Source organism: Bos indicus x Bos taurus, chromosome 18, assembly GCF_003369695.1.
Source record: "Bos indicus x Bos taurus breed Angus x Brahman F1 hybrid chromosome 18, Bos_hybrid_MaternalHap_v2.0, whole genome shotgun sequence".
NCBI classification, from domain to species: Eukaryota; Metazoa; Chordata; class Mammalia; order Artiodactyla; family Bovidae; genus Bos; species Bos indicus x Bos taurus.
In genome coordinates, this window is record NC_040093.1 from 57,512,406 (window position 1) to 57,756,198 (window position 243,793).

The following is a 243,793-nucleotide window of genomic DNA, read 5'->3' on the forward strand; positions in this document are numbered from 1 at the left end:
GAGTTGTGGTCTCAAACGGTACTGGGGTTGAAGAGGTTGGAAAGAGTCCTGGTGGTAAGCCCACGTGGCACAAAGACTTGGGGTGGGAATAGATACTGTCTTTATAAACCGGAGGCACCAAGCAGGCCTAAAATCACTTTCCATTTCCCTTTATTCAGCAGACTGGCTCTGTGACCACACCACCCTGGGAATCTATCGGTTGCGACTACCTCTGACGGACTTCAGGGTCAGCAGAGGTTCGTTTAGGAGGATCATGGTATTCATTTCACTGCTGAGTCTTCTAAAGGCCCTGAGGTTCGGTCCTTTGGTTCCTATGGCATATTTCCTCAGAAGCACACCCTGTTTCTTCCTCCCTGAGACACCCGCACCTTCTAAGCAGTGAAGAAAAAAAGAAGAAAAGCACCTTTTAAAAGTTATCTGGTTCCTTCAGATAGTCAAATAGTTGTATTACAGGCAGGAAGTTCAAGAATAAAGTCTGGCGACCGAAGTCTGCTTCTGAATCAATAGCTGAAAGCAGAGTTCTCAACCTCCTCTTTGTTAAAACCCACATGCCCATGCCAACGGAGATCCGCTGAATCAGTCTGGACTAAGCTGAATCCGTTTGGAGAAAGCTCCTCACATGAGCTGCAGCCAAGGTCAAAGCCTCAGGTTTACAGGGGAAATACTAGATGCTTATATTCTAGATTTACCTGCATTTTCTTAAAGAAGCTACCAGACTGCCTGATTCGAGAGCAATAAATGTACGTGATTTATCACTGCATCCCCAGGACCCAGCCCATGCTGTCCTTGGGGTAGATATATAGTTGGCATTTACCAGATGGCCAGTTGTCTGTGGAGAAGGCACTGGCGACCCACTCCAGTACTCTTGCCTGGAAACTCCCATGGACGGAGGAGCCTGGTGGGCTGCAGTCCATGGGTTCGAGAAGAGTTGGATGCGACTGAGCGACTTCACTTTCACTTTTCACTTTCATGCATTGGAGAAGGAAATGGCAACCCACTCCAGTGTTCTTGCCTGGAGAATCCCAGGGACGGGGGAGCCTGGTGGGCTGCCATCTATGCGGTCGCAGAGAGTCAGACACGACTGACGTGACTTAGCAGCAGCAGCAGTTGTCTGTGGCCAGTGGCCATTCATACTTCAGTGCTCAAGTCTTCCTGGACGTTGAATATTTTGCATACAGTTCCTAAAATTATATTCATTGTTTTGAAAGGGTGTGTGTGTGTGTGTGTGTGTGTGCACAAGCACACTTCAGGGGGTGTAGGTGGAATTCAAGAAAATTCAAGCTGGAGAGTCAGAGAATAGTCAGAGGCAGAAATATTTGATGGCAACACTCAGAGAATACTGGAACTCAGAGAAAACAAAGATCTATGCGGCCACAGGTCATCATGGAAGGCTTCTGGAAACCCTACCTACTTCTTGTAGGTCAGGACCAAGGAGGTGATCAGCTCATGTAATTAAGAGCACATGTCCAATCAGTGGGAAGAGGATGAGGAATGTCATTTTGGCTTAGACCAGCCAAAATTCAATCTCTGCAGCTGGACACCCTGGCATGAGGTCGCAACAGAAGCAAGGGAACCTCTGACACCAAGTGTAACTGAATACAGCCCCTTCTCTGGGATTCATTTACAACAAGCATTTAACGATTCCTATATTCTTCACCGAATGTTTATGGAAGGATGGAAAGTTCCACTGCACAATTCTTTTTAAAATCCACAACAGTGTTGGGGTTAAGATTAGACCTTTTTGTTCTAGAAAAAACAGCACTTTTTTGTATCTCCCCTTCCTTCCCTTTCCAGCTCTCCACATTTCTCTCAAAATTTAAAATTCCTTTTCCCGTCACCATTCAGAGCAATTAAAGTCTTTCGCAGCTCCTTTTCCACACCTGCCTCATCACCCCCACCATTACTACAAGTGACCCTTTAACAATGAGAGGCTTCTGGTGCCAACCCCCTTTAAGTCAAAAATCCGCCTATAACCTCACAGTCAGTTGCACCCCACCCCACAATCCCAGGTTCTGCATCCAGGCTTCCAACCAACTGTTGAGTTGCGCGGTAAGTACATATTGACCAAAGTCAAACCCATGTTGTTCGAGGGTCAACTGCAGCACTTACGGAGACTACTGCTGTGCAACTGGAATCTTCTGCTTGCAAGTGAGAGAAAATTCAACTAAACTGGCTTGAACAAGAAGGGAGGTGATCAGCTCATGTAACTAAGAGCCCAGGCCTGTGGTCACAGCTGGACCCAGGAGGTCAGATGACGTCATAATACGCAGCCTCTCTCCATCTCACCCTGTCATTTCCCTTGATGGGGACTTTGCCCTCAGGCAGGTTGTCTCCCACAGTAGCCTCGGGAGCTCCAAGTTCCCTTCTCCCAGCTTTTCATCCACAAGGAGAGCTCCTGACCCACCAGATCAAGTGAAAGCCCTAAGCCCAAGTTCTCATCAGCTCCCAACGTGGACGAAGTGCCCCTGCCTGAGCCCGCTTCTGAATGGAGATAGAACAAAGGGACTAGCTTAGGTGGGATCAGATGATCACACCTGTGATCATCAGGTCAGGGACAGTCCGCACCATCAACCCACAGACCTGCAGTGTGTGCGAACTTGTTCCCTCAAGGCAGGTGGGAGACGGACCGCAGACAGGAAGGTGGATGTTGGGTTAGACCGTGCCTGTCTGCTAGCATGCACACTGGGTGACACTTCACACAGATGAGCCAGTTAATCACCCAAGAACACGACCTCCACGGTGGTCCAGTGGCTAAAAGTTTGTGCTCCCAATGCAGGGGGCCGGGGTTCAATCCCCAATCAGGGGATTAGATTCCACATACCACATCTAAAAGACACCATATGCTGCAATGATGATTGAAGATTCCATGTACCTCAACACACAGCTGGCACAACCAACCAACCAAACAAAAATACTCACCAGAGGGATTATTACCCCATTGAATTGATGAGTAAACTGAGGCTAGTAGGGAGACAATGAGGTTTACACCCAGGCAGCCCTAGCTCCAGAGCCAGGTGCATTTGGGTGCTCAACGAAGGGAAGGGTCTTCCAGTTAACAGGACACCATCCCCCAACAGGCAGTTTAGTGGTCGCTGCCACTTGAACATAACTTCAGGGGTCCACCTTCCACCCTAAGCAGCTCAAGAAAGTATTTCTAATAAACATACAGGCCCTTTCCACTAGAACAGTTTATTTTGAAGATTGTGGTTAAAGGGGTCCATGAATTTGGATGCTATTTCTGATGAAAGTCTGTGTGCCCCTGATATCCTCCACATGATAATACTTAAGCGGGGGGGGGGGCGGGGGGGAGGTGCTTTGGGAGATGATTATAGTTAAAGGTCAAGAGGGTAGGACCCTCTATCATGGGATTAGTGCCATGTTGGGACACAGTGATAAAGCAACCGTTTGACAGCCAGGAAGTGGGTTCTTACCAGGAACTACATTGACCAGCATCTTGATCTCAGGCTTCCAGCCTCCAGCACTATGAGAAATAAATATCTGGCATTGAAGCCATTCAGTTCAATTAGATCAGTCACTCATCCTGTCTGACTCTTTGCCACCCCATGAAGTGCAGCATGCCAGGCTTCTCTGTCCATCACTAACTCCCAGAGCTTGCTCAAACTCATATCCATCAAGTCAGTCATGCCATCCCATCTCGTCCTCTGTGGTCCCCTTCTCCTCCTGCCTTCAATCTTTCTCAGCATCAGGGTCTTTTCTGATGAGTCAGTTCTTAGCATCAGGTGGCCAAAGTACTGGAGCTTCAGCTTCAGCATCAGTCCTTCCAATGAATATTCAGGATTGATTTCCTTTAGGATTGACTGGTTTGATCTCCTTGCAGTCCAAAGGACTCTTAAGAATCTTCTCCAAAACCGCAGTTCAAAAGCATCAATTCTTCGGCGCTCAGCTTTCTTTATGGTCCAACTCTCACATCCATACATGACTACCAGAAAAACCATAGCCTTGACTAGACGGATCTTTGTTGGCAAAGTAATGTCTCTGCTTTTTAATACGCTGTCTAGCTTGTTGATCATAGCTTTTCTTCCAAGGAGCAAGTGTCTTTTAATTTCATAGCTGCAGTCACTATTTGCAGTGATTTTGGAGCCCAAGAAAATAAAGTCTGTCACTGTTTCCATTGTTTCCCCATGTATTTGCCTTGAAGTGATGGGACCGGATGCCATGATCTTTGTTTTTTGAATGCTGAGTTTTAAGCCAGTTTTTCACTCTCCTCTTTCGCTTTCATCAAGGGGCTCTTTAGTTCCTCTTTGCTTGCTGACACAGGGTGGTGTCATCTGCGAATCTGAGGTTATTGATATTGACTGAAGCCACTCAGTCTATGGTATTTTATTATGGTAGCCAGGGCTGACTAATACAGATGTGGGGAAAAATGACACCTTCATTACGCTGACCTTTAACTGAATTTACCATTTCCTTCCATGACGACTGTAGGCAAAGGACACAGGAGCATCAGCAAGGCCTGTGACTTCCTCACTCTCAGAGACTGCAGATGTCTTCACACCACACATAGTTGTTGCTGACATCTGAAGATATCATCGATGCTCATCGCTTCTTGGAAAGTCTAACATTATTAGACTGCTTGCTAGAGCTGGTTATTAAATATGTTACTAACAAGCATAGAATTATTATATCACAAATTTGGATGCTTTTTATCTTAACTGTATTCAATATAACCAGCGTCCTCAAGACTCCTTGAACTCTATTTTATACACTTAAAAATACTATTTGAAGAGCTTCCCTGATGGTACAGTCATTAAGACTCTGCCTGCCAATGCAGGGGACATGGGTTCAATCCCTGGTCCATGAAGATCCAACATGCTGCAGGGCAACTAAGCCCATGCGCCGTAACTACTGAGCCCTCATGCCTAAAGCCTGTGCTAACAGAGAAGTCACTACAATGAAGAGAAGCCCATGCAACTGGAGAGTAGCCCCCACTTGCCACAACCAACAGCAATGAAGACCCAGTGCAGCCAAAAATAAATACACAAGTAAGTTAAAAAAAAAGTTTTTAATTATTTGAAGGACATTATTATTCTAGGTGTGGGCCTAGAAGAAGCCTGGGGAGTAACTGTTCTCTTCCTTGTTACGACATCTCATGGAAAGAACCACTGATGGACTCACAAGGTTCTGCCCAAAGCAGATAAGCCCTGGGGACATCCGGGCCACCAACAAATCCCCAGGGATAGTTGCAGTTAGGAGCGAGGGCCCAAGGTGGGGGTTACAGGAAACAAGCCTGGGGTTCCCACAGGCAGACTGCTCCTCACCATCGGAGAGACCCCACCCTGGAATGGACCTACTCCCACTCCTGCCCCCTCCAGTGAGGTAGGCTCCTGTAATAAGGGAGGCTCACTGTTCCAAGGCAATCTTTTGGAAAATAAATCCGATCATGTCAGTCAGTCACTTGACACTTCCATGGCTCTGCAGTGCCCTCGGGATCTCATTGAGGCTCTGTTCCACAGCCCACAAGGGCCAACCCGTGCAGCCTCACCTTGCTCTGTCACCCTGTCACTCCTCCAGTGCCCTTGGCTTTGGGACGTGCCTTGCTCCCTCCAGCCTCATGGCTCCTGGCCCCGCAGGTGCCTCTGCCTGCACCATCTTCAGCTCCTTACCAGCTGACGCGCTTTCCTCTGGCGTCACCGAGACTCCCTCCAGGACACCAAAAGCACCTTGCTTCTTTGCTCAGAGACACTGTGATGGGACTGCCAGCCAGGGATTGCGAACCCAAAACACAACACAGGGACGATGAGGTACTGTGGGCTAACATGACCCAGGGCGGCCACCACCCCCGGGGCAGGAGGAACACGGGAAGCAGGTGATGATGACAACATGGAAGCTTAGAGGGGGTCTCGGAGCTGGGCCCAGGGCTCTGAGGGGCCGGCCAGCTTGGGAGCCGCAGTTGGAACATCAGCACCCTGGAGAGGGGCCCTGACGGTGGCGGCATCCCTGCCCTTGAGGATGCTGTCACAGGTGGTAACCTGGAGTGCCCGCGAGCAGGGGTGCACCTGCCCTGTCTCCCCTCCAGACCCCCAGTGATTCGGCCGTGCTGTGCCAAGTGGCCCCCACCCTGGAAACCTTGCCAACAATCATTCCTCAGGGACGGTGTGTCGGAAGCTCCTTTCCTGGCTGGACTGGGTGTCTGCCAGGTTATCTAAACTCTCCTTGATCTTTTTTGGGGGTGGGGTGGGGTGCTTGTGGGACTTTAGTTCCCTGACCAGGTATCGAATACCCATGGCCCCTGCAGCAGAAGTGCAAAGTCTGATATCGAACCTGGGCTGGGACTAGAGTGTCCAAGCTAGGCTGCTGGCGCAGGATTTGGGATGGGGTCACCTCGGGGCGGGGGGGCTGTGCAGATGCAGGGTCAACCCTGAGAAGGAGCGTCACCTTAAACTCTTCACCTGAGTCCTCTCACAGCCTCATCTTGAACGCTGAGCCCTGCCTTGGACCCCGCCAGACACCTAGTAGGGGCCCCGTAATGTGTGTTGCATGAATGAATGAGCCCAGGCCTCCGTTCTCCAGGGGCACCAGCCCACCAGGAGTAGTGAATTCTCTACCTCATCTTTTGGTATATCTGCCTTTCAAAATCCCCTCTCTTAGATGGTGAATTTTATATTATACATTTTTTAATGGGAAAAAAAATGCCCCCACCAATAGTAAACCGCTGGGTGCTGTGAGAAGTACCCCTGCTTTGGAGCCAGACTGCCTGGGTTCAAATGGAAGGGATTCTACTTCCTTACTGTATGGCCATGGGCAAGTTACTGCACCTCTCTGAGTCACAGCCGCCTCAGCTGTAAATACAACAAAAGCCCCAGCACAATACCTGGGGCACGGTAGGTACTCTACACAAGTCTGTTTCCTTCTGTTGTGAGCCCTGATTGCAGCTCAGGCACAGAAGACCTGCCTCTTTGAGTAAGCAAGAGTGACCCAGTGTGGGGCTGGATCAAAACCAAGACTGGGGACCCTAGCCCATGGGAGAAGGGGACTGTCCTGCAGAAACCCTTCATGTCCTATGGAGCAAAGAAGGGATATGGATCAGAACTCTATTCAAACTTGTTTAAACAAAACAAGAGCATTAGTCTTACATGTTGGGAATCCCAGGAAGTACACGGGCTTCATGTTAGGCTGGACCCAGGGACTGAACTAGACCTTCATCAGGCTGGTCTTACTCACTAACCCAGCGACTTCCTGGGGCAATAGGGTACAGTGATTGGCCTTGCCTGAGTCAACATACCCCTTAGAGGAGGGTTGTGACTGACAGCCCCACTGAATCAGCTCCCTGAGGGATGGAGGCTTGACATCACAAGAAGGGGTGAAAGTTAGATAAATAGTAAACCTTCCTACCTGCCACATACTGTCTTAAGCACTCATAATCGTTAAGCCATTGAATCCTTAAAACAGCCCTACAAAGCGGGCACCATTCTCATCACTCCCATATTACAGAGGAAGAAACTGAGGCCCTGGGTGCCTCAGGTCACAGTCAGGGAGAGACAGAGTCAGTCTCCAGCCCCAGACCATCTGGCTCCGGACCCATGTGCGTCTCCACTTCCCCAAGTCACTTCTCCCCATCAGACAGAAACAAGAGCTGGTCATCACAGGGACAGCCCCAGAAGGAGGCCCAGGGCTCCCCTGGAGTAGAATGAGGGGGCAGCTGAAGACCGCAGGGGGCCCAGCCTCGGCATGAAGCCTGTGTTGAGTGCCTCTCGATGTGTCTGAAAATGCCTGGAGCTCCTAGAGAACTTACCAGAAACCGAGGACACTCCCAGGCTCCACCCAGGGGCAGAAGGCCTAGACCCTAGCTTTGCACCACCACGAGCTGGCTGTGTGACTTGGGGCCAGTCACACAGCCTCTCTTTGGCCCGGTTCCTTCCTCTTGCAAGTGAGTAAGCTGGGCCTGAACCTCCGTCTCTGAGGGCCTGGCTCCCCCTGGGGAAGAGCTGGGGGGTGCACTGCTCTGATCTGTGGTCGGCCACAAGCTGCCCTGCCCCCAACAGCCCCCAGTGTGGGAAGCAGGGTGGCCCCGCCCAGCCCGGCCCTTAGTGTGTCACTGAGAAGGCCCAACCATGAACCCAGCTTCCGCCTCGACGGGGGCCCCTAGTCCTGGGCTGACCGTTGCTGGCCGCAGCCCCAGACGCACCCATGGTGGTCTCAACCCAGTTCCACCGAGATGCAACCTCCCCATCTGGCATCTGAGCCTCCGAAACAGTTATCAACAGCTCACCAGGATGGGGGCTCTCGAATGGGTGATTCTGTCCCCAGGTAGGGTTTCCTGACTTAACAAATAAAAACGCAATCTTTGCAAAATGATTCCACTAAAAATTTATAAGCTTTTTATCTGCGATGCAAATGTAACTGGGAAACTTGTATTTTATCTGGCAACCTTGTACTCGGGGGACATCTGTCCACATTTGGAGACATTTTTGAGGATCACAATGGAGAGCTTCTATTGGCAGCTAGTGGGCGGAAGCCCAGCAGCTGCTCAACTACCCACCACACCCAGGACGGCTCCGGTACAGGGAACAACCCAGCCCCAAACGCCCGAGGTGGACGCACCGGCCCTGGGTCCTTCCAGAGGCTGATAGACATGCCCACCAGCGATCTCAGGGACTCGTCAGAGGAGTGGTGGTGGTTTTCCTCACGTGAAAGCCTGGGAAACTGAGGCACAGTTTAAATGGCTTGTTCAAGTTCACCCAAAGTGGAGTCTTCTGCCTGTGTGTGTCCTCTCCTCTCTAACAACCTCCTCTGTCCCTCTAGACATGGAGCCACGCAAGGCCAGCGAGGAAGCACAGTAGGGGCGGGGGGACAAGTCGAGTTCTGCAGGGTCCCCAGGCCCCCGGGCAGGGCTGGCACTGTGGGCTCCCAGTGGGTGGGCAAGCCTGTCCTGGAGAGCGAGGCGCCCAGGAATGCTGTCAGTTGTGCCACCAGGGGGCAGCAGAGACTTGGAAATGAGTCGACGCGCCTGCGCCTTCTATCACTGGAAGGAAGCGGGTGTTCTTCTGGACTCCTGGGGTTCACTTTCAGAGGCGCTGCCGCTGAGGCAGGTCTGTCTGAACGGGCACCAGCATCAGGTTTGTGGGAGTTTTTCTGTCTGTGTTTTACAGCTCCCAGGTAATTCTAATGGGCAGCTGGGATTGAGAACGAAGGCCTTCGTTTTCGTGCCTACTTTCACATCGGAATCAATTTGGAGCTTTTAAAAAATATCAATACCGATATGGAAACGACCCAGATGTACATCGACAGAGGAAGGGATAAACGAAATGTGGCATATACAGTGGATATTACTCTTTCATGAGAGGAGTGAAAGCTGACACCTGCTACCTGCATGGAGCTGGAACACACTGTGCTTCCTGTATTAATAGCCGGACACAAAAGGACAGATACTGTATGGCTCCATTTATATAAGTTTCCCAGAGCAGCCAAATTCACAGAGACAGAAAGTAGAACAGAGATTTTCAGGGACTGGTTAAAATGCACCCCGCAATGTTCACTGCGGCACTGCTTACAACAGGCAAGACATGGAAGCAACCTAAATGTCCATCAGCGGAGGAATGGATAAAGAAGATGTGGGGTGTGTGTCAGAGCGAGTGGTGGTGGCTACCCTCCACCTGTGTGTGTGTGTGTGTGTGTGTGTGTGTGTATGAGCCGAGTCATTGGAAAAGACTGATACTGGAAAAGACTGAAGGCAAAAGAAGGGGATGACAAAGGATGGGATGAGTAGGTAGCATCACTGACTCAGTGGACATGAAACCGAGCAAACTCTGGGAGACAGTGAAGGACAGGAAAGCCTGGCGTGCTCCAGTCCATGGGCTCGCAGAAGTTGGACACGACTGAGCAACTGAACAGTAACAACAACATAACATATGTAATATGTAAGATACATAATACGTAGTATATATAATGGAATATTACTCAGCTACAAAAAAGAAGTAATGCATTTGCAGCTATGTGGATCAACCTGAAGATTATCACACTAAGTGAAGTCAGTTAAGTTCAGTTCAATTGTGTCCAACTCTTTGCAACCCCATGACTGCAGCACGCCAGGCCTCCCTGTTCATCACCAGCTCTCAGAGTTTACTCAGACTTAGGCCCATTGAGTTGGTGATGCCATCCAACCATCTCATCCTCTGTTGTCCCCTTCTCCTCCCACCTTCAATCTTTCCCAACATCAGGGTCTTTTCAAATGAGTCAGCTCTTAGCATCAGTAGTCAAAATATTGGAGTTTCAGCTTCAACATCAGTCCTTCCAATGAATAGTCAGGACTGATTTCCTTTAGGATTGACTGGTTGGATCTCCTTGCTGTCCAAGGGACTCTGAAGAATCTTCTCCAATATTGTAGTTCAAAAGCATCAATTCTCCAGCACTCATCTTTCTTTATAGTCCAACTTTCACATCCATACATGACTACTGGAAAAACCCATAGTTTTGACTAGATGGGCTTCTGCTGGCAAAGTAATGTCTCTGCTTTTTAGTATGCTGTCTAGGTTGGGCGTAGCTTTTCTTCCAAGGAGCAAATGTCTTTTAATTTCATGGTGAAGTCACCATCTACAGTGATTTTGGAGCCCCCAAAAATAAAGTATCTCACTGTTTCCATTGTTTCCCCATCTATTTGCCATGAAGTGATGGGACCGGATGCCATGATCTGAGTTTTCTGAATGTTGAGTTTTAAGCCAAGATTTTCACTCTCTTCTTTCACTTTCATCAGGAGGCTCTTGGTGGTTCTTCACTTTCTGCCATAAAGGTGGTACCATCTGCATATCTGAGGTTATTGATATTTCTCTCAGCAATCTTGATTCCAGCTTGTGCTTCCTCCAGCCCAGCGTTTCTCACGATGTACTCTGCATATAAGTTAAATAAGCAGGGTGACAATATACAGCCTTGATGTACTCCTTTCCCAATTTGGAACCAGTCTGCTGTTCCATGTTGTTCTAACTGTTGCTTCCTGACCTGCATACAGATTCCTCAGGAGGCAGGTCAGGTGGTCTGGTGTTCCCATCTCTTGAGGAATTTTCCATAGTTTATTCTGATCCACACAGTCAAAGGCTTTGGCATAGTCAATAAAGCAGAAGTAGATGTTTTTCTGGAACTCTCTTGCTTTTTCGATGATCCAGTGGATATTGGCAATTTGATCTCTGGTTCCTCTGCCTTTTCTAAAACCAGCTTGAACATCTGGAAGTTCACAGTTCACGTACTGTTGAAGCCTGGCTTGGAGAATTTTGAGCCTTTCTTTGCTAGCACGTGAGATGAGTGCAATTGTGCGGTTTTTTAAGCATTCTTTGGCATTGCCTTTCTTTGGGATTAGAATGAAAATTGACCTTTTCCAGTCCTGTGGCCACTGCTGAGTTTTCCAAATTTGCTGGCGTATTGAGTGCAGCACTTTCACAGCATCATCTTTTAAAATTTGAAATAGCTCAACTGGAATTCCATCACCTCCACTAGCTTTGTTCGTAGTGATGCTTCCTAAGGCCCACTTGACTTTACATTCCACGACCCCATGGACTGTAGCCACCAAGCTCCTCTGTCCATAGGATTCTCCAGGCAAGAATACTGGAATGCGTTGCCATACCCTTCTCCAGGGGGTCTTCCTGACCCAGGGATCGAACCTGTGTCTCCTGCATTGCAGGCTGATTCTTTATACCTCTGAGCCACAGGGGAAGCCTTGAAGTCAGACTGAGAAAGACAAAATACTATATGATATCACTTAGGTGTGAAACCTAAAAAAAGTGATACAAACGAACTCATTTACAAGACAGAAACAGACTCACAGACTTTGAAAACAAATTTCTGGCTACCAAAGGGGAAAGGTCAGGGGAGGGAAAAATTAGGAGTCGGGGTTTAACATACACACACTACTACATACAAAATAGATAATCAACAAGGACCTACTGCACAGCACAAGGAACCCTACTCAGTCCTCGGTAATAACATGTATGGAAAGAACCTGAAAGAGAGCTAGTATATGTGATTGTGTAAGTGAATCACTTTGCTGTACACTGGAAACTAACACAGCATTGTAAATCAACTACAATATAAAATAAAAATTAAATTTAAAATGGTTTAAATGGCAACTTTTGCGTTGTGTATATTTTACCACAATAAAAAAACCCGACCACATACACACAAAAAAACCCATGTAGTGGGAACATAAATGCTGGGTTTCATGATTAAAGTTTGTTGTTTTTGCTCAGTCGCTCAGTCGTGTCCAACTCCTTGCGACCCCGTGGACTGCAGCGCACCATGCTTTCCTGTCTCTCACTACCTCTGTGAGTCTGCTCAAACTCATGTCTATTGAGTCCGCGATGCCATCCAACCATCTCATGCTCTGTCACCCCATTTTCCTCCTGCACTCAATCTTTCCCAGCATCAGGTCACAAAACAAAACACAAACGTCCACAGGTTTCATCAGACTGATAAGATGGTCTGGGGGTTGAGCCCTGAACACTGATATGTTCTAAGTGTCCCAGATGAATTTAACATACCGTCATGATGCGGGGGTGGGCAGGGGGGTCCCTGGTCTAAGATTATTCGAAGACTCCAGCTTCCAGGAGGACGAGTGGGCATGCCAATCCCTCTATGTGTTGTGATGGTTTTACAATCTGTCCCCAAATTCTCTGATGCCCTTCCTTCAAAAGATGGAGCCTAATTCCCCTCCCCCTGAGTGACTTGCTTCTAACAAAGAGGAAAAATAAATAAGAGGAGGAGTGATGGTGATGGAGAAATAGGCTGTCCACCAACAGCCCCAAGAGGGAGTCATCATGGAAGCGGAAACTGGGACTTCCCTGGCGGTCCAATGGTTAAGAATCCACCTACCAACGCAGGGCAAGCGGGTCTGATCCCCGGTCAGGGAACTAAGATCTCACATGCTGTGGGGGAACTCAGCCCTGTGCTGCAGCCAGAGAGTCTACGTGCCACAAGTCCTGAGCCTGGGTGCTCCAGAGCTGTTCACCACAACGAGAGAGACCCACGCTCCGCAACGAAGACCCAGCATGGCCTAGAAAGACAAAAGAAAATAAATAAGCGGAGGCTGCAGTCCCAGTCAAATCCCATCTGACACTCTGGTTGCAACCACAGGAGCGATCCTGAGTCAGAACTACCCAGTTAAGTTATTTCCGAATTCCAATCCCACAAAAGTGGTAAGACAGTGTCTGTTTGAAGCCAATAAACTTTGGGATAATTTGTTGCACAACAGATAGTAAACACATGCATTTAGGAGTCACTAAACCAACCCCTTATGGACAGCTTCCATTTACCGACCCGTCCACTCCCCCACCTGTCCATTCATTTTTCCATCTGTCTATCCGTTGATCTACCTAGCTATTCATTCATTTATTCACACACACACCTACCCATCCATCCACCATCCTAGAACACAGGGCCTAGCACCTAGAAGACTCATGTCAAGTGAATGAATAAACGATTTCTAAATGCGTCCTGTGTGTTAAGGCCTGAGATGGGCCAGAGGACTTACCGAGAAACATGACTCTCATATCATACATGACTAGTACCTGGTCCTGCTAGACAAGCCTGCACCACCCGGGAACATACGCTGGCAACCACAGATGGCTGCCCCCCTCGTGAGGAGGGTCCTGCCCAGCTGAGCCCGCCAGCGTCATTTCCTCCTCTGAGAGCCACCCCCTCCCTCCCCACAGGAGAAGAGAGCTGGCGAGAGGTGCCAGGATGTAGGAGGTCACCACAACAGGTCAGGGACGTGTGAGGTTCTGGGAGTCCCTCGGGCACCGGGAAGCCAACAGGGCCCGAGACACCTTCCCAGCATCATTCCACAAGGAGACCTCTGTCCCCAGCCCCAGGAGGGAGACAGACCGCAGGGAGAGGGGGCCGTAGGGGGCCCTGTGGGCTCCCTCACCTCTGCCCACACCCACAGGTGTCCCCCAAAAGCACACATTTGGGCTGCCCCGGTGACAAAAACAGGGACCTGCCATTTCAGTAAACAGAGAATGTGCCTGCCATTCTGAGACAGGGAATGTTGCCAGTCATCAAGCCATGAGCCATTGCAGCTGACCAATGGTACACCCTGAGGGGATTCAAGATGGGAAAACACAGGACACTGGCCCTAGCTAGCTAAGCGCGTGCGAAGTCAAGGTGTTTGACGCTGCGACACTATGGACTGTAGCCCGCCAGGCTCCTCTGTCCATGGGGAGTCTCTAGGCAAGAACACTGGAGTGGGTTGCCACACCCTCCTTCAGCGGATCTTCCCGAGCCAGGGATCGAACCCATGTCTCTCACATCTCCTGCATTGGCAGGTGGGCTCTTTACTACTAATGCCATCTGGGAGGCCCCAAGACAGCTAAGATGCCTATCAAAGGAATTATTCCAATGAGCCTAGACACTCGCACTTCCCCATACATAGACAGACGCTAAAATCATTAACTTGAGATGTCTGCTTTTGTGGTTAGCAATAACCCTCTGTAGTCTTTCTACTTTTCCCAGCTAAAATGCCTGTAAGTCCTGGCTCCTCCCTCTTTTCTCTGGAACAGTCCCTCAGAGCAATCTGAAAGGCTGCCTGTGTGGGCTCTAGTTCTCATTAATGTCCTCAAATCAAACTAATTCTCAGCTTTTAGGTGGTGTTTTGTTGTTTTTTTTCACTCGACAGCCCTGTGGCCACCCAGAGAAACAGCAATGACCAGACAAGGACAATGGTCCCTCACCACCTTCACCCCACCCTGGGGAGGAGGCAGGGACTCAGAAACCAGAAGAGGTGTGAAGTGAACACGGAGCTGAATGAGAGGCTGAAGTTCTCAGCTAGCCTGGGCATTTTGCCACTGAAGGTGTCTTTTAGAAACTGCAAAGAAAGATTTCAGAGAACAAGGTTTAAAGACGAAACACCATTTTCATAGGTGCGCTTGCCCGTGAGCAGGCCAGTGTCCCTCGCTGGGATCAGAGGAGCTCACAGAGCATCTGACACGTGGAGGGCTCAGGAAATGGTTGAATGAGAAGGCATCTGAAACACAACAAGGGAGCTGGGAGTGTGGCGTTGGGAGGGGTCAGTAGAGGGAGCACACTCCACTCCCCCTCTTCTTTGGCTGCTAGGGGGAAAGGGCACAGCCTGAGCCGTTTCATACCAAGGCATGTCTCAGACTGCAGCAAAGGAGCATGTCGGGGGACCTGGCCGCAGGCCGGATGGAGAGCTGGAGGGTCCCCTCCAAGACTGGCACCCCTGCCCTCTCGGGGACCCCGCTCAGGGGCAGGGCCGCAGGCCGGCGTGGTCCTGCTCTTTTCTGCTTCCCTCCACCCCGCGGAGCCTTCCCTGCCCGGGGGTCTCCTGCAGCTGCAACACGTGCTGATGGAAGCAGGGGTCTCCATGGCAACACTGACGTCACGGGCCTGGAGTCCTGGAACGCTGCCTCCCGCCCCCAGCGCCTGGTTCTGGTTCTGCAGCAGCCCGGGGCCCAGGGGCGTCGGAGCGGCCACCCTGCCCTCGCTCGTCCTGGCCACTAGAGGCACGCGGGTGTGAACTGGGCCGGCCAGGCCTCACCTGCGGCTGCCTGCCCGATCCTCGCTTCCTCAGGCCCCTCTATCCTCAGTCTGCTCCCAGCCGGCTGCTAGCTAAACAGACCTTACTTCCTGTTTCACGAACAGGAAGCCCCCCTCCCTGGGAGAAAGCACATCTTAATACAATGTGGGAGGTGAGGTGCTGGCCCCTCCCGCCTCCACTGCATCTGGTGCCCTCGGTCCATTGCACAATAAAACCCAGGGATTCTGTCCTCCAAAAGGATCACGTACCCCCCTTCCCCCCACTGCCCAGCGCTTCCCACGCAGGAGGACAAAGACCTAAGGGACCTGGCCTGTCTCTCCTGGCCCCATACTTCCTCCTCCTCGGCCATTCCTTCCAAGTGCCAGGCCTCCGGGGCCTCCGCCCTCGCCCTTCCCTCTGTCTGGAAGGCTGTTCCCACCTCCCTGTCTCCCCATAGGGCTGGTCATTTCCAGCTTCTCCGGCTCAGCTCTGTGCTGCCCGGTCCTGGAAGGTGCTCCCTCCCGCCTGCACGTCCGTTTAGCTCTATACACTGCCCTTGTGAAAAAGATGTGTGGGATGATTTGTGTAGTGGCTGGCTTCTCCGTCAGACTGTATGTAGTGGAGGACTGTGTTCACTTTTATCCACTCCTGAGCCCCTAGTTTACCTGGCACACAGTAGGTACTCAATAAATATGTATATATATACACACACACATATTTAAGTAGGCTATTGAGATAGAATTCACATACAATACAATCCAAGTAATTTGTATAATTTCATGGTTTTTAGCATATTTACACAGCTGTGCAGACTTTACCAGAGTCAATTTTAGAACATGTTCCTCACCAAAAAAAAAACCCTCTCAGGACTTCCCTGGTGGCCCAGTGGCTCAGACTCCACGCTTCCAATGCAGGGGGCCCGAGTCCACACAATCCCTGGTCAGAGAATACAATCCCACACGCACAGACCTGGTACAGCCAAATAAATAATTTTTTTTTTAAAGAAACCTCTTCCCTTCAGCTCTCACCTTCCTGTCCCCCATCCCGTCCTCCCTACCCCCATCCCTCAGCCCTAAGCAGCCATCAGTCAACTTTCTGCCTCCCTAGATTCCCCTGCACTGGACGCTCAGACGGCTGGACTTTGGCTTATTTCACTGGGCAGTCTTCCAGGGTTCAGTGTATATAAATTTTTGCTCAAGGAATGAGTGAATGAACGGGTGACTGAGTGAATGAAAGGCCATGGATAGCAAAGGTGAGGCGCTCCTCTGGGTGGACTGATGGGCAGTGGGAGGAAGAACCTGGGACTGTCAAGGGATCCACAGCTAAGAAGGGACAGACTCTGAATGCGTCTGCAGCCTGGTTGCCCACACACACACTTCCTCGTCTCAGCGTGGAGATTCCAGTCTCGCTGCCCAGCTCCTGACGTAAGATGTAGGTCTGATGCCCACTGCCCCTCATCGGCACAGGCGCTTTCTGGTCTTCATATTGAAGTTTTTCACTCATTCATTCATTCATGCCACAAAAATGCATAGCTATGTTAAGGGAACTGCTGACCAAAACTGCCCACCCTGGCCAGACAGGATAGTCACCACCTGTATGAGTTATCTTACAACAGGAGGTCCTGGTAAGGAATGCGGAACTAACAAGCTACTAGCATCTGGAGGAATTCAGGAAAGGTCAAAAGGGTCTCACCGACCTCCCAGAATCCTCGTTGGGATCCATCTTGTCTGCGCACACCACCAGGAAGGACCCTGAGTCAGAATGACCGGCCAGAGGCAACCCGGAACTGACCCCATTACCATAAACCCCGAGAATACGAGCCACAAGGCCGGGCAGTTCTCCTGGGCCCTCTTACCCTGCTACTCTCTCCATGGGCACCTCTTCCCAGCAAAGGCTCTTGCTTTGTCACAATCCATTTCTGTGAGTTAGACAAGAGCCCACTCTCGGGCCCTGGAATGGGGTCCCCCTTCCTGTAGGTTATCATATATAAGTTTTTTTCTTGTAAATGAATATGTTTCTTTCTTAAAAAATCAATTGAAATAGATGCTTGTTTTCCAGGGGGACTTAAGATCAGACCCACGAACCTAGCAGCTCTGGACATCAGTTCTGTAGGAGGATTCCCACAGGGGGTCCAACCCAGCACCTTTCCTGAGGGGCCTTGGAACTGAGTGGGACCCTGTGGGGTCCTCCCCCCTCCTTCCTTGGGTGTAGGAAATAGGCTTCATTCAGCCTCCTTGACCTTCCCTGAGTTCGAGGGCAGATCCAAACAGTGTCGGGGAAGGGAGGGGATACAGAAACAAGGGAGGAGCCATCAAGAAACAATAGTCCAGCCTTGGGGCAGGGTCCTGGTTCTTCCTCAAGAAAGGTATATAACAATCCCTCTCAGTTCTTCTGCGGAAACTAAGGCCCCCACCCAGGTGGAGGAAGGTAACTTCAGCTGGGGGCAAGATTCCTGGAGCAAGCCAATCAAATGAAAGTCACATACCCTACAGCTCTCCTGTCACATTTTGCCTATAAACATTTCTCCCCCCACCCGAGCCCAAAACCATTGGGGAATATGGGGTTTCTGAGTGCAAGCCGCCCATTCTCCTTGCTGGGCCCGCAACAAACATTTCTCTGCTAGTCTCTCCTCACTGTGCATTGGGCACACAGACCTGTGTTCCGTAACAGCTTCTCAATTCACACCACCTCAGTAAAAGCCACGTATGGGTGTGTAAGTGCTGGCTCAAGTCCTGTCTTCCCGCTGCTCTCCCCACTTCCCACCAAGGTGCCACTGCCCCACTCCTGGTTTATGGAAACTCTGGAAACATGCTGCCCACACAGGAGCCACTGGCTGCTTATGGCTGCTGCAGAGCACTTGAACATGACTGGTCCTGACTGAGATGCCCTAGAAGGGCGAATTACACACCAGGTTTTGAAGACTTTGCATATTGGGGAAAAAAAAAAAAGAATGTAAAATATCTCATTAATAATTTTTATATTGATTGCATGTTGAAATGATAATGTTGGAGATCCCCCGGAGAAGGAAATGGCAACTCACTGCAGTATTCTTGCCTGGAAAATTCCATGGACAGAGGAGCCTGGTGGTACTGTCCATGGGGGTCGCAAAGAGTTGGACATGATTGTGACTGAGCATTGATTGATTTCATTGAGTATATTAGGGTAAAAAAATATATGCTATTAAAATGAATGTGGCCTGTTTTCCTTTAACTTTTTAAAATGTGGCTATGAGACCACTCCACATGTGTGGTTTGCAGTCTATTTCTCTAGGACAGCCGTAGTCTTGAAGAGACACCCACCAGGGAAGACAGCCCCTCATCTCATAGTTGTGGTGGACACCAAGAGAACTTTGGGGCAGTGAAGGGCTTAAGATGCATTGCTGCTGTCCACAAAAAACTCACCTTCCACCCCAGCAAATCCCCTGCAGCCAGTGGGGGTGTCATGGGAGAGCCCCAGACAAGAGCTGTTAGGACCCAGCGGGACGGATGGATCTTGTGGGACTCCTGGGCAAAGAAGTCTTTCTGTGGGGTGGGTGTGTGTGTGTGTGCGTGTGTATGCGTGTGTGTGTGTGCTCAATCACTCAGTCGTGTCCAACTCTTTGTGACCCCATGAACTGTAGCCCACCAGGCTCTTCTGTCCATGGGATTCTCCAGGCAACAATACCGGAGTGGGTTGCCACGCCCTTCTCTAGGGGATCTTTCCCACCCAGTGGTCAGACCTGCATCTCTTGCATTGGCAGGTGGGTTCTTTACCACTGATCCACTTAGGAAGCCCCAGGTTGAGGGATATAAGTAACATTGCTGAGCTAAATCTTTACAGAACTGAAACCCCCAACAAACGGAAGATGTAAGCATTCTTTATTCTGGAGAAGCTCATCAAGAAGTCACCTGAGGCCAGATCAAGGGAACCAGAAAAGCCCATCAGGAGATTGGTCACCTGAGACCCTGATCCTTATCAGCAACCCAGCCCTTGAACCACTGCAAAAACAACTCTGCACCAAATCCTCCCAAGTTGGACACAGTTTTTTAGGGCACAGACCTGCTGTGGCCCCCTTTGCCTGGCAAAGCAATAAAGCTATTCTTTTCTACTTCACCCAAAACTCTGTCTCTGAAATCGGATTTGGCACCAGCTTCATAGAGGCTGAATTTCTGGTATCAATGTGAGGGGTAAGGTGTGCCCAGCACAGAGCCCTCTTGGCTGAATCTCCTTCCCACTGGATCCCACAGCCCCTTCCCCTCCCTGGCAAATCCTGGCAAGTCAGAGATGAGACACAGCCCAGTGTTTAGGCATGTTTTAGGCTCGTTGTCCCTACAACAGAGAAAAAACAGCCAAGATGCCTGTGGCTAGGAGCTTGGCGGAGCCTGAGAAATGGAATGTTTCCTGTCAGTGACTGCAGCCCCAACAGAGGCAGGTAAGCCTGAGGGAACCTGGGAAGGAAAAGAATACCTGAGATCCAGCAGACTGCAGCCACTCCCTCCAGTGAGCCCGGAGGACACTAAAGGCAGGATGCTGGCCCCAGAGAGGCGAGGGGCCTAGCAAAGGCAGTAAAGAATCTGCCTGCAGTGCAGGAGCTACAGGAGACACAGGTTTGGTCCCTGGGTCGGGAAGATCCCCTGGAGAAAGGCGTGGCAACCCACTCCAGTATTCTTGCCAGGAGAATCCATGGACAAAGGAGCTTGGCGGGCTACAGTCCATGGGGTTACAAAGAGTCAGACATGACTGAGCGACTAGAAAAGCAGAAATAGGAGACTGAAGCCACTTAGCATGCACATATCAAAGGAATGACTTCAGTGAGCCCTGAGTTTTCCCGTACACAGAAAAGCACTTACCTTGGAATATGGTTTTTTCTTTGATGTTCTGACTCCCTTTGTTACAAAAATCTATATAACCTGCCTCCTCCCCTCACCTCCTTGGATCAGTTCTCTCAGGGTTACTGGAGATGCTGTCTCCTTGGCTTGAAGTCCTAAAAATTCCCACCGAATAAAACGGAACTCCCAGCTTTGAGACTGTGAATACTTTTAAGTCCACAAGACCTTCTAGCCCATTCTCAACCCCCTGCTTCTGTGATGACCATAAGTGCCCTGGGGAACGTTTCGTTTCTGGAGGTGGCTCTGAAAGGCAGGTTTCAATGTACTGATGAGTAAACTAGGGACCATGTGGATTTCATCTCCCTGACAAACATGGAAGAGGCTAGTGTGGACCAGAGGGGAGGTCAGCCTTGAGGTGCTCAAGGGCCCATTCAAATCTGGAGAGAGTGCACTGAGAAACAGAGCCAAGTCACCTGTCCCGCCATGTACAGCGCAGAAGAGCAACACATCGAGACGTACGTATGTCTATTATACAAACTTGTGTGTTTACTATGATAATTTCCAGCAGATGGCAGTAGAAAGTCTTTTGAGGCGGGGACACAACCATTCACCAAGAGGCTTCATAAGGATGGACAAGTATGGTTCTAACAGGCAATGTCATGGTGGCATTGGCACACTGCAGCAAAAACAGAAAAGAAGTTTTCCCTCTCTTGAGAGCAAGGAAAGTAAAAGGAAGAGTGAACAGGCTAGAGAAGGGACAGGACTTAATCAGAGTTAATCGCTCCTAGCTTAACTGTTGCTAATCTACAGTGTCTGTAACTAGAATTGTCCTTCACAAAGGAAACTTATCACCCCTGATACTATGTACATTACACCCTACATTCTCTTGTAGAAAATCAGCCCTTAGAATTGTTTGCATTTCAGAAAGAAGGTCTCAGGCCAATAACGCAGAGACAAACGGACGAAGCTGCCTAATGCCAGCTGTTACTGCTTTTAAGTAACGTGGGAAGAAGAAAAATGCAAGATGCTCATTACTTGGCGCCTTATCATTTATTTACTCTAAGCCTGAGATCCAGGCTACATAAAGCCTCTCGGTTCTCCTAGCGAGGGGGTACAGTCCTAGAGCCGCTGGTCTGCTGTGTCCTCCCCTCGCCCAGAAGAGGACTAAAGCCATCTTTCTATTTCCTCCAAACTCTGTCTCTGTATTTTTATTTGGCGTCGGTGGACAGGGAGCCAAGTTTTTGGCAACGGCATCCCTCACCCTCCCCAGACCAGACAGAGCAGAAATGAGCAGCAACCACCTCTTCATTTAAAAAGTTCTGTTTTGATGCTGCTTTTAAAAAACTGGCACAAAATTCAAATTCAAGATATCACTTTAACATGGCATTTCGAACATTCACCATGTTCTGCCATCACCACCTCTTATCTAGTTCCCCAAATTTTTCCTCAACGGTGGGCTGCACCCCTCAGGCCTAAAAGGTTCTACAAGGCCCTACACCCCGCAGGCCCATAAGACCTGTAAGAACTGAACTTAAACAAAAAAACCCTGCACTTGCCCAGCTTTAAAACAAGACGAAAGAGCCGGGAGTCAGCAACAGAGACGTGAAAAGTACCTGTCTGAAGTAACGGTCCTGGAGCAACACCCACAGTGTGCAGAGGTTGGAGGCGGGCAAAGCATGGCGGCAGGCTTTGCTTCCGGGGTCAGGGCAAGGTCACCAGTTCCGGGGGGAATTGGGGTCAGGTGGGCGCCTTAGCTACCAGGGAAAGCAGTAGTAGAACTCCTCACGGCCCCTTTGAGAAGCATAATCACCAGCTGGGGCCTGGGGCAAGTGTGTAGGAAGGCAAGTTGTGTGTGCGAGCTAACGGTGAAGCAGGCCCAGGTCGGGCAGGGCAGGTGGAGAGAGCGAGGGAACCGCCATCGTGGCTGGCCTGACCATACGACAGCCCCCACATAAAACCCCACACCCATTCAGTGGTCACGCCCCAGGTGCTGGTAAATCCTAATCTGCTTTCTGTCTGTATAGACGTTCCTGTTCTGGATATTTCAGATAAACGGAACCATACAGTGGGTGGTCTTTTGTGTCTGGCTTATTTAACACACTGGTCTCAAGGTTCATCCATGTTGGAGCACGCAGGGGTGCTTTATTCCTTCTTACGCGTGGCTGAGTCCACTGTGAATATGCATCCCGGTTATTTATCTGTTCATCTATGAATGGGTATTTGGATTGTTTCTACCTGCTGCTGCTGCTGCTGCTAAGTCGCTTCAGTCGTGTCTGACTCTGTGCGACACCATAGACGGCAGCCCACTAGGCCCCCCCGTCCCTGGGATTCTCCAGGCAAGAACACTGGAGTGGGTTGCCATTTCCTTCTCCAATGCAGGAAAGTGAGAAGTGAAAGTGAAGTCGCTCAGTCGTGTCCGACTCTTAGTGACCCCATGGACTGTAGCCCACCAGGCTCCTCTGTCCATGGGATTTTCCAGGCGAGAGTACTGGAGTAGGGTGCCATTGCCTTCTTCTTCTTCTACCTGCTGCTACTTTTTAAAAGCTGATGTTGAGGAACTTCCCTTGTAGTCTGGTGGTTAAGACTTCACTTTCCAATGCACCTGATGCAGGTTCTACCTGACCCCTGATAGGGGAGCCAGGATCCCACATGCCTCGAGGCCAAAACACCAAACATAAAACAGAAATAATGTTATAAAACAAATTCAATAAAGACTTCAAAAATGGTCCACATCAAAAAAAAAAAATCTTGAAAAAAAGAAAAAGTTGATGTTGGGATTTGCTAGTGGGCCAGTGGTTAAGATACCATGCTTTCACTGCAGGGGGCACAAGTTGGATCCCTGGTTGAGCAACTCAAATCCCACTAGTTACAGGGCATAGCCAAAAAAAAAAAAGCTGATGTGTACATACGCAGTAAACTACACAAGTCTTAAGTGTAGAACTCCATGTGTATAAATATTTGTGTATCGAGATGCAGCATATTTTCATCACCCCCAGAAGATTCCCTCCTGTCTTCCTGATCAACAATGCTCCCCACCCTTGCAGAGATACCACTTCTGTGACCTCTATAATTACTGATGATCTGTGGCTGTTTGTGAACTTTATATAAATGGAATCACATGGCAAACCCTCATTTGTGTCTGCCTCCTTTCGCACAACATAACGCCTGTCCAGTGCATTTACCCGATTGTGTGTATCTGTCGGGTCATTTTTGCTGCAGAACCCCATCATACGGATGTGTCATGGTGTATTTACTCTTCCTCCCCGTCGATGGAGGCATTTGCGTCGTCCATTGTGTATCTGTTCCACAGCTAGTTTATTCATTCTCCTGTGAGTGGACATTAGGGTGTTTCCACTCTGGGCTATTATGAATACTCTGCTATAAACATTCTTGTTTGTGTCTCTGGTGGACATGTGAGCTCAGCCCTCTTGGCCGTCTCCCCAGGAGCAGAGCTCCGGGGTCAGGATGTTGACAGATGTTTAGCTTTAGTATTGATTAGATACACTTCCCAAAGCAGTCAAACCGATTTCTAGTTCCACCAGCAATGTCCGGGAGCTCCCGTCAGCTGCCACCCCCACCTCTCAAAATGGGTGCAAGGTGGTTCTGGGGACCCTAGCTGCAGAGCCCTTCTGGCAAAGCTCAGCAGTGCCTGTGTCACCAAGGACGGGGCAGGAATACTGGGTGACCTGGTCCCCTTGGGAGGGATTTCTCAGTCTGTCATGGAGGCGCTCCCCTCCATCCCGGCCCTCTGTCCCCCGGCACGGTCAGGCACTCTTAATTTGGGGCTTCCCCAGAAGTTGGCTCTAAAACAATGATTTCCTCCGGCTCAGGTAAGCTTACGTGCGAAGTGACCCCAGAACCAGAAATGGAACCATGGGAAAGTGAGAGGAGAAGGGTAGAAGTCTTAACAAGCAAGAGAACCCTGGGGGCAGCTGGAGATGAACCCCAGGGAAGGACTCCAGGGAAGGACAGGAGCCTTGGAGCTCTCTGCCCCCACCAGGACCCAGAGGTAGTGTTCACACACCAGCCCTGCCTGCCACGAGGGCTGCTGCCCGGCAGAGGTACAATTCTGGAGCTCACAGAGCTTCAGGAAACAAGGCAAGAAATTGAACTTCTTCCTTCACTCCTTGCTGGCCCTCCTTCCATACCAATCCCCACGTTCTGCAGTTTTACTCCTAAGCTTCTCTTGAATTTGTTTCTCCATGTGGTCTAAGCTCCAGCCTCAGCCCCATCCATTCACCAGCCAGCGGTGGATAGATCTTCCCATAATGCCTGGGTCATAAGCTTGCCTTGGTCCCCTGCTCCCTGCATGACCTTGACTGAAGGATGCAGCATCTCCTGACCTCCACTTCCCCAGTGGTCAAGAGGGATCATGTTAGCACCTGCCTCAAAGGTTTGGCAGGAGGAATGAATGGATTCAGAGTTACAAAACTGTTGCTGTGCCTGGCACATAGGAGGAGCTATATACATGCTTTGTCAGAAAATGAGTAAGATAATTGCAATGTCCTAACAGTCTCTCAGAGCCCTCGGGGTAAATCCCAGGCTTCTAAATATGACTAAGGAGACGATGGCTAGTCTCGCCCCCATTATGCAGCGTGTGGAATAATGGCCCCAGAAGGTGCCTTCACCTGGAACCAGTGACTGGGACCTTATATGGTAAAAGAAAAACTTCTTTGCAGATCAGGTGATGTGTTAAGGCTCTGGCTGTGAGATCACCCTGGATTATCCAGGATGTGACCCCATAGACTGCAGCCAGCCAGGCTCCTCTGTCCATAGGATTTCTCAGACAAGAATACTGGAGTGGGTTGCCATTTCCTACTCCAGGGGATTTTCCCAATCCAGGAATTGAACTCTGGTTTCCTGCATTGCAGGCTGATCCTTTCCCGTCTGAGCTGTGAGGGAAGCCCTGGATTATCCAGGTGGGCGCTGAACCAACATCAAATGTCCTTGAAGGAGAAAGGCAGAGGGAAGGGTGCGGTAGAGAAGAGGCAGGGCCACATGGGACAGAGGCAGAGACTGATGCGACGCAGCAGCTAGCCAGGGACTGGAGGAGAAGGAAAGCAAGGCCCCCTTCCGACATCTGGAATTTGGACTTCTGGTCTCCAGAAACAAGAGAATACATCTCTGGGTTTGGGATACTCTGTGTGGTGGCCCAGGAAAACGGATGTACTCTGTCTCAGGGCTGCTGTGAGAAAGCAGCATGGACTAGGGGTGGGGGGGCACTTAAAATAAGAGAGGAGTATTCTCTCACGGTTCTCACAGAACACCGAATTCAAGGTGTCGGTAGGGTCTGTGAGGCCGGATCTGCTGCAGGCCTCTCTTCCCAGCTTGACTCCCGTCTCTGCCCTCATCCTCACGTGGCCCTCTCCCTGTGCCAGTCTCATCTGGTAGATTTCCCGCTGTGCATGTCTGCTTCTGGATCCAAATTTCCCCTTTCTACAGGGACACCAGTCATATTGGATTAGGGCCCACCTTAATGACGTCAGTTTAATTTGAATACTCTGTAAATACCTTGTTTCCAATTACAGTCCTACTCTTAGGTACTGGGGGAGGGGGTTGGTTAGGACTTCAACATCTCTCTCTTTTTTTTTGTCCTCTTCCCCCTCAACATCTCTTTTTTAAGGGACACAATTCAGCCCCAACAATAACAATCCCTCCCATGTCCCCCCTCACCCCACCATGCTCTCCATCTGCAGTTCCCAGTACAGATCCCGCTCATCTGTTGCCACGTCTTTGCACACTCCCCTTTCCTCTCTGATGACTTGACATATATCCTCATTCTTCACTGTCAACAATACCACCTCCTCCAGGAAGCCCTCCTGATTTCCAAAGCTTGGGTTAGCTGTCACCTCCTGCGCCTGCCATAGCTTCCTGTCATTGCTATTGCCACACAATATCAACGCTGACTCCTCGCCAGCATGCTTCAGGTCACTGGGGCCCCAAAGGGCAAAGGCCATGTTTCTTGCTTCTTCTAGCATGTTGTCTAGAACCTGCAAGCACCTCCTAGAAGCAGGTGTTCAACAAAGAATAGTTGAATGCATGAATCAATGAATGAATGAAGCCAGGCCCTTTTCCAAGGCTCTCTGATCCCCTTCCCTGTGGGCCTTCAGAGAAACTTCTAGCACAGCTTAACTTTAGAGCAGTCTGGGAGGCACAAATAACAATGAGGTTCCCCCTTGGCACGACTCCAGGGTGTACCATTTACACTGTAGCCTAAGTGACTGGAAGACAGTGCCGTCTGGAGCAGTCACCGTGAGCGGGGCATCAAGCTGACCTGTGGACTACAGAGTTCAGCTCCCACTAATCCAACAGCCACTCTCTTGGGAGTGTTTCTCCCTGTCCCTAATTCAGGATTTGCCCTGAAATTTCCTGATGAACGTCCCTCCCCATCTCAAGGGCCCATTGCTCCACTGGGCTCTTAGTGGGTGCTCACATCAGCTGCGGGGGTTGCCTGCGTGTTGGTGGAGGAAAGCAGGGTCTCTGCATGAAACATAAGGCCCACTCTGGTGGGCTGTGCAGTATGTAAGGAAGGGCTAACTCCTGGGGGTGGGGGGTGGGGGTGCGGGGCAGGGCTACCTGACAAGGGATGCTGAGGCCTGGGAACTTGCAGCAGGGGCTGCTTCCAACGTGCAGGTCAGCGGGGCAAAGGAAAACACCGTCTAACTCAGTTTCCGCAAGCGGAGAGCCTTCCAGTTCAGGGGGTGTGAGGCATGTGGGGTGGGTGGGGTTAAGAGCTATGAGTCACGTGGGAGGGCAGGGTCGAGAACTGTGAGTCACGCGGGTGGGTGGGGTTAAGAGCTGAGTCACGTGGGTGGGCAGGGTCGAGAGCTGTGGCTCACGTGGGTGGGCGGAGTTGAAGCAAGTGAGGCTCTTGGGACTACCGCAGATCCTGCCAGGCCAAGGTAGAAGGTGAGGGTTGTGCTGGTAGCTGGAATCAAAGCTCAGGGAAGAGGCGGCTCCTGACGGAACAGCACGGGGGAGGAAACGCCCTCTCCCCCGACCCTGCCTCCGCCAGGTAGTCTGCATTCTCCCCGCTCAGCCAGAGGAGCCGAGGTGACAGCAGAGGGCAGAGGGCTGAGGTCGGTCGCTGGCAGGGTCCTCCCTTTCGTCTGGCAGGTGATGAGCGCCTCCTGAGCCAGGGCCTCTGCTGGTGGGAAGGTGGCGGGTTGCGGTGCCTCGCGGCCCTGCGTCCCGCCCTGCAGCTGGCCTTCGTGACGCCCGGCTCATCTGGCCTGAGCACCGGAGCTCCCGAAGCCCGTCCGCCGGCCCTGCCGGTCTGGGCCGTCCTGAGCCTCCCACAGGGCACCCGCTTTCCCTGATCGGCCGGAGGGCGTCCTGCGGGTCAGCCGAGTGGGGTCAGCTGCAGTGGCCTCGGGAAGTGAGAGCAGGTGTGCGGCGAGGTAGAGTGTCCTCGGGGCTTGGAAGATGGTGTAGGGGGTTAGGGGACAGAGGAGGGTGGGTGGAAGCATCCGTCGCCCAGAGCTCCTCAGAAATGCAGAGTCTGGGGCCCCACCCCGGACCCTGCATTTTCCCAGGCACCTCGCTGGACTAGAGCTTCCGCGGGGGTCCTGCGGCACAGGTGGACAGCCAGGCTGTCTCCTGGGGTGACTGTCCCCTAGGGGCGCTAGGCACCCTGTGGAGACATTTTTGGTTGTTCTATCTGCTGGGGTAGGGGTGGGTGCTCCTGGAATCCAGTGGGTGGGGGTTGGGGCTTTGATGCCCAGGATGGCCCCACAACAAAGATCTGGCTTGCAAGTGTGCCGGGGTGAGGAGCCCTGGACACAGGGTGTAGAGGCTCTGCTGTGAGCCCCCCAACTCGTGGCCTAGGTCTTGGCCCTTCCTGTCCCCACACCAGGCCCCCTCAAAGCCACACAGAAAGGCCAGATGTCAATGAGTCACTTACAGTTTATTTTTGCCTGAAAGTTTTTCACATCTCTGAACACAGCTACGTGACAGTAGTATTAACCATCAGGAAAAGCAACAGTGCGAAGGGTAAAGGTGGCATGTCTCGGCTCTTCTTCTTTTTTTTTTCTTTTTAGATTTTTTTATTTTTTTTGCTTCTGCTTCTTCCTGCACCAGAGTGCTGTAAAGTATGGGACCAGAGGGGAGCAAATAAAACCAAACAACAGAAAAGAACAACAAAAACAAAACACGAAACAGAACACATTCACACGCACGCACGAAATCAAACCTGGCACAGAAAATGAATTAAGACTGAAACCCAATTTCTTTTTTTTTTCCTTTTTTAAAAAAATGAGGGCATAGTTGGGGGGGGGTAATAAAGTCTACCTAGCAAAGTATAAAACGACAAAAGCATGGTTTCCATTGAATAAGATTAAATATATATAAAACAATTACATTGACTGGGGGTTAGGTCTGGAGGTGCTGAAAGAGGGGGGTATTTGTGCTAAACCAACAGAAGATGGGGCTTGGGGGAGAGGGGACCCCAAGTAAACCATGAGGGCTGTTCTGTACAGTGAGGGCTTGTTTATAAAAGAAATGGAGATGGGTGTGTCTTTGGGGCAGGTCGGGGGACGGAGAAGGGCAGCAGGGAGTCTGCGTTGCAGTGGTCACATTCGTGGGGTGGGGCGGGCAGTCAGGCCGGTGGAGGAGACGTCTCTCTTCTCCCAAGAGACCATGCAGAGAGGCGGGCATGCATGAGGGACCACGGGAGGCACAGGACGGCGGGGAAGCCACGGGTGGCAGAGTCTCAGTCAGGAGGGGGACAGCAGAGGCCACCAGAGATGGCGTACTCCGCGGGAAGGGTGGGGGCAGCTCTTTTATGGGACGACGCGAGGACAGGTTAGCACCCCACCCCTCCAGATGTGTAAAAGGGGGCCGAGAGGAAGCTGGGGCCTTAGAGGAGCGAGACGACAATGTGGGGACCCCACTTCTCCTCCCCCAGTCTGACCCCCACCCCGTGAGGAAACTGGAGACATCTGGAATCGAAATGCACGGTGGCGTGGCGGGCAGAGGGACGGACGGACAAGAGAGCATTAGCGGACAGAATCCATTACAAAAAAAGCAATTAATTTTCCAAGGAGGTTCTTTTTTTTTTTCTTTTCCGTCTGTTTCCTTTAAAAAAATAACAAGAATACTACCACTACCAGCTGACTGGTTTGTACAGTACTACACGCCAGGGGTGGCTGGCGGGCAGGTGGGCGGGCGGGTGGGTAGGTCAAAGACTTCATAAATAACAGGCAGGTCCCAGACCTGCAATTTGTCAACGTTTCTTAAATAGGCGCGTTATTTAAATCTTATGTACAACAAGAATCACTTTGCATAGCAATGGCGAGGACACAGGACGGTGGGATGATGGGACTGGGTCTTGTCCGATGGCGATGGTGGGGCGAGTTCTCGGCGGGCCTTGGAGGAGGACAGGTCCTTCCTCGGCCTCTGGGCCCAGCGGGGTCACGTGAAAGTGGGGTCGGACTTGACTGTTCCCACGCGGCATTGAACACAAAGGCAAAGAAAATCCACAAAGGGTCCCCCTTCCCCAAGCCCCCCACCCCCACCCTCTCCCCGACCCACTGCCACTCCTCTGGTTGCTACGAAGTCCGTTTTAGATCAGGTCAAGGTTTCCGATTATGAAGCTAAAAGAATCAGGCGGGGGCTGGGCGTGCTTACGGACCCCCCCTCCCCACCCTCCCCCCTCCGCCCTCTGCCCCCAGAAAGACTCCCCCATCTATCTCACAGCCAGGACGGGGGTGGGACCCCGAGACCCGCTGCTCTACGGCTATTAGTCAGGAGTTGTGAGTTGCGGTTGCAAACTGCTTCCTGCCGACGGGAGCTTCACCAGGCTTCCGTGTAGCGGACGTCCACCTCCTTCAGGTTGGGCAGCTTGGCCTGGGGGAGCAAGAAGGATCCGGTCCCTTCCAGAACCTGGTGGCGCGGAGCTCTCCCCGTACCAGTGACTACTGTTCCCACTTTGCCTGTCGGGGGCTCCGAAGCCCAGAGCTGGGAGACCTTGGGGAGAACCCAGCAGGTGGGATGTGGCCAGCCCCAGAGAAAGCAGGTGACGGCTGCTGGGGAGTCCACGTGCACACCCCAGAGGGGCTTCAAATCACTAGCTCTGGGGGTAGGAAGCCTGGGGTGTGTGCCCTCCGCTGGCACTTGCAGGCTACGTGCCCATGGGCAGAGTCTGGGCCTCCAGAGCGGAATTCCTCCTCTGTGGAGGGACTCCAGGTCCAGTTGTGTCCAGATGGGGAGAGGGACCAAACGCAGAGCGCCCTGTGTGAGGCCACGCTGCGTGCTCAGCACACAGACTGTTCTCACTCGTCTGTGGAACTACGCGTCCTCAAGGCTGTCAGGACTTGGGCGGGGAGAATGGAGGAGGACCCCCAAGTTACTTCGCACTCAGGCTCCCCTACAGGACGTGTCACTGGACTCTACAGTCCCACCTGAAGCTCCTCAGAGCGGCTTCCTGCTCCCCACCCCTGCCACCCAGACGCGGTCCTGCTCTGCCTTCTTTTATAAACAGCTGACTTTTTTTTTTTTGGCAAGCCTTCGCTGTACAGAGAGGCTGCTGGTCTCCTGCCTTTACATCCTGTCTCCCCAGCTTCCTGCACACTGGCCTGCCAGGCAGGCTCACTTCTAAGCCCGCCTTTCTGAGTAGGCTCCTTCAGCCCGATGAACAGAGCAGGTGGTCCCCTCCCTGCTGGCCCCTGAGCCCTGACCTCCCTTAGTTTGCTGTGCGTATCTGTCCACTGGGTCTGAGCTCTTTCCTGGGTAGAGGTAAACCGGCCGCACCTCCTTGCCCCCATCCTCAGCAGGGGCCTGGCCCACAGTGGGTGCTCCAAAGGCCATCTGGAGGCTTCACCAGCGAGTGAGCCCTGGGCTGCGGGTCTGACTGAGCTGGGGGGCAGGGGGCCACACCTGAAGTGGGCTTCCGGGATGCCCAGAGGCCGGTGCACTCATGGCACTGTGTCTCCTGGCCCAGCCCTTCCTCCCAGGGCGCTAGGCCTGGGAGCCTCCAGTCCTGATGAGACATGCTTTTTTAAACAAACGTGTCTGCCTTCTACCACTCAGATTCTGTCTTTCCCCAGTTCTAAGTTGCCAGCCTAGCCTGGCGGGCTGGTCCCAACTCTCGCCCATGTGACGACCCCAGTCCTGCAGACCTTCTCTATGGGGCTACCCTTGCTCGTACTCTCCCTCAGAATCCCCGTTTTCCACCTAACAGCCAGAAACAAGCTTTTAGCATAACGTATTGCCCTTCTCAGAGCCTCTGCAAGCTTTCTACTGAACTCAGATGAAATCTAGGGGCCTGCCGCAACCTCTAAGGGCTGATACAGTCTCACCCCAAGCTGTTCTCTCGCTCTCTAGTCACGTCTGCTGCAGAGCCAGTTCATGCCAACCTTCTCCACCTCAGGACCTTTGCACGTGCAAAGGCAGGAAGGAAGGGGAAGAAGGGATTACCTTCAGGTCTTCGTAGGTGTCCGCCGAGAGCTTGGTGCTGTTCATGTTTAAGCTGCAGAGACTCTTCATGGCTGTATGGGAACGGACAGACAGACAGTCATCAGGTCAGTGAGACCCTGCCGAGGGTAGCTGCAGATATGGGATAGAAAAGCTGGGGGCTGGGTTGAGTTACCGAGGCCTCTGTTCAGGAGACAGGGCTGGGGAGTGGGGATTCAGGGGAGCAGCTGGGGTATGCGAGGTACAGAGGTCGTTTCAGGCAGGAGCTGATCTGAATCGGGCCCACATTCCCTCCCTGCCCTTGGGGCCTCCCTGGCTGCTGTCACTGCCTGTACCCCAGTGTCCCCAGAGCTCGCTGCCCACTGCCGACCAGCCCAAAGGGACCCCGCGGTGACCACGGCCCTCAGGGCTGGGACCACGTGAGGGGACAGGCTAGGCCTCGCTCAGGTTTCCTGTTCTCAATGACACCAGCTCCACGAGGGCAGGGAGAGTCCCCTGCTGTGCTCCTGGCCCGAGGAGGTGCTCAGCGAGTACGTGGTGCCCCGTGTGCCATGGGGACAGAGAAAGGCCTGAGGGGATGGGCGTGTGGACTCACAGCTGAGGGCCAGCAGCCCGGCGTCGGTGACGGGCGTCTCGCACAGGTTCAGCACCTGGAGCATCGTGAGGTGTTCCGACAGGAGCCGCAGGCCGGCATCTCCGAACTGCGGGAGAGACGCCCTCAGTCTGGGGCCCGCCTCAGGCCTCCCCCGGAAACCTGGGGCTGGGGCAGTGGCCGAGGAAGCGGCTGGGACCCGGCCCAGGCCTGAGGCTGCTCTCATTCGTTTCGGAGACTCCACCTCCCTGACCTGGGTTCACACCAGGCCGGGTCTGCTGGTGCCGTGGCCCCAACAGGGGCCCCGCTCGCCCACCAGTCAGTGTTGCCATCTGTCAAGGGGGGCTGTGAACCCAGCGACTTGTGGCTACCACTGGGACGGGGGGCAGCTGGGGGCCCCGGCTGAGAGATGAGGTGTCAGTGTCTGCACCTCACGGGGGCGTGCAGAGCACACGTGCCGGGGAGTAAGTGCCTAAGAGCCGGACTGGTGCGGGCAGGACAGAGCACGCTATGCCGCACGCTCATCACCACCTGGAGGAGACCCCCAGGCTGCCTGCAGTGCCCCCAGGCGGGGGCCTGAGACCCGCGTCAGCTCCCCCAGGCTCCGCCCGGCACGTCCCTGCTCTGGGCCTCGGCAGCTCCAACTGTGAGACGGGCCGCTGGGCTTCACAGGGCCTAGCCCTCCTCTGGCCTGGGACCCTGCCGGGGTGTGGGTGCTGGGCTGCAGAGGGGCATGGGGATCGAGCGGCTGGACCCACGGGTCCTGGGCAGAAGCCGGCCGTGGAGGATGGTGCAGGGCAGGCACGGAGGAGGGCGCAGTGGATAGGCCATGCATACCTGAGTGGACCACAGGTTTAGCTGCTTGAGAGAAGGCAGTTTGATGAGGTGCTCAGCGCAGGCACTGGTTACGTTGGTGAAGGCCAAACTGAGGTTCTCCAGGTTTCCGAAGGAGCCAGAGCTCAGCAAACGAGCCAAGTCGGCATCCTGCAGGTGGGTGAACGGGTAGGCGGGGTCTTGGGGGAGGCCTGGGGCCTCCCCACGAAGAGCTCTAACTGGGGGGGCAGTATGGGCCAGTGGGTTGGGACGAAGTGGTGTGTCCGTGAGGGCGGGGCTGCCTCCACGTCTCTGCGGGTGGCAGCTGCCTGGCTGGAGAAAGCCTTGGGAGCGCTGGGTCACACCCTGAGTCAGCACTGGGGGTTCCGAGGCCATGTCCCTCCCGCAGTGTGAGTGTGTGTGTCTGACCCTCTCTCTTTCCCAGGCTTGTGCCCATTCCCTGCCTGAAAACACTGAGGTCCCCTCAACACTAAGGCCTGTGGGGATCAGCGAGTATGAGCACTAGATGCTGAGGTCGCTGAGGGTCCCTTCCATCTTTGTGGTAGAATCCTTGAGTGCTAGCTGCCAATTGGTTGCCCTGAATTAAGGCTTATGTCCTAGCTAGGTGGGGCCATGTGCTAAACCCGGACAATGGTATATAAGCAGATGTGTCCGTTGGAACGTCCAGGAAGGTCCATGAAGGGAAGGGCTGGTGTTCTTTTTTGCCTCTTCCTCATGGCTTGAATGGAGATTAGATGGCTGGAGCTTGAGCAGCTCTTTTGGACTGTGAAGTGGAAGCTATGTGCCAAGGACGGGGGAGTGGGAGGACAGAAAGAACTAAGATCCCTGAAGACCTTGTAAAATGGGGAAGGAAAGAGGCATTGACCTGATAAGGCTTAGTGTCAAGATAAAATGAACTATTAGCACAGAATCTGACACATGAGCGCACAAGTATGTGAGCTATTAGTGTTGCTATTGTGAATAACTTGTAACATATTAACAGTAATCTTTATCACGTTTGGTTTCCTGCAACACAGTTCTAGCCTAGAAAAGCTGGCTTGTGAAGCACCACTGAGTCCCTGTTCACCTCTCCGCATCACCTGCAAGAGAGGCTGCCTGCTGTTGCCCCCAACCCCAGGGAGGACTAGCCCACCTTCCTCCCTCCACCCAGCCCCCAGGAGGAGACCAACTCACTGTGGACTTGGAGGGCAGTGTTAGCCTGGTGGGCCCGCCTTTCCTTTGCTGCAAACAGAAGCCAGCTGGTTACGACCCACTTTTCCCTGAGCGTTCACCCTGGACCGCCCCTCTCCAGCTAACACCTCTCAGGACGGCAGTGGCAGACAGCATGATGGTCTTGGTCTCAGGGCAGACCCCGAGGCCAGGCCTGAGTGCAGGTGGTTTATCAGAGAGGTGATTCCAAGAAACACAGGGAACTGAGACCATGAAGGTCCCTAAAGGAAGAGGCAGTGGCCAGCCCAGCCAGATTCTGGGACATTAGAGGAGTCAGGGAGGCAGAGGCCCATGGGGTGGGAAGGGGGTCCCGGGGCGGGATTCCCTGTGCGGAGCCGCGCGCTTACCAGCTCCTTCAGCTCCCGCTGCCGGTCGCACAGCTGCTCGTACATGCGCTTCCCCACGCCCGTGCTCTCCAGGGTCGAGATGATCTGCAGCTGTGTGTCGTTGTTGTCGATGATGTTGTACTCCAGCATCAAGCACAGGATCTGCCGAGACCAGGAGGCACGTCACCACCAGCCAGGACTCTGGGCAGGGCTGCTCTGCAAAGGCTGGGGAGCCCAACCCTCGCCTGTCCCGAGTGCCCCGAGAGCCCTGTGCGCCTGCGGAGGGGCTGGGGTTGGGGTGCCCTGCGATCAGAGGTCCTTCTCCTCCCACCCTCTGCGCGATGCTGGGGAATTGCCTGCCCCGGCACCCCCTGGCCAACACTCCACGCACGATGCGGCTGGGCTCGGGGGCTGGGGAGCCCGAGAGACAGACCACGCTCTCTCCCCTTGGTCTGACTGCTTGGTGCCCTCCCCGCCGACAGGTGAAGTCTAACTCCTGTCCTTGCCCCTGGGTCCGGCCTTGCTGACTCCCTTCTGGTGGCTAGAAAGTGATGCTGCCTGACTCTGAGGCGGAGGCCAGAGGAGAGACGTGACGTCTGTCTGGACAATGGCTCTGGGAGCCCCAGGCTGCTGGGGGCTCTGGGGGACAGAGAGGTGACTGAATGCCTGAGGCTGGCGAGTGGGCAGGTTAAGGCCAGGGCTGCGCTGCTGACAGTGGCCTGGGAGCCCCAGCTGCTCCGTCTCCGTGGCCTGAGTCCCCTCAGGTCAGCGCTGGACATGCAGAGGGGGCAGCCTTGGGAAGACCCAGCCCACCCGCCCCCATCCACCACCACCCCATTAAGAGACCACAGTGAGAAGCAGTTGGCGGAGCCCAACCATCTGAAGACCCAGGAGAAAAACAGATGAGCATCACTGTTTGGAGCCCCCGCTTGGAGGTAGTCTGTTCTGCAGCAAAAGGCAGGACAGAACAGAAACCTGCTCAATCCCTGAGACCAACAGACGATCACGAGTTAAATGAAGGTGGAATGAGCAGACAGTGTGATCAAGGTCTCCTGCTCCGCCAAACTCGGGAGAGCTGCCTCGTCTGCTGCCGTGGCCCAGCTCCTGCAGTAGCTCTGTGCGCCTGGAAGCTCCTGGAAGGTGCTCCATCGGCAAGGATGAGGGCCCAGGAGAGTCGGCCGCCTGGCCAGGGCTTGGGGCCGGCTCCTCACCTCCACCATGGTCTGGTTCCCTCTCAGTGCCAGGAGCATGCACGGTCCCAGCTTGTTCTCCGCCAGGGAGAGCAGGAATTTTTTGGTCTTGTAACAGGAGCCCATGAGGATGTGCACCTGTGAGGAGACACGGGCCAGGTGAGGGGCCGTGACCGCCACGGGCTGTGCCCCGCAGTGCCTGCCTGTGGCCCAAAGACTGTGAGGCCGGAAGATACTGACCAGACGCACCCCACACCCTGTCTGGATACCAGATCTGAAACCATCACCAGACCCTCCCCGGGGGTTCAGAGGACCCCTCTCTGACACTGGCTCCCACAGGGATGAACCTTGCGGTCACCGCACTGCCTGAGGTCAGCCAGTCCCAGAAGGACACATCCTGCAGGGCCCACTCCTGGGAGGGATGCAGAGTCAGACCACAGACACAGAAGGGGGCGGGGTGGGGGCCAGGGCTGGGGGCCAGTGGGGAGTGAGTGATTACAGAGTGGGGCCAGTTTCCGTTCGGGAATATGAGGTCTGTGATGACTGCAGACTGGCATCAGTGCACTTGATGCTACAGACCAGACACACAGAAAGGGCTCAGGCGGGCGGAAATGAACACAGCCCTGTGAACCAGCTGTACTTCAGGAAAACATAAAAACGCGGTGGAGGTAGTAGGATTCACGGTGTGTACATTTTACCCATGCCCTGTACACGTACACACACACACACACGCACAGGAGCCCCTCTCCCGCCGTCCTTGTGGCTGTGCTGACATCTGGCCCCCTGGGTTCTAGGTACGGTCAAGCCTGGCAGGAACTCCTGGAGGTGCATGCTCAGGGTGCACAGGGCCCAGCTGCACACGCAGGGCAGGGGACGTTGTGGAGCCCTGTCTCCCCGTCCCCAGTGCTCTCTGAGGCCCCGAAGGCACCTGCCCCAGAAATCCAGGAACGGGTAAATTCTGCTCCATCTGGGTTATGTGCGGGACAGCTTTTAAGAAAACTGTGTTTCTTGGATGGACCTAGAGATTGTCATATCGCGTATATGTGGAATCTAATAAGAAGAAGGTACAAATGAACTTACATACAAAACAGGAATCACCGATGTAGAAAACAAACAGTTACTGGCAGCGAAGGATCGGGGCGGGGGATAAACTGGGATATTGGGATTGACACTGCTGTATATAAGACAGCTAACGAGTGAGGACCTGCTGTATAGCACAGGGAACGCTATGCTCAGTACTCTGTAATGACCTAGTTGGGAAAAGAATCTAAAAAAGAGTGGATTTGTGTGTACGTGTAACTGACTCACTTCACTGTACACCTGCAAGTAACCTGACACTGTAAACCAGCTGCACTCCAGTACAGAGACCTGTTTCTTTCTAGCGCACCTGTGGGTGGGCCACAGGGTCGAGGGTCCCCAGCCACCTGGTTTGCCCTTCCCGACTTCACAGTGGAGCAGATGCCCTTCCACGGCTGGAAGCGGCAGCCGCATCCAGGGGACAGCGTCCGTGCCACGTGTCTCCATGGCAACGCTGCACCGCCATCCAGGGGCCGCCTGCTTCCTTCTCCACATAGACCCTTTTCCGCTCCATCATTAACAATTCTGGCTCACAAATGCAATCTCTCAGGCTGGGGAGCTGCCAGCTGCCAGCTTCTCTTGTTCACAGTCACTGCACTGGGGTGGGCGGGGCACACCACGAAATGTTGCCATGGTGACACTGTGACATCAGAGGAGCCCAGGAGAAGTGAGAGAGAGGTGGTGCAGGCAGGCAAGGCCAGCATTTCCAGGATGCACAGGGCACTCTGAAGGGGGCCTTCAGGCAGCAGGTGATGAGGAGTGGTGAGTAAGCGCGTAAGAAAAGGAACCTAAAAATAAGCCCCTTTCCAAGCAAGGATCCAGAGGCAGCGCTGGGGTCTGCTGTCACAGCACAACCACCACCCTAAGTTCACTGCAGAGGGCATGACAAGCTGCTGACTCCACTGAACCGGCTGCCCAGCAGAGACGAGAGAAACCACAGCCGTCACTTGTGGGTGCTGACGGAGCGCCAGGCGCCTGGCACCTAGTATCGCCATAACCATAGTAACCCCAAGACGCCGGGACTACGACCCCCATTTCACAGATGAGGACACTGAAGGCTGGAGAGGGAAGATACTGGTCCAAGGTCATCAGGCTAGCGTGGGGCAGGGCGGCAACCTTAGCCACGGCCGGCCTAGGCTTGTGCCTTCCCACGCTCTGGGACACGTGTGATTGTGGAACAGAGCTAGCTGTGTCAGGAAGCAGGCTCGGTGAGAGCACCGGCTGCCTGGAGGGGCGTCTGCCCTGGGGAAGGGGCGTCTGTGCTCCCTCTGCCACTGGAAGGAGGGTGGCTCCAGATAGTATGGGCCAGCGCAGGGAGGGTCGTGGAGGCCAGAGGCCTGTGTGACCTCGGGCACGCCCCTGCACCTCTCTGCGCTTGTCAACATAGAAGTAGTTAAGGGAATGGGTTGCCCTGAAGACGAAGAAAGACGGTGCGTGGTCAGCTGAGGTGATGGCCGCAGCGTGCAGGGAAAGGGGAAGCCACCTAAGGGTGTGCTTACTGGTTTGGTGACCTCTAGAGCCGTCATCTCCAAGGTGGGCCGCTCATCCTGACCTTGACTTCTCAGTGCAAGGATAAGACGAGCGGGTGGACCTGCAACGACTTCTGGGGCCCCTGTACCAGCAAGTGCTCAGTCCCCTCAACCTACACGGCGCTGGAGTGCAGAGTGAACCCACTAGCTTGAGCAGTTAACTCCTCGACTGTAAAATGGGGCGACAGGACGTGTCCCTCCTCACGTTTCTGGGGGGCCCTCTGGCTCAGTGCCCACTCGGGTGAGACATGGGAAGGTGACACTCAGGGCTGGCGTCACCATCACTGTCTTCATCACCAGCATCCTTTCAGCCTGGAAATTTCGGGGCAGGCCCCAGTGGGCACGGGGTAGCTCTCTCACTGCTCAGAAGGGGTGAACCCAGCGCCCTCACAGAGCTCTGGTGCTCCCCGCACCCCACGTACCATGCTGGCGAACAGCTCCCCGTCGTCATCGCAGGCCACCCCTCCGGGGCTGTAGAGCTGAAACCAGCCGTCCTTGCCGGCTCGCACGCTCAGCAGGCACGAGTGGACCTGCGGCAGAGGAGACGCGCTAGGTCAGTCCTGTGCACCCACGATGACGGGGGCCCATGGTCCACGCACGCAACACCCAAGGCCCAGACGAGCCCCGTGCTCATGCTTAAGGGAACTGTTCAACCTGGTTTAGCCCAGACACGCCCCGCCTTCCCCTAAATTCCAGGAAAGGCCTTTAAGGAAGAACTGATGACCACACACAGGGGGAACTCCAGCCATCTGCCACCAGCTCCTGGAGATGGACGGCCAGGCCCTGGCTTGTCTAGTCACCCAGAATGAAGCCAGTCTTCACTGAATGAAGCCAGACTCGCCCAGTCTGAAGCCCCAGTGAAGCTGGGGCAGAGGGGTGAAGGACCTCCACAGCGCTCTCCTGTGCGTCTGATGGGGAAGCTGCTTTTCCCTCCTGTCTGGGCCTCTCCCTGCTCGTGTCTCCAAGTCCCCCCTCTTGCACTCTGCTCTCCTTTCTGGAACCTCCGCCCCGCCCCCTCACTACTGCGGTGTCTGCTCTCCGCATCCCTCACTCTCACTTTTGGGGCATCTGTCCCTCCAACCCTGGGGGTCAGCCTCTCCCCTGCTCTACCTTCATGGGCGCCATCCTCTGGGGTCGGCTCTGCCCCATTGACCCCCCCACCCGTCTCTGGGACCCTGACACCCTCTTTTAGGAAAACCAGTCTGTGCAGAGCACGGGCAATCTCAATGCCCCCAGCTCTCTCCGCAGCTGTCAGCTCCCCTCCCAGAGTGCCGTGTGTCCGCCTGTGGGTGCGTGCGTGTGTGCAAACACGTGTGCGTATGTGGGAGGAACCCCACATCCACCCTGGCCCCACTGTAACTGCAGAAGGAGAGAGAAACAAAGGCCTGTGCTGCTCCTCCTCCCCGTCCTCAGCAGAGAGCGAAGCGAGAGCCCCATCACTTCCTTCAGGAGTGAAGGCCAACCTGCTGCCAAGAGCCACTTGCTCACAGACAGTCCACTGATCACAACCCCCACACAAGTAAACAGCACGCAGGGGCGGCCAGGCTTTGATTCCCCTCCGAATGTCAACTGAGCTACTTCAAAGAAACGAGAGATCCAGAGTAAGGAACTCTGTGCAGCAGATCCAGCAAATGATTTATAAGAAAACAGCCACTGGCTCCATCTGAGATGGAGAAGGTGGGAGGAGAGGGGAGAGAGGGCGAGCACAAGGAAGGTGGAGGGGCGTTGGGGAGAAAGGCGGGTGAGGAGGGGAGAGGGGAGGCGGGGCGGGGGCCTGCTGCGGGCCGTGTCCTCGCGGGGCAACCCCGCCTGGGAGATGCCGCTCCCGGCACTTGGGCCGCGGCTCCGCCCTGGGAAGCAGTTGGCACCACTTTCATTCATCAACATCAAAGTCTGTTTGAAATAAAGCCTCCCTTTCCGGGAGGACTCAGACTCTGCCTCCAGCAGGGAATGGCTCAGGTTTAAGGGCGGCGGAGGCCTTCCCTGGGACCCGGACTCTCAGAAGCTCAGTCTACTGCTTCTGCCTAAGGACCGCTTTTGGAGTCAGGGTAGGATCATGGTGCTTTAAAATTAGATCCTTTCGGATCCTTCCAGAACAAGGCTTTACAGCGTGGCCTTGGCCCCACAGAGAATAACCCCCTCCTCCTCTGCCTTCCTTGTCCTCCGGCTCTGCTGGGGGTGCCTGGGTCCCCCTCTGTCCCTGCCCGGGAGCCAGCCCCCTCATGTCCCAGACTCCATGTGCGGAGAAGAGGCCTGAGCTCCCCAGAGCGGTCCCCTGCAGCCCCTCTCCCCCTCGCCCAGTGTGCGTGCTGCAGGGCTGGGCCCTACGCAGGCTCTGGAGCCTGACTCCCGGGGTATGGTTCCCGTCCCGGCCAGGGCACCCGTCTTGTGACCCTGGGCAGGTACCTCCAGTTTCCTCAACTCCAAAAGGAAGGTGATTCTGGTGCAAAATAGGAGTGATAAAAGCACCTACTCATAGGGCTGCCATGAGGATTAAACGAGAACGTGTGTGCGCGATGCAGGGTGAGCCCCTCATGAAGGCTGGTTGTTGCCCTTACGCTTGTGTGATGGGAGTACGGCTGGGGTGGGCGCCCAGCCCGCTCTGAGTCCACATTCACACACAGGGGCCCTGGGCTGCAAGGCTTCGCTCCCCTTGAAGGCCACCTGCTGCAGGCAGGGAGCGGCCCCTTGGAGCGGCCCTCGGCCACCGTGCCTGGGAAGCATCACAGCGCAGTGTCGTCCCTGGCCCGCTGATCATCAGAACGGCAGAGAGGATGTGCCATGATCTCAGATGCAGTTAGAAGCCCTGGTGCTGGCCTGGCTCTAAAGCGAGGCCTATGCTCCAAGGAGAAACCGCCTTAGGAAATACCTCTGGTGAGCCCGCGTTTACAGTAGAACGCTGGCATCACGGGCCGGGCTCAGACACGCGGGGCGGGGGCTGTGTCTGAGCAAAGGCAGGGGAGGGGGCCTGTGTGAACTGTCGTGATGCCCGAGGGGGTCAGGGAGGTGCCAGCAGAGCCATGGGCGCCCTGCTGCAGCTGGGACAGCATGCCTGCCACGGACGGGGCAGCCTCACCTCTTGTCGAGGGTCTTCAGCGAACCTCTGAATCACGTACTTCAGTTCCCTGAAAGAGACGGGGTGGGGACACAGTCGCGCCCGGGGTCCTGGCTGGGGGTGGACCAGGATGGGGAGGCTGAGGATGGGGTGGGGTGCCAGCTCAGCTGGCAGGATCAGAAGATGCCCGGGTGGGCCTGGAGGGACACGTGTCTCGGGAGAACTTCTGGGGGGCGCCATCCTCGCCTCCCTGGATGCACGTGCAGAGGACTGGCCAGAAGGACGGCTGGTCGCTGGGGGATGCCTGCAGGACAGGGCATGTGCGTACTGGAAGAGGGTAACGGGTGTTGCCCGAATACTCACTTGGTGAACTTCTCGTGCGCGAGAGCTCTGGAATAGAAACAAGGGGAAGAGCGCAGTGAGCGAGGTGCTCGCGACGACAGCACGGTGGCCCGCAGGCCTGCCTCTGGGGATGGCAGGCCTGGTTCCAGGAACGAACAGGAAGTTGAGCAGGCAACACGGACATCGTGTCCCGACTCGACAGGACATGGTCAGAACGGGAACAGGCTGAGCCCCGGGCCCCGCCCCGCTGAACAGAAGCGGCATTCAGCGGCGTGCACATGAGCGTGTCCGCACGTGGGTACCAGGGACCCAGGTGTGTGTGTTGATCGCTCCACCGCTGAGGCACAGGCGCGCTAATTGCCGGCTGCATCAGAGCGGCGGTCGGGAACCGCCCCTGGGGCAGAGTTGCATCATGGATTGTTGTCAGGTGCGTCCCCCGGGCCGTGGGGCCAGGGCTGCCACCAGTGACGCCACTGCCCTCGGGAGTCGGATTTCTCCGGTCTCACGTCCTGGGGGCTGTAGGGACCAGCCAGGCCAGCAAATGGGGCAATTACCGAGGGTAATGTCCCCTTGGAGGGCCGCATTTCATAAACATGGCCTCGTTAATAGGCTCCGCAGAGGGCTCGGGGTGGCCTCCCGGGGCCCGCTGCTTCGCATCTATCAAAACAGAGGCCTGCAGGCATTTTAGGCCCTGGTTACCTCGTCCAAGGTAAGGAGCAATGGCTACACTTTGCTGGAGCAGCCGTGAAGAGATACCCCATGCCCAAGGTAAGAGAAATCCAAGTAAGACGGTAGGTGTTGCAAGAGGGCATCAGAGGGCAAACACACTGAAACCATACTCACAGAAAATTAGTCAATCTAATCACACTAGGACCACAACCTTGTCTAACTCAATGAAACTAAGCCATGCCTGTGGGGCAACCCAAGACGGGCAGGTCATGGTGGAGAGATCTGACAGAATGTGGTCCACTGGGGAAGGGAATGGCAAACCACTTCTTTTATTCTTGCCTTGAGAACCCCATAAACAGTATGAAAAGGCAAAATGATAGGATACTGAAAGAGGAACTCCCCAGGTCAGTAGGTGCCCAATATGCTACTGGAGATCAGTGGAGAAATAACTCCAGAAAGAATGAAGGGATGGAGCCAAAGCAAAAACAATACCCAGTTGTGGATGTGACTGGTGATAGAAGCAAGGTCCGATGCTGTAAAGAGCAATATTGCATAGGAACCTGGAATGTCAGGTCCATGAATCAAGGCAAATTGGAAGTGGTCAAACGAGATGGCAAGAGTGAATGTCGACATTCTAGGAATCAGCGAACTGAAATGGACTGGAATGGGTGAATTTAACTCAGATGACCATTATATCTGCTACTGCGGGCAGGAATCCCTCAGAAGAAAGGGAGTGGCCATCATGGTCAACAAAAGAGTCCAAAATGCAGTACTTGGATGCAATTTCAAAAACGACAGAATGATCTCTGTTCATTTCCAAGGCAAACCATTCAATATCACAGTAATCCAAGTCTATGCCCCAACCAGTAACGCTGAAGAAGCTGAAGTTGAACGGTTCTATGAAGACCTACAAGACCTTTTAGAACGAACACCCAAAAAAGATGTCCTTTTCATTATAGGGGACTGGAATGCAAAAGTAGGAAGTCAAGAAACACCTGGAGTAACAGGCAAATTTGGCCTTGGAATACGGAATGAAGCAGGGCAAAGACTAATAGAGTTTTGCCAAGAAAATGCACTGGTCATAACACCCTCTTCGAACAACACAAGAGAAGACTCTATACATGGACATCACCAGATGGTCAACACCGAAATCAGACTGATTATATTCCTTGCAGCCGAAGATGGAGAAACTCTATACAGTCGGCAAAAACAAGACCAGGCGCTGACTGTGGCTCAGACCATGAACTCCTTATTGCCAAATTCAGACTTAAATCGAAGAAAGTAGGGAAAACCACTAGACCATTCAAGCATGACCTAAATCAAATCCCTTATGATTATACAGTGGAAGTGAGAAATAGATTTAAGGGCCTAGATCTGATAGATAGAGTGCCTGATGAACTATGGAATGAGGTTCGTGACATTGTACAGGAGACAGGGATCAAGACCATCCCCATGGAAAAGAAATGCAAAAAAGCAAAATGGCTGTCTGGGGAGGCCTTACAAGTAGCTTTGAAAAGAAGAGAAGCGAAAAGCAAAGGAGAAAAGGAAAGATATATCCATTTGAATGCAGAGTTCCAAAGAATAGCAAGAAGAGATAAGAAAGCATTCTTCAGTGAGCAATGCAAAGAAATAGAGGAAAACAACAGAATGGGAAAGACTAGGGATCTCTTCAAGAAAATCAGAGATACCAAAGGAACATTTCATGCAAAGATGGGCTCGATAAAGGACAGAAATGGTACGGACCTAACAGAAGCAGAAGATATTAAGAAGAGATGGCAAGAATACACAGAACTGTACATAAAAGATCTTTACAACCCAGATAATCACGATGGTGTGATCACTGACCTAGAGCCAGACATCCTGGAATGTGAAGTCAAGTGGGCCTTAGAAAGCATCACTACGAACAAAGCTAGTGGAGGTGACGGAATTCCAGTTGAGCTATTCCAAATCCTGAAAGACGATGCTGTGAAAGTGCTGCATTCAATATGCCAGCAAATTTGGAAAACTCAGCAGTGGCCACAGGACTGGAAAAGGCCAGTTTTCATTCCAATCCCAAAGAAAGGCAATGCCAAAGAATGCTCAAAGTACCACACAATTGCACTCATCTCACACGCTAGTAAAGTAACGCTCAAAATTCTCCAAGCCAGGCTTCAGCAATATGTGAACCGTGAACTTCCTGATGTTCAAGCTGGTTTTAGAAAAGGCAGAGGAACCAGAGATCAAATTGCCAACATCCGCTGGATCATGGAAAAAGCAAGAGAGTTCCAGAAAAACATCTATTTCTGCTTTATTGACTATGCCAAAGCCTTTGACTGTGTGGATCACAAGAAACTGTGGAAAATTCTGAAAGAGACGGGAATACCAGAATACCTGATCTGCCTCTTGAGAAACCTATATGCAGGTCAGGAAGCAACAGTTAGATCTGGACATGGAACAACAGACTGGTTCCAAATAGGAAAAGGAGTTCGTCAAGGCTGTATATTGTCACCCTGTTTATTTAACTTACATGCAGAGTACATCATGAGAAACGCTGGACTGGAAGAAGCACAAGCTGGAATCAAGATTGCTGGGAGAAATATCAATAACCTCAGATATGCAGATGACACCACCCTTATGGCAGAAAGTGAAGAGGAACTCAAAAGCCTCTTGATGAAGGTGAAAGTGGAGAGTGAAAAAGTTGGCTTAAAGCTCAACATTCAGAAAACAAAGATCATGGCATCTGGTCCCACCACTTCATGGGAAATAGATGGGGAAACAGTGGAAACAAGTGTCAGACTTTATCTGGGCTCCAAACTCACTGCAGATGGTGACTGCAGCCATGAAATTAAAAGACGCTTACTCCTTGGAAGGAAAGTTATGACCAACCTAGATAGCATATTCAAAAGCAGAGACATTACTTTGCCAACAAAGGTTCGTCTAGTCAAGGCTATGGTTTTTCCTGTGGTCATGTATGGATGTGAGAGTTGGACTGTGAAGAAGGCTGAGCACTGAAGAATTGATGCTTTTGAACTGTGGTGTTGGAGAAGACTCTTGAGAGTCCCTTGGACTGCAAGGAGATCCAACCAGTCCATTCTGAAGATCAGCCCTGGGATTTCTTTGGAAGGAATGATGCTAAAGCTGAAACTCCAGTACTTTGGCCACCTCATGCGAAGAGTTGACGCATTGGAAAAGACTCTGATGCTGGGAGGGATTGGGGGCAGGAAGAGAAGGGGACGACAGAGGATGAGATGGCTGGATGGCATCACTGACTCGGTGGACGTGAGTCTGAGTGAACTCTGGGAGTTGGTGATGGACAGGGAGGCCTGGCGTGCTGCGATTCATGGGGTCGCAAAGAGTCGGACACGACTGAGCGACTGATCTGATCTGATCTGATCTGATGGAGACAGAGCCTTCCCCTCGGGCCATTATCCATCAGACAGCTTTCTCCCTCTTCCCCAAGATAAAATTCATAATCGGGATGAGGACCATCCAGAGAGACCGAAGGGTCCATTTCTGGCCCAGCTCACTGTGGAGCGAGATCACCGTCACGGGGATAACAAGGGAGGTTTTCAGCATCTGGCTGTACCCCAGACGGAGCGGTCCCACTCGTGTTATCTTCACTCTGGTCCTCAGAGACAGGAGGGGCAGGCGCCCAGCTCCATCTGATGCTCCGTAAGCATCGCTAACTTGACTGCCTGAAGGCCAGTGCAGACAGCTTTGTATTCGTGGCCCAGTGAAGCCATCCAACCATGCAATGAGGTGTATCCCCATCCTTCGGGGTGGGGGTGTGAACATTCCCGGGTCCCCGGCCGAGGACCAACGCTGCCACCTCCCTCTGTCATCCCAGGTGCGTCCCACGACCTGACCAGTCCCCCCACTGAGGCCAGGGTGGACGGTGAAGGTTGTTCTCTTAGGCCCAAGTTTTCCAGGGACATGTGGGGGACTTACTCTTTGGGGAATGGAATGGGTTGAAGCAGGCTGGCCAGAGATGGTCTCCAGTCATCATAGTCCGACCTGGAAAGAGAAGGGGTGACAGTCAGGTCTGGTCTGGACCTGGGGAGGTTAACGGTGCATCACTGAGGGTCAGAGATGGGGCGAGAGTCAGGCAGGGACCACAATGGCTCTGACTCTTCTCGGTCACCTTGGCTCCCAGGGACCCTGAGGGACAAGCACGTGCCATCTGCAATGTGGCGGCGGGGCCTGTCGAGCCTGTCCAGAGACTTGGCCGCGGCCACCGAAGGGGCCAGCCCCCCAGCTCCCGGACTCTACCTCCCAGCTGCTGCACCCAGCTCTCAGACCACCATTGTGCTGTGGGCTGGAACGTGCCCCTGCAGATTCACACGTTGAAGGCCTAACCCCGAGGCCCCAGACAGTAGCTTTACACAGGTGGGGCCTTCAAAGATGAGAGCAAGGTAAACTGGGGTCACTAGGGCGGGCCCCGATTCAACCCGACCAGTGTCCCCATAAGCAGAGCTCGGGACACAGATACACAAAGAGGGGTGACCGCCTCCCAGCCGAGCAGAGAGGCCTCAGGCAAAACCAACAGTAGCCACACCTTGATGCCAGAGTGCCAGCTCCCTCAGAAATGAGAGAAAATGCACTTTCGTTGTTTCTTAGCCCCCAGATCTCTGTGGGAGCCTGGCCTAGGCAGAGGGTGGCCCCAGACCCCAGACATAACTCTTGGTCCTATGGCCCCACGACTCGGTTGTGTATAGAGTTCGATGGTTTTTTGTTTTGGGGTGGTTTTTGCTGCACCCCGCAGCGTGTGGGATCTTACTTCCCCAACCAGGGCTTGAACCTGGGCCTCTGGCAGGGGTAGCACGGATCCTACCCCTGGGAATTCCCAGAATCCAGTTTCTCAACCTTCTTTCCCGGAGCTGGGCCTTCCTGTTCCCCGCCCCAAGGGGCTTTCTCAACACTTTCCCCTAACTGTGCTCCCAGCATACAGTATCTGTTTATATGCCGCGTGTCTGCCTGTACTTTATCCCCAAAAGAGGAGGAAGATCTTTTCACCCAGCACAGTGTAGATAACCCCTGGGTCGGAAGTGCTCCCAGCCCTCCTTCCTCCACACAAAGGGCGGTAACGGGGCAGCCTTCGGGGTCCAGCGCACACGCTGGAGTGCGCTGAGGAAAAACGCAAGCCCGGGACGCACGGGAACGGATTCCCAGACAGGCCTGTGAGCCTCAGATAAGTCCTTGGGGTGGGCCCAGCTGAGGTTTACTGAGCCCTTTACCAGGCCGTGCGCTGGGCACAGCCTGGCTCTCTGAGTCCTCAGGACAGGCTCCTGAGGACGGGAGGATCACACCTGCCCTCCAGGTGAGGAAGTGAGGCCTGGAATGCCTCCCCACCCGGCCGAGCTCAGGCAGCCGGGAGGCTGGGAGCAAGGATACCCAGCCAGGCCCTCAGACTCCAGTGGCAAGACTGGGTGTCCACTGCCCGGGGCGGGGGGTGCTGGGCTGAGGGAGCCCCTGTCAGGACGTGGAAACCCCTCTGACCTCAGACCTGCCGTCGCCGATTTCGGTAGGCGCCTCGTCTCCCTCTGAACCCATCCCCCCGCCCCAACATGTCACTGACTCACTCATGGTTTCTAGACAAATTTAAGAATAATCGGTGCAAACGCTGTGGACAGCGCCCATCACAAACCAGAGGCTATTCCAGGCACATGTGTGGATCAGACCTGCGTTCCTCCAGGGTACCCAGTGAGCTCATCATTCTACAGCCAAGAAGACTGAGTCTCGGTGAGCACAGGCCCAAGGTCACATGGTCACTGTGACTCGGGAGCCTGGCTCCAGAGTCCGTGGTCCGGCCCACTGTTTCCATCTGCAGAGGCAGGCCCATTCCTGTTCTCAAAAAGGGGCACGTACTAGTTTTTCTTGTGCTTTAAGAAAGATGATAAAAAACGCTCAGTGTGGAAAGGCTGCTAATACAGAAAATTCTAAGCAATGTTTAAATCCTCCATAATCAGAGTGGACACGGACTTGGGCAAGCTCCAAGAGATAGTGAGGGACAGGGAGGCTGGGCGTGCTGCAGTCCATGGGGTCGCAGAGTCGGACACGACGGGGCAGCTGAGCAACAACCACAAACCAGAGTAGATGTCAGAGGCCCAGGCCAGGGTCGGGCCGGGACTGTGGGTGCCTGCGGGGCCCCTGGGTGGGATCTGCCTGGCCCGGGGCTCGCTCCTGAACGGAAGGGGACGTCACACCACTGCTCGGTGAACAGCATGCGTCACCTGGTGCCAAGTGGGCAGCTGGGCTGGGGTCTGGGTGGAAGCGGGCGGGACCAGGAGGAGAACCAGGGGCGAAGGACGAGGGGGAGGGCCTTGTCCTTCCTGGCCGCGGCCCTGCCCAGCTCCAAGTCTGTGGCCGGCTCCTGGACCTGCTCCAAACGCCCAGTGTGACCAGTCTGGAGGCTCCAGTGGCAGTGTCGGGCCACGGCCGGGTGCGTGAGCCGGGGGGCTGGCCAGTACCATGGGATGGGGGTGGGACTCCCATGGTCAGCAGGGCGCCTGTCGCGAGCACCCTGAGAGCAGGGCCGGCCTCCAGGCTGGCAAGCCAGGCCGGCCTGTTGGGGGCAGGGAGAGCTGCCAGTCAGGCTGGGAGGACTGAGCCCAGCCTGGGAAGCACAGGACAGCCAGGCCTACCCAGGCTCAGGGAGGGAGTGAGGGTGGACCAGGGGCCCTTAAACATCCTCAAGGCTTCTGGTGCGCCCTGGGGGCCAAACAGCATGCACGGACTCCCCTAACCCCTGCTTACAGAGGCGAGACAGGCCCAGAGAGGCCAGGACGCCTGCTGAAGGTCACGGAGCTGACGAGGGAGAAGCTGTACTTGAATGAGGCTCTCTGAGCAGCAGACCCAGGCCTCCGGCCCCGTGCTGCTCCACGAGGGGTTCAGCGCCGACGTGACCGAGGACTTCCTTTCGCGGGCGCGGGGAGATGGCGGGTGGGTAACACCGGGGTCAAGCTGGGCTGGGGAGGCGGGGGACGCAGGAAGTCAGGGCGGGGTAGCTCTGAAGGTGTGGACAACCGCCCTGACCCGGCAGGAGACGGTGCACTTTGGCAGATCTGCGGCCCAGCTCGACCGGTGCCATGAAACTGGGGCTCTGCGCCGCCCCTGGACGAGGTGCCTGGGGAGACACCCCAGCCAGAGACGCTGGGGCCACGCGAGCCTCTCAGAAGCACAAGGGTCTGGGTCAGGCAGGCCTGGTCCTGATGGCGGCCTGCACGCAGCGTGCAACCCGAACCCTGGTCTCTTGCAGCCACACCCTGCAGGGTGGCTCCCTGGGGTGGGGGTGGGGTCCTCAAAGGGGCTCTGGGGTTGGGGGCGGTGAACTAGGGCAGAGCGAGGCCTAGGGGACTGGCGGGAGGTCCACGGCCTTCCTAGAGGACCGTGAGCAGGGCACCTGGGGTGAGGCAGACCAGGGTGCCAGGAGGGTGTGTCGGGAGGCTTGCCCTGCCCTGCTCCTGCCATCACACGCACAACCATCTGCTCTCTGAACAGGCCAACCAGCTGGCCCAGGGATTAAAATCTACAGTGAGAAATGAGTGGCCGTTATCTCTGCGGCCGGCGACCTGGGCAAAGCCCCATTCTCGGCCCCGTCACCCCACTGGGGACCTTCCCGGGCTGTGGGCGGATCAGGGTTCTCGGCTGCACCAGGGAGCGTGTGGACTCTACTGAGCGGCCACGAGCCCCAGGAGTTTGGACCTGCAAGGTTCCAAACAGACGGGTCCGCCTACTGGAACACGTGCACTGCGCACACACGTACAGATGTGAGTTTCTGCTGCTCTGCCAGCAACATCTACAACCCTCGCCAGAGGCCCACGTGCAGAGACGCTGACTGTGGGGCCCGGGTTCCTGTCCTTGCCACAAGCCCGCAGATGCCAGGTGCTGTGGTGAACACGAGGCACGCAGGAATTCACTGAATGCTCAAGGCAGCCCTGGGGGCGGGAACACACTGACCAGGAGGACCATCCTCAGTTCACAACTGGAAAACCAAGGCCCGGAGAGGCAGACTCAGAGTCCTAACGCAGCTCATCAGTTAGATGTGGACTCATGTGCAATCAAGGAGGTGGTCCTTCCACCCCTGCCCCCCAGGGAACCCAGCTCGCGATCCTGAGTCCCCCTGGGAGGACAGCGGCTGGTGGAGGGTGAGCTGGTAGTGGTCGCGTCTGGGGCCTGGGGACCCCCGTGAGGACAGAGGATGCTGGCTGGGCTCTAGTCCACCGCGCCCCAGAGCCTCATCAGACTCTGTGGCTTCATCCTGGCCCCTCGCCTATAACAGCCCCTCTCTCCATCTCTCAGCCTGCCGGAGGCTATTTCAGCCATTCTTATGTCTCCAGTCTCCCCGCTTCCTTGCACCAAACCCTTGATGTTTCCCCTCTGCAGAGCTGTGCCATCCGACACGTCTGGCTGAGCAAGTTCTTCACCGAGCAGGGCTGTCCTGGGCCATGTCCCCAGCACCTGCCTTCTACATTCTGGTCACCAGTATGTTTCTTGGTCACTAGAACAACCCCAAGTCCATCTGCATTTTCCCTACGGGCCCCAGAAGGGTGAGGCATCTTCCAGCTGACCCCCAGCCCACTGAGGCCTCTTTCAAAATCCAGGTGTTTGCAAAAGTAACAAGCAGGCAGACAGGTTCGAGCTGATGAGAAAATGGCCAACGTGCCCATCCAGCCCTCGTGACGGCAGCTTTTCTCTTCCTGGACAGAAGGGCATCCCTCGGCCTGCCACGGCACTTGTGCCTAGAGATTCCCACGCTCCACCCCACCGGGCGATGCCGCTGCTTTCAGCACTTGGCACTACTGGGACGCAGAGGCTTCGAGCAGAGGGGCCCTGGCATTTAGCACAGAACCTGGCCCCTCTGGGCGTGCAGTCAGTGTTTGATGAAAGAATGCATAGAGAGATGGATACACAAATGTGTGACTGCACACACGTGCCCAGCAGGCTAAGAGCTGGACTCCAGATGACTAGAGGCCAAAGCTGGTCTGTCTGACTCCCAAGTGCATGTTCCTCCCATCGTACCACCCAGCCTGGCCCTCACACCATGATTTCAGTGTCAGCCCTGACCTGTGCTGGGCTCTTCCTTTGCAAGAGTCTCCGGGGAGCTGATTGTGGCCTATGTTCCTTTCTGAAGGTGTCAGACTCTAACGGTTTGCAGGCATTCCGGTGGGCAGACCACTAACCAGGACCCTCGCCCACTCTCTCAAGATAGAGAGGTGCCTGCTCCTTGTGGATGCGGTCTGCCAGGCTGGGCCCTGGCTCTGGGCAGGGCTTCTCTGGACCCCACAATGTGCTGAAAAGACCCCTCAATTTCACACGAGAGCCTCTGTTCTTTCATTGTCTACACATGACTCTCATCTAGCGAGCCGTCCTATTGATCACAGCAGTCCACTCTCACCAAGTCCTAAATTCTTCTCTCTGAGGAAAACACCCACTTTACAGATGAGAAAACCGAGGCCCCAAGAACACAGCAGACTAAGTCCTATGGCAGCACTTCCTCAATTCTCAGATGTACGTTTCTTGCAAACTGAGTCTGCACTGAATCCCATAATTTTTTTTCCCCTCCCTAAGTGCTGTTATTAAATAGATGATGTGTCTCAGTCCCAAAAGTACCTTAAAATAGAGGAAATACAGTTGTTCTTATTGAAAGTACAGTAACCCCCATCTGCCCAGTACTTGTGCCTGGGGGGTACTTATTCTGTGCTGTACCCAGGCCTTCTCTGCTTGGAGGCAGCTATGACTCAGAGAGGGCGTGTAACCAGCCCCCGGTCCCAAGTTGACATGGACATCCCCAGCCCCTGAACCCAAAAGCCTGACTCTGAATGTGTGCTTCTTCCAGCGGATCATACTTCAGAGGTTTTGCGGATTTGACAGATGTGAGGCCCTCCGGTGGGCCAGGGACTCAAGCAGGCGGCAGAGTTAGCAGAGGAGAGCGGCCAGGAGAAGTAATCAGGCCCAAACTGTGCTCTGAGCACCCCCATGGGGAAAAGGGCCTCAGGAAGTGTGCACCCTGCTTCGTGGAGACCCCCGAACTTGGCGGGAGGGGCTGCTCCAAGCAGCGGTCAGGAACACTGCCCGGTGGGCCCCCCAACCCCCACCCACGACCTGGCAGCTGGGCGGTGTGGGCAGGCAGGAGGTCTGGAAGCAGATTAGGAAGAACAGAGTCTTCATTCATGCATGTGTTTACGAAGAAGGGAAAAAAAAATGAGTGTCAACTGTGTGATGAAACTCAAACCCTTAGTGCTTAATGAGAAATATGAGTCAGGGCCCAGGCCACCACAAGGCCCAGGAGCTCCAGGTGTCTGCAGAGAACAGTTGGACTTGGGGGTCCGGGGAGGAGACCAGGGCCCAGCCAGAGGAGGAGACGGGACCGTGCTGGTCTGTCCCTCGGAGGGCTGGCTGCCACCCCGGGAAGAGGTGGGCAGTTCTTCAGCCTCAAACTGAGATATGTTCTGGGGGATGCTCTCTGGGCGGAATCTGGGATTTGCTTTGGGTGGGGGCATTGCTAAATGCACGTGCACTCTGGGCTGGCCTTGGCTGCCAGAACTATGAGCCAGGCTGGGCTGAGCCCTGGGAGACCACTGCCTCCTCTTCGGGGCCAAAGCAAGGGCTGAGGAAGAGTCTGAGGGGGCTGCATTCAGTCGCCTCCAAACATGAGAAGCCTTTGCTTAACGTGTGCATATGTGCATGCATGTGTGCGCACAGGCGTGTATCTGTGTGCACAGGTGTGTGTGTGTGTGCCTGTGCGTGCATGCACGTACTCACCCTCACAGACACCACAGGCTCCTCAGAGTCCCACAGCCGAGGCTCAGGAAGGGGCATGCGCGGGCCCGGAGCACCCAGCTCAGAAGCACCACCCAGAACAGAACACGTCTCCTGGCTCCCGCCCAGGGCTCCTCCGACCAGCCAGGCACGCAGACCCTCATCTGCATGGTACGCTCCTCCCTGCCCACCGGATGAGGCTACAGGACACAACACCACATACACACCATGCACACAGAGCATGCATAGATCACGCAACACACTCACATGCTGGCTCATGGGCACCTCTGCACACATACACAGAGAAACACACACATACTCCAGCTCTTGTGCACAAGTGTTCACACCCACACGTGAGCACTCAAGAGCTACGCATGCACAGAAGCAGCACAAGCACCCAGACACAACCACACTTGTGTACATGCACTTGAAACACACATACGGGCTTCTTAGAGGCATCTACATCCATCCCGCACCCAGCTCGTATATGCACAGTCACACACATGGAGGCAACCACTCACACGCTGCCCTCATACATCCAAAGGCACTCACACGCACACGAGGACAATCACAACTCAGAATGAGCCCACACCTTACACAACACGCCGAGGTGTCCACACACAGACACACTCGGGTACCGCGTACTGCAGCACAGCCTGGGCAGGCGTGTGCACTCACAGATTCTCAGACTCATGGACACACGTGTGGACATCCTGCTTGTGCCATGCCTGACTCATGCACACAGAGCCTGGCCTGCACTCCCAACACTCCCAAAACCTGTGCCCTCATGCCCTGCGTCTGCATCCTGTGCACCCACACTCATGCGTGTGCACACTCAACTCACACCCCCAGCTGTGAGCCCCTCCCCCCACCCAAGGCGCCTGGCCAGCGGGGTCACTCACAGCAGCTTGAGGATCTCCACGTAGCAGCCAAGCGTGCGGTCGGCCTGCGGGCCCAGCTCGATGCTCATGGTGCTGCAGGCGGGGCTGACCATGAGGCAGTCGATGAGGTTGGGCTCGTTGTCGTCACCCGCGCTGGCCGTCAGCGCCGGCTTGGCAGTGCTGGCGGGCTCCACCTCCACGTGGATCTCGCTGGAGGCCACGACCACTGACTTGAGCCGCGCCTCGGAGAGCGTGGCTTCCTGAGACACCAGGTCCGGGCTTGGGTGCAGAAGGCGCAGAGGTAAGGTGGGCTTCCGGTCGCAGGGCTGCTGGCAGCCATTCCGGATCTCCTTCAGGCTGGGGGAGTTGTCACGGCTGCAGGAGAGGCGGGGAGGGCCGTGAGTGCAGCCCTGGGGGGGGTCCCAGACGTCACGGGCAGGGCTGCACCTGCTCAGTGCCCCCCTCGGTCCCGGATCGGGTGGGGGGCCGGCTCCCACCCACCAGCGAGCACACAGGCCTGCTCAAGGCCTGCAGACAAGGAGAGGTGGAGGTTCAGAGGTGGCATCTGAACTGGGCCGCCTGTCACTAAGGCACATGCTGGTGTCCCCACACGCAGCAGGTGATTGACACACGACTGTGAATGAGTGAATGCTGACCTCTCTACTGACCCATAAAGCTCAGTACTGACTCAGCGTCCACCTCCACCAAGACGCCTTCTAGACATACCTTGGAGACCTCCTAGCGATCTGGCTTCCAGTTGCTTCCTGTGGTCTAACTGTCCCCTCCAGCTGAGGCCATAAGGTTAAGGTCCTCGGGACAAGCCCCAAGCCCCGCCTCTGCCACCCTATCCCTGCCAGCTGAGAAAGCTCACCATCTGCTCTCCACCACAGAACCCCCTTCCAAGGGACCCCAAACCTCAGATTCTGGTCCCCTGTGGTCCACAGGTCACTCCTATCTGCAGCACCCACCACTCTTGGCTAACTCCCTAGAATAGCCTCTCCACCACCTAGAGGAATGACGTGGGTGCAGAGGGTTAATAGGTGTTAGCTGGGCAAAGGGCACTGTGGCATCACTGAGGTCACACGTGAGTGGGAAATGCTGGGCCTCTTTACGGCAGGACTTGTCAGAGGTAAAATGCCCCCTCCCCGGGTGCTTCCAAATACTGCGAGGTGGCACTTCAGAGTGAAGGGAACTCCAGCAGTGGGCGTCCTTTGTTGGTGCCCCTGGGCTGGCACGGTGCCGAGCGCTTTCACACAGACATTCTCAGATATCTCTGAAGAGGAGGAATTTCTCTCTCCACATTACAGATGAGAAAAGATGCCACCAGAGGTCAAATGACTACCTAGATGACACAGCTTGTTAGTGGGGAGGCGGGACTGGGATGTGAAACCAGGCTGCTGCCTCCACTTCTAAGACGCAGGATGAGCCTATGCAGGTCCACCTCCTCCAAGAAGTCTTCCCTGATTTCCTCCACCCGCCATTCTCGCCCTTCCTGCCCCTGCCCCAGAGCTCTCCATCCCTGGCTGGACACCAGTGTCCCCTGGGGCACTTCTAAACATCCCCAGGTCCCGTTAGGTTGGACTCTCTGGGGTGGAGTCCGGACACCAGTAAGGTTTGGGGCTCCCTGTGTGTGCTGTCAAGGTTGAGGCTGCTGCTCTCAGGGACTCAGAGCACAAGGATGTGACCACAAACAGCTGCTTGTCCCAACCCTCCCTAAATGGGCCACACGCACGTGGCTATGTGTCCAAAGAGACATGCACGCTCCTTGTGCAAGTGGGCCGGGCGTACAACTCACACCCACCGCATTCAGAGGACCCAAATGGTCTAGCACATGCCATGAGCCAGGTCTGAGCAGAGCCCACCAAGGATGTTTGATAAATACACTCTAAGCTTTGCTGCGGAAGAAAACAAAACCCTTGAGCTGAAGTCCAAGAATTCTATGGCTCATGGAACACTGTGTGTGGTCCGTGGGGGAGGCGCGCTAGCTGACTCCAGGGGCTCGGAGGAGCCGACTTGCTACCCAAAGCCTCAGCTCCATCCCTTTCGCCTCTGCTGGGATTTAGGAGTGGATTTTCAAGGCTGTTTGGCTCAGACTGGGTGATTTTCCAGCGAGCTACGCTAACCTGGGTCAGCTTGTCTGTTCTTTTGTGTATGAGGACATTGTGTACCCACAGAGAGCGCCGCGGATGGCCCCAGAGGACGGCGTGGGGCTCTATCTTCCAGGGACTGATCAGCAGGGTGGGGGAACCTGAGCCCAGGAAAGGTCTCGCAGCCCGTGGCGTGACTTCCTGGAAGGGCTCACGGTGGCTCTCAGAACCCAAGCTACTTTGGGCCTCGAAGCGGGGCTGTCTTGAGTAGGGAGTTGGAGCTGCCCGTGTGGGCTGGGGAGGGCACCAGGGCCCGCTTCACCCTCCCCAGGCCTCCACCCTGGGCACCGAGTTGCAACCACTGCCTAATGGTATGCCCAAGGTTACGCTTGGCCTCTGCAGCAGTGGCGAGAGGGGATTCCAGAAACGGACATTAAGTCCTTTCTCTACTTAAAACCCACAGGTGACTACAATGCCCTTAGAAGAAAACCTCTAAGGCAGGCACAGCCCTGCCACTCAAAGAGTGGTCCCCAAGCAGCGGCCCCGGCGGTCCTGGGGGTCTGTCAGGTAAGCAGGCCTGGCAGGAGGACCCCAGGAGCAGCTCGGTGTGGGAGGTGGGAGACGCTCAGCAGTGCAGGTCCCTCTGTGGCCCGGCCTTCCTCTCCAACTTTGTCTTCCGCCTCTGTCCCTCTCTCTGCTCGGGTCACAGCCAGTTTCCCTCACTACCTTCCCTGCAGGGACCTTTCGCCTGAAGCAGCTCACCCGTGGAGCTTGCGAAGAATGCAGATTCCCGGGCCGGGCCCAGAGACGCGGCATCCAGGAGTCTGCATTTGAAATAATCTGTCCAGGGGACTGTGAAGCAGGCGCTTAAGGACCACCAGTAGAGGACACGTGACCACTGGCCGGCCCACCTGCTCTGCCAGGCCTGGGCGCCTGCCGGTCCCCTGCCTGGGTCCTCCTGTCCTGCCTCCAGCCCCGCTGACAGCCAGGACATGTCAGTTTAAGCATCACCGCTCCGCAGAACCCCTTCCTCTCTTTCCCCTAGAGCAGGGGTTCTCAGCTCTGGCCACACACACCATTTGCCTAAGATGTTAAAAAAAAACAAAACACCAAACAGAACCTGATGCCAGGAGCCTTCCAACTAAATCAGAGTTGCAGTGGGTGGGGTCCAGGCACCCTTTTTTTCTTTTCCTTTTAAAGATATAACCAGTGGGACGTTGGTAAATATCTCACAACCAACTCTGCAGAAAACAGGAGCCCTGAGGGGTAGTGCCTGCCGATTTTCCTGGAGTAAATACTCCCACTGTGACCAATTCAACGGCCAACGTGCCATCCCTGACTGTGGGATCCGAACACGCCAGGGCTCCAGCACACCCCTGGGGTGACGTCAGTCCAGGTGAGTCCACGGATCTCAGGTGCAGTGCTCAGTGACTGTCACAAGTTCCCTGGTGTAACAGACAGCCACCAGACCAGGGTTCCTCCACGCGGACATGCCTGATATTTGCTCCCAGACGGTTCAGGTAACTCCTGGACGAGGGGGCTGCCCCATGCATGGCAGTGAGTTCAGCAGCATCCCTGACCTCCACCCACTCTTCCAGCAGCACCCCTCCTTCTGCAACTCAAGATGTCTCCAGACGCTGCCAGATACGCCTTGGGGGTCAAAGCTGCCCCCCACCTGAGAACCACTGACCATGGTCAAGACGTGAAACTTTCCTGAGGCCCAGAAGCTCCTCTCACGCCTAACTCCCCACCTGCCAGCAGCAGGTGGCCTCTATTCTGGCCTCTATCACCCTGGATTTGTTTTCCTGTTCTTGCACTTTAAGGAACAAGATTTAAACTCTATAGCTTCTTCTGTTCCACACTGTGTTTGGGAGATTAGTCCCCGGCTTGCCGGGTGCACTGGTTCGCTCCTGCTCACTGCCCTGCGGTATTCCTTCGTGTGAACAGACCACAGCTTATCCGCGTGTCTGCCCTAGGACACTGGGCTCGAGGCAGATCTCAGTTTGGGGCTGTGACTAACAACGCTGCTGTAAATCTCATACCTGTCTCCCGATGGATGAAGCCCAGCGATGAGGAGCTGCATCCCAGGGTTTACTTTATGCTTAGCTTCATGCAGGCTTCAGTTCGTAGCGCCCTCTCGGGTGACTCAAGTGCACCCAGGGTTGTAGACCACGTGAGTGATGCCTCTGGTTCCTTTCATCACAGCCCTGACCTCGCCGCTCGCTTTCTCACTCCCTGCCCCCTCCGTCCACCGTTTCACCAGCCACTCGGGGGGCGGCTGCTTCACTCTTGTGCCGTCAGCACCTGGCACCCCATGGACCCTCACTAAACGAGTGTTGGAGGGCAGGGGATCTCCTTGTGGGAAGAGTGGTTAAGACTCCACGCACCCAATGCAGGGGGCCTGGGTCGATCTCCAGTCAGAGAACTAAGACCCTGCGTGCTGTGTGGCACAGCCAAGAAGACCTGCCCCCACCCCCCACCCCCCAAGAAAAGAGAAAGGATGAAGGTGGTCACTGCTGTCTTCAGGTCCCTCTGTGTACAACAGTGTGCCTGGTTTGTAATTCTGGTTCTTTCTCCTGGGGGTCATCTGGGTGGGGAATCCCTGCTCCAGGGCACCCAGGCAGAGCCATGAAGACTCAGAGGGAAAGCTCTGGGAGGTGCCGTTTCCTGCTCCTGCCCCGAGACCTAAGCCCCAGCTTGGGTGTCTGCGGAGTGAGCCAGGGAGGGAGAGGCTGCAGGAGCAAAAGGAGCCTGAGAGTGTGTGACACCCCGATGTGCCTCATACTTCCTGGGGTGGGCTGCGTTTGACACGCATGCGCATCAGCTCCAGAGGCACAGGCTGCGAGGCCAGGGCACGTGACCACCTGTGTACACAGAGAAGCCGAGGACGGCTGTACAGACTGTGGACTACTCTCAACCTCCTCCTCCTCTTTTTTTTTTTTAAAAAAAAAACATAAGCTGCTGTAGAGCGTGAAACAGGCACTCAGGAATGACCGGCAGGACATCTTCATGTTGCCCAGTTCACTCAGGCTTTCAACAATGCTCCAATGCCTCTTCTTTAAGGACTGAAATATATTCCTGTGGTGGCCCCGGCTCTAGTGGTGCCTGGACACGATTTGGCCCTCCTGGAGTTGTGCAGTGCACCGCCTGAACAACTGGACAAGGCTGCTGCTGCAGATGCCATCTGCGCCCTGCAGGTCACATCTTCCCTCGTGACCCCAGAGATCACCATACGAAGTTCATGTGACTAACGGCACCTATGTCACTCTGCATCCTAGGAGCCAACCTCGACCCGGGAAGAACGGGAGCTGGTAATTACCCACCTGGCGTCATCATCCCTCAGCGGGAGGGCTCTGAGAACGTCGCACGGTCTCCCGGGAGGCCCCTGAGGGCGTGCTCAGGGGCCTCCCGGGCTCCCTCCCACGGCTGCCAGGGGGTTAGCTCACTCACAAGCCGACGCACCCAAGCCCTGGGGGACCCAGGACAGTGGCTCTGTCACGCCCTCTTCCCGTCACACGGGCCCGAGGCTGAGCAATCTTCAGAATAGACACGTGTCCCTAAAGCCGAGCCAACACGACAGCTTCGGTGTCGGCTTCTCCCGTCACAGCCTGGGTCTGGGCCCTGGCACCAGGGAGCGTGGGGGTTTGGCAGACGCACTGGGGGCAGCTCCAGTGGAAGCCACTCCACCCTCCCGGCTGGCCAGGTGTATACAGACCCCCGTCCCTGGACAGAGTGTGTCCCACCCAGGTCCTCCCGAGGCCGAGGGCACTGACCTGTTGATGAACTCTTCATAGCAGGAGTAGATGGCAGCCAGGCACACGGCCACCAGGTTGGGCAGGACCCGGGGATGGGGGCAGTGCCCCGTGGGGCCATGCATGCTGGAAAAGAGCAGAGGGCCGGTGAGTGAGCGGCTGTGGGGGCGCCGCCCAGGGCAGGGAGGTGGGGGGTGGGACAGGGTGGCCCCAGTCCTCTGCAGGGAGGTGGCAACCCTGGGATCTGGGTCCTGGGCTCCGCTGTGCACAGGCATGAGGGCCAAGTTCCGGGCCGGGGATCCCTGGGTTCAGGGAGCCTGGGTTCCAGCCCAGCGGAGCACCTTGGCACACTTTGTAAACTCTCCACTCTTTCCTCAGCTCTGGAATGGGGACATCGGCCCCCTCCTCATTTCAGGACCCAATTCTCTAACTCAGGGGATGACGTCGCCTACAGGAGCCAGGCGGCCTGGGACCAACACGTTTATGCCCAGTGGTTCTGTAAATGAGGACTCACAGCACCTCATTTTCCTGTCCATGTGGGCTGCTTTGAAAGAAAAAGTTATTATCGGCATCCTGGCCTGGCACGGGGTCTGGCACACGATCCTCTGCAAATGCCAGCCACTGTTACTTACCACAGCTATCTCGTGTCTGCTTCCTCATCTGTAAAATGGGTCTCGTACCCCCATTCCCAGTGCTGTTTGGGGCCTGGGGACAGTACCCAAAACGTTGCTGGAAAAACGTCATGGCTGCTGGGGCTAAGAGGCCTAACCTGAAACAGTTTCATAAACCATGACTGGGTGCTGTAAGGGGGCCCTGGAGTCCCCAGGGCTCTGGCAGAAGGACAGTCCTCTGGGTCTGGAAATGCTTTGTGAGTTTCAGGTACTGAGGAGCTTTTGGAACCGGCTTGAACAGGCTATTGTAATTTTCTTAAACAAAATGAGAAGAGTTGTGACGATGATCGCTAATGTTCCTGCCACACTTAGGCCCCATTCTTGGTGTTTACATGTGTGAGTTCATCGAGTCCTCACGGTAACCGGATCAAGTGGGTACCATAGTCCTTATCTTACAGATGAGGACACTGAGGCACAGAGAAAAGTTTAAAAAAATCAGAGCGAAACAACCCCCCTTCCCCCACCACCCCAAAACCGGAAGTGACTCAGAGGATCTGACTTCCTCGAGGCCAAGTTTGGGAGGTGGCTGTTCAGTTCCCCATCGAGGACTCTCCGGGGCTACCAGGAGAAGGTTCCTCACACCCCCAGCACCCACAGGAATACTCTTATCATTTACAACTGCTGCCATTTCCCGAGTTTCTAGTGACCATCAGGCACTGTGCTAGGGGCCTCCTCAGATATTACCTGATTAATTGCACAAACAATCCTGGGAGATAACAGAGGAAAGAGGATCAGAGAAGTACAGCAACTGACTTGATGTCACACAGCAAGTGAGTGCCTCAGATGGTACATGGTCAAGAGGACCCAAGAGGCCCTTGTAGAAGATGAGGTGCCTGGGGCCTCTTAAAGCCAGCAGCGCCTCTCCTGGGTGCTAGGGAAAGCTGGCCCGCCGGCCAGGAGAGGAGGGGCCCCAGACGAGAGACCCACCTCTGAATGAACTTCTTCACCACCTCCATCCCCGCGTTGAGCTCGTTCAAGGCAAGGATGTACTCCTGAGTAAACAGCCTCAGTCGCGGGCACTTCCCAAAGTCCTGCAGGCAGCGCAGAGGACAGGGGTTGGGAGGAGACCAGAAGGGGTATGGGGTCCCACTCTGCCCCGGGTGTGTGAGCAACGAGGTGCCGCCAGCGACTCCCTCCTCCTAGAAGCACATACGTCTTCCACGTGAAGGAACAGGCCTGCTCACTCCTGAGCTCACACCCTTCCATGGCTGCCTGCGGAGCTGGAAGATGACCTGGCACAGGAGGGTCCCTGGCCCTGGTCAGCCACCCTGCGATGGGGCAGGGGTCAGCACGCCACCCAGACGTGCTGGGAACACAGCCCAGCTGGGCCGCGTGGGGGCCTGCTGATGCCCAGCCGGCCTCCAGCCATGACCACAAACACCTTTTCTGCAGCCCCCAAGGGATTCTGGGCCCCCTGCTTCCTGTGTGTGGGCATGCGTGCCTGAAAGCTGTGGCCTGGAAGGCAGGTGTGTGCCCTGGACAGGGAGTGTGTGTAGGGAGGTGGCTGGTAAGTCCGGGGTCAGCTCAGGAGGGGTGGGGCAGGAAGGAGGAATCACGTGTCCAGAGTGAAGAGCAGGGATGGAGACTGTGGGCCGGGCCAAGGACTGAGCCCCTTTCCACGTCATGTTAGGGACCCGGAGTCGCTGGGCTTCTGAACCCACGAGCTGGGGTGCCAACAGTCAGGAGGGCTGGTCAGGGTACGGAATGAGGTTGACCAGCACGACCTCAGCGGGGAGCCTGGAGTGGAGGTCTCCAGCCTCCTCGGCTTCTCCTCCAGCCCCCACTCGGGGGAACCCACTTAACAAAAAGCAACCTGGGCCAGGACTCTAATCTAAACAGAGCCCCTGGGGACTTCCCCTGCGGATCTCATAGATCCCACAGGCCCTGGGCAAAGAGCTCGGAGTAGGATGCGGCCCGCCGCCTCCTCTGGCCAGCTCACAGGGTGGGTTTCCAGACCTGCCTGGTGCTCTGCACCTGCAGGGAAGGGCTGAATTAGGCTCCCCAAGGGGTAGGGGCTCATCTCCTCCCACACTGCCTGCTAGAGTTACGCCTCTGCATGAGGAGGGCAGCAAAAGCCACGGAGAAAGCTCAGAAGGAATCTAAACACGTGCGTGTGTGTGTGTGCACATACGTACCTACGTGCACACATGCGCACTGGGCTTGAAGACGGGGCCCCTGCCTGAAGCTTGACTGTGCTTTCACACCGAGGTGGACGCCCGCAGTCCCCGGGAGAAGGCGGCAGGAACGCCCCTCCCTGGGCCCACTGTTGCTCCCTGTGCAACAAGGGCTCTGAGAACTCACCTCCAGGACCCTTCCACCCATGAGGTTTTATGATTCTATGAAAACTGCTTCCATTAAGCCATGCTAAAGATAACTGCCATTATCATCTCTATTAGATTTCTGCAGAGCCAAGGTCATTTTTAACATTATAGATCGGCCTGGTGGCCTTTGAACATGTGGGTGAGGGACATCTCGCCTCTTTGGCAAAGTCGAACACGCTCCCCTTGGAAAGCAGGAGGTCTGATCAGCCAGCGGTCCACTAGGACCCTGGCGACATCTTCCTGCCACCTTGGCTACAAGAACATGCCAGTGAGTGGCATGTGGGCACAGGAACTATGCTTATTCTTAGGGACGCAGTGAACACATTGTTTAGAATCTCCAGGGGAACGTACTTAATGACTGCTTCCATATCTAATTTTTATTGCGGCCCAGGGAGCAACACTCTGAGATTCTTAACCTAGGTTAGGACTGCTCACCCACGAGATGGAACACGTGATATACCAACAAGAGCTGCACTCGCAGTATAGGAACTGCAGAGTAGGAACACTCACAGGTCCATGGCTGGCGGCCAGCTAGGCACTCACTGGCCAGTGAGTGACCAGGCGCTCCATGCCAGCTCCCAAACAGCGTCCCGGCCAATCACTGAGCTTTAGGGGGTGTTATGTGGGTGACACCGAAGGCTCGTGGTGCTTCCCACACGGGGCGTGAGCCACAGTCACATTTGCCTCTCCTGCAGGAGGGCCTCACTCCCGACCCGGTCCTGCCTACAGCTCTCCTCACACAGTGCGGTGTGTAATCAGTGGACTTCAAGAGCAAGCGGACTGTGAAGCTTTATAGCATCCCTGGACGCCGGGACCACAGGGGAGAAGTTCTATAAACATGAAGAGAGGGTTCTCGCCTGAGGGATCCCGGGCTCTGCCAGACCACAACAGATGCTATAAATTCTGAGTCTGCCCTGTAGCTGTTCTGATTTTTATCCAGAAAATTACATGGTCAACACTCTGGGCCCATAAAACTAACCAGACATAAGGGAGACGCTGTACGGTCAAGCCTTGGGAGGCTGCCTGAATTTTGACGTTTTCCCCTTTGAAGTCAGACGTCCTAAGAGAACCCTTATTAAGTGCTTCTGTACCTGAGGAGGGTGGACCCTGGCCAGGGACGCCCTGGGTGGGTGGTTCCGTTCCTGACAAGTGCGATGAGATGAGGTCTCTTCCCAAAGGAACTCCAGCACCTCTGCTCTGGGCTCCGAGAGAACGTGACCCTCACCTCACACCACATCCACAGTGACTTTAAAGTTAACAGTCAGGGACCCTTTTCTCCCAGCTGGCCAAAGCCAGAGAGTGCCCTTGAAATGATTAAAGCCCAAATCAGGCAGAACACCTCTCAACCCCCACCCCTCAGAGAACTTTCTTTCTTAGTCCTGGAGACAAAACTGGATGGAGGGGACCCACCCCCTGTGCTCAGAAAACAAGAAACACATGTTCATCTCAAACCATGGAGGAGAGCTCTGAAACAAGCGATAGTTCAACAGCGGTGTGCGATAGATCAATCAGAGAGAATTCGCACAGCACCAGCACGGTTCCCCGCTCGTGGCTGCCTGGAGGAAGATTCTGCAGCTACTCTGGGCTCCGCGGGACGAGCGCTGTGATCGACTAAGGATGTCTGCCCTGGGAGTGGGATGCGGGGCGTGGGGCACGTGTCCTGCGTTTCCACCCCTTACTGGGGAAGGGGATGGGCTGCATCTTCCTCTTTGGGGGCCCGGGGTCAAGGCAGGAAAGCTCCCTCACAGATCAAACTGTGAGCAGGTCACCCTTCTTCAGAGCTGTTTTCACACCTGCCCACAGGGTCCCAGAGTGACCCACGGGACTCTCTGGGTCTCCTCGTCTGCAGGAGGCCACAGGCCATCAGGAGAGCCATGTGAGACAATACACTGGAGTGTCACTTGGCTCCGAGAGGCGCTCCGTGCGTAGCTGAGAGCAGGTGTTCCTGTTCCGGTTCCCAGCTGTGGTCCTGGGGCCTGTCAGCCAAGTCTGCTCAGCCCCAGCTTCCCCGCATGCAATGCAGAGAAAACAACCACATCCAGGGCTGTTCCCACTGGCCCGAGGTGAGACTGCAGAAGGGCTGGCGGGTTACGGGCGCCTGGACCACTGAGTGTGCAATGAAATGCTGCCTCTGTGCTTTTAAAATGAACTACAGGGCAGACTTGACGTGGATTTCCCCATGGTTCCCCCATGCCCTTTTCCTGTCCTGGGATCCCCTCCTGAACACCTGTGACACTGAGTTGTCAGGTCCCTTGGGGCCTCGAGGCTGTTACCTCCTCTCAGACTCTCCTTATGTTTGAGCACCTGGCCGTTCAGAGGACCATCGTGTGGAACGTTCCTCAGCTGGGACTGGTCTGAGGCTTTTCTCACCATCAGACGGAGGCGGAGGGTTGGAGAGAGAAGACCCCCGCGGGCCGGGGCCCTCCTGCTCACATCACAAAGGGTGCCTGCCACACCATGACTTCTTACTGTTGGCCCCGACCTTGCCCAGCAGGCTGAGGTCACGACCGTCAGGTTCCTGCACCGCCCGGCCCTGCTCCCCACTTCCACGGATATTGCCCCCGCAGCCCCCTCCTACGGAGTGAGGGGTTCACCCACCCTCCTCGAGGGCCCAGTTTCCCAGGTATTATCTGTGATGCTATACACACGAGACCTATCTCTTCTCCCCCGACCACGTTATTTTTGTCATTCTTACTGTGCAAAGATTCTTCCTGTTGCCTTTTACCTGCAAGGCATAGAGCCAAGCAGGGCAGGCTGCACGAAGACCCCAACTTGCAATCCCAAGTCCAGTCCCCTGGTCCTTGGCCGCCAGCCCCATCTCCCAGTTCTTTGGGAAAAGTGACAGACTGGAAGCTCGTGGCCCTCGGGGGGCTCTGCAGTGGGGGGCCCTGGGCAACTCACCATGTTATGCTTCAGGATCCTCTGGACCACAGGGGTGAACACCTCGATGACCACCATGGACCGGGGCCGCTCTCTGCAGTGCTGGGGAGATGGCAGCACATGGTCAGGGACGGGCCTGGTGGGGTCCGGTGGGGCTCCAGCGAGCCCTGACCGCGGTGTGCGGGGGAGGTGGGGCCCAGCTCTGCTGCCCGGGGCTCCGGGAGCCCTGACCACCATGTGCAGGGGAGGCGGGGGCCCAGCTCTGCTCCCCCGGGCCCCCGGGAGCCCTGACCGTGGTGTGCGGGAGAGGCGGGGCCCAGCTCTGCTGCCTGGGGCTCCAGGAGCCCTGACCACCATGTGCGGGGGAGGCGGGGGCCCAGCTCTGCTCCCCAGGGCCCCCGGGAGCCCAGCTCTGCTGCCCGGGGCCCCCGGGAGCCCTGACCACCATGTGCGCAGGAGGCGGGAGCCCAGCTCTGCTGCCCAGGCCCCCTGCTCCACACTGCTGTGCGGCTTTCTGTTCCCTCTGGGGAGAGGACGAAGAGTGGGCGGGGATGGGACCTCCTGCTTGCTCTCGGTTTTATCTGACAGTCTGCGGTTGTTGCCGGTGGTACAGACAATCCTATTTAATAGGACAGTCCTATCACACAGTCCTGTTTAACAGCGTGAGATTCCTGCAGCACGAAGGTCCAATGGAAGTCTCTTGAAAATCGGGGGCTAGTGTTTGGATGCCAGAATCTCAAAAATTCCTTGAGTCTTCTGTCGAGGGCTTTGAGAGTAAGCTTACTGCCGTGTGCAGGGCACACATGGCTCTCAGCGTATCTATCTCACTGGCATGGGATTTTGTTTTTCAAAATGAAATTGAAGGCCCTCGATTGGAGCAGATGGGACCCACTGCTCCAACACATTTAAACCTGCCGGGGCCTGAAGGTGCTGTTTCCAGAAGGCCTGGACTTGGGATGTGAGAAACCAGGGCTTTCCTGGATAATCCTTCATAAACAAACCCTCCCCAGAACTCAGGGTCCTGGCTTCCAAGAACTGGAGGCCCCCAGTACCTGCCTAGCCACGCTGCACCTGTCTCACTGGTGCACACAGCCCACACCCCCACGAGCTTGGGGAAGAGGCTCGGCAGGAGGAAGACCAGAGGAGCTGGACGAGCAGCAAACCCAGGCCCAGCAACTGTCCAAGGACATCAGATCACTGCGTCAAAAACCACCCGGCCAGGGACCAAGCAGGACGGCCTGCTGGTCCGGCCCTGAGGCCACCAAGGTGCACTCTCGGGCGAGGGGTGACTGGTCCCGACGTGCTCTGGGCGTGTTCAGTGCGAATCCCACCGCGAGGCTGGTGCTGGGTCCCTGGGAGCAGAGATCCTGCTCCGAGGCTCCTCCAAGCTCACCTGCACCCCCACCACCCCATACTTGCCCAGCTCAGGGAAAGCCCCATGGCCAGGCTCCCACTGTGGGCCAGCCGGTGCTCACGGGAGACCTGGCTAATAAAAGCCCAGCTCTGATGTCAGGAGCCAGAAAACGTGCTGCAAACTTCTCTCAAGACGGCCAGGAAGATACTCCCAGGAAAGCTCAGTGCTCCCCCTTGACCTGTTGGTCTGGACCCTGGGCCTCACTTATCACCTGGCTGGTGGAGAGGAGGCCTGGCTCGTCTCTAACTCTGTCTGGGGCCCTGATCTGTTCGGGGAGGAGTCTGGGTTTCCAGGAAATTTCGCAAAACCAACCCCCACAATGCACAAATGGAGACAGTCTGCTTCCTGCAAACACAGCCCCGCTTCGGCGATGCCGTACCTTGCAGAAGAATTCACAGAGATCCGGTGGCGGATGGTTGTTTTCCAGCAAAGGAGCGATTGCCTGAAAGAAGAGGAACACACGTCAGTCGGAATCTCTCGGAAGGAATCGTACGGGGGTGTGTCAACCCACGAGGGCTGATTCACGGTGGAAAACCCGACCTTCTGGTCGCTGTCTGGGCAGATAAGGCCAGTTACATGAGCACCTCAGTGGGAGATGAAGCCATGGAAACTGAGGCTCTGTTCACAGCAGCAACGGGCAGGCTGACCCACAGGCGGAGAAGGGGCCCAGGGTCTTACTTGCCTGGGGTTGTGTTGTTCAATATAGTAGCCACTGGCCATGTGTGAATCTTAACATTTTAAGTGACATGGGAGAAAACTTTTTTTTTAGCCATGCCATGTGGCTTGCAGGATCTTAGTTCCCCAACCAGGAATCGAACCTGCAGCAGAAGCACAGAGTTCTAACCACCACTGGACTGCCGGGGAAGCCCCAAGAAAGTAATTTTTCAAGGCAATAAAGGTTCAGTTCCTGAGTTATGCTAACTACATTTCAAGTGCTCACCAGTGCCATGAAGCCAGTGGCCACCACCAGGTACAGGGCAGACAGAGGGCATGCCCATCACCACGGGAAGCTCTCCCCCATGGTGTGGGAAGGGGGTGGTGGGCTCTAAGCTGACCGCGAGGCTGAGCCCACTGCCCTTGCGCCGCCCCCCACAGCCACGTGGACCAATCACCACACTGGTGATAATAACAGCACACCATGAGCAACATCCCAGCGGCCGCTGCTGTAACAGGGCGCTTGTCTGTGCCGGGCTCCGGGCTGTGTCCCGTCATTCACACTTCACTACGCGCTGGCAGGCGGGTGTCTGTCCTGCCCTTTCCTTAGAGAGGTGAAGTCTGCAGCCCAGAGTCACATGGTTAGGAGGTTCTGGAGCCAAATTTGAACCCTCAAGTGTGACCCAAGAGCATGAGCTATTCACCAGCCGACTTCTCAGCCTGAGCTCTCCACAAGGACGGGATACAGGCAACCCATCTGGGGACAAAATGCAGAGGAGGGGAAAGGCGGTGATGAGAGACCCCAAGTAAGCCAGGCCCACGGTTCGGGCTCCGCACTTCATTTTCAGAAGCTCAGCGCCTGGCCTGCCGGATGGGGATGCTCCTCTGCCCCGTGTGGGTGACCACGGGAGAGGCCAGGTTGCAGCAGGGGGAGGGGACAGGGCGAGGGGTTCCCCCAGCCCTCGAGTTACCACCTGGCCCTCAGCACCGCTCCCTGCACTGATCTCTGGGAGGGGGGACGACGAAGCAGGGTAGAGCCCCTTGGCTCCAGCCCCTTCCATCAAGCTGGCCCCCCTCTTCACAGGAATGAGTCAAAGAATGAAGGAGTGGGAACAGATTAAATGTCCACTGTGGATGTCAGGCGTGGGCTCCATGCTTCCACTGCTATTATCTCATTTGAGCCTCATGACAACTCTGTGAGGTCAAACGGGAGTGATTTCCACTTGTACAGATGAAGAGACAGAGGGCTGGGGAGGCTGTTACAAGCCCTGCACCAGTCACAGAGTAGTGATCATTTTAGATTGTAGTATTAAAAAGAAGAGTGTATGTTCTTGTGGAATCTTTCCCAGTTAATTGTTCCAGCAGCCCTGCAGGAAAGGCTGTGGTCACACCCATTTCACAGATGAGAAGACTGAGGCTCAGAGTGTCAAGGCAGCTGAATGGAGTACAGGGTGGACCAGGGGTTCTCCCTCCGGGTTGCTTTGTCCCCCTCCCAGGGGGAATTAGCATGTCTGGAGACAGTCTGATCGTCATGACAGGAGGATGTGACTGGCATCCAGGGGGTTGTGGCCAGGGATGCTGTGACATCCTACAATGGGCGGGACAGCCCCCACCATGAAGCACCATCCATGCACAAACGTCCCTAGTACCGAGGGCAAGAAACGCCAGGTTAGACGTGCAAGAAAGGACTTAAGAGAATCTCCAAGACATGTCGTTAAGTAAACAAACCAAACACAGAACAACACATTCAGCTTCACATCGTTAATGTTAAAAGCAAAATATAAACACACAACCGTATTTCTCTGTAGGAGTTTATCACCCCCTGAAATGCCCCAGGGCTGGGATGGGATGAATCTTTTCCTTTTTGTTTTTAAAAACAGTGAAAATATACTCATGAAATTCTTAAAGATATTCTTTAAGTAAAATTAAAAGCTCTTCATTATTTGCCCAAGGTCTCAGCTGGTATGAGGTTGGCCCAGGGTCTACACTTGCCTCTGAACTTGAACCATACTTGGCTTTAAGCCCATGCTCTTTGCCAGTATGTGGGAACCCTGCCAGGGTCTGGACCCCAGGTCCCCGCTTGTCCAGCGACAGGCCAGCTGTTACCAGCCAACAATTACCTACAGCATTGACTGATGGGTTGAATAAAACCAACTCAAATTACTTGTGAAAGTATTTCTGAAAACTAAGTACATTAAAAAAAAATACCTAATACCAATCCCCGTGGGGAGAAGACTCATCATCAGCAGGTCAAATCGGATAATGTAATCGCTGGGATGAAAAGGAGGCGACAGAAGGCTGGGTGGTTATTTTAACAGCACTGGTCACAGAGAACACTGGACACGAGAGAGGCTGTAAAACGGTGGGCTCAGGGTCAGACCTCGAGATCAAATTCTTTCCCGTTCTCAGGCTTCCCCGCTGAGCAGGGAAACTCAGCCCAGTGCAATTAAGGGGTCAGCTGGCCAAATTAGCTGGATAAACGCAGCCCAGATTTCTCAGATCAAAATTCCTTTCCCAGGCTCCTCCCAAGTCCAAGGCCCTGACCCCGCTTCGGGAGACAAGGTGCAGAGTGGGACCCGGGGTGCTGCCAGCCAGGAGGGGAAGACACCAGCGCCTTGCTCGGTCACCGCCTGCTTCTCCGACAGACGGAGCTTCTTTGCCTTCGCCCGTGCTGGGTCCCCGCCTGGACTGCCTCGCCCTAGGAGCGTCCTATCCATCGTTAGGACTCCAGGTCCCTCACCTCCTCCTTGAAGCCCTCCGTCGTCTTCCTCCCAGTTCCTCTGTACTCCCCTAACTCCCTGGATGCATCTCCAGCCCAGACCACGTGATTTCCAGATTATCTGCCACGTTCCCCCAGCACACAGTAATCCCTCAATGGCAGCTCTCTCAGTGGAAAAGAGACCAGTGTCTGGCACATACTTGTACTCATGGGTCAACAGATGTCTGTGAAGTTAAATTATTAATTGACAGTATGCCAGAGAAACGAGGTGGTGGGGAGGCCCAGGTCAATGCTGCCCCTGTTCTAGCAAGAGAAGGCGAGGGGTGGTCAGGGCAGAGCGTGGGGAAAACCTCTACATTCTGAGTGGACACTCAGCGAGCAGCTGCGGTGAGTGACTACGTGGGGGGGACCTCCACAGAAGCTTCTGCCTTTGCGTTCTGTGATTAAAACGCAATTCAGAGGGGCATGGTGTCTGGGATGTTGCCCTTGTATGAAAAGCTGTACCCACGGGACCTCCTGGGCAGGCGAATTTTCTAGACCCTTTCCCAGGCATACAGAGCTCTGCCTCTCACTTCCATTTCAAGTTCTGCCTTCCTGCTTCCCACTGCCTTAACGTTTCATGCTCCAGCAAAGCTGACGTGCCCAGAATATCCCATGTTGCTTAAAATCTCTGTTTACACTTTGTTTTCTCTCTCTGGAAAGACATTCCTCTGTTTCCCCATCTGGCAAACTCCTATTGATCCTTCAAAACCCAGCTCAGAACCTCACTGCCTCTGGGAAGCTCTCTGGCTTCTTTCCCAGGTGAGTTCACCACTCCACTCTCCAGATTACAAGCCTCTGTCTTTGCAATGATCTCATTTAACAGATGAAGGACTCCTTGGGAGCAGGGGGTGTCTTAACTATCCATGAATTCAAACACACAGCACAGGGCCTGGTGCCCAGAAGGGGCAACTTCTTTTCTTTCTTCTCTCTGGTGTTAGAATCACCCAGGAAGGATGTTTCACCTCAAACACGCTTACAACTATCCCTCACTTTGCACATCAGAGGGAATTATATCCAGGTTCTATGTGTGGATTAGGAGACAGGTCCTGGGGCAAGAAAGAGCAAGTTTACCTTTCAGCTAATGGGGTGACGGCTGAGAATACATCATACGGTCTCTGCCATCTCCTGCCTCTGACTCTGCACAGCAGACTCAGGAAGGAGGAGGCGATTAAGACACATTTGCTACAAGCCTCAGAGACTGATAATTACCACCCCCTCCCATCAGCTGGGGCTCTGACATGTGCAAAGACAGGAGGGAGGCATGTCTGGCCTGACAGAAGGGACGAAACTGAGCAAGGCCGCTGTGCTGGTAGACGGCACTCGTGCCTGGGGGATCCACTCGGACCCGGGTAGGGCTGCGGGTGCGGGAGAGGGGTGAGGGAGGGGGCTGCCCAGGACTTACCACGATGATGTTCTCGTGTTCCTGGGTGGTCAAGTTTGTGTTCTGAAGGGCGAGCAGGGACGGCAGAAGGAAAACAGAACAAACACACGGTTAGTAAGATGGAACATCGGTATCTCAAAGGGCCACATGGTTTCAAAACCGCTTTCAGCCTCTCGGACAGAGGACGGCTGTCACTTTTTCTTAATCAAATAGATCAGAAGCTGATCAAAGTCACAGTCGGGGAGTGGGGGGTGGGAGGAAGTGTAGCCTTGGGGCAGGGAGAAGAGAGCTCCAAGTCCCTGTTTCACCAGTGGAGTGACACGCCCTCGGGCGAGTCACTTCTCAGTGAGACGGTTTCTTCGTCCACGGATGGGGTCCACTTTGGGCTTAAACCTGTGCTTGGCCCTTTTCATGGCAACACACGCCCCCTGGAAGCCTGGAGGCAGGTGCATAATAAACACGTAAAACCCTCTGTCAGCCAGTCTTTGGGAAGTATTTCAGTGGCTCCCCAGCTAGGTTCCCAGGGAACACTAGAGTTCCACGATGTTGGCCCAAGATGGTTTAGCTATGTTAGAATTCTAGTGACCAACCTGCAAAAGTATTAAGTGGAATGGATTAAACTTGCTAAATTTTTAGGTTTTTTTTTCCCTCTCCTCCCTCTCTGAATTTTCTTACGTAACTGGTGCCTGTGACCACCATCCTGTGTATAAGAAAGAGGATGTGAATGAGGAAAGGGACAGATATGCAATAAACAAGAGACAGTCTCCTTTAGCGAAACAAGAGTCTTGTCTGTTTCGCTAGCATCCTGGTGTGTTCTGCTCTGAGCGTCTCTGTGGACACAGACTTCCACTGGTGTCGACTCTCTCCAACAGGTGTTCGTAACACACCTCCTCACTGGGCAGTAAATGGCAAGACCAACACGGTCCCCAGATTCTGGAAGGAGCCCCACGGACTGAACAGGTTTAAGGAGTGTCTGGTATCGAACGCGTTTACACCAGCCAAAGCGAAGGAAAAGCAAGGGAGCTATCCTTCTGCTTTGGTCCAGGCAGCTGGCTGCCAAGGGAGGCGGGGTGAGCGCTGGGAGCATCCCAGTTCCCATGGCAACCACCCGACCTGTGTGCCCAGGGTCCAGACCACGCAGGGGGGATGCTGTTTGGATTCTAACACCTTTCCTTTCTGTGGATGTGGGTGGAGTCTGAGCAGCCACGAATGGCAGACTTTTAACCACCAGCCATTTCTCAGCCAAGGTCAGGTAAAAAGCCTGGCTTTCGCAGCTCTGCTCACCACGCCTCAGGTGCTGTGTCAGGGCTCCGCAACACTCCTTCCACCCGCTTCCTGCGCCCGTGACAGGTCCTACGGCCAGGGGCTCGCCCAGTGGTGGGGATGACAGGGTGGAGTGGGGCTGTGACCCCGTCTGCCCTGTCCCTGAGCCCCCATCTCCCACCACTGAGCTGCAGGGCTTAGGCCACACAAGGGCCAGTTCCCCCTTTTGGGCTGCTGTGGGCACACTGAAGGGACCACCGGGCCTCACCGCCCCCGCGCATAGTTCCAGCAAGAGTCTCTCGCAGGCACGGGTGTGTCTCTTTGGTCCCCGTCGCCGGTGACAGCCCCTGCCCTTCTCAGGGAGCCTTCTCTCCACTGAAGCTCCTCCTGACCCTGGGTGGGGAGTGCTCACTAACAGCCACTGTGTTGGAGGGAACAACTGTATGCCACACAGAGTGGGCACTCCACACACTCGACCCAACAAAAGCCCGGGAGGCAGGGGACGCCGGCTTCCACAAGCCCGTCCTCGTTCTCCCTTCTCGGGATCCTGCCCGTCTTCGGGCCGATTTGGTGATGATGCCTGGAGCCTCTTAGGAGGAGGAGGTTTGGGCAGCAACTTAAGTAAAGAGAACAAAGAATCTAATCCTCATGCTCGAAACAAAAAAGGGCAAGGAGTGGGGAGAGCTTGCTTTTCCAGCCATCCCCTCTACGTATCCAGCTGACGGTGCTGAAGGTCAAGTTCACAGCCATCTCCCACCATGAGAGAAATGTGACTGTTCATCAACTGGTCCCCGTATATCAGGCACAGAGCCAGGCTCTGTGTACACATGAGGACATCCAATCCCTAATTCTAGGAAACGGGTGCTAATCTTAGCCCAACGCACTGGGAGACCTAGCTCCTTGTGTAAGGCCCGTGAGCTCCTGAGGGTAGAGCCACGACTTGCCGACTCCGCACACTGCTGCCCTAGGGGCCTGGTCCCTCGCTCACCAAAAAGCCTCCTCCAGTTCAGGTAACATCCCATCCACCTCACAGTGGGGCAGACCTGGGCCTGGGTCCTGCCCACCCCTCATCCAAGTGACCCTGGGCAGCCGACTTAACCCCGCAGAGCCTCCATTTGTGATTCCGTGTGCTTGCCGTGCAGGGTCGCTGGGAGAAATGTAAAGGGGCTGGTGTAAACGCCTGCCACCCTGATCATCATAGGGCATGTGCTCAGAGAACCTTGGTGTCACTGGCAGAGGCGTGAATCTCACTGGAGGGGACGCCGTCTGGGCTGCAGCCCCAGCTCTGTTCCTTGCCAACGGCTGCTCTCATCAGTACATCGGGGACAATATGGGCCCCCTGCCTGACACCCAGCAGGTGCAGAGGAGATACAAGCTTCTTCCATTTTTGTTTCTTTAAATGCCTTCGTCTCTCTACCCTAGCTCTTGGGATCAGCTGACTCTGAGACCCTTGATCTAAAGCCTGAGAAGTGATGTGAAGTCTGTGAGACTGTGGCCACGGGAACCACATCTGAGATGGGCAGGAAGTCCCAGCAGAGGCCAGTCACAGGGTCACCTGCCACCGTCCCCACCACGCTGACCACAAGCCTGACTTAGAGATGGTGGCTGAGACCAGTGGGGCCAACAAAGTGGTCAGAGCGACTGTGCGGTGGGAGCCAGGCCGCCCTTCGGGGTGGACTTTCCAGCCCCATGGCCTACTCAGCAGGTCACACGGTGTCTCTGGGCCTCAGTTTCCCCATCTGTGAAATGGAGGCAGCGAGGCCCATCTCTCAGGGGGAATGTGAGTGTTAGATGGAAAGCTGTGTGCACGGCACCTGCTTGGCACATGAGAGGTGCGTCCTGAGGATAAGCCGCTCCGCTTTCGCCTGCGAAAACCAGCCTGGGCCTGCCAACTGGCCCCACCCACCACGCTGGAGTCCCGGACTCAAGGCTGGGCTGACGGCGCCCGGCCTCAAATCCCAGACTGTGACCGTGATCCGTTCCAGAGTCGCAGTCTTGAGTCTCCCATGGGATGAGGCTGGTCTCCCACCTGACTGAGGACGGTCACACCCTCTGCCCACAGCCATCTCTGCCATGCGCCTTTCACTGCCCGCCCCCACCTCCCCCCAGGGTGGGGGACCCTCTCTCCTCAGCAGACGTGGAAGGCTTGGGCCGGTTTCCTGAACCGATGGGCAGTGACCAGCCTGTGCCTGGGAGAGAGCGGAGGTTCTAGGTAGCAGGGACCTTGTGCGGGGTCTGGGGGGCTGCAGAGGAGCCACCCAGGGAACCAGGGCCACTCCCAAGGAAGAGGGACAGAGAGACCACTCTGGTGGCCATGCATAGCTGAGACCGGGAGTCATCAACCCCAGCAGCCCTCAGAGGCCAGGGAGCAAATGAAAGAGGGCAGCATTGACCTCTGTGAAGCACTCAGAATAGCACGGGGACAGAGGGGACAGTGAGACGCTCCCGAGTGCCCCTTGCTCTCCATTGGGCAGACCAGCTAAGATCAGGCCTCATGTCCCGCCATCTTTCCTGCCCCGGGAGGGAGGCGACCACCTTTATCCAGGAGCCCGGGGCCACGCCTGGCACACGGCACATGCTCACAGCCTGAGGCTGCCTGGTGAAGCCGGAGGCTCGGCTGGGTGGCGCTGCGCAGCCAGCTGCCAACTGCTGCTAGGCATTCTGATCGTTTCTAAACACGACCTGCAAAGTCCTACTTTGTGGTAAAGCCTCTTGATTTTTCAAACCCTGTGTGAGCTAAACAGTGTGGCTGTGGGCTGTGGGTGCTGAGAAGACCAGGAAGCCACGTCTGCCCGGAACCCCAACGCTGGGTGTGGGGAGGCGGCCGGTGCAGGGGGTGGAGGAAGGGCGGTCTGGGGGCTGCACGATGCACTCCCACCCAGGATGAACGAGAGGATTCTGACAGCGGCCGCCAGCCCAGCTCGGGTCCAAGGCCAGCCCCTGCCAGGTCCTGTCCCAAAGCAGGTCCTGGGGCACGGTGGGGTGACAACCACTCTCCCCTCGACCTGACCTCCTTCTCAGCTCCCTCATGTCACTGGGGGATGGCTCACCTCCTCCCGTGATGGGGAGACACACAAACTCGAATTCAATCTGCCGCTTGACACAGGGTGGTGCTCAGTGGACCCCGTAAAGGAATAAAACTTCCAAGTGTTGGAGGGGCTGGGGTGGGGGCAGGTGGCACAGAGCGGGATCAGGCCAAGGGGTGGCCTTACCTCTGAGAGCAGTTTCGAGACGATTTCCAGTGGGGCCTGGTTGATGGAGTCGTCCTGCAGAGGGGACGTCAGAGCCATGTCCACCAGCGTCCGGATCTCCTTCAGGACGACCTCCCAACGGCTCGGGTTACTCAGGACTTTCTTGTATTTGTAAATCTTTTTCTGGTTGGGAGAGAGAAAGAGACCCACGCGTGTGATGGACAGGCCGGGGGTGGGCGAAATACACAACACAATCGGTGACTCCGCTGCTTCAGGGTGGACGCCTCCCTCCCTCCCCATCAGAATCCCATCCCGGAAGAACAGAGTCTTGCCCCAAGTCGAAGGCTGCGGCTGCAGACAGCCAGGCCTCCTGGCAACTAGGAGAGTCATTTCTACTATGCTTCCAGTGACCTTTTGAAAAGGATGAAGATAGTTATCCTTCAGATCGCATCTTATGCCAAACTCGTTCCCCAGGTATTCCAATGCAATCACAGCAGGAAGGTACTTTCTTTGTGTTGGAGGCAATGTTTCTGCTCACCCTGGTCCTACGAGGCCACCTGGAGAGTGTGAGCAGCTGGGAAACCAGACAGACAGGCTTGGCGCCTGGAATTCAGCTCCAGCCAGGCAGGGACTGAGCCCAGAATGGTCCTCAGACTGCAAGTGGGGAGTAAGACAGTGCCTTATCGCCTCAGGACCCAGAGCTGGGGAGCGGCTGGGGCAGGGGCCAGGCTGGTTCCGCCCTCTGACATCATGGAAACAGAAGCCCTCTCTGAAGGCCGCGGTCCCAGCAGCTGCCTGCCTCGCGGACGCCCGGCTTGCCTGGGAGCCTCTCTTTCTAACTGGATAAACTCCTTCATTAAGTGCCCCACTCCCTGGGGAAAACCTAATTTTAAAGTCACGGAACCAGCAGCCAGCTGGGTGACACGTCACAGCCTCCGAGCCAAAGTCTGGACAAGGGGAGGAGGCGGCGAGAGTCTCACGCTGGCCCCCGAGGCAAGCTCGCAGGCCTCCAGCGTCTCCCTGACCACTGCGTTTCTGAGTTAACAAGGATGAAGGGTCTTGGACCCAGGGCCTAGAACAGAACATCTGGGGGACAAAGTCCACACTGGACTGAGTAGCGCACGGTGCTGAGTGAGGCGTCGTGGTGGAAACCCCCAGGCAGACTGTGGAATCAGACAGACCCGCATTCCACCTCCTGAGCCTCAGTTTCCACTTCTGTAAATGACACGTGAAAACAGCCTGTGGCCTCGTCCACTGTATAAGCCTTATAAATCCTGGACCCGCGTGGTCCCCTTTCTGGACGGAGTTGTGCTCAGAAGCACAGTCCAAGGATCACAACCACGGAACAAAGAGGGAACTCAGACACTCAGCTGGTCTCCTGAGAAACTTGAAAGGGATGAAACCTACGAGCCACTGCGATCCAGACATCACAGCATCCTAATTTTCTTTCTCCCGTTTTTGTTTTTTTCTCACACGCCACGGTGTTCTGGAGCCTCTTCCTTGCTAATCACGCCCGTCACCACCGCCATCCCCCACTCAGTGAACGCACACCTGGGAGTACTTCCCCGTCTTCATCCCAGCCCTCACTCATGTACATACGCGGTCTGTCTCCCCACTTTCCTCTCTCTCCACACACCCTCCACCTCCCCCACCTCCCTCTACTCTACACCCCCAGCTGCTGCCGTGAAGACAGCACAGTTCTCCTCAAGTCGGGTACAGAACAGAGTGGAGACATTTACTTGTCAATCATGTTAGATCCTACAAGGGCCGGAAGAAACCATGGCAGCGTGCGTGCGTGCGTGCGTGTGTGAGCGCGCGTGTGTGTGTGGGGGGGGGGGGGGCGGGGGGCTGGGGGGGGGGGCGGTGTTTATTGAACAGTACATACACCATAGATGGGGATGACGGTGACTGGCAGTGTTCACCAAACCCCGTTCTCTCGTGAGGAGGTGCACCCAGCTTCCCGAGGCTTCCCTGGGACGGTGACCAGCCTCAGTCCCAGCGACTGTCAGCCAGGAGCACAGCCAGGTCCAAGCAGACACACAGCGCCTGAAATCTCAGGCAGCAGAGACACTTTGCAAGGCAAGAACTTGACCCAGCCCTGAAAGACGAATGCTCCTTTGAGTCCTGGATGTTGCGGGTCGGTTCTGTGACCAGAGAATTGCTTTATTTTTTAAATGACCATGAGATGGCTGCAGAAACTTGCCGTATATTAAGCCCCAAAGAAAACCACAAGGACGCATGGGCAGGTCTTCCCATGGTATACTCTAGATGGGCCTACGGCCTGGGCTTTAAGCACCCTCTCTTCTAATCAGCTGCAGGTTATTTATTTTGGAAAGGATAATGACTTCATTCTTTTTGTGAAAACGGGGCATGCTCACTGTGAGAAATGTAAACCATGCTGAAACACACAGACAAAACGATCAATGAAAAAAGGGCCTCAGAGATCCCACCACCTAGAAATAGCCATCGTTAATCTTCAGTGATCACTGGTCAGCCAGCTCTCCTTCAGACTTGGCCCGTGGGGGTTGGTGGCCGTGAGCGTGCTCCCTCCGTCCCCGGGTACCCACACCTGGATGTCGCCGAGGCTCCGGGACACACGGCCCAGGGGGAGGGCCCTCCGGGTGCCCTCGGCCCCTGCACAGCTTCCCACGAGCCCTCTCCCAGGCACGCCCAGCCTCGGGCTCACAGACACAGCCCCCCTCAAAGGACCAGGGGACAACAGCTTTCCCACAGGCCCCTGCCTGAGAGGCGTCCCCGCTGGAAGTTCCCAGGGGCTGACGAGGGCTGACGTTTAATGAGCATGTACTGTGACCCGCTGGGCACCGTGCAGGGCACTTCCGGGTGTCAGCTCACGCCACCCTCCCGGTCACCCCAGGAGCCGGGGACCTGCCAGGAGCCCTGGGAGGTGATGGAGGGCGCAGGAGAGCAGGCAGGGAGTGGGGCTGGGGGGAGCGGGCAGCAAGTCACCAGGGCATCGTGGAGCGTTAGGATCCGGCAGCCGGCATCGCCACCCCTGCGGGGACGAGACGGCCAGGGCGGATCACGCCAACGCACCCAAGGGCCAAGGAGGCTGGGCTGCTACCCACCAGCTTCCTGGGCTCCTGGCTGCCCTGTGCCCAGGCTAGGGTGCTTCCGTAGACACGTCCGCGGGCGGATTGCCTGGGCTTACAGGGAGCAGCCTTCAGGGCAGGGTGAGGCCGAGAAACAGGGGGCCTGCCGCTTCCACCATGGGCTCTGGTAGCCCCTTTACACACGTGGCTACTGCAGCCAGGAGGTGACATGACTCACACCAGGTCACACAACTAGAAAGGTGGCAGAGTCACAAGTACGAACGGGCTCTGAGGGACCCGAGAGGTGTCTTATCACACAGGTCAGGGCCAGAGCAGATGGTTCACTAGAGACACGGTCAGGAAGCCATCAGGAATGCTTTGGGGCCTGGGACGAGGGCTGGGACACATTTCCAGGGCTCTGGGGGTCGTGGGAGCAGCCGTGGGCAGGGTGGCTGTGACAGCTGTGGTTACAGGGTATGGACCGGCAGTGGGCTCCCAGAAGGGGCTCTGAGCCCTGGCAGGGCACGGCCACAGGGTGGAGGCAGGACCAGGGGCCCGGTCACTCCGCCTCGGGTGACAAAACGGCACGTTTCATCCCAGGAGCCAGTCTGATGAGCTCATGTGGTGATGAATCATGGCGGGGCTGGGCTGGGGCTGCCTCTGGAACCTGAACTCCCAGGCTCCTGGCAGCCCGGCCCTGGGCCCTGCTGCGCGGGACCCCTCCACCAAGCCCTCTTCACCAGAGGGGTGGGCGACCTCCTGCCCTGTCTCGAGTGCATGGGCCGAGGGGTTCCTTTGACAGGAGCCTCGGAGCTGTCTCCCTGCTTATTTTTGTGCAAGGAAGCCAAGAATGGTCTCATTATTTTTTTTTTAAGGGTTGGGGAGAAAAAAAAACAGAAAAGAATATGCCACAGACTCGTATGCAGCCCGCAGAGCCCCAGACATTTGCCATCTGGCCCTTTCAAGAAAAAGTTTGCTAACCGGGAGGCTGGAAAGGGTCAAAAGCCCATCCAGCCGAGAGGTCAGAGCATATGCAGCTCAAGCTGGGAGGCTGCCGGGGAGACGCAGGTTCTGACGTGGAGACGCCGCTCCGCACCCACCAGGCTGGACGGAACCGAGAGGTCCCACCACGTGCTGCGAGGGTGTGGATTCAGTGGGACCCTTGTCACTGCATCAGTACAGCACCACTGGAAAACAGCTTGACAGTGCCTCAAGTCGTTAAACGTAAATTTATCATATGACCTAGCAATTCTGTTCCTAGAAATCTACTCCAGAGAAACAGAGACAGACTCTACATAAAGACACACACATGAACGTGCACAGCAGCATTGCTCATAACAGCTCCAAACCGGAAACAACCCGAACGTCCATTAGCTGATGAATGGAGATGCAAGAAGTGGTCTCTGCGCGACGGTATAGTAGTTGGCAGCAAAGAGGATGGAACCTCTCACATGTGCTACCACACAGCCGAACCTCCCCAATATGCTAAGTGAAAGCAGACAGACGCAACAGACATGCTGGAGGACTCCTTTTACATGAAAGGTCTAGAAAAAGGCACATTTATAGAGACAGAAAGTGCCTGGGGCTGGGAGGTGGCAACAGGGACTAGAACCGCAAACAGATATGAAGACGTCTTGCAGACGATGGAACTATTCTAAACCTGCACTGTGACGGCTGCACAACTATAAATTTACTACAATCGCTGAATCCCTCACTCACAACAGGTGAATTTTTGAATCTTATGCCATGTACATTACACCTCAATTAAGGTATATGAGAAAAAAAAAATCCCCACCCATGCAGATGGAAGGTATCAAAGTCAGAGGTAGTATGGCTTTGCGATTAGGAGTGCAGGCTTTGCAATCAGCAGACTTCAGATCTGAGCTCTGCTTCATCTACCCGTTCACCTATTCACTCCTCCATTCATCCACCCATCCACCCATCCATCCTCTCCAGCCAAGAGTTATCCATCTTTCCAACCAGCCAGCAATACTGCTGGGCACCATCTAGTGTGGTCTGCCAAGGACTGAGTTAAGTGCTCACGTTACCCGTGGGGAGCAAGGCAGACAGACCCCGGTGCTCACGGAGCTTACCGACACCCTGCTGCCCTCGTCTGCAGCGTGCCATGACAGCGACCACTAGCAGAGGCTTGCCATGCCCAGCCCATGAGAGGGTAATACATACAAACACTCAGCCCTGTTCCTGGCTGAACAGCAGCTCTAATTCTTATCGCCCGAGTCCCGAGGGTGAGTGACCCAAAGCAGGCACGGCCGAGGAAGGCTCCCAGCTACCCAGACCACGGAGCCGGCAGCTCCACTGCAGTCCTCGCCCTCTGCTTATCAGGGAGGGGGCGTTACCTGGGCAACCTCCGCCATCTCTCTGGCAAACAAGACGCCCGGCTCCTCCGGTCTGGGAGAGCGGAGCCCGCCGGCGCCTTCGCGGGAGATGAGCTGTCACCAGGGAGGCGCCCCTCGGCGTGACTCAGAAGGGGCTGGGAGCACGCCTCCCAGTGACAGGGTGGCCACTCCGGCGCTTGCCGCAGCCTCCGAGGCTGGGCTCACAGGAGCACGCATGCTCCCCCGCCCGGGGCGCTGCGGGGGGCGGGAAGGGGGGGCGGGGGAGGAGCCAGGCTGGAGCTGGGCTGGCTTCTGCAACTTCTTTTGTGCCAGGGGACGTCCCGAAGCTGTGCTGCCCAGCTCGAAAGCCACCAGCTTTCAAAAGCGTGTGGCTACTTAGGCTGAAACAAATTAAAAGGAAACACAGCTGAGCACTCAGTGTCTCCAAGGCCACACCGGGCTGGGGGCTGCCACAATGGGTACTGCAAACAGAGGATGTGTGCGGCGTGGCAGAAAGTTCTACCGGGCAGGCTGTCCTCAAGTCTTAAGTGTCCCCTCGTCACCCCCGCCCCGGAGGACCAGCCATGGGCTCGCTGCCCCTCCCACCCCTCAGGGCCGGTGTGTGAGCAGCACCCCGACCCACCGCCTGCCCAGGCTCCGGGGGCCTCCCCTCCAAAGCCTACAGAGGCCTCTCCCCGATGTCTTCTGCACTCCCGGGCAGAATGACCACGTGGGTGACCTCCTTGGCGTCCCTGATTCCTAGACAGGCCTCTGACCTCCTCCTTTTTCTCAAGCTCACCGTGAGTGTGCACGCTGACTGTGCCAGGTGGCCAACCACCTGCACTTCTGGGCTGGGGGTGGGGGTCCCCGACATCCGGGTGGGGGGCGTTTCTGACCCTCTCTTTCGCCCTCCGGAATGGCCTCTGTTAAACCCTTTCTGCATGAAGCACCATGCCTTTGCCTTCAGAATCAACCCAGGCCTGTGGCTGGCCCGCGTGTGTCACTTCCTGACTGCCCACCTGGGCCCAAGTCTAGATCGCCACCCTGGGACCACCATACCCTCTCAGCACCCCCCGTACACTCCACAGAGACTCCAGCTTAGCCAATACAGTTACCGTACTGTTACTGCAGAACCGACAGACGGATGAATCAAGGTACACCCTCCAGGACTTGGGTTTGTCAGGATGGGAGTCGGGACACACACTCTGAGTGGGTGGGGCCTTTGGCTCTAGTACCGAGGGGCAGGGAGTAGAGGAAAAGACAGAAAGCGAGACTCGAGCCTAGACCTGGGGCTCCCGTCGGCTGGAGGGGAAGGCATGGCCTTCTCACCCTAACAGAGCCACTGTTCCCAGCAGTACTGGCCAGCCCTGTCCAGGGCGCACCATGTGCCAGGATAATGGGTTGTGACAAGTGACACAAGAGCACTAGCCGTCATCGCTTTTGGAGGGCTCCCCGCAGATCAGCCCCTCTTCTGCAAAGCACCTGTAATGGCATTCCCATTACACCCACTTCACTTGACAATCATGTCAATGTGAACGGCATGATTAGCTCCATTTTACAGTTAAGAAGACTGAGGCTGAGAGAGGTTAAGTCGAGGAGCTGGTAAGAGCCAGAGCTGGAGCTGGACTCAGGTCCAGCTTTGGATCCCGAGTCCCCGACCGCCAGGCCACTCTGAGGGGCATACCCGAGTGCTTCCTCTGCCTCTATCGATGCTGCTGCCTCCTGCTGAAACAAACAAGAAGCCCTTCAAATTGAGGCGCTGAGCCCAGGGGCAGGTGCAGACTGGCTGCAGCTGGGCACCTAGCTGACATCTGCCCAGGAAGCCTGGGGAGTTGGGTAATCTGTATGAAAGAGAGCGGGAGAGATCCTGGCACTCTGCCCCGAGTGCCCACCGGAGGCGGTCTCCCTGCAGTCATTACTGCTTCCAAGGAAACAGCAGACACACGGGCACAGTGTCCCGCTTGTCGTCTCCAGAGCATCAGCTGGTTGCCTGGGAAACCAAGCATCTGGCTGGTGAGGCGATGAACTGGTCATGGTGCCAGACTGGCAGCTGGGTACCACATCCTACTTAGCTCTTGGGGACTGCTGCACCCTTGGCAAAATCCAATCAACCCATGGATCCGACTGACTGCACTGAGAAACTTCTCGGTGGCTGTTCTCCTCTCTCAGCTCTGACTCCAGGGGAAAGGGTCAAGCCCTGTCTGTCTCCTCACTGTTCTGTGTGGTGGTGGAACTGCTGGGGACACCTGGAAGGTGCTCTCAGTATTTGTCAAAGGGAGGAGATTCAGAATCAGAAAGACAGCTACAAACAGCTTGCTTTTCTCAATTTGCTGGCATACTGCGTGCAGCACTTTAAAGCATTATCTGTTAGGATTTGAAATAGCTTAGCTGAAATCCCATCACTGCCACGAGCTTGGTTCGTAGTGGTATGTGTTGGCCGTCATCAGCTACCACACCAGACCCTTAACCCTCCCTGCCCACTGCAAACGCAGGAACCACCTGCAGTGGGGCTTGTTAAAAGGCAGGTTCTAACTCAGTAGAGCCCATGAGGCCTGGGAGTCTGCACTTTGAAGCAGCTTGCACATAAGAGTTGTGTGAAACCGACCCCGGGGCCTGGTCTGCTCCTCCCCAGGGCACAGGCACGCTCGCTGGTTCCTGTGACACACGGAAGGGGGCACGGAGGGGTTAAGGCCTCGCCGGAGGTCACGCAGCTGGCCCTGCGGGTTATGTCCCCCACGTGGTATGTCCTAGTCCTAGCCCCTGGTGTCTGTGGCTGTGACCTTCTTTGGAAATAGGTCTTTTCAGACGCCATCAAGGGAAGATGAGGTCATGCTGGAGCAGGGTGGGTCCTCGTAAAAAGGTCAGGGGAAGACACACACAGGGAGAAGGTCAGGTGAGGACGGGAGCAGGGACAGGAGAAAGGCTCCCACCAGCAGAGGGACGCCAAGCAGCACGGCAGCCCCCAGAAGCTGCAAGAGGCCAGGAAGGCACCTGCCCGCACCCTGACACCCGAGAGATGGCACACTTGTGCTGATGCCACCCAGTTTGTGGTTCTCTGTCACAGGAAACTCACACAGCTGGCGAGTGTGAGAGCAAGGCAGGCCCCTGGGAGCCTGGCTCCTGGCCTCCCTGCCATCCTGCTTCTGCCATCTCAGCTGGCCCTTCCCATCCTTTTCTCATGCGGAGGTGGTAGCCAGGGCTCCTGCTCTCAGCAGCCTCTCCCAGCTTACCCTTGGAATCTGCTGGGTTGTCTCTTCTTGAGCTTCCCTGGTAGCTCAGATGGTAAAGAATCTGACTGCAAGGCAGGAGACCCAGGTTCGATCCCTGAGTCAGGAAGATATCCCGGAGGAGGAAATGGCAACCCACTCCAGCATCTTGCCTGGAGGATTCCATGGACAGAGGAGTCTGACGGGCTACAGTCCCTGGAGTCACAAAGAGTTGGACACAACTGAGCGACTATCGCTTTCACTTTTCACTTTCTCCTCTTGGGAAAGGCCTGACTCCCTGTCTCTTCCTTGCTCTCTCGTTGATGCCCACCCCCAGCTGATGACCTGAGCACAGAGCTCTGGTCCTGTGCTGCCTCAAGGAAGGCCGGGCGGGGACGCCTGTGCACCTGGGCGCCTGCACCATCACTGCCATCGCAAGGAGCGGGCTGGACACTCCGGGAAGCTGCAGAGGGAACTCCCGGGAGGACATCGGCACAGGGCTGACTCGGGGTCCTCGGCACAGAGGAGTCAACGGGGCAGGCTCAGCCCCACCCCTGCTTTGGCCCTGAGGTGTGTGCAGAGTGGGGCATCTCTGCATTCAGACTTCTGTTCTGATGCTTGTGAGCTGTGCAGCCTCAGGCAAACCACACCACCTCTCTGAACCTTAGTTTCCTCATCTGCAAAATGGGGCTAAGAGGTGTGCCTGCCTCTGGCAGCTCTGACGAGATTAAATGTGGGATTTCATGCTGAACCTTCTAGGTGTTTAATAAATGCTAGCCATTGGGCCAGTGGGGCATTGATTCAAGATAATTAAGTCTGGAGAGAAAATAAAGGTGACGAGAAACCCCTACATGCCCACTGACAGGGAAATGCCTGAACTAACCATGGCCACGTGCAAGATCACACCAGCAGCACGTAAAAGGAACAAAGCGCGGCCAGCAGCCCTGCCGTGGACTCCAGCCCCGTGAGTCACATGAAGTGTAGGAGCACACACGCGGGTGGGCAGGGGAAGACCACGGTGGTGGTGGTGGGTGCAGGGCCAAGGAAGAGCTTTGGCTTCATGAAACGTTTCAAACTGCTGCAGGAAGCCAGAACTGTGCTGTACATTTAACCTTAAAGCAGTGAAGAGAAACACCCCCAAAGATTTCAGAAACTGGGATCACGGAGGTGGTGGTGTCCCTGTTCACAGAATCCTTAAAATCGGGCAGACCCCACATTCTAAGAAGGAGCTGGAAAGTATCTGAGAGATCGTGTTCTCCTTGATTTTTCACTGTTCCAGTCGATCACCTTGTTTTTGAAATGATAAAGACGCTGACCGGAAAACCAGAATCGGACAGAGCGGTGTTTGGGAGGGGACTGCTACAGAGCACGAAGGCTCACGGAGTGCTCACCGCCGGCACGGTCGTGAGCTGGTGTCCATCGTTCCACAGATTCCCTGAATGCACACCCTACCCTCCTTAAAAGGGTACGTGAATCCAGCCCACATCATACAGGCTGGCTTGTTTTTAACTTCACCTCTGCCCCCCACTGCACCCTACCCCAGCACCCATGCCAAAACCATGACATGTGGTTGGCGAACGTTTTCTGGGAAGGGGCCAGGTGATAAATATTGCAGGCTTTTCTGGCCACGCTCTGTTGTTGTAGCATGACCGGGGTTGGGGGTGGGGTGGCTGGGTCCCCCTGAATCTCTTATTTAAAACAAACAAACAGGCGATGGGCCAGTCTGTCAACCCCCAGGGGTATCAGTTCCGACCGTCCTCCCTGGCCACGCGCAAACAGATGCAAACGTACAGAGAGCTGGGTTTTGCTCCCAGCCTTCGTTGTTCAGTTCCTCCTTTCATTTTACACAAAGGGCATCACGCTGTACATGGGTCTCTGCATCCACACCCCGAGGGTGGAAGTGGCCCCACATCGATTAGATTTTCCCATGCTGAGTCTTGTCGTAAGCCACCTCAAATGTCACCGGGCAAAGGCAGAATGTACATTCAGAAAATGAAAATCAAGCAAACGGAAGTCTTCTCTCCTGACCTCAGCCAGAGCTCTGGGCAACTCCTTTGCGTGGCCTTTTTGGGCAGTGGTCATCGGGTGCTGTGACTGCCAAGCATCAGGGACCCCGGCAGGGCCGTCCCCTGACCAGACAGCCAGACCCTTTCCAGGCACTCTGTGTCACGGAGCTCTTCTCCAGGGTCTACTGTCTGCCCTCAAGAGGGCCCCCTCGGTCCAACAGGGTCTTCCACGGTCCCCAGGATCAAAGCCCACCCCGCCTCCAGGCTCTCGCATACCCAGAGACGTGTCCTGCTTCCTCATAACTATCAACTCAACTCAGGGTGTGTTCGTCACTAACAGGAAAGGCTGTCTTTGAGGAATCACCCCCAGTAGACTCAACAAATAAATTAAAAAATGCAAATACAGTACCGAGGCTGCTCTTCTTCTGCTGGGTGGGAGAGACGTCCAGAGCAAGTTTCGCTCCCCTGAAAGGCAGAGGACAGCACAGGGCTGTTTGCCTTGGGCTCGAGAAAGGGAACTCTCTATCCCAAATAAGGAGTTCCCGGGCTCGGCTTCAGGCGGTAGCATCTCGACAGGGGCCTCCACTGTTTATTTGACTCAGAACTTTATCTGGGGCTCACAGGACTTCAGAGGCATCTGATCCGCTCGGGCCTCGTGCGGGGAGCCTCGAGGCCTCGCCAGGCTGCCTCCTCTTGGGCTGGAGCCATGGCTCCTGCTGCTAAGGGCCTTAATTTATGAGTGCCCTGGAAAAGGACCCAGCTCCCCAATTAATTCACCTGCAGTGGATCATCAATGTTCGTGTCCAGGCAGGCAATGAAGGTGTGCTCGAATCAAAGGGGCAAAGTGTCCTGTGTTTCTGAGAAGGGGGTCTTTTGGGGAGCAAGTGTCACCAGTCACTCAGGCAGGCCCAGGGCAAGGTCAAGGAAGATCCAGGGGTGGGACCTGGAGTGCATTCACCGCCGTGAAATCTGAGTGGCCCACATGGTAGAGGAGACGCCGGCAGAGGCAACCCAAAACCGTCACGCCTGATCTCAATGGTCTCGAGCTAAGAGGGACAAAGAGAAGGCTCAGGCCGGGGGCTGAGTTCTGCCTGAGGTACGGGGGAAAGTTCTTTACTCTGAGAGTCAGTTTTCTGGTCTGCAAAATGGGGACATGAAATTAAAAGACGCTTGTTCCTTGGGAGAAAATCCATGACCAACCTAGACAGCTTATTAAAAAGCAGAGATATTACTTTGCCGACAAAGGTCTGTCTAGTCAAAGCTATGGTTTTTCCAGTAGTTATGTATGGATGTGAGAGTTGGACTATAAAGAAGGTTAAATGCCGAAGACTTGATGCTTTTGAACTGTGGTGTTGGAGAAGACTCTTGAGAGTCCCTTGGACTGCAAGGAGATTCAAAGTCAATCCTAAAGTAAATCAGTCCTGAATATTCATTGGAAGGACTGATGTTGAAGCTGAAGCTCCAATACTTTGGCCCCCTGATGGGAAGAACCGACTCATTGGAAAAGACCCTGATACTGGGAAAGATTGAAGGCAGGAAGAGAAGGGGACGACAGAGGATGAAATGGTTGGATGGCATCACCGACTCAACAGACATGAGTTTAAGTAAGCTCCAAGAGTTGGCGATGGACAGGGAAGCCTGGTGTGCTGCAGCCATGGGGTCATAAAGAGTTGGACACGACTGAGCCACTGAACTGAACTGAATCCTATCTCCCAGGGACACTGTACCGTCTCAAAAGGGCAGCAGATGAAGTGGCTGGAAAACAGCGGGCACGCAGTACGTTGTCTGCTGCGCTTTCTCCCTTTCTTCGAGATACTGCAGGGGCTCACAGGCTGCGGTGTGTACCAGAATCACCTGGAAAACACACCTTGCTACACTCTCCTCCCCCACCTTCCAATTCCTGAGACAGGGGTGTGCATTGCTAGTAAGTTTCCAGATCACATACAGGCTGCTGGTCTGGGAGCCCCACTTTGAGAACCAGTGAGACATGGTGGGTCCACTGTGGTGGAGAGGCCTGGAAGGAAATAAAAACTGTTCTAGACGCAAAGTTCATCGCAAACGCTGTCAAAGGCTCTGAGAGCCGACAGTCACCAAGGGTCTGCTGCAGCCCACCACCTTCCCTCAGAATCGAGTTTGTCCCGGACCTCCTGGGTGTGCTTTTCGGGTTCCATGGACTCCTGGACATCTGTTCCAGCTTAGAGGTCAGCCAAAGGATGACCTCAGAATGGCATCCATTCTGCCAAAGGCTCCTATCCATGCACCCGCCTGGTCCCTGCCGCCTCTCCAGCTCCCACCTGGACACAAGCCACTGTGGCCTCCAGCCACCAAGGTCAGCAGGCTCCATCTGGGTGGCTTGAAGACCCTGGACAGGGGCTGTCTGTCCATTTCAGAGTTTTCTGCAAAACCACCCTTGGGTCTAAGAGGGCACCAGGGGAGCAGGTGCAGACGATGGCCACCGGGGCCCTGGCGCCTCTGCCTTTGTCTCAGGATCAATCAGCCTCCCCCCCAAACCCCATTCCATCCAGAGAGCAGGCTGCTCCCGGGATATTTTCTGATCCCCGGGTGAGGTAAGGACCTAGTTCCTCTGCAGGGACAGGCCTGCTCTTTTTGGAGGCTCTGGCTTCATCTCTGAGCGAACAAGCAGGCAGGAGCCTCAGAGGCAAACCCAGAATGGCAGCGCCCCCCCCAACGCTGCCAAGAGCTGCCAGCCTCCCCAACTTGGGGGGCTCGCTGCCCACCCCCCAAGACAGACTCCTATAGAACAGAAGGTCTTCCTGGTAAAGAGACAGCCTCCCATTTACGTTTTATGGACTTATTTGAAGAAAGAGAAACGGAGAGAAAAAAATTCTGCCTTAAACGGCAGAAAACAAATTCACCCGCAAAGCGTTTACGTGGAAGGCTTCCTTGTGTGGTGGGGTGAGTCACCAGCCCCGTCAAAGCGTGCGTGGGATGACAAGCTGAGCCCCCGGGCCCCCTCCTCGTCTGGGAGAGAAGCAACCCACAAATGCGCTTCTTTCCTGGCTGTGTGGCGAGCCGGCTGTCACTCGCCCCTTCTGAGGCCGGGGGAAGGCTGTCACGCGGGCGTTGTGGGGTGTCTGATGTCCCCGAGCCCAGAGCTGGTGCAGCACAGGGTGGGCGACAGGCTTGGGGTCCCAGGGATGTGCTGCAAACCCCAACCCCTGCTTCCTGCCCTGGGGCTCAAGCACATACTTCCTCCGGGCCCCCCGGGGCTCTACACTCCTGACCTTTCGGGTGCGATGGGCAGAGGGCTCTGCAGGGGTGAGGCTATACTAGGTACCCCTCGCCGTCCCTGGTCCACGGACGATGGGCACCTGCATCGCTGTCCTTTCTCTCAGACACTCAACTTCCCGTCTGAATAATGGGGTTTCACTCAAAGATTTAGGTCCCACCGGGCTTGACCCTTGTCTGAACGAGCTACTACAAAACCGTAAAAAGCAATGAAGTAGGCAGACCCTAGTGCGCTGTACAAGCTTGTGTGTGAGATCAACCACGGGACGTGACAGAATGCGGAGGGAGCAAGGAACGCCCAGCGTGGGTAATGAAATCCGTGTGGGGCTTTAAAAGGAACTTTGATGACAACCTTCTGAAGGGCTCCACAAAACTAACAGGACTGCCTCTGGGAAAAGGAACTTGAGGGAGGAGAGACTGTGCATTTCAAACCTTTCAGAATTTCCCCAAGGACCGAGTACATGTGTAGCTGTCACTGGTCTTGGCTGCCATCAGCAGATATTTGGGCAGCGCCAGACTGAAAGGGAAGACGGCAGGAGGCAGCTGTCCGGGCTGACGGGAACCCAGGCGCTGGAGACTCAAGTGAGGACAGCAGTCAAAACCCAAGCGACCCGACAGATTTGTGCATTTTGTTATGTCTGAGTTACAGCTCCATTTTCTTTTTAAACTTAAAAGTGTTTACAGAGGTCTATGGACGGTGGCACATTCCCCCCGCCACCCCAGTTTTCTCTGTCCTTTTTACTATTCAGAGGAAACTTTAATAAATGCAATTTTAAACATCCCACCTCAGTACTCCTGTATTCTGTTGTCAGGTGTATAAACTGGTTTCGATCCCTTTGGGTAACTGTTGGGGAAGCGTCCACCAAAAGGGACCCTCTGCCTACCCAACGGCCTGACCTCAAAAGGATGTAAACGTCTGTTCACTCAGAGACGTGTTTGTAACGGTTCTGTTCGTAATAGCCCCAACCTGGAAATCTCTGTCTGTAACAGAATGAACAAATTAATAGTCTATTCATTTAACAGAACACTATCGAGTGAAGCAAATCACTACTACACAGGATATTATGTGTTGCACAGATAAATCTTAAAAACGTAACTTTGAGCCGAAGAAGCCAGGCATGCAGGAGTTTAGGCTGTGTGACTCCATTTACCTGAAGTTCAGGTCCATGGCAGACAAATCCATGCTGCGGGAAGGGAGGAGAGTGGGTCCATTGGTGGGCGGTGGGGTGCACAGGAGCCGGGGGAACTCTGTGGGGAGGGGGGCTCCAGGGAGGCAGTCACATTCTCTGTATCGATCTGGGCAGTTACAAGATCAATTCTATAGGCATCTGTGGCATTTTTAGCCAGTAGTATCGTTTGATCTGTGTACTTTTCTTTTTTTTTTTTGATCTGTGTACTTTTCTACATGTATGCTACCCCTTCAGTGAAAAGTCTGCTTCAAACACAAAGAAACGTCTGGTTGAGGAAGGGCCTGATGCTCACTGGGGCTTCCCTGCCTCTGTGGGCTCAGACAGGGGACTAGGCCACCCACCCTCTCCATGCCCAAGGTGGTGCCCCCTTCGGCCAAATGAAGTGGGCTGGAGACCCACCAACCACCCAGGGTTCAAATCTCAGCTCCACCTGGTTCTGGCTGTGGACGAGCTCCTTGGCCCTCTTCGCTCCCCCTTCCAAACAAACCTGCCTTTGAGAAGACTGGCAGAGAGAGTCCACCGGAGCCCCCGGCACAGCCCCGGACACTAGTAGGCACCTAGTAACTGTTCTCTCCGGCTACCGTGAGGAGAGCCCACAGGAGCGTGAGCTCTCCTCCCCAGGGCGCGCCGCCCTCTGCCACTTGTTAGTTTTAATCCCTGAAGCTTCCCATGTTATTACTTTCAGGGCCCCTGATGGCCCACCAGGGGCCAGGAGCTGTGGCTGCGAGTCGCTGGAGACCGTGGCCTCCCGCGGGTTGTGATGAGCGCAGGTGCGGAGGCGGCCTGGCTGGACTCTCCTCGGGAAGGGCCTCTGCTCCCCAGGGTCAGCTCTGCCACCCGGGCACCTCCCGATGGGCATCCCCTGGAGTCTTGGACGGTGATGGGCCCCCTGCCTCACGGCGGGGGAGCCCCCCTTTCACGGTTCTCTGTGGAATCCCTCTGATCCCTCTTAGGAAGTCACAAAGCCCTCTTTGACCAAGTGCCAGAAACTAATCTGGACGGAATTCCTGCCTCTCGGACCTGGAGGAAGCCGACCTGTGGCTGGGCCTGTGAAAGGACCGAAGAGGCCACTCCCGGCCGTTCCCAACCTGCTTCCCGCCCCGGCTTCACCTTCCCGCTCAGGGGCAGGAGGGCTGACACTCAAGACCCCTCAGGCAGCTCGGCAAAGGCTCCCGAGAACACGCCTCAAAGAGACACGGGCCGGAGCTGACGGGGCTGGACGTGGATTCCCAGTCGCACCAGTCTCCACAGGTCCGGGAGGTCACTGAGGCAGGGGTCGGGGGAGCTTTCGCTCCCTCTGTTAACTCTGCGTGACCCACAGGGGCTGCATGGAGAAGGGGTCTGCCCCGGGGGGACTGAGTGCAGTGACTGAGTAGCGAGGCCTGCCAGGGGCTCCCTGGGGGTGGGTGGCACGCCTGCCGTTCGCACGTGCCTTTTCTTCCAGAGCCCCGTCTTCTGGAAACTATCAACACAAAGGGAAAGAGACCTTGATCACTAAAAAAATAATTAACACTGATCCCGTGCTTATCCACATGGTAGGTGCCATTTCTAAGTTCTTTCCTGCTATTAACTCATGTGACTCTCACAGTGACCTAAGAAGTTTGGTTTTAATGTGACCCCCACTTTATTCAGGAGGGAAAAAAGAGGTCCATGGAGGAAAGTAGCCAGTCCAGGGGTTCCACGGCCCATGGGGCGGGGAGCCAGGGCTGGAACCTGGGCAGTCTGGGGCTAGAAATGTTTCTCTTGGGGGCGAATTAGCAATATGTGGAAAGAGTCACCAAAGAAAATACATCCCTACTCTGTCTAGCACCCACTGTTCTGGAAATCTGTCCTGAAAGAGGAGTTCTAAAGAAGTGAAAGCCTGGCTACAGCGGACGGTCATGACTTCACTGTCTGCAGTTGAGGAGAATGGGCACTGACCAAATGCCCAACAGCAGGTCCTGTGGTCAGCTGTGCATGACCTCCTCACAGGTGTGACAGACACGCTGACACGTCTAAGGACCTGGCCACAGCTGCCAAGAGGCTGTGCAAAGGGAGACAGAGCCTGGAAGGGCATTGGGGGGTGAGACCAGGGAGCAGGGCGGTCACTGGTCTCGCTGTGGCCATAAGGGTGCTTTCACCACGACTAAAGAGGGGAGCAGGCAGCGGGGCAGGCGGGTAGGCCACGTGGAAACGGCAGGAGGGGAGCACGGGTCGCCGCCTTCTCTCCAGACACGTCGAGCCCAGTGCGAGTCACCCAGGAGCCCGTGGCGCAGGGCCCGGGGCCAGCGGTGAGGCGCGGGTGGGTGACAGCCGCGAGGCTCGAGTCTGGGGACCTGGGTGACACCGCGTGTCTGGGGAGGTGTGTAAGCAGCCAGTCCTGAGCGTGACCTTCTGGGCCCAGGCCCAGGGGGTCTGCCGTGTCCCAGAAAATCAGCTCTCCCATGAGAAGCAGAGGATTGCCGTCAGAGGTTAATTCACGTAATCCTCTCGGTGACGGCTGTGAGGCTCAGAGAAAAATGTAAAGCTCTCAGGAAACGCCTCTGGAGACAGGACGCCACGGCCCCTGGCACACGAGGCGTGAGGGCAGACACGCGATGGGACGCTGCGGAGCGAAGCCCGCAGGTGTGGGGGTGCTGCTGGTGCATGTGCGCATCTGTGTGCACACACGTGTGCAGTGGGAGCCCCGCTCCCGTGGCTACACTCCCAGGTGCTGGAGTCAAATGAGCCCCAGCTCTGCCACTAAGAGCTGCAGGCCCTTGAGCCAGCGTGTTAGCCTCTCGGCCTTGGTCTCTGCATCTGGGAGACGGGGAAACGGGAGGCTGAGACCCCTTCTCAGGGCTGTGGGGATCCCCCAGGGTGCCAGGCAAGGTGCTGGCACTGGCTGGGCACAGGAGGAGCGCCCTGGGCAGGGTGGAGGGGCTGGACTCAGCCTTGGCACGCGTGTCAAGAATGCATGCTCCGGGGTCTTCAGTGGGCACAGCACGGCATCTAAGGGCCGGGCACTGGGACTGGAAGTGGCTCCCCACTACCCAGGAGGAGGGTCAGAGTCGGGGGTGAGGGTCTTACCCTTCCTCCCGGGCCCCCGTCGGGGAGGGCATGAGCTCGGGGCCTTCTGTCCCTCTGACCTGGTTCCTGGGGACCCTGCCACATGCCGGGCCTCTCTCCTTGCATGGGAACAGGGGTGACAGGCCAGCCTTCCAAGAGGGTGCCCGGTGGGAGCACCCAGGCTCTCAGCCCCACATCCGGCAACCCCAGTTCCTCACCTACCCACTGGGGGCCCTCACGGGGGCTCAGCCCGGGGCCTGGTGTGGAAGCTGGATCGTGACACCATGAAGAGCAGCTGTCCTTGGCAACGGCCTTCGTCCCCTGCATCCCTTCTTCCATGAGACGGGAGAGCTGGGACCATGCAGAACCACTCTAGCAGGCATACTGACAGGGGCACTCCCAGCCAGGCAGTACCCTCTGAGGACAGACTGCACCCCCCACCCCGATCTTACAGACACTCCATGGGGGGGCCCTGTGAGGGCTGGTGAGTACCCACTGGCTGCTCTGACCAGGGCGTGTGTGCTGAGGCTCCCACAGCCCTGGCAGGGCAGCCCATCTTCACACTGACCTGTGAGCGAGGCACTACTTAGTGATCTCCCCATGAGAAAACTGAGGCCCCAGTAAACACAGCCCACACCCAATGTACTCAAAACACGGTCTCCCGACAGCACACATGCACACACAGGCACGGACCCCACCTTCTTCTCGACACACCTACTCTGTCCAGCAGAGGGACAGGCCCTGGACAGGGGTGACCAAGCAGTGGTGGCCGCCTCAGGGGCTGGGGAAACTCTGCTCAGGGATGCAGGGGGTGGGCAGCCGGCCGGGGAGGATGGGGGCCTGGACTGGGATTACCCCAGCTTCCCCCAGGGGGAGAATCACCTTGGTTTTCAAGACTTCTGGGCAATGGCCCAGGAACCCCTCTGAGGAAGCGAGAAGGTGTTTTTTAGAGCCGGAGGCATCAGAAATGCCAGCTACATGAAGCAGGCATACCGTGCTTCTCGGGCCTCCTTCGGGGCAGCTCAGGGCATGTCTCCCCCCAGCCGGGTCCTCAGGTCCAGGGCCTGGTGCACCAGACGGGCCTGTCCCGCACAGCTCGAGCAGCGGGCCTCTCGCCTCGAACCCAGGGACGGGCCAGTCTCCTCCCAGCTTTGTAAACACACCCCGGACCCTGCCACCTGAAGCACACCCTAGCTCTATCACACAGACCCGGCCTGGCCCCTCACAGCCTGATGCGCAGGGACAGGCCTGTGTCCACAGGACAGGGCTTCCAAGTTCATCCAAAACAGAAATGAGGCCTCATTAACGCAGGATGACTGTTTATGCTTCCACATCCCCGGGGACTGGCCTCAGGGGCCAAACCCCCAAACCCAGCAGGGTAGGGCCGGGCTCCCCGGGGAGCCCCAAGGACACTGCTCGGCTCCAGCACACCCTGGGGGGCTGGCTGCCACCCCAGCCCGCTCCTGTTGGCTCCTGTCCTCCTCCTCCAGGCCCCGGGGCCCCCCAAATCTCCCTGACCCACCTGCCCCAGGGCGGGAGGCCAGGAGGAAGAGCAGAGCTGCCTGCAGACTGGAGGCGGCAGGGAAGGGGGCCCGGAGCCGGGGACGTTGAGGGTCGCCCCCTGTCCCCTTCTGGGGGCTTTGGGATCTTGGACAAGTGGCTTGGAGTCCCTCACTTGCAAACGTCAATGACAGCGGGCCATTTGGTAAGCCGAGACGACGCTCAAAGCCCAGTGCCCCTCGGAGGAAACGCTCTCAGTGGGCTGGGACGGTCGGGGTGCGCTGGAGATCAGCACTGAGGCCAGAAGAGCAGCAGGACCCCCAGGATGGAGAGAGGCGAGGACGTCACACGGGTGTTGTTCTCAGACTCTGCCTGTTCCACAGCACACCTAGAGGTCGATTCTAGAGACGTAGTTCTCAAGCTTTTTTTTTTTTTTCATTACGGTTCCCCTAAGGAGCCTTTTAAGGCACTTCCATCCCAATCCGTCCTGATCCCATTGAGGTTAAATTCTAGAAAACAAGATTCTGTTGAGTAGACTGAACTACATTTTCTGCACACCACTGGAATAACTAGGTATATTTAAGCCCCAAACACTGATTCTGGCCCCCTTGCAGGCAGTGGCACACCTGTGGAGAGCGCCCGGGGAGGGTCCCAGTACCACTGCGTGAAGACTCCATAAAGCTACGGGACACAGCAGGTAAGAGGCAGCATTCTTTACCAGCAGAAGAATTTCCCTATGTTGTCCTGCAGCCGCAACACGCACACGCGTGGGGTGTAAGGGAAAAACGATAAATACAACGCTTAGAGAATTTAAAAACTCAACCTGAGGTTGTGGGATTTCGAATGTCCTTAATTTTGATGTTCTATTGATTTTAAGTTAAAGGTAGAGAAAAGCAAAGGAAAGAAAAAGAAAAATCCCAAACGGTCGGTGGTACATACGGAGGAGAGAGTGGCGGTATCAGGCAGGAGAACCAGGACACAATCCAAGCCGGGCTGAGAGGCTGGCGCGGGATCGGGCACAGGTGGATCAGGCAGGGGGCGCGGCGGCCCCTGGATCCATATTGAAATTGCTGTGAGACCACGCACACGTCGCTGGACCTCTCTGAGCCCCGACATGTGCTGAATGACAAGCTACAGGAAAGCGCCGAGACATACCCTGTGCGTGGCAGATACTCAGCAACTGCATCTGACGGAATGAACTCTTGCTGCAATCTATGCAAACCATAAGATGGATCGGCTACAGAGCCTGGATTCAAACCCCGGGTCTCCTGGCTCATTTCACCAGCCAGGAGTCCCTCAAAAACACCTTATGTTTCTTTGCCATTTTACAAGGAAGGAGAGAGTGCCTCCGTCAATCTCATCAACAATGAGTGGCAGTCACGGGAATGACATCAGGCTGCTGCCACTGAGATACCACTGCCACCTGGCGGCAGCATACCTAAACTACGGGGGGCGGGGGTGTCGAAAGGGAACGACTACCTGCACCACATCTGTGCTGCGCTCAGTCGTGTCCGACTCTGCAACCCCGTGGACTGCAGCCCACTAGGCTCCTGTCCATGGGGTTCTCCAGGCAAGAATGCTGGAGTGGGTTGCCAGGCCCTCCTCCAGGGGATCTTCCCAACCCGGGGATCAAACCCAGGTCTCCTGAATTGCAGGCGGATTCTTTACCATCTGAGCCACCAGGGAAAGTGAAGTCACAATCCTAAGCCTACAACAAAAAGTGCTTAAACAGTGAGAACACAGGTCACCATCCATCACCGGGCAAAAGGGCCACTGACTACTGGGCATTTGATGATTCCTTGACACCCTGACCAGAGTGTGCTTGCTTTTGTTTTTTTGGGATGGATGTGTACACACTGCTATATTTAAGAGGGATAACGAAGAAGGACCCAGCAAACAAATAAAACGATACTATGGAAAAATAATAAATAAAATTTAACTGATTTAACAACTATCAACAAACCAACCACCACCGAAATGGAGCAGACATCCAGGTCTTGATGAGAACTGCTAGAAGCCCAGGGCTCCCCATTTCGGTACTTGCTCAATCAACTGTCTGAACCCCACATGCGCCCGAATCCGTACATTTCGAGCCTGTCACCTTTAAATCATCCTCGGGCTGTCACAGTCTCCCAAAGCTCCACTTTCCATGTCTACCATCTTAGTCATCGCTTGTAGCTGCGTAGAATTCACACATGTCACAAGCACTGCCTTTCAGGAGTTCCCAGAGATTCCGGAAAGCAGCTGGAGACAATGCGGACCAGGGCAAGGCGGCAAGCAGAGTGGAATCCACTCAAGACCACCTCTTCCTTGACACTGACCTTGGCCACCTGTTCAAAGAGACATTTCCCCAACCTGTTGGGCGGGCAGTAGGTCTCCATCCTGCGCTAAGAGAAAGCAAAGTGCTCACTCACTGAGGACTCACGAGGAAAATACGCACGAGAGGAGGGAACAGAAGAGGGGAGCTCTGGACAGGCAGCCACCGATATCCACAGCAGCGGGGCGGCCTCTCCTCGCAGAGGCCGCATCACGCCGCCTGTATTCCTCTCTCCCATGACTGGTCTGGTGTTCACCTCCCAGGGCCCGCCGGCAGGTCCTGATGTAGGCCCCGCCTGTCCCGGGACACCCGGCTGCAGAGATCAGGCCTCAGAAAAGATGTCCCTGCAGAAATCATGGTCTGAGCAGCACCTGCCAGCTCCACACACGGGTGCCTCCCAGGGCCTTCCGCCTGCGTTCAGGAAGCCCCAGGAACGGGCGAGGCCTGGGTCTGAACCCAGCCCCAGGCTTGTACCAGCTGCGGGAGCTGGGCTCGGGTCTGGCCTCGCCTTCCCCACGGAGAAAACGGGAGCAATGATAACGAGCATCCTGACAAGGGTCAAAGAGGCACGAGGCGGCAGGAGCAATGATAACAAGCATCCTGACAAGGGTCAAAGAGGCATGAGGCGGCAGGCGCTCGGTGCCCGCCAGTCCCTTCCCAGTGCAGCCCCAGCTTGGAGACCCAGGCTCAGCCTCGGAGACAGCCACCCGGGCACAGGAGAGGCCTGCCGCTGTCGGGGGGCTGGGGGGGTGGTGAGGGGGGGCCGTCCAGGGCACCTGGAACATCAGTTTCCAGGGCTGGGTTTCTGTCCTCTGCCTAGCTGTGACGAGAACCCCTCCAAAGGCGTGACAAGAATGCGAAGTGTCCCCTGGTCCTCCCCACACGACACACAGCCTCAAACCCCGCCCAGGTCCAGCCGCTCAGCCCCACCGCGCTCCAGCTTACTGTAAAGGTGCCGGCTCGGGACACACACCGCTCATCCTAGCCACACCCTGCTGGTTCTGCAAGGCCTGCCGAGCTTGTTCTAAGCTAAAAGGTCAGGAGGTGGGGGACAAGGGGCAGGGAGTGAGGGTCCTGAGCCACAGAGCAGAATGTGGACTCTCCAGGGTGGGGGACACTTTGCACAGATCTGGCCCCGGGTCTTGAACACAACCAGCCGGGGACTAATTCACCGTTTGTGCTAGAGAGCTGGGGACCATCTCATGTGGAGCTAGAACCCAAAAATCAAGCCAAAGAACCAGAGAGCAGAAAGGAAGGGAAGCCTGTGGAAATACAGCTGGACTTCTGCATCTCTGATAAATTTTCCTCTGCTGCCAACTTCAAAAGTTACTTTCAACTCATCACTTGGAATCCCTCAAGTCCTGTCCCCCAGAGCCACTCAGGTGAGCTCCTGTTCTGAGAGCAAGCGGGTCTACGAACCTTCTGGAAGCTGGCACGCCACGAGGTTCCCAGGCAAAGTCAGAGGCCAACTGGGCGGAGACACAGCTTTGGCATCGCAAGGGGGCAAAGTATCAACCATCAAAGAGGGAGGTAAGGGCTTTCGGACAACAGGGCAAAGAGCCCGGGAGGTGAAAACACCCCTGCTCTCTAGCCTCCGGGTGACAGAGTGGCCCCTCGAATGAGCACCGAGCCAGGACTCACCTTCCACTGCAGAGAATGGAACCACTGGTCTCGCAGGTAGCTGTTGGCGGCCTGCAACGAGAAGAGGACAGTGGGGGTCAGTCACTGGCCGGCAGCATCTCAGAGCATTTTACAGGCCAGCATGAGGTCCTGCACCAGGCTGAACCCCTTGTGTGTAAAACCAAACCGGAAGCGGTCACCTGGTGGACTCATCTGAAATAAGACACTGCTCTTGCCTAGCGCTTATTCTGTTGGGCAGACGCTGGTGGCTGCAGGAGCTTCAGCAGCACATGTTATGTCAGCTTCTGCAGGATCAGAGAAGGGGCCGGGATGAGTGGGGAAGAGGCACGGGGTGAGGGAGTGATGGGGATGAGCCGCCTGGATGCTCCAGGCGCCAGGCATTTGCCATCCGTGTAATGTGTCCCCCGAGGTGGGCAACGCTCTGTTTCACAAAGGGAAAAACTGAGACCCTGAACACTCACGTCAACTGGCCGCATTTAAACCCGCAGCCTGTTTTCCAAGCCTGTGGGTTTAACCACTATACCCCTTGCCAACTGCAGACAGCCACGGTGGAGACCAGGCAGCCTTGGCCTCAGGCAGAGCTAGTAGATGTTACACATCCCCGTTCGGGGAGCTCGGCCTTCCGTGACCGACACCACGCCAGCTGCGAGCCTCCGGGCCACTTGGGGTCGGACGGCTCTCACCCCCGATTCCAGCACGTCTGCTGATGACAAGGGCAGTATTCACGGCAGGTCTGCCGGGTGCTGGACGCTAGGCCCTACTCCTGGAAGAGCTCATCCCGTCCTTCAGTCAACCCTGGGGAGCAGGCACTGCCGGCCATGGTGCAGATGAGGAAACTGAGGCTCGAGAGCTTGAACTCATCCCCCAGGGGCTCACAGGCAGCATGGGTGGGGGGCCAGGGCCTGGACCCAGCGGTCTGACTCACAGTGAAACCACTGTATGACAGTGTCTCAAATCTGCTGCTGGCCACGCCCAAGGCAGAAACGTAGCGCCCATCCCCTGCCTGAGCCCCAGCCCGCCGTTCCGAGTGGCCAACCCTGATGGGCAAGGGACTCTGACAAAGGCCAGCGCCTCTCTCCAGGCAGGAATGCCTGCCTTCTTTCCCTGAGCCACACACACTTGCACACACGCACACACATACACACACACATGCACAAATGCACCCAGCATGTGCATCCTGGGGTCACTTTCATTCAAGGAGATTCAGCTCTTACAAATGAGCTCCTCTGATCCCCTGCAAACCACAGATGAAACTCCAGCTGCTTGTCCAGGTCAGTTTGGGGAAGTCTCTGAGCTGCAGCAAATGAACCAGTTCAGTGGCCCGTGGAGCTGGGAATCGGGCTTCCACGGGCAAGCTCGGAGACGCGTTTGAAACCCCAAGCGGCTCCACACAAGCAACTGGAGGCCATGTGAGTCTGTGCTTCTGCTCTGAGTAGGGGAGTAGGCTGGGGGACTCCCTCCATGGGATGCAGGAACCTCTGCAGTAGCTGAGTCTCCAGAAGCCCTGGGTTCAAGCCCCCTGAGGACCCAAAGCCTGCGACACCTGACCAGGGCTGGGCAGGCCATGGGAGAGTCTGCCACAGGGCCCAGCAGCCCCCTCGGAGGGCCCATGGGGGTCATCTGCCGGTGCTGACCAAGCTGTGGTCTCAGGACAGCTCGTGGATGTTAGGGTGACTGAACACAGCCCACACTCGGGAAGAGTGGGGCAAGACCCCAAACAATGAAGCCACGGAAGATGCCCACGGAAGATGCCCACTGAGCACGATGCCCCGCACGTGCCAGCAGCAGGGATCAGGGTGGAGCGGCCTCGGCCAGCACGGTGCTGACAAACGAGTAACAGCAGCCTCCCCTGGACGAACAGCCCTGATTGCTGTGTGCGCGGACGTCCACACTGATGCCCCTTGGCCGAGTCCAGGCTCCCAGGGGACGTCCCTGGACCAGAGCTAAGACAGGATCCTGGTGGCTCTCAGGAGCTCGTACAGGCGGGAATGAGCTGTTCCAGCATGCTTCAGGCCCACAGCCATTTCTCTGCTTTTCAACACACCGAGGTGATCAGGGATAGGGGAGGTATGGCAGGTCGAATGAGGGGCCTCCAAAGACTGTCCATGTCCTAACCCCCAGGAATGTGTTCAGTGCAGTTCAGTCGCTCAGTTGTGTCCGACTCTGTGATCCCATGGACTGCAGTATGCTAGGCTTCCCTGTCCATCACCAACTCCTGGAGTTTACTCAAACTCACGCCCATCAAGTCCGTCATGCCATCCAACCACCTCATCCTCTGTCGTCCCATTCTCCTGCCTTCAATCTTTCCCAGCATCAGGGTCTTTTCAAATGAGTCAGTTCTTCACATCAGGTGGCCAAAGTATTGGAGTTTCAGCTTCAACATCAGTCCTTCCAATGAACGTTCAGGACGGATTTCCTTTAGGATGGACTGGTTGGAATGTGTTACCTTGGTGCAAAGGGACTTTGCAGATCAAGTTAAGGACCTTGATGTGGGGAGATTACTCTGGTCCCTCTGGCCCCTCTGGGTGAGTCTGTGTAGTTACGAGTGTCTATATAAGAGGAAGACAGGATCAGGTGAGAGTCAGTGACGGAAACAGAGATCGGAATGATGAGGCCATGAGCCCAGGGATGCAGGCAGCCTCGAGAAGCTGCAGATGGATTCCTCCCTAGGGCTTCAGATGAACCAGCCCTGCCCACACTTGGGAGTTTAGCTCAGAGGGACACATGTTGGATTCACATCTCCAGAATGGTCAGGATACAAATCTGTGCTGTTTTTTTTTTTTTTGTAGAATCTTGGTTCCCTGAGCAGGGATCAAACATGGGCCCAGAGCAGGGAAAGCGCCAAGTCTTCACTCCCGCGTCAGCAGGGAATTCTCAAACCTGTGCTGTTCACCACCACAGTCAAGGAAATCTGCCTTTCGGCAGCAGGTGTGACCCTACCACCTGCTCTCTGTACCGCCGGGCCCCTGGGAACCAGGCTGGGGAACCCGAAGGCGCCACACTGATGAAGGGACAGGCTCCGGTCAGGGCGAGGCCCCCACCCCACAAACAAAAGGGTGGGCCAGAAGTTTGCTTGGGAGAGGGGAAGCGACTTGTGTGACACCCTCGCAGTCGCAACTTCTGTCTCGATGCTAGAGACAGGGAGGCCACGGCAAGAGCAAGCCCTCCTGCTCTTTCCTCCGGCTGGTCAAGTTTCGGAGAAGGACAGAGGCCATGGGGGGACGTCCGGAATCCCAGGGCGGGTAACTCAGGGTGCCGTCCGGGGGTAGGCAGCGTGGAGTTCACAGAATCCCACGCTGCCGCAGGGAGGGCCGAGCTTGGACGACGGCCCCCAGCCCCACCGCGGGAGACCCAGGGCACATCTCCAAGTCCTGAGGGTCGGTCGGCGGAGCCGGGGCCCAGCCTGGGAAAGAGGCCCTGGAAGTAGGCTCTGGCAGGCGCCAGCCTCTCCTGGCGATAAATCTTTCGAATCCTGCAAGGGCCTCGTTCCAGGCAAATTCTGCCTAATTTCCTCTTCGAAAGTTGCCAAGTTCCCTCTCATTGTTGTATTGTCTGGAGAGGTGAGAAAAACAGCCAAGGGTGCACGGTGGGTGACCGTTCCCAGGTTCGCCCTCCCCGCCCCACTTCTTGGGGAAAAAACAGCACGTGCTGTGCAGCCGGAAAAGGTCTCTCTCTCCAGCTTCCAGTAAGGAGGGCACCCGCCCTGTCCTGCCCCGGCTGCCAGCATTTGGGGTAAACAGTGGCCTGGCCTCCCCGGGGGCTTTCAGGAATGTCACTGAGATGAGCCGGTCTCGGAAACTGTTCCAGAAAGCAGCAGCACTCTCGAGAAAGCAGGGTAGGGTGGGGAGGGTCCCTTTGCTCCTGGTCTCGCCTGAACCCTTGTTGTCCGAGCAGTGGGCTTTGTCCACGTCTCATCAGTGACTGGACAGCCACTGGGGAGGCAGAGATCCCTGGGAGATGATCCGGGTCTTCATCTCTGCTCCACGACTCCACGGGCCGGCAAGGAGCACCACCCCCACCCGCTGCCCGGCACCGTTCACGGGCTCGTGGAGTTACTCCTCACGATGAAATACCAGCAGACAGGGCTATAGGGGAAGAAAGAAGATAAATAGGTCCTTTCTGCACCCGGGGACTCTAATAACATGCCATTAGGGAGCTCACGCTGAAACACACAAAGCATCCATAAACACGCCAGTCGGACCCAGGCTGGAGGGCTGGCGCCTTTGTCTGCTGACTCGACCTGCTGGCGTGTTGCTCGGTGTCTCTGAGCAGGGGAGGAGGACCATTTGCCTGAGAGCACTTGTGCTTTGTTTTTTAATATTCATTTATTTGGCAGCGCCAGGCCTTAGTTGCAGCAGGCGGGATCTTTTTTTGTTGTTGTTGTTTTTTAGTTTCAGTGTGCAGGGTCTTCAGTCCGTGGCATGTAGCATCTAGCTCTCTGACCAGGGATGGAAGCCGGTACCCCTGCCTAGGGGGCCTGGAGTCTTAGCCAATGGACCACCAGAAGTCCCCTGAGAGCGTTCCTGAACTTTCCCTGAACTCAGGTCAGTTCCCAGGGGGTCTGAGTGAGGCACCGGCTCAAATTCTCACCAAACAGCTACGTAAGGATGAGGGGTTGGGAGCGGAGAGAGAAAAAAACGGAAAGCGGGAGACTTAGGTCAGGACGCACAGAGAGAAGGGGCCGGGGGGTGGGAGAGAGAGGCCTGGAGAAAGACCCCGGGGGGAAAGCAGAGAGTGAGGTGCATCAGGGGACAGACAGAGACAGGGGAGGGGAGGGAAAAGAAGTACCAGAGAGACAGAGAGCCTGCAGAGAAGGCGGGCAGTGACCCCCAGACACCGCCCCGCCACAGAGACACGCCGCAGGACGGACTCCTCTGCAGACAGGCAGGGGTGCTGGGGGCCCGCAGGCCGCCTCTCGCTGAGGCTGTTCCCGCGGGGGCAGCAGGGGTCGGGATGACACGTCCCGGGTCTCAGCCCTGGTGTGCGGATGGGAGCCATCTGCAGAACTGAGCCACGAGCACCCGGACATCCTGAGCACCCGGAGCAGCTGCTGGGCAGGAGAGCCGCCCTCTTGATGCATTGACTTGGACTGAAGTGCAGATGACCCTGTGCATCTGGAGGCCGCTGTGGGGGCAGCACGGCTCGGGACAGCACCCGGGTGTGGCGTGGTCTTGATCCCCAGCGCCCCTCGCCGCCGCGCTTGGCCCCCACCCCTCACCCCTGCCAGGGCACAGGGACTGCCGTCACACCCCTGCTCTGGGCCCGCCCTGTGACTCTGCACAAGCCCCCAGGCAGGGGATCCCGCTGACCAGCAGGAGAGCCTGTGCGGGGCGCCCTGCCCGCCACCTCGGGGGCCGCCCCGTCACCACGTAGGCCTGCAACCTGCAGCCCAGCCCCACGGCGCCTCGAGCCTACTTAAGACAACCGGGCAGCCTCTTGCTGCCTGTGAACCGCAGGAGGGCGAGGAGGAGGGGACGACACAGGGGAAGCAAGCTGGGAGGGACCCCAGGGACAGCGGGGCTGCACCCACCTGGCCGCCGCCTTGGCCCACCTGCCCTGGTCAGCCTTGCCCAGGGAGCGCTGACAGGAGGCCCCCGCAGGATCAGAGGGACACTTGGGCGAAGCCCGGCACCCCGCATCCTCCAAGCTCCCTGCCCCTGTCTGCGGGTCCCTCCTTGGGGGACGCTGCCCGCTCCAGTCCCAGAGCACTGGAAAATGCCCCTGCCGGGGGTAGGGCAATTACAGGGCTTCCCTTGGGCCCGCCTGCCTGGGGGGCTCACGGATGCGCAGTCCGCTCGACCAGCAGACCAGTCCCTCGACTGTCCCCGCCCCACTCAGGAGCTCTCGGCGGCTGCAGCTCCCTCCCTCGGCTGACATGACCTGTGGGGCCTGGCTGCCTGCAACCCCACAACTCTGGGTGCGTGTTTAGGGCCTGCACTGCCGCCCGCTCCTGTCCACGGCAAGGAACCCCTGCCGCGACACTCCCAGGCTTCGCACCCCCTCTTCCCTCTGCCCACAGTGGGCATCCCATCCCGGCACACTCCTACGCACCCCTCAACACCCAGCTCTAGCATCACCACCCGTGGGGAGCCTTCCTGGGAACTCCAGGGTGAAAGCGAGTCCCCCAGCCCTTGGGGACAGACCTCTATTTCAGCTGCTACCTCTGGGGGGTTTGTCTGTGGCTGTCTCCCCAGGGACCTGACTCGCCTCCTCACCCCCCGCCTACACAGGGGACAGCAGGCTCGGGGCTCTGAGATTCCAAGGGCATCTTCTCAGCACCTTCCTCTCCGCTTTCTATGGACTCCTAGTACTGCCCCCTCGCCCCGAGTACCCGTCACTGCTCCCCACCAGCCCAAGTGGGCCAGAGCTGACCATTCCCTTCACAGAAGGTGCAACCATCACAGAAGGGCAGGAAGAACAGAAAGGAAAGCGCTGCTGGCTGGAGGTGAGGAGGGAAAAGGGGACGGCAGCTAGGAGAAAACCTGCGGGTGTGAGAGATTTAGGAAGAAAACAGACATGCAGTGTCCTCTGCAGGATGACGGTAAAGCTGGAGTCTTCCTGAAGGACCATGAGCAGTTACACTCAGCTTCTGGTGCTCAACATTCCTCAGAGGCCAAACTATGTGCCTCTCAGCTCCAGCATCGTTGAATAATCCGGTGGCCACTTTTGGGGAAACAAATTTTAGGGATCATCTCTCTGGGCTCAGAGCAGTGTCTCCCAGGAGAGACAGACAGAAAGAAAATGTTCCTGAAAGAGAGGCGAAGGAAGACCGTCCTCTCGGAGGTAAGAGTCCATTCCCTCTGGACGAGCAGTCCTGACTTGAGTCCCCGCTGGAAGCCCAAGGGAGAGCGATGATGGTAGGCCATTGAAAGCCAACAGGAGGGGGCTGAGAACACCCCCCTGAGTCATAGGGGGCGGGGATCCCAAAAAAGACAGTGTGTGCCTCGCGTATGGGCTGCGGCGGCTGTGCCATGAGCTCTGCCTCAGTCCCTTCCTAGGCGGACCCACCTCTCCCCACCCACGAGGTCCTGGCAGGGCTGTCAGAGTATAGGGCTGCCTGTGCTAAAGGTGGGCGTGGCCCCCCGGGGGTGAATCAGATCACAGCCCAGCCAATCAGGACCTTCCAGGAGACTTGATAGGAAGATACTGAAAGGAAAGTGGGCTCTCACATTTTTTAAGGATTACAGACTCCAAGAATGCAGCCTGAGGCTGCCAGACATCCGTCTTTCCCATCACATGGGGAGCCTCTGTCTGACAGCGAAGCCAGCACACAGAAGCAAAGCCAGGAGATGGAGAGATTAGACATTCACGATCGCGTTTGACTCCTGGGTCCAGCTGTGCCTGAAGTCCACTCCCAGACTGCCCAGTTACGTAATGCAGCCACAGCATCAAATTCTCTTCCTGCTTCAAATCATTTGAACAACATCTGCATCATTTCCAACCAACAGTCCCTGATCAGTACACACAAAACCTGCACTCTTTCCCAAGGAGAGGGCTCCTACTTCCATCAGGGCCTCAACAGACCAAGATTAATGAAGAGTGAGAAATCTCCTCACTCACAGTACAACAGAAGGTAGTACATCTGTCGCATACTTGCTTTTTATAGCCTTTTAAAGCCTGTGTCTGTGTGCCTCGGTTTCCTTATCTGTAAAATGGGAGACAGGAAAACTGACAGTTTGGTTTTGTTAGGAGAAACAAAACACAGCCCGGGAAGCTCCTTGGTGGGGACAGGCGCTCAGCAGGAGCCCAGCCTGTGCACACTCCCTCCACCGCTCCCCCAGTGAGCCCCCATTTACACCTTTCTTGTACTTGGAGGGAAAAAAAAACACTCCAAGTCAAACAGTCTTTCCTCTTGATAGCTGGCCGTCTCCTAGGGGAGGAGGAGGGCGTTGAGCGGGGACGGAGCAGAAAGTGCTCGTTCCTGTTTACATGTCCTACCTGCAGCAGGACAGTTCCCCCAGGAATTGTGAGCTGTAAACAGTACTTCGGGGCGTTCTCCCAGGACAGCAGCTGAACGTCTTCAATTGCGCTGTAGGAGACTGAGTTTTCCATGTACCCAGTTGGCTGCAGCAAAAGAAAAAAAGAAAAGACATACATCGGTTATGAGATCAGGCACAATCACTGCCTCGGAAAACATTCTCGGTTTAGCAACGAGCACGCGGAGCTGGTACAGACACCTGGCAACTCTGGAGGCCAAAGGAGTTGTCTTTCCTGGCTGGCGGCGCTCAGCTGGAGGGGAGGGGCCGGGGCAGACACCCGCCCACGTGTTTCGGGAGGTGCGGAGTCAGGACTAGACCGGGGGCACCTTGGGGGTGACGCCTGGCCACTGCTCCTCCAGGCATCTGCAGGACCCAGTGTGGCCAGAGCCGGAACCGCTCCACCCATCACCGTGTCCCAGCCACCACCCTCCCCTGCCCAGGAAGTGGTCATAGCCCCCTGCCCTCCAGACTCCCCTCCTGTCTCCCCCTGCAGACACATGGTCCCCACTTGGCACTCAGGGCCGCGTCCCGAGTCAGCAAACTCGACCACTCCACGCCTCTGCTTGCGTCTGCCAGGGGTTCCTGGTGACCCAACCACTAACTCCACCCACAGGCTCCCCGCATCTGGCCTCGCACCCGCTCCAGTCCCACCCCACCTCCCTCTCCCTCTCCATGCACCCCGACACGGGCCTGCGGACAGCACTCGGCCTGCCCTGTGTCCCCAAAAGGTGGGGTCACCCCCACCCCACCCTGCCATCTCCTCTTCCACTCTCCAGACCCTGAAACCCACAGGGCCGCCCCCTCCCCGGGTCCCGCATGCTCACTACATCCGTCTCCATCCCTGTGACCTGTGTGGGCTGTCTGTCTGCCGTCTGCCTCCCCCAGGCCGCGGCTCCATGAGGTCAGGCCACGGCTGTCTCGGTCCCCACTCTGTCTCCAAGGTCCGGTGCACGGCAAGGACCCAGTAACTTGTGTTGAAAGGGGGCGACTGGTGAGGGTTATCACCAGTCAGTGCCGGGGTGAGGGTGGGGCGAAGGAAATTCAGTCACTCATGGCTGAGTGAGCTCCTCTGTGACGGAGAGGAGGTGCCAGGCACCCAGAGGCCATGTCCTTGGCACTCAGGACCCGGGAAGCCAGACTTCAGCAGCGTCGCAGGCGAGTGTGGCCCAGCTGGGAAAGGGGACAGCTAACACCCCCCGCAATGTGACACAGGCCAAGGCTCCCTGAGAAGGGTGACAGCTAACACCCCCCACAATCTGACACAGGCCAAGACGCCCCGAGCGTGCGGCAGGAGCTACCGCCTTTGACTCTTACAACCATGCCCAGAGCAGGTGCCGGGCTGTCCCCCTGCACGGATGAGGAAAACGAGACTCAGGAGGTCACCTGACTGGCCCAGGGCCGCCTGGCTGCTGGCTCAGGGATCTCCGACCTGATCAGTAAGCTCTGACACAAGCAATGTAAAATCTGGGGCCCAGCAAGCGAATTTTCCCCTAAGGACTGAGGGCCTCCATGAGGCTTTCTTTTTTTTCTAAATTAAATTTATTTTTTAATTGCAGTACAATTGTTTTAGAGTACTGTGTTGGCTTCTGCACACCAAGTTGTTTATTTTCAATTCCTATCTGCCAAAGCTGAGATACGGTGGTGGTGGTGGCTGAGGAGCAGAAAAGGGTTGAAGGCCTAAGCTGCCTCAAATTTCCCTGATACGACCAGCTCCCACGCTCAGGCAGTCAGAGGGACTGATCGATCAATTCATTCACTCACTCACCCAGTCAGTCACCTAACAGACACTTAACTGAGCACCTGTTACCTTCCAGGCCGCGTGCTGGCTGCTGTGGGATCTAGCAGTGAACAAGACGGAAGCCCAGTGGGGCAGAGAGACAACAGACAGACAGACAGAAACACCCAGCGACTGCAGAGTGGTGAGTGCGGCACGGAAAACCAGGACCGGCCGTGGGGCACCGAGGAACGAGGGCGGCAAAGTGCGGCTCGGCGCAAAGGGCCGGGGGCGGCCACAAGATGGGGGCACTCGCTCGGGGAGGAGTGAGGCAGGACGGGTGAGAAAGGCCGTGGCGAGGCGGGCCAGGCCACACCCGGAGGCACGGGCAGGCCCGGCGGGGCTCCGGGAACGGGTGCCCACGGGCGGGAGGGGCAGGGCTGCGGGGCGCTCTCCAGCATCACTGGACTGCTGCGTGGACCGAGAGGGCGGAAGCAGGAACAGCCTGGAGCCTCCTCCTCGGGTCCAGATGAGCCAAGAGGCCGCCCAGACCGCAGCGGGGATGGGGAGCCAAGTTCACCCGGCCCTTCTCTCCGGCCCATGGCCCACCCCTTGGCACCAACCCAGGCAACCTCGGTGTCCAGCCAAGACGGTTTGCCAATGCATCCCAAAGGCAAACGCGTGGGCTCCCCATGGCCCCTCTGCCCTGCGCCACAGCCGTCACGTTCTCAATATTCTGCATAAATGACTCAGCCCCGACCGCACGTCCTGTCCTGAGCAGACCAGCAGCACCAGGGGCCTCGGGGATTCGTGTGAACAGGCTTGTGCTGCCTGCTGACTGTCTCCGTGCTGGGGTTTTCAGCACAACGCGATGGGAACTTTCACCTGCCCTGTTTCACATGCCTGAGGTTTAGGAGGTGATGGGTATACCTCCTTGACAGACGAAGGAAGACTTTCCTAAGTAAAAAATGCCCATCCATGCGTAACATACTTGGGAAGAAGCTTTGGTGACTAGTTTTACGTATTAAATTAAAAATAAATAAATTAAAGAACTCTCCTTTAGAAAGCAGTGGCGCCTGCATGCCTGGACGCGCTGAAGGTCTTTCTCTCCTTGGCGGCCCACAGCTACCCCTTTGCCTTTTCATGGTCTGGCTGGTTCCTAAACCCCAGCCCACGGTCCCCTTGGTGCACAGAGAAGTCAGAGAACACGGGCCAGGACGCAGTTGCTTTGGCATCTAGAAAATCACCTGGCCACACCCAGCAACGGGTACGGAAACCCATTCGAAAATCCCACAGTGGTACAGTGTGTGAGCACATGGAAACCCATTCGAAAATCCCACAGCGGTACAGTGTGTGAGCACATGGGGCGGATCTGATTATCGAGGAAACGGCCAGTTCGGAGTCACACCTTGGGCACGTGAGCAGAAAGCCTGGATGCTTCTATTTCCCACCACGGTGTCCTGGAGACTGAGGCATGGAGAGGCCCTGCACTGCCCGGAGCCCACGCCCACACCAAGCCCGTGGGAACACGCTCCAGATGACCACGACAGGTGGGACTTAGTGTGACGGGGGGACAGCTGACCACCATGCCTGCTTTTCTCGTGACCTGGCTGCAGCTGTCTCAAGGTGGCCTTGATTAGAAGTTTCAGCACAAGCATTTTCGGGAAACACTGGATATAAATAAACACATACTGTTTTGTTTTTTTTTTTAAAGCAGATGTATTGCTGTTTGAAGTAGTACTGGCAAAAAGCAAAACTTGGAGAATTAATGAGTTCTGTGTTTGAGCCACTTACTTGCGGGTCTTTGTATAAGTTACTGCACCTCTCTTGATACCACTTCCGCCAATGGTAAAATGAGAATTTATTAGGTAAAATAGAATTTAAAGGGGATCCAATCTGTTAATGGCTCAGCACAGCATCTGGAACACACTGAAAAACTCAATAAAAATAAACTATTGTGAGAAACACTAAACTTTTTTATCTCCAGGATCCTCCTCCCCTAAAGCCATAATTCTAGTCTAACCGTGAGAAAAACATCGGACAAACTCCAACCGAACGACAGTCCTCACCAAATACAAGGTGAGTCTGAGCATCTGTCCCTGTCAAGTCTACGCAGACAAGATGACTAAATGGACTGGAGGCCCATATGAGATGCTGGGACAGAAAAACGACATTAGGGGAAAACTAAGGAAACCAAAGTGTGAACTTCAGTAACAGCACATCAGTATGAGTTCATTAGCTGTGACAAACATCTTGTGCTTTCATAAGATGTTAACATTGGGGGCGGGGGGCGGCGGGCAGAGAATCTTCCCGGCGGTCCAGTGGTTGAGACTCTGCACTTCCAAGGCAGGGGGCGTAGGTTCGCTCCCCGGTCAGGGAACTGAAACTCTGCACGTTGCACAGCAAGGCCAACCCTCCCCACCCCACCCCGCAAATGAAAAACCACCGCGGAAGGCGGGTGTGGGGTCTGCAGGAGCTCTCTGTGTGTCCTTGCAGCTTTCCTTTGCCTCTCAAACAGTCCTGATGCAAAAGCCTCACTAAGAAAAGCGCCCCGCTGCTGCTACCGCTACTGCTGACGCTCTTGTCAGCATCGTGGACGGGCCCTGGAGCCCCTGAGGTCTCCAAGGGGTGCGGGCAGCCTGGGACTGGAAGACCCCCGGCCCTCTCTGGATGCAGGTGTCAGCCTGTGCAGGCCGAGGACCTCCTTCATCCTGGGTACTTTCACACTGCCGGGACGCTTTCACAGAGGACTGATAATTCCCTGGTAATCTGAACACGATGATCAGGGCTACAGCAGAGGAGATTCCTGCATGGGGTAAAGGCTGAGTTAGGTAGAAAGGAAAAATTAAATTCTCTGCTTGAGGAGAGCGAGGAAAACCCGCTCTAAGAGGAGTTCTTAAGAGAACATTAAGCAGATGACGAGTTATCGTACAGTGTGGCTCTGTTTGTATGACATCCTGGAATACGCGAGAACTACAGCGACGGCTCCGACCAGTGGTGGCCAGCAGGGGGGCGAGGGGACTGGTTACCGAGGGGCACGGGAGTGGGGGCACCTCTGGGGGCGATGGAAACAGTCTGTCCAACGGTGGTGGGTTACCTGACCACACACACTCATTGAAGTCCACAGATGCACACACGCAGGAAGTGGATTTCACCAAATGTAAATTACAACTCAAACCCGACTAAGAAAGGCAACGCATGAACGTTCAAGGTAATTTGGGAGAAATGATGAATAGGACGAAATCTCTCAGACAGAATCGTCATCAAGACCGCTCACAAGCACTCTGGCAGACCGCCTGTGTTATTTTTTAACACCTCACTTTTTGAAGGTCCATACAGTTCTGTAACTTGCCTTTTCCCACACAATGCTGCAGCATATGCCCACCCCATCTTCGGAGCTGTTAAATATTCGACCCCGCGAGTCTCATCGCCACTCCGGCCTCTCCCCCAGACGGCGCGGTGGTCCCGCTCCGTGCTCACACACAGCGCCACAATGGACGTCCCTGTGAAGCACGTTCTCCTGCCCCGTGTTTAGGATTACTTCCTTAGGCCGGATTCCCAGAAATGGAATTACTGGGACAAAGGGTAAGAGCATATTTTATGTTGCTGCCAAACTGCTCTCGTTAAGGAGAAATTAAGGAGAACTGGGGAGCCCTGGCTAGGACCAGGGGCCTTGACCCCGGGCCACCAGCTTGGCTGGTCCTGTGGGCTGCGGCGGGCCTGCGATGTAACTGCAGGGCAAGGGCACTGGTATCTCAGAGGCTGCGGGGGGCCCTTCTGCGGGGCGGGGCGGGGCGGGGTCGGGGGGAGGTCCTTCTGAAAGCAGGGTCCTTGCACCTGGGGAAGCTGGGGGACAGGTCGGGGTGCCTCTGTCCTCTTGCTCTCAGAGACTGATGAGGAGCCAGGTGGGGGCCCTGTTGTAGACAGACCGGGAAGAGACCACGGCCGCCTCCCTACCCCATCACGTAGCACCTGGGCTTGTTGGAGGCAGCAGGGTCTGGAGAGATGTCATCAAGGCCCCCAGGGACCCCCAAACGCCCTCAAAGTTGACATTCCAAACCCTGGACCTTCTCGGGTTTCCCGTGAGGCAGGGAGCAGGGTGACCACAGGCGCCCCGCCCCCTCCCACCCCAACAGCCTCTGACCTCGGCCCCTAAGGCCGGCAGGATGTCTCCAGGCTCCGCCTCCCCTGCCTCTCCGGGGAACCCCTCCCTCCCGCCCAGGGCTGCCTGCCTGCTGGTTTCCATGGGGATTTCTGTAGAGGCAAGTGAGAATCATGACGTCCGCAGGCCCCCAAGATGAGGCTCTGGGCTGATTCAAGACACAAGAAGGAAAACGGCTTCATGCACAAACACTCTCCAAGGCCCTGCATCACCATGGATCGCTGCAAACAGGTGGATCAGACAGAAGCACTCTGGCGTGCAGGGCCTGGCACACAGGCGGCCACTGGCCAGCTCCAGATGCCGACGCCAAGCAGGCTTTCATCAGTTATGGACATTTGGTCTGGGGTCTGGTGGTACCCCAGGAGCTCTGGGCCGCCTGCCCCGGGCCCACCCACCTCTCTCTGTCCCATCAACCACCCCTGCAATAGCCCAGGCCTCCCTGGGGGCCAGGAGGGGTCGCCCAGGGGGCCGTGGGATCGGCAGGACAGAAGGAAGAGCCACCGGCCCCTGGTCCCTGCTGCACAGACCTCGACAGAGCAGAGGCCAGGCCGAGAGGGCAGGCCCGGAGTCCGGGGCTGGCCAGGGCTGCTCTGCAGAGACAGTCAGGAGGCCCTTTTGGGCTCATTAATCACGAGTCCAGCCATGGCAGCTGCCCCCTTTTATGGCCAAACAGCTCAAGAAGTTTAATAATAGAGCTGAGGGCTGATACTTCCACGTTCAGACCCTTCCAGCCCCGGCCACTAGCGTGGGCATGGGAAGCCAGATGGAAACCAGGGCCCCAGGGGTGCTGTGCCACCCTGGGGCGTCTTTGATCCGAGTGGCTGATGGAGGCTCTTGAGGGCCAAACGCAAGAGCAGCACACGGCCAACCAGCAGGTGGGCAAACGTCCCAAGGATCACAGACGCCCCAGGCGCCTCCTCACTGACTCTTCACGAGGCCCCTGGGAACCGGGAGCGGCTGGTGTCCCCGGTAGAGGGGGCCTGAGGCATCACGGCCTGCTCAGCACAAAGGCCACGTCGCTGACTCAGAGGCCAGGTGTGGTCCACGGTGCCACATCCCCTGCCCGTTCCGTGAGACGATGGCCCAGGAGCCCCAAGGTGACCAGAGGGTGCAGGAGGGGGCCTCTCAATTAGGGCGGTGGGGGGAAGGGGTGTGTGTCACGGGTGCACACAGCTAACTACGGCACGGGGTGATAAGCGCCCCGGTGCCGACGTGAGGTACAAAGGGCAGGCCCAGGGGGAGGAACACTCTGGAACACTGGGGAAGGCTTCCCAGAGGCGACCTTCGACCCAGTGGGCAGGGCAGTGCCAGGCACTCCCGGCAGAGGGAAGGGAGGGTCTCCGGGCCTGCGGTGTGCGGACCCCGGTCTCAGGACAGGGCTGGAAGACAAGGACTCCCAGGGAGGCCTGGGACAGGACCCCGAGCAGGGCTCAGCCTTGACTGTCCAACCCTCTAATTTCTGACATTCCCCCCCACTTTTTTTTTTTTTTAAACGAAGGCAGACCATATAAACAGCAAAATGGAAAAAAGCACAAATACTTGACTGCATTTACTTTTGTATAAATCTAGGCCGAGCCTGCCCAGGTCAAACCACGGGCCATCTGCGACACCCCATGAGGCGGGCCCCCTCAAGCCCATCCTGAGGACTGCCTGGCAGTGTCTGCTCTTCTCGATCTGTCGCGAGAGCTGGGCCCCTGGGCTGCTGCAGCTGGAAGCGCACGCCCACGCGCCTGTGTTCTGCTCGGCATCCTGTCTGTGTAGACGTGTGCCCAAAGCTTCTTCCATCGCACGCCGTCTTCCTCCCTACGCACCCCCGCTGTCTGCGGACCCTTGTCTATTTGCAGTTTGGGGCTGCCGTGTAGGAAGATGCTGCACAGGGGGGGGTGGGGGCAGGGGAACAAGAGCTCCCACTTGGGGAAATACCCGGAGTGGGGTTGCTCCTGGGCCACCGAGTAAACTGCTTTAAGTCCAAGAACATCGGCGTGTGGGGAGTTCCCAGGAGGTCTGCTGTAAACACAAGCTCGTCTAAGGGCCGCTATTCTCACATACCCACGCCTTAAGGAGAACACAATTCCTGAGTCTCGGGGGTGGGACCAGGTGGGGATGGAGCCCGGTTTTCTCAGGAGTCTTTCTCCCGGCCTCTGAGGACCGCAGGAGGCAGCACCCCCCTCAAAGCTGCACTCAGAGCCGCCGAGGACGTTGCCGGGCCGCCGAGAAACTTTCTCTGTGGCTCACGTGGCAGAAACGGACGTCCCTGTTCCCTTCAGGCCTGGTCTCCTCGCCAAGCTCGCACAGACGCTGCTCCAGGAGGAAAGGGCGTGTCTGTTCAAGACTGGAGCGAGCGCAGAGCTAAAACTAACACTTTGGGATTGACGTGAGCGCTTAGCTCCCAGATCACAGGCCGCTGTCAAGCAGGCCTTAATCCGCTTGCTGTTTCGGATGGAAGGATGTCGGCAGAGACAGGGGGGCACACGGCCATGTCCTCGCAGATGAGCCAGTTGATGGTGCGAGTCGGCCAGGGAAAGCTGTGACCTCGGATGGCCTAGAAACAGGGCCCCCTGGCTCTAGGGCCCTCTAGGCTGGCCCCACCCCGGCGCCATCCTGTGCAGTGGGCTCCTGAGGACAGGGACCTGCCCCTCTGCCTGCGTCCGCAGCAACTGTCCTGGTCGAGGGCCGTCTGCGCGCCCGTGCAGGTCGTCTTCCCACTGACTCCTTAGAAGGACCCACGAGATGGGCGTCACCGTGATCCCACGTTACCGCTAAGAAAACTGAGGCCCAGAAAAGCCACGCCGCCAGGCTTTCCAGGAGGCACTAGCGGTAAAGAACCCGCCTGCCAATGTAGGAGACATAGGAGACCCAGGTTCAATCCCTGAACTGGGAAGATCCCCTGGAGGAGGGCATGGCAACCCCCTCCAGCATTCTTGCCTGGACAGAGGAGCCTGGTGGGCTACAGTCCATGAGGTCACAAAGAGTCGGACACAACTGAAGTGACCGAGCACACAGGCAGGCCGTGCAGCCCGTTACTAGTGCAGCCCGGACTTGCACTCCAGCCCTTCCATCTAAACCAGAGGTGGGGAAACTTTCCTGCAAAGGGCCAGACAGTAAATTATTTAGGCTTTGTGAGTCACGCGGCCTCTGTCCTAACAACTCAACAGTGCTGCTGAGGTGTGCTGCAGCCACAGATGGTAGACAAATGACCGTGCCCGCGTTCCAATAAAACTTGATTAACAAAGACGGGCGGGGGACGGGGCAGGTGTGGCCTTGGCGCTGTTTTTGACTTAAACCACTCAAGAGGAGTATAAACAGGTGATGGACAGATGGACGGGAGAAAATGAGTAGACCGTTCTCTCTCCTCACTTTCTATCTAGGGTGATGTCAGCATATAACCTTTACACGTGGAAATTGTCTTTCACTTACGCTTTGTCATCAAAGAGAACTTCAGGCCCGGGTTCACCCCACTCTCAGCCTAAGAGAGAGAAGGAACTGGGCTCCTTTTTACGAAGCCTGACGATGCAAAGGTCTTTGCAAGCATCAGCGATCAACGCACTGAGGTGTGCGGCCCCGTTCCTCCCATTTTACGGATGGGCCTGCAAGGTGCCAGGAGGCAAAGTCAGCTGCAGGGGAGCCGTGGAACCCAGACTGGGGCCCCGACTCGTCTAATCCCCGGAATCGCTGCTCTGCCCTGCGATGCTGGTAACAAAGAAGGCCCTGGAGCAGCCACTGGCTTGCAGCAAACGGAAGAGGAGGGAAGAGAGGGCAGGGGAAGGAAGAGGCTTTTGGGGACGCAGAGCACGAGGTGCCACTGGGTCTCCTGCTCTGGACACCGGCTCTGACGCTACACAGGCCGCCCCGGGGGGCCTATTGTGATCCGCTGAAGTCACCACAGGCATGCCCGTCAAGCAACAAGTGGACTAAGGAAAAGCTCTAATTAGACATGCAAACATAGCAAAGAGAAAACGTGTGGCTGGTACTGGCCCCCAACACATTGCAAGATCCGAAAGGCGGCCGATGACACCCTTGGGGGCGGGGCTGGGGCAGAGTCCTTCTCTCTGTAGGTTGTCATTTCCAGAAGGTGCTGCCCCGTGCTAGCTGCAGCAAGGCGGACGTGGCCCTGTCTGGTCAGGGCTGCAAGGATGGCCTTTCGCATGCCGCTCAGGAGTGTGTGTGCTTTTGGGGTCCCCGGGAGGGGGCGGCACCGGGGCATGGCCGGCAGCTACTCTGGCCCCAGACGTTTCTCAGCTCCTGCCGTCTCTGACACTCTGTGAGACAGAATGTCCCCGATCTGGAACAAGAACTTGCGAAAGGTGAGCAGGTCTTTTCTTGCAAAGAAAGAGAGAGACAAGAGACCCTACAGGCTGGGGGTTGTGGGGGTTAGTATGGTCTGGGGGTTGCGGGGGTTCTGCACTTGTCGGGACAAGTGCGGCTCTGAAGTTTCCACAGTTCAACTCCCTGGAATCCCAGCATGTGGCTGGCTCTCTCAACAAGGACTGAACGCTGCGAGTGAGTACTGGGCACCTACTGTGTGCCAGCAGCCTCACCATGGCCGAAGAACGCTGACAGTGACCCAACATCAGCTACCACAGCCCAGGGTAGAATAATCCAGATTCTAGGCAGATACCCGGACAAATCCACTACACCTTCATGCTTCTGAAATCAGATTAAAACCACCAAAGGATCGCTACACACCTACCAGAATGGCTCTTAAAAAGAAGATACTATCAGCACCTCACACACATCAGTATGGCCACAAGCAAACTAAAACCAAAACCCAGAATATGAACAAGTATTGGTGAGGATATGAAGAAATCGAAACTCTTGGGCACGGCTGGTAGGAACAGAAAATGTTGCAGCTGCTGCGGAAAACACTTGGAGTTTTCTCAAAAAATGATACACAGAACCACCATACGATTCAGCAGTTCCACTTCTGGTATACACCCCAGACAACTGGAAAGTAGTTACTCCACCAGGGAACAGATATTTGTACAGCAGATTCACAGGCGGCTGTATTCAATATCCTGTGGTAAACATAACGGAAAAGAGTATGACAAAGAACATGTGTGTTTGTGTGTGTGTGTGTGTGTGTGTATAAAACTGAGTCACTTTACTGTACAGCAGAAATTAACACAGCATTGTAAATCAACCATACGTCAATCAATTAAAAAAAAAAAAAAACGGATCTAGAAAATTCCAAAAAGCAAACCAAAAAAAGGATGGAAATTCGAACACACGCTGCAACATGTATGAACCTTGAGGACATTATGCCAAGTGAAATAAGACAGTCACAAAAGAGACAAATACCATATGACTCCACTTACTTGAGAAATCTAGAGTAGTCGAATTCGTAGAGACAGAGAGTAGAAAGACTGCCATGGCTGGGGGTGGGGGCGGGTGGTGGGAGTTGAATCAGTATGGAGTTTCAGTTCTGCAAGATAAAGAGCTCTGGAGAAGGATGGTGGAGAAGGATGGTGGTGACGGGGGCATGACAGCGTGAATGGACGGATGCCACAGAACCGTATGGCTAAAATGGTCAATTTTACATCATGCATATTTTACCACCACAACAAAAAAGACTTGGGGAAAATGATAATAGTCAGTGACAGTGCGATGAGGGAGACCAGCACTGCTAGTGAGAGCAGGAGCTGGTCCCAGCCCTTTGGAAAGTAACTTGCAGCGTTTGCGAAAGCCGACTCTCCCCTACCTTCTGCATTCCGGGACCGCCACTCCCAGGTCCCCCCAACCAGACTGCCCCCCACACGTCACCATGTCCCCTGCGTCACAGCAGCACTCCACAGGCACCCATCGATAGCAAGTAGCGAAATGAAGGGGTATTCACCCAGTGCAAAGCTACGCAGCCGTGAGAACAGGGGACTACACATCTATGCAGCAGGGTGATGAGTTTCACCAACAGAAGAGTCTGTACTGTGAGAGTCTGTTTACAGAAGGTCCAGACGCTGGCCCAGGCAGGGCAGGGGTCGCTCTGGGGGAGAGGGGTGGCTGGAAGGGGACCCAGGAGGGTCTCGGGAGTGGCCACCCTCTTGGCCTAAGCCAGGGCACAGTGACAGGGACATGGCCGATGTGCAAATCCACTGAGGCGCAGGCTTAGGAGCTGTGGGTTTCTCTGTAGGTATTTTACACAACTCAACAGAAAATGTGTCCTTTGAAAGACAGGATTCCTTTGGACTGATGGTTTCCAATAACAGGACAAGACCCTGGTGGGGGCTGGCAGGATGACTGTGACACCTCCTCGCCAGGCATGCTGTATCATTCGACAGAGAATGCCCACGTGTGCCGGGCACACCCCAGACTGGGGGGCGGTCATGGCGTGAGTCCCACCCCTGCCCATCGGCACAGCCCGCAGGCTGAGAAAAAGCTCTGTCCATGTGCACGCTGCACACGTCCTTCCAATGTGGGCAGATGCTGTTCCTAGGAATATAAATTTGTTGAGGAGCAAGACTGAGTTCGGGTATTTTATAAGCAAAATACATAGGGTGTCAAGTGGCTGCAAGTTCAAGTGAAACAAAAGCAGGGCGGGAGGGAGGCCGGGCTTTGGCGTGGCCACACAGTTTCGAAAGAAAGCTCAGAATGCGGACAGCATCACACGGAGATCCACTGGGACACGCCGGTTCCCGAGGCGAACCACCCCAGCCTGAGACAAGACCCCCAGATGGTGACAAAAAGGCCAGGCTAACCAGCTCCTCCTACTAAGGGTCAGAGTTCATGGAGGCAGCCCTTTCTAGGGGCCCCGTTGATTGACAGTCCTACCTAGAGCCTCTTAAGGAGGTTTAATCCATGAACAGGGAAGAAGAGAGAGAGAGGAGGGTGAAGGCGGAGGGTCTATCCCGCGAGATGGACTTGTGTGCTCTTCCTGGTCAGAAAACAAAAGCAATGCAAAGCCATGTTTCCATTTTTCCGCCTAAACAGAGAGCCGGGGCAGCCAGACGAGGCTCGGGCTGATCGGCATCTCTGGGGATTAAGGAGCCCCTTCTGTGAGACCCTTACCTGCCTCGTCTCACACAGCGGGCATCTGAGATTCTGAGAAGCCGCCAGCCTCCGGGAGGCAGGCAGGCTTAGGCAAATAAGCACAATCGCTCTCAGGGAAGCATGGCTGGCAGCCACCGCCGGCGCCTTGCAAATCACAAGCGGGGACTCCTTGATTGTTCTGCCTCAGATCCTGCCTGGGGGCTGCAGGCTTCCACCCGAAGGTTCCAGGCTGTGTGACAGGCCAGCCGCTTGCGCACAGACCTGCTGACCCTTCTCCAGGGAAGCTGGGCCACAGGGCCAGAAGGGTCTCTAAGACGCGTGCAGGCTCCTGCTCACCACCCAGAGGTGGGATCTCGAGGACCACGGCTTAAAAGTCTGCTTCTGAAAAACATGTGTCCGCGTGAACACCTACACTGGGGTGCTTCCAGCAGCTTTCTCTGTGACTGCCAAAACCTGGAAGCAATCCACGTGTCTTTTAGCAGGTGAGTGGATATCGTGCGGTACATCCGGCACTAGAAGAAAACGAGCTATCAAGCCACGAAAAGACAAGGAGGAAGCTTAAATGCCTGTTACTGAGGGAAAGAAGCCAACCTGAAAAGGCTGCATACTGTGTAATTCCAACAATCTGACCTTCTGGAAAGGGCAGAAATCTGGAGACAGGGACAAGATCAGTTGTTGCCAGGGGCTGCGGGGAGAAGAGGTGAGGAAGGGATGGATTTTTTAGGGCAGTGAGAAGTGTTCTGTGTGATACTGTAGTGGTGGACACACGGCCATTACGTATTTGTCCACAGAACGTACACCACCAGAAGGGACCCCCCCCCCGCCCCCGCCTCAGGCAGGCGACGGGCTTTAGGGGATTGGGGTGGCGTGTCTGTCAATTGGGATGAATGAGCCGCCTGGGCGGGGGTGCACGGGACAGACACAGGTACACAGGAAATCTCTGTACCTTCGCCTTGATTTGGCTGTGAACCTAAAACTGCTCTTAAAAAAAAAAATGAAGACTGGAAAAAAAACCCCCAGAACCTGCTCCCCTGGCAGAAGAGGCTAGTCACTTCAGGAAGCCAAGTTATCTGGGATGTGGACTCCAGGGGTCTGGATCCCCATCCCAGCCCTACAGCCCACCGGCGGGGAGGCCTTGGGCGGCCAGCTCGCCTTCTGTCGCCGCTAGGACGGTCACTGGGACCATGATGGTTACGACGTGGACGTGGACACTTGGAAGCCAAGGAGTGTCTATGCAGTGGCGCTGGGGGTGCAGAGGTCAAGTGGTCCACCGAGTCCCGGTCCCTCGTGTCCAGACGTGACGCAGGGAACCACCTCACAATCTGACCCTCAGGCATTCTCCCTACCAAACAAGACCTATCTGTGACGTATTAAACAGAAGTGATAGTAAAAATATTTAATAGCCGAGACAGCCTGGGAATGAACGCAACGGAACAGACACCAGCTGGAAGCAGCTGCTCCCACGTCCAGGTGCAGCCCACGGGACTCCCGCCCGTGGCAATGGGTCGTGCACAACCCCCTTCTCGCCCCTCTCTCTCCACCCAGCAGCATTCTGGACCACTGGTGTTGCCAAATGCAACGGAACACACTGTACTGAAAACCCCAAACCAACCAACGCTGTAAGTTTGGTCTTGAAGACTGTTCCCTTTTCCCTGGGTCCCAAGGGATGTATGTGAATGCCTGGAATTCAGCCATCGCCCCTCTATGGGTCATCTATCTGCTTGCTTCCTTTACCAACTTACAGCACCCACACTGACACCTTCTCATTCACCGTCAAGCAACTGGTCCAAGGGAAAAAAAAGTCTAGAATTAAGGACCTCTCAGTTGAGTGGGGCAATGGCACCCCACTCCAGTACTCTTGCCTGGAGAAGACCACGGATGGAGGAGCCTGGTGGGCTGCACATGGGGTCGCTGAGGGTCGGACACGACTAAGCGACTTCACTTGCACGCATCGGAGAAGGAAACGGCAACCCACTCCAGTGTTCTTGCCTGGAGAATCCCAGGGACGGGGGAGCCTGGTGGGCTGCCATCTATGGGGTCACACAGAGTCGGACACGACTGAAGCGACTTAGCAGTAGCAGCAGTTGAGTGGGGGAGTCATAGATCATCAGAAATCCATGGGTATGACACCGGCAGAATTGAAGGCATGGGAGTCCTGGGGAAGGTGAACTAACCAATGCAAATACAGGGTCATTCAAGAAGCTTTCAGAGATTATGAGCTACCTGACTTGGGTTTTGAAGGGTGAATAGGAGTTTATCTGGCAGAGATGGGAGACTGAGGGAGACGAGTTAGAAAAAACTATTACGATCCAGAGAGTTCCTCAGATGTCTGGCTGTAATTCCAAAGGACAACTGAGGAAGGTGGGATTCGATTCCCCAACACAAAAGACAGCGAGGGAACCAACATGCGTGAGCAGGCCTTGTAGAGAGTGACTCATTAGGTTGCCCCCAAAGATGGCTGTTGCTATGCGTCTGCAACTGGGCAACCAGGTGAGCCATGAACAAACTATGCCCCTCCGTTATCGACGCTGCTATCAGAATAGTCACATGTTGTCACCTCTACAAGGAAGAGCCGCACAGCAGCCCCAGCAGGTCTTCCCTCTCAGGCATAAAGGACCATGGGGGGACGTCTTTCCCTGTCCATCAAGAGCATTTCTAAGCCTGACTTACCAAAACAGTGGTGTGAAAGTCACCTTCCACTACTCAGCACCCTACTTAACACAATAGATTCCAAAATCCGACCTCTGAAGGACCCCTGAAGTCGGAAGGTTAGGTGCAGTGACCCCACTCACTACAAGCAGCTGTTTAGACCCAAGCAAACCCCACATCCCTTCTGGAGAAAGACAGACCCACACATAAATGACACAGTGACGAGCCGCAGGTGCTGGTGAGAGGGGGCAGGGACAGCCGAGGGCCAGAACGCCAGCTGCTCGTTCACTGAGCCCCTCGTCCACTCAACAGACCAGCAGCGCCCTGAGCCCTGTCCTCCAGCAGCTCACAGAGGACGGGGGCCTGGCGAGCTTGGTGTGGGGTGACACTGCAGAGCCGCACGAGGGCACAGACTCTCCGGCGGGCGTGAAGGAGAGGACGACCACGGGTTCTGCAGAGCTGACTCTGGGGAAGCGAGTCAGGAGTCTGCTGGGACAAGGGGATGGAAAGGCCTCTGGGGCAGCTTCCGGGGTGGTGGGGAGCGGGTGTCACTGCAGGGCGGCTCCACAATGGGGGGCAGCTGTGAGACCAGAGAGCTGGGCTGGGCCGGGCCGGGAAGGCCCGGCTACAGACTCAGGCGGCGTCCTAGGCCTCTAGGCGGGCAACGGGCAGGCTGGCGACCCGGGCAGAGGAGCCGCCAGGGGCCAGGGAAGAGTCCTGAGCGCTGCTCAGTGAAGGGCATCTGCAAACTCTGTGGTTTGGCGTGAACTTCTCTACAGAATGGGCTGAACTCATACTGACGCAGGCGACAACGCAGATGAGCCTGGAAACACCACGCTAAGTGAAAGAAGCCAGACACAAGAGGCCTCCGAGCGTATGGCTCCATTTACACGAGACATCCAGAATGGGTAAATCCAGACAGACGGAAAGCAGATCTGTGGCTCTCGAGGGCTGGGGAGTGACTTAGCGAGCGCCGGGTAGGGGGAGGCGGGGTGGCAGGGGGAGGCAGGGTGCCTTTGGAGGTGACGAGACTGCTGTGGAGCCAGATAAACGGGGTGTCTAAGACACCGTGACGGTACAAAAGGCCACCAAATGGCTAATTGCATGTTATATGAGCTTCACTTCAACTCCTAAAAAGTTCTGAATACATGTAATGAGTTCCAAGAACTTTCTAGACTGCAGGGCGATGGTGGAGCAGCTGGCCTGAAGCCTCTGCCCCGCTTCAGGTCTCACGTGAGGGTGTCTGGGCCCAGCGGCCGGCAGCGTTCCTGCTCTGGACGGGGCATCGGGGCAGGGGTGTCTCAGGGGACTCTTTCAGAGGCCATCTCAAGAGCAGAAAATCATCTCTTGGCACTGAATCACGTGTTGATAATTCAGATGATGGATGGCGCCGGGCTGGTCTGTACAGGATGAAGCCATGGTTATTTCCAAGAGCACCGGCCGGCCGGGTGGGACGAAGCGAGCCACTGCGTGTGACTGCAATCGGTTGATGTCAACAAGCTCTTAACTCCAGATCAATGGCCTCATCGATTTAATGGAAAACTCTATGACCACACAAGGTAGAAACAGGGTCATTCTTCTGGCAGAGAGAAGGATGGTTTTATATGTGCACACACACACATGTGCATACACGCACGGGCACACACACATGGACACACATACACACACACATACTGCCTGTACTCTGCTCAACATAAATAATCCCAAAACTGGATTAAGAGTCTGTTTCCTGAGCTTCAGACTCACAGTTTATTCATTCATCAAATATTTATTGAAGGCTTCCTGTGTGCCACAAAAGTGCTTCCAGACTGTTCTGAGTGTTTGGGGACACATCATCGAACGGAACAAGGCCCTTTGCCTCAGTGGACGGCTTACGCTCTAGCGATGGCCTGAGGGCACCACCCCCTTGATGTCCTCCAGGTTCCCCCAGATCACCACCCAAGCTGTGCCCACCCAGGGGGTCTCCCTGTGGTCTTCCCAAGCCTGCTATGTGGCAGCACCTCATCTAGGTGGCCTCCTGCAAAGTCTAATGACTGTATGACTCCCAGCCCTAAGCCCTGAAGTCAGTTCATCACCAGGGCCAGATCTTGCTGCCGCTCATCCCATCAACTGACCCGCACCTCCCCAGGCTCGCTCCTCCAGTTCTGCTGCCTCTCATTTTCCTTCTAGAACACGGCAAAGACTTCCCGGCCGGAGCTCCCGTTTCCAGCTTCCTCGTCCGACCTCTCTCTGAGGGGACGCCGCCACCAGAGGATGCTCCCGAAACGCACTGGCTTTCCTTGCCCCTCTGCCCCATGACTCTGGATAGCCCTGCTCTGCCTTCAGAGAAGAGCCCAGCCCTCTGGCCCTGCACCCAGGAGCTACCGTGAGGTGTCTCAGATGCTCTGGTGTCTCCCGGAATCCAGAGCACCTGTGCAACATCTAAGAGCAGAGAGGAGCTTGGGTCCAAAGAAACTTATTTCCTCAAACCCCAACTGGGGGCAGTGGTGAAAAGAAGGACTCGGAGACAACAGGCCTTCTCTGGGGGCTCACCCCATTGCCCCCTCCTCCGAACTTCTGACCCGACTGTGGGAAACTCTACTGACGACTTTCATGGAGGGCTGGTCCCTCGCTCTGCCCAGGGACAAATATTCCCCATGATTTATTTTTAAGAAGCAAAATCGGGCAATGATTGAGAAAGAATTCAGATTTAGCCCCGGACAGTTGCTCCACAAATAACAAGAATAGCCTGGTGGCCGATCGCAGTCAGGGTCAAGGAACAGAGCCTCCTTTGCTGCCGGCTGGGACCGCAGCTGCCGGAGAGGCCCCCAGCCCCGACCTCGGGGCAGGACTCGTGACACGGGTCGGGGGGGGGGGGACGTTCACACAGACGAGAGGCTTGGGACTCTCCCGACGCTACTCGCCATCAGTGGGGAGACACGGGGACCAGGCAGCCCAGATGTTGGCAGGGTCCTGTTTGCAGCCCCAGGAACAATTCCCTCTTTCACGGCCCAGGCAGGCCGCCAAGGTCAGAGGCAACACCAGCCAGGGCTTACCCTCCGTGCCAAGGCCCTTTAGAAAAATTTAAATAATTTTAGATAGAAATGCCTCCTCTTTCCTTGCTGTAAACAGACCATTCAGAATATCCTCTGCCCTTTTCTGGATGACATTAATTGCCATTCTGAGCATCCGTGACCACACACTGCCCCCGTCAGGAGCTCAGGATGCAGCGGTGAGCGGCAAGCTGGCCCCGCACTCAGGGCCCCAACTGCCCAACCGCTGCGCATTTCTGCACTCTCATCTCCTTTCCATCAATTGCCCCCCTCCCCCAGCCTAGTGCTCCAAGTGTTTGTGCTCCCTGAGGACTGCATGTCGGTTCGTGAAAGCCCTGCCCCGCTCCTCCCACCTCCCAAAGTCGCTGTTTCTAGTTCGTGGTCTCGGGAACCCAAGCAATACACTTGTTGGGGCAGTGCCCAGGGTGTGAGCAAATGAGACCCATGGGCTCGCGGTGTAGTGGCCACTGCTTCTCAGCATGCGGGCCTTTGATTTCTGGGTCCCCACTTGTCCAGACCCGCCTGCCCTTCTCAAGCTCGGTCTGGTGACTGATTTTTTAAAAGTATCACCTTGGCCCCGTCAGGCTCAGAAAGACAGACGGGGGCTGACCTGTCAAGACAGCACATAACCATGCCAGGCAGGAATTCCAGGGTGCTGACCGAGCACTTGGAGTGCCAATGTGGGAGGAGCATGCCCTGGGTCCCCAGGCCCTGAAGGGAGGAGGCAGAGAGCAGGAGACAAAGGCCCTAAGCTCTGGGAGTTAGACTCCCTGGGTTCAAATCCCAGCTCTATCACTTCAAAGCTGTTGGATGTGAGGCAAGCGGTTCCATCACTCTGTGCCTCTGAAACATCTCCACCTACCTCAGAGTGTTACTGTGAGGAGTAAAGAAGACAAGGTTCTTAAAACGCAAGGCTGACAAATTCCCCTCCAAGGTACGGTAGCCAAAAGAACTGAAAACAGGGACCCAAATAAATACTTGTACATCACTGTGCATAGCAGCGTATTCACAATAGCCAGAAGATGGGGATGACGTAGAAGTCCGTTGATGGATGAACGGACAAACCAAGTGTGGTCTGAATACTATTCATCCATAAAAAGAGCCCGTTACACATCGCAACATGGATGAACCTTGAAAACATCAGGCTAAGTAGAGCCAGACACGGAAGGCCACGTATTGTACGATTCCGTGTATCTGGAGCATCCAGAATATGGAAACCCACAGGAGTGACAGAGCACAGAGCGCTGGGGCGGCAGGGAAAAGTGAGGAGTGACTGTGAAGGAAGACAGAGCTTCTGCTGGAGACGGTGAGATGTCCTGGAGGTGGACAGAGGTGGCGGCTGAACCACAAGGATGTATTAAGCGCCTCTGAACATGTCCCTTTACAATGGGTAATTTCACGCGGTGTGATTGTCACCTGAGCTTAAAAGAGCTTCAGCTCAGCGCCCAGCACACAGCCCAGTGCCCGGCACACAGCCCAGCGCCCAGCACACAGCCAGCGCCCAGCACACAGTCAGTGCCCAGCACACAGCCCACTGTGTCAAAGGCTCCAGCAGTGGGAGATTCTGCGGCTCCCTTCTTGGAGTCTCAGATTCCTCACCAGTCCACCAAGTGGGTCTTGCATGGCCGTGACCTCATGGGGCTGCTGAGGTGAAGAAACGAGACAGCGTGAGCAGGTGCTTGACACGGGGCCTGGACGGTGGCCAAAACATTCAGCTTGTGATGCTGGGGGTCCTTAGAGGCAGGAGGAGGCGGGGATGGGATGGAGACCCAGTGCAGGGGCTGGTAAACGAGGCATGTCTGAAGGCAGACACACCTTCCTTGTTTACAAGGATCCGAAGAGGAGCGAGAACCCTTCCAAATCCAGAGACGCGGGCTCAGTTCTACGAGGAACAACGCCAGCTCCTCAGCAAGTCTTAGCTGCGTGCTCTGCACACCCGTCGGATCATTTTGTCTTTTTAAAGCAGCAGACCCTTTTTTCAGATGCAACCTGTGCCCAGAGTCCCAGTGGGTAAAAGGTAAGGCGGGCACCTCCGAGGAGAAGCGGCGGGGGAGGCCTGGGCGGAGCCCCCAGAGCTGGCCCCGCCTGGCCCTGGTCCCTCTCCTCACACCCTCCTAGGGACACACGCAGGACCCAGCAGGTTCCTGCTGATCCCTTCAGGAAGGAGGCTCAAGGTGAACCATTTTCAGTACAGGACAGAGGTGCTCTGGAGCTGGACACTGCCTTCTAAAGTCTGGAGGGCTGCTCGTGGGGCCAGGAGAAGCAGCTGCATCTGTGGGTGTCTCAAGAGAACAGAGCGAGGGCTGAAGGGTCTGAGGCAGAGGGGTGGCTGTGAGAGCTGCCTGGGGAGGCGAGCAGCCCCAGGGGGGCCACTGCACCTGTCTCGGCTGACCTCAGCGGCCCTCACTCTCATCTTCCCGCTTGTTGTTGAAAGTGAACGTCGCTCAGTTGTGTCCGACTCCTTGTAACCCCATGGACTAGTTAGTCCATGGAATTCTCCAGGCCAGAAATACTGGAGTGGGTAGCCTTTCCCTTCTCCAGGGGATCTTCCCAACCCAGGGATTGAACTCAGGTCTCCTGCATTGCAGGCAGATTCTTTACCCACCGAGCCACCAGGGAAGCCCAGGTAGATGACTATTCATCTGCTCTATCAGGCAGGGGCACCCTCCCCATTTCTGGGCAGAGGAAACAGAGGCACAGAGACGTCAGCGTGCTTGCTCAAGGTAAACTGGACCTCTTAGCTGAACTCGCAAAGAAAAACTGGGGCTCAGGAGAGGAATGTCACTTTCCTGAGCTGACGGAGCTGAGCAAGACCTGGGACACTTGTCTCCTGACTCATAGCCAAGCGCCCCTTCTACCCTACCACCCTGGCCTGTCCAGAGAGGTAAGAGAGACCCAGCTTGGAAAGTCAACAGGTGATGCTGGGCCTTGCCATCCAGGGTGAAAGCGTGTGGCTTCCGGGGCCCGAGGTGGCCTGGGCTCGGCTCCGCCATCACCACTCCCCGAGGACCGGTGTGGAGGCAGCTCTGACTCACCTTCAGCGGCACCTCCCTGCAGCCACCACCGGCGGGGAGCAGGTGTTACTGCTTCCAGGCCACCGTCCCCAGAGACAGCCATGGAGCGTGCCTGCACACAGCTGTCTGTGACGTCTTCCATGTGTAAAAGCCCAGGGCATCCCTATCTAACTGGTCCGGAAAGTTATCTGCCCATCAGCTGATCCAAGAGGATGTCACACCTTCAGGGCTGAAGGGACCAGGGGGAAGGGATGGGAAATTCACAGGGACAGCCCTCTCTAACGTGGGTTCCAAGCTGAGGCTGGTTTTGGACAGAGGAGAAAGGTAAGAAGGAAGGAGGAAGACAGGGAGGGAAGGAGGGGTCTCACAGACAAACACACGTGGAAAACTGCCTCCCTGGTATTCTCACTGAGGGCTGCCATTCATGATGACCCATAAAGGCCCTGGGAAGGCCCATAACCGAAACAGCTGTCTGTATCATGTCCACACTGCAGAACCTTCGGGTGTGTTTGTTTTGCAGTTGCTGTTACTCTTACTTTTTGCTGGCACACCTATTAACATCGTGGAACAAAACTCACTTTAAGCAACAGAACTCACTTTAGGCTAAGATATGCCTGGCACCACCAGGAAAGGGGTGGGAGCAGTTTGAGTTTCTTCATTTGGAAGGAAGTCCTTCTCAACAGCAAGGAGATCACCGGCCTTCTAAAGAAACTCTGATGCAATGCTGTCACGCTCAGAAAAAGTCCAAACTCCGCAGGACGGTATTTGACACCCTCGACAACTGGGTGCTGTCTCCTCAGTATCACCTCCCCTCCCTTCACCACTGATCCCGATGTTCCCCGCTCAGAATCCGCTGAGCCTCCAGAAAAAGCCCTGGTAACAATCTCGTGGGCTTCCCAGGTGGCACTAGTGGTAAAGAACCCGCCTGCCAACGTGGGGGACATCAGAAACGTGGGTTTGATGCCTGGGCTGAGAAGATCCCCTGGAGGAGGGCATGGCACCCCACTCCAGTATTCTTGTCTGGAGACTCCCATGGACAGAGGAGCCTGGCGGGCTACAGTCCACAGGGTTGCAAAGAGTCAGATAGGACTAAAGCGACTTAGCATGCGCACACAACAATCCGCTGAGCTCACCAGGCAGGGGGAGCTTTTCAGAGCTAAGAGAAAAAAAAATCACATACGTGTTTTCCCGCAAGGAAGAGGGAGCGTGCTGAGGGACTGTTAATGAATTCAGTGCTGTGGTACCCATTTTACAGATGAGAAAACAGAGGCCGGGACCCCTTCTCAGGCCTCTCTTGGGGTTTCCTGCTCTTGAGCTGACCCAATGCGGGTGTGCTGGCAAGCTGGATGAAGGCATCACACCAAGTCTCCTCTCAGCGCTCCAGAAGGACTCCATCGGGTGAACTGTTTCTCCTACTTCCTCCCTGCACCCGCCTAACTCCAGAGCACTCTTATTATCCAAGTTGAATTTTATGGCCCACTAGTCCCCAGGCTGGGGTTGAGCACTTAACATTCTCCCCTGACTGTCATCTCTGAACACTGTCCAGACACCCCTCTGCCTTCATCCAGAATGAAAGACGCACAGCTGAACCTCCCCTCCTCTAAAGCTGATGTGATAATGAAGTTTGGGGTGCACTCTTTTCTCTCTGAGAGCACTTCAGAGAATTCTTACAAGCTGTGGTCTCTTATTTGCTGAAAGATGGGGGTCCCCACCCCACAGAGCTGTTCCAGGGACGAGGTGAGACAGTATCTACTGAGCGCTCGATATCTACTGCACCAGCCACTCAGCAAGCGTTTCCAAGCATCTGCTCTCATTCTGAAACACAGCCCGTCTATAAAACGTATTCAAGGGCTAGTTAAGTGATGTAACTGCCCCTCCCCTGTGAGACCATCACAGAGTCCTGCCCACTCGGGTTGGACCCCACACTCACAGGGCTAGGAAGGGCCCAAGGCAGGACTAGAACTTGGAACTCCCTAACTGCCCACACCCAGCTCGGAGAGCTCTGGCTCAGAGCTTCCCGGCTGTCACACTGGCAGAAATTCGGCATCCCCAGGGGCACCAGGGAGGCGGAGGCAGGGAGGGGCCGTGTGTCCCGGGTTGCGTGTCCCAGGCCGTGGCTCAGCCCCGAGGGCCCGCAGTCACGGTGCTTACTTTGCACTAATGGATGAAGTCAGCCTCCACATGGGACCTGCTTTCCTGGGGCTCAGATCCTCACTCTGGAGACCCACTGGCTGGACTCGGGGGGTAAAGAACTCTGTTCCCCGCAGCCCTGCGTGGGCCCTGCTCTGAGTCTCCTAGAAAACCTGGGCCAGTGACAGCTTTGGAACCGACCGCAAGCGTGGTGGGTGAGGGCAAGGAGTTCAGTGCCAGGGTCAACGCAGTCCAAGCTGGCGTCCTGGGAAAGTTCCAAGCCTCATAAAGCTGAGGAGGAGATGGAGGGGTTGCTGCTCCTCTGCTGTGTGCCTTAAGTTTTCTGTGCCTCAGTTTCCACCTCTGTACAATGGGAATGATAATAATAGGTCCCTTGTTTGTATGAAAGGTAAATGAGGTCATCAGGGTAAAGCGTTCAGCAGGTACCGGTGGCGCTAGTGGTAAAGAACTCGCCTGCCAATGCAAGATATGTGGGGGTTCGATCCCTGGGTCAGGAAGATCCCCTGCAGAAGGAAATGGCAATCCACTCCAGCACTCTTGCCTAGAAAATTCCATGGATGGAAGAGCCTGGCGGGCTGCAGTCCATGGGGTAGCTAAGAGTCGGACATGACTCAAGTGACTTAGCGTGCACACACAAGCACACAGTAAGCTCAGTACACCTAAGTCCATCTTAGATATTATGCTATCGGGCAACTCTCCTTGAGAACATTCCAGAAGTGGCAGGGGTACCTCTTTGAAGCCCATGCTGCTAAGTCACTTCAGTCGTGTCCGACTGTGTGTGACCCCATAGACGGCAGCCCATTAGGCTCCGCCGTCCCTGGGATTCTCCAGGCAAGAACACTGGAGTGGGTTGCCATTTCCTTCTCCAATGCATGAAAGTGGAAAGTGAAAGTGAAGTCACTCAATCGTGTCTGACTCTTAGCGACCCCAGGGACTGCAGCCTACCAGGCTCCTCCGCCCATGGGATTTTCGAGGCAAGAGGACTGGAGTGGGTTGCCAGTGCCTTCTCCATGAATTGGGAGCAATCAATATCCCCTCTCAGGAGGACATGAGAGAGATTTCAGCAGGTGACAACATTATATAGAATACAGAAGTGGTCCTACTTCAATAGAAAATAAAAAGTTGGAAAAAAAAGTTCCTCCAGCAACCACTTAATGAGCTCCTACCGTGCACAGGGCCCTGGGGACGCTCTGGGGACCACACAGTCCCTGCCAGGGTCTGGGACCTGTCAGTGGGGACGGTGCCCTGTCCCCCAGGGGTCGCCCACGTACCTCCCGGTGTGGAGCACAGCACCCAACACCCCAAACCGAACAGATGGGTGAAAGAAAAGAGCAAAGGTCAAGGGCTATTTCAGCTCAAAGTCAAAGCCTCCTTCTTACAGAGAAACACCCCTCACCTTCCCCTCCCTCCGCGTTCCAGTGAATCAAAGCTTCCCGACTCATACAGGACAAAATCCTCCAGCGGTTCTCCACTTTCGCCAGAGCGTCCTCTCTTCCTGGCAGGGCGCGCAAACACCGCGGGCCCAGGACAGGGCCTGCCCGGTCTGACTAAGCCAACATGCCAGGTGCCAGGCCTGGCACCCTCCACGCGCCAGACCTGCCAGCAGGAGGACTCCCAGCGTGGGAAGGCTGCCGGGCCAGGCCCCAGGTGGCCGGGATGGGCCAAGAGCTTGCCAGGGAGCCGCAGGACAGGCACTCCCGCAGCCTGCAGTCTGACACTGAGTGCGGGGAAGCGGGAAGGTGGGCACCCTGGCAGTGCCAACACCCCCACCCCACCCCCAGGATCAGTGCCCCAACACGGCAACCAGGAGTGGCGACGGGGCACCTAGTGTGACTGCAGAACTGAACTCGCAGGTTAACTCTGCTGTAATTAATGTGAATCCTCCGCCTGTGGCTGCCATACTGGGCTGCCCAGGTAGAGCCTCCAGAGGTCCAACCTGGGATCCTGAGGTTAAACTGCAGCCCCGGAAACCAGCCGGATGAAGCAAAGCACATCAGGTCCCTGCTCTCGACACACGGTCTCCTCTCTGCACCAGGGGCTTCAGACAACTGACAGCTCGCGTTTCCGAACCCAGGCACTGCGTTAAGCCCCTCTCGGGCATGACCACTGGGGGAGGTGAGCGTGGTGACATCACCCATCTCGCAGATAAAAAGGCTGGGGCTTGTGCTGCTGGAGGGACAAAGGATTTGAACTCAGGTCTGAGTGTTCTGGAGTTTCAGCCCCCATCCTATAGTACCCCATTCCCCACCCCCAGCCAACCTCCACGCCGTACCCGCGCCCCAGCTCCCGGAGCAGGCCGGCCCTCCTGCAGCAGGCTGTGGAGCAGTGCGCTTTCTCCCCGTTTTGTCCATCTGGAAAACAGGGACACAGAGCAGGCGTGGAGGGGAGGAGGGTGGTGAAAGCCTCCAGGGGGTGTCCGGTTCCTCTCAGATGGCCCACCGCCCGCAGGAAATGGGAGGCGTTGCCAGAACACGTAAAGGGACAACTCCACCGACATCGCTTCCTCCGATTAAAAGTGCACTTGAGTCCACGCCTCCCCTCAAAGCCCTCCCTCCAGCCCGGGAGAAGCAAGCCTCGGCTCTCAGGGCCAGGGGTTTGTAGGTCTCCTCTCGATTTCACAACGCTCACTGACACCCCGATGTGGGGGCACCCCCACCTGGACCTCCCCACCTCCCGCGTCCAACCTCTGGGGCGCCCACTCCGCAATTTCCCCCACCCCGCAGCCAACGATCCAATTCCTCGCTCCTTCTTCCCGAAGCCTCCCAAGGATGAAATAAGCAGGGTGCACACTCCTTTAAAAAGAAAGTTCCCGTGCCATGGTTTCATTTAAAATCCTGGCTCTTCCTATAGAGGAATTCCTCTATCATGGCTTTGATCATTAGGGACAGGAGGTCGTTTCACTGTGTTATTTCATTATCTTCTGCCTACACTTCTCTCTGGACCCGAGACTCACTGACACCTGAAGAAACTGGGATGTGAACGACCAACCAACCCACCAACCACACGGTTTGCCTGGGGTGGAGCAGTTTCCCAGAATGTGGGCCTTCCCACGCTGGGACAGGGAAGGCACCAGCAGGTCACTGACCTCCGTCACGAGGGACTGACTCTTCCTGACCCGTGTCGCTTTCCAGGAGAAGCTTTGGGCTGGTTTCCCAACCATCACCAGGGACCTGGGGGGGGGCACCTCTGACTGAGGGGCCAGCAGCCCCCAGGCAAGCAGGGGCACCAAGAGAGGAGTCTGGATTTGAAGCCAGACTGATCCTAGCCCCAACCCTGCAAGCTGGCGCCTGGAGCAAGGAGTTTCTTGAAGCCTCAGTTTCCTCATCTGTATGATAAGGACAGTGAGGACTCCCCTCCCAGGGCAGCTGTGGGGAGAACGAAGGAATAGAAGCATAGCAGGGGCTCATAGCACACTGGTCCTTGCCCTTCTGTGCTGCCACTGTTAAAAGCCCAGAAGAAGAACAACTGACTTCTCCAAATGATTGCAAGGAAGAGCTCAAAATGTTTAATTCACATCCCCACACCCCACATCCCATTTTCTGCCGTGGGAGAGACTCCTTCCAAGGGAGACCCCAGATTCCTGTGCTGGAATGGGGGGAGGGGTTCACATTGTGCACACCGTCCACAGAAAGAGCTGACCGGGTCACATGCTGCTCTGAGCAGGGTCAGGACGCACACGCAGGACCCAGGCAGGAGGCTGATCTGATGGCAGAGACCAGAACTTGAGTCTGGCTGACTGCTTGAAATCACCACTCTGGAGATCCAGGAAAGAGATGGCCACTTGATGAGCTCAAGGTTTCTGAAGCCTTGGGAAGAACACGCAAAAAAGCCCCGGGCAGAGAAGGAGGGAAGCTGGCCCAAGGACCAGCCAGAACACTACATCAAAGTGTCCTGGGCTGGTGCCCAGGGCTGGGACCAAGGACTTCCCAGTGATGCGTCCAGGAGGGTCTGACAGCAGGGCACGCTCTTCCCAGTGCTTTCCTCTCCGAGAGGAAGGCTGAGTGAGGGGAACCAGGTGGGGAGGACCAGGGAAGAGGTCGTTTCAGCACAAGCTCACCAGTTGGTGCAGGAGGAGGCTGGGGTTTTTCCTGGCCATCTCAGGAAGGGCTCAGAACTGGGAAGCGATGCCAGCTTGGGAGGCACAGTTGGGACTGCCACACTCAGCTGCCACACTCGGTTGGGGAGGGGTGGGACCAGCCAAGGTGATGAATGGGAGGCCTGCCAGCCCATGCTGTGATCTCTTAAGTACTTGCAAGCTCAAGATGAGGGGGCTAACTGATTTCTTTCTCAGTCCTTTTTTTTTCCCTTTAATGGATTTCTTTTCAAATAGCTTCAGATCTACAGACAATAGGGAAGATAAGAAAGCCCCCATGGTCTCCCCTGCTCACACTGGTGTGATGCCTTTGTTACCACAAGTGAAATAACAGTGATGCTTTATTATAACAAATGTCCACGCCTGTTTCTGATTTCCTTAGTTTTTACCTATTTTATTTAACCGAACATTCCTTCCCTGCTCCAGGATCTCACATCGCATCTAGTCATCATGTTGCCTCAGGCTCCTCTAACTGTGACAGCCTTAGATTCTTCCTGTTTTTAATGACCTGGAGTTACAAGGAGCGCTGGTCAGGTGTTCTGGAGAAGGTCCCTTTTTTGGGAGGTCTGATGTCCATATGGGCACACCTCTGCCCAATTCTGGAGAAGGCAATGGCACCCCACTCCAGTACTCTTGCCTGGAGAGTCCCATGGACGGAGGAGCCTGGTGGGCTCCATGGGCAGTCCATGGGTCGCTAAGAGTCAGACACGACTGAGCGACTTCACTTTCACTTTTCACTTTCATGCATTCGAGAAGGAAATGGCAACCCACTCCAGTATTCTTGCCTGGAGAATCCCAGGGACCGGGGAGCCTGGTGGGCTGCTGTCTATGGGGTCGAACAGAGTCGGACACGACTGACGCGACTTAGCAGCAGCAGCAGCTGCCCAATTCTGCCCTCTGTGGTCTTGCTTTGTGTACACCGGTGGTATTTACACTGGAAATTGGCAAACTCTACAAATCAAGGCTTTCCCCCCAGAAAATTCACCACTTCCCAGAAAGCAGATTCTCAGACACATCACTGATTCAAATACAGGGAGTCAGAATTCTCACCCGTGTTCTCCACCACCAGGCCGTATCTGTTCTCTGAGCATGAGTCTATGTGTCTACGGGGAGGGGTGCGAAGCCCTGCCCTTCAGGGCTCCCAGGTTTTGTTAAAAACCCACATTCCCACACTGAGAGTTCAGATACTTATGGGATGACTTGTCTCAATGAGCAAAGGCCCCAAGCAAAGGCCCTGTGGCAAAGACATGGATGCCCACCCACGGCCAACCGGCCTCCTGGGCAGGACTGCCCTGTCCAGTCAGCCCCTGCAGACTACAGCGGCGGCGGCAAGGCCGAAACGCAGACCAGAGATGCCAGGACCACTTGGGCTCCAGCCAGTGTCATCTCCCTCTGAGAAAGGCAGGAGCCAAAAAGTGGTTAGCGGGGAGGCAGAGAGGAGGAGAGCGTAGCCTCTGGAGCTGGTTACTTCTTGGTTCGAACTCTGGCTCCACCACCCACTGTGGGGCCTTCCCCAAGTCACTGCACCATCCTGAGCCTCAGTTTTCTCATCTGTAAAATGGAGCAATAGGCCGTCCCACATAGGTTGTCCAGAACAGGACAATAAGGGCAGAAGGCCTGATCCAGAGTAGGTGCTCGTGAGTGGTGGCTAAAACGTCTCAGCGGACATGGAACAGGAGGGCAGAGGGAACAGGACAAGCCCAGGGCCTACAGCGATGCTGCAGGCGCCTCTCTTTCTTGGAGGACGCATTATCATGTTCAGATCTCCATGAGTTTCAGGTGAAAAACTCTATCCCATTTCCTCTCTAACGCACATCTCTGCTTGTCAGGAGGTTGACTCTTCTCAGGAGCTTACTGGCCATCATGTCTCCTGGTCTTTGCACTTTTTCCCTTTGAGGCAGTCATGCCTTCTCACTGATTCACACACATGTTTTGCACATTAAGTTGTTTTTTTTTTTTTTATCCTTTATTTGCCAAACATGCTGCAACTGCATCTTCCTGGCTCATCATTTGCCTTTCAAATGGATTTACAGCAAGGCTGATCTGACTGTTTCTCCATGCTCGAGGGTCACTTCTTATGCAGCCAAATCTAGCTCTCCCTTCTTTTGTGGTTTCTCGAACAGAAACAGCCAAGGTTCAGGGCTGTTGTTGATCTGAGGTTGATCCCTGCTAATTGGCTCGCACAGTGAGAAACAACTGTAAAAGTTTCCGCTCCCCTCTCTCCTCCCCCAGCAAGCCGAGGGCCGTGCCGGGGCCTCCTCCCGGCCAGGCCTTGGCTCCATGGGGTCACTCCCCTGTCCCCTGGAGCTCCTGCCTGGCCCGAAGAAGGAGTGACTCACCCCGAGGCACGGCGCCTCAGCGGCCCAGCGGTTACAGGGTTTTCGTGGAGCAGCCCCTCACCTGAGGGTGGGGGACCCAGTTCCTTCTGATTCTTGTGCAGGCTGGACGGACATTCATATGTGCACACACCCGTGTGACCACTGCCCCGCTCCCAGGAGGCTCTCTCATGCCTCTTCCCTGGCAACATCCCCCAGAAATAAGCACTCCTGTTTTTTTTATCACTACAGGCTAGTTCTGCCTGCCCTTGAACTTCATTTAAATGGAATCATGCAGTATGTACTCATCTGTGTCCAGCTTACGTTGCTCAACATAATGCCGGTGAGACTGATTTGCAGGATCTGTTATTTTTCGTGGCTGTATAGTACTCCCTGGTGTGATTATGTCGTGATGTGCTTATCCATTCTACTGTTGGGTTGTTCGTTTCCAGTTTCAGGCTGTTACTCTGGCTGTTCAGAACTCTCTTGTTCATGTCTCTTGGTGAATGTCACTGGGAGTAGGATCCCTGGGCACCAGGAGAAGGCAGAATCACACAATGGATCCTTGCCAAGACCCAGTAGGCAGGCAACATGAGCCTCATCATATAGATGAGGAAACAGAGAAGTCAAGTAATTTGCCTGGGGTCACACAGCTAGAGTGTAGCAGAGCTGGGCTCACACTCAGCTAGGCACAGCTCCCCTCTCGCATGGGTGGGTGCCCTGGGTGGTACCTGGCAGATATGCCCTAAGAGATTTCAGACAGAGAGGACAGGGGAGGACAATGTTCTTTAACTCCCTGAAAGAGCAGCAAGGCCCCACTCTGTCCCCAGGAGGCCGGGAGACCGAGGATGGGGCTGGGAGGGCTGAGCAAACAGAGACGCATGAATGAGGCCTAAGTCCAGCAAACCCCAAGCACATAATTTCATCTGGAAGCAAAGGCGTCCCGCCGCCCGGCGCGCCCTCCTTCTTGGGGAGAGGGCAGCCTCCGATCTGAAGCGCCTTTGTCTCCCCGGGGTGTCCGAGACAGGGTGGCAGAAGCCTCGCTTGTGCAAACAGATGACAGTCAACGGCCCCCATGTCCCCCAGTGCCCGCCTTCAGCTTCAAAGGACCAACTATGTCTCTGGTCTCTCAAGTTTCTCGTCTGCAGCCTCCCACTGGCGGTGAGCACCCGCTCTGTCTGGTCCTCAGTCTGAAACCTGCAGGGGGTGGGGGGCGCCCGCCCCGCCAGCCCCCTCACAGGGCTGGGAGCCGACGGAGGGTGCCGGCAGGGCCGGAAGGCGCTCACGTGCGCAGAGGGGGCTGCACACAACCACAGCTGCTTTCCCACTGACCGGACGGGCGAAGGGCTGTGGAATCAGACAGGCCGGCAGGGTCCCGCACTCCTCCTGGGGGTGGTGCTCCATGCCCCTCCCTCCTCTTTCAAAAACTCTAAACTTCCCCTCTGAACATCCCTCCTCTCCAGGGGCTACACGGCCACCACGGTTACACAGGCAGCTCCCTGTGGCGGCTGGGACCCCGCCCAGCAGCCACGGGGATGGTCCAAGGGTCAGTACAGGCCCTGAGCCTGGCTCTGTGGGGTCCTTTCTTGGGAATCTGGAAAGAGGGTGAGAGCAAAGGGGAAGCTGCGAAGAGGAAGCTGGGTGCACGGGGGCCACGCGCCAGCCCGAGGGGGCAGGAGGGAAGCGGGGAGCAGAGGGAGCAGGGACAGAGGGGCCGGGCCTTTGGGTCCTGCTGTCCCGTGGCTTCTTGAGCCAGGCTGCCATGACGCGCGCCTGGCCTTTGGCAGGTTAACTGGGGACGGCGCATTTCAGTGGGTCCTGAGGATGCACAGGCGTTTGTAAAGACCTGGAGAAAGGCTCGTCTCCTCTGAGCAAGCCCGCTGGCACCCGAAGGTGCAAGTGTCCGTGTGGAAGGTCCGCCACGTAGCCAAATGCACCCCCTGCACACCCAGCGGGGGCACGGACTCCAGCCTCAAGTTCACCTGCTGCCCCGACCTTGGTCTAAGTAGGGACTTTCTGCAGACTCCACCCACGGTGACCGTGCCATTGCTGCCTCACTCCCGGAACTGAGCCCGCCACCAGCTGGATGTCCTGTGCTCCCTCCTAGATCGGCCAGACCTCACAGGGCCCCCCAGAGTACCGTCCCTGCGTGCGAGCCAGGCGGGAGGCCGCCGCTCCACCCTCATCGTCCTGGAACCCCGACCTGCACACGTGCACCCACACACGTGCTCCCCCGCTTTGCTTCGGCACGTTATCAGCTGCAAACTCACGGTCCGCACACTCATCCAACACCATGTGTGAGTCTTACTCTTCCCTCTGCTCCTGCCTCCTTTCATCAGTCACCTGTCAAGTGCGGATTCTTCCCCCAGCCCCGCGTTTCTCAGAGCGGGTGACTCGCAGGGCCACAGCCTCAGGCCCGCCTGGGCCTGCCCGTCTGAAATACAGAGCCGCCGGCACGCCGCCAGCAGCCCCCCGAACCACACTCCTGTAACAGGCTCCCTGAGCTTTACCCCTCCCCAGCGACCCTCAAAGATTCCAGGAAGGGGCTGAGAACCCCAGGACGCGGAGACGAGATTCCTCTCTAATAGCTTTATGGTTTATTTCTGCTCTGAGAGCATTAAATATACAACACGCACCCACCACAAAGATCTATCTCTATTTTTAACCGCGCCTATGTATACACACGCTTTTAAATGGACTGTCTAGAGAGCTTCGTGAAACATCTTAGGGAAGCACCCCCCCAAGAAAGGTGGCTTCAGTGGGGGTGCGGGGGGCAGTGCGGATGGCCCAGTGGTGAGGACTTTATTTTTTTTTACTTTTTATTTTTTAGGCCATGCTGCGTGGCATGTGGGAATCCCAGTTCCCCGGCCATGGATGGAACCCGCGCCCCCTGCAGTGGAAACGCAGGGGGGTCTTAAGCACTGGGCTCCCAGGGAAGTGCCCCAATCAGCCGCTGACTCGCCTTCCTGCGTGGGGGTCGCATTCTCTTCTCCCTCGGGAGACCCATCTGCCCAATTGAGACCCGGACTCTGCTGTGATGTACCAGCCACCTGCTTCTCTCCCACCCACCCCGAGCTCTCTCAGACTACGTATGTCCATCTGTCTGAAAGCTGCCGGCTTGGGGCGAGGAGGGAGGCCAAGCAGCTGGCCTCCGGGCCCCAGGCTCGGGCTCTGCGGCTCCGGCATCCGCTGGGCGCCAACTCTGCCGGCTGGAGACGGCCGGGTCACAGCAGGGCTGGTCGGCCTCCAGCCTGTGGTCTGCGATGGGAGCCTGGCTCTCCCAGGCAAGGTAAACGGCCAGATAGCAGCGGGAGCGGGGCCAAAGGCAGAGACTTTTCTAGGTACTGATCTGTTTTCCAGGGCACCTCATCTCTGTGCCATGAAGCCCGGGAATAACAAGAGCATGAGAGAGGCAGCCCGACACCACACAGCTCGGACAAAGGCAGAATGTGCCTGCCTCTCGCTGCTACACAATCACCTCGTCCGGTTCACCCCAAGCTGCTAACTTTGAATGCTTATGGGTCACCCGCGTGCCTAGTGAAGACCCCCAGCACTGTGCAGCAGGATCGAGCAGGGTCTGAGCGTGTGCGTTCCCAGCACACTTCCAGGCGAGGCAGAGGCTGCTGTGCGCGGACCATGCATCAGAGGCAAAGTGATTTCCCACCAGACAGAGGAGGAGGTTATCACCAGCATTCCCGCGTTAACCACAAACGGGGAACTGCAGCTTGTAGAATTCACGGTCCGCCTGGAGTCACAAAGGCGGGGGATGCAGAGGCGGGATCTGAACCCGGGCTGGGGGCCCCAGGGCCCGAGGGTGTGACTATACCCTGGGGGAGCCTCCCCCTGGGCGCCCTCCAGGCTTTGCTTCCTTCTCGCCAGTTCCCCAGGTCCAGGGTGCCAGCTGGGCTGTGGGAACTGGAAAATGAACCCTCCTCTCAGTCAGCACGGGTCATGGCCGGGCGAGCTGGGGACGCCTTTGTGCAAAGAACAAGATGCCCTTTAGTCAGGGTGGGTCAGTTCCTTGCCAGGGCACGTGGGATTCCAGCCCACTCGACCCTTGGCCGTGACAAAGGCTGAAATGAAAAGCTGAACAGCGCGCCGCCAGCTGAGGGAGGCCCTGCCCCCGCGTTTCAGGCTGAGGCAGTGAATTCTAGGAAGAGCACGGGCCCTGCGTTCCAACGGTCTGGAGTCCAAATCCCACCTTTACTACTTGGCCGCTGTGTGACGTTGAGCAAGTGGCTGCACCTCTCTGAGCCTCAGTGTCCACATTTGGAAAAGGGGGGAAATACCTCCCTCCCTCGTGGAACTATTGTGAAATATGAACTCTGTGCCCCTCGACGCTGGCACAGAGTTGACACTGGATAGGGGAACGAGCCAGGCAGGTGCTCAGGGGCCCAGCAGGGCAACCCGCCTGTGGTGAGAGAGGGCATCGTCAGGGAAACGGGAGGACTGCTCGGTGGCCACTGCCACGGGCCCCTACGCAGTGAGACCGCCCGGCCCCAGAGGCCCTAAAGGGCCTCGCCTGGGGTTATGACAGCAGCCCCCAGACACGCTCTCCCCACTCCCGGCCACAGCCCCGTCCATATGGTCTGACTGTGACGGCAGAGACGTTCTGTGTCTGTGCTGGCTACCAGATGCGCGAAACGTGGCCCCTGTGGCAGAGGAGCTGCACTTGCAACTGCATTTCTCTTCAATCCACTTACATTTCGATGGCCACCTGTGCCGAGTGGCGCTCTGTCGGACTGGAGGCTTAACCCATCCTCCATCCAGCAGCCAAGGGATGGATTTTAAAGGCAAAGTCAGGCTGTGTCCCTCCTCTGCTCAGAAGCCCCCAGAGGCTCCCTTCTCACTTGGAAGGAAACGCAGAGCCCTGGCGCTTGCCTGTGAGACACTCCGTGACCCGCCGGCCTCACTCTCTGCAGGCTGAGCACACACCACCCTCTTCCTCGCTCACTCTGCTCCACCCCGAAGGCTCACCCCGGCCAATCCCACTCTGCCACAGGGCCTTGGCATGTGCTGTGTACACACACACCCGCTAAACATCGTCCCAGCTGGTGCCCTTCACTCAGTGCTCTGTACCGATGCCATGAAAGGACACCTGAGTCCCCAGTGCCTCGCCATCCCCGCCCCAGGTTGGCTCCTTCGAAACCCCTATGCTCACCTGAGATATGGTGTCACCTGTTCACACATCTATTCTCCCCTTCCTTACCAGAATGTAAGGTTCACAGACACAAAACCTTTGCCTGTCACGCTCACGGTTGTGTCTCCCGGGCCTGAAGCAGCCCTGGCCAGACACACAGCAGATAAAGTTGAGCAGAAGTGTCGTTAAGATATCCGGCGCATAGGACATGCTCTGCTGCTGCGGAATCATTCTCACTCCAAACCCAACCACCCCATGTCAGGGTTTGATGTCACATCACCTGGCCCACCCGGCCGGGCCTGGCGTTCCCTTTAATAAAAACCCACGGGGGGACGACACCCTCTCCTCTGCCAGTGTGCCCCGCCTCTGGGCGCCAAGAAGCTGGAAGTCCCGCAGAGGAGGGAGTGCTGTGCGGGATGGCAGCAGGGGGCACTCGCAGGCCCGGCTGCCATGCAACCACACCCCATCCCTCATGAACCCGGGCAAGCGGGTTCCACCGGGAAAGGCTGCGTGTTTACACGGCTGTCTTATCTGCCCACGTGGCCACCAGAGTCTGCGCCTTGCTTTCGAAAGGACAAAGTATCCTGGGGAGCGACGCCGAAGGGGACCAGCGTCACGAGGGCACGTGTCTGTAGGGGGCGGGGAGGCAGGTTCAGGTTGCTGAGAACCTCTGTGTGCAGCCCCGTTTCAACGCTCTGGACCCACCCTTGCGGTGCCGCGGGTTTAAGTGAGAACACACGACAAAGTGCTTCCCGGCCGGGCGGGCCTGGCATCCAGGGAGAGCTCAGTAAATGCTAACCGCTGCTGTGGTTACCAACTTTATTCCCTGGGACACAGCAGCCTGCCTGGCCGGCGCGCCTCCGCCTCCACCGCCTCCCTCGTTCTGATTCTGTGTCTCTGTTCCCCTTGCTCACTCCAACCCAGGGTTTCTCCATCTGGAGACATCTGGGGCCAGATTGCCCTTTGCAGTGGGGGCCTGTCCCGAGCGTGGTCTGGTGCTGAGCAGTCGCCCCAGCCTCTGCCCACTGTGGTGGGCAGTGGAGATGCAGGCTCCTCAGAAAAGGAGAAATCGATTTTCAGAGGCTCCAGCTATCCCTCTTCTGGGCACACGCCCCTGAGAAGTGAAGGCGGGATCCCTAAGAGACATGTGTACACGTGTGCTCACGGCAGCACTGCTCACAGTAACCAGAAGGCAGAGGCTGCCCAAGTATCCACTGGAGGACGAACGGGTAAAGGAAATGCAGTCTCTGCTCACGGCGGAACAGCTCAGCCTTGAAGAGCAAGGGATTCAGACGCGTGATGAACCCCAAGGACGTCAGGTGCGGTATGCCAGCCATGAAAATACAGATGTCGCATTCCACCTGGATGAGCCACCTAATGGAGTCACGGTCAGAGAGACAGGGTGTGGGTCAGCGCCACTGGGGACCGCGTCCCTCACCAGCCCAGGCTGCCTGCTCATCCACGCTCCCCATCCCCCACGCTCCCCCATGAGGGTGGGTCACCCTCACCCCATCACCAGCTCCTGGGTCAGAGGTAACTTCCAACTGGTGGGTGGTGCTGCTTGTCCCAGCCTGCAGAGCTGAACCCACAGGGCCCAGAGCCCCTGAAAGTTCCCTGGGTTTTTAGCATAACGAGGATTACCCAGAAAGAGGACTGGGATCTCCCAGGGATCCAAGGAAAGGTTAAAGATGAAAAAAAAAAAGCCTGGAAGAATATTCCCCCAAATATTAACCGTGCTATCTCTGGGTTGTGGGAGTCCGAGTAATTTCTATTTACTTTGTTCTGCTTTATCTCCTATAAGCAAGTGTTTTGTTTGCCTGATTGTGTGTGTGTTGCTGTAAAAGTTGATTTAAAAAAGAAATAAATAAAGGCATTTCACTCAAAGAAAAAAGCTAATACTCAAGGTATTACAATTAACACATTATTGACCAGGGGGGTTTTGCAGAAACACTTAAGGCCTGAGATTTGTTATGGAAGTGAGTAACGTTTGGGGTAACAAAAGATATATTAATATGTCTCTCATCAAAAAGTTGTTAAGAACCCAGTGAAATAACGAACAGGGTTTTGGCACTTGCAAGGGAAAAAAACAAGCTCCAGAGACCGAGAATACTCTCTTGGGTGGAGAAGCAGTTGAGGCTGCGGAATTCAGCTCTCTGGGGATTCTAACTGTGGGGCTGCACTCTGAGCCCCCCGTGATTGCTGCTCCTTCTGCCCCTGCACTCGTCCCTCCATACTCGCCCCAAAAGGCAATGCAGTACTTTAACCGTCTCTCCTCCTGGAAGCCAGACCCACACAGAGCAGACACCTCCCCACTTATAACAACTTTTTAAAATTTTAAAACGATTTTAGTTAGATGTTAACACCCATGGAACATTCATCACAACCAAGAAGCCAGCACTGGGACATGACTACCAGCTAACTTGACCTTTTACCTGAACTTGGCTGCCCGCCCCCGCCCTGCCCCAAGGTCCCTTTCCTGCCCCGGGACCCCGGCCAGGACCCCGGATTACACACATCCTTTCACCCTAGCCGCCTCAGGTCTGGACGTGTGGCACACGCCTGGTCTCTGAGGTCTCGACAGGCTTGAGGAGCACTGCTCAGGGGTTTTACAGAACGGCCTCGAATTTGGGTTTCTCCCGTGGGGCATCCCATTTTTCTTTACTGAGATGAAATATATATAACTAAGATTTATAATCTTAGCCATTTTTAAGTAGCATTAACTACAGGCACACTGTTGCACAACCACCACCATCCACCTGTCTCCAGAACCTTCTAGAACTTTCTCAGTCTTCCCAGCTGGAACTCTGCCCCCATGACACGGTCACTCCTCATTCAGCGCCAGGCACCCCCCTTGCCCCACCCTCTGCCCCCATCATCATGCCTTGGGGTGCCCAGATTGCACCCTCTCTCTCTAAATGCAAACCAGAATCACCACCAAGACGCCACTTCACACCCATTAGGATGGCCATTATCAAAATGAGAAAGTAGCAAGTGCTGGGAAGACAGAGGGTTGTGTTACAAAACACAGCTGGGGAGGTGGGAGACAGATCAGTGGTTCCTCCAAAAATTAAACATGGAATCACCACACAACCCAGCAATTCCATTGGGATACGCTCTCAAAAATCCACAGAAGGGACTTGCGTGGGTATTTGGACGTCTGTGTTCATAGCAGCATTATTCATAGTACCCAGAAAGCGGACACACCCTGCACTGACTTCCTTTTACAACGGGCCTCCCCCTGGAATAGCGCCCCAGGGCATCCCCGCCCCAGCGACGTGGGCGCAGGGCACGCTGGCGCCACCTGCGGCCAGGTGAACCGGCCCGGCCATGGACTTCCCGGCCGAGGCCGCATCCCAGGGCAGGGCTGAGGCGCCAGAGCGGACACCCAGGGCCCCAGGCAGCGGCCGGCCCCCTGGAGGAGACCGACCCGGGCCGGCGGCCCGGCTGACACTGCCAGCCAGGGGCTCTTGATAGTGGGAGAGAGGCTACCCCGCCCCGTCCCCAGCACACCCACCCCTGGGGAGTCACAGAGCAGCACCCACCGAGAGAGCAACTGCCTGCTGAGAGTCACCCTCACGGGGCTGAACAGGTGCTGAACAGCACAACCAGCCCCGCTCCAACCCCCGTTTCACCGCAGGGAAACTGATCCAACTCACCCGAGGTCACACAGGTGCTGGCCTGGCCTGTGTGACTCCAGAACCCGAGTTCTGATGCCAAGGGGACGTTCTCAGCCCACCCCACCCCCGCCCCCAGCTGGAGGATCAGGACCCATCACCACCCATCTCCAGGTCTGCGGTTTTTAGGGAAAAACAGAGGCTAATGAGAGAGAAGGTGGTGATTCTATTGGGTGGGACCGTACTCAAGTTGTGAGGAAAGCGAATGGCAGCCACAGTGGAGTTCCTGCTTATTAAGCACCTACTGTCTGCTAAGATTTAACCTCCGGCCACCCTCTCTGTGGCCCCCACTGGCAACACTCTAACTGACCCACTCTAGAGACAAGGAAACTGAGGCTCAGTGGGCAGAACCACTTGGCAGCAATCTGGCACCTCAATCAGGGCAGAGGGTAACCAGCCCCACTCCGCACGGAGGACCTGGCCCTGGGGAGTGTCCCTGACTCTTCAGTGTGAGGCTGGATGCATTAAGGCAGGAAGGGGCCTCAGAGCCCCTGTCTGCGCGTGGGGACAACTTTCCTGAGGCCATGCCTGGAGCTGGAGAAGAGGGCCAAGAACACAGCCCTTCTGTCAACCCTAACCCACATCAAAACTACCTCCTGGAGCTCACATTTTTGGCCTCTTGTTAATCTTCAAGTTTCTTCTCTGGCACCCGCTTTGTTCCTCAAACTTGGGAAGTTCCAGCCATAGTCCAGGATGTGTTCCAAGGAGGCACCTCAGCCCCCCTGCACCTGCGCTAGCGCCCCGGGAGCCGAGTGGCCTTGGGCAAGTGGCTTCACGTCTCTGAGGTCAGTCTCAGCCACGTGGGGCAAGCAGGGGACTCGTGTAGCATGCAGACCTGAGGCTGTGGGAGCACCTGGACAGTCGGGCACGCGCGGCTCCGCAGCAGGCCGGGCAGAATCGGAATGGGAGGGGAACACATGGCAGAGGCTGCATGCTCCCGGCCGGGGCGAGGAAGACGAAACAGGCCTGCCCAGGAGACACGCCTGCCGCTGCACGGTAACAGCGGCGTGGGCCACAGAGGGGCCCCGGCCCTGGCTGGCTGCCTGGGGCCCCTTCCACCCCCGTGCAGGGCGGCAGGCCCGTCTGTTCCGGCGACCTGACCTGGGGCCTGCTGGTTCTGCTCCCATCTGCCTGGGGCCGCCTCTCAGGGAGGCCTGGCAGTGGTGTTGGCAAGTCTTTGGGGGGGTCCCCATCTCCCTGTGTCCCCTGCCAGGGTGTAAAGGTCTGCTCCCCAAAGGTAAGTCAGGAAGGAGAAAACGTCCTCATCTCAGCCCAGGGCACCTCGATCTCCCCAGAGGCAAGAGACCACTTCGGAGAAAAGGTCAAGAGGGATGTTTTTCTGAGCTGCTCCATCGTGTTCCCATCCCTCAGTGATGCCTGCTGCTTATTATACCTATGACAACATCGGAAATGTTTCTTGTGGATTTCCGCAAGGCGGTAGGGGGGTACGTCTCTGGCTTTCTTTTCCCCCTGGCTTTGCATTGGGTGCGGCAGACCAGAAATGAGATCTTGAGGGGCGCGGTGGTTCCCTGGGCCAGGAGGTGTGAAGGCAGGGGTGTGGCATCCAGGTGACAGGGTGCCCCCCGCCCGCCGCAGGGGTGTGAAGAGCGGGGCTGGCCAGAGATCCGGGATGGGCGGGCCTCCTCGGGTGTGTCAGCCCAGGGCCACCTGCTGCCGGGGCTTCAATCTGCTGAGGATTTAGGTGGGGAGACAAATGTCTTTTAAAATTGCTCTCATTTCCTGAGTGCCCATTAGATGCTGGCAAGTAAGTACTGTGCCAAGTGCACTAAGCTTTGTTTGGGTCTCAGGGAGTCTTGCCAGACGCTATAATTATTTCCATTCTACAAACAAGGAACTGTGGTCCACGAGAAGGCTAAAGCGACCTGGACCAGGGTCACACGGTCAGTGAAGTGGCCAGGGGAAGAAAGACACCTACTGAAGTCGATGATTAAAGAAAACGAGAAAGTGCATTGGCCATCCTGAGTCAGGAAGTAGAAATTTGGAAGTAGGGCACAGATGAATTAGATTACATGGAGATGTTTGTCCGTTTGGGATTTTGCAAACATCTGATGCGCCTGGTGGTGACTGCCTGGAGTGTGTTGTGAAGGATCCTGCAGCGGGCATCTGGGCTCCACAGGAGAGCAGTGATTGATTATTGATGTCTGCTCTGGACACAGCTGTGGGACGCTGTATAAGAGAGGCCTCATTTCTCATCACGAGTCGACAACACATCCTCTCCTGATGCTGGAGAAGGACTTCCTGCTCCTTCGCGTCCTCTTCCATTTGGTGAGCTCAGTACAGAATAACAGGCAGAAATGCTTTTAGAGAGGGAGCTATTTTCTCCGAACATTAAAAGGCACACTTGGCATTTCAAAGATAAGATTCAGTTCTTACAGGAAAGGTAGGCTCCACGCAGTGCACACTTACTAGGCATCCACTGTGTTCCAGAGTGTCTGCCCTTACTACGTTTAAGCAAGGAAGACAAACCATCAACTTAATTAAATGCAGTTGGTCTAAATGCCTCCAGTGGAAAAGTGCAGGGGGCCACATCACGCCTGCCAGTCCTTGCCTCCCTGGCGGGGATGTGATCCTGATGTGGAAAATTACTTTTCTGTCCACAGCCCACTGGGAACACTTGCACGTTGGCTCTGGTGCCTGGGAGAGTGTTGAAGGCTGAGGAGTGTGGGCACCAGACGGAAAGACCGCTGGACGCTGCAGCACACGAAGCTCAGGGTGGTCCCTCCACCGGCCACGGGTCCCTCTCTGCTAATTAGAAGCTCATGTCTCCTCCTTTGATTTTTCCACCCCAGAGAGGAATCTTGGCCACACCGCTAGAGCTTTTGGCAGGGGGCGAGGGCACAGGAGAGTGGGGAAGGCCAAGGGCACAGCACAGGGCTGAGAGGGAAGGTGTGTGTGAGGCGGTGGAGCGTGTCCAGCTTCTATCTCTAGGCTGTACTTAGAGGTCGCGCTCTCCCCTCAGCCTGAACAGCCTCACCCGCCGTCGTGGGGGCAGCCGCCACACGGCACAGTCACCCCTGTCTGAGGCTGGCATCGGGACCAGCAGCGGGGTTTGTTGGGAGTATCTGTTCTTCATCAGAGGAGTGGCAGACAATCCCCCTTTCTGGCCTGGTGGGGGAGGAGGAGGAAGGCATCCGAGGGATGGGCGCTTCCCCAGCACAAACAGTGAGCCCAGCCTGTCCGCCCAGCTTCCCACCGGGGCTTCCGCCAACAGGTCCCGGGTCCTAATTCCCACATTCCTGCAGCCAAGCTGGACCAGCATGAGGGGAAGGCAGTCCGCCCCCTGCCACCTCCCAGAAGAGTGGTGGGCGGAGCGGTGGGTGGGCCCCAAATGGGGCAGGCACGGGGATCAGGGCAGACTACAGCAAGGAGCCACCTCCAGAAGCCAAGCGGCCAAGGAAGCGCTCTGCATAACATGCTTCCCAGCTCACTGCCCGGAGCCCTGCTCACTGCTCAGATCGCAGCTGCTCAGGCACTGCCTGCCCCCACCCCAGCCCCAGAAGGTGCCCACCGGAAGGCCTGTTCACACCAGATGCCCCTCTGGGAGGTGCTGCTGGCTCCAGGGAGAAAAGGACCTGGTGGTCCCCAGCTTCCAGCACGGAGCTGGGGAGCTGGGAAGCCAAGAGCGAGGGAAAAACAAAGGAGGCAGGGGGTGGGGTGGGGGTGGGGACACCTGGTTTCTCCTCCCAGGGCTGGCCCTTTGTGGTCAGCAGAGTAATGGTCCCCTAAAGACTCCCACACCCCAACCCCCAGAACCTGTGAGTGTGTGCTCTGATGTGGCACACGGGTCCCTGCAGGTGGGGTCATGACCCCCGAGCTGGGGAGATGACGCCAGATCATTCAGGCAGCCGCACGTCACCGCGTGCTCCTTATCAGACAGAGGCAGGGGGACCAGAGGCAGGGGTCAGGGTGATGCCACCGCGAGCCCGAGTGCGGGCAGGCCGATGAGACGGAGGAGGGAGGGACCGGATTCTCTCCTGGACACCCTGCTGACACCTTGACTTTAGCCTGGGGCACCCACGTTGGACTCCTGACCTGAACTACAAGACAATAGATGTAAGTGGGTTTAAGCCACGTAAGGGAATTTTGTCACAGTGGCCAAAGGAAACCAGAACAGCAAAGGAGGGCGCTCTTGGGCCCCGGCCAGTGATAATCTGGGGCAGGCAGACGGCACTAACGTCCCCAGGGTCCTGGTCTCCCCCTCCTCCGTTGGGCACCCGAAAGGGGAAGATTCCTGCCCCCTTGAAGCCAAGCTGCGGCTGAGTGACAGAGTCCAGCGGAATGCATGGAGTGAAGCGACGTGAGTCACTTCCGGGGCCAAAGGACCGTGCGGAGGGCCCTCCCCACCCCAGAAGCCTGGCGCAGCGCAGATATGTCCCTGGGTGGGGGAAGCCCTGCGCTGCCCGCGTAGGGCAGGGTCCTCCTGCCGGACTGGGCAGGCCCTGGGGTCGGGGACTCTTCATTACGACGCACGACCTCCCCCGTCCGACGGGCACCTCGGGACACCCCTACGTAGCAGCAGCTGGGCTCCTCTCCTGCGTTGGTGCAGCTGTCTGCTCAAGGGCTCCCGGCCACCTCGGGAAGCTTTGCCACCGGCCCTTACAACGTCCCCAGGGTCCCCTCGACAACTTCCCCCGGGGATGGGGGAAATCCACCTTAGTCATCAAATGACCACGATGTGAAATCACTCCTTCCAGACAGCGTGGAGGTAAAGGGCGAGCCGGAGCCTCCCGAGCCTGCCATGCGTGTCCTGCATGTCTCTGGGGCGCAGGCCCGCCTGTCTCTGGGGTGTGTGCCTGGACGCCCGGCGCAACGTGGCCCTGGGCACGTGCCTTCCCGTTTCCCTGCTTCTCCGCCAGGCCCTCGCCATGCCTGTGGCTGGGACTCCAGGCAGGCAGTGGATGTTTTCCCAGCTTTACTGTCCCGTCTATCACGTGCTAATCAGCCAGGAGTGACTAATCAGAAAACAGAGAGACAGAGAAAATGCTCCATTTCCTTGCCTCTGGGTTGCCCGTGGTTACTGAGAACCCTCTGGCTTTATCTGATGGAGCTGGGGCGGGGGGCGGGGAGGGGGGGGGTGTGTGCAAAATGGGGGTGGGATGTTCTTTGTCCGGGTCTGGGCCAACGTGGAGAACCCTGGAGGCCGTCGCCAGGGGACAGGTGGCAGCTTCACATCGCAGTGACAGTGTCGTGGTCACCCGTGGGCGCAGTCAGGGCCTCTGGAGCCCCAGACCTCAGGCCTGTAGTAACTTCTTGCCCTGAGCAGAAGAGCTGCAGTAGCATAAACAGCTCTGCTGAGTTCTGGCCTCTCCGGGCACCGGAGGCCACGTGACTGGGCCACACCGAGAACACACAGCCCGGCCCGCGCAGCTGGGGTTCCTGAGCTTCAGGCTGGGGGTGCGGTGGTGAAGAGAACTGGGGTCCCTGCCTCCCCACAGCGGGGACACAAGCTCTACCGGCTGCTCCCAGCCAGGCTCCTAGCCACAGGCACGTCGTCACACGTGGTTTCCTCATGTTGCTGGCTTTTATCCTCCCACTTCACAGACTGGAATGCCAGGCCCAGAAAGCATGCACGGCAGGCCTCAGGGATAAGCAACTGGCATAGCCGGCTGTCATCCAGGTCTTTCTGTGTCCACACACGGTGACGAGGGTAGAAGGTGTCATGTCACACTCAAGTGTGCGATACACACGCACACACACTGACGACACACGTGCGTGCACAGATTTAAACACACACAAGCACACAGATGCGTGTACACGCAAGTGCACACAAACGCACACACGGAGAGGCACGTACCGCAATCCCCCAGACACAGGCTAGCGGGCACAGGCACGCCCAAGCACTTGTGTGCGCACACACGCGGCTCAACACACGGGAAGGAGGACACATGGTCCCCTGCGCCCTGCTGGTCTGGCCGCCTCTGGCCCTCAGGCATTTCATCACTGACGGTGATTTCCAAAGACAGTAAATCAACAAGGAGGCCTCAGGCCTAGGTCTCAGGGCCATTTGTTCAACACGTCCCGGAAACACACACACATACACGCACCATACATTACACACACACACACACACACTCATACTTCATAAAACCCAGCCCTGAGAGACCCCCACGTGGACAGCTTCCGGGGCCCAAGCGACAGACCTGAGCTGGCAAGGAAGGAGGGAGGGATCCACCTGAGATGCCCAGCGGCCCTCCACCCCGCCTGCGGCCTCGTAACAAGTCGATTAAAAAAGAGCATCTGAAACGACGGCCCCACGTCTGCAAGGCTGGCACTTTCCAGGGTCAAGTTCTGACTCTTGAATGAGAGACCAGCCCTGCCTAAGAACTTAACCCCCTAAGAATTAACCTCCTGGTTAATCTCTGCCTAACAACAGGTGGCTCCCTCATCCCTCAAGCTGGTCCCTAGGTGCGACTGCAGGTCTGGGGGTCAGGGACCAGCCGGGGATCCGAGCCTGCCCTTCCACCCTGCGTCTCCAGGTCCAAGGGCCTGCTTTACCGACTGAGCAAGCAAGCGCTCGCCCATCCAAAGTGCCCTTTCACCTACAGCCTACTACATGCCTGGCCCTGGCTGTACCCGTGCCAGCCCCATGAGCTGTAACACAGCGTGAACGGCCAATTAACCCAGGCCTGAGCGGACGGACAACCTGGGTTCAAACCCCAGCATGGACACTTGAGCTCTGACGCCAGCCGGTCCCTTGTCTGTCAAACAGGCCGTTGTGAGAATACACGGGACAATAAGCCCCCAGTAAATGTCGCTCGATCGTCTCAAACTGGTCCCCAGAAGCCCTGCGGCCTGACACCGCTGTCGCCAGGCTGCAGAGAGGGGAGCTGGGCTCCGAGTGGCTGAGACTCGCTCTGGCGACAGCAGGAGCAGAGTCACCCGGGCCGCCTGGCTCCACCTGCGTCCCTGCCCCCACTGTGTCCGGGGCTGGGCACAGCCTGTCAGTCCACCCTCCTGCCCAGCGTCGCGGGCCAGGCCCTCCGCCGCTGTCCTCCGGCCCGTTTCTGCAGCTACGTCCTCGGGGGCGGGACGGGCGGCTTCGGACCTTGACCCGGCAGGGGGCCCAGAGCAGACTCCTCCGTGCCTGCCTCCTCCCTCTCCCGGCCTCTCAGCGGCTGCTCCAGCTTTTTGCCAAGAGTGCTCCTCTGAGCAAGGTGCCCAGGCGTGCAAACCGGACCGTCCTCTCACCGCCCCCCACCCCGCCGAGGGGTCTCTCTCCAGAAGTGACAGAGGGTCCCACGACACAGCCAGTTCGGCCTGGGGTCGGCCCACCTCCCCGCCCACCCGTCCGCACACCCCCCTCCCCACTGACAGCCACAAGAACACACGGGGCCATGACCGGCTGCACGGAACAAGCCCAGGCCGTGACGCCTGTCCCTCCCTCGTCCTGGCACAAGGTTCCTCACACCCTCTCCACGGTAGAGGGTTCCCTGCAACAGCCCCGGCCTCCAGGGACCGGGCTAAGCTGGGCTGCCCCGCTCCGGTGCACCCACCTCTCACCGCCCACTTCCCTGCATTGTAACAGAATGCCTGCTCGTCTCCATCCAACACGACCGGCCCACCAACTCCAAGGGCAGAGCCTTCCTGAGCGCCCCGCTTTCACAGCCCGGCGTCTGCATTCCCGACAGAACGTCCCACAGTGATGGAGACCATCCGCACGTGCCCCAACCAATACAGGAGACGGCGCCCACACACGGCTAAGGAGCATGAGAAACGTGGCCTGGCCACCTAAGGACTGCATTTTCAGTTTTAATTTTAATTAAATGTGAACAGCCACACGTGGCTCGCTGGCTACCACAGAGGAGGTGCGGGCCCAGAACAATGCCTGGGCCATGGTGAGTGCTCAGTACCCGCTCGTTCAATGAATGGATGAATGGCATTTACTATCCTACTTCACCAACCTGCATGGTAATGGTCCCACGGCTGTCTTCTCCTGCCGAGGGCATCCTGAGTGCAGGACAAACTTCTTGCTCAGCACTGCATCCCCAGTGTCTTTATAAACACGTGCTTCCTGTGACCTCAGTAAGTATCCACGGGAGGAATGGACCGTAGCTCAGTCCCTCTCCCCCTTCCCCGTGACACTGAGGGAAAATCGTCCCGCTGGGCTGCTTTCTGAATGTGTCTCCGGCCCGGTTCCTCCTGCCCGCTGCTGTGCCCATCTCTGCCTCACCCTGGTGGCACCTGCGAGCCTTGGCTGCCGGTGGCAGCCTCCTTCCTGTGTGCCCCGCCCTCCCCACCAACTCCAAGGGAGGAGGAGGGTAGGCCTGGTGCCCCAGACTCAGAGGAAAGGGCCTGGGACCCCTCCCCTCCCTGGGGCTGTGGGTCCCCGCTCAGCCGGCACAGGCCCCCCAGGAATGTTCAGGAAAAAAGCCCAACTCTGGAGAGTGAGGGTGACACTCACTCATTTGCGTCTGTGCGACAACAGATGCTTTATCTCTGAATGTTGGCCGTGAGCACTCCGACACTGCTGCGCTCCCCCTGCTCCGCTGACCCACTTCCCTCCAGCGTAGGTCAGAGGACGCTCCCTGCCTTCACTAGGTGTGCTGGGGGTAGGGGTGGGGAGAGGTGCTTGAAGCAAGTTCATGAATTCTCTTAAGGGCACGTAGGAACGTGGGCTTCCTCGTTCCGCTGACACCCAGACTTCAACCGCAGGGGGAAATCCTGTGCAAGGGTCCTGGGGCACATGGGAAGGTGGTGCCCGTAGCCAAGGAAGTTGGATGGGTGGACCTCAAAAACCATTGTCACAAGAAAACTGATCCCAAGGAAGGTTTCATGTCCAGAATAAAAGCAGATTGGCTGAATGGGGACTGGCCCCACTTCATTGTGACCTGGAGCAAGTCACTTCTCTCCGCTAGGCTGTATGTTCCCATCTGTAAATAGGGGAGGTTATGGCAGAACCCACCCTCAGAGTGGTATGGGCTAAATAGATCACAGAGGCCCAGGGTTTAGAGGGCGGCCCAGAACAGAAGCAGCCCTCAATACACTATATTACCAGTGACACTGATGAGTCCGCCAGCCTCTTTCAGCCACAGGACACGAGTGTCTCACGACAGATCCTGGGCTGCCGTTCCCCAGTTCCAAGCAGCACGGAACGTGAACCGCTGCTGGGCACCCCACTAGGTGCTGGGGACACAGAGATGGATCAGACTCCGGTCTGCCAGTTCTCAGGCAGCCGGACGCTTGCTGGGGTGACAGATGCAACGAATCAAACAGAGCGGTACATGTGACGAGCGGGTCTTGTGAGGATAAGAGAAGCTGAGGAGTCCCACGGAGGAAGGACTCAATCTGGGCAGGCCTGGGAGGTTTCACACCCATGTGAGCTGGCCCCGGAAAGAGGAAAGAAATGGGATCTTTGGCCGTGGGCCTGCCATCCTCAAAGGTCTCGGAGTGCACAAGATCATGGGCTCTTTGGACAACAGCAAAAGGTTGCTTGTGACTAGAGCAGAGGGTGCCTGGTAAGGAACTGGCAGGGGATGAAAATGAAAAGATTGAGTTTGGGCCAAATTTGGTCTCCTCTGCCAGGAAAAAAACGAGCTGAACTTTGTCCTGTGAATAATAGAAGGGTTTTAAGCACCACTCATAAAGTTACTCAACCCTGGAGACTGGGAGCGCGCGCACACACACACACACACACACACACACACACAGTCTTGGCCCCGTGCACACACACACACACACCCACCCTACACACACACACACACACAGAGTCCTGGCCCCGTGCACGCACGCACACACACACACACACACACACACTCCTGGCCCCGTGTGCACACACACACTTCTGGCCCCGTGCGCACACACACACACACACCCTACACACACACACACTCTCTCCTGGCCCCGTGCACACACACATACCCTACACACACACACACAATCTCTCCTGGCCCCGTGCGCACACACACCCCCTACACACACTCCACACACATGCACACACTCCTGGCCCCATGCACACACACACACACACACACACACACACACACACACACACACTCCTGGCCCCATGCACACGCACACACACACACACTCTCTCTCCTGGCCCGGTGCACACACACACACCCTACACACACGCACACACTCTACACACACACACATACTCCTGGCCCCGTGCGCACACACACACACCCCTTACACACACACACATACTCCTGGCTCCGTGCACACACACACACACACACCCTACACACATGAACACACTCTACACACATGCACACACTCCTGGTCCCGTGCATGAATGCGCGTGCGCACACACACAGTCCTAGCCCCATGCGCACACACACACCCTACACACACACACAGAGTCCTGTCCCCGTGCACACATACACACACACACACACAGTCCTAGCCCTGTGCACACACACCCCCCCTACACACACTCCACACACACACTCCTGGCCCCATGCGCACACACACACACACACACAGTCCTGGGCCCGTGCACACACACACCTACACTCAGGCACACACACTCCTGGCCCCATGCGCACGCATGCACACATACACACACACACACACACACACTCTCCTGGGCCCGTGCACACACACACACCCTACACACACGCACACACCCTACACACACGCACACACTCCTGGCCCCGTGCACACGCGCACGTGCGTGCACACACACACACACTCCTGGCCACGTGCACACACACACATCCCTTACACACACACGCACATACTCCTGGCTCCGTGCACACACACACACACGCCCTACACACATGAACACAGTCTACACACATGCACACACTCCTGACCCCGTGCATGCACGTGCGCGTGCACACACATACACCCTACACACACACCCTACACACACACACACTCCTGGCCCCGTGCACATGCACGCACACACACACACACACACTCCTGGCCCCGTGCACACACACACACACACACTCCTGGCCCCGTGCACTGGACCCAGAGCAGAAACAGGAGCTCCCAAGCACCAAGAGCTTTCCTGATGGCTCAGATGGTAAAGAAACCGCCTGCAATGTGGGAGACTAGCGTTCGATCCCTGGGTCAGGAAGAGCCCCTGGAGAAGGAAATGGCAACCCACTCCAGGACTCTTGCCTAGAGGACCCCATGGATAGAGGAGCCTGGTGGGCTACAGTCCACAGGGTCGCAGAGAGCCCGACGTGACTGAGCGACTAAAACTTTCACTTTCACTTCAGGGACCCAGATACAGCCAAGAGGACGCGCTGTGAGAACCACAGAGAGAACCGGGAGGCCAGCTTCAAGCTGTTCGGAGGAGGAAACATCCGTAAGCAAGCGTTTCCTGCATGCGCATGCACACACGCGCACGTGCACCTTCTGAAGACGCAGGTAACTCCAGCGCGATGCCTTTGCCAGGGCGACCACATGCAGCACCAGAGACTTTACAATAAAAAGGTTTTCCCTCGCACAGCTTTCCAGCCTCATCCTCATTAAAAAACAAAAACCAAAGCTTCCTCCCTTCTCCATCACCCACATTTAAAAGGAGAGTGTGAGTGTGTCTGCAGGAACTCAGAGCTGGGTACAGGACTGGAGTGGCGGGGGGCCCAGGACGGATGGAATGATGTGGCAGGGGGGGCTTTACCACATGGACCCCACACTTGGTCTCTCCTTTCCTCCCACTCCTGAGCTGATGGAACGCTTTCCGCGGAGAATGGCTACCCCGAGGAGGCTCAATCACAAGGAAGATTCCTTGTGGCAGGCTGGTGCAATGAAGACATGCTCATGCTGCTTAAAACAGCAGCACTGTCCTCGGAGGACAGACCTTTGCCCCTGCAAGACAGTCCCAATCAGCAAGGAGCTCAGTAAACCCTCTTCTTCAGAGAGAAAGTAGCAGTTGAAATGGAAGGGACCTCACAGGGTAGACCGGGGGGAGTCAATTTTTAAAAAAATGAATTCAAACTCAATTATTTCTTCGGAAGGAGAGACTGCCTGTGCCAAATAAAGATTTACATTTACCTCAGAGAATTAAACCATCTCCGCTAGGCTTGACACAGGAGCCAGGTGCTGTTCTAAGATATGTGTGTGTGTGTGAGTGTGTGCTCCCTCCCTCAGTTGTGTCCAGCTCTGTGCAACCCCATGGACTCTAGCCCACCAGGCTCCTCTTCCCAAGGGATTCCCAGGCAAGGGTACTGGAGTGCGTTGTCACTTCCTCCTCCAGGGGATCTTCGTGATGCAGGGATTGGACCGGAGTCTCCTGAGTCTCCTGCCCTGGCAGGGGGGTTCTTCATCTCTGTGCCACCTGGGAAGCCCACGTTCTGAGATGGCAGCTGGTTGCATCCTCGCCACGGCCCTCAGCGAGGAAGCTGAGCAGGGAAGTGACGTGCCCAGGCCACTGAGCTGAAGCCAGCGCATGCACCCTGGCCACCAGGCTCTGGGGTCAGGCTCTCACCCCACAGCCCAGCCCTCCTGTCCCGGCACCCCGGGCCCCCTCGCTCCACTGGGACAAGGCTGGGCCGCACACACACTTCGCGGGGCCTACGAAGACGCAGCAGCGTCCCGAGCGACCCTGAGCTGTGACGTGGGGCTGGCCGGCCAACGCAGGCTTAGCAACAGGCAGTGATCTACGGGGGCGGACGTGATTGTTTCCAAATGTTCTCCTGGGGCCAGTGGAGAGGACTCTCTGGCTATCGTGTGGCCTTGGCTGTGACTGGGGGTGGCGGGGGGTCATCACGCTCAGGGCAACAACGGTCACCAAGCCTGGCACCAGGTGCCACTCTGCATCTTCTCAGAACTGGACGGCTTAGAGACTCCCCAAACCCAGCCCAGCCCACCTGTCGGATGGGTATACTGAGGCCTAGAGAGGAGAAGCGACTTCTCCAAAGCCACACAGCAAGCGCAAGGCAGGATCAGGATACACCCAGAGGTCCCGTGACCCTTCTCCCCACCCCACCTCACAGTTTCCCAGTCGTGGCACGGGGAGGCGGTCAGATGGATGCTCCCTGGAAGGCACTTTAAATGCACCTTTCACTAGGCCTTGGACTGAATATCCACAGCCCCTGCAAAGAGGCAAGACACAAGTGAACTTATACATTTTCTGCTCTTTGTAGTACAACGTTCCTCCTCTGTTCTTCCATGCCGGGGATGGTGTTATGGACTTAATGTGTTTGTCCCCAAAACCCCTACACTGAAGCCCTAACCCCCAGTGTGCTGGTGTTGAGGAGGAGGACCTTCAGTAGGCCATCAGGTGTAGACGAGTCAGAGGGTGGCCCCACACGATGGGATTAGCGTCCTCACACGACGAGAAAGAGACCAGAGCGCCCTCGCTCAGCCGTGTGAGGACTGGGCAGAAGGGCGTGGGGCGGGCGGAAAGGTCGCTTAAGGAACGGGACAGCGCAAAGGAGCAGCATGAGGCAGGGCTGCAGCCCGCAGAGCCAGCGGTCGGTGACGGACCCAAAACAACTGAAGGAGAGAATCCCTTTGGGTTGGCTAAAAAGCTTGTTTGGGAGTCTTCCCAGAATGTCTTTGGGGGAAAATCTGAACAAAGTTTTTGCCAACACGATAAAATGAAACAGACATTTTATTTCTACTGAAAATATATGAAACAGGTATTTGTTCTCCATCTTTTGCGGCCGCAGCAGGGTCGTGCCCCTGAAGATGGCCCCCAGTCCTAAAGCGCCCCCAGTTTTGTTTTGTTTTTTTAGATAAACCCCAAACAATTGGCAGTTTGCAGTTCCTGTTTCTTTAAAGACCTCCACAAGGCCATCTGGTTATTATGGCTTTTTCTCACTCTTTGATGGCCATCACAATAGCTATTGTTTCACCAAGACTTTCTTAAGCATTCCCATTTGGCTTTCATAAAAACAACCACTCTCTTTTCACACTCGTATGGAGTGAATTGTGTAATTATGGGAACACCTACAGCCAGCATAATCAGGCCTGGGAACAAACACACCGGCTCCTGGAAACACACAACGCGATTCGCCAGGAGAAAAGCTCGGGGCTGCCCGGTGCACGGGCCGCAGAGGAGGGGTCGTCACCTCTGCCAACCTGCCAAGCAAGGCTTCTGACATTTACACTCAGGAGTCCAGTTAGCACAGTTCACACAGCTCTACCGAACGAACACGGACACGTGCCCACAGTCTCAGGAGTGGGGAGGCGAACTGAAGAGGTACGCATCCGATCGGACACCTGAGGTTTATACACTTCCCACGGAACTGCCTGTTTAGGTGTAAACCTACAGAAAAAACACTGGAAGGATGGGGTGTGGGAATGGGGCTGCTGGCAGAGGAAGAGGAACATTACTCTTTTCTGTAAGGTGCTGTTTCTCAAAAGGATTTATGTCTAAAAGACATGATTGGATTTTTTTTAATCAACAAGATTTAACAGAAGCCTACAGCGCATTAGACAAATAAGCCCAGAGCCTCATATGAATGCAGGTTAGAAAAAGAATTAAAATAATGCCAAAATAAGAAACATTCAACTGGCTTCAAAGAAACAGCTGTCTGCCTCTCAGTCAGGATGAGAAAGTGAATGGCGTGGCCAGCGGCTCCTCAATGGGCAGGGCTAGTAACAGTCGGCGAATTCATCAAACCAAAGGGTTCGGAGCAGACACAAGGTCACTGGTGGCGTTCAGCTGCCGCAGCAACCAGCGTGACCCTTGATTTGTTCTTGTTTAGCTGGATATGCTGTACGTCTGACAAGTCCACCGAGAAGCAGCGCTCAAAGGGAGCTTTCAAGGTGGCAGAGGTTATTCTGTGAGTTGGACCACCACTTTCAGCCTCCATCACTGCAAACGTGTTTCCATCCTTTACCCCCAGTGATCTGTGTGGGCCCCTCGTTCACGTGAGGCACCGCGTTCGGAGCTGTGGGCCGGCCATGAACCTGGAGCTTATGTCTCGGCACACAGGGACCCAAAACCACCAACAGACAAACTATTCCACCAGAATGGTGATCGCGGCATAGAGCCCATGAGGATAATGGCCTGGCCGATCCTGGGGGTTGGGGAGGGGCCCCTGAAGCTGAGAACTGGGGGGAATCGCGGTGGGAACATTCAACTGGTTTCAGAGGAGGAGCTGTCCACCTTTCAGCGGGGGTGAGAAGGTGAATGGCGGGGTGAGAAGGTGAATGGCGTGGTGAGCGGCATTCCCGGGCCAGGGACCCGGTGAGAACTGGGGGGTGTGGGGGACTGAAGGTGGGGGAGAGACTCAGTCTTTGCAGAGCGGTCAGAGTGCACCGGGCGGTCAGCAGGCTGGCCTGGCTGAGCAGAGGACCCCTCAGCTGGGGCAGGGAAATGAACTCCAGGGCCTGTGAGCAGCGGGGAGAGACGGGTCGGGATGGCAGCATGCAGAGCTGTGAGGCTCAGGTCAGGAACTATGCAGGTTTTCCTGAAACGCACTGGGGCACCCTGAGCAGGGTTCCTGAGTGGGAGGGTGGTATTTCGCCACGCACGTGCCGTCCATGCCCAGCCAAGCACCAGTTTTGCAGCCTATGCTGCCAGCACCGCCCTCATTTTCTTCCATCACCGTGGGCCTTGCCATGGTGCGCGTCGGGCCCCCAAGGACAGCGGGACCCTTTGCAGCTGCCCTCGCCCGTCATGGCCAAGGACACCTGGTTAAAACCCGCTCACGGGGCTGCAGAAACCCTCAGACCGCCAGGCTGATGGAAACATTCCCACACTTTTTCTCTGTGCAACGGAGACGCCTGCTCAGAAGGTCCCTGCTGCAAAGCAAGGGTTTCTTCCTCGCAGGCGGCTACACCCGACTGTCCTGCTGCAGGGCTTCTGCGTCACGACGGGGATCTCCCCAGCTAATAGGATGTTCGAGTGAACTGGAGAAATCTGGGCCGCCTGAATTCAGGGCAATCGCGTCCCATCTGTGTGTGCTCTTCCTCTGCTCTATCTAATCAGATTTCCTGTGTGCATGAATATAAATGCTGTTGTTCTGACCCGTGATGATCTGGTAAACAGACTGATTATATCAACTTTGATAGATTAAGGTTTCCAAAAACAGAGGGACGCCGTTACTTTTATTTTAATTGAAAATGGACGCAATTTCCAGTGGATATGGATAAAACTAATGACCTCAGAAGGAATCAACTTGCCGTGGGGGCAAAAAAAAAAAAATCAGACGACTTGTATCATCATCCGAGATCATGACAGTCTTAGTTGGAAATGTTGCACGCTATTTTGCCTTTTCTCTGTTTTCTCGGAACGAGGCTAGCCCAGCACATTCTTCTGGGTACACTGAGCTTCAGCGGGACTTGGCTCAAATTGGCAGGGGATAGGTCACCACCCCAAAATTACCGAAACCGAAAGAAATCCACAGGATCAAGACCAGACCAAGAAAATCTTATAAAACGGTAATCAAATCAACTTCCTTCCAAAACCAGGCTCTACTTAAATTGCAGTTATCAACTTACTCCATTTATGAAGTAAAAATATGGAGACACATGCCAGCCTCAAGCAAATCCTCTGAAAGAAACTCCAGCCAACCCACTGCACAATTGCTAATGATGATGAAACTGGTTTTGACCGTTTCCACTTGGTCCCGACAACCCCTCGTAGGCAGACAGAACATTCTCTCAGTGTTTACGGCGCTCCGGCTCCTGGAAGCAGGAAAGCCCATCACTGACTCCCTGCGTGTCTTCACTGCATGAGTTCCGTGGGCAGGTCACAGAGCGTGGGGTCAGGGAGGACATTCTGAGAACCAGACTGCCCAATCCCACGCCTGCTCCTTGCAGACACCTGACCTAGGGAGTCACCTCACCCACCGAGCCTCAGTTTCCTCGTCTGAAAATGGGCACGGTGACAGTTCCCGCCTCCTCGGGAGGATACAGGGAGGCAGGAAAGCGCGTCACCTGCTTATTCCGTGCTGGGTCCGGCACAGGGCAGCCCCTGCCAAAGGCCAAGTGTTACCATTCCTCACGTTCTAATGCTTATCTCCTAGCTGACTAAAACGGTTTGTAGTACTGTGTTTATGAAACCAGATCACAGCTGTAACACTCATGTTTTCTGTGATATTTTCATGGTAGTGTCTAGGCTGAAGTAACTTCAGTAAAATAGCAGTAACAGCTTTAAGAATGCTGTTTGTTGATCAGTCGCTAAGTTGCATCTGACGCTTTGTGAAACCATGGACAGCAGCCCACCAGGCTCCTCTGTCCATGGGATTTCTCAGGCAAGAATGCTGAAATACTTAATTTAAGAATACTTTCAAATTAAGTGAATAAGATAAATACTAATGTTGTATGATTATAGATGAAGCAAGTTCAACAGGAAATTAAGACAGTATCGTTGCAAAGCAACCACTCTGAATAAATTAACCATCTTTAAAAAGTTATTACTGTTCGATCCAGAACACCTGGGCTCTTGCCCGTGACGCACGCAACGCCCACACCCGTCCCACGCTCCTCGGGGAATCCTTGCTCCCTCTTCTCGGGGACCGTTGCCCAGTGCTCCCTCCGGATAGCTCTCACCACCCCGGGGTCTCACTGTCACCGAGAACACAGGTCGCTTCCTAATCAGCAGGAGCTGTTTCTGGAACACCTGTGTCCGAAGCCGCTGAACATTCATGGAACTCCTGATCTGGCTGTATCTAGCCAACTTTATTTCTCGGGGTCCCCCCACACCCTAGGCCAACTGGCATTCCCGCGTGCCCCCTGAAAGGCAGGCCAGTGGAGCAGCCTGAGTCTGCAGCCCAGCTCTGTCCCTGAGGGCTCCAGTAAGCTGCTTGCATAAACCACACAAACATCACGTATGCGAAAGTCGCCAGAAGAGAGGGTACGTGCTGGATGCGCCGGGGTGAAGCTCCGGGACAGGCAAGACTAGTGAACGCTAATGAAGGTCAGGAGAGCGGTTACCTTGGGGTTGAGGCCACGGCGACGGCTAGCCTGTTTCTTGATTTGAGTGCTGGGTACAGAGCCGTTTGGTTGGCAAAAATTCACTGAACTGTACAATATGTGTGCACATTTCTAGATGTATATTTCAATAATGTTTGCCCACCAAAAAGAAAAGCAATGAATGACAATCTGTGCCTCAGTTTCACCATCTGTAAAATGGGCGGTACTAGGGAGGTACCCAGACCTACTGGAGAGGCCTCTGCCAGTGCAGCTCCTCCTTCACCTTCCTGTCCTAAATTCTCCCTGCCTCACCTGGAGGTCGTGAACTAGCTGCCCATCCTGAGGTCAGCTCTAGGGCTTTATTTAAGATGAAGGATTAAGTTTTGGAGACTGGCTGCAGAGCAATGTAAACATACTTAGCACCATGAAACTACACACTTTAGGACAGTTAAGATTCGTAAGACAAATTTCACACTGCATTTTGCCACAATCAGGGAGGGGCTAAGATGAACTATAAGGAAATACTCTAATTCTGAAGATCCATTCTTAATGCCCCAGAGGTAAAGACTGGAGGGGAAGGTACCAGGCTGTACCCCAGGGCTTCTATGTTTCAAAACTCTTGCCTTAAGGCATGGGAAAACGAATTAACAGCCATAGCTGTTCAAAGAAAAAACAGGGTATACATTTTTATGTCTTTGGAAAAGTACGTTGAAATAGGCAGGGATTTAGACAGAGCAGGAAACAGAGTCACAGACAAACAGCATTTACTGTTCTGGGGAGCAGAAATCCTGATGATTTTCTATTTTTCAACACTTCGAATATTTTACGCTCATATTTCTTGATTATAAAACTACATGTAAGTAACTAGCCCTCTGTGCTTCAGGGTCTAGCTCCTCCCCTTTTTGGCCCAGTTTTGCTTTTGTTTTCACTCTGTGGGCTCCTGCGTCTCTAAGAGGCACCACTGCCGCTCTCCTCCACGTGGAAGCAGCTTCTGCCCTTTTCCTGCTGAGCTGAACGCCAGGCCCGGGATCCTTCCCAACACAGTGTCCAGGGCAGGGCCACCCAAGCACACACACCGACACCGCTGGTTACACTCGCCCTCCCTGAGGCTGCCCTCGCCCCCTGGCGTGAGTGCAGGACAGGGCGCTGACGCGTACCCACGTTCCCACGTCTCGCTTCTCAGCAGAGGTGGCGGGAGACTCCACAGCCACACCTGTGTGGACCACCTCTCCAGTGATACCACCGCTCTCACTCTCAACTCTGTTCCAAATCCAGACCAGGTACCTCTTTTCAAGCCAAGGAACTGCCCAGCACAGGTTCCTCTAGAGCCTGACACAAGGGGCTTCCGCCGATGGTTAATACTGACATCAGCCCCCATTCCAGAGTCCAGGCACTCCGAGGGGATGCACCTCTGCCCACGTGCAAGACGGCGACTTCGGCAATAAGGATGGGGGGCGCTTCCAAGTGCCTTTGGTTGTCACCTTGCAAAGGGGCTCCAGGAACCAGCCATTTCACAGGACGGGGCCTCTCCTGGGTGCAGTGTGAAAGGAACTAACAATTTACCTGAGTGCAAACATTCGACACTGCTCTGCAGACCCTGGGGTTGGGTGGGGGTGCTCTGAATCCCGGCCCACAAGTTTGTCCTGCACAGGGACCCTGTGGGCCCAGAAGGGCCCGGGACGCTGCAGACACGCGGCCCCTCGTCACTGAGGCTCTCTGCGCCCTCGGATGGCACGACTCTGGGGGAAGAGCCGGATGGACCTGGAGTGCCCACAGCTCACAGTAACGTTCGAGAGCGTGACTTCTTATCACTGTAAGAGCCCATCAGCCCCTTTAGAATGTGGGGCCGCCTCAATAACGTACTGGCTTGAGGAGGGGGAGGTGGACGTCAGGGTCAAACTGGCCACTGGGAGTATCCTTTAGCATCAAGGACACGCATTTATCACGAAATCTGCCCAGAGGTGGAAGGTCTGAGAACTACCTTACTTCTTAAAGAAGTAAGAATGTACGTTACAGAAAGTCAATTACACCAATGGGAATAAAAATAACTGTACTATTATTAATAGATTAAGGGCTTTTGTGTGCCAGGCATGGTGCTATGAAATTCACATCTGCTCTCATTCTTGTTAGTAACTTTACATAGCAGATACTTATGGCTAGTTCCACTTAGGGGAGACAGAACTTACTAAGGCTGCAGGAGAAAAAAACAACACCTCAGTGATATACTGTGAGTAACAGTGACGATAATTTAAGAAGCACAGGAAGGCATCATGAGACAAGGCCGACGAGGAGGTTAAATACCCTGGAAATAATACACACATGAGATTCGGAGCTTCCGATCAGCTGGGACATTCTGGGGAAGTTACTTGACCTCTCCACGCCTTAGTTCCTTCATCTTTAAAAAACGAAGGTGTTTAATTTCACAATACTATGAACCTACAATTAACAAAACAGCACAGCGCTGGAGCGAGGACAGTAAGTCAGCAGGAACTAACAGAAGGCTGAAAAGAGACTCGAGCACATACGTGAAATGGTCAGTATATGGTATAGTGATGTTTTACAGTAGCGGATAAGGGAACATTTTTCAGCGAATAATACTAGACATCAGTGATCTATCTGGAACAGCACTATGCCATGCCTCACACCAAAAGTTAATTCTAGGTCAATTTTACAGTTATATGTTAGGGAAAAAAATGGGGAATGTCTGCTCAATCTTGAAATCCGGAAGAACTTTGATAAACCACTAAGACAAGTCATTAACAAGCCATGAATACAGGCTCTGAGATCCAACCACCAAAAAATGTGAAGCGTCTATACATCAATAAATACCTCATATGAAATTAAGAAGCCAGAGGAAACGTAGAAAAAGCTAACAACTGTTACCTATTCGATTTGAAAAAAATTAGTGATTCTTCTATATTAAAAATGAAAACCCTTATAAACAGCTTTTCTTATTTAAAAAAAGGCATATTCTCCAATTACAAATAAAATATATAAGAATCTAAACTGCACAAAAGAAATGCAGATAACTGATGAACTCACGGAGTGAGGGGAGAGAATGAGGTTCAAGGTGGCCAGTCTTCACGGAAGGCGCCGTGTGAGGTTCACGCTCCTTCAAAGAGTTCAGAGTTCACTATAATCAGGCATGTGTGGCCTGGCCTGTGTGGTCAAAAGGGTGCATTCCTGAAAGTCCTGGCCACGAGACATAGCTGACCGCAGGCTGCCCGGGACGTGCCCAGGTGCAGGAACCCTGACAGAGACAGGAGCCCCAGCCCCAGCCTGGTGCGGACATGCAGGCCCACGAAATGGGGGCTTTGGAGTTGTGAAAAGAGCTTCCACGGGGCCCCTCTTCTGCTCTGCCTGGAATCAGACAGGGGGACAGGGGGAGAGGAAAATGCTAGTCTCCAGGATGTTCCCCTCCCTCTGGCTGCCAGAGGACGCCCGAGATGCTCACGGTCGATGGGCAGGGGCAGAACGAAGGGGGTCTCCTTGCCATCAGACTAGTGCTCCTCTGCTGTCCTGCACACACGCAGCCCCTGCTCAGCCTCTGCGGAGACTTCAGCGGCAGCCCCTCGATTTTAAAGGTAAAGCACGGAAAGATAACATAAATACTGTCACTCAGCAAGTGTCTATAGTTTCAGAACGCCAACCACGTACTTAGTAGGCTGACTTCACTCCAGTGAGTAAAGTGAGGCTCTGCGAAGTCAAATTGATTGATTCATTCATTCACTTAAAAGGTATTTATCCAGCACCGACAGGCACAGAGCCTTGTTCTAAATGCTGGGAATACAGCAGTTGGGAGGGAGGGAAAGGAGAGGAGATAAAATTCTTGCCTTTCTAGCAGGAGGAGAAAATAAACAAAATAACAAACACATAGTCTGTTAGATTATGGTAGGTGCTAAGGAGAAAGAATAAGGTGGAGAACGAAAAATAAAACAAAACATTGCGGTGGTGGGGTGGGGTGTCAACATTTCAGATGGGTAGCCAAGGAAACTTGACTAGGCGACTTCCGAGGAAAGAGCAAAAGGAAGTGAGGCCGTGGGCGGTGTGGCTACTTAGGCAAAGATGCAGACTGAAGGCCTAGCTGGGGCAGAGGCCTCCAGGGGCATTGCGGGCATGTCCCAGGAGGCAGCCCAGGTCGGTCCCAGGGTGAGCGACGAGGTGAGCTCACAGGCCACACTGCCTCTGCTGGCTGTCCGGGAGGTCGTGTGGCGTGCCCAAGGTTGCACGGCTAATCATTGAGAGACCAAACAGACGCTGGTGGCACTCTGAGAAGGGGGCTTGGAGCCCCGTGTGGGTCACCCTGCCTCCACCCTCCTTCAGGGGCCGGTGGCCAGAAGCCCAGGGCCCTGTCGATGTCCCCCTCGCCCACCTCGTGGCACGGGGTCCCAGAGCATTGCCTCCCGCTCGCATGCATGCAATCCCAACACTCTTCTCCTAAGCGCACATCTCAGCGTGAACACCCTGTGTTTGTCTTCTCTGCCATCTAATTATGAAGTTGTCCGCAGTTAACAGGAAGACAGGTGGGGCAGGGCAGACTCTTGAGTCTGGAGACTGCAGTTTAGCAGCCAGCTCGCACATGTGTGAGGTGCATGACCTCGGATCCTAACTTCCTTAGCTGTCCTGGCTTCAGTCTCCTCATCTGTGAAGTGGACCTCACCAGGTTACTCTGAAAACCACGGACACGGTAAGGAAAGCACCCACTGCTGCGCCTGACAGCGTCAGAGAGCCAGGAAATGGAAGCTATCAAATCACAGTATGGTTCTGGAACTACTTTGCAGTGCAACCGTTTCCTTGTAGAGGACAAACCAGACCCACGTAAGCAAATTTATGAGCCATTTCTAAATACAAATGGCAACAGAGGTGAGATAATCAACAACTAGCCCCAACCAGTAATTTTCTACAGAAATGAATGTTTCTTCGTCAATAATCTGTTGGCTTTTTTTTTCTTTCCTGGCTATGGCAAGGTTTGAATCAGCTGGTTTGGGAAAAGCCACAGCGTGGTTTGACCTTTTGAAATCAGCTAGCCTGTAAGGAGAGGGAGCAATTCTTGAACCCAGTGAACTCAGTTCTCCAAGCAAAGGTCGGACAGCGAACCCGAGCCTGACTGGATCTGCAAAGGCCCTGCCTCCAAATAAGGTCACGCTCCCAGGTACCGGAGGCAAGGACTTGAACAGACCTGCTTCGGGGACACAGTTCAACCCACAGCAGTGACGATGGTATTGGCGTAAGCTGACCTCAGCCAGCGGTGAACATCCCAAGTTCAGCAGTGGAAGGGGTGCGAGCTGTCGGCGGGTAAAGGTGCTGGGTGTCAGGTTCGGCTTTCCCCATTATTAACCCTGAGATGTCAGGATAACACATTTACTGCAGGGGGTGTGCTGCTAAACAAGCTGACGGATGGAAAGGCGGGCCAGCACACAGTCCCACCTAGAACTGCCGCCCTCGGTGGTGATAGGAGGAGGCTCCCGGCTCCATCGCCGGTGACGCTGACATCCCACCAGGGACACAGGTGTCTAGGGGGTAGCAGCCACACAGGCCCGGCTCTCCCCGAGCCGTGGGAGGGGGGCGGGGTGGGAGAGGCTCTGCTCTGCTTCCCGGGGAGGGAGGCTTTTGTGAGCGGGAGACACACGAGGACGGATTGTCTGGGTGTCAGCGGTAGAGGGTGCGGCTGGGGGAGTTGCTGAGTCAGACGGGCTGCACCCGTCCCACGAGAGAGGAATGCTCCCACCCAGAGAGATCTGTTTGACTTCAGAAAAGTGCAGGTCCCAGTGATACTCACTGAACTCCCCACCGCCCGCTCAGCAGACGGGAGGATGGGCAACAGGACACCTGGCAAGGCCCCCGGGGGGTGCCCTGTCGCTGCGATGTTCCCCCCAGAGCAGGGCCCTGCTCACCTTGTATTTGCCTGGGACGAGGTGTTATCAGAATCCCCCTAGAAAGAGGCTCGAAAGGCAGAACACGCAGGTCCTGGGCAAGAATGTATCAGGAGCAGCGAGGCTCCTTGATCCTAAAGGAGGCGAACTTCCCCCTGAACTTGAGTGGGACCACAATCGACCTACCAAGAACACAGGATGGAAGAGGGACTCTCTAAGAATGTTTCCAGGTAATGGTGATGACCTCACCATCCATTAAGGCTAGGCCAAAAAGTCCTGCCCGGCCCCTCTTCACCCAGGCCCTTGCACAAGGGCTTTCGGGTGAGTCCACACTTAACCAGCGTGTCAGGTTCCTGAGGATGCTGCAATGCATGAGTATACCTCCGTGCATTCAAACAACACAAACGTGTCCTCTGACAGGTCTGGAGGTCAGAAGTCCCAAACAGGTCTCACGGGGCCAAAAACCATGGTGTGGCAGGGCTGCGGTCCTTCCAGAGGCCCGAGCGGAGAGACTGCTTCCTGGCCTTCCTGGCCTCTCGAGGTGCCCAGTCCCCAGTCTTGGGGCCCCTCCAACCATCGTCAAAGCTGGCAGCAGCACCCCCTCACCTGTGCTCTGTCCCCACAGTCTCTTCCTCTGACCTGTCTCTCCTGCCACCCCTTCTCCTAAGGGACCCCTGTGGCTGCAGGGAGCCCATCTGGGTAACCCAGGACAATTTCCCATCGCAAGATCCTTGACTCGATCACATCTCAGCAGCCCTTGTGCCGTGGCAGGTCACACAGTCACAGTTCTGGGGGTTAGGATGCGACATCCTTGGGGGAGAGGGCACTGGTCTGTCCTACCACCCCATGGGAAAGCTGCCCCAGCAACCCTGGGGACCATCAGGTCCCGACTAACCTGCTTGTGACCCTGTCAGAGCTCTGTCTACCACCTGACCTCAAAAGGGGTGACCGAGGTCCACTCCGGGCCCCAGGCTCTGTCCCTCCACCAGGGAAGCCAGATGCCCACTCTCTCCATCGCCCTGCCTCCCTGGGCCCATCCCAAGACACTGTGAAGACGAAGCTTCAACCCCGTGACCTCCAGGGAGCTCTTCCTGGGGCCGCTTACCTGGCTGCCACACCCTGTTTCTTCCCTCTTCCTGACCCACCATGCACCATCACACTCTTCCAACAGGAGTGTACCCCCCGTGGTACCGGGGAGACCACGGTCCATTCATCTGGGTCGGGCCCGAGGCCTGTCTTGCAAAGGATATCCAGTCAGTGCTGGGTGGCGGCATGGATGGGCAGATGGGATGGATGGACAGGCAGACAGATACAAGGATGGAGGGAGGGAGACTGTGGCCACGCCTGGCACAAAAGTACACACTCAATAAACACTTGTCGAGAGAAAGCCAGGAGGCAGGGAGAAAGAGAGGAAAAGGAAGTGAAGTGGGGGCACCATCCATGTTGGGAGAATGCAGCTACGCAGCAGCCAACGTGAGGAAGAAACTCAAGACAGGGGCATCTCCAGTGCCGCGTTCAAGAGCTCCCTGGTGAGCGGACACACGGTCAGCTAGAACCTGCGAAAGGTCCACCAACTGGTCTAAGCTCCGTGCTGACTCCTAAGCACACCTCTCTGGGAACCAGTGTGGGTGTCCGGACCTCCTCTGGGCCAGAAACCAGCTCGGGGTCCACCCCCACCGCCCCATGCCACCGCAGCTCGATGCACAGGCGCGGTTCTAAGGTGCCTTCGCCTCACTCGGGCCCCACCCGTCTACATCCAGCTTTATTAAATGCTACCCAGGACCTGCCAGTGTCTTGTGGGGGTGGGGGTGGGGATGGGGGTGGGGGGGTGGATCACAGGACTAGGGCAGCCTGGGCCCTGTCCACTCCCAATGGAGAACTGCATCTTCACCTCAAGGCCAGGCATGCACCAGTTTCAACCACTTGCCTTAAAAAGACCATTTTTCCGTGAAGTTGCCGCATGAGTATGAATGGTGTTTTTCCGGGATTTTACTATGAAACATTTCAAACATAAAGAAAAGCTGCATACTGCTCTACACCCGTGAGAATGGCGAGAATTTTGAAGACTCACAGTAATGAACATGGGCATGGAGGTGAAGCAACTGGAAACTTCATACACTGCTCCTAGGAGGATAAGCTGGTACAACCACTGTGGAAAACAGCTTGGCATCACCTACAAAGGCTGACTCTATGCATACCCTGTATGCTCATCCCCAACTCTAAGCCAACAGAACGTCACGCACAAATCCCCAGGCGGCATGTGCAAGCGTTCCTGAGGATGGACACAACCCAATGCCCACCGCTAGTAGAATGGTACAGTCGTAAGCTGAAACGCAATCTGGCAACAAAAACGAACATCTCACAAGGGAACCCGATCACACTGAAATATGGTTGTCAAGATACTCCTTACAACCTGTGGTAGAGCAACAGGAAAAGAAAACGTCTTACCGCGTCACATAACAAGCTCTAGCCAAGGGTCTGATAACTACCGTGACTCGGGAGTAGCGACAAAGGTAACAATATTCCAAGATGGTCTATAACGCCGGAACGGGCCTGGAACGCTTCCGGGCCGTCCACTAGGGGCCGGGGCCGGGTCCCGGTCACGGCTCACAGTACCGCCAGCGGGCATCCTGGACGGAAACGCTGTGTGTCAGTTACAGGCCAGTGACAGCAAAGCTGCCGTTGTTTTTTCACGTCCAGGGTCACAGATACCCTGAATTCTATCCATGGGCCTGAGGATAAGAACTGGAAACTGGGGGTTTTCTTTCTGTCCCCTTTACTCTATTCCTGGTGATAAAATGCTCCCTGAACCTACGTGTATATACGAACAAGGGAGGGTCTCAGATACCTGCACACGAGCATGCACAGCGGAGCTGCTTCCATCAGCAGAAAGGTGCAAACAACCCACAAGATGGATGAATGGATGGACACACTGTGGTATGCGCACACACACAAATATTATTCAGCCTTAGAAAGGAAATTCTGACGTGTTACAACATGGGTGAAGCTTGAGAATTTTATGCTAAGTGACGTAAGACAGACACAAAAATACAAATACTGTTTGATTCCACTCATGGGAGGGGCCTAGGCTACACAGATTCATAGAGACCGAGAGGAAAACGCGGTCACAGGGACCTGGGGCAGGGAGCATGCGAAGTCAGGGTATACTGGAGACAGAGCTTCTGTACCAGAAGATGCAAGTCAGGCTCCGGAGACGGATGGTAGCAATGGTTCCACAACAAGGGGAAGGTACTTACCACCACTGAACTGCACGCTTACAAACGGCTAAAATGGTAAGCTTTGTGCCATGTATATTTGACCACGATCATTTGTGGCTCAGCTGGTAAAGAGTCCGCCTGCAATGCAGGAGACCTGGGTTCAATCCCTGGGTTGGAAAGATCCCCTGGAGAAGGGAACGGCTACCCACTCCAGTATTCTGGCCTGGAGAATCCCATGGACTGTATAGTCCATGGGGTCACAAAGAGTTGGACACGACTGAGCGACTTTCACTTTCATAAATAAGTAAGTAAACTCCCTGCAGAACACGGAAGGCACTGGCTTTCTGAGGACAGGAACCGCCTCCCCGTGGCTGGGGGCCAGCTGCCACACACGCCTGGGCTTGCGAGCTGCTGGGCCACCGTGGGCAGGCTGCTTCACCTCTCCGGTCTCAGTTTCCACCTCCACGGGGGGCTGCAGGCACAAGGGCAGCTGTGGCGCGTCAGGCATGGGTGCCATGCCAGCAGGGCGGCGGGCCCGCTGTCGTGCGGAGACTTCCGTGACCCCGCGGGGTTATGAGCACCGTGCCTACCCCAACAGGGGACTTAGCTGACTTGCCCAAGGTTGCCGGCAAGGCCGGGCTGACAGAGGAGCCCAGGTCCGACCTGTGGTTATCTGCCTGCTGCTTGTTTATCGTCTCTCCCACTGGGCAACAGGCTCCAGCGCGACAGACCCTGAGTCTGTTCCGTTGGCCACACGGTCCCCAGGGCCGCACACAGGAGGCTCAGTAAATACCTGCCCGGCGACGGGAAGAATCCAGTTCTGTCTGGTCCCAAAACTGGCTTCCCTATAAAGAGCGGGATGGTGGCGGCCACAGGGCCGGGGCGCTCCGGTCTCCGTGCGGAGCTGCGATTGCTGCTATTATTGCTCAGTCGCCCAGTCGTGTCTGACTCTTTGCGACCCCCTGGACTACAACACACCCTTCACTACCTCCTGGAGTTTGCTCAAACTCATGTCCATTGAGTCGGTGATGCCATCCAATCATCTCATCCTATGTCGTCCCCTTCTCCTCCCACCTTCAATCTTTCCCAGCATCAAGGTCTTTTCCAATGAGTCAACTCTTCTCATAAGGTGGCCAAAGTATTAGAGTTTCAGCATTGGAGTTTCAGTTTCCAATGAACACCCAGGACTGATCTCCTTTAGGATGGACTGGTTTGATCTCCTTGCAGTCCAAGGGACTCTCAAGAGTCTTCTCCAACACCACAGTTCAAAAGCATCAATTCTTCGGCGCTCAGCTTTCTTCACAGTCCAACTCTCACATCCATACATGACCACTGGAAAAACCATAGCCTTGACTAGATGGACCTTTGTTGGCAAAGTGATGTCTCTGCTTTTTAATATGCTATGATACCCTCCAGCAGAGGTGGGGCCGGAGGCAGCCGCAGTGAGAGGGACAGAAAAGAAAAAAAATACACCTGTGTGCCTTCTGGGGGCCGCACCCGGCCACACACTGTGGCACAGCCCAGGCGCAGCTGGCGAGGACACCGGTGACCCAGGCCGAGGCCCATGTGCTGCTGCCAGCTCACGTGGGGGATGCTGACGGTTCAAGGGGTCCTGGCGCTGAGAGAGACGGGGCACAAGCTCAGCCCTATGGCCATGCTCCCTGGATGAGGAGGCTGCGCCTGAGCAAGAAGCTCAGGGGTCCCCAACAGTGACTCAGCACAAGAGGCAGCTCAGGGCGCCCAGCGGCCCAGGGACCCCAGTCTGCCTCTGCCACCCCGATGCCGAGGGCACCCGACTGGGAACGAGGGTGGTCGGGGAGGCGGGCAGTGGGCCCCCACCACCGAGAGCACGTCAGCGGGTTTCCTGTGCAGACGGCGTTCTGGGCCACAGGGCTCTGTGGGGGAGTGGAGTGGGTGGCAGTGACCTAAATCAGGCCAGGGCAGCTGGGCTGGGTGACTCGGGGACCTGGGTTCCTCGCCGCTGGGCCGGGCGCCAGGCAGGCGTGAGGTGTGAGAGGGACACCCTGCCTTTGGAGTCCCACCAAGATGGGCGCTATTCAGGGGCTCATGCAGCCCACTTTGTAGCCAGGTGACCGTGGGTGAAAACAGTAAAATGGGGTGAATCTGCACAAGAGGGCAGGCGCAAGGCCCCTGCACAGCAGGGAAAATGAAGAACTGAACAGGAGCCAACAGCTGCAGACCCCAAACCCAGGAGCAGATGGTGCAGAGGGGAAAAGGCAAGCTGTAGGCACGTTTTAAGAGAACACATGAAGCAACGCTACACATTGTCTACTGTTCCTTACGGCGACGGAAGTGTGCGAAAGTGCTTAAAATCCTATGGAAAGATCTACACCAGACATACAATAAAGGGTACCTGGAGGCGGGTGCTGAGCCAGAGGTCAAGGTAATTAATTACCACTTTTCCAGGGATGTTTTATTCCTTTTACTTATATCAAAGAGGATATAGAATATAAACAGGGGTCAGTCTGGGTGATAGAAATGCGGTTTTTACTATTAGTCCTTGACGCTCTTTGTTTGATTACTGGCTAATCTGAAAGTCATCCAGGTATCAGTATATGGTCAAGTAATGAATCTTCTTGATTGCATGTGTCCTAAATTGTATTTTTCTTTTTAATTCTCAAAATTCAAAAAGAAGAGGTCTCCCAGAGCACAGAGTGCTCTTTAAAAGTGCTCACTAGACTGCAGTCCTCCCAATAAGAACCCAGAGCTGGGGCGGACGGCACGCCTCTGACCTCTGGAAGAGCTCGGGGTGTCCAGCGGCGGAGGCAGCCTCGCCGAGCCCCCCAGCCCACTGCCTGTGGTCCAGGGGTGCCCACCCGGATGGCACCTCTACTAGCAGGGTCCCCTCCGCCAATCACGCTCCAGCAGACCCGGTGACGGCACCGGCCACCAATCGGAGCGCTGGCCGGCGTGAGCAAAGAGTGTGCCACGCCGGGCTGACACGCTGTCAGCTGGAGGCAGAGACGCTTGCTTCCTCTCGGGGAGCCTTCATCAAGGTGCCTGTGCAATTTATGGACGCACTGCCCAGCACCGAGACCGGCGGCCCCCGTGCCTGCCCACGCTGAGCTCCCAACTTTCAGATTTCCTCTTGTATCCTAACGGTGTCCCTTGAATCCTGCTTACTCACTCTGCCTCCCTCATCTCCAGATAAAAAAGAGGTGACACCCCGCGAGCTATGTCTGTGTCATCCGTTCATCCTTCTATGGAGAAGTCCTAGCTGCAAGATTCAGACGCCAGAGGGGGAGAGAAATACTCAGGATACTGTCTTCCTTTCCCTGGGGCTCAACAACCCAAGCGACCCCCACAATGTGGCCGTGCTGAAACCTGAATGCAAGGTGCCGAGTCAGTTTTCCAAACCGTCTAGTTTCTCCTAAAAACCAAGGCAAACTTGGATGGGAAATAATTCACTGCAGGGAGCCACCAGGAGGAGCTTATGAGTTCCCCCACAGGCCCCACCTGCTATGCTCCAGGTGAGCATAAAGCCCCCTCCGCAGCGGAAGGGTCCCAGACACTCAGCACCCTCCCCTTCTGGAAGCAGAAACACCCCAGCACGACCCTGTCTTTCCAAGAAGCAGCAGTGGCGTTTCAGGGAGGCGGTGACCTCAACAGCAACCATTCTGCAGAGCAGAGCGGCAGTGGGGGCAGTTTGTGCTGTGCTGCTCAGGGGGGCGGCGAACGCAGAGCCACCGGATAACTAAAACCTCTGCTGTCTTCCTGCCACTGCCGACCATCACCATAGGAACCACATCCTGCTGCTACCATGGCAACCGCACAGTACCATCCACTCAGCAAGCAATGATGCAGAGGCCACTCAGGAAAGCTTGCTTGCAAAAGGCCTTGGGGCTGACAGGGTCCTGCGGTCCACAGTCACGGGGACCAGGAAGCGGCAGAAGCCTTCTGAAATGACTAGCTTGGGAGTTAAAAGCCCTCCTCCTGCTCCTCAGGAACTAATGTACCCCCCCAAATTAAATCCTTTCTAAAGTACCTTCCTGTCCCTGAGCTGCAGAAATTTCCAGAGCAAAACACCCGAGATAGGAACTTCACAGGTGCCTCTCTCCACATCTGGCCACGGCTCAAATGGAGACAACAGCAAGCCGTGAGACCACGGGGCTTCCACAGTAAGACCACAAGCTCCCTGTGGCAGCCTCTACAGCAGACCAGGAGCAGGCAGAGGCCCTTTCAAAAGCAGCATGTGATTTCCTCCTCACAACTCTGCTCATCAACTGAATGTCCCATTTCCTACCCACATTTTACAGAGGAACGAGGCTCAGAGAGGGTCAGGGACCTGCATATGGTCACACGGCACACTAGGCAGGGCTCTGACTCTCCGGCCCTGAGAGAGTCTGCTCACCTTTACCACCTCCAATGCTGTGCTCAATGAATCGGGCCCTACTTAAGAACAGCAGCTAATGGATGAATTTTAGTAAGTGTTATCTTCAGTAAGCATTCACACAGCGATTGCTTACTTTGTGTGAGGCCTTGTGCGAGGTACTTTGCATGGGGCAGCGTATGAGTCCATGAGGCAGAAGCCACTGCAGAAGAGGAATGTGAGGCACAGAGAGGTGGGGGTGCGTCTGAGGGCTGCAGACAGCAAGCAAGAGGGAGGCCTGGGGTTCAAACTCGACTCCAGAGCCTGGGCCCTCAGCCAGCCGCTTCCCGACTACACCAGCAGGTGAAACGCAAGCACGGATCCAGCCACCCAGCCACCCTCCCAAGGTCCCCACGCTCCGGCCTGCACCTGTCACCCCACGGCACGGGTGAGAAGACCCTGCCTGGCCTCACAGGAGCATGTGGGTCACGGCCCATGGCTGGGTGCCTGGCGCCCCTCCACGCACCCTAATAACGGCCCACCCCAGGGAGTCACGGCTTCAACGCTCCCTCTTCATCCCGGGGCAACAATTTCAGAAGCCACCTCCCGTTCACTGCAGTCCAGGGAGACAGAGCCCCCAAGGCCGAGGGCATGAAGGGAGGAAATGAGAGTCTAGTCGGTCCCTGCAGCTCACAAAGGTTATTTCCACGCCGCGTAGATTGGGTACAGCTGTATGACACTGCCTTATGATAAGGTAAGAGTGGCTGAATGCCGGCAGTTGCATAAGGTTTGTCTCAGTACCTGGGCCTCCCACACACCCACTTTACAGATGAGGAAACTGAGGCTCCGTGAGGTTACTTGACCTGTCTTAAGAAGTCACTGAGACGGGAAGCAGGGGCTCCAGAACTGGAGCCAGGTCTGTCTGGTCTCAAAGTCCTTTCCCTCCAACAAGCCCTGCTGTCTCCCCCAAGGGCCCCAGGGGCTGGGAAGCCAGGCGAGGGTGGGGCTGAGTGGGGAAACAGGCCAGAGGAACCGACTGCTGCGCTGCGTGAGATCTGACGCAGGGGCCAGGGGCGAGGACCTTCTCCAGGGACCCAGCTCACTCTCAAATGGACGCAGCTGAGACCAGCAATTATAGGGATTTCATCTCACTTTTTAAATCAGTACCAACAGACACAGAACACGGGAAAAGACCCTGATGCTGGGAAAGAGTGAAGGCAGGAGGCGAAGGGGGCAACAGAGGGCGAGATGGTTGGATGGCATCACCGGCTCAATGCACACAAGTTTGAGCAAGCTCCAGGAGATGGTAAAGGACAAGGAAGCCTGGCATGCTGCAGTCCGTGGGGTCACAGAGTCGCACACAACTGAGCAACTGAACCACAACACAGGAAGCAGGCAGACAGTTACTTAGTCGCTAAGAGCCCAGCTGGCCAAGTGAGTAAGGGAGGGTGCTAACGCCCACTGCACACACTGGCTGAGAACTAAACGTCATGCTGGGAGCCGCGAGCCCAGCACCGCGCCTGGGATGCGGGCGGGGCTCCAAACCCGTACTTCTGCTGTGCACGGCTGGCCTCTGGACCGCCCGCCAAGCTGGACGGGTGCGGCCCAGCCTGCTCCCCTGGGGGACTTTGGGAGGAAGCCTTTCCCAAGCCTGCGCCCTCCTCTTTCCCTGAAAGGCCCAGGCATTTCCTGTACTCCATCCACCACGAGAAAGCCCCTGTTTTCATTCACAACCCTGACACCTCTCTCCGCTTCCCCAAGTCCATGGTGTCAAAGGTCCAGAGGACACACAGTGGGCCAGAGCAATGGAGTCCTTCGCAGATGGATGGTCATGGTTTCAAAAATGACCCCAGACTTCTCTGTGCTTAGCGACCTTCTGACCAAAGAGAGAGCCAGACAGGAAATGGAAGGGAGAAGATCCACTGGCTTTAGCCACGGGAGTTTCCAAGGTGACTCAGGAGACAGCATCCCGTCCACTGCAGCCTTCCAGAGCATGGCGCGTCCTCTGAGAGCGGCATCACCCGTTCCGCCTCCACTGCCACAGCGTGCAATTGTGTGCACACGTGTGCACACACACACACACACACAGAGACACACACGCACACAGACAAACACACACACAGAGACACACAACACACACGCGCGCGCACTCAGAGCTAACCGCGGCGCAGTGAGGGGAGGGGACATTCGAAGCCAATGCTTTTCATTTACTTTGCCGGCAAAGAAATTCCACAGACCCACTGGCACCCATTTTCCCAAAAAACCCAACAATTACAAGAGGTTCCCATTGTTGTGGTGGGAGGTCAAGGTTGAACATGTATGTTTTAAGCCAACTTTGCACCATGGCTGCACCTTCCAAGTCTCCAGGGAAGGTCTAACTAACTCCAAAATGGCATTCCCATAGGATAGGACTGTTCCCGACATATTCACAACAGAATCAAGGCTGTTCCATGCTTCTTCTGGAGAAAATGTTCCCAGGCTCCCTCCATTGTTTGTGGGGATACTCCAAGGACAAGATACACTAGCTTAAACGTGGGGCTGTCTTTTCCTTGACAGACCATTACTTATTTTACAGTTACGCAGCTGACAAGTGAATATGATGTCATCATAAAAACTCAAACAACCCAGAAATATGAAAAGCGAAAAACAACAAAGACAACTTTACCTGGATTCAATCCCACTGGCTTCCCCACAGATAATCCCCTTGGTCAGTGGGAGGTGCTTCCTTGGGAGTCTTTTTCTAGGCATTTATGTACATGTAAAAAAAAATCTTTTGTCTTATGCTTTGGTGTGACGACGGGTCTCACACAACGGCTCGTGTTGGGCACCCTTCCACGGCCAGGCATTTTAGACGGTCCTCACTGCTCTTCACCATGCATCGCACGCCGCAGAACCAGCGGGCTGGCGGCTACTGAGTCCTGCGCGCGGCCTCTAGCTTTCACTCTGCTCCCTCATGCGTCCCCGGGCGTGTCTCTAGGCACGTGAAGGAGCACTTCTTTGGAACAGACACCTAGATGGTCTGGTACCTGTCGCGGGCCCCTGGACTCAGCAGTGCACAGCCAGATCCGGGCCCAGCGTGAGCGCGGGGTGCCCGCCATCCCCGGGACACCCAGCCTGGGGAGGCAGGGCCGGCTTGCTCTAGGGAGGACTAGCGTGGGGTCCTGGTGAAGCTTCTGAGACAGAGGGGCAGAGGCCTGAGGGCTCTGCCAGGGACCAACTGGGTGGCTGTGGGCCACTCCGGGCCTTGCGCTGCAGCTCTAGGAAACAGGAAGGACAGGATCTCCCTCCAGGGATGTTGGGAAATTCACTGAGATGGTGCCTCGTTCTCAGTGACCCTTGGGTGACCCATCCGCTGCACTTCCTGTTACTGAAGCAAAGGGCCCCGTTGTGGGACCACGGAAGCCACCTTGGACAGAAGGACAGGAGATATTTAAATGATTGAATGCCTTTGGGTAGAAATTGTTATTAGAAAGAGACGGTGGGGGAGATGTATTTTTATCAAGTTAGAGCAGAAATGTAAACTTCTGATGAGAAAAATTCAGTTCTTCTTTATTAGCCAGCACTGATCCAGCACAGACACGGGCCAGGTGTTACCCTAGGACTCTGCATCTATTGAGGCACTCAATCTTCACAGGCCTGAGAGCCAGGAAACATAATCATGCCCGTTTTACAGACGAGAAGACTAAGGCATTGTTGGAAATGTGCCAAACGAATTTTCCAAGAGACGTTTGGAAATGAACCCACGAGCTCACCATTTGTAAGAGGAGGTGCCAGAACTCGTTTGTGGGCATCCCAGAGCCCCTATGAATAAGCACCGTGCTGACACTGACCATTACGGGGGCCCGCAATGTGCCAAGAACAACCAGAAGGGCTCCCCACTTTGTGAATAAAGAAGAGGAGGCTCGAGGAGGTGAAGCCACTGTCCGGGGTTACAGGCTCACAAGTGGCCATGCAGCTTGGGGCCCACGCGGTCTCATTCCAGAGCTACTCGCTGGGCCTGAGGGCTCAGCCTTGCCGCCAAGTTCGGGCTGGGCTGCCCCTTCCGCTCTCCGCACACCATTTCCGGAGACTTCTCTCAGCCTCATCCGCTGGGGGTGGTCACACGCGCCCCCCTCCCCAGAGGGGAAGCTCCGTTGGTCCTCCTCGTTGCACGCCCTCCCTGGATTTAGCTGCATGGGCTGGTACACCTGCCCTCCAACACAAATCCACCCTCAAATAGACCAGGAGTGTCACCGGATTCTAGCCTCTTGTCTAGTAAATACATGAAGTCATTCTCCATAAACAAACAGTATTTCCGTATCTCTGGACATCAACAAAGCTGGCAGCAGCATTTTCCCTTTTTCGTTTTCTTTTGTTTTTTAAACGAGCAGCAGCAACCGGGGCAGAAGCCCCGAGGCCCACTAGGGGCTCCGGTCACAGGGCCTTCCTGGTGCTCAGGACGGCGCTGGGCGCTGGGGACAAGCCCGGGCAGGGCAGGGGGAAGACAGCAGATGCTGACAGTGCTGCCCGCGGCGCTGGGCACCGGGGACAAGCCCGGCCAGGGCAGGGGGAAGACAGCAGATGCTGACAGTGCTGCCCGCGGCGCTGGGCGCTGGGGACAAGCCCGGCCAGGGCAGGGGAGAGCAGACGCCGACAGTGCTGCCCGCGGCGCTGGGCGCTGGGGACAAGCCCGGCCAGGGCAGGGGGAGAGCAGACGCCGACAGTGCTGCCCGCGTGCCTGAGGCTGCGAGGCGAGCGGGTGGCCAAACCAGAGGCTCCCTGGAGGTGGGCGGCAGAAACCCACCCAGGAAGGAGCCCTGCTGCGGGGCAGGCACCAGCTCCAGCTCAGCCTGGCCCCCCAGAAGGCCGGGTCTCGGAAGCATCCAGGGCCGGCCCTCACCTCCTCTCGGGACCGCAGGGCAGGTGGCTCCCACGCCAGCAGCCTCAGTGTGACCCTGGAAGTTTCGCCCCTGCTTCCCGCGCGCCTGGCTCTGAGGTGTCCTGAGGCCGTGGGGAAGCGGGGGCCAGCTCTATTTTCGCGCTGGCCTCCCGGGAGGATCCCTGGGTGGAGAGGAGCCCAGCCAAGCCAGGTGGCGTGACGGATCGGCTTTCGGGCCCTTCATCCACCCGACAGCCGCTTCCGGAACACCTACTACGCGTGGGGCCCGAGCCAGCGGGGCTGGCCTGGCTCGGCCACTCTGCCACCTGCCATGGCCTTGGCAGCGGGAACAGCAGGAAGGTGGCACCTCTGAATAGCCTGCTGGCAGGGAGCCCCCACCTCCCAGCCTGGGGCACAGCGGAGAACGTGGGCAGGCCCCGCTCCACAGAAGACTCCTTCTGGAAGCAAGGAACTCTCTGTCCCGATGAAAAAAGGACAGAACTTAAGAGATTTGTTCACAAAAGGTCTAACTGAGGAACTCACCGGCCACGGGTGGGGGACGATCTGGGCATCAGAAAGAAGAGTAAACGACTACCCTGGATTCAAACACACCAAGTAAAAATTTAGATCCCTGAATTCATATTGACGGTAAAAAAAATTTTTTTTTAAATAAGCCTTGAGAAAAGTGCTACAAGATCAGCTCATTGCTCTAAAACTTAGCAATAAAGGTGAAGGAAGACTAAAGCTTTTTTCCCTGCCTCCCCTTTGTAAACTGAACTTCAGTGCAAACAAGCAGTTGATGAAGTCCCCTTCAGAATAATTCCATCTAATAATCGAAGAAGGAAAGGTGAACTTCAGATAGCTTCGCTTTGCAACCCTGATTTAATACTGGACCCAGGCGTGGTCACTGATGACATCTAAAAACTTAGCAGGCCGGCGGTGGCTGCTGCATTAGAAGCGCGGGCGCAGGATGGACCAGAAAGTCGTGGGGTGAGCGTGGAACTTTCAGGGACTACAGGGCACTGAGGAACGGGTTCCCTGACACCGCGAGGAAGCAGTCAGCAAGGCTAGGAATACGGAAAATTCCACAAGCCACATGCCCTGATTCCAAAAGAGGTTTTAAAAACCCTTAAGAGACATACCAAGCAAACATGATGTACTAACCCATGTTTGGATTCTTACCGAACAAATCACGACCAAAATCATTTATGAGACAATTGGGGAAATGTGACCGAGCATTTGATATCAAGGAATTATTGTCAGTTTCTTAGGCATGAGAATGGTATTACATTTATACGTATCTTTTTTAAGATACCTTGTTTTTTTGGAGATACCTGTTTCGGTAAGATAAAATGGGGATTGCTTCCAGATAATTTCATGGTTGGAGAGGAGGGAAGTGGCGGCGGGGAGGGGTTACTGGACAAGACCGGCTCAGGGTTGGTGAAGCCAGTGATGGGCACACAGGGGGTCACTGTACTCTTCTCTGTTGTCAGTGTATGTTTTTAAGTTTCCCCCAAATATTGGTTTTCTTCTATTTCTTTTTTAATTAGGGGAAGAAAAAAAAAGATCCACGCATGTCAGGCTGATCTGGGGTAGGAGCAGAGAAGGGTGGCGTCGGCGTGCCGAGAGCCAGCCCAGGAATCACGTCTCCAGGACCGAGAGCCTAGCCCTGGCGCGGGCTGGTCACGGGACGGCACATGTCCCTTAAGCCAAGCCTCAGTTGACGCCCTGTTAAGTGGGGCTGATCGCCACAGTGCCTCCTCGGGAGCCTGCCATGAGGACTGAGCACAATAGCCCAAACGGAGGGCTTTCTCAGGCCCACAGCAACGTGCAGCAGCCACACCCCCAGCTTCCCCGTGTCGCCAGCACCCAGACGAGGTGGCTACGTGAGCACACTCCCACCTGAGCTCTCAGGGCCTCACCCTGGAAGACGGAGCCCCAGACACGTGGTCTCTGCAGCTCCGGGCGGCCATGAGGAGCAAGCATCTGCTGGTCCCCAGACGGCCCCTGAGAACCAGGAAGGCGGCAGGACGCTGACGGCATCACCTAAGACCCACCAGGCGGGCTCCTGCCGAAGGGCCCGTCAGAGAAGCAGGAGCATCCTCCCTGAGTGTGACGCCGACTGATCAGAGCACATTGCGTGTGCCAGCCAGACCCGGCCGAGAAGACGTTCCTCCAGGGCAAGACTTCCAGGTGGAGCCCCAGGCAGCCGGCCTCGCTGTAGAGAGGCGGGGAGGCCCTGCACCCTGTGCTCCCTACACACTTGTGCGCTGCAGCCCGTCTGGTCAGAGGAGACGGGGGACCGCGGCCTGGGGCCCGGGAGAGACCCGGCCACAGAGACAGGAGCACCCCAAGAGCAGGCTGGTCAGGCCGTGCCCTTGGGGGGCCCAGGCAAGGTTTGGGAGCTACCCCAAAATGTGTCCCCGCTCCACTCACGGGACAAGCTCTGTGTTGGGGCCACACTGGCCCAACCTACTCAGGATGACCGGAGGAAGATGGACAAATGCAAAGGCAGGAAAGACAGCCAGTCCACGACTCCCTGGGTGCCCCTATCATGACGGCCATTCCCGTTGAGTGCTGACGAGGCTCAAGTTCAGAGAAGCCGGAGGTGACGCAGGCAGGAAGCAGGGGAGCCTCTACTTCAAACCCAGTGACCATCTCCAAAGCCATGCTCCATCTGCTGCAGGCTGCTGGACCCGGGGGGGCGGGCAGGGATGGAACCCCAAGAGCACGCGTGACCCTCACAGACTTGCAGAGCCCGCTCTTCACTGGGGCCTGGGGGCTCTTCTCCCTGAAGGTGATCTTTCTTTGAAAAACAGTAAGTCAATGATTTCCTTTCTCATCATGAAAGCTGCCACTCTCTGAATGAAGTGAAAAGAACCCCGGTTTGATGGAAAAGCTCACTAGGGTGTGTGAGGAGGGGCTTCGCTCCAAAAAAGAAAAGGGCTGTACCTCCCAAATATCCAAATTCCACTTCTTTGGAATGCACGTATCATGCGCTCAATTTTGCAAGCCACTGGCTGCAGGACCAGGGAGGCTGGCTCTGGACCAGGGCACGTGTTCTCCTAAGCATTTCCCGGCCCATGTGGCAGGGCTCACGGAGCACATGTCAGGCCCTGGCGCGCGGGGCCCGGCCCACCCATCCCGGCACCTGCCTCTTCCACGGGCTGCCCCAGGCCTCCACCGCAGTCCTGAGACCTTCCTCAGAGGCACCCTCTCCCGGCAGCAGCAATTTAGAAATTTGTATCAATATTCCAAAGGCACACAATCTTTGACCCAGCGACTCCACCTCTAGGAACTGATCCCAGAGATGAGCTTGAGTGTCTCAAAGATGTGTATACGTGGCTGATCACCACAGCAGCACGTGAAAGAGCAAGAGGCTGGAAACAAACCCATCGTGAGGGAAGGGTTCCATGAACCTGAATGGGAATCCTCTGCAACAGCACAGGGAGAACGAGAAAGCCATACTGATCGGGAGCAATCCCTTGAGACTGCTCAGTACGGGGAGGGGGCTGACAACACAGGAACCGGGAGTGCGGGATTCCATCATCTGCTTAACAAAAAAGAAAATAAAAATATGCGTTCGTTTGCTTATGTGTACCTAGGCCACCTCTGGAGAAAGGATCACTCGGTCCTTCAGAGACCCTCAAGGCTGGCCTGGTGTCCTGGGCAGCAAGAGGACCCCCAGGCACACTCCCAGCACTGCTGGCACTGTGGTTAGAAACCCTCCCTAGAACCTAGGCCTCCTGATTCTCCAAGAACCCCACATACAATGGGCAAACACTCAGTAACCCACATCCATTCTGCCTGGAAATCTCACTCGAGCCTTCGCTTCTAAGAAGACTTGTGAGTTTTGCATTGCACCCCACATCTGTGACTTCCTAGGTGACTCAGTGGTAAAGAATCCACCCGCCAAGGCAGGAGACATGGGTCAGGAAGATCCCCTGGAGGAGGGCATGGCAACGCACTCCAGAATTCTTGCCTGGAGAATCCCCATGGACAGAGGAGCCTGGTGGGCTACAGTCCATGGGTCACAGAGTCGGACACGACTGAGCGCACACACCATACCCACGCCTGCTCTAACAGTGCACTAATATTTTAAATGACTCCCTGGTTAAACTTCTCCCCTGCCCATTTAGTCTGCTACTAAAATGGATGCTTCCAGAAAGAGGTGCCATGTTAGAAACTACACACCGGTGAAATCATGTAACCTTTCCCCCTTCAAGTACAGATCAGCTAAGAGACTTAAGCTCTTCCCTCTGAATTGAGAAGTCAAGCAAGTGTGTGGGGAAGACCCACCAAGTTAGCCTATGGATTCTGGAACTCCTGATTCCTGGTGGGCTACACGTGTGCTGTGTGAGAGGAGTAGCTGGGAGCCCATCTTTAAAATCTGCAGAGCGCAGGCACCTGAGAACCCCAGAGCCAGGCCACAGGGCTGAGCCTCAGGGCACACTTAGAGACAAGCGTGAGCCACTGCAACTCCACTTGCTTAATAATCTTCACATTTGGAAAACCTCCCCTGCCCCTAACTAGTGTTCTTAAGCCATTACTAACTTTTATTTTCCTTTTATTTCCATTTCCATTTCCATAATTCCATTACACAAAGACAGTAAAAAAAAAAAAATGTAAATGTCAATAAAAGGATCAGGATTCTCTGTGTAGAAAAAGTGGCTAAACTGAACCTAGGATCCAGGTCTCAAGAATAAACGTCAAGACTGTACTAGGCTTTCTCCCCGAAGGGCTGAAGAGTTAGTTCTCTGCGGAGCCCGTCTCTTCACTATCTTCTGAGACCCCCGCTCAGTCACTGGGACACCACTGAAACACTCAGACTGCGGGTCATCACAGCGGCTGGGATCCAACCCCAGTGCAGCCAGCCGTGAGACCCGGAGGACATGCCTTAACTTCTCCTCGCCTCGATCACCTCATCCACAAAATGAGGCGTCCAGGTCCCCTCTGTTACGGGTCGCCAGAGGATGAACTGAGACAATGTGTGCAAACTGCTCAGCCTGCTGACTGGCACAGAGGAAGCCCCAACAAAGGGTAGTTCGTACTATACCCGATCCACACCGCCCGCGTCTCAGCAAGGACAGCCCCGAGGTCTGGGGAGGGAAATTATCTCGGCCAGCATGTCAGAGCAGCTTCCTGACGCCGCTCACCACCTCTTTCCTCGCACGGGGTTGGCGGAAGTCGACAAGACTTTCAGTTCCCAAACCAAGAAAGCACTAAAGCTCCCCTGCAACATGCCCAGAACTCAAGAGGGCCCCGCGGATGCCCTGAGCTCACGAACCCCGCTGACTGAAGACCAGAGGGAGCACAGTCTGTGGGGCAGAACCCGCGGCCCCGAGGCTGCGTGAGACCGGCCGGCCCAGAGGGCTGGGCACCCCACACAGGAGCGGGAAGCAGGGAGGTCCCCAGACACGCAGGGCCCTTCCCTCACCTGGGCACAGAGTAAGACTCCACCCCCCGACCCCTCCTGAAACTGTAGGTGTGGCTGTGTGACTTGCTCCGGCCAGTGCAACGGGAACAGGGGTGTGCGTCACTTCACGCCCGTGTGCAAGTTGCCACATCTCTTGCCCTGCCTCTCCTGATGGTGGAGACGCACATTTAGATGGGGCCTCCGCCAGCCTGGGGCCTCGAGTATTCTAGAGGCACCTGCTGAGGTGCCTTGATGTTCAGCGCAAAGGAGAAATAAACTTCAGTTGCCTAAAGCTACCGGTGGGTGGGGCTGTTTGTTACTGGGGCATAACCTAGCCTAACTGGCTGATACAAGGAGTCAAAGACATTCGACAGCAGCACTTCTCAGCATACCTGGGAAGAGAGACCACTTTTCAGCTTTAATTTAAAATCTGCTGCAGACCGATACTTTTGGAAACACAACAAAAACACCATTCCAATGTTAAGTTAGAAAAGTGTCTGTGCTCTTACTCTCTGTACTCGCCTCCTCCTCGCAGAGCAGCAGATCCTGGGCCACCCTGCAAGTGGATCAAAAGGAAAGCAGGCTCAAGCCCCGGCTCCTGCTTTTTCTGATGATGGGGATACAATTTAACCTTTCCAAGTCTCAAGTCTCCGTTTGCAAGGTAAGAATTTTCATGTGAGGACTTAAGGATGAAGCACGCAGACCACAACACCAGGTGTGAAGAAGGGCTCAGTATGCGTCACCTCCTCACGCACATCCGGCCCTGTCCCTAGGTGACACTCCCGTCACACGCAGGCCCAGGGACAGACTCAGGGGCTTAGGCAGGGCCACAGGCTGCAAGCAGCCTCCCAGGACCAGGCAGCAGGCTGGGATGCAGAATTCACTTGCAGATGCCCTCCCTGAGATAAGGTGGTGAGACTGGCATCTAAGGGGGACTGGGCAGGCCTCCTGGGGGGTCCGCTAAGACCAGAGGATAAAAACTGCCGCCTCAGTGGGGCTGCCTTGGTGGTTCAGTGGTAAAGAATCCACCTGCCAATGCAGGAGACACGGGTCCGATCCCTGATCCAGGAAGATCCCACCTGCCGTGGAGCAACTAAGCCTGTGCACCACAACTATCGAGTCAGTGCTCTAGAGCCCGGGGGCCACGACTGAAGCCCACTTGCCCAGGGTCCATGCTTTGCAGTAAGAGAAGCCACCACAATGAGAAGCCCGCTCACTGAAGTTAAGAGTAGCCCCAGCTCCCTGTAACTAGAGAAAAACCCACCCAGCAATGAAGACTCAGTACGCCCAAAGATAAACAAATAAAGAAATACAAAGCAACTGCCTCAGCACCATTAGGATAACCAGGACCGAACCATATATCACTTTGACACCTCGCAGTGACCCCATGAGACAGGCACCAATAAGCCTCTCTTGCAGGAGAGGAAACTGAGGCTAGTGTGGTTGAGCCACGCACCTGCCCACACACAGCACAGCCAGGCGTGGGTGCTCACGGCTGGCTTCACTCCAGAGGAGGGGGACCAACTGCTGGCCGTTCCTGGGACTTGGGGAGTTCCAGTTTTAAAAGGGGGCTAGTTGCGGGCAAACATGTGTGAGCGGGTCACCGGGCCCCAGAGCCTGTGTTCCTGAGCCACCATATTTAGCACGTGCAGCACGTCTTTAATAAAATATCTACCGGGAAAGTCACATCCCACGACATCCCGCCAACACTTCTGAGAACAGGGAGACGGGGTGCGGTGGGTACACACTGAGGATAAACCAATTTACCAGGCATCTCAGGGCCAGGATGGCTCCACACGGCCTGGGGACCAGCCCTGCCCTGAGGCCTGCTCAGAAATGGAAACTTCTAAATACTGATCCCATAACCAGAAGCAATTCTGGCCAGCTTCTTCTTAAAAAAAAAAAAAAAAAAAAAAATCAAACAATAGGCAATCAGACTGTGCTGGGTCAGTGACATGTTGTCACAATTTGCCAAACAAAGCAAGGGGAGTAAGATCCCAACGGTAATGCTTTGCATTTCTTACAAGGGCGAGTCCTGGGTGTGACTTCTTTTTCCAGAGCTGCTAGCTGTGCCCTCTGTCTGCCTCCAGCCTCATCACCCCCTCCCCAGCAGGACACCCGAGTGCCTGGCGTGTGACAGATTCCCAGCACGGTCACTGGATGAGCCAACGGGGGACGACATCCCTGTTCTGCGCTGACTCAGCCACCGCCCCAGGCGCCCCCAGCGGGGGTGGTGGCTGGGTCACCTTCCCGCCGCCTTCCGGACTATCCTGAGTGCTTGCTCCACGCGTAAGCCGACCACATCCTCCCTCCTCCAAACGGGACACTCTGCAGAATGACGTGAAATGAGGCACATTCAGTCGCTCAATTGTGTCTGACACTTTGCGACACCATGGACTGCAGCACGCCAGGCTTCCCTGTCCATCACCAACCCCCGGAATTTACTCAAACTCATGTCCACCAAGTCAGGGATGCCATGAGGCACAGGTGGTAGTTATACCCGGACTGCAAGTGCAACCCTGGGATTGTCCCAAGCGAAACAGGACAGGGGTCACCCTGCTGAAGGACAGCACCTCACCTGAGCCTGACCCTGGAGCCAGCCCCTTGGCCTCAGGCCCAGCCCTGCTGCCTACAGCTGTGTGGCTTCCTTAACCTCTCATCCGCACAAAGGGGCTGGGTACCAGCGCCGCCCAGGGGCCACTGTCAACGCCAGGGAGGCCTTGATGCAGAATCCAGCGCGGAAGGTGCGTTATCTGTTTGCTGAATCAGAGTCCTACCACCCCCAGGGGACGTACTCGAATCATCGCTGACAAACAAGAAGATGGCTAAGGCACAGAGCGGTTACGCCGCCTGCTAACTCATGTCAGTCTTAGGAGTCGAACCTAAGACTCAGGTCATGTCTTAACCACCTGCAGTCCTTCCCCTCTCCGCCACTGGGGAGCACAGCACTTCCTCTCCCGGTTTGGGAATTCAGGACACAGGTCAAGCAAGACATGCAGGGAGGCCTGAACCCACACCCGGCACGTGGTGCTGCCGGAGCTCACCCGGGCCTGGGGGCTGACTCGCAGGAGGGGGCCTGGGTCCCCTGAGGCCGGGTGGCCATTTGCAAAGCCGGGCGGCCTTTGTCCCGTAGGACGTTTCGGTAGAAGGGCACTGTGCCTCAGTCACAAGCCAGAGTTCCCCTTTCCCGTCTACTAGCCAAATTACTCGAGTTCAGAAATTCCTTTGCAAGACACGACTGAAATGCAATCTCCAACCCCATCGGGCCCAGTGGAATTTCACCAACACAAATCGCCGAGTTCTCCAGGAAAACGCAGGAAGCTTGCCTGAAGTTTCAGATTCTTGGTAGGTCTTCGAAAGCTCAGGCGCTCGGGCTCCTGGAAGCGGCAGGAAGTGGTTTGCCTTTGCTTATTTTCCAAAGGATAACCACCAGATTTGCTCATAAAAACTTTTTAACCAATTGGCAAAGGGCACCTGCACAATTGAGTGATTTCCCAGCTCCCTGGGGCTTTCTCTTTTTTGTTCAACTTGTGGGGCTTCAGGGAGGCAATGCCTGGGGCTGGACACAGCTCCAGGCACGTGGAAAGAAAGAGGAAGGGGGCAGGGGACGGGGAGGGGGAGGATGGGCATCTGGATGAAGAATTAAAATCCACCAAGAGGACAGTCGCAAGCTCAGTGAGAGCCCTCGGCACCAGGCCCAGCGGCGCCCAGCACTGACCACCAGCCCTGACAGGCAGGGGCTGAGGACGGCTGAGCGCAGGGGGGCACCTGGCCCCTCCTCCTAGGCTGGGGGTGTTTTGAGGCAGGAAAGAGACGCGCTATGGGGGTGGGGGGTGGAGGGGTGGGGACAGCCAAGCCAGGTGCAGAGACAGGTGACCATGCCTGGGAGCCAAGCGGCTCAGGGCCCAGAAGTCTGGATGCTTCTGATGAGGACAAAACAGGAGAGACCCGCCTTGGCCAACAAGCCCAGACTTGAATCTGAGAACAACGGGCAACAACGGCAGGCCCTGGGCAGGGCCGGGAGCCACAGCAGTCAGATCAGATTGGAAGGCCCCGCGGGGCGGGGGTGGGGATGAGTGGGGGCGGGGTGGGGGAACTGCAGGAAGTGAAGGCCTGGAAGCGGGAGACCTGAGCTTCCTCTGGACCCATCACTCCTGCTCTGAGATGTGGTCCCATCCACCGCCCAGTGCAGTGTGAATGTTCCCAGATACCTGTGTCAGCCGAGAGAATGGATGCGCGGGGGGCCACGGGGGGTCCTGGCAGAGGGAAGGGCCGCGGGGTGCTCGGGGAGCTGCCAGGACAGGGTCGCCTTCCGTACAGAGGCCACAGGCCCGGGAGGTGGGGCCTGTGGTGGACTGTGCTGGGCGAGTCAAGACCTACAAGATCACTCTCCTCTCCAGCAGAGCACGTGAGAGGAGCAGAGAACAATCCAGAAGGTGGGAAAGGGAGCTGGAGACGAGGGCAAGGCTTAGGACGCGGGCGCAGGATACGTGTGTATGTGTGAGAGAGAGAGTGTGAGTGGTGTGTGTGCGGACACAAGCGTGTTCTCCAGCACGAGTCCTGCCATGCGTGCGGGAGGGGTGTGCACCCATGACCTTGAGAACGTGGGACCAGCACCGTGCGGGTGCACGTCGCGTCTGCACACACTCGCGCGGGGAGGCAGCGCACGCCGCGTACCTCCAGAGAGCAGCATCCTCGCGGGTTCGGAGCCCTGGGCGGAGCCGGGCGGCCATCGCGTCTTGGCCTGCCGTGGCCCGGCTCGTGACCCGACTTCCCAACCTCCCAGGCCTGCTTCCTCATCTAGGGACGGGGCTCCTGGCGGCCCCCAGCTCAGAGCGCCGGAAGCGGGGCTGAGTGAACTCCCAGTTGTAAAGCGCTGAGACAGGGCCTGAATAAAGGCGACCTATGTGGGAGTTAAAAAAACAAACACAGGCCGGCAGGCGGGTAGCGGCACAGCTGGGCACGGACACCTGTGCACACAGAGAGGGGCACAGAGTGCAGAACTGACTGGGCTGCGTGCACACCTGGAGCAGCGGCACACGGCTGGGGGTGCCCGGGGTGCAGTGGTGGAGTGTGTGTGCAACGCACGTGTGTCCCGCGTCCCCACGGTGCCTGAGGAGTGCGTGTGACTGCCCAAGATGCGCTGCTCCTGGGCCCATGCACGTGGGGCATGCAGGCGTGTGCGCGAGGTGGACGCGCTCGGTGGGCGAAGGCCTGATGACGCCGGTGAGGATGGCAGCTCTGGGCGGCCTGGGCCAGGAGCGGCCAGAGGCACCCATCGGCCAACTGTAAGCGGGAAAAGGCGGGACCCACTCCAGTAAGGCTGACGGGGCCCTGCGTCTCACACAAGCAGGGGAGGGACGGACACGCACGACGGGGCACGGATCGGCCGCTGCACGCGCTCTCACCAGACCCCCACCCTCCGGACAGCCCCAGGAGGAGCACCACGCCCGCCGGGTTGAGCGGTTTGCCCCCAGACGCCCCACGCGGAGCAGGGGCGCTGAGCCAGCTCTGTGACTCTGGGCCTGCCCTCTCAGCCCCTGTGCTGCTCTAAGCAGAGAATGAATGAGTGAACGTGCATGGGGCAGGAGTGAGTGAACAGACAAAAGACAACGGGGAGGAAACCGAAACCGAGCCCAGGGGACTGGCACGAGGGAAGGGCTGGCACCGCAGGCACGCCACAGTCAAGGAGCCGCGAGGCCATAGGGCCGCTCCCGGCAGTGGTTCTGATGGCGGCCCAGGGCCCACGGGGCAGAGGAGGCAGCCTGTGCCAGGTGGAGGCTCCCGGGCCGACCTCCACCAGCCCAGAGCCCACGCGGGCCTGGAAACTGCACGCTGCAAACTGGCATCCCGTTCACCAGGGCTCCCCTGGGATTTCAGATTAGCCAGGTTCCAGCTGCCAAGGCCTGGCCACCCTACCGGGGCTGGGACATCATGGGGAGGACGAGTGAGCACCATGACCTCTCCACGCTGGTTAGGTCACAAGGCCCCCAAGGGCTCGAACCCACAGTGGTGACTCACAGTGTCTCCAAGGCCCCCGCTTTCCGTTGCTGGCTCTCTTGCCCAGCCCCCACCCATGCTTGGAACAGGACCCTGCTTCCCGTGATCCTCCCCTTCCCACCACTGTCCCCGGGCCTGTAAGTCTCAGCACAGGAGGGACGGGGTGAGTGCGGGCAACAATCCTGCAAATGTGCACAGTCCCGAGGTGAGGAGACGTGCGACTAGGAGCATCCTCTCTAGGTAGGGAACGAAGTGGAAAGGAAGTTGCTAAGTGGGGCTAACCCCACTCTAAGAAGAATGAGTGCCCACCACGGAGCATCAGAGAGGGCTTCCAGGAGGCGATGGACCTCAAGATGGGCAGGGTGGAGCGGAGTGTCCTCCAGCTGGGAGGGCTGCATGCCATGGCCTGAGAACAGCAGAGGCCGACAGCTCTGGGGTCTCGGCCGCTCCTCCCACTCACACAGAAGGAAGGGAACTGAAGTGGACTGAAAGTTGCTGCTCAGCTGTGTCTGACTCTTTGCGACCCCATGGACTGTAGCCCTCCAGACTCCTCTGTCCATGAGGTTCTCCAGGCAAGAATACTGGAGTGGGTTGTCATGCCCTCCTCCAGGGGATCTTCCCAAACCAGGGATCGAACCCAGGTCTCCCGCACTGCAGGCAGATTCTTTACTGTCTGAGACACCATGAAGAAAGCCCCCCAAAAGGAAGGGGGTCCAGGCTATGTGAGAGTAGAGGAGAAGCCGACCCACCCTCCGGAAGCAGGTCTGTGACTCCCGCTGGCCTGTGGGCAGTGGCGTGGGGGCAGGCCCTGACTCAGCCCGCGGGTGGGGCAGAGCTCGGCCGGCTTCCCCCGTCCTCTCCATTCACACAGCGCCCCTGCAGCAGGTCCCATCCTTCCCTGAACACCAGGGAGGAAACCCATAACTTCCCTCCTTGCGGGAAACGGAGCAGCGAGCGGGCTGGGCCAGTCTGCTGCTCTCTCGGAGGCCCCTCCGCCGCCCGCCCGCACCCAGGCCCCTCAGGAGCCTCGCTCCCTTGCGTCTGCCTGGCTCTCACCACCACTGCGCCCAGCCTGCCCGGGAACACCCCCGGGGGCTCCTCCGCTCCCCGTCCAGGCCAGGGAGATCCACTCTGACCATCAGCGTGGATTCCTCGGGAGACCCTGTGTGATGGAACAGTGACGATGACGACAGGGACGCCAGCTGACACCATGCAAAGCGCTGCTCATGTATTAGTTCACAGAATTCAGAACTGTGCCACAGGGGGCAGGGTTAGGTCCATGTATAGAGGAGGAAACTGAGGTTCAGAGAGCTCACCTGACTTGCCCAGAGCCTTGGAGTGCCCAGGGATAGGACTTTAGTCATCAGAGAAGGGGGAGGACCCGTCCCTCCATCTCCACACCAGCTTGGTGATGGATGGCTAGTGACGCGATCCAGGCATCACGGTGGATAAAGGGGCCCGTGTCAGGGCCGGCTTTGGCGGATAAGTGAGAGACTGCAGAAAAGCGCCTGCGTCTACAGGCTCTGGATAAGCGGCTGCTGCTGCTAAGTCACTTCAGTCGTGTCCGACTCTGTGCGACCCCATAGACGGCAGCCCACCAGGCTCCTGTCCCTGGGATTCTCCAGGCAAGAACAGTGGAGTGGGTTGCCATTTCCTTCTCCAGTGCGTGAAAGTGAAAGTGAAGTTGCTCAGTTGTGTCCGACTCTTATCGACCCCATGGACTGCAGCCCACCAGGCTCCTCCGTCCATGGGATTTTCCAGGCAAGAGTACTGGAGTGGGGTGCCATTGCCTTCTCCTGGATAAGCGGCAGCTGCCATTATTAATAAGAACATTCAAGACAGAAGTCAATTCTGTGTTGCTTGGGGACAAGAGGACCCAGTACCGAGAGGCACCTGGGCAGCAACGAGGAGTCAGAGCAGCCCAAGATGACGAGCTGGAATCCGGTCTCAGCACTCCTCACTACGGGGCCCCGGGCACCGTGAGCAAGGTGAGGGGGCCGCTCGGGTCACACCGCAGCCCCGGGAACCCCGCAGAGGAACACCGAGAGGGCTTGGCACCAGGGGTCGCCCTGAACTCTCGGCCTGGGCGGACACCAGCCAGCGCCCCTCTCTAACCCACTCTTTTGACGCTGGCTTCCTGCAGGAAGTGCGTCCTGTTTGTTTCCTCCCTGGGGTGAAAGGAGGGCCGTTCGGCCTTCCCCTGGAAAGCTCCCGAGGGGGCCAGCCCTGCCTGCAGCCCCACTCCTCTCCCGCCCTCTGCATGCACGGAGCTCGGCCCCGGCCCTCCTCCGCACCTGCCCTGTTCTCAGCAGGTGGCAGCAAACACCCCCGGACAACCGGACCCGCTGCGGGTGCCCCAGTGGAGGGCCGGGGACGGGGAAGAGGGGGGCCACAGTTTGAGGGGGGCCTGGCCGAGGTCGGGGCCAGAGACAGGCTGGAGACCCAGGAAGAGGCGGCCCCAACAGCCTGGTGCCAATCCAACCCAACCCTGCTTCCCCAGGCGAATGAGGACGGCGCCTGAACACAAGCTTCTGGAACGTTCCTCACCCAGGTGGCATGGCTGCAGCCTTTGGGTCGGGAACCCTGGCTTCCACCCTCAGGTCCCATGTGGGATCACAGCTCCACAGACTCACAGACCTTTTTTTTTAAAATTAAGAGATGAAACATGGCTAGTAAGGAAGCCAGCTCTCCTAAGCCTTCCTGAAAAGCTCCAGCTCACCGGCTCTGGGCCTGGGGACGAAACCAGCGCCCGGAAGGCTGGGTGCACCCTGCCCAGGTGGGTCCCAGCCCTGGGTGGCCATGGGGCCGGAGCAGCCCAGGCTTCTCCTGGAGCTTTGGTTTGCTCATGGGTCAGTCCCACGGTTTTCAGGATGACAAACAGCATGGGCACCGTGGGATGGGGGCCCATGACCACAGCGTGCTGAGCGCCCAGGCACCCCGGCCACAGGGCCCGTGCCCATGCGCCACCCCGTCGGCCTGGCCTCTGCTGCCGCGGGGCATCCGGGAGCACCAGGCAGGGGGCTCTGTCACTGGGAAGCAGGCATGCCTGTGTGCCGGCTGCACGGGCCCTGTCACCCTGCGGGGACGATGCCATCACCGGAGACAGGAATGGCATCACATGCCTGGGAAGGGGCAGCCTGGGGCAGAAAGCGGGTCCCAGACACAAGTCATGGCGCAGAGCTCCCCATCCAGTGCCACGGGGACGACACGGGGGTCCCAGCCTCCGTCCCCCCGCCTGATCCCACCCGGCTTGTAGGCCACCGCCCTCCCCCGCAGAGAAAGCGACCACTTCCTAAGAAACAGGGGTTTCTATCTCCCCAGCAGCCACCTCTCCCTGCATTTCAGCCCTTCTCACACCCTGTTTCTCTCTTCACCCTCCCTCCCTGCTCCTCCCCTGGAACCACCCGACTGTCCCGCACCACGGTCCCTCCTGCACCCTGCCTCGCCCCGCGCCTTTGTCTGTCTCTCTCACCCCCGTCCATCCTGCATCACCGTCCGTCCTGCACCCTGCCTCGCCCCGCGCCTCTCTGTGTCTCTCTCACCCCCGTCCATCCCGCACCACCGTCCGTCCTGCACGCTGCCTCGCCCCGCACCTCTGTCTGTCTGTCTCTCTCTCACCCCTGTCCATCCCGCACCATCGTCCATCCTGCATGCTGCCTCGCCCCGCATCTCTGTCTGTCTCTCTCTCACCCCCGTCCATCCCACACCACCGTCCGTCCTGCATGCTGCCTCGCCCCGCGCCTCTCCTTGGTCCTCGCTGCTGCCCGGGGCTCGACTCCTGATGCCCTGTGCTCCCCTCCTCAGGTCTCTCCGGGGCCCTCCCTGCCTGGTACGCCCTCCTCAGGAGCCACCGAGCCCAGACCCTCTCCCGCACTCCTCCACTCCTCAGCCCCCCAGCTCTGCAGGTGGAGGGGAGGGGGCCCAGGTCAGCGGTGGTGCTGACGGCCAAGCATCAAGGGGCAGAAGGAACACGAGCTGAAGGCCCATGAGCAGGTGTCTCAGAGCTGATGGCTGGCTCCACACTGCTTCCCACCCATGAAGTCAATTTAAGACCAAAAAAAAGAAAGAAAAAACGACACCTGGAGAGGACTCAGTTGTGGGAAAACAAGGCCACGTCGCCGTCGATGGTATTACAAATGGGTTCAGCTCTTTGGAAAGCTACAGAGCCTCGTCGCTATCAAAAGCCATCAGAACGCTCATACTCCTTTGACCAACTAATCTCCCTCCTGGGAATTTTTCCAAACAATTATTCATCATCACAAGGAAAAGGGGGAAAGAACTAGGAGCATGCAGATATGCACGGTGACAGACTCCAGTGAAGAAGAAAGGCTGGAAGTTGCCTTAACCTCTCTCACCAAAGGGAGAGGGTTTCATAGAGACATGGTGCAATGACTGTTGCTGCTGCTGCTGCTAAGTCGCTTCAGTCGTGTCCAACTCTGTGCGACCCCATAGACGGCAGCCCACCAGGCTCCCCCGTCCCTGGGATTCTCCAGGCAAGAACACTGGAATGGGTTGCCACTGCCTTCTCCAATGCAGGAAAGTGAAAAGTGAAAGTGAAGTCGTTCAGTCCTGTCCGACTCTTAGTGACCTCATGGACTGCAGCCCACCAGGCTCCTCCGTCCATGGGATTTGCCAGGCAAGAGTACTGGAGTGGGGTGCCATTGCCTTCTCCGGCAATGACTGAGGAGCCACTAAAAACAGTGACTGTGGAGGAAAAAATGAAAAGGAAGCTGGCGCGTTCGACCAGCGAAGACATCAAAACACACGCATATATGTACAGAAACCAAGAGGAATAATTAGAAAATCGATACAAGAAATTCTCGATGGCCAAATCCATTCGGCTCCAGGTCAGATGGGAGAGGATACCAGATAAAGGAAATCCGTGCGGCTCTGAGCGGGGGATAGGAATGAGTGCAAAGTTTGGTAAATACAGAATTTATGGGAAAACACATCCCAAGCTGTACAGCTGGGGGGTGTTTGGGCAGGACAGAATATTCGTGTCTATGCTGAGGCGGTAGAACTGTAACTAAAGGATTTTTCTTTTCCTTTTATACTCTTTTTAATATTGCTTTGATACCATTTTTGCTATTAAATAAAGGAAACCATCAGAATTTTCATGTGCCATCTTGAGGGCTGACAAAGAGCTTCCTCGTCTATACTCTCTCTTGGTCCTCTGGAAGGGGAGGCAGGGCAGGGAAGTTGCTGACCCTGGTTTTTACGGAGATGAGAGCGAGGGCTCAGAAACAGAGTGACTTCCCCAGCATCACACGGCCACGTGATGGCAGAGACAGAGCTCCAACCAGGGCCACCAGGAGGGAGGCGCCAAGCCCCACACGAGGCCCCCAGGCCCGTCCTCAGACACCAGAGCTCCAGCCCCTGGACATCTCTGGCCGTGACCCCACTCTGAGCCAGACCCCCCTCACAGAGGTAACCCCCGGGCCTGCGGCTGACCGTACACACAGAGGAACCTCCACCACGCGTCCCTCACCTCAACCCTGCAGCCGATGGGCAGGATGGTACAAATGCGGAGCTGAGGCTGTGAGTCCGGCTCCTCCGCTTGCTGAGCCGCCCTGAGCCTCAGCGTGACCGTGAGCAACGTGGTCAGGACCCCAAGGGTCGCTGATGAAAGGGGGCAGTGCGCCACGTGCCCAGCCACAGCGCGCGCTCCTCCACGCCTCAGGGCCTTTGCACGTGCTCCATCTGGAACGGTATCTGCGTGACTGCCCTCTTCGTGGCTCCAGGGTTCCCCTGGCATGGAAAGCCTACCGCATGCACAAGATGCGCGTTCCTCCCCCTCACCTGCCTCAGTCCCCTTCGTGGCCCTCGTCCACACCTGACATGCGGCGTGTTCACAGGTTGGGGTCAGGCTCCACCCACCATGAGAACAAAGATCGTTTCTGTTCTTTGTGATGCATCTTTCAAGCACGTAGCAGGAACCCAATAAATGCTGAACTAAAGATGAAAGAAGCATGGACGGTGGTAACTTTGCCAGAGAAACAGGAACCTTCATTCACATGTGACTAAGGGCTGACACGGCCTTTACAGCCCCCAAGGGGCACCAGACTCCCTGGACGCCGCAGGCCTCCGGCCAGGCCACCACAGTGCCCACTGGCCTACGCCTTCCCTGCTTCCCTGCCCCCTCCCTAGGGACCGAAAGGGCCTCAGACCAGAGGCTGCCACTGAGAAGGTGTCACTAGTCCCACTGGCCAGAAACATGAGAAACTGCCTTGCTGCAGCGGGAACGACAGACTTCAAGCGCTGCATTCCAGAGCTCCTGGAGAGGCCAAAGCCAGGCTCCTGCTGCTGGGTGGTTGGGGGAGTTCCCCAGGGGTGGAGCCCCCCACATGACTGCTGCTGGGGGAAGGGGCACCAGGCCAGGACCAGGGCCGTGGGCGCAGGTGTTTGCAGAAGCCGCCCCTGTGCGGGCACTTCACAGTCGTCCCAGCTCTGCCCCTCCACAGCGGCGTGGACAGGCGTGGAGCAGGCCTGACGTAGCCAGGCCACGGAGCACAGGGCTCCAACCCAGAGGGAAGGACCACCAAGGCCGCCTGGGGGCTGCGTCCTGGGAGAAGGGTGCCGTGGGGATCGCTCTGGTGACAGAGCTGTCCCAGAGGGCCACCAGATCTCTGGGGACAGCGGCACCTTGGGGATGAGGGACCCACAAACCAGGTCTCACCTGCAGGTCTAGCACCTCGGCCCCTGGGCCCAATGGCAGTGCCTCTCATGACGGGGGGCATAGAGAGCATGGCCCCCTGCAGCTCTGGAAGCCCATGCTTGGCCTCAGGAACCCGAGGCTCTGCAGGAAGGTCCACTCTACACGGAACGAGCGCCACCTCCCCTCCTCACCTGGCGACCTCCAGCCCCACCCCGGGGGTCCACTGAGATGCTGCCTCCTCCAGGAAGCCTCTCCTGATCCCTCAAGTCGGCCTGAGGGTCCCCGCAGCCCCTGTGTGGGCCCTGGCCACATCTCCCACACCTGAGCATGAGGCCAGGACACAGCACACGCTCAGAAAGGTGGTGAGTGAGTGACGACAAAAGAACAACGAAGACAGTGAATGAGCAAAAAGAGTGGGAACAGGGCAAAAAAAAACCACGAGCGAACGACAGACAGAAGCGTGAATGAAACGCGGGAACCACAGAGGGGCCCTCTCCCAAATGAATGACAGACAGAAGCGTGAATGAAACGCGGGAACCACAGAGGGGCCCTCTCCCAAATGAACGACAGACTGAAGCGTGAATGAAACGCGGGAACCACAGAGGGGCCCTCTCCCAAATGAACGACAGACTGAAGCGTGAATGAAACGCGGGAACCACAGGCAGCCGTCTCCCACCTCAGCGGCCGCCCAGAGTCAGGAGCCAGCGTCGAGAGTCTCACAACAGCGGCGCCAACCTGGGCTGGACAGTCCCCTCCTCCTCGTCCCCTGGAGGTCACTCTGGGTCACAAGGATGGAGTCGGGCCCAGGGCAGAGTTCCCAGAGTAGGGTCTGGGGGCTCCAGGGCCCACCGGAGGCGCTTCTGGGCATCTCGGCGGACACGCCAGGGCTGAGGTCAGGTGGGGGCGAGGGGGAAAGAGCCCACCGAAAGGGGACGGGGGCGAGACTGGCCCCAGGCCACCCGGCTAGGAAGCAGACGAAGAGGAATTTAAAACCCACGCAGGCTGGCTGTGGAACCTGAGCTCGTAACCGCTATGGTCGACGTCTCTCAGCTTTAAGGTGCTTTGGTCGTGGAGACGATGGTCAAGATAATCTAACAATACTCTCAGCGTTAGTGTGCAAAGGTCACATGGCCAACAACAATCATAATTAAAACAGTGCAACAAAGGCTCCTCCAGAATGTATATGAAGAGGGACTTCAGGCAGTAAGTCAGTGAGACGAGGGCTATCACGAGACTAAGAGCGGTCTGCAAAACTAGCACCTTTTTCGTCTGGATTGCACCTCAGCTGGGGTGTGGCTCGTGCCTCCCCCCACTAACTACTGTTTGATACTGTAACTCTGGAGCCAGTCTCTTCACTGTAGATTTTCTCCTTTGAAGATGCAGCAAATTAAAGCAAACTGAGGCTCAGAGAGGTCAAGGGACTTTCCCAGGGTCACACAGGTAGGAAGGGACCTCGGAACTGAGCCTCTGTGACCCCCTCGCCTGGCCCCTGGCCCCCAGGGTCCAGTCTCCTTCAGTACGAAGGGGAGGAAGTGCCGGAAGCCAAGAGGGACAAGCCCGGTGTGCCCCTTCCCGCCCAGTCGGCCCCTCAGCTGCCACGGGACCCAGAACCCCGTCACTTTAAAGTGATTCACCCTTGAGGGCTGTGGTCTGGTCTGGGCCGAGGGCAGGGACTGGAGGAATCAGAGCCGTGCTAACCCCTGACCACCCAGGCTTGAACCGGGTTCCCCAGGACCTCAGGAATCCAGGTGCAGCCCACGCGGCTGCCCAGTGGGAGCAGCAGGACACCGCCGTGGCTCAGGAAGTCGGGCTGGGGCTCCCGCGCAGATGCTGGGGGTGTGGACGGGAGCCCCAAGGCGCCCCCACACCTGGCTGCTCAGGCGCTCTCGCCTCTGCTCCAGCGCCTCTGCTCCAGCAGAGAGGGCCTGGCCGCTCTCCCTGGACCCCCCACGGGCTTCCCCTCGCCTTCTCCCACTGCCCCCACCCCGGGTCCCACGCTCCCTCCAGGCACGCCCCTCTCAGCGCCCCCGACGGGGTCACCCCTGCCTTGTGCCCCGGCCTCCAGGAGGCCGGGGGAGGCTGGAATGTGCGATGCCTGAGGTCACAGCCTGAGCCTGATCTGAGCTGGGCCGAGATGAGGGGAAAACGGCCAAGAACAACTCGCTCATTTACTGCATTTCCAGACTTGGCGGCTGCCGAGGCTGGGCTTCCAAACCAAGCTGGCTTTGGCCAGGACATGTGCAGCAGTGCCGGCCACAAGGCGCATCTGGATCCGCTTAGGGAGTTAAGAGCCATAAAGTTCTCTTAAGAAATTAGTTCCTGGGGAGCCTGGGTCTCTCCGGGGGTTGGGTGAGGGGCCCGCTGGGCTAAGGCACCCGGAAACTGCCTCCATAGGGAGCATGGACCTCTAGGTGTGCCTGGAGTCTTGGTGTGCGCTCACCCGCACAGCGGCTTGAGAGGGCAGCAGGCCCAGCCCGGGCACTGCCTGCTGTGTGCCCCTGGGCACCTCTCCTGCCCTCTCTGGGCTGCGGGGCAAATCATCTCACCTCTCCCGATGGAGAATGAACCCCAGAAAGGACCCAAAATGCCATTTCCTAAGTGGCCCCTGTGTGCTGGGGTCCAGCGAGGGGAATGAGTGGAGGAACCTGGGAATGAACACCCAGGCCTCGGTTTTCCTCATTTGTCCAATGGACATGATCATTTCTACCCCCCAGGCTTCCTGAGGGCAGACGGGGAAACAGACGCAAGGCCCTGGCAGAGCATGTCAGCACGCTCGCCCCTGCATTTCTCAGTCTGTCCACTCCAGACTTCACAGCCTGAGTCCTGGGCTCCTGAACACCCCCGAGGAAGCCAACAGCCCCCGCACCCACTCACGTGAGGTCTGACACACGTGTTCGCTCTGACCAGGCAGGTAACGAGAATGAACACCCAATGGGCAGAGAACACAGGGTGACAACCTTGACCGTGACCTTGGCTGAGCGCCCCCAAGCCCCAGGCACGGAGCCAGACTCACACCCAAAGGCTCGCCTCTCAGCAGCAGGCCTGGGAGCTCTGAGCCCCATGACGCGGCTCAGAGCAGCGGGGTGACACGGTGGAAGGAGGGGTGGGTGCAGACAGACCCCAGGGCCCTGCCTCCGTGTGGCGGTCCGAACACTGATAGCACCTCCAGCCACTCCTCCTGCTTCGACTTCCCCGTCTACACCAGGGGTCACAGGAGCACCACCTGTCTCACCAGATCGCTTCTTACCTGTGTAAGACGGCACCCACACAACTAGACAATACCCCAAATGCTCTGGGGTAGTGTAAATGCACAGCAAACGAGAACTCTTACAATGATGTCCACTGTTTGTCAAAACCTACAGCAAAACAAATAAGCCATTGGTTCCCATCAGGGCCAGAGGGATGACAAGAGTCTGTGGCTGGAGATGACCTGGAACCGTCTAAGCTGGAGATGCCCACTCTGGATGCACAATAAAGTCACCTGGGGCGTGTTTACAAACGATGGTGTCCAGCAGTAACCAACTGCATTCCGTGGGCACGCTCAATCGGCACTTCTATGAACAAGAATTATTTACATTATCATTAGCTTTCTACAATAGAGTTGTAAAATAGCTCGAAGACAATGAAAGGCAGAAAATAGCTCAGATGAGTGAGCCAGACAAGACACCCAGGAATCTTTCCCCACCCATTTCAAAGTCATTTACAGTGTTTCCTGACAGACACGATCTCAGAAAAAGATGGATGTAAAACGTACTATACTTGGAAATTTCAGACAAACGAAATGTCTGTCAAAGGAAACAATGCTGGTACATACGTGCGAGAGACGACTCCGCAGCTGTTAGATGAGATGATGTCACCATAACGACCGATGCCTGGGACCCACCAAGCACCGCAGGAATCCCAGCCCCCAGGGGTGGGGCCAGGCATCGGCACAGTCTCCTAAACCCCCAGACGTTCTGAAGGGCAGCCCAGGATGAAAGCTGCCGCCTTGGACAGAAAAGGGAGGCCATCAGGGGCCACCTGCAGGCAGGAGGGGAGGGAAGAGGGTGTCCTGAGCAGAGGCCACTACCAAGAGGGGACAGAGGAAGAAGGAAGCTGGGAGTCAACTGAAGGCCCGCGGGCCAGGGAGCAGGAGAAGGGGGTGAAGTCCCACATGTTCTAGAAGCCACCTAGTATCTTCAACGGCATCCAGAGCCTCAGAGGATGGGGTCTGCCCAGTATCTCCATCACTTACAGGTTCTGAACTGTGGTGTTAGAGAAGACTCTTGAGAGTCCCTTGGACTGCAAAGAGATCCAACCAGTCCATCCTAAAGGAGATCAGTCCTGAATATTCATTGGAAGGACTGATGCTGAAGCTGAAACTCCAATACTTTGGCCACCTGATGTGAAGAGCTGACTCACTGGAAAAGACCCTGATGATGGGAAAGATTGAAGGCGGGAGAAGGGGACGACAGAGGATGAGATGGTTGGATGGCGTCACTGACTCAATGGACATGAGTTTAACTAAACTCTGGGAGTTGGTGATGGACAGGGAGGCCTGGCAGGCTGCAGTCCATGGGGTCGCAAAGAGTCAGGCACGACTGAGCGACTGAACTGAAAGGTCTGCAAAAGTGATCAATGGCCCTTAACTAGCTGCTCTGTGTACACGCCTCACCTCCAGCTCCACTCAGACCAAGGGGGAGGGAGATGGTTTTTACCGTGAGGGTTTCTAGAAGCGAGTAATCTTTTTTCTCACTAAAGTCAAGGAGGACTTGCACCCTCTCCAGGACCTCGGGGAGGCAGGGAGCCATGGCAATTGCACCCTCAAGACCTTGGCCCAGGAGGAGGCCTGCTGAGAGCTGCTGGCAGTTTCTGCTCCTGAACCCACAGAAGGTGCCCCAGGCTGGCAAGTGCAACCGCCGGCCAGAAGGAACGGGGGCCAACAAGGCCCAGGAGGGGAGGATGGCTTCCGCCAGAAGGGCCTCCAAGCTGACCTGGGGTGATGACATCGAAACAAGACAAAAATCATTTTGACTTGTTTTCTCGCTTCCTATAAAGCCACTCAGAAAAAGAGAAGGGACCCTTCCGTCCAGTCAAATCTCACATCTACCAGAAAACTGCGCGGAGGGTAGATGCTCAACCAACGTTAACCAATCCAGTAACCCTGAAATGATTACACACAGACTTGAGCTAACCACATGCTACCTTACACGAGTCCATTGCAAGTCCAAAGAATAAGGGGAAAACATAATGGGTGGGAAGCGTGAAATGCAGACAATTCTTTCTGTGGTCGTTGACTTGGAGAAAGCTCGCCGTTATGCACCTGGAGAGGGAAGGTACTGGAGGAGAGACTGTGACGTTCTAGAAGCAGAGCTTGTAAACCACGTGCTGTCTAAACAGCAAAAGCCGTGTCAGATGGGTAGGAGGCTGGCTGGAGGAGCGGACAGCTGAGTGAGGTCCCCAAACCAGAGAGTGAGTGAGGCTCAGCTCGGCGGAGCAAGGCCTTGACGGGCCAGCCCTTCTCGTGCAGCAGAGCGGGTAGTAGAGAAGGGGACACAGAGGGGCAGGGAGGGCAGGAGGCAGGCGCTCAGGCCTTGAGAGCTGCCAGGCTCTCGGATGTCTGCTCCTGCACGGCTCTCTCTTCTCCCCGCAGCGCCCTAGGCCGTCTGGCCCCTCACACCCACCACCCTCCTCAAGCTGAGGGGCTCCATCTCCACCACACTAACCTCCAGGCCCCACCAGGGTACGCCAAGCTCCCACCCCAGGGCCTTGACACGTGCTGAGATGGCTGCACAGCTTGCTCCCTTACGCCCTTCAGGGCTCTGCTCGGGTGTCCCCTCACCCCCATCTCCCCTGTCCACCTTATCTAAAGTGCCACGACATGCAGACCCCGCCCCACTCAAGCCGGCACTCCCGTGCCCCTTATCCTGCTGCATTTTTCCGAGGTGCGTTTTCCAGAAGCTCACAGGGTTCTCTGTTCTCTCCTCCTTCCTACCATGGCCGGGCAGCCCCGTGGGGCCCAGGCCCCCGTCTGCTCTGCAGCCCTACTGTCCCGAGATGAGCCTCGTCTGGCACCTGCTCACAGGTGACCCTGGGAGACAGCCACCGCCGCACCCCCGTTTTACACTAGAATGGGCTCGAATTAGAACGCAGCGGATCCCGCGTCCAGCCAGCCCCAGGCTCCAGGGCCCGGGCGTGTCGCAGCGGATGACGCACGCAGCACGCGGGGCCTGCCTGACCCCACGGAGCCAGACGCCGTCCTGTCTCAGAGGCCACGGGCACCCGGGGGCACTGACGCCCTAGCTCTCCACTCTCTGGGCCGGAGACCACTGGGTAAAGGGCCCCCTCTCCCCCGGGGCCCGGGCCAGCCTGTGGAAGACACAGCAGCGAGGTCCCTGTCCTGGGAACGTGCAACAGTCGGTGGTAACGGGGACTCTACAGATGCCGCTAAGCCAAGGATCCTGCCCTGGATCACCTGGGTGGCCCCAACATCATCACGAGGGTCCACATGAGAGGGAGGCGGGAGGATCATGGAAGGAGAAGTGACAACAGAAGCAGGGGCTGGACTAAAGGCACTGGGAACCAGGAAACGCCAGCAGCCTCCAGAGACTGGAAAGGGCGGGAAACAAATTCTGCCCTACAGCTGCTAGAAGGAGAGCAAGCACCTTCTGCAGCCTGCATGAGAACCATTTTTGGACTTTCAACCTCCGTAAGCGTATGAAGATAAACGGGTTCTGTTTTAAGTCACCAAGTTTGTGGTCCTTTGCTACAGTAGCCATAGGAAAACAACACACCCCCCCACCCTGTGGTCTGACACCGCACAGGCGCTCTAGGGACTTCCTCTTTCACAATGATCCATCAGCGGTGGGGAGCCTGAACCAGGAGGCCAGGCAGCCCGATCAACTTCAGCCTCCACCTCTCGCAAGCCGCGCAACTTTGCAAACGGTTTCCCAACTTCTCTGCCACCTCCTCATGTCCCACACGGAGCCACCCCAAGGGCGTGTCCCCTACAACGGCCATGAGAACCCACGCAGAGATGGTCCCAGCTTGCAGACCTGGCGAGGGTCTTCACGACCATCTGTGTCCCAGGAAGAAGCCCAGACTGCGGAGAATGGAAACTGTGCCCAGCCTTCCCACTACGCACCCAGAGCCCCCGCAGCGCCAGGCTGTCGGGCCTCAGTACTATTTGGTGAATGAATGAACGAGTAACTGAGGCCCACAGCATCAAAAGAGCTAAGACACAAACCACATGACCTGACACTCCTGAAGGAAGCCAAACCAGGCCCTTGAGGTCACAGTGACTTCTCCTGGGTTGATGCCAGTGGCCCCCAAATATCTCCGACTGGGCAGAGGGAAAATCGACCACCAAAGCCCTCCTGTGAAAACGCTGTGCCCAGCTTCAGGACCAGGCTCAGACTGCCCTCCTGCGGAGACAGCTGCATGACAGCTGGCAGGGTCCCACCTGGCTCTCCAGGAGTGTCTCAGCAAATCACGTGCCCTTTGACTCCAGCTCCTGGGCAACGTGTCCCTGTGATGTCTCTTTAGCACAGGGCTCCCGCAGGGGTGAAACCAGGGAAGCTGAATGAAGCGTGTAGTGTCTGGTATACAGTTGGTGCTCCAAAGATGCTAGCAAGAGAGTTTTCAGCTATTTTAGCCCACAGTACACATTTCAGTAGCTACAGGTCCCCCTTTCAAAATTGCCTACAACAGGGTATAATCAGGGGAGGGTGAGGCAGCAGAGAGGCTTGGGTCAGAGCTCTGGACTAAAGACTGGAATCTGTGTGAGCCTAGGTAAGTTGCTTAACCTCTCTGAACCTGTTTCCTTTTCTATAAAATGGAGAGATTGTACGTAGCCCCAAAGGAGGGCTGCAGCACAGTGACACGCTGCGCTATCGGTCATCCTCACACCGGAACACTCCAGGAGTGGTCTGCAAAAGGCTAGTGCCCAGGCCTGCCCTGGACCAACGCACTCGGCGTCTCCAGGTTATGAAAACCGCCTGGGCAGTTCCACAGCACAACCAGGGCAGAGAAACACCGATGCCTGCATGGACAGTGCTCAGGAGATTCAAGCTTCCTCGCTATTTCATCAACTGGCAAGGCCTTTCCTTCGTTCATTCAACACGCATTTTGTACGTAGGGTGCCAAGCACACACCTAGGAGACGTCTCAGCTTTAAAACCATCTGCTGGTTGCCCAGGCTAGGGGCAGGGCGTAGGGCAGCGACTGTGAGCGGGCAGGGGGTTCCTCTGGAGGTGATGAAACAGTTTGGAACTAGACAGAGGTGCTGGTTGCCCAAGACCGTGAATGCACTAGATGCCACGGAACTGTTGGCTTTAACATGGCTGGACTGTGTCAGTCTCACCTCACTGGGACACAAAAATCATAATCCAGACACACAAGGACCAGCACGGTGCAATATATGATTCCACCTTCACGAGGTACCTGACGTGGCCAAACTCAGAGACAGAAGCAGAAGGGTGCTTGCTGGGAGCGGGGCTGCTGGGGAAGGGTGGGGAGGGGACAGGGGGTGGGTGAGTGGAGGGGACAGTGTTTCTGCTGGGGAGGGGAGAGAGTTCTGGAGATGGGTGGTGGTGAAGGGTGCACCACCAGTGCACGTACTTAGCACCACACACACGTACAGATGGCTGGAAGGGTAAAACCGTATGTCCTGTGTTGTTAACCACAGTGACAGAAGTCACAAGCTGACCGTCCAAGACGTGGATGCACACAACTCACTTCTGTCCGGGCGACACTGTCCCAGCTTCTCCAGGCCCGCGACCTCGAGTGCCCGTACGCCCTCTCTACAAACAGGATGGAGACTGTCCATTTGTTTTCTCTCCGGGGCAAGGCCAGATTAAGTAAAGAAAACAGCGCCTCCCTCCCCTCCCCCCAGGAAAGGCTCTGCCGGGTCAGTAGCAGAACTAAAAGGGCCGGCGTACACTTTCACTTCCCGCTCGCCCGGCACCCCGCGTCCGGGCGTCCAGCCCAGCCTCGGCGTGGGGGCAGGTGCGGCTTTCCAGCCAGCTACGGGGGACGGGGCTACACTGGGCCCCGGCAAACATGACCCAGCCATGCCAGCCCCTGGAAGCACTGTTTGCAGGCCTGGGTTTCACCGAGGAGGCACACAGCGGGGCTGACGGGGGCCTGAATCTGGGCGTGCTGGCCCACACTGCGCACCGCTGGGCACATCATGGCCCTGTCTCGCCCTCCTCGTCCTCAGCTGACAGACTGGACTCCTGCAGGAAAGGCGACTGAGCCAAGGCCAGCAACGGGGGGCTCCGGGAGAGGTCTCAGGTGGCCCATGGCTCGGCGGTGCACTGGGGAACCAGTGATGACTACCACAGGCGGGATGGGGGAGGGAGGTGAGCATGCACGGTCCAGTCCTGGATGAGATCCCCTGGACAGCGATTCTTCCATGAGGTCCCATGAACCTTCCTTCCAGATCTGGAACACACTCGGTGGCCTCCCTGACTAACACACGTCCATTCAACTTTCACTTGCGTACTTCCTCTCTCAGGGGAGCTCACTACCTCACCTGGTAACCTACTGCTCCACATACAGGAAGCCAAAATCTCTGCCTTCAACCCTTTCTCAGGGATCTTAGCTCTAATCTCGTATACCATGAAGAATAAGACAGTTCTCTGGTCTACTTCGCTTTACCAGGCTACTTTACTCCTCTGGTCTACTACCCTTGAAGAAGAAAACCTACTGCTCCCCCTGGGACCCCGGAGTAAGACTTCCTTCCACTGCTCCACGTGTGAGCAGGCTTCCCAAGGATGGCCTGAAACATATGGGCGTGTCTGTGCCCTACTCGCCACGTGCCTTCCTGACTCATTTCCCAGACTCCCTCGCAGCTAGGAATTGCTGTGTGACTCCTTATGACCAAAACATGACAGCAGAAGTCTCCTTAAAAGAGAAGTCCTTTTCCACTCTCCCTGCCCCCACTCCCTGCTATTACAAACTGGAATGCAGACGTGATGGCAGGAACTTAAGCAGCTACTTGGACCATGAGACAAGGTGCTAAGAACAGTGAAACAGCAAGATAAAAGCAGCAGAGTCCATGAAGAGCAAAGAGCAACCACACTAGCTCTAACATGATAGCCTGTCTTACTATGATAGCCTATACCCTACACTTTTATATGAGAAGGAAAAAAAACAAAGTTTCAGTTTATTTAAGCTCCTGGGAGTTCTTTAACATTTTATGAACCCTGAATCCCAGTACAGGATAAACCAAGTCTTACTGCAGATGATGAAAGAGTCTGGCTGCCTTCACACAAGACAAGCACCCTGCCATCTTCAGCAGGAAGGGAGGCAGCCCCAGTCATTAGGCCCTTGTGATTTCGACATACAGCCCCCACCGTGCCCTGATATCTTCCCCTCGGGAATTCAGGGCCAGCGTTTCCAAGGTTGACATGTTTCTGCCAAGTCAGTGGATGGACTGGTTTTACCAGTGAAGGGTAATACAACTAGCCACCATTTAGCAAGTACCTACTGTATGCCCCTGGTGCTCTGCTCAACTCTGCAAGAATTATCTTAGCCCCACAAGATGGAAACAGCCCTGTTACAGGTGAAGTCCAAAGACATCCAGCACTTTGGGGCAAAAACCAAAGACCCAGCCCTCTGGCCTGGAGTTCTTTCCATTACTCTTCACTGTACCCTGAGGATTTCCAAGAGGCCCAACGGGCCAAACTTGGCTGCCTCTGGGATGTGAAGACGTGAGGAAGGGAGGCGTGGGGAGAGGAGGGGAGGATGGGTCAGCAGGGGAAATGCCTCGCTCTGTGAAGGGGGATATTTACAAGAATTCAGGGCCTGGAGAAAGGCCAAGGAGGGAAGGCACAGAGGGGCTGTTCCCAAACACGGAAACAGCAGGAGTCGAAGCTGGGAGGGTTTACTGCTTATGCTGGGGGGGCCACAGTCACAGAACACTTTACACACTGCTTCGAGCCACTGAAATTGTTCAGCATCTTAAAAGGAGAGGGACACTGTGCAGTTTATTGTACGCCAATTACACTGCAATAAAGAGGCTTTTTTTTTTTTTTTATAATGTACCCAGAGAAGGAGAGCACGGGGCAGGGGGTGGGGTGGGGAGGATAGGAAGGAGGGAGGGAGGGAAGAGTTAAGGCCTCCAAACACAGCGGCTTCTCATCACAACACACGCTCCTCTCTGCCCCGGGGAAGGCTAGCCACGCTGACCACAGCAGCTCCATCCACGAAGCCACAGGCTCTCTGTGAAAAAGGCCACTTCACCTCCATGCTGCTGAAGCCTCCTTAGGTGCAATGCCATCTCAAAGCTTCCAGAATGAGTCAGCTCGAGCCTGGCCACCCAGAACCACGTCCCGCCCGCCAGCAGTTTCGACAAACAGTGGCCGTCCCTCACCACCCCCCGCAGCAGGACAGGATGGCCAGGCTGGCGGGGCCGGGGACAGACAGCACCCTGGGCCTGCTCCCTGGCACCGAGGCAGGGGTGGGTGGAGGAGGCGGGGGCACCCCACAAGGAGGCGCCCCCAAGCACAGCCCCCGTGCAGCTCTTTCCACAGGTGAGCCACGGATTCTCGGCCACCCTGCCAGCTCCCTCTCTAGGAAGGCTGGGTCCCCTGCCCCTGGGACTTGACTCCGGTTCACCCTGGAGATCCTCATGGGGCGCCTCCCCCGGGGGTGGCAGTGGTGCGCGATCGGCCGGTCCAGGTGGCCCGGCTGACTTGCCAGCTCCTGGGCGGGAGGGATGGGTTGGTGATGAGTGACTCAGTACTGAGATGAGCAGCGTTCCTCCCCAACCCGTCCTGACCTCTCTATGCTCAAGAGGGTCCAAGTCCAGTGACCCCCAGGCCTGGGCCGGGGCAAGGAAGGAGCCCGAGTACAGAGAGCAGGCGAGGCTGGGGTGAGTGGAGGGCATGTGCCCAGGCCACCTCCAGCCCGGGCCCACGGCCACCAGGCGGGCACACACACCACCAGGAACAGCCTGGGTCACCGCCTCGGCTGCCCCAGCTGCAGAAGGCGACTAAGAGCAAGATGAACGCCTGCAGCACAGAACCTTCCCAGGGAGTCTGGGGAGCAGAGAGACGTGAGCCGTTCAGGGCACCACGCGCAGTAAGCGACACAGAAATGTTTGCTTTTTTATTATTATTAGAAAATGGAAATCCCATTTTTTTAGGGGAACTCTCCCGAGTTTTAAATGTGGACAACTCACTGGAGATTTTTTTCTTTTTTCCAAAATACTGTGTGAGCCAAACAAAACAGATCGGCAGACTGGACTTGGCCCACGGATCCTCGCCTGTAACCTCCGTGCGGCGGGCTCCCTGCTTCCCGCCCAGGCAGGCCGGTCGGCGGGCATCGCAAACCACTAGCCAGGCCTTGGGATCGCCCCACTTCCAGCACCAGCTTCCAGCCCGTGAACCTCTTAATGGGAAATAAACGTTTAAATCAGCACTCCCCCTGGCCCCCCGCCTCCCACACCAAAAGGACAGAAACTACTAATTCCTACCCACCACATCCAAGTCGCCAGATTTTTTTCATGGCAGGGGGGTGGGGGAAGACCTCTTAAAACATGAAGAAGAAAGAAAAAAAGAAACCAACAAAGGCAGACCGGGGGACGCACTGCTGTTGACTCGGGCGACAGCCGCCCCGTCGGAGCAGAGCAGCTCAGAGCGGGCCCGTCCCAGACATGAAAATTACAGAGCGGTGGTGCAGACACGCCCCTGCCCTGTGTGCCATTCACGCGGCAGGAATGCACCGCGACGCCCTCCCCCGGGACGGACGGGAACGGAGCTGACCTCAGGAGAGGATGCGGGGGCAGGGCCCCAGGCAGAGGGGTACTGGGCTGAAGGCGCCCACGTTCAGCTCACTGCACAGGTCAGGACGCCGAGGACACAGGCCTGGCCCATCAGACACCCAGGGACCGTCTGTGCGCAAACCCTTGGGATGAGGGCTCCACTTGCCTGGGGCAGCCGCCGGGCAGCTGCCATGTGGCCAGATCCAGGAGGCCCACAGGGGCAGCAGGAGAACAGGACACACGGTCCACCCTCAAGCCCTCTCCCACCAGCCTGAGAAAAAGGCTGACCTCACCACGCCCCTGCTCCCCAAGACACTGGGAACAAAAATCCCAGCTCCTTGCTGAGGTCACCATGCTTGCCCCACGAGCCTGCCACCTCAGGGCCTTTGCACCCCGTTCCCAACCCGGAAACGTTCCTCCCCAGACCTCACAGGACTGGCTCAGCATCGGCGTCACCACCTCAGAGAGATCCTCCTTGACTGCACCGTCTACAGTGTGGCTCCTCCCCCGTCCCGTTTCTGCCCTAGCACTCGGCACCCCTGAAGGGACCATGGTGACTGCTGACTAGTTCGGCTGCTATCATCACAGCCGCACCATGAGCTCTAAGCTTCCTGAGAACAGAGGCTGTGCGTGGCCCTGGGACAGAGCGGGGCACGGAGCAGCTGTCTGGCGGTGCTGAGTGGGTGGCAGAGTCACTGTGCAACCAGGAGAACCACAGGCCGGACGGGCCAAATCCTCCAGCCGTGGGCAGGCCGAGGGCCGTGCGAACAGCAGAGAGGACGGCCAAAGAGACGAGGAGAGATGAGGAACACAACAGCTCATCTGCACTGAGCCACTTCCAGGCCCTGGGCCTCGTCACAAGCTTGCTGCGTGAGTGCTTTCACTGCATCCTGACCACAATCTCAGGACATCAGTAGTCCTGCCAACCTCCTCACAGAGATGAGGACTCATCAATAGTACTGCCGATCTCGTCAGAGACAAGGACTCAGGGCAGAGGTTGGACGACTTGCCCCCAGTCACGCAGACCTACCCGGTAGATGTGAACACAGGAGTGAAACACCAGTCCTTGAAAACGTGTGTATAGGAGCGTGTGCACATGTATGCATGTGCCCACTTGTGTATACGCCCGTGTGTGTCTGTATGTGTATATACATGCTTGTGTACATGCACGCGTGTATCTACATGTGTATACGTACATGCATAAGGACACCAACCATTACGTTCCCCATTCCTCCCCAAGAAAGGGCCTCCTCCTGTTACTGATCTTAGGAGTCTCGGGGCCACAGCCAAGAAATGACACCAGAAAGTCAGGAATTGAGTTGACTTGCAAAGTTGTAGTTTGAACTTTGTGAAACCAATATTCAATCATTTCTGCCACCAAGTCGCAGTTCCCTGCAGTCTCCCCAGGCTCCCGAGAGTACCCTGTGTGTGCAGTCTTAGCAGGTGGCCAGGGGCTGAGGGGACAAGACCCAGGCCAGAGTCCCAGGGGGCCGGCCAGTCACTGCAGGGTGGCCCAGCTTATCTTCAGCACCTTCTTCAAACACTGCGAGGGGAAAAGAAAGCTGCTTTGAGGTCAAACTTCTAAAACATCATCTCCACAACCTGACGTCTGTGCAGATACCACAGCGCACAGGACAAGGAACCCGGGGCAGAGCCCTGCAGCCCTGGCCTCTCAGCCAGCAGCCCACACACAGAAGGCTCCCAACTCGTACGGCTTCTCGAACCCGAGGGCATCCCCGCAGCCTCCCACAGATGGGCGCCCTGTCCAAAGGCGGGGCGCAGGGAGCAGAGGCTGGAGGCCGCTGTATTTATCTAACGCTTCTCAACATCGTTGCTTGCGTCGTTTTCTTTTTTTTTTTTTCAATTCTCTTCAAACTGAAACTGTCAAAAGTTGAGCCTGATAAATCTGAAGACTGTAGAGGAAGTGGTTTGTCCTTCCTCCGGCTCATGACTTCTGCAAAAGATAACACACAGCTCTGGGTGAAATGTCACGAGGCCAGCGCTCCCACCGGGGCTGAGCCTTGGCTTCCCTGCCCCCAACCGTCTGCGGGGGGTTTTTGGGAGACAGGGGGAGCTGCGGAAAGCCCTGCTCAATGCCATCCCCTCAAACGTGGTTCAGACTGGAGCCTCCACCTGGCGGCTCTCGTCCCCACCGTGGCCTGGGAGTAAAGGGTTGTCATCCCATTTTCCAAGCCAGGCAACTAAGGGGTGAGGATGAGGCTGTAAATAACGTGCTCAACTTTAGCTCAGAGATTTGCCCAGGGTCACACACAGGGCACAGCCTGTCTCCAAAGCGCCAAGTCTCCTGCCCTGGGAAGCCGTCTCTGGCCCCTCCCTCCCAGGTGCAGGAGTCAGGCCCCGGCTCTTCGTCTTGGGGGGAGGACTGCTAAGATTCCCTCGTTGTCTCGGGCACCGTTTAAGTGCCGGGCACAGCTCTAACCGGATGTGCACTGTTCTCAGCAAATCCTCTCTGGTGCCCAGACGATTGGTACCGAGAGCCACCCTACTGTGCCAATGAGAAGTGAAAGCTGAGAAAGGCTAGGACACTTGCCCAAGGTCACACAGCTGGAGCCTGGAGGAGAACTCCCAACCTGCTGCTCTGATCACTGGCCCCGGGGTTCCCTTCACCCTGGAAAACTGATCCCAGCCTTTCAAATACCAGGCAGTTCTCTCCACCGTCTTGGGCCTAGAAGCTTGTGGCCCAGGGAGATCTTAAGGGCTGGCCCTGTGAGTCTCCCCACCAACACCAAAGGTTCAGGGGGAAAGGCCACTTCCTCGCTGGCAATGAATCGAGCCCCACCCTGGTCACCAGCTGGCCTTCCCCAGGTTCTCAGGCCTAAGGATGACCAAGTGGGGGCAAAGAACGAGGTCCCTGCAAGGCTGAGCACGAAGGAGCAAGATGTTCAGGGACATTCCAGAGATCGGGCTTCCACGTCCGAGTCCAAAGTCCTGAGCCCGGCACATGGACAGCTCGCCTGGGCCCACCCCGCTCACCACAGTCCTGGCACAAGGAGAATCTCCCTCTCCAGCTGGGCCGGCCCTGCCACGCCTCCAGGCCTGGAATGCTGCCCCTCGCCTCTTCCAACCGGCCAGAGTCAACTCCTTCTCTGATCAGCAGCTCTCTCCTCGGGGGACCCTGGTGCTCCCCCCGAACCTCCAGCACACAGGGCGTTAGCTCCAACTGTCCTCAGCTCTCTTTCTCTTGAGCTCTTGTGTTCCTGACCCTTGCCACCACACCTGGTATCCAGCAGACACTCCCTAAGTGCGTGCTTCGGGCACGGACACCTAAGTGCCAAGCGGGAGCCCCCAGCACACAGGCAGGAGGGTCTTCTCACGAGGGTCTTCCCTCGTGCGGAAGGCTCCATCCCATGAGGAAAGGCAGTGCAGGGCTGGGGCTGGAAGCCGCCCTTCCCCACTTGGCACAGACCCGCGGCCAGGTGGGAGAGGCGGGCGGGAGGGGAGGGGGTGAGCCCAGCGGAGCATCTTTCAGAGCCGACCTGGGAAGGAGGGAGCAGCTCCCCATGCAGCCCTCGCCCACCTCCCCACCCTCACGTCGTCTCGGACTCGAGAGCCACCGCACAACCCCAGTATGGCTGAGCCCCTCACGGTCCTGTGGAGCAGGCCCAGGCCCGGGACCCCTCGGGTTCGAAGAGGAGCACAACAAGGAGGCCCAGAAAGCAAGGCCCCGTGTCTGTTCTTTCCAGACCTGAGCCAGGGTTCAGGTGGTGCTCCCAAGGGGACCGCATCCACACGGCAGGCATCTGGGGCGCCCCTGCTGGGGCTGCTCTGTCCCCCACCCCGTGCCGCACCTCCTGCGCAGGCGAACCTGAGGCTGGACTCTCAGAGACACTGAAGGGCTCACCCAGGGCCCGCAGTGAGGGGCCATGAGGGTTCAAGACCGATGGCCACACTGGCTGGGCCCACCTGGGCCAGGGGGGCACCCTGCGATCTTGCCAAGCACTGTGCCTGATGACCTGGAAACTGGCTCAATTTAGAAACCTCTCTGAACCCAGGGAAGCCCCTGTCCACGCCCTATGAGGATGGGGATGCTTCCAAGGGCATTCTGGGGGCTTCTGCTTATTCTCCTGTATGCTCTGAGCATCCCAACCATCTAACCAGAGAGCCCTGGCCCCATCTGAGGCAAAGGGAAAGGGGCGGGCCCTGACGCAGAACTCCTGGCGCCGGCTTCCCCAGCTTGGTGAGGCCCGGGGCCCGTCACGCTGGACCCCTCTGTCCCTGCTCCCAGGGAGAAGGGCAGGCTGGACAAACGTGATTCAGCCTCACATCCAGGGAAGCGAAGCTGTGTCGAGTCCCCCACACTCAATGCTCCTCTGGCTCCTCTGCTCCGGATGGGCTGGTTTCGTCGTTTTAAAACCACAGAGCTGGCAGCTTCATTCTGGGATCGCAGGTTCGTGGCGAGAGCAGCTGCACACCAGGCACTCACTGAGCACGGCGTGCTGCGGGCTGCACCGCCCCCGGGCCGCACCACAGCCCAGAGAGCAGACACACCACTGTCTTTCCTACACAGGTGGGAAGACGCAGGCTTGCCAAGTGTAAGGGCACTGCCAAGGGCACTGCCAGCAAGAGGAGGAGCTGGGATTCGAACACAGTAAAGTGCACACAACCCTGGCCTCAAGCAAGCAAGAAAGTGCCGGATTGGATTAAAAGAAAGGGGCGGGAGGAGAAAAAGATGTGTTTTTCTTCTTCACACTTAACGACTATCTGAAGTCACCATGTTCTTTTGCACACAGATGTCCCCCTACCCTGGAATGTGAGGTCCTTGAAGGGGCCCTGTGTTGGTCACCCCACACCCAGCCACTAGTCAGGCACTTGATACACAGGAGACCCGCGGCAAGCACGTGTGCAGGGAGGGGACACGCACAGGGGGTGTAAATGGGGCCATGTGAAGGCAGCTTTGGGGGAGAGCATCCACAGCAGGGGACACAGAAGAGGGACGACGCGGTGTGAAGCGCGCCGGGCGCAGGGTGCGGGCGGAAGGGCCCCCCGAAAAGCCCTTCCTTTATCTCCGTGAGTCTCAAGTCAGCAGGCTTGTCAGTCTCACTCACCCATTCATTCAGCCCCTTCGCTACGGAACAGGAAGCACCACCAGGCGTGGGACTAGGCGGACTGGCCGGGGGGCAAGTGACAACAAGGGGACTGGGTGAAGGAGGCCCAGCAGTCACAGGCAGGAACGGGTCCCCGAGAGGGGCTTCCTGGAGGGAATGCACGTTCAGCCCGTGGCAGAGGCGGGCCGGCGCCTCCTCCCTGCTCCCGGCGCCTCACGCCGAGGCCTTCCCATCCCTGCACGAAGACCTATTCACAGCACCAAAGACTGCAGATACAGAGTGATCCCGGGTGGACGGAAAAAACAGCCCACGCCAATGACCGACCTACCAAAAAAACACAAATTATCATTCCTGGATGTTCTCGTTCTGGTTATTTTATTTTCTTCTCTTGTTTGACCGTATCGACTAAGTATTCTACAGTGCACCTGAGTTCCCTTTGAAATGGGAGAGGTGGAGATGACCGTCCTTCAATAATAAACGTCTACAACGAGGCATATAGACAAAAGAACTGCAATCAACCGCACTTTCCATCCGGGGTGAACGCTCAGAGGCCCGAGGACCCCTCTGTGGTCTGGCCTGGGCCCCATCCTGCGTCCCTTTGCTGGAGAGGAGGAGGAGGTCTGGTTTGTCCTGCGTGGGGAAGGGGAAAGAAACATCAGAGTCCCTCTGGAGCTCAAGGCTACCCACCCACCCCAGAAGAGAATCGTGTCTCTGATAAAGGCTTTGAAGTGAATAACATTTTAAAAAACAAAAAAAACTGCAACCAACAGCCCTAACCAACATTTGCCCCATGTTCACAGCATCATCAATCGCACAACAAAAGTTCATGGAAACAACCCAATGTCCATCAACAGATGAATGGATAAACGAAATATGGTCCGCCCATACGACGGAGTACTATTCAGCCATGAAAAGGAATGAAATTTTGATATATGTTACAATATGGGCAGGGGCTTCCATGATGGCTTAGCTGGTAAAGAACCCACCTGCCAACGCAGGAGACGCAAGAGACTTGGGATCAATCCCTGGGTCAGGAAGATCCCCTGGAGAAAGAAATGGCTACCCACTCCAGTATTCTTGCCGGGAAAATCCAATGGACAGAGGAGCCTGGCAGACTACAGTCCATGGGGTAAAGAGTCAGATATGACTGAGTGCACGCACACACAACATGGGGAGACTGTGAAAACATTAAGCTAAGTGACAGAAGGCAGACACAGGAGGACAAGCACCGTGTGATGCCACTCACGTGAGGTACCTAGAAGAGGCAAACCCACAAAGACAGAAAGCGGGACAGCGGTCGCCAGGAGCTGGGGGGAGGGCGGAAGGGGGAGTTATAGTTTAACAGGGGCAGGGTTTATGCTGAGCGTGATGAAGATCGGGGTACAGTGGTGGTGATGGCACCATTACCCCAACAAACAGCTAGAATGATAAATGGTGTGCGTGTTACAGCACTCACACACAGAACTCAGATGCCTAGATAAGACCACAGCAGTACACTGCAACTAAAGAGAGAAAACCAGAAGCTGTGCTGGGGAAGGAACGGTGACTCCGTTTGCCCAACTGCAAAATGGAAGCACCAGCCCAGATGATCCCACCAGACCAGAGGTGGACTGAGTGACCACACAGATCCGTTCCTTCCTGCAGTGACTCAGAGCTGATTTGAGGAAGATGCTGGCAGGTATCTGCCTCCAGGTCCTGACACCAACCCCCAAGAGGCATCCGTTCCAGGTAAAGGGGCGGTGCATGCCTACCAGGAACAACTCAGGCTCAGCCTGGACTCCCATCTGTCTGTCTGAGTGGCCACGCCCAAGCCACGCCCCCAGAGCCCAGGCCTCTCCATAAAACAGGGAAACTGATGGGAAAGCTACCTCCTCTGCCCTTTTTACACACCAGCCCCGGCTGCCAGGAAAGGTCACAGAGGTGAGGCAGACGGAGCCCCAACTTCACCCCAGAGCTAGTTACTTGGAGAGGGGCGGCCTGGCCAGTGGCTGGATGGCAGAGATGACCCCAGCCACATCTGAGCTCAGCAGGGAGGCGGCTGAGCTGGAGAAGCAGAACTCTCCAGACCTTGCCTTGCTATCCAACCGATGCCTACTCATTTTTCCTCCAGTGGAATCTTACCAGGGTGGAGACAGAAAGAACACTCAGAAAGTCCCTCGAGGTCACAGGAGAAGCGTGGGACTCAGGGAAAAGCCCACGGACTCAGGCCAGCCGGACCAGGGTGTGACTCCCAGCCTACAGCTGTGTGAGCCCAGCGGCCAGGGGCTGTCCACAGCCCTGTAACATGGGCTGTAACTGGGGGGTGGGCGGTGCTGCAAGGGTGCAATCAGGTGCCCAAGCGCCTGGCACACAGCAGGTGCTCAAGAAACGGCAGATTCCATTGTTATGCCCAGCTGGACAGTCGGTTTGGAACTCCCTACGAAATCTTCAAGGATGCGAGAGGCCTCCAGGCGCACAGCACACTTCTAAAATCGAATCTGAGAGTCATAAAAAAAAAACACAACCACATCCCACCCAAACTGCCAAATGTGGTGGGAGTGATGAAGCAAACAAGAGGGAAAGTTCAGCTCTTCTCTCTGGCTTAAGAACACGCAAGTGCAACATCGTGGCAAAGGAACCAGCCCGGCAAAATCCCAGGTCTACATGTGAAATGCTCCCCTGGAACCTTCTCTCTCTATAGTCACCTAAATCATGCTTCTCCAGGGCGTGGCTACAGAGAGTACCCAGGTTGGGGGAGGCAGCATCAAAGAGTCAAAGACAATGAGGAAACCCATTCCTGGGGTTCTTCTGCAAGCTGCCAACCAAGGAAGACCCTGGCCTTCTCCTCACTCTGCACGTCAGCCTGCCCGAAGTCCCCCGCGTCCAGGGGAGGAGGTGCTAGAACTGTACCCACCCTGCAGCTGATGGAGGAACTCAGTCCCCTTCAGCTGAATCTGCCAGGCAACCTGCATCACACATCACACAAAACACCAACCTTTCAGAGCGCAAAGCATCCACACTTCTGAGTCCAAATTCCAAAAGGAAGTGAATGCAAAACCCACTGCGGCCCATTTGGAGGTCCTCCAGGCCTAGACTGTCAGGCTTACTCTTCTTTAGTTCTTGACCTCCAGGGGTTGGGGGTCATTCTGTCCCCAGCTCCGCAGGTCAGAGGTGAGGGGCCCAAGGGCACTCTGTGTGCTGGGCGAGCTGAGTGCTGGGCCACCACGTGCGATGCCGGCGCGATCGGCCTGGGCTTGACCACAGCGTGTCTGCAGGGATGCTGTCTGCCTTATCAGAGTAAAGCACTGTGCTAAACCTTAAAATAAACACTTTAGGGGCAAGAAGTACCAACCTTGAAACTCCAGACTAGGATAAAAGAAAAAATGTTTTACCATAACCAAGAAGACTAAACACAGCTTAACGAGCATACGAAGTGCTACGTGGACAAACCCATGGGCCCAGCCATGGAGCGGAACTCCTAATAAAAACCTTGACCTTTCAAATAAAAACCTTGACCTTTCATAATGAAACGTCCTTCTTTTGTCACTTACACGTTTATTTCTGGGCAGAGGTCCATTTCCTGCTGGTGGAGTCTCACAGGCCCCCTGGACTGGTTTATAACCTGATGGGGGGGGGTGGTCCATGAATCAATTCCTAAAAATGCCTATACTCTAGATGCCAAACTTTATGATCCTGTCTTCTTACCATTTTGCCTGAGGAAGGGTCCACAGCTCTCATCAGATTTCCAAGAGGAGGGTGTCCCTCTAAACAGTCTAAAGGACGCAGTATCCTGGCCCATCCATTCGGTCTCCCTGACCCAACCCGCCTTGATACAAGGGCAACAACGAAACTAGGGAGGAAAGAAAAAAATAAATTCCCTGTGATGCATAAACAGGCCAAATTTAAGTGGATGTGACGGAAGAGCTGTTAAAGAAAAAAAATAACCATACCAGTACAATCTCACAGGCTTCCAAGAAGCGGAGGGGGAGAAACCCAGCGCTACTTGAGTCAGGCCTGGTCTCTGAGGTCACGGAGGGCGGGGCCTCGTCCACGGGGCTGACACCACATGCCGGGACCAGAGCAGTCCCCGTGCCGCCGGGCCCGCAATCGGCATCTGCAGGAGGCTGAGTGAACCCTCCGCGGCACTCGCCCCCCACAGCCCCGCGACGCCGGCTCACGGAAGCCACGTGGCCTGCCTCAAGTTGCAACCAGAAGCAGAAGTGGGATTTAAACCCAGATCCACACACTGCTATGCAAAACCCAGGTCCTTCCCCCACACTGGCAGGCTTTCAACCCCAAGTCATCTCCCAGCGAGTCCCCTGAAGAGTGAGCTCCACAACCCCAGTGGCTCCCATGAGGGTCATGTAACTTCTCTGGGCCTTGGGTTCCGAATGTGTGCAGTGGGACACATGCTGCCTGCCAACAACTGCTTGGTACTGACTGTCTCCAGGTTTAAAGGGAAGGCGTGATTCTGCCAGGATTGATTAGTAGTATCTACCAGGGGCAACGCAAAGAGGAGGGGCTACACATGTGTCACATGCATTTGCCATCCCAGAGCTAGATGACCTGCAGACTCGCTTTCAATTCTGGCTGCCTCTGATTTTAATTACAAAAATTTTAAAAGTGGGGAGGGACGGAAAAGGAAAGAACAGACTAACATTTTCCAACATTGGCCATAGCTAAATTCAGCAAAGCCAAAACCGGCCGCCCAGCCAGCCCTGCGTGCTCCATACACACAAGCCCCGCCACATGAGAGGAAGTGGAAAACATCAGATCTGCTGCCTGCACACCCGGCGAGACAGCCCGTCCAAGCCAGGAGGAGTGCAACCGTGGGCTTGCCTGGGTCGGCCCGGGCTGCAGAACACCTCATCAGCGGGCACAGGGACCTCGCGGGGAGGGCCTCTGGGGTTCAGGCCCTGGCCCGACCTCGGGCCCATCCTGAGCTCCGGCAGATTACTTCATCTCACTCAGCCTCAGTTCTCTCATCCTGGAAAAGCCGCTGAGGGTTGTCATGATGATTAAACACATCAGTGCATCGGGGTTCTTAACACAACAACAAGCTCGTAGTAAGTGGGCAGAGCCACTGCTTTCACCACCACCACCACCACCACCATCACCGTTTGTCTTTGAAGGGGCATATTTTCAGAAAAAAAAGGTCTAAGTGCAAAAGAGTAACTTCTTTCCCCACATTCAGCAGTACAGCCCCTTTGGTCACTCTGAACTCTAAGGGGAGGGAAGCTCTGCAAACAGCTCCATCCTCCTGGAGCTTCTGGGGCCTCAGTCGGGGCCCCGGAAAGAAACAGATGGCAGACACAAACTGGTGTCCTCTGAAGAAACTGCGACAAAAGGCCAACACAGCAAGGTCTGGGCAGAGCACGGGCAAAGCACGAGAGGGGGTTTCTACCTGGGGCGACCCACTGTCTTGACCGGCTTGGGGCTGGGGCTTTCCCGGGACACAGGAGCGAGTGGAAACGCGTGGGACAGTTTCGGTTGCCTAATTCCTGCCCTGCAGCCCAAAGGGACATGGAGAAGCCCCAGCTGCAGAAGCCGGGACAGGGGGCAACGGGACAGGGGCTGTGGCTGAGGGACGCTGCCTGCCCACGGCAGCCCGAGGGAGAAGCTAAAGGGCCCATCTCCCTCCAGGGTCCCTACTGATGGGCCAGACCCACCTGCAGGCTGAGGGCATGGAAGCCTGGGGGTGAGCTGACACACAGAAGAGTGCACGAAGGGGGAGCGTCAGCCCTGGGGCAGCCAGGACACCTCCCCTCTTAGAAGGCTCCACAGAGGCCCAGTGGGGACGCAGAGCTCCCAGGCCTCGACCGACGGGAGAGCACCCAGTTCCCGCTCGGAGACGGGCACGCTGGGAGTGAAGAACCAGAGGCAAGCCCCGTGAAGCCACTCAGCAAGGGGCTCAATTCTCGGCAGGGGTCCAAAGGAGGTGCCCCCTCCCCTGGCAGCAGGGTTACCGCCGACGCTGTCAGCGAGGCTGAGACCACACGGTGAGCTACCTCCAGAGACGAGGGCCTGCCAGGGCCCTGTCTAAATCACATGCCCCTGCACTGCAGACCCAAGTTGGGGGATCACAGGTGGGAAGCCGGGGTGCAGGGGTTAAGACGTGTGTACAGGCATGCCTCGCAGAAGCACCACGCGTGGCCTCCCCACCGGCAGGCTCAGCCTCAACGCCAACATTTAGGCCCTGTGCATGTGTCAGGGGCAATCTCGTTGAGAAAATAAAAGCGACTTTCATTTCTGTTTTTAAATCATATTTTCCAAGATCAAAATCTTATTTCCCAAGCACTGCTGCTGAAAGCTGAGGTGAAAACCACCAATAATAGCTTAATCCTCCCAACTGCCGGTTTCCATCTTGCCCGAGTCGGTGACGCGGCGGCTGGGGTTGAGTCCAGGGCTGAGGTCCATTCCAGGTCCCAGGGTCCGAGGTCACAGGCACACCCTGGAGGTTCTCCCGACAGCTCTGGGGTCACCAGGCAGGGCTGGGGTTTCCCACAAAACCTGAGACCCATTCCATCCCTTCTCGGCCTGTGACGCCCGGGGCCTCTACACGTCAGGCAACTGGATTCTGCCAGAAGCCAGCGCTGACATCATTGGGTGTTGCTGGATGAGACCCCTGCCTTCAAGAAGTTCCCAGTTGAGCAGAATCAGGAGCGCGGCAGGCAGAGCAGGACAGGCTCGAGCTGGCAGTGACGACGCAGGGGTGTCTGCTGAGCGCTGCTCCCTGCGTGACACCACTGGGCACTTTCCATGCGTGCACCATGGCCCTTCATTCTTTAGAGAACCCGGGGGCAGCCCCCCTTAGCCCCATCTTACAGACAAGAAAACCAAGGGCTGCATCACGCCACTGCTCCTGTGGCCTAATTAAGAAGTATCTGGATCCAAAATCACTGGGCAGCAGTTGTAGACAATGAACGTCCCCATCAGGGAAGGCTGGACCCGGGAGGCAGGGTCATGAGCTACCTCTTCCCCAGGGTTTTGCTCTGCAGCAGGCACCCCTTCAATCAGGACCCGCCGTGAACGCCGAGCGGGTCGTGCCTGACACAGGACCACCTGGCCAGGCGCTGAGATCCACCAACGCTTGGCTGTCCCAGCCCAGAGGGCGCCCTGCTCACCACTGGGGCATCAGAGGGCCCCAGACCACTGCCCTCCGCAACAGTCTCTGGCCAGAGACCCTCACCCCGTCACTGCACCTGCCAGCAGAACCCACACAGGCTCCAGAAGCTTCCTCTGGGTATCCTTGCTGGTGGTGTGGTCACCCGGCTACAAAGAGCAGGGGAACCCAGAGCACAGCCACGGGTGGGGCTTGATTCAAGCACAGGAGGCCTTTACAGGAGAGCCACGAAGCCGGCCGCCCACTGCACCCACCCCCTCCTCTCTGTGCCCACCACCCCCTCTGCGCCCCATCCCCCTAAAACACAACTTAGACAGGATTCAAGAAGCGAGTCTCAAAGTCGTTTTCCCCACACCAAAACTTTCTAATGCTAATTTTCTCTTCTTTTTTTATTGGCATGATGCAATTCCCCTTCCAACAACCCAGATCTCTGAAGTCCTGAGTCATCAGGCGAAGGCAGGGACAGTGGGGGGTGCCCCGCAGCAGGGATCAAAGGTGTGGGGAGCTCGGGATTTCCTTCCGGGGCCCTCGGCTCTCGGCCCTGCACCACAGACGCCGGGGTCAGGGCTCCTGCGGCCCCACACAGCTAGCTCCTGGTTCCCACCGTGTGCCAGGTTCCAGGGGGGCAAGGTGACTGCAGGCGGAGTGCAGGCTCCCAGCTCCGCCAGGGGCCAGCCCGCAGCTGGGGCCGCTCCTCACGTGGGACCTCTGGGGGCAGACGAGGCCCCTGCCGGGTCACCACGGCGTTCTCAATCCACCCTGTGCCCCCCAGGGGACTCCCGGCTGCATCTGCGGGCATCGGGGGCTGTTCTAACTGTGGGGAGCAGAGCGCTGGTATCTAGTGGCCCAGGGCCAAGTGCGCAGCTCAACATCCACAAAGCCCAGGACAGTCCCCACCAGCAAGCAGGATCTGGGCCCCGAGACCCACGGGGCCAGAGCGCACACACACTCTGAGATGGTGCACGAGAATGGCTCAGCACCGGTGACTAAGAAGGCCTGGCCCAGCTCACTGTGCACACGACCGCGTGTGTCACACGGACTCATCCAGGGGAGAGCAGAGACACCTCTACCCCAAAGCGTCCACCTGGGTGGTTTCTGGGTGGCGGGGTTATGGGAGAATGATTTCCTTCTGCATTTTGTAAGATCATCATCGTCCCCGTGGGATTATTTTTGTTTTATTTTACAAGTTTGGAGGCGAACAGCTGACAGAGAAGATAGGTGGGTACAGACGCCATGGTCCCCAGCTGGGTAAGCACCGGGCCAAGTTTCCCCTCATCCCACCAGCGGTCGGAGAAGGCTCTGGGGGCCGAGCCAGAGCCCCAAGGGCGGGGGAGCCCAGCCACGCTCCACAGTGGGCTTTGGACCCCAGGCTTGCCACCACCGAGCCATCAAAGTCAGCTCTAGGGGACAGGCCATCTCAGGTGAGCAAACAGGCTCTGAGAGGTTGAGTTCATGATCCCGACACCTTACCAGGGGCAGGTGAGAAGCAAACCTCCACAGGTCTGCAGGGAGACAGCTGAACCCCCCAGGGTGAGACGCTCGCTCAGTCCCCACCCTCCCCCACTCCACGGGCACCACCCCCTCACACAGCCTTGACCACCCTGGGCCTTTCTCCGCCTCTGCTCCTGAGCCCTGCCCACCGGCGCTCGCAGTTATTCTCTGGAGCCAGATGCCCTGGAGGCAAATCCCAGCTCCAGCACCACTAGCTGGGTGAACAGTGACCTCATCTCTCTAGGACCCAGTCTGACCATCTGCAAAATGGGCACAATGAAGGCGGCACCTCACAGGGGCATCGGGAAGTTTAAACAAGTTCATCTACATCTGACCCAGCAGTGTCACTCCTGGGAATATACCTGGGAAAAAAAAAGACAACTCTAATTTGAAAAGATAATGCACCTCAATGCTCACAGCAGCACTGTTTACAATAGCCAAGACACGGAAGCAACCCAGGTGTCCCTCAACAGACAAACATTAAGAAAATGGGATGTATGCTTACGATGGAATATTACTTAGCCATAAAAAAGAATGAAATTCTGGCATCTGCAGCAACAGGCCGGAACCTAGAGAATATTATGCTTAGTGGAATAAATCAGACAGAGAAAGATAAATACTGCATGATGTCACTTATGTGTGGAGTCTGGAAAACAACACAAATGCATACATACAGCCAAACAGACTCAGACTCAGAGGTGGAGAACAAACCAGTGGTTACCAGCAGGGAAAGGGCAGGGCTGAGGGGCAAGACAGGGGCACAAACTACTGCGTATAACATGGATAAGCAACAAGGACACGCCTTACCGCACAGGGAATTACAGCCGTTACCTTATAACGTCTAACTGAGCAAAAGCGGTAAAAACATCGGATCACTATACCTGATACACCCGAAACTAATACAATGCTGTAAACTGACTATACTGTGCTCAAAACAATGAAAGAGAGAAGCGCTCGTGTACGTGAAGGACTCAGCACAGAGACGGGGTGGGTGCCAGCTGCAGTTCTCGCTGCCCTGCGGGCACCGTGCTATAAAGGAAGGAGCCTGTGGCTGTGCAGCCAGGCCGTCTGGGTCCCAGTGTCGCTGAGGCTCTCGGAGCCTCGGTTTCCCCACGAGTAAACAGGGGGCTGGTCTGAACGTGCAGACACACCAAGGGCTCAGTGCCACTGCTGGCCGGCAGTCCCCTCCGCCGTCTGACTCCGGAGGCCCCCCTGCTGGGACCCCCTAGCGCAGGAGTCACCAGATGGCAGGGGGTCAAGCTCTCCCTTTTCCCATCCCCAAGGCAGGTCGCTGGGTCAGGAAACACAAACCCACGGGAACAGCAGACAGACGTCAGAGAGGGGCTGTTCCTCTTCCCAGAGAGCGGCCCTGCCCCCGCCACCGCCTGGCCCGCTGGCCTGAGGGCCCACGATGGCCCCCGGGGGCCAACACGGCCACCCAGCCTCGGCTCGATGGGACCCCCTGCTCAAGCGCCCGAGGGCCAGGCTGGGCCTCCCCCCTAAGGCCTCCAGGAAGGAAGCTTCCAGAAGGGGAGCCCTGGGAGCCACAATGCCCCGCGGAGGGCCCAGGCCCAGGATCTGGAAAGCACCCGAGGGCCCTGGGGGCTGCGGGCCAGGAAGCGCAGGCCTGTCCAGCCCTTTGTGGGGCAACTGCAGGGCACGCGCTGCCCTTCACTGGAGGCGATGGAGACAGGCAGGGGACTCGTATGGTGGCGGTCTTCCCTGCCCACCCACACGAGGGCCCACCCGACCAGACGTTCGCTCCTTCCTTCACTCAGTCATCCACCCGCTCAGCCACAGAGCATCTACTGAGAGGCCTGGCCCCGGGGCCCCCTCTGTGAAAAGGAGGGGTGACAGCAGTGTGGGGGTGCCTAGGGGTCATGGCAGTGTCCACCCAGCCCAGCTCCTGAAAGTGAACCCGGGGCGGTGAATTGCGGTCCAGTGGTTGCTGCTGGGGCTGAAGCCTGGCCTGGTGACGCAGACCCCCGCTCCCCTGAAGCTCCCACTCAGGGGCACCTTGGGCTCTCAGCCGGGCCCCCCACCCCCATGTCGTGATACGGGCCCTCCCACCCCACCCGCGCCCCGGTGAGCCCCCCAACACTGAGGAGCAACTCTGCCTGTCCTCATCCCCACATGCTCTCACACTGCCCACCGCCTGCGGAGGACAGCACAGTGTTCCCAGGGTGCTCCCACGGCCCTGGCCCCTACCCCCTTTTCTGCTGCTGCTAAGTCACTTCAGTCGTGTCCAACTCTGTGCGACCCCATAGACGGCAGCCCACCAGGCACCCCTGTCCCTGGGATTCTCCAGGCAAGAACACTGGAGTGGGTTGCCATTTCCTTCTCCAATGCATGAAAGTGAAAAGTGAAAGGGAAGTTGCTCAGTCGTGTCCGACCCTCAGCGACCCCATGGACTGCAGCCTACCAGGCTCCTCCACCCATGGGATTTTCCAGGCAAGAGTACTGGAGTAGGGTGCCATCGCCTTCTCCGACCCCCTTCTCTGCCAGTCCCCAATCCCACTTCTATCCGTCGAGATGAGCCTCTCTGACGAAGTCCTTCATGAAACCCCCTGTCCTCCAGCAGCAGCACCTCTTCCTGCCTCCAAACAGCAGGACAAGGCACAAATCTCTCTGAGGAGGCGTGCTCCTATAGTGCCCCCTCATTTGAAGTGCACCCCAATCTGACTGTGAGTCTTTGGGGGGCAAAGGGTGTATCTGACTTTGTACGTGCGGTACCAGTGAACACCCACCTTGTCCAGCCAGCGCCTGGGGTAGGGGGGACCTGCTCCCAAGGGCAGGACCTGGAAACCCCTCTGCACACACAGTAGCTGGTACTCCACCCAAAAACCTAGTACCTGGCGCTTACTCTGTGCAAATACTTGGCATTCACATTCCAACACCAGTTCCCTGAACTCACTTGACAAATTCGCCAAGGGATGTCTGCCAAACACGAAACTGATAAGCGCACTGGTTCCCAACTGAGAAGCTTCTGCAAGAGGCTGAAGTCATTCTGGACCTCCAGCAGACAGACGCGTGGACATTCACGGACAAGCACCCCCAGGTGTGGTGCAGACCCGCCTTTGCCTCGCCACTCCGCCTCTCCCCAGTTCTCCCCGTTTGAGTCTCCACCTCAGCATCTGTTCGGAAAATCCACTGAGCACGCTGCCTGGTCCTCGGCGCACGGACGGTGAGCCTCATGGTGATCATGAGCGCACTGCTCAGCCCGTGCGAGAGATTTACCTTCTCTGTTTTATTCCCCACCAGACGGCAAGACTGCAGACTTTCCCCCACGCTCAAACCCAGGAGCCAGACAAGACCAGGCCGTGTGGATTTCCCTTCCAGGGCAGCAGCTCCACTCCAGGTACCCTGGAGACCCCCAGACTGCTGTCGCGTCTCAGAGGCCCCAGGGCGGGAGTCACCATTGATCCAGGGGCTCCTGTCTCCCACATGTGACAAACTCTGCTCCCCAGCTTCCCCCGCCCTCCGGGGTCACCCTGTGACTGAGCTGTGGCCTACAGAGTGGCCAGACTCACAGACCAAACCTCCACATGGCGCTCGCGCCCTCTCCCCAGCCCCTACTCCATGAGGCCCTGGACGGGGCAGAAACCCCCCACTGGCCCAGGACAGGAGCCAGAAGGGATCCGTGCTTTGGAAAGCACAGGCTGGCTCTCCCGAACCCCCTACAGCATCCCGGCCTGTGCACAGTGAGGCCCCAGCCCACGGTGAGCCTCACGCAGGCACGCGGAGGAGACCAGACTCACCTGGGCTGGACAGTGAGCCGAGAGAGGCAGCAGACAGGCCGGGAGGCAGTCTGGGCTCTCCCCAGGCTGTGCGCTCCTACCTGCAACTCTCCCGGACCTCTGAGAGGACCAGCCCAGGACCCCAGGAAACATGCCAGGACCATCTCCTCTCCCCTGATGACCCCAGCCCCAGGAGCCTCTGCTGCCCTGCCCCACAGAGTCCCACTGGTGACTGGAGAATCTGGCCCTTCTCCTTCCCTCCGAAAGGAGTTTGCTCAGCCTCATCTGTGCACGCTCTCCCGGTCACATCATTTCTGACAGCAGCCTGAGAGTAGGAGAACCAACGGGAAAGGCAGGCAGCAGCGGCCTGGGGTGCTGGGGGGTGGGAGCCCCAGGGTAAGTGCCAGCCCAGCTGCTGGGTCAAGTGCAAGGGTCTTTGGGAATCACGCTGGCCCTCAGCGCTTACTCAATGGAAAAAAAGCCTGAGGCGAATTCAATGATTAGTAGGTTCTAGGTCTGAGAACCTCTGTAATGCAGTATGGACAAAGGGAGCTGGTTTTGAAGAGTTTGGCTGGGTTTTGTACTGAATAATTTTTTTTAAGAGTCTCTTACAGCACTGCCATTCTCCACTAAGGGAGGGAGTGGGTTAAATAAAACACACACACCCCAGAAGTGCTAGAAAGAAAGGAAGGAGCTCCACGGGGCAGGGAGCTGCCGGTGTGCCCCCCTCTGAGCACGTCCGATGCTCACAGATATTTTTTAATAGATGACGGCAGCTCCTGGAAAGCAGGGGTGGATCGCTAAGCTAAGGCCAGCCTCAGGGCCTTTGCACCTGCGGTCCTTTCTGTCAGGAATGCTCTCCCACCAGACACCGCCTCCTGCCCTGAACACAGCATGTAGATCAGCAAGGCCTGAGCCCCACACAGCTCGCCCACCCACTGCTGCTGCTTTCTCAGGGGCTGGACAGACTTGATATTTCCTTGCTCAGTGGTTTCTTGTCTGTCCCCCACCCCACCGACACACGCTCCAGGAGGGCAGGGACTGGTTTTCCTCAAAGTGCCTACAGACAGTGATATTTATCTGCTAAATGAACTGCCAAGCCTTAATTCACCTAACCCTGACATCATGCTAAAAGGAAGTCCCCATAATGTGAACTTCACAGATAACAAGAGAGGGGAGGTGGCCTGCCCAAGGTCACCCACCATCCAGGGCGCGGCAGGGGCTGGACTCCAGCCTGCCCGTCTGACCCCTCTGCTGAGTCTGGCTGCTCCCCTCCACCCACCCCACTGACATCCCAGACAGTGGGATGTGCCAGGTATAAAAGCTACTGGACATTCACTTTCAGCACAACAACCCATTTCCGCACCAAAAAATATGTTCTCCGTGATCCCCTTAGTCTCAACAGACGCGAAAACCACCCGCATGCGCGCGCACACACACACACGCACACACGCACACGTGCGCGTGCGCACACCCTTCGTAGGGCCCTGCTGGTATCAGCCCAGCTATGCGCGCGCACACGCACGCACACACACACACACACACGCATGCACGCACGCGCGTACACCCTTCGTAGGGCCCCCCCCTGGTATCAGCCCAATTATGCGCGTGCACTGACATACACACGCACGCATGCACACAAACCCTTCATAGGGCCCTGCTGGTATCAGCGCAGCTATGCACACACACATACACGCACGCACACACGCATGCACACCCTTCGTAGGGCCCTGCTGGTATCAGCGCAGCTATGCACACACACACACATACACACGCACACACGCATGCACACCCTTCGTAGGGCCCTGCTGGTAGGGCCCTGCTGCTATCAGCCCAGCTATGTGCACACACACACACGCACGCACGCGCACGGGGCCCTGCTGGTATCAGCGCAGCTATGCACACACACACACACACACACACGCATGCACGTGCGCACACCCTTCGTAGGGCCCTGCTGGTATCAGCCCAGCTATGCGCACGCACACACACACGCACGCACGCACACCCTTCATAGGGCCCTGCTGGTATCAGCGCAGCTATGCACACACACACACGCATGCACACCCTTCGTAGGGCCCTGCTGGTATCAGCGCAGCTATGCACACACACACATATACGCACGCACACACGCATGCACACCCTTCGTAGGGCTCTGCTGGTAGGGCCCTGCTGGTATCAGCCCAGCTATGCGCACACACATACACACGCACGCACGCGCGCACACCCTTCGTAGGGCCCTGCTGGTAGGGCCCTGCTGGTATCAGCGCAGCTATGCACACACACACATATACGCATGCACACACGCATGCACACCCTTCGTAGGGCCCTGCTGGTAGGGCCCTGCTGGTATCAGCGCAGCTATGACACACACACACGCACGCACGCGCGCGCGCGCGCGCACCCTTCGTAGGGTCCCGCTGCTATCAGCGCAGCTATGCACACACACACACATACGCATACACACCCTTCGTAGGGCCCCGCTGGTATCAGCCCAGCTATGCGCACACACGCGCGCGCACCCTTCGTAGGGCCCCGCTGGTATCAGCCCAGCTTCAGCCTCACACGGCCCCCCTCGACGCCCCACTGAACACACTGGGTGCCTTGTCACCAGCGCCGGGAGCTGGGAAGAGACACTGTCACTTCCTGCTTTTCTCCCCCACGGGGCTGGGCAGCCTGGCCTCCATCCTGGGGAAGCAGGAAGCTGGGGGACAGCAGTGATGCTCGCAGGTGGAGCAGGAAACGGCCCGCCTGGCCACATAGACCCTTGTCCTCAGGGCGGAGGTCAGCAGCTCTGGCCGGGGCCGGGCAGCCAGGCGCTCAGGAGGCTCGCTGGCCACTGAGAGTGAGCCAGACCCAGGCGTGACTCAAGACAGCAGTGACCCCAGGCTGCACGGCCTGTCCCTGCCGTGGGAGGGTCAGCACACCCTCCCAAAGCACTGTGGGCCTGAATACTTTAACACTTGCCAGAAAAACAGGCGAAGAGGACTCAAATGATAAAAACAGCAACTCCGCTCCATAAAAATGGCAAGTTGTCTGTCTGGAAACAGCAGAAGCCTGGCACTAAGCTAAGTGTCCAGTGGCAGGGGACAGTCTACTGACGCCGCTGCGGTGCCCCTCTGCCATGCCGCAGAGAGGAGCAGCTCAGCTGGGACGGATCTGCACAGAACGACCGACAGAGAGCACACCACCCGGCCAGGAACGGCAGCACAGGACCCTGTGAAGACACCCCGAACACTCAGCAAGGACGCAGGGCCAGCCTGCAAGCAGAACTGGGGACTGTAGGGACACATCACCTTCCCCATATGCCCTGCCGTACCATCTGAAGGTACTCGACGTGCGTATTAGTATTTCAGTTTTCAGGAAAAAAACAAAAAGGTGGTGGGGGGAATTCTGTATTTAAAAAAAAAAAAACTAGACTGTTCCCCTTGAGGAATTGTTCACAAACTGCTTCCAACAATTTCTCTTCCTTCATACATCCCAGATCCACTAAATAGCCCTAAGTCTCCCAAACACACCGCTCGTCCCCGGAGACTTTCCTCTGGACTTGGCCCGTTTCTAAAGAGCGGTCGCCCCTGCATGCGTCCAGGGTTTCACGACACTCTCTCAGGCTAAAGAGGAGAACCCCAAGGGGATCACAGGCCCCCTGTCACACCCCTGCTGCGTGCTGGAACATGCCAGGTGCCAACGTGACCAATCTCCAGTACTCACAGGAGCCCTGGACATGAGGCAGGCTTATCCCCTCTTCTAGGGGGAAAGCAAAGCCCAGCAAGGGAAAGCAACGTTCCCAAAGTCACACAGCCAGGAAGTTTACAATCCAGACCCTAAGCAAACCCTTCTGTGCTGCTCTGCAGTGGAGACGCCTGAACCGCCAGGCTGCCTTGCTGAATCTCATGTAAGCCTTTCATCTAAGGCATAACTTGACCACATCTGGAGGTCCATTCCACCAAACTACCAAATGGGTACCACGCTCGCGGGCCAAGCTGAAGCCAGCAATGAGGTACCCTCGGGGAGCTTCAGTTTTTCAGGGTGACTTGGCCGCCAGGGTTCCCCTAAGCCTGGCTGAATGTGGTGCCCCACAAATGCCCTCTCCTACTGCCAGGTGAGTCAGCAGGCACCCCAGTTGGCACTGAAGAGTGGGCACGCCGGGCATGGCCACCTGTGGGCACGGAGCCCACGCTGGCTCAGTAGCAGAGCCCAGTCGTGAGTGGCAGGCTTGACACCTTCAACCTGGACCGGCGTGATTCTGCCTGTGGCCAGAAAGGGCACCTCAGATCGCACCAGGTGAGTGGCAGCGTCAAAACTATCCCTCCTGAAAATGCACTTATTTACTACAGCCTGGGGGGCAGACCACCTGTGCTGTTTACAGAGAATTCAGATTTTCTCCTCCTCTTCTGTCTCTGCCCCTCCCCTCCACCCCCTCCAATCAGACAAGTTACCTGGGAAACAAATTTGATATACTCCAAAATCTTATGACAAATGGCACCGAAAGAAGAAAAAAGAATTCTCTGTGTTTACTCACACCACGAAAAGCACCACAGAAATCAAAGGCTGGGACGGGCCCAAGGAGGAGGTGCAAGTGACGGGAGTGGAGAAACAAACACACGCGTGCATGCACACGCAGGCAAGTTCCCACGGGACCTGGGACTTACTCGGGAGGACGCAGAGTTCAACTCCCAAGAGAAACCACCATCCAAACGAACCTGGCACTCGACACCCAGTAGGTGCTTAGGAAGCGTGAGTCCAAGCTCAGAAGGTCGGGCCCCGAAGAAAACATCAGGCCAAAGAAACCAACAAAAAGTGCAGGGACTCCTCTTTTCCCTTTCGCAGCAAAAAGCCCAGAGAGATTTCAGCCAAAGCAGCAAAATGGCTGAGAATTTACAAACAAGTCTCATCGATGAATCGAGGCTTAAGAATAAAGAAGGCCACTGTTAACCTGTGCTCTGATCCCTCTTTGGTCAGACTAGACCACCTCCCCCAATTCTAGACCTCCTCCCCCAATTCTAGACCACCTCCTCCAATTCTGAGATGTCACATGCTACATGTTATTTAAAAAAAAAAAAAAAAAGGTAGAATGAAAGGTTAGCAGCTGACCCGCACTTCTCTGGTGCAGAGGAGACAAAGCGCAGGACAAAGCCCTCTTCCCGCGGACAAACATGCCCAGCAGGTGATCAAATTCAGCCCAGGCAAGACAACAGCAAAATGGATTCTGGTCCCTCAGACCCGAATCCTGCCTGCTTCTGCAGGACTGTGAGCCTTTGGCTACCACCGACACCGTGGGCAGCAGCCACGAGAGGCCCAGGGAGGCGGGGGACTGGGAAGTCCGGACATGAAGCGGCAAGGAGGCGCCGTGTGCAGGCCACAGCCTGGGCAGATGGGCCCTGCCCCCGCAAGGTGCGGCCATGTGTACCCCAGGGAGGGGCAGGCGCCTGGCAGGCACCCCCGCCCACCCCTCGCAGCCGCTGTGGCCTTTGTGTTCCCCTCTTTGTTTATGAGTCTTCCGGATCCAAAGTCTCCTGCACGCAGTGCATCAGGCCTGGCGCTGTCACCGCCATGTCAGGCACACTGTTGACTCTGCAAGGATTTAATCAGTAACCGGCCCAGGAGATAGGCGCGGGGGCAAGCTCCAACCTGACCCCACCGAAGGCAAAGTTTACAGCCAGGCCAGGGGAGGAGGCTGCCACCATCCAGCCCATCCTCCGCCCACCCCAGGGGGCCCCGGGCTGAGCCCACCTCCCCAGCAGGGAATGGAGAGAGGGCCGTCCATCTGGGGGGTGGGGGGCACCCGGCTGGAGCTGCCGCCAGGTGGGACTGAGAGCCTGGATGCCTCCCCGCCACCCCCGCCCCGCCTGAGACAGCTGTGGTCCTGGACGCCTGGTCTGTATCTCTGACCACCATCCAGCTAATTGGATGGTGTAGACAGACTACAAAGAGGGTTTGGGCAAAGAGTGTATTTGGTTTGTTTATTGGTTTGAATCCAGATCAATCACTCTGAGTCTTGTGCCTGAAGCCCACACAGTTAACCAGATAATCACCAGATGGTTCTGAGAGGAGCTGTGTAGACAGCTTAATGAAAGGACGATGCATATTTTACAGAAGGCTGTGACTGATACGAAACACTGCCCCACCGGCCCATCGAGGCTGGGCCGCACGGGGCTTTCCGCTGCTGCCGTGAGCTACTCTCAAGTTCACCTTTGTTTCATTTGGGCTAACGTTTCTCAATCGAGGGCTTGGGCCACGCTCTAAAACGCAGACAGATTACATAACGCCCGGGCCTCAGGGAAACCCCTTGGACTGCTTTCCTTCCCCGGGGCCTGGACACCAGCACCAGCCAGGTGTCTGGTGATGGGATAAGGTGCCCGTCAACCCCACCTCTGCCCTAGAGGCCGCTGCCGTAGCTGGGCCTGCCTCAGCAGCCCCAGTCCGTGCCCACGGGCCCTGGCACAAAGAGACCCGTGCACCCCCCTGGAGCCCACCGTGGCCAAAGTTAGGGACAACCCCTCCCCTGCCAGTGGGGCCTGCTGACAGGGGAAGAAGGGGGGCAGCCCATGGCACACCGGCCCGGAGTACCCCTCTACGTGTTTCCCAACGCCAGGGCAAGGCTCTGCTGAGACGCATCAGGCCCTTGGCCCCCAAGCCCAAAAATCACGGCTCTTCTCCGGAGGGGCCTGGGCAGGGGAAGGTGCCACCCACTCCAGCTGGGGAAGGTGGTGTGGGGCTGGGGGCGGGGGGGGGGGGGGCGGCGGGGAGGAAGGCGGGCTGCTTGAGAAGCCCAGGGCGAGTGGCTTCACCCTCGCCTCCTTCCCTCTCTCTCTCCAAAACACACCTCTTGAGCAATCAGAGGTAAACTGGGGGAGGGCGGGGAGGGGGAGGGGCACCCTGCGCCTCCCAAGCTGGCTCCCCTCAACCACGGGCAGCACAGCACAGTGCCCGGCTTCCCCCAGGGGGCCACAGGAGCTGGGCCCGTCCTTCCCACGGAGGGCCACTGTGCCTCCCAGACGCGTTCTCCTCCCCAGCTCCCCTTCATGTTAAGGGGTGGCAGAAAGAAAGATAAAGGTCCCGCACTATGACCTCCCCCCACCCCCACCCCCCACCCCACAACCCACAACCCACAACCCCCCGCCAGCCAGGGGAAAATTCTGAAGCCAGATTCGGAGGCTGCAGCTCCCAGGCAGGGGACCACTGAGGGCTGAATCTAAAACGCTGTGTGCTGGCGGGTTTTCCGAGGCTCCCCCTCTGTCAAATGAAAAGCCCAATGCCGCGGCCTGGGGCTTGGGACAGGGTTTGAGAACGTGCGCGAGCCTGAAACTGGGGCTAGAAGGCTTCACGGCAACCCAGGATCCTCCCCGAGAAGGCGGTCATTGCAGATTGCACCAGCGTGCCCACAGGAAAGAAAAAATAGGTGTTCTGAGCACGTCGGACCCAAAATTCAGAATAAGAGTCCTCGTGTGTTTCAATGCTCTCGGGAGGTGGGGGGGAGGGGGAGCTGTTTCAAAGAGTATGGTTTCTTCTGCTAACTTTTCCCCCCTCCCCATTCCTTGGAGCATGTGTCATGGCCTGTGACACACTGCCAAGGGAACATGGACGCCGGGGGGATATCTGCACACGCTACACGTTTGTGACATGTCTTGTAAGTGACACCCTGCTTCCTGGCTGGGTGTTCTTGGCACAGGTGTGGGCAGACATTGGATTCAGCACACCCCCACTGCCCCACAGGCTTAGTAAACAGGATCACGGATGCCCCTGCGAAGACTGCATTCTGGGGAAGACCTGCCACCTCTCCAGAGAGGATGGGACACCCCCCACCACACACCACCCTGCACCCAGCAAGACTCAGGCCCAAGCAGAGCTGGTGCTTTAAACTGTCCTTGTTTCAAAACACAAAGCATCCTGTTCACCTCCTGCCTGCTACCCTCCCCCGCAACGACCCCACCACAGCCTTCTCTCTCCACCTTGCAGATTTGATTTCAGAAACCAATCCGCGACTTCTCTCTCCCTCTCATCAGGGTGACCCAGTCCCAACCATACATTTTAAAACAATAACATAAATACAACCTCCAGCAACAAAACACACGTACCAAATACTACACAGACAATGCAACACCAGAGCCCCACAAGCCAGCTTCCGCACTGGAACCTGACCGCCCTCGGTGGGGAGGAGATAACCCAGGACCCCCGCCCCCTCCCCCTCACTTCCACCCTCCCTGTGTTGCCAACGATGTGGGGTTTTTTTGTTGTTTTTTTTTTTCCCCAGAAAGGGAAGCACCCAGTTTTGCCTACCAGCCCGGGCAGGAAAAAGACGGGTAGAGCAAAGAAAGGAACTGGCTTCTGGAAATTTTTTGGGTTTTGGGGTTTTGAGGTTGTTGGGGCCTTTTTTTCTTTTTTAAAAAAATTGTTTTGTTTTCCCCTCCGGCGCAGATCCAGATGTGCCTTCAGAAAGGGAACCCTCACCACCATCGGGGCCCAGCCTCGGGTCTATCCCAAGGTCCCGGCCGTAAGGAACACAAGCGCCGGGCCCGGAGGTGCCCGAATGCTCAGTCTGGGGACAGGGCCAGATCCTCTCCAGAATTCCAGGGTCTCCCCGGGCCCGCCGGAATCCACAATGCAGCCAGGAGCCCAGCCGAGGAAAGGGGTGCCTGGTTCTCCCGTTGCCCCCACCACCCCCCCGGCGCCGGGCAGGCCCCGAGCTCCAGGTGCTGCGGCCGGTGGGAGGGGGCGCCTCCCGGGCCCCGAGGGGAGGCGCGGGGGTGCGGGCGCGCCGACGCGAAGAGCGACTCACCGTGGCGGACGCCAGGCTGTTGTCGGCCAGCGTTAGGTGGTGTGGCTCCCAGCGCCTCAGGAATTTCGAGGTGAGGATCTTGCTGAGAAAGGTCCGCGGGTGCCGGATGACACAGACCTGGATGTCGCCCTCCTGCAGCAGCTTGTACCTCATCCCGTTGCACAGCAGCAGGGCCCGGCGGCAGGGCACAGCGCCCATCTTCGTGCCCTCGGGGGCCGGCACGTCGCCCCCCAGCAGCGGCTTGGTCTCCTCGATCTGCCGAGGGTCGCCGCCGCCCGAGCTGCTGGTCAGATCCATGGCCGGGCCGGAGGGAAGCGGGGAGAGGGGCTGGCCCGGGCTGCCGGGGCGGCGGGGCCCCCCGGGCGGCGGCCCGCACCCCCCCAGCCCCCGGGAAGGCGGCGGGCGCGGGGCTGGGGGCGCCCCGCAGGGGCGGGGCCCGGGCGGCGGGCGGCGCGGGGCTTCCTGCGGGGCTCCGGCTTCCTCCTAGCTCGTCGGGTGCATGCTCGCGGCGGCCGGACCGGCTCGGCGGGCGGCGGACGGGGGCGCGGGGGCGCGGGCGGGCGGGGGGCGGCGGCGGCGGGGGCGGGCGGCCGCGCGGGCGGGCGTGTCTCGGGCCCGCCGCCCGCTCGTGTGCACGGTGCGTGTGTCCGGGCGGCCGTCCGCGGGCGAGTGTGCGGCGGGGCCGCGGGGGCCGGCGCGGCGGGGAGCTCGCGGAGCCGCGCGGCGCGCGCGCGATTGGTCCCCGGGGGTCATGTGCCCGCCCTCTGACGTCAATGGCGGCAACGCCGGCCGCCGCCGCGGCTTGGGCCTCGCGCGGGCGGGGTCCGCCGGCGGGGGGGGCGAGGGGCGGGCGCGGCCGGGCTGGAGCTGCGGCCCCGGGGCGGGGGGCGGGGGCGGCCTGGCCCGCGGGACCCCGGCGCCCCGCCCGGAACCGGGGACGGGGGCGGGGCGCCTGACGTCACGCCGGGCCGCGCCCCCCCGCCGCCGGTGCCCGGGCGGCCCGGGCCCGAGAGCGGTCCGCGCGGGTGGCAGAGGGCCGGCCGGGTGCGAGCCTGAGGGGCCAGGGACGGGGCCAGGGCGGGCTGGGCCGAAGGTGCTGGGAGAGGGCTGCCCGACCTGGGACCCCCTCCCAGCTCTGGCCGCCCAGCTGGATGGCCAGGTGACTGCCCCACCCCCGCCCAGCTCTGGCCGCCCACCTGGATGCCCAGGTGACCCTCCACCCCCGCTCAGCTCTGGCTGCCCACCTGGATGGCCAGGTGACACCACCCTCCTCGCAGCTCTGGCCGCCCACCTGGATGACCAGGTGACCCTCCACCCCCAGCTCAGCTCTGGCCACCCACTTGGATGGCCACTGGACACAGATATTCCCTCGAATTGCAAATGTCCCATCAGGTATCCAAATAATGAGCCACACAAACACCCTGTCTCAGCAGGTCGGACTCCACGGGCCTTCTGGTCATTTACAGATGTCTGTCTGCCCTTGGAGTCCTCAGGCTTCTGCCGGGGGTGCGGAGACAGCCTCCGCAGCCACCATCCCTCCTTGCTTTCCTTCTCCTCCTGGAGTCTGATCAGTTCCTAACAGGAACCTAGACACAGAATCCCTCTCCAGCGTTATGGGCACCCCCTCTGCCTGCACCCCAGCAGCCCGGACCTTTTTTCCTTTCCCCTTCAGGCCGGGTCATTTCTCTCTGCATCCCCAGGCCCTGCAGGGCTGTGAGAGAACCATATTGGAAGCACCCTCAAGGAACAAACTGCCATGTCACAGGGGCACTCCAGCTGTGCAACAAGAAATGGTCCCTATGCGCCATCGGGAGAAGTACCCAGAGCTACCTAGCCAGTGCTCAGCTCTGGGTTTGGGTTCCTCACATCCACACACTTCTACAGTCGATAGCATTAAAACCCCCAGATCTGTGCCTTTTTGTTTAGTGAAGGTGCGTCTGTAAGTGGACACACGGGTGTGTAAGCATGCATTGAACTGCATCACAAATGCCAAAGTCTGTCCACGGCAGCCCTTCAGTGGGGATTGTCCCTTTCCCCTGCTCCAGAACATGCAAGATTAGGGCTCCCCAAAAGATACTCACCCAAGCCAGGCCAGGGCTGGCACCTGGGTGGAAGTCAAGGCCCGATGTGTGTCCCTCTGCAGAGAAGACATGTGCAGGCTGCCCGGGAGATAGATGTGCAGAGCTGTTCTCTCATGAGCCCTGGGGAGGCAAATTAGGTGGGGAAATGGGGAATTCACTGACTCCCTACAACCTGCTGGCAAATTCTCTTCTTCAAGTTCTGAACTTCAACAGCCTTGAGAAAACCATCAAACAAGAAGGAGTCAAGCCGGAGCCCCTAACTGATGACACCGCCCCAGGCCATACCTTTAAGAGGGTTTGTGCGTGCTCAGTCGCTTCAGTCGTGTCTGACTCTTAGCGACCCCGTGGACTGTAGCCTGCCAGGCTCCTCTCTGTCCCTGGGATTCTCCAGGCCAGAATACTGGAGTGGGTTGCCATGCCCTCCTCCAGATCTTCCTGACCCAGGGCTCAAACCCACGTCTCTTACATCTCCTGCATTGGCAGGCGGGTTCTTTACCACCTGGGAAGCCCATTTAAGGGGGTTAGATCTGTTGTTCAGACCTTTATTGAGCTGCTGTTTGCCAGTTGCAGGAATAATTCCTAGCGTCCTAAGCACACATACAACTTTTCCTTCTCACAGCAGCACTATGACACAGGGTTGACCCATCACCATCCCCTCCTGCAGGTAAGGATACAGAGAGGCTGCCAACCTCATGTGGCTAATCAGGACCTGGCCCAGGTGCGAAGCTCAGCATCTAAGGCCATGTGAAGACAATTACCATACTAATGGCACTACAGGAGTGGGGTTGGGGGTGGGGAGAGGTTTTCGGGTGTGTGCTGTGGCACTGTGGACATGTCCTGACTCCAAGTGGTCATTAGGAATCAGGGAAGACCCTCAGCCCGTGCAGGAAATGGCAGGCATTTTGCCACGGCATACAAAGAGCCCAGGGGGTGCAGGGCAAAGGCCCTAGAGGTGAGCAGGGGTAGAGCAAGCAGTGCCCTGAAGTGCAGGCCCAGGGACCAGACTCTCCCCTGAGAGCAGTGGGAAGCCACCACACAGGCCATCCAGGGGAGTGACTTGTAGATGTCACCTTCATCCAGGTCACTGTCCACAGCACAACTTGGACAAGGTTTGTAAAGCAGCAGCCTGGAGGCTGGGAGGCTGGTGGAGAGGCCGTCAAGAGTACCCAGGAAGGAGGTGATGGGGTGCAACAGGAAATCATGAGTGGGGAGACTCGATGGCAGACAAAGCGGCTGCTGTCCACTTGAGGGACATCTGTGGACCCTCCTCACCCTGTTCAGGGGGCAGAACTTCAGCAGAATGAGATTTACCAGGATGCAGTTTCAGATTTCATCCAGACCTCCTCAGCACTGCTTGATATGGTGCTTGATCTATAAGCATTGAATAGGAACAGCGTGATAAAGTGCCAGGTACTATGCTGGGGGAGTTATATATTTGTTCTCTTTTCTTCCTCTCAACCAACCCAGAAGACAGAAATTACCATCTCCATCTTAAGGATGAGGAAGTTGAGATTTAGACAAACATGAGGGTCTTAGCCAAGATTTTCACCCAAAATTCTGTCTGACCATGTTTTTCCCACTCCTTTTGTAATGTTTTCCTGAGCAGAGGCTCAGGAAGAAAAGTGCTGAATTTGATCAATATATCTTTCAATAATATTTCTTGGTTTGAGTTTGAGGTCAGTGACATGGAGCCCACAAGATACTATAAGAAGT

At 56.5% G+C, this 243,793-nt stretch overlaps 1 protein-coding gene and 1 long non-coding RNA gene across 3 annotated transcripts; both read right to left on the minus strand.

Moving 5' to 3' along the window:
* Positions 1-29,927: 29,927 nt before the first annotated feature.
* On the minus strand, positions 29,928-240,365 carry CMIP (c-Maf inducing protein). 2 transcript variants are annotated; one of them, XM_027513944.1, is made up of 21 exons: positions 240,000-240,365; positions 107,975-108,100; positions 100,037-100,087; positions 76,536-76,697; positions 72,082-72,123; positions 67,644-67,706; positions 65,872-65,952; positions 61,577-61,680; positions 60,000-60,104; positions 54,161-54,514; positions 46,449-46,514; positions 41,874-41,900; positions 41,532-41,580; positions 38,878-38,985; positions 35,871-35,987; positions 34,681-34,821; positions 34,298-34,345; positions 33,128-33,274; positions 32,294-32,399; positions 31,702-31,772; positions 29,928-30,132 (listed from the first exon to the last, which is right to left on the minus strand). In XM_027513944.1, exons 1-21 carry the CDS (start codon positions 240,294-240,296, stop codon positions 30,079-30,081), a joined length of 2,319 nt encoding a protein of 772 aa, XP_027369745.1. In that variant the 5' UTR covers positions 240,297-240,365; the 3' UTR covers positions 29,928-30,078. The 2 variants fall into 2 exon arrangements, with proteins under 2 accessions (XP_027369745.1, XP_027369746.1); XM_027513945.1 differs by lacking the exons at positions 100,037-100,087; positions 107,975-108,100; positions 240,000-240,365 and adding an exon at positions 81,922-82,042.
* LOC113875497 lies at positions 219,247-226,228 on the minus strand. Its single transcript, XR_003506257.1, has 2 exons — positions 221,865-226,228; positions 219,247-219,520 (listed from the first exon to the last, which is right to left on the minus strand). It is a non-coding gene; the product is annotated as an uncharacterized LOC113875497 (long non-coding RNA).
* Positions 240,366-243,793: the final 3,428 nt, after the last annotated feature.

Coding starts and splice junctions, on each gene's coding strand:
- CMIP (XM_027513944.1), bottom strand. CDS start 240,296: ATGGATCTGACCAGCAGCTCGGGCGGCGGCGACCCTCGGCAGATCGAG. Junction 72,124..76,535: donor TCTCGAAACTGCTCTCAGAG/GTAAGGCCACCC, acceptor CTCGCCCTTCAG/AACACAAACTTGACCACCCA. Junction 32,400..33,127: donor TAAACCTGTGGTCCACTCAG/GTATGCATGGCC, acceptor TCTCTCCCGCAG/TTCGGAGATGCCGGCCTGCG.